The 288,358-nt window shown below is 39.5% G+C and overlaps 1 protein-coding gene and 1 long non-coding RNA gene across 2 annotated transcripts, besides 17 other annotated features; both read right to left on the bottom strand.

Annotated features, from left to right (window-relative positions):
- Window positions 1,721-1,921: a silencer, noted in NCBI's record as "peak1795 fragment used in MPRA reporter construct". NCBI's record gives its function as "represses an SCP1 promoter by STARR-seq MPRAs in K562 erythroleukemia cells {active_cell/tissue: K562}" and the evidence as "EXISTENCE:reporter gene assay evidence [ECO:0000049][PMID:32103011]".
- Window positions 20,654-21,155: an enhancer, noted in NCBI's record as "OCT4 hESC enhancer chr12:70484701-70485202 (GRCh37/hg19 assembly coordinates)". NCBI's record gives its function as "activates a minimal SCP1, AML or CMV promoter by ChIP-STARR-seq in naive and primed H9 embryonic stem cells {active_cell/tissue: H9 hESC(naive and primed)}" and the evidence as "EXISTENCE:reporter gene assay evidence [ECO:0000049][PMID:30033119]".
- Window positions 26,941-48,881, bottom strand: LOC124902959 (uncharacterized). Its single transcript, XR_007063359.1, has 5 exons — window positions 48,810-48,881; window positions 47,462-47,581; window positions 41,113-41,176; window positions 30,052-30,137; window positions 26,941-27,018 (listed from the first exon to the last, which is right to left on the bottom strand). It is a non-coding gene; the product is annotated as an uncharacterized LOC124902959 (long non-coding RNA).
- Window positions 42,163-42,758: an enhancer, noted in NCBI's record as "OCT4-NANOG hESC enhancer chr12:70463098-70463693 (GRCh37/hg19 assembly coordinates)". NCBI's record gives its function as "activates a minimal SCP1, AML or CMV promoter by ChIP-STARR-seq in naive H9 embryonic stem cells {active_cell/tissue: H9 hESC(naive)}" and the evidence as "EXISTENCE:reporter gene assay evidence [ECO:0000049][PMID:30033119]".
- Window positions 99,121-99,321: a silencer, noted in NCBI's record as "peak1794 fragment used in MPRA reporter construct". NCBI's record gives its function as "represses an SCP1 promoter by STARR-seq MPRAs in K562 erythroleukemia cells {active_cell/tissue: K562}" and the evidence as "EXISTENCE:reporter gene assay evidence [ECO:0000049][PMID:32103011]".
- Window positions 103,181-103,381: a silencer, noted in NCBI's record as "peak1793 fragment used in MPRA reporter construct". NCBI's record gives its function as "represses an SCP1 promoter by STARR-seq MPRAs in K562 erythroleukemia cells {active_cell/tissue: K562}" and the evidence as "EXISTENCE:reporter gene assay evidence [ECO:0000049][PMID:32103011]".
- Window positions 145,001-145,201: a silencer, noted in NCBI's record as "peak1789 fragment used in MPRA reporter construct". NCBI's record gives its function as "represses an SCP1 promoter by STARR-seq MPRAs in K562 erythroleukemia cells {active_cell/tissue: K562}" and the evidence as "EXISTENCE:reporter gene assay evidence [ECO:0000049][PMID:32103011]".
- MYRFL (myelin regulatory factor like) lies at window positions 152,979-286,849 on the bottom strand. Its single transcript, NM_182530.3, has 25 exons — window positions 286,513-286,849; window positions 256,706-256,796; window positions 232,981-233,048; window positions 232,623-232,881; window positions 231,784-231,875; window positions 225,106-225,256; window positions 220,910-221,105; window positions 218,236-218,312; window positions 216,595-216,705; window positions 214,830-214,920; window positions 208,232-208,432; window positions 201,999-202,107; window positions 201,146-201,255; window positions 185,342-185,505; window positions 184,328-184,391; window positions 179,478-179,563; window positions 175,889-175,963; window positions 175,741-175,793; window positions 175,444-175,623; window positions 159,901-159,963; window positions 159,190-159,277; window positions 156,639-156,713; window positions 154,134-154,254; window positions 153,753-153,827; window positions 152,979-153,631 (listed from the first exon to the last, which is right to left on the bottom strand). The coding sequence occupies exons 1-25, from the start codon at window positions 286,556-286,558 to the stop codon at window positions 153,545-153,547; spliced, it is 2,733 nt and encodes a 910-aa protein (NP_872336.2). The 5' UTR covers window positions 286,559-286,849; the 3' UTR covers window positions 152,979-153,544.
- Window positions 172,463-173,090: an enhancer, noted in NCBI's record as "OCT4-NANOG-H3K27ac-H3K4me1 hESC enhancer chr12:70332766-70333393 (GRCh37/hg19 assembly coordinates)". NCBI's record gives its function as "activates a minimal SCP1, AML or CMV promoter by ChIP-STARR-seq in naive H9 embryonic stem cells {active_cell/tissue: H9 hESC(naive)}" and the evidence as "EXISTENCE:reporter gene assay evidence [ECO:0000049][PMID:30033119]".
- Window positions 179,270-179,965: an enhancer, noted in NCBI's record as "OCT4-NANOG-H3K27ac hESC enhancer chr12:70325891-70326586 (GRCh37/hg19 assembly coordinates)". NCBI's record gives its function as "activates a minimal SCP1, AML or CMV promoter by ChIP-STARR-seq in naive H9 embryonic stem cells {active_cell/tissue: H9 hESC(naive)}" and the evidence as "EXISTENCE:reporter gene assay evidence [ECO:0000049][PMID:30033119]".
- Window positions 205,685-205,754: an enhancer, noted in NCBI's record as "active region_6656". NCBI's record gives its function as "activates an Ori minimal core promoter by ATAC-STARR-seq in GM12878 lymphoblastoid cells {active_cell/tissue: GM12878}" and the evidence as "EXISTENCE:reporter gene assay evidence [ECO:0000049][PMID:35858748]".
- Window positions 214,787-215,355: an enhancer, noted in NCBI's record as "NANOG-H3K27ac hESC enhancer chr12:70290501-70291069 (GRCh37/hg19 assembly coordinates)". NCBI's record gives its function as "activates a minimal SCP1, AML or CMV promoter by ChIP-STARR-seq in primed H9 embryonic stem cells {active_cell/tissue: H9 hESC(primed)}" and the evidence as "EXISTENCE:reporter gene assay evidence [ECO:0000049][PMID:30033119]".
- Window positions 215,356-215,926: an enhancer, noted in NCBI's record as "NANOG-H3K27ac hESC enhancer chr12:70289930-70290500 (GRCh37/hg19 assembly coordinates)". NCBI's record gives its function as "activates a minimal SCP1, AML or CMV promoter by ChIP-STARR-seq in primed H9 embryonic stem cells {active_cell/tissue: H9 hESC(primed)}" and the evidence as "EXISTENCE:reporter gene assay evidence [ECO:0000049][PMID:30033119]".
- Window positions 220,541-220,741: a silencer, noted in NCBI's record as "peak1788 fragment used in MPRA reporter construct". NCBI's record gives its function as "represses an SCP1 promoter by STARR-seq MPRAs in K562 erythroleukemia cells {active_cell/tissue: K562}" and the evidence as "EXISTENCE:reporter gene assay evidence [ECO:0000049][PMID:32103011]".
- Window positions 232,314-232,851: an enhancer, noted in NCBI's record as "H3K4me1 hESC enhancer chr12:70273005-70273542 (GRCh37/hg19 assembly coordinates)". NCBI's record gives its function as "activates a minimal SCP1, AML or CMV promoter by ChIP-STARR-seq in naive H9 embryonic stem cells {active_cell/tissue: H9 hESC(naive)}" and the evidence as "EXISTENCE:reporter gene assay evidence [ECO:0000049][PMID:30033119]".
- Window positions 232,353-232,647: a silencer, noted in NCBI's record as "tiled region #6106; K562 Repressive DNase unmatched - State 8:EnhW". NCBI's record gives its function as "represses a minimal TATA promoter and a strong SV40 promoter by Sharpr-MPRA in K562 cells {active_cell/tissue: K562}" and the evidence as "EXISTENCE:reporter gene assay evidence [ECO:0000049][PMID:27701403]".
- Window positions 232,747-232,796: an enhancer, noted in NCBI's record as "active region_6655". NCBI's record gives its function as "activates an Ori minimal core promoter by ATAC-STARR-seq in GM12878 lymphoblastoid cells {active_cell/tissue: GM12878}" and the evidence as "EXISTENCE:reporter gene assay evidence [ECO:0000049][PMID:35858748]".
- Window positions 232,852-233,389: an enhancer, noted in NCBI's record as "H3K4me1 hESC enhancer chr12:70272467-70273004 (GRCh37/hg19 assembly coordinates)". NCBI's record gives its function as "activates a minimal SCP1, AML or CMV promoter by ChIP-STARR-seq in naive H9 embryonic stem cells {active_cell/tissue: H9 hESC(naive)}" and the evidence as "EXISTENCE:reporter gene assay evidence [ECO:0000049][PMID:30033119]".
- Window positions 240,103-240,272: an enhancer, noted in NCBI's record as "experimental_30867 CRE fragment used in MPRA reporter constructs". NCBI's record gives its function as "activates a minimal promoter by MPRAs in K562 erythroleukemia cells, with activity observed for the introgressed 12:70265669 variant allele {active_cell/tissue: K562}" and the evidence as "EXISTENCE:reporter gene assay evidence [ECO:0000049][PMID:34662402]".
- Window positions 286,850-288,358: the final 1,509 nt, after the last annotated feature.

Here is a 288,358-nt window from a genome sequence, read left to right as displayed (position 1 = left end):
CACTTAATATGACTTCAATTTAAAAAAACCTGTTAAGACTCCTTTTTTGTCCTCACATATGGTCTCTCCTGAAGAATGTTCATGTGATGATGAAAAAAATGTATATTCTGCAGCTGTTGGATAGAATGTTCTGTAAATGTCTGTTAGATCCATTTGGTCTAAAGTGAAGTTTAAATCCAATGTTTCTTTTTTTATTTTCTGTCTATGTGATTTGTCTACTGCTGAGAATGGGTGTTAAAGTCCTCCACTATTATTGTTTTGTAATCTCTCTCTCTTTATACCTAGTAATATTTGCTTTATGAATGTGGGTGCACAAGTGTTAGGTGCATATATATTTAGAAGTGTTATATCCTCTTGCTGGATTGATCCTTTTGTCATTATATAATGACATTCTTTGTATTTTTCTATTTTTTGCTGCTTTTGACTGAAAGTTTGTTTTATGTGATGTAAGTATAGCTACTTCTGCTCACTTTTGGTTTCTGTTTGCATAGAATCTTTTTCTATCCATCTACTTTCAGTCTATACATGTCTTTATTGGTAAGATGAGTTTCCCGTAAGCAGTGTATAGTTGAATAATATTTTTAAAATCCATTTAGCTATTCTATATCTCTTAAGTGGATAATTTAATATGTTTATGTACAAGATTATTGATATGTGAGGCTTTGTTCCTATCATATTGTTAATTTTTTCTGGTTGATTTACATATTCTTTGTTCTTTACTTTTTCTCTTATTGTTTGTCATTGTGTTTTGGTGGATTTCTGAGTGATATCATGACTCTTTTCTCTTCTTCCTTTGTGTAATTGCTTTACCAGTGAGTTTTATACTTTCATGTGTTTTCATGATATTAAATGTCATTCTTTCACTTCCAGGTTCAGCATTCCCTTGAACATTTATTGTAGGACAAGTCTAGTGGTAATCATTTCCTCAGCATTTGCTTCTCTGGAAAGATTTTATTTCTCCTTCATTTTTAAAGAATAAGTTGGTCGGATATAGTATTTTTGGCTGATAGTTTTTTTAAAAAATCACTTTGAATATATTATCCCATTCTCTTCTGGCCTGTAAGGTTTCTGTGGAGTAATTCTTTTTTTTTTTTTTTTTTTGAGATGGAGTCTTGCTCTGTTACCCAGGCTGGAGTGCAGTGGCGCAATCTCGGCTCACTGCAAGCTCCGCCTCCTGGGTTCATGCCATTCTCCTGCCTCAGCCTCCCGAGTAGCTGGGACTACAGGCGCCCGCCACCACGGCCGGCTAACTTTTTGTATTTTTAGTAGAGACAGGGTTTCATCATGTTTGCCAGGATGGCCTCGAACTCCTGACCTCGTGATCTGCTTGCCTTGGCCTCCCAAAGTGCTGGGATTACAGGCGTGAGCCACCGCGCCTGGCCATTGGAATAATTCACATAGTTTGATGAGGTTTCTCTTATAGGTGACTAGATTCTTTTCTCTTAATTTTAGGAGTCACTCCTTATCTTTGACTTTAGACAGCTTGACTATAAGGTACTGTGGAGAAGACCTTTTGCATTGTATCTGCCTGAGGTTCACTGAGCCTCCTTTATATGAACGTTTAAATCTCTTGCTAGACTTAGGAAATTTCCTTCTATTATTTTGTTATGTAAGTTTTCCAATCCTTTCACATTTTCTTCACCCTTGGGAATGCCAATAGTTTAAATATTCTGCCACCTTATGTTGTCCCAAATGTCACGAAGGCTTTGGTCATGCCTTTTTAATCTTTTTTATTTGTTTTTATCTGCTGAATTGTTTCAAAAGACTTGTCTTTGAATTCTGAGAATTTTTCTTCTGCTTGATCTAGTCTATTGTTGAAGCTTTTACATGTATTTTTTATTTTCTACAATGAATTCTTCAGTTCCAGAATTTCTATTTAGTACCTTTTTTTTTTTAATGTATCTCTTTGGTAAATTTCTGATTCATATCCTGAATTATTTTTCTGATTTCTTTGTATTATTTTTCAGAATTCTCTTGTATCTCACTGAGTTTCTTTAAAATCAATATTTTGAATCCTTTATCTGGGATTTTGATTTTTTTTAGCACATCAGAGTTGCAAAGTATATCTGGGATTTTGACCTTTTTTTAAAATTAAGATATATTACTGGAGAATTACTGTGTTCCTTTGGAGGCCACATTTCTTTGATTTTTCATGTTTCCTTTGTCCTTATATTGACATCTGCACATCTGGTGTAATAGTCACTTCTTCCTATTTTTACATTAATTTTATAGGGGAAAATTTTTCCTATAGATGTATCTGTAGTGTTGGCTGGATAGGGCACTTTGGCTTTGATTTTGGGTGTGTGGAGTAATGTGGTCTCTGTATGATTTCTTTAGCTATAGTGTTAGTGGTATCTGTGATTTCCTTGGTAGGTTAGGGTGCAGTTTTTAGTGGAGTTTGTGGTGAAGTTGTGCTGGGACTAGGATGCCAGGTGGGCCAGTCTTCAGACCCTAGTGGTGGCAGGGGTGGGCTGAGAGTACCTATCCTTGTGCCCTAGGGCAGTTTATGCTAGCACTGGTGTTGGCAGTTACCAGCAGACCAATTCTTGGGCCTTCCTGTGGCTTACTTAGATGCCAGCAGTAGCAACAGTGGTCTGGGCAGATGGGCATGTTCTCAGACCCCTGGGAAGCTGGTATGAGAGATTGGTGATGGCATTAGCAGTGGTGGGACAAATCTCTAGGTCCCAAGCAGTGTGTGCTGATGTTGGAAGTGGCTGTGATGAGCTAGGTGGGCCAGTCTCCAGGCACACAGGTGGTGCTTGCAGGTAGATGCCAGCTGAGGAGGTTCTGGCCAGGAATTTAGGCCCAAATTCAAGCCCCTGGAGCACTCAGGTACTCAATGTGGTGAATTGGGTTGGACCATCCCCAGGACTCTGTGCTATGCCATCTCTCTCAGAGGGGGTAGAGATAAAGCCTTGCTGGGTAGGCTTGTGCTCAAGTTCCCTAATGAACTTGCTCAGCTAGTGCTGAGCAAGCACTAGCCATGGTCAGCAGGAACAGAACAATTCTCAGGCCCCAGGTGGAGTGCTAAGTTGAGGGTCTTTAACAGCCTTCAGTGGCAGGGCCTCAGTGGGGCATTCCTCAGTAACTATGGCCTTGCCTGTTCGCTAGGGACTGCAGGTCCCTCTCATGTCCCAGTCCCCATAGGCTTGTTCCCCAGCTTTGATGGCCATAGCCTACACCTAGCTTGTGTCCCAGCCCTGGCTGCAGGAGCCCCCATGCAGCTTGCAACTCAGTCCCAATGGCAACCTGTGCTCTGTTCACATCCCTTCTCAGTCCTGGCAGTATTCACTTCCCAGCCCCAGCAGCTGCAGCTCACTCCTTGCATGCTTCTCAGTCCTGGATGTAGAACTCTCAGTACACACCCCAGTCACAGCAGTGACAGCCTGAGTTTCCCTAATAACTTAGATCCAGTGCCACCAGACCCCAGGACAGTGTGAAGTCTTCCAAAGGCTAGGTTTGAGAATGGCACCTTGCTCTAGCCCTGTAGCTGCTTAGGTCTCAGAAAGGGTGTGGGACCCAGCACAAGCTCCCTCCCTATAGCTGTTCCATCCCATGGTCTCCTGGCAGCTCTCTGTGTTAGTTTCAGGGTTTGGGAGTGTCAATGGGCTCCCCTGTGACTAGGACTGTATGATTCTATGGTGGGCCTGTGGGCCACTGGAAGTCTCTCACACTCTCCCCATGTTGGAAAGTCATTCCAAGCTCCCAGCTGATCCCAGACAAGTTGGCTTCCTCTTTTGCTTCCTCTTCCTTGATTTTGGTGTTTCCTGTCACTTCTTTGTTGAATTCCAGTGTTCTCTCTTGAGTAATGTATTCAAAGTACGCTTATCTATACACTATTTTGATTCTTCTAAGTGGAGAAGGTAGGCATGCAATGCTTCTAGTCAGCCATCTTGAAGCCTCTCCTTGTCTTCCATTTTTTAATGATTTATATGTAAGAGGTTGATATGGTTTGGCTCTGTGCCCCCACTGAAATCTCATCTCAAATTGTAATCCCCACAAGTTGACCTGGTGGGAGGTGACTGGATCATGGGGGTGGTCTCCCATGAACATGCCCACCTGCCCAAGCCACTGCTGCCCCTACTGGCATCTGAGTAAGCAACAGGAAGGCCCAAGAATTGACTTGCAGGTGAATGCCAACATCAATGCTAGCATAAACTTCCCTAGGACACTAGGATAGGCACTTTCATGGGGGAAACCCATGGCTGTTCTCATAATAGTGAATCTGTTCTCATGAGAGCTGACAGTTTTAAAGTGTGGCACCTCCTTGCTCTCTCTCTTGCCACCATGTAAGATGTGCCTTGCTTCCCCTTCGCCTTCTGCCATGATTGTAAGTTTCCACTGAGGCCTCCCAGCCATGCAGAACTGTGAGTCAATTAAACCTCTTTTGTTTATAAATTACCCAGTCTCAGGTAGTATTTTTATAGTGGTGTGAGAATGGACAAATACAGAGGCTACAAAACAGTAACCATCAGAATTCTAGAAAAGTGGTCAAATTTTGGCCAGGCGCAGTGGCTCATGCCTGTAATCCCAGCACTTTGGGAGGCCGAGGCGGGTGGATCACCTGTCAGGAGTTCGAGACCAGCCTGGCCAACATGGTGAAACCCTGTCTCTACAAAAATACAAAAATTAGCCGGGTGTGTGGCAGATGCCTGTAATCCCAGCTACTCGGGAGGCTGAGGCAGGAGAATCGCTTGAACCTGGGAGGCGGAGGTTGCAGTGAGCTGAGATCATGCCATTGCACTCCAGCCTGGGTGACAAGAGTGAGACTCCATCTCAAAAAAACAAAAACAAAAACAAACAAAAAAGAAAAGTCAAATTTTATCAGATTGTATATAGAGAAAGGCAAGGAGATAGATAGAGATAGGAACATGTAAAAGTAAAAGGCAAGAAATAACCACAGAGGATGTGAGTTTTGAGTAATGGAAGAAAGTCTTTCTATTAGATGTTAGTCTGAAAGATGCATTTTTCTCTGCACTATCTAAAGCTAGTGAGAGCTATAGGGTTATCCTAAACACAATTAAAGAAAGCACTGTCAGACATTTTTCAGGAAGCTGTAATGAAGAATATTTTTATATAATGGGCACATCTCCAATATTTCCTTAGTGCAAATCCACATTTGTGCAAAATTAAATAAGAACAGAAAACTGAGGGCAATAGAAAGTATGTTTGATGAAATCCATGTAGCTTGGTTTGAAAGTTATACTTTTAATGACTATTAAATAAAGCAGGCAGAGAGAATGAGAATTCTTGTCCAATTTGAGTATTAGTTTTGATCTATGGAATGGTTTGGACCCACTTAGATTATGATTCTGTAGGAGCTAATTAATGAAAAGACACATCAGAAAAATTACCAAAAACTTGGAAATGAGGCAAAAACAAAAACAAAACAAAATGGTGACAGCATGACTTTCAATATGAAACAGTAGAAAAGGCCACCCAAGGATTGTTCTTCTCAGTGCTACTGTAATTATAGGATCAGACTTAGTAAGTCACTCATTAACTCAGAGACTTTGTCAGGTAGAGATGGTGGTAATTTCTGCTGGAACAGATGACTATAGAGATTTATGGCCTACTGGTCATTACCAGTTTATATCTAACCCAGCAATCTTATCCTAACGTTTGTTTGTTAAATGTCCTATGAATAATCCAGTTTCTTAACTCTCTTTCAACCTATCATAACATCTTACTGGTTCTCCCATAATTTTATATATGCTTGAGAGTCATGGTTTTGCTTTTTGAAAATTATACTTTAACAAGAATAGTCCATCCTCATTACTCAGATTTATTTTTTATTAATACCCATTGAAGTAGCATTGTTATTTCTATATCACTTGCAATTTGCCATGAATACTTATTCCTAATACTTATAATGCTATGTATACTTATGTATAATGCTATGTATACTTATGACTTATAATGCTATGTATACTTATGTTAGTTAAATCTTCACAGAGGAGGTTTTATTGTTTTAAACTGGGGCTTATGCAAAATAATCCTCAAAAATTTTATAGGTGAAATACTCAAATTTGGTGGATGCAATTAACATTTTCAGTCAGGACCCTACTGCCCAGAGTAGACAAACTAAGTAAGCAGTGGCCAATTTAGTGCTGCAACTGAGTGAAGTTGACATCATCACAGATCCTTCTGTATCTGAAGGATATAGAAGGATCCTCTTTTGCCTCATTCTCCTTTAATCATTCTCCTTTGCCTCATTCTTCTTTTATCATTCTGTATACACTTTGCAGGGTATTTTGAGACAGATTTTTTAAAAGAACAGTTGAGTTGGCCAGGATTTTATATCTGTTTGCATGGCTTTGTTATTTGCCATTCACTAAGGTGAATGGATACCCAATTGCTAACAGCATCATATACCCTGGGGTTCTATGCCAGATAGTGTTCCACTGATTTAAAAGAATATGGACTGCCATCTGACAAAGCTCGTTAATGGATTACTCCATTTCTTACACTAGAAGCTAATGACAGATAGTTCAGATTGTTTTGAATTATGAGGAAACTTTTTGAAATGAATAAAGACTGATAGCAAAACATTCACTTACTGATCACTTCTCACATATCTACATTCCATTAATTCTGCATAAGGTGATGCTCATTGACTGAAGGTAATGTGTGTTTATTATGCTAATGTCCTGTGAAAATAACACCTTTAAAAATTCCCACCTCAAAGTATCCTGCATAAAAGTTGAAAGTGACAACTTGAGCTTTACCAGGGGGCTGTATCAACCCATCACTATTTTTCACTTTTGTAAAAAATAAAGAACCAAGGTAGTTGAAATGTAAATACTCTAATTTTGCCTAATTATTGTATAACATCATGTGTCTTATATTAACTGCTATCTCTTGTATATAAGCCATTAGTTATCTTTCTGCAATGGCAAGAGAGGGTGTGTGCAGAGAGGCGGGGGTGGGAGGGGGACCATGAAGTTGCCATGTTATTGAAAAGCAACTAGGGGTTCCCTTTGTGTTTTATGTTTACTTTCTGTAGGCAAGTCAAATCATTGACAGGGTCTTGAATTCTTAAGTCCCTCCAAAAGTCTCAAGACCTCTCACTGTGTCCTAACAATTTAACCTTTTCTAAAAGAATTATCTGGCTTTTAAATGTTCAAATCTTCCTAGCTTAGGTTTGTTGTTGTTGTTGTTGTTTTCAAGTATTGGAACAATAGTAGATGAGAAAAACATTTGGCCTTCACACATTTTCCTTCTGGACATGAGTTAATTATGTCCAGTATAGGGTGTGAAAGGAAAACAAATATTGGGGCCCCCAAATCATTGAGCTAAAGGGGAAAGTCAAGCTGGGAACTGTTAGGGCAAACCTGCCTCCCATCCTATTCAAAGTCACCTCTTTGCTCACTGAGATAAATGCATATCTGATTGCTTCCTTTGGAGAGGCTAATCAGAAACCCAGAAGAATGCAACCATTTGTCTCTTATCTACCTATGGCGTGAGTCCTCAACCTTGAAAAAATAAACTTTCTAAATTAACTGAGACCTGTCTCACATATTCGGGGTTCAGAAATGGAAGATTAATCATTTCTTAAGTGATTTGCAAAAGGTAAAATGTGGAAAGAGCACTAGATTTGGACACAGAACTGGTTTCTAGTCTGGCTTTGCAAGTCAGTTTAACAATTCTTTTATCTGCAAAGCAAGAATAATATCTCATAGTGTTGTGATATATTTGAGGTACTTTGTCATCTGCGAGGTGCTTTACAAATGTGAGATTTCTTCATTCTTTGATTAACTTATGTTGGGACTCAAAAAGCAATACACCCAAAGACTGACACTTTAACATACTGAGAGACCTTAGAAGCTGCGTTGGAATCATGGCCTCTCTAACCTTTTCTTGTTCCCCCACAGCCCTGCCCCTGCCTGTGCAGGGAGGGACTCTCTATGAAATTTCCTTATCAGACCAAAAAAGCTTCTTTCCAAAAAAAAAAAAAAAAAAAAAGCAATTGTCTTAAACGGTCTCCCTAGGGATCTTATGGGATCTTATCAAATAACCAGGAAATATTAACATCTAGAGAGACTGGGAGTCATCACCACACCAGACAAACTTTTTTTTTTTTTTGGAAAAGTGGTCTTGCTATGTTGCCCAGTCTGGAATACAGGGACCATTCATAGGTACCATCATAGTACACTATAGGCTCAAACTCCTAGGCTCACTGCCAGCACACCTGGCTAAAGACTTTTCATCTATTCTTTGAAAGGAAGCTCCAAGAGATTACATGAATAACTTTATTTGCATAATAAGACAAACTTTGTTCCTGTGCAGCTCCACCTCCTGCCTCCCAGGTCCAGGTCTCCTCTATGAAAAAGGGTAAATAACCTTCTGTCCCCCATTGGGTTATTGGATAATCATTTTCCTGTGAATCCCCCATGCTATGCATGTTAAAATAAAATTTTGTATGCCTTTTCTCCTATTAATCTGCCTTTTGTCAGTTGATTTTCAGTGAACCTTCAGAGGGTAATGGAGAAGTTTTCCCTTGATCCCTACACTTACGCAACTCTACATACTAAATTAAAATTAAATCTATTTTTTTTTTTTTTTTGAGATGGAGTCCGCTCTGCTGCCCAGGCTGGAGTGCAATGGCACAATCTCGGCTTACTGCAACCTCTGCCTCCCAGATTCAAGTGATTCTCCTGCCTCAGCCTCCCAAGTAGCTGGGATTACAGGCACCTGCCACTACGACTGGCTAATTTTTGTATTTTTAGTAGAGAGCAGATTTCACTATGTTGGCCAGGCTGGTCTGGAACTCCTGATGTCATGATCCACCCACCTCGGCCTCCCAAAGTGCTGGGATTACAGGCGTGAGCCCCCGCGCCTGGCCTTTAAATTAAATCTATTAATCTTTTTTTCTTTTTTTTTTTTTTTTGAGACAGAGTCTCATTTTGTCACCCCGGCTGGAGTGCAGTAACACAAACACAACTCACTGCAGCCTTGACCTCCTGGGCTCAAGCAATCCTTCTGCCTCAGCCTCCTAAGTAGCTGGGACTACAGGTGCATGCCACCATGCCAAGCTAATTTTTAAATTTTTTTCTAAAGATGGGATTTTGCTATGTTGCCCAGGCTAATATCTATTAAGTCTTTTCTCCTAGGATTGAAAGAGAAAACTGGAAAGATTGATGGACTTATGCTAACACAATCAAGCCTAAAAACCAGAACAGTTGTGACAAGGTTGAAGTTCATTCATCAGAAGTGAATGAGATGGAAGTATTCACCTCTATAATTTTTTTGCTCACCTTAATAATGATGACTGACCAATTAGGCTGGTCATTGACATTCATTATAAAGATGGCCATAACAGATGTTATCAGCTCCACTGAAGTAATTTAAAGAAAAAACAGTATAAGACTGGAAGTTAGGATGCCTAGGTTTAGTCTCCTGCCAAAGAGAAGGCATGTGATTTAAGGTTAATCACTCAGCCTTTCTGAGCCCATTTCCACTTCTGTGAAATTACGGTTTGGAGTAAATGACTTTCATATTTCTTATTTGGTGTCATTGTGATTCCTTTTCCAGCCATGCCTCCCAATGATGGAGCTGAGGCAGGTATTTCCCTTTCATTACATTTTTTATTACATTTTTATATCTCAAATTTATCTGGAACAGCATTTTAAACTGTTTCTTATTTTGTGCCTACTGATCATTGCATTTTAGGTTAGTCAGAATACCAGTACTGGCTTTTATGATGTGATGTTTGAAAGGATGCTTCCAAAGGAAATTTAAAGAAACTGATAATTAAATTTATCAGTTCAGAGAATAAATTAGGCAGGTTCTTTTAACAACAAAAATGATGTTCTCAACACAGTCTAAATTAATTATAAGCCAAAATGATCATATTCTAAGATTATGCATATCTAAACCATAGAATGAGACTGCTGATTTAATTAAATCAGATCAAATAAGAAGGTTTTTCTTCAATAACACATCATCGCTCAAGCTTAAAAATATTTTGAAAGTGAGAGAACACCATATTCTAACCTCATCTTTACAGAAAAGAATTTTGCTTAGGGGAACCAAACAAGTATGCTACATCTTGACTTTACAGCTGATAAGGCTGTCTTCTAAAGAAACTGAAGAAAGTGCTCTCCCTTGAAATGTTTAATGTTAATCAACCTGGTGAGGCTATTTATAAATCAGCCTTAAGGAACTAAATTGAATCAGAGCCTCCGTATAATGTCACATACCTTGTCACCTTTTACTCATTTACCTGTCAACCTTCCTTGGCTGCCACAAAGGCCAAATAAGCAAGAAGTAAAAACTTAGAGAAATGCCTTGAGACCAGAAGATTTTCTTGAGGTAGGATCAAGCAGGATGGGGGCTGAATACTGGGTCTCTGAAGCTGGCTACCTGCAGCAGCTGTGCTAGTGTCTACTGTATTGAGTACATTGCTACTGGTATGAAATCAAGGTATGGTTAGCAAGAAAGAGGAGGAAATGGCTTCTGGTTAGGCAACAAACACTGTCTTTCATACCTGTTATCCAACATACCCACAACTGATTGATTTCCTCTGAGTGAGTACCTGTTCAATCATGATTTCCAACCTTTACTCCTTTTCTTATAAGCTACAGAACCCCTAAAGAAAAAGCAATCTATGCAAAATAGAAAACAAAACAAAACAAAAAACTAACAACTTCTTTCACTTGAGCATTCTAATATGGGAGACCAGAATATGCCACCCCAAAATATAAAGGACTGTTGAGCTGAAGACAATTAAGAGGATACAGGAAAGCTCTCTGCCCTCCTTCTATAAGCCTAAAAGCAGGACATAGATTTACAAAGACAAAAGAAAGATATTCGGCCTGTGGCTCACCCCAGTCCCTCCATGCTTTCCCCAACCCTCTTCTACCAGGGAGAACAAAGGTTTAAACTTTGTTAACCACTGAAGACAATTTGTCATCCCAGAGAGGTACCAGTGGAATCTACATTTATAAGCTTTATTAACTAGAATTTGTCAACCTATTATTTACTTTTCCACAAATTTTAGCACCTAAAAACTCAAAGTCCTTTTCCTTTGTCTTGTCATGTCTCTAAAAATTTACTTTTCTTTCTTGAAGATGCTATTTAAACTGGAAGTCAAAGCCACCTCTAGGAGAACTACTTATTTTCTGGATGTCTCCCATGTAAATATAAAAAATATACATGTTAGTAAACTTCTGTCTTTTTCTTGTTCATCTGTCTTTTGTAACAGGGATCTGTTCCAACTAAGAACCTATGGTAGTTACTATTGCCCTACATGTAACTGCAATGGAATCATAAACCTCTGCAGAACAGTTTGTAAACCATTTTTCTGGTTGATCAGTTTTTCTGAAATTATGACAGCCAAAAAGAAAGATATAATTTAGGGCTAGTTTTGAAAGCACAGAATTGATCTATCAGCTTACTGTTTTATATCTGGTAGATTTTTTTTTAAACCCACTTTCTGTTCATCTACACATCAGATTAACCAAACTCTTCATTACCTTGGTAAACTTACCCATAAGGCCCACAGTGCTGAAGACCCAGGCTGGGGAGGCTATTCTCTAGTATATGCTACGTGTCTGCTCTGCCAGTCTAGTTAGTATTTATTAAGATTCAGTTGTGCTTCCCTAAGCTGTTGTACTTGTAATAATGTAGTTTGAATATTATATAAACAAAAACATGTAAAAATAAAAGTGTTATTGTTTTATGAAAATCTAGTAGACAAAAATTAACCAGAACTAATGTAAGAGCTAAAATTCTAAAATATGTAGATTAAAATGTAGGAGACAATCTTTGAGACCTTGGGATAAGCTAAAATTTCTTAGATGGGGCACAAAAAGCACAACTATAAAAGAAAAAAAGCAATAAATTGGACTTCATCAATGTGAAAAACTTTTAATATTCAAAAGAAAATGAAAAGGCAAGACATGAACTGAGAGAAAATATCTGCAACACATATACCTGATATAAGAAATACCCACAATAATAGAGAATAAATAAAGAACTCATACAACTCAATGAGAAAAGCAACTCTATTTTTAAAAAATTAATCAAAAGCATTGAACAAATTAGTAAATGGAGGGTGGATGGTTAAGACCTGGTTTCCCACTATTGGAGAGGAAAGTTACAAATCAGCAAGAAGAGAAGTCTAGAATGACCCCTGTGGTGCTGGATTACTGTTGGAGATATCAGTATGTATTGGCTTATATATACAAATGGATAGATACAGAAATGAGAGATCTCTGAATGTCAGTGAGTTGGTATACATAATTACCTAGCTCTCTCTGCTAAGAGGTCTTAAAGGTAATGATGTTTCTGTAACATTAAGTAGTCCCAGTGTCCAAATCTTGGTTTCTAAATCTTATTCTCCAAAGAACCAGGGCTCCTTGGAGAAATGGCTGATTCTAGTACTGGGACACAGAAAATATAAGATGAGCTTGGAACATCTTGTAGTGCCAGAAAGTAGGGAAGTGCTCCTTCCTTAACCCCTCCAGAAAAGGGCAGGGTCCTGTATAAGGGACACAAGAGTCAAACTAAAGAAATACCTGATGTCTAAAGTTGGAACAACTTGATCAATGAAATAAATATAGTAAAGGCATATAACCCAAAGGATAAAATAGTCATGTGTCTATACTGATATAAATCAATGACTGAATAAATAATGTAGGAAAAGAGACAAATCTTTATTACGGAATTCCAAAAAATATATGTAGATCCCTCTTCTCCAAGGGGAGGAGCTTCGTTCTTCCCATGCCTCCCTTCTGAGTGTGGGCTTGACTTAGTGATTCACTCCAAGGAATAGAGTATGGAAAGAGAAAACAGTAGCTTTACAATGGAAAAGCCTATAAACACTACCTTAACCAAGTGATGAAGATTAACATCATGGGTAATGTCATGTGAATATCATGTGCCCCCTAATATAATGCAATGAAAAAGGCACTTCATCTCTGTGTTACTCATTTCAAAACTCCATGACCCCAGCCCAACCAAAAGAAAAACATCAGACAAACACAATTTGAGGGACATTATACAAAATACCTGACTAGTACTCCTCAGAACTTTATAGGTTATGAAAAACAACTAAAGACTAAGAAACTGTCAGAAACCAGAGATGACTAAGGAGCCATGACAACTAAATGCAATGAAGTATCCTGGATGAGATCTTAGAACAGAAAAGGAAAATTAATGGAAAACCTGGTGATAGTCAAATAATGTCTGGACCTTAGTTAATCGTAATATACTAAGGTCCATTTCTTACAAATGTACTATCATAATGTATGTGTATAACAGTAAGGGAAACTAAAACTGGGTGAAGGGTCTCTGCAGTATCTTACAACTTTTGTGCAACTATAAATTATCCCAAAGTAAATAGTTGATTTTTTAAAAAAACAAACTCATAACAACCAAAAATATAATTACTCATTTAATCAATATACTACCTTAAAGCCAAAAAGTGGCAAATACTGGAAAACACTGAAAAATATTTGACGAATAGAGTAAGATATAGAAAAAAACACTATTCAAGAAAAGTCAGCTTTGGAAGCCAAAATTAAAACAGCACTCAGACTTTGTTCCCTCCCTCTTACCTCATGCAAAGGGAGAGAAACGACTCCTCCTAGTATTCAATACTCTATACGGTCAGATTTATTCTCTAGTAGTAAACTATAGAAATAATCTCCAAAAGTGGCCGGGCGCGGTGGCTCACGCCTGTAATCCCAGCACTTTGGGAGGCCGAGGCGGGCGGATCACGAGGTCAGGAGACGGAGACCGTCCTGGCTAACACGGTGAAATCCCGTCTCTACTAAAAATACAAAAAATTAGCCAGGCGTGGTTGCAGGCGCCTGTAGTCCCAGCTACTCGGGAGGCTGAGGCAGGAGAATGGCCTGAACCCGGGAGGCGGAGCTTGCAGTGAGCCGGGATCGCGCCACTGCACTCCAGCCTGGGCGACAGAGCCAGACTCCGTCTCAAAAAAAAAAAAAAAAAAAAAAAAAGAAAAAAAGAAATAATCTCCAAAAGTATAGCCTTGATCTTAACCCTACAGCCTTTGCTGGGTCCCCAGGAAAAAAATTTTGAACCGCTGGCAATTTTTTTTCAGGTCACAGGTCACTAGCTTTTGCAAATACAATCTACGAAGTATAGATTTTATTGTTCTTTCAAATGCAAATATTCCGAACACCATTTTCACTTATAAAATTTCCAGAAATTCTTCAAAATGATAATGGGCCTAATTATCAGATGGTTTTTCTTCCGACCCAATCACATGCTGTACTTGCTAGTCTGTGACTAGGGCAGAGAGAGAAATTCTCATCCCAGTTGCACCAGACAGGATTGTGTAGGAGATTGGGTTTGCAACTACAATCTGCTAAGGAATAGTAGGTGGGGCCACTAGTCAGAGCTGTCTGGAGACAAGGTTTTGTATGACTTGTGCATTCTGCAATTAAAAACAACAGAGGCTGGGCACGGTGGCTCATACCTGTGATCCCAGCACTTTGGGAGACGGAGGTGAGGGGGATTGCTTGAGCACAGGAGTTCAAGACCAGCCTGGGCAACATAGGGAGATGCCATCTCTCCAAAAAAAAAAAAAAAAAAAATATATATATATATATATATATATATATACACACACACACACACACACACACATATAAACAAAAACAACAACAAAGAGAAATAGAGAGGAAGGGAAGAAAGAGAGAAAAAGCAATATGCAATCTTAATACCATATAACCATAATTACAAACACCATTGTTTACTGAATGCATCCTCAATGTCAGTGCTAGATGTTGTATATCAGCTGTCTGGTCTGATTCTTGAAATAACTGAATGAGAAGGGTATAATTATTTTCCCCATGTTGTAGATGGTGTCTGAAAGAGATTGCATAACTTGTTCAAAGTTACATAGTCTGTATGTGGCAGAACCACAGCTGGAACTGTGGCACTAAATCAAATAATCTTTCCAGTAAGGAAAAGTGGTCTTTTTCAGAGGTCTACTCTCCATTTAAACCCATTTTTCTAATAACACATGAAACTTGTCATCATCAAAAACAAACAAAAAAAGTCAAAAGATTTGGCCACTTGATCAAAGAGTATATGCAGATGTCAAAGAATATATATATAAACAGATACATAACATTAGTCATCAAGGAACTGCAGATTAAAACCACATGAGATACAATCACACATTCACTAGAATTGCTAAAATAGAAAGGATACCATTGGCAAGAATTGATGAGGATGTAGAGCAACTGAAACGCTGGTTCATTGCTGGCGGGAATGCAAAATGGCACAACCAACTTTGAAAAATATTTTGGCAGTTCCTTAAAAGGTTAAAAACACACCTGTCATACAACCTAGCCACTTTACTTTTAAGAATATGAAAGTCCATACCAGGATTTACCCATAAATGTTCATAGTAGTTTTGTTTGTAGTAGCCCAAAACTGAAAAATATCTAAACATCTATCAGCAAATGAGTGTATAAAAGAATTGTTCTAAGTTAATACACCAGAATATTACTCTAATAAAAAAGGAATGAATTACCGATACATGCAAAAACATAGATAATCTCAAAAGCATTATGCTAAGTGAAAAAGTGGACCCAGAAGACTATATTCTTCTATTTATATAAAATTATAGAAAAGACAAAACTAGAGTTATAGAAAGCACTAGTTTCAATCAGTAGTTTCCAAGTGCTGGGTAATGAGAGAGGAGACTGTGCAAGGGTGCAGGAGAAACTTAGGTGGGGGATGGAAATGTTCTCTACCTTGATTGGAATAGTGGTTAAATAGGTGTATGCATATGTCAACATTCATGGAGTCATCCACTTAAAATTGATAATTTTAACTGTACGTAAAGTATTTCTTAAAAAAGTAAGTTACATGGTTGAAAAGACTCAATAAGCAACTAAAAAGTGGCTGTCAAAATTAGTTGCTAATTAGACAATTATAAAAGATGAGTAAATATAAAAATTCGGGAAAAATTTACACTCATTTTATTTTGCATGAATCTTTAAATTCCTAACACAATTTAGAGAAATCAGAACTGGAAGTGAGAGATGTTGTGTTATGGGTGGAAGATGAAAGAAAAATTATTCTGAACTCCATTTAATGTACTAACAAAATAAGCCTTTGGCCCTATATTACAAAATTTGGTGGGAAAATATCCACTCAGTGCTTTAAATTTATAAAATACTTAACATATATCCTAGTTTTTATGATTCCCTACCTCATCCCCTATTTCGACCAGCTATTAATCCATATCATAACAGCTAAGGGGCTTCTACTGAACCATTTTTCTCTGAGACTCTATAGCCTTCTTCTCCCCTCTACCTGGACCACTTGACTGCCACCTCTGTTGCTAGCCTTGTTAAGGTTTCTACCACCAGCAGACAGGCAAAAGAGATTAAGAAACTGCAACCCAAACCTTTAGGATGCCACAGTGTTGGCTTATTATGTCTTCCTGGCTTTTTCAGGGATCTTTAGGTTGAAAGAAAAAAACAAAAACAAAAACAGCAAAACCCCCACCGTAACCACTACTCCAGTTAGATCAAATTATGAGTAGGATTGCTAAAAGTTCAGCTGGGCCTCAAGAGAACAGGAAAATCGTCTACACAATTGGGCCTCCCAAGAACTTATCAGACAGCTTCTCTCTCTGCCTCTCACTCTTCTGTGGTCATGTGGTGTCTTGATTATCTCACCTAAAGCTGCTACATTCTCCGACTTTTCTCATGATTGGCTTTTTCTGCTTATAAAACTGCGTGTTTATGGTTGAAAATGGCCACCAGCCCTAAAGCCACATCAGCTTAGAGCTCAGTGCCCATACCTGTCTAAGTTTCTCTGTCTCATAGATCCAGTTCTTCAGAGAGAATCGAATTGAACTTGCTCGGGTTAGCTGGGTCTGGGGATCAGGGATTACTCATGTAAACAGGGCTGCTGGACAGGCAGCTTCACGGGCATGTGACCTGTGCAGTTGCCCAGGGTCCTGGGCTCAGAAGAGATCTGCACACTCAGTTTAATGTTCAGCTGTCACTATAATGAAATTCTTAATTTTGGAAGAAGGGGCGCTGCATTTTCGCTTTACACAGGGCCCCATAAATTATGGATCTGATTCTGCTGCTGGGCATAGATACGGGGCAAGACTCAGTAGTATAGGCAGATTCTCTTATAAGGAGATATTGGCAGATAGGGAATATTTGGTGTATTTATAGTCTTGGTTTTCATAGCCAGGCTTCTCTCTTTTTTGTACTCATATCCTTGCGTAGTAGTTCATTTGTCCAATAGGCAAATTAGGAACAAACTGGCTCCTAATAAGTGCTAACATCTCTTCTAGGCATTGGAAATATTTGGTGTACAAGACAGATCTAGTTTCTTCTGTCATGAACTTAGTGACAAGCCAAGTTAGTCCTAGAGTTACGACTTTGCTCAATTCCTTCTCAAAAAATTGACATTCTGCCCATAACTGTTCTTTCCTGAAGCTTTCTGTCTGCTCTAGTTATTACTCAGGCAGTGTAATTGAAAAGCATGCTGAGACCTTAGTGGCAGAGACTGGTAGGAAAAAGAAGCTGGTAATAGGATTAGTGGATTCACCAGGTTTTGGGTTTTTTTGTTTTGTTTTTTTTGCCTCACTTTAACCAAACTGAGTCCCTATAGACTAGTCAGCTGTCTAATATGGTAAGTCCAAAAGGTATAGTAAGCTTGCTTCCAGCTGTCATTAATACTCAAGTTAGTTTTATCTGATAGGAAGTGGGAGTGCAAAGCCAGGGAATAGTAAAACTCAGGCAAGCAGCAACATCATGGTTGTAGGTCCTGGATTTATTCTGTAGCAAGAACTCTAGCCAGGAGCTGAGAATATAAGAAAACAAGGCCCAGCTTTCTTTCTTTCTTTTTAAATAACTTTTCTTTTATGTTCAGGGGTACATATGCAGGTTTGTTATATAGGTAAATTGCATGTTACAGGGGTTTGGTGCACAGCTTATTTTATCATCCAGGTAATCAGCATAGTACATGATCATTTTTCAGTCCTCACTCTCCTCCCACCCTCCTCCCAGCTCAATGTTTGTTTCCTTCTTTGTGTTCTTATGTACTCAATGTTTAGCTCCCACTTATAAGTGAGATCATTCAGCATTTGGTTTTCTTTCCTTCGTTTTCTTTCCTTCCTTTCCTTTCTTTTCCTTTCTTTCTTTCTTTCTTTCTTTCTTTCTTTCTTTCTTTCTTTCTTTCTTTCTTTCTTTTCTTTCTTTCTTTCTTTCTTTCTTTCTTTCTTTCTTTCTTTCTTCTTTCTTTCTTTCCTTTCTTTCTTTTCTTCCTTCCTTCCTTCCTTTCTTTCTCTTTCTTTCTTTTCTTTCTTTCTTTCTTTCTTGACAGAGTTTCATTCTGTCGCCCAGGCTGAAGTGCAATAGTGCGATTTCAGCTCAATGCAACCTCCACCTCCCGCATTCAAGCAATTCCCATGCCTCAGCCTCCTGAGTAGCTGGGATTACAGGTGCCTGCCACCATGCCAGGCTAATTTTTGTATTTTTAGTGGAGATGGGGTTTCACCTTCACCATGTTCCCCAGACTGATCTTGAACTCCTGACTTCAAGTGATCCCATCTGTCTCGGCCTCCCAAAGTGTTGGGATTACAGGCGTGAGCCACCGCACCCAGCCAATATTTGGTTTTCTGTTCTTGTGTTAGTTTGCTTAGGATAATGGCTTCCAGCTCCATCCATGTTGCTGCAAAGGACCTGATCTCATTGTTTTATGGCTAATACTCCATGGTGTTTATGTACCACATTTTCTTTATCCGGTCTACCGTTGATGGGCATTTATATTGATTCCATGTCTTTGCTATTGTGAATAGTGCTGCAATGAACATACACATGCATGTGTCTTTATGGTAGAATGGGTTTATACCCAATAATGAGATTGCTGGGTCAAATGGTAATTCTCTTTTAAGTTCTTTGAGAAATCACCAAACTGCTTTCCACAATGGCTAAACTAATTTACATTCCCACCAGCCATGTGTAAGTGTTCCCGTTTCTCTACAACCTCACCAACATCTGTTATTTTCTGACTTTTTAGTGATAGCCATTCTTACTGGTGTGAGATGATGTCTCCTTGTGGTTTTGATTTGCATTTCTCTAATTATTAGCTATGTTGAGCCTTTTTTTTCATATTCTTCTTGGCCACATGCATGTCTTCTTTTGAAAAGGGTCTGTTCATGTCCTTTGCCCACTTTTTAATATGTTGGTTTGTGGTTTTTTTGTTGTTTTTTTTTTTCTGAGATGGAGTCTTGCTCTGTCACCCAGGCTGGAGTGCAGTGGCGCAATCTCGGCTCACTGCAACCTCCGCTTCCCAGGTTCATGCCATTCTTCTGCCTCAGCCTCCCAAGTAGCTGGAACTACAGGCGCCTGCCACCACGCCCGGCTAATTTTTTATATTTTTAGTACAGATGGGATTTCACCACGTTAGCCAGGATGGTCTCGATCTCCTGACCACATGATCCCCCGCCTCGGCCTCCCAAAGTGCTGGGATTATGGGCGTGAGCCACCGCGCCCGGCTTGTTTGTGTTTTTTTGCTTATTGATTTGCTTAATTTCCTTATAAATTCTGGATATTAGATCTTTGTAGGATGCAAATATTTTCTCCCACTCTGTAGGCTGCCTGTTTACTCTGCTGATAGTTTCTTTTGCTGTGCAGATGTTCTTTAGTTTAATTAGGTCCCATTTATCAATTTTTGGTTTTTTTGCAATTGCTTTTGGAGTCTTCATCATGGAATCTTTACTAGGTCCTATGTCTGGAATGGTATTTCCTATCTTCCAGAGTTTTCGTAGTTTTAGGTTTTACATTTAAGTCTTTAATCCATCTTGAGTTGATTTTTGTATATGGTGTAAGTAAGGGGTCCAGTTTCAATCTTCTGCATGTAACTGTCCAGTTGTCCCAGCACCATTTACTGAGTAAGGAGTTCTTTCCCCATTGCTTGTTATTGTCAGCTGTATTGAAGGGTTTTGCCATGTTGCCCAGGCTGGTCTCAAACTCCTGAGCTTAGGTGACCCGCCCACCTTGGCCTCCCAAAGTACTGGGATTGCAGGCATGAGACACGGCACGCAGCCTCTTCTAGGATTTGTATAGTTTGAGGTCTTACATTTAAGTATTTAATCCATCTTGAGTTAATTGTTGTATATAGTGAGAGGTAGGGGTCCAGTTTCATTCATTTGCATATGGTTAGCCAATTTTCCCAGCACAATTTATTGAATATCCTTTTCTCATTGTTTATTTTTATTGGCTTTGTTGAAAATCAGTTGGTTGTATGTGTCTTTATTTTAGGGTTCTCTATTCTGTTCCAGTTGTCTAATTTTTTAATGGAATCTTTTAAAGAGCAAAAGGTTTTAATATTGATGAAGTTTAATTTATGAATTTTTTTCTTTGATAATTAGTGTTATTTTTCTACTGTTTATGAAATTGCAGAGGCCAAAGCAACACCATCTTGAAAGCTAATCCGCCATGTTGACTTCTGACCAACCCTTGTTCCAGGAATGCCTCTGAGATTTCTAGTTTATCTATTGTTCCTTGTTTAAGATCATGCATTTACTGTATGTAAATCCTGCTTGTAGAGCAAATCAATCTTGACAAACTTGTACTTACCATAAATCCTGCCCCGGGGGAAATTCCTACCCAAGCACCTGTGCCCCTTCATTATGGTATATAATTCCTGAGTGTGGGGGACAATAGTGAGAGAGGAGAAAGGAAGAAACTGGTCAGGCAGACAGTTACGGTGGGTCCTTGATTGAATTCTTGCAGACAAAAAAACAGCCTGCAGGCACAGATAAGGGAACTTGCACAGGGGGGCTTGCCTAAGACATGCCCACAGCCACACAGATAAGAAAGGCTATACAGGGGACTTGCCCAGTCATGCCTGCAATGAAAAATTCTGTCCCCTGGCACATGCACAGTAAAGGGAACAAAGCAACATGGAGTAACTCAAGCTAAGGGCCCACATGCTCGTTAGGAGGATGGGGTGGAAATACCAGAAATCCACCCCTTATGCAAATAAGATGCCCGGCCCTCATTGGTTTCTTATAAAAGCCTTTACATTCAACTGCAAAAATGGCAACACTTTTCCAGGTACCCTGTCCACAGCAGAGAGCTTTCTTCTTTCACTTACTAAACTTTTGCTCCAACCTCACCCTTGGTACCTGCATTCCTTAACTTTCTTGGTCATGAGACAAAGGACTCTGGGTACTACCTCAGACAATGAGAGATTGCTACATTGTGGTACATTGGCGAAACTGTAACTATAGTGTAGGAATCCACCATCTTGTCTTGCCACTGCCTGAGAAACAAACATGGATTCTGTTCATAAGTTCCTATTAAACGTTTCTTTCTGAGAAACTGCATTCATCAGTCTCTTTCTTTGGCCTCTCAGCTTCCTTTTACTTTGGGATAGGTTTGCATAGGCCTGCCCACTGTGAAACAGAAATGTTTATGTACTTTCAGCTCATAAATATTTTGTTTTCTTTTAGAATTTTAATAGTTTCACCTTTACACATTGTTCATGTATTTCAAGTTCATTCTTGTGTAGATAAGGTCAGGGTCAAAGTTCCTTTTTCCCCCTGTATGTATAGGTAATTGTTTCAGCACCATCATTGAATAAAAATAATAAAAAATAGTAAGTGTAGGCTTTTCATTATGAATTCAATTTTGGAACTTATTATTGGTTTGTTCAGGGATTCAACTTCTACCTGGTTCAATCTTGGGATGCTGAATATTTCCATGAATTTGTCCATTTCTTCAAGGTTTTCTAGCTTGTTTGCACAGAGGTGTTTGTAGTTTTCATGCGCGTCCCTGTGAAGAGACCACCAAACAGGCTTTGTGTGAGCAACATGGCTGTTTATTTCACCTGGGTGCAGGTGGGCTGAGTCCGAAAAGAGAGTTAGGAAGGGAGATAGGGGTGGGGCCATTTTATAGGATTTGGGAAGGTAATGGAAAATTACAGTCAAAGGGGGTTGTTCTCTGGTGGGCAGGGGTGGATCTCACAAAGTACATTCTCAAGGGTGGGGAGAATTGCAAAGAACCTTCTTAAGGGTGGGGGAGACTACAAAGTACCTTCTTAAGGGTGGGGGAGATTACAAAGTACATTGATCAGTTAGGGTGGGGCAGGAACAAATCACAATGGTGGAGTGTCATCATTTAAGGCTGTTTTTACTTCTTTTGTGGATCTTCAGTTACTTCAGTCCATCTGGATGTATACGTGCAAGTCACAGGGGATGCGATGGCCTGGCCTGGGCTCAGAGGCCTCACATTCCTGCCTTCTTATATTAATAAGACAAATAAAACAAAATAGTGTTGAAGTGTTGGAGCGGCGAAAATTTTTGGGGGGTGGTAAGGAGAGAGAATGGGCGATGTTTCTCAGGGCTGCTTCAAGCGGGATTAGGGGCGGCGTGGGAACCTAGAGTGGGAGAGATTAAGCTGAAGGGAGGTCTTGTGGTAAGGGGTGATATTGTGGGGTTGTTAGAAGAAACATTTGTTGTGTAGAATTATTGGTGATGGCCTGGATATGGTTTTGTATGAATTGAAAAACTAAATGGAATAAGAGAAGGAGAAAAACAGGTATAAAAGGTCTAAGAATTGAGACGACTCAGGACATCTGATTAGAGAGTGCCTAAGGAGATTCAGCATAGCCCTGCCAGCAAAGATTATTTATTTACTTCAAGAGTTAAGAATGGCAGTTTGGGGATAGCACGAGGCAAGCGTGATCAGGGTGAGGAACAGGAAAGCAGGAAATATGGGGAAATGGGGTGAATATCAGGTGGATCAGAGAGATACAGTCATGAGGGTCAGGTGTGGTATCCGGAATAATGTGGGAGGCCGGATTGAAGTCCGGGCCAGGAACAATGGTAATTGCGGGAGACTCAACAAAGAGTGAGTACAGCTGAAGGAGCCGGGGAGCAGAAAGTATATGCGTCAGGTGTGAGGAAGAAAATAGATTTTGGAAATTATGAGAGCTGTAGAGAGTGAGTTGAGCATAGTTTGTGATTTTTAGGGCCTCTAACAGTATTAAAGCAGTGGCAGCCGCTGCACGCAGACGTGAGGGCTAGGCTAAAACAGTAAGGTCAAGTTGTTTGGACAGAAAGGTTACACGGTGTGGTCCTGGCTCTTGTGTAAGAATTCTGACCGCGCTAACCATGCCTAGGAAGGAAAGGAGTTGTTATTTTGTAAGGGATTGAGGTTTGGGAGATTAATCAGACACGATCAGCAGGGAGAGCAAGTGTGTTTTTATGAGAATTATGCCGAGATAGGTAACAGATGAGGATGAAATTGGGGCTTGACTGAAATAATAGGGGCTGTCTGTGAAGACTTGCGGCAGTACAGCCCAGGTAATTTGCTGAGCCTAATGGGTGTCAGGGTCAGTCTAAGTGAAGGCAAGAGAGGCTGGGATGAAGGGTGCAAAGGAATAGTAAATAAAGCATGTTTGAGATCCAGAACAGAATAATGGGTAGTAGAGGGAGGTATTGAGGATAGGAGAGTATATGGGTTTGGCACCATGGGGTGGATAGGCAAAACAATTTGGTTGATAAGGAGCAGATCCTGAACTAACTTGTAAGGCTTGTCTGGTTTTAGGACAGGTAAAATGGGGGAATTGTAAGGAGAGTTTATAGGCTTTAAAAGGCCATGCTGTAGCAGGTGAGTGATAACAGGCTTTAATCTTTTTAAAGCGTGCTGCGGGATGGGATATTGGCATTGAGCAGGGTAAGGGTGATTAGGTTTTAGTGAGATGGTAAGGGGTGCATGATCAGTCGCCAAGGAGGGAGTAGAGGTATCTTATACTTGTGAGCTAAGGTGGGGAGATACAAGGGGAGGATGTGAAGGAGTCTTTGAACTGGGGGAAAAGGCAGCAATGAGGTGTGGCTGTAGCCCAGGAATAGTCAGGGAAGCAGATAATTTAGTTAAAGTGTCTCGGCCTAATAAGGGAACTGGGCAGATGGGGATAACTAAAAAGGAGTGCTTAAAAGAGTATTGTCTAAGTTGGCACCAGAGTTGGGGAGTTTTAAGAGGTTTAGAAGCCTGGCTGTCAATACCCACAACAGTTATGGAGGCAAGGGAAACAGGCCCTTGAAAAGAAGGTAATGTGGAGCGGGTAGCCTCCGTATTGATTAAGAAGGGGACGGGCTTACCTTCCACTGTGAGAGTTACCCGAAGCTCGGCGTCCGTGATGGTCCAGGGGGCTTCCGAGGCGATCGGGCAGTGTCAGTCTTCAGCCGCTAAGCCGAGAAGATCTGGGAAGGAGTCAGTCAGAGAGCCTTGGGCCAGAGTTCCAGGGGCTCTGGGAGTGGCTGCCAGGTGAGTTGAACAGTCTGATTTTCAGTGGGGTCCCACACAGATGGGACGCGGCTTAGGAGGAATCCCGGGCTGCGGGCATTCCTTGGCCCAGTGGCCAGATTTCCGGCACGCGTAGCAAGCTCCTGGGGGAGGAGGTTCTGGAGGAACGCCTGGCCGCTGCGGTTCGGGCATTTGGAAGTTCTTGTGTGCTGGAGATGTGGCTGGGGTTTGTCTCACAGTGGAGGCAAGGAATTGCAACTTTTTTCTATTATTGTACACCTTGAAGGCGAGGTTAATTAAATGCTGTTGTGGGGTTTGAGGGCCGGAATTTAATTTTTTGGAGTTTTATTTAATGTTGGGAGCAGATTGGGTAATAAAATGTATATTGAGGATAAGATGGCCTTTTGACCTTTTAGGGTCTAGGGCTGTAAAGCGTCTCAGGGTTGCTGCCGAACAAGCCATGAACTGGGCCGGGTTTTTATATTTGATGAAAAAGAGCCTAAACGCTTCTGATTTGGGATAAAGAAAAAGGAGCATTAACCTTGACTATGCCTTTGGCTCCAGCCACCTTTTTAAGAGTAAATTGCTGGGCAGGTGGGGGAGGGCTAGTCACGGAATGAAACTGTAAGCCTGACCAGGTGTGAGAAGGGGAGGCGATAAAAAGATTACAGGGTGCAGGAGCGGAGGCTGAGGAAGAATTGGGACCTAGCTTGGGCTGGCGAGGATGGGAGAGGTCAGATGGGTCTGTAGAAAAGGAAGATGAGAAAGACTCAGCGACGCTTGGGGTTGGGACTGAGGGGACAGGCGGGAGGGAAAGAAAGAAGATTTGGGATGAGTTGCACTGGGCACGGAGACTAGGAAGGGACTGATGTGTAAAGGAATGCCTGGACTTCAGGCACCTCAGACCATTTGCCCATTTTACGACAAGAATTATTTAGATCTTGCAGGATGGAAAAATTGAAAGTGCCATTTTCTGGCTATTTGGAACTACTGTCGAGCTTGTATTGGAGTCAAGCGGCATTGCAGAAGAAAATAAGGCATTTAGGTTTTAGGTCAGGTGTGAGTTGAAGAGGTTTTAAGTTTTTGAGAACACAGGCTAAGGGAGAAGAAGGAGGAATGGAAGGTGGAAGCTTACCCATAGTGAAGGAGGCAAGCCCAGAAAAAAGAGTAGAGATACGGAGAATGGGGGCGGGGGGGTTCTTGCCCTCCAGAAAAGCAGAGAAGGGGTTGGGGCACGGAAATAAGGGATTGCAGCACAGAGATAAGAGGTCAGGGTGCGGAAATAAGGGATTGGGGCTCAGAGATAAGAGGTTGGGGTGTGGAAATAAGTGATTGGGGATTTCTTGCCCCCTAGGAAAGCGGGACTTGCCGCTGAGGGTGAAGGAGAAGGGGTTGAGGGGTACATGCCCCTGCCCCAGGAAAGCGGGACTTGCCGCTGAGGGTGAAGGAGAAAGGGTTGAGGGGTACTTGCCCCTGCCCCAGGAAAGCGGGACTTGCCGCTGAGGGTGAAGGAGAAGGGGTTGAGGGGTACTTGCCCCTGCCCCAGGAAAGCGGGACTTGCCGCTGAGGGTGAAGGAGAAGGGGTTGAGGGGTACTTGCCCCTGCCCCAGGAAAGCGGGACTTGTCGCTAAGGCTGAAGGACCAAGGCAGGCGTCCCTGCGTGGTCTGACACCCTTGAAACGTGAGTGTATAATCAGAGAGGCGTCCCTGCAATGATTAAACACCAAGGGAAGGCTGCCTTCCCAGTCCGTGACCGGCGCTGGAGTTTTGGGTTCACGGATAAAACATGTCTCTTTTGTCTCTACCAGAAAATGAAAGGAATTGAAATTAAGAGAAGTGAGAGATTGAAGTGTGGCGCCAAGATTGAAAGGAGAAAGAGGTTAAGGGATAGTGAGGGAGGTTGGAGAAGAGAATAAAAAGAGGCCACTTACCGGATTTGAAATTGGTGAGATGTTTCTTGGGCTGGTCGGTCTGAGGACCTGAGGTCGTAGGTGGATCTTTCTCACGGAGCAAAGAGCTGGAGGACAGGGGATTGATCTCCCAAGGGAGGTCCCCCGATCCGAGTCATGGCACCAAATTTCATACGCGTCCGTGTGAAGAGACCACCAAACAGGCTTTGTGTGTGCAACATGGCTGTTTATTTCACCTGGGTGCAGGCGGGCTGAGTCCGAAAAGAGAGTCAGGAAGGGAGATAGGGGTGGGGCCATTTTATAGGATTTGGGAAGGTAATGGAAAATTACAGTCAAAGGGGGTTGTTCTCTAGTGGGCAGGGGTGGATCTCACAAAGTACATTCTCAAGGGTGGGGAGAATTGCAAAGAACCTTCTTAAGGGTGGGGGAGATTACAAAGTACATTGATCAGTTAGGGTGGGGCAGGAACAAATCACAATGGTGGAGTGTCATCATTTAAGGCTGTTTTTACTTCTTTTGTGGATCTTCAGTTACTTCAGTCCATCTGGATGTATACGTGCAAGTCACAGGGGATGCGATGGCCTGGCCTGGGCTCAGAGGCCTGACAGTAGTAGTTGCTGATGGTTTTTTGTATTTCTGTGTTGTGAGTGGTAACATCCCTTTTGTCATTTCTGATTGTGCTTATTTGAACCATCTCTCTTTTTTTCTTTATTAGTCTAGGTAGCGTTTTATTTATCTTATTACATCTTTCAAATAACCAACTCCTGGATTTATCTTTTGTATGGTTTTTGGCATATCAATTTCCTTCCTTTCCTTTGGAGGTTGGGAGAAAGAAGAACCTATTATAGAAAATGTTAAAGAGCATTTTAAAAGTTTAACCTACTTCATAATTTAGTATAAGACATCCGTAGTACTCACTCATTGTTTTTTATAATACTGCCTTTAATCACAATTCTGTTACAATTCATTTTTTTGAAGGTAATATTTTCCAAAAAATTAAAAATAAACTTTACTGAGGAATAATTTACATATGCTAAAATGCAACAACTATATGCATACACTTCAAAGCATTTTGACAAATGAATATGCCTATGTAACCAGTAACATAAGATACAGAATATTTCTATCACCCTGTGTCCCTTCTCATTCGATATACTTCACCCCTGACCTTAGGCAACTGCTGGTCTGCTTTCTGTCACTATAGATTAGTTTTGCCTGCCTTAGAATTTTATATTTATGAAAGCACATAGTGTGTAATCTTTTGTCTGGTTTATTTTACTCAATATGTTTTTAAAATTCATCTGTGTTGTTGCATAGCTTATTTCTTTTTATTGCTGAATAATATTCCATTGCATGGATTTAGAATAATTTGTTTATCTAGTCGATAAGGCATTTGGGTCTTTTCTAGTTGTGGGCTTTTACTGATAAAGTTGCTATGCATATTCATATACAATCCTTTGTGTGGACATGTTTTCATTTCCTTTGGGTAAATACCTAGAAGTGGGATTACTGGATTGTATGGTTAGTATGTGTTTAACAGTATAAAAAACTGCCAATTGTCCAATGTGGTTTGCTATTTTAAATTACAGTATATGAGTGTTCCAGTTGCTTTGTTTTCTTGTCAACATGCTGTATTATCAGTATTTCTAATTTTAGCCATTCTAATAGGCATTGGGTAGCATTTCACTGTGGTTTCAGTTTATACTTCCCTGATGACTGATGTTGAAGATCTTGATCTTTTTGTGTGTGCATTGGTTGTTAATATATATTTTTTTGAAGTATCTATTTACAACTTTTGCCCATTAATTTTTTTTTTTCTCGGTGTTTTTTAGTTGTAAGAATTCTCTATATATTTTGGATACAAGTCTTTTGTCTGGTCTAGGTATAGTGAATGTTTCCTTCCTTCCGCCCTTCCTTCCATCCTTCCTTCCTTCCTTGTCATCTTTCTTTTCTTTCTTTCTTTTCTTTTATTATTTTTTTTTGACGCAGTCTCACTCTGTCACCCAGGCAGAGTGCAGTGGTTTGATCTCAGCTCACTGCAACCTCTGCCTCCAGGGTTCAAATGACTCTCGTGACTCAGCCACTTGAGTAGATGGAATTACAGGCATGCCACTATGCCTGGCTAATTTTTGTATTTTGGGCAGAGACAGGGTTTTGCCTTGCCATGTTGGCCAGGCTGATCTTAAACTCCTGGCCTCAAGTAATTCACTCGCCTCAGCCTCCCAAAGTGCTGGGATTACAGGTGTGAGCCACCGTGCCCTGCTGTATAGTGAATATTTTCTACCAGTCTGTGTCTTATTCTTTTAATGTTTAAATAGACTCTTTTATTTATTTGAAATTTAAGGATTTTATTTTATTTATTATTAATAATTATTAAATTATTATTGATTTATTTTATTTATTTGAAATTTAAGGATTATATGTGCAGGTTTGTTACATGGGTATATTGCATGATGCTGAGGTTTGAACTTCTATTGATCCCATCACCCAAGTAGTGAATATAGTACCCAATAGGTAGTTTTTCAATTCTTCCCCACTTTTGGAATCCCCAGTGTCTTTCATTCCCACCTTTGTGTCCATGCGTACCCAGTGTTTAGCTCCCACTTATAAGTGAAAACATGTGATATTTGGTTCTCTGTTTCTGTGTTAATTATCTGAGGATAATGGCCTCCAACTGCATCCATGTTGCTGCAAAGAACATGATTTCATTTTTTATGGCTGCGTAGTATTCCATGGTGCATATGTATCACATTTTCTTTATCCAATCCACTGTTGATGAGCACCTAGGTTGACTGCATGTCCTGACCTTAGAGCAAATGCCTACCCATCCTGTCTCAAACATATGTGCCCCCTGTCACTATGGTATATAATCTCTGAGTATGGGGGATAATAGTGTGGGAAATAAAATTTTAATTTTAATGACCTCCAGTTTATCAATCCTTCTTTCATGAATCAGGCCTTTGGTGTCATATCTAAAAAGTCATTGCCAAACTCAAAATCATCTAGATATTCACCTGTTATCCTCTAGGAGTTTTACATTTTACTTTTAGGCCTGTGATCTATTTTGAGTTAATTTTTTTGAAATGTGCCAAGTCCGCATCTAGTTTCATTTTTTTTTTTAATGTGAAGGTCCAATTTTTTTCAGCACCACTTGTTGAAAAGATTATCTTTTCTTCAATGTGTTGCCTTTGCTCTTCTGTCAAAGATCAGTTGACTATATTTAAGTAGGTCTATTTCTGGGCTTTCTCCTCTGTTCCATTGATCAACTTGTCTATTCTTTTGCCAATACCACATTGTCTTGATTATTGTAGCTTTATAGTATGTTAAGAAGTTGGGTAGTGTCAGTTGGCTTTGTTCTTCTCCTTCAATATTATGTTGGCTATTCTGGGTCTTTTGCCTCTCCACATAAACTTGCCTCTCCATATAAATAAATAAATAAATAAATAAATAAATATATAAATATATATATAAATAAATAATAAGTTTATTTATTATTTATTGACTAGGGTCTCACTCTGTCCCCCAGGCTGGAGTGCAGTTGCATGATCATAGCTCACAGCATGTGGGAAAGTGGTGAACATCTGTTGTTTTTATCTATTCAGCATTTACTTGTTCTTCTTTTGATAGCAGCATTTTCTTTTTCCTTTGGGGAACCACTATCCTCTTACCCTCAGTCTACGTGGTTAGTGTAGAGGTGACCCACCCTTAGCTCCAAGGAATGGCAAATAACTAGATTTAGCAACTCAGTGTACCCCATACTCTTGGTCACCATGCTAATCCCATGATGGTATAGTGTTTAATCTTTAGTTACATGTTGGTTTAATGAGACTCAATCCTGGAGTTTTATAGGGACAATTGAAAAATAAAATTACTTTTTCCTCTAGAGTTGTCATGCTGGCAGAGATGTGAGTTTGGAGCTGCTGGTGAGCCATCTTGATATCATAAGGGGAAAGTCTGCCTGGAAGCACAATCAACAAAGAAAAAGATAGAACCATGAGTTGGAAAGATGGAGAAATTAAGTACCAATGACAGTTTTTAAGCTCCCCGATCTAGTTATGGCTAAAGCCAACTTTGCTTTTCAATTATATGAGACAACACATTTTTTTCTTAAGCTAGTTGGTCTTAGTTTTCTTCACAAGCTAAGAATTTTTAGTAAGGTAAGAATTTTGGCTGTGCGCGGTGGCTCACACCTGTAATCCCAGCACTTTGGGAGGCCGAGGTGGGCGGATCACAAGGTTAGGAGATTGAGACCATCCTGCCCAACATGGTGAAACCCCGTCTCTACTAAAAATACAAAACTTAGCTGGGTGTGGTGGCACACGCCTGCAGTCCCAGCTACTTGGGAGGCTGAGGCAGGAGAATGGCGTGAACCCATGGAGGCAGAGCTTGCAGTTGTCACCGCACTCCAGCCTGGTGACAGAGCGAGACTCCATCTCAAAAAAAAAAAAAAAAAAAAAAAGAATTTTATGAGCACAGAAATATGGGTCAATACTTGTCCCTTTTGAAAAAATTTCCTGAGATAACTTGAAGCTCACATCTAAACCTTTTATATTTGTAGTTGTGGGGGAGGAAAGACTTTTACTCTATTCTCTTAGGTTCTGTTGCTGTGACCTGTAAATTGGACTGACAAAAGGCAGATTAATAGGAGAAAAAGCATACAGATTTTGTTTGATGTTAATATTTTTATGTGGTGCTGGGGGCTTCATAGAAAGAAGTGAAAATTCTAAGGAAGCCGTTAGGCCCAGGGTCTTCTATATCATTCTCACAAAGAGCAATAAATAATGGAGACATGACAAAGCAAAGGAAAAAGAGGTTTGGGCTAAGGGTGGGGAAGTGTGGGAAAGTAACTAGAAAATATATGGGGAAACTAATGGATGATAGGAACTATTTTATTCATAGTAAGGCTTGCCTTTGGTGATAAGAATGTTCTCCTCCTCCTATAGGAGGTCACCTTTCTCATGGGAAATGTATGCCTTGCCTTAAGGTAGAAAGGGGAAAGACAGAGACTCCTCCCTGCTGCTGTTTCTCAATGGCTTTCAGCTCAAAATAATAAATATGCCAAAGTGCCAAAGTGGTATATTTTGGGGTGACATGTTCTGATCCTCTTCACAGTCTATTTCCTCTTTTCTCAAAAGGAACTGTAGAAAACATTGCTCCCTCGAGACTCCGTCTCAAAAAAAAAAAAAAAGGAAAACATTGTTCCCTAATAGTAGTTTCTGTTCAATGTTTACTTACTCACATCATAGAATAAAAGGTTGCAGTATAAATTAGGTGATTATGACTTTCTAACAGAGGAAACTAAAGTCACTTAGGCTTTTAAAATTCCTATTCACTTCATAGTTCATTAGATTTCATTAGGCACACACACACCTACACACATTACAGAAGGAAACTAAAATATTTCAGATGTATGTATGTATGTATGTATTATTTATTTTTGAGATGCAGTCTTGCTTTGTTGCCCAGGCTGGAGTGCGGTGGCGCGATCCTGGCTTACTGCAACCTCTGCCTCCCCAGTTCAGTTCAAGCAATTCTCTTGGCTCAGCTACCCTAGTAGCTGGGACTACAGGTGAGTGCAACCACGCCCAGCTAATTTTTGTATTTTTAGTAGAAACGGGGTTAGCCAGGCTGGTCTTGAACTCCTGACCTCAGGTGATCTGCCCACCTCGGCCTGCCAAAGTGCTGGGATTACAGGTGTGAGCCAACGTGCCTGACCCTGGATAGTTTTAATAGTAGAGTCAATCTATGTCCATTTACTAGTCAATCCTCTTTCATGTACATAATTATTTCTAAGGACAAAAACAAACAAACAAAAAAACCCACCCTCATTCCAAACATCTGTATATTTACCATATAATCCTCCTACTGGATTTGCTCTGGATTTAATTTTCAAAGGCTCCGAAGTCTTTAACCGAAGCTTAAAAAACAAATAGACTTTAGGTATCTAGGCTTTATTCTGAATTCTATGCCTCCTAAGTTTTTAAGACTTAACAAGAACCATTTCACTTTCCAATATTCACTTTAAAAATGTTTTCCCATACTTTTTCTGACTGCTATATGTTTACATATAGCAGTTTGTTTACAAAATATATGTTTACAAAATATCAGAGTGGTTTGTCTAATGTTATTTGCAAAGAAGTGACTTCCTGGAGCTGTCATTAACTATACTATGTCTCCCTCCCCCAAATCCCAGGATAATCCCCTCTGAAGGCTTGGTAGACTTTACAGAATTATTATGAAATCCTGAGTGCTCTTCAGGCTTTGAATCACAGAAATTGCTTTTCCAGTATTATAAGTTATCTGTGATCATTTTACTGCGATGTCCTCTGAAATACTCAAGAAGACAAAGTCAATATGGCTGAATTTGGCACTGAATTTGCTCTATGACCCTGCAGTCTCTTGGGTCTCTGAATGGTGCCGGCATTACCAGGAGAGATGGGATGTGTGAGTAGGCCCATACAACAATTAGAGGAACTCTAGACAGTTCCTACAGAGTTGCTCTCTGTAGAGGCCCATATAGAGTCATCACTAATCATTAGCAAGTTAGCGAGGAATTACTTTATTCCAGAGCTAATGCCTCAGAGCGCAGTACTACAGAAATAGGATTTTGATGTGAGGGGAGGTAGGAAGTGTCATTTTGATGCCCTGGGTGCTGCCCAAATCTACAGAATGCAATGAAAGGCAGTGCTACACACCATGGGAGTATGAATTACAATGGAAGAGGAGAAAGGAGGGAGGCACAAAAAGAGGTAGAAGGGCACCAAATTCATATCAGTTTGTTTGTCTTATAGTTTTGCTGAACAGTGGCTGTGTTTCAGAGTTAAACTGTTCAGAAAAGGGTTAGAGAAAAATACTCTGAGCTTATTCCCCTCCCCACTTTGATACCTATTTTGAATATTCTTTTTTTAATGGTCTCATCTGAGTTTGCCTAACTCCTATATATACAGAAGCAGCATCATATTGAGACTTGTTATAAAGTAGATCAGTGAAAAAAAGTAAACCAAAATGTTCACATATTAGGTCAAAACATTTATATTGCTCTCATGAAGTAAACTGGTAATTTTCTTATTATTTAAATGAAACCTATGACTATAAGACATTCTAAGAAACAGTCTTCCTTATAGCCTCAGATAATGACTTCTCTGATTGCTAGATCTCTATTAGCAGGACAAAAACGAATTATAGCTGTCTGATTGGTGTTATTTGGGAAAAGTAATTGTCCAAAAAAAGAGAATATGCAGATAGGCTCGTTTAATAATTTGTATATCATTTGCCCTTTGGGTGGTAGTTATTAACACATAAATTAACTCACAAAGCATATTCTCTGGAACAATTACATAAAATATAACCAAGCTCATAAAATCTCTCTCCATACACTAGAATTTCCCATGATTCAAAATGGAAAAAGAACTCAAGATTCTGAAAACATGTAAGACTGCCTCACTGTGCCATAGAATTTTGAGTCATTTCCAATAAAAGATTTTCTTTAATGTTGGGCAGAAATGTCTTGCCAAATAGGTCAGCAGAAGGTAGAGAATACAAGTTTTGGGATATCTGCCTAGGCATGCCAAGGCTGTTCAGTTATTTAATACTCTCACGTTCTACATGTAGCTTCAATGACCAGGATGCAGATTCTGAAAACAAACAAACAAACAAACAAACAAACAAATAAGTACTTGAGAATAATGTTCAATCTGTTACTAGAAAGGAGTCCCGATCCAGACCCCAAGAGAGGGTTTTGGATCTCGTGTGAGAAAGAATTCAGGGCAAGTCCATACAGTAAAGTGAAAGCAAGTTTATTAGGAAAGTGAAGGAATAAAGGAATGGTTACTCCATAGGCAGAGCAGACCCAAAGGCTGCTGGTTGCCCATTTTTATAATTATTTCTTGACCATATGCTAAGCAAGGGTTGGATTATTCATGCCTCCTCCTTTTAGACCATGTAGGGTAACTTCCTGACGTTGCCATGGCATTTCTAATTGTCATGGCACTGATGGGAGTATAGCAGTGAGGACGACCAGAGGCCACTCTCATCACCGTCTTTGGTGGGTTTTAGCCAACTTCTTTACTACAACCTCTTTTATCAGCACCCTCTTTTATCAACCTCTTTATGACCTGTATCTTGTGCTGACCTCCTATCTCATTCTGTGACTTAGAATGCCTTACCTCCTGGGAATGCGGACCAGCAGGTCTTAGCTTTATTTTACCCAGCCCCTATTCAAGATGGAGTTGCTGTGTTCAAACACCTCTGACAAATCTACGAGAATAAAGCCCAGAAATCATTGCAGCAATTTTTGTCATCTAGTCTCAAAAATTCTGTTGCAACCCAGGAAGTGGATCATGCCAAAAAGGCTCTGAATAGAGGATTTAAGGCTATTGTAGTATTTCTGAAAACATTGATAAATGGCTATGAACATTAGATGGTAATTGAGTCATCAATGAAGATATTAATATTAATATTTTTCACAAGATCCTTTTTTCAGATTAATGAGATCCCTCCCTTAATTTATTTATATTTGGAGGGGGTGGTCCCAAAATACAGAAAATGTAATGAATATCTGTGATAAATGCTCACCACCAAAATGAACAAACGACTTTTATTTTCTTCAGATTTTCTTTTCTTTTTAAAATACTGTGTGTTTTCTTAACCAGGCCCATTCTTTTCCCTTTTCCTGAAGTTTGGCATCATCTGGTGTACGCATCCCAATTATATTTTTGTATTTGTACTCTATTTATTTTATGCATTTTAATGTAGTTTTGTAATATTCTCCATAAATGTCGTGACCAATATTTTAAATAATTGTGTTACATTTTCTAATAATTATTGCTGTTAAGTATGGCATTGTTTTTTGACAATTGATCTTAGATTTGGTAATCTTCTGCAGTCACTTAATTTTACAAGTTATCTGAAGGCTTTTTAGATTTCTTCTAGGAAGTCAATTATATAGTCTACTGATGAAAATTTCCTCTCTTCTTTTCAATCCTTATACCTTATATCTCTTTTTTTCTCTTATTATTCCTTTGGTTAGGAATGCCAGTACAATATTGGAAAGTAAAATGATTGCGGGTATCTATGTTTTATTTCTTATTTTAATATAAACACTTCTGAAGTTTCACCATTTTGACTAACACTTCCTGTCACTGCTTAGTAGATTCATTTGATTAGGTAGGTGAAGTTGCCGTCTATACACATTTTTTGAGTTGGTTTTTCTGCTTTTCTGCTTTATTGAGAGGAGCATATGGCATTTCTCTATCAATCTCTCTCTCTATCTCTCTCTCTTTTTTTTTTTTTTTTTGAGACTGAGTCTTGCTCTGTCGTCAGGCTGGAGTGCAATGGTGTGATCTTGGCTCACTGCAATCTCTGCCTCCCGGGTTCAAGTGATTCTCCTGCCTCAGCCTCCCTAGTAGCTGGGATTACAGGCACGCACCACCACACCCAGCTAATTTTGTGTTTTGGATTTTTAGTAGAGACAGGGTTTCACCACGCTGGCCAGGATTGTCTGGATCTCCTGACCTCGTCATCTGCCCACCTCGGCCTCCCAAAGTGCTGGGATTACAAATGTAAGCCACTGCGCCTGGCCTCAATCTCTTAATATGGTAAATATTATTAATTTTATAGGCTTTCCTGATTTTTAAATCACCCTTGCCTTCATAGCATGAATCTATTTGGTCACACACAAATTTAATTCAACATGGCAATTTCAGGACTTTTTCATTCATTCATTTAGTAAGTACTCATTGAGTACTTCTTACGTGACAGGAACTTAGGCAATAGAAGTACAGCAGTAATTAAAACAAATTTTTAAGAAAACATTGCCTTCATCGATTACATTGAAGGAATCAGTTAACAATTATGATTAATAAGTAACATATATAATATGTTAGACAGTGATCACTGTTAAAGAAAAGAACAAGAAAGAAGAAATACAAACTCTTTAAGAGGAGCTCAAATTTAAGTTGAGTGCCCAGAGAAGTCCTCATAAAAAAGCAAATTTGAAAAAAGCCGGTAGAAAGTGAGGGAGCCTGGCTCTTCAGCTATCTGGGTGAAGAATATACCAGGCAAAGGAAACAGAAGCTAAACAACCCTGAGACAACCCTGAGGTAGGAATATTTCTGATACTTTTGAAGAGTTATTTGGTAACTTTTTTTTCTAGAAAACTGACCATTTCACTGAAATTTTCAAATTTATTGGCATAAAATTAACTATAATTTTAAATTATTTTTATAAAACTATTGTATTTACAATTCCTTATATTGCTGTTTTTTCCATTTTGATTTTGATCAGACTACCTAGAAGTTTGTCTATTTTGTTACTATTTTCAAAATTATTATTACCAAATATTCTCTGTAGATTGGAGTTAACAATTTACACGCTGCATCTCTTACGTGCAAAAAAAGTCACTTGATACTTCTTTTCTACCCCAAGTAACATTCTTTCCTCTCACCCTCGTAGCGGATGCTAGTAAACCTCTGCATCTCTTCAATGTCAAACAGGAGCTGCTGAAAATTTGGGGCTTCTGACCCAGACCCTCCCTCTGCCTAAATACATCATGCTGCCATTTTGACTCCACTGCAACTGAATGCTGTTGGCATTCTGTAAGATATTCTGTAAGGTAAACTTCTCAGTGATTCCAAAAGGACACAAGCTGCCTTCGTATTGCCATTTCTCTCAACCCCTTTGTTAACCACCTGCATAAGCTTGGGTTGCATAGCAGTTGTAGTTAAAATTAAAGAATCATCAGTATAAAGAATAGCAGAGATTGGGGCCTAGTCAGCCAGGGAGAAAGCTGAGCTCTTCTGAAGCAAACACCTTGCTCGTATCAAGCAAGGTGGCAAGGGTTCCAGACACTTTAAAAGTAGAAATAGTTAAGGACCAAGGACAATGTTGGAGACAAATGGGATAAGACACTTTAACTAGAGTATATTAATCATGTTTTCTTATTTTCTGTATGTTATGATACTTTGACATCTTGGGACCCTGCTTGCTGGGGAGAGTCTGCTCTTCCCAGGGTTAGCTAAATCTTAGAGATAGAAAACACTTGCCCAGGAGTCCATTCTTCAAATGCAAATCAACCAATCCAGGCCCCATACCTTCAACCACCTCCTCTACTGGGCCAAGCCACTGTAGCCCTGCCTTATTCATCCCAGGGCCAGGTATCAGATAACTAGGGGCAGTCCCTAGCCAATCTTAAACCTGTTTACCCTGCCTCACCATTTCCTTCCTGTGAAAACCACAATAAAGGCTCTTTCCCATGCTTTCCTCTTGCTCCCTTTGCCTCCTCACTGACTTTTGTGCTTCCCCATGTGGCCTTGCATGACAGCCATTTCTCTGTTCATAACAGTCATTTCTCCATCTGCATGTCTTGCCATTCCTAATTAAAACAAATCCCAGGAACATTTTAAAGCACAAAAGATCACACATAGAACCATAGACCTGTGTGCCCAATGCCATTAGGATGTGTAAAATGCCCTCACAACCATCCTAAGAAGGATGAAAATTTGGGAGAGAGATTACAGTCTTTGAATGAAGATTTAAGCAGTTCACACTTCCTAATCTCAAAGATAATGATCTCATTGTTGTTCTTGGTGGGAAAATATTTTTTTTTCAAGCTTTACCTTCCCAAGGATAGTGGCAACTGATTATGGACGATGCTTTAGCTACTTAATTCTTACAATGAGCAACAATGAAAAGCTTCTGAGTTTAGTTCTTTAAATTAGGAACTTCTGCTTAAATGTCCAATGCTTTAAGTTGGTTGCAAGGATCACAGGGGTGACATCATATTTTGCTAAGAGTTTTTTATTTAGCAGAACAGCATAGAGCAGTGTAGTCAGATTGCCTGATTTGGAATCCAGACTCCCACAGGCAGTGTGACTTTGGACGAGTTGCTTAACTTTTCTTTATCTTAGTTGTCTCACCTATGGAATGAAAATAATAATGGTATCTTCTTTCTACGGTGGTTGTGAGGAGTAAATTAGATGATCCATACAAGTTATTAGCATAATGTTTGGCATTCATTGTGTACTCAATAAATATCAATCATGGTAAAAAAAAATTAGAATGATTACTAGTATGCCTTTGTGCCATATACTGTGCTAAGTGATCCCTTGTTTCCTTTACCCTCACAGCACACCTGGGTATTGTTACTGGCAGAGGGTGTCCAGGTTCTTGGTGTTTTGAACAAAGAATTGGACAAAATGCACAAACATAGCAATGAAAGAAAAGCACAGATTTCAATGAAAGAAAAGCACAGATTTTTTTTTTTTTTTTTTTTTGAGATGGAGTCTCGTTCTGTTGCCCAGGCTGGAATGCAATGGCGCAATCTCGGCTCACTGCAACCTCTGCCTCCCGGGTTCAAGTGATTCTCCTGCCTCAGCCTCCCAAGTAGGTGGGATTACAGGTGCTCACCACCACACCCAGCTAATTTTTGTATTTTTAGTAGAGACAGGGTTTCACCATGTTGGTCAGGCTGGTCTCAAACTCCTGACCTCAGGTGATCCACCTGCCTTGGCCTCCCAAAGTGCTGGGATTGCAGGTGTGAGCCACCACACCCGGCCTGAAAAGCACAGATTTATTGAAACTAAAGTACACTCCACAGAGTGGGAGTTGGCTAGAGCAAGTGGCTCAAGAGCACCAGTTACATAACTTTCTAGGATTTAAATATTGTTATCCTCTAGAGGTTTCCCACTGGTTACTTGGTGAACATCCTATGTAAATGAAGAGGATGAAGTGAAGTTACAAGATTATTTACTTGGTGTACACCTATGCAAATGAAGAGGATGTTTCCTGCCATAGCTGATGTAAAGTTACAAAGTTATTTACTTGGGTGTAGAAGGTTGGGGTTTTTTCTGTTTGATTTAGTTCTAGGAAGTCCTTAGGTTCCCTGCTTCCAGACCTTATTCTTCTGCCTCAGTATTATTACCTAGGAATGGTGGAGTTGTGCTTGAGTGCTCTGAGTCTGAAGCCCATGCTCTTAATTACAAGCCCCATGTGACTGGAGGTTTAATAGAGGGTGAGACAAAGAAATAGTTCAGGAACTCTGGCATCATTCCACTATATCAAGTATCCAAAGATGAAAAACGAGAGCTTGGCATGCTCTGTGACACTTTTCATGTTGTCATTGATGTTGCTGGTATTTAGACTCTGCAAGCCAACTAACAGTCTATAAGACATCCTATAAACTTTCTTGAAAACACTTCATGAAATTTATACTTTTTACTTTTCTACAGAGAGCAAATATTATTGAAACATTTCATATTTACTGAAAAAAAGACATTCTTTGGCATCAAACTATCTAGCATGAGGGTATTTTCTGGAACATCAAACAATCATTGATAGCTATCTATGGTAGATTTGCTGAAATGAAAGCCAGCATGAAGCAACCAAATTGTCACATCTAACCATGAACAACGACACTCATTAAGTTATGGGAATATCAGTATCAAAAGGAAAGACCTTTTCACCTCGCACTTAACCTGATCGTTGATCTCTTGAAAAACAAAAGAGCAAGATTAAGGGACAGTAAGAAAGAAAGGGAGAGAAATTGAACAGGAAGTCCTAGTTATTTGGAATTTACAGAACATGCACACTGCTATCCAAACAAACTGCAGAGTATGCACCACTATCCAAACATACTACTCCAAGTGCCATTATTTCTTGACTAGCAAGTCAGAAGCAATACATTTCAGAGATATAAATTAGCTTTGATGGAGATTTTGTAGTTAAAGTTTGAACTCTGAGTAATTGTATTAATATAAGTAGTAACGTGTAAATCCTCCTCCAATAGGGAGTGCAGAACTCCAAAAAGGATCACCAAGCAAAGATGAATAAGACAAATTAAAAAAAGAGGATTGGTGTGTGCAGTGGCTCACACCTGTAATCCCAACACTTTGGGAGGCTGAGGTGGGGGGATCGCTTAAACCCAGGAGTTTGAGACAAGCCTGGACAACATGATGAAACCCCATCTCTACAAATGTACAAAAATTAGCTGAGCATGGTGATGTGTGCCTGTGGGCCCAGCTACTTGAGAGGCTGACGTGGGAGGATCATTTGAGCCCAGGTGTTCAAAATGGGGCCACTGCACTCCATCCAGCCTGGGTGATAAAGTGAGACCCTGTCTCAAAAACAAAACGAAACAAAACATAACCCCCAAAAAACGATATACATAGGGCAAAGGGCAAGGTGAGGAACTTCTCTTTTGGTCCTCCCAGCTCAGAATTTAATTTGCCTATCCCTTAACAATGAAGGATTAAAGTGACTACCGGAAGCACTCCATATCTTATTTGTAGTCTGTTGTGTTATAAGTGGTTGCTTAGGTTGGTAGCGAGTAACAATACTCAATATAGCATTTATCCTTTTGTCGGCAATATAAAGTCCTAAGTAAAAGACCTCCTTCAAGTGTTGTTAATGGAACTGGGGAAAATTCAGCTGATAATTGCAGTGTATCTTTGTTACCCTTGCAAATACTTGAGAGATAGAAGAGAGACAGAGAGAGAGAAAAAAATAAACCCTGATGCCTTAAGGCATCTATTGTATACAATGAATTAACTTCTCTCATTTGCATCTATAATATTAGTTATGTGCCATCCTCCTTGGAAGAAATGAGAAAATAATATTCAAATCAGTTTTTGGTAGAGTTTAATTTTCTTGTGAAACTCCCATTGAGAAAGGCTGCTAGAAAAGATATTCAAAGGAGACTTTGTTCTGTCTGGATATGTCGTAGATTTCACTGATACACTGAGATGTTAACTTACTTGTTTCTTGGTACCAACATTTCACCCAATGGCATCAAAATAGACTTCAAAGCACTGACACTGGTGCTGAAAAAATTATGTGTTCAAATTCTGATTCTGCCACCTCCAGGGTCTGATTTAGGGAAAGTCACTTATACCTCAGCTATGACACAAATAATATATATGACATAATACCATACCTACCTTACAGGGTTGCAGTGGTGATTTCGTGAGACGATGTAAGACAGACCTCAGCACACTGTGAACACTGAACGAATGTTATTAACCACTGGAGATAACAATCCTGAGTAACCCACTGTATAGCTTTCCTCTTGGGGAGATTGAGAACAACGCAGAACCATTAGACCTGTCTCCTACTGAGCCATCTGGTATTGATTTTTCAGTTGCACATCCTGGAGACTCACTAGGGCCATAAAATAAAGGAAGCAATAATTCTCCCCTGACCACTCAGCTGCTAAAATGAAGGGACCTGGAATTTTACACCCTCTAGGATAACACAGAGAAAGCCTTGTAATAGGGTTCCTGTTGCTTGTTTCAAGACTGTTAGCTAAGAGCGAAGGAGTATTTGGTATGCCAGAGGGCTTTACATTATCCATTAGCATTGTGGTCTCTAAGTTCTTGTCATAACTTACAGTGGTGTTTTATGAACAAATTAACCCCAAGTAGCTTTTGCAGCAATAAAATATTCTGCTGTAGAAGGCTTGCTCATTTTCTGCATGCATTTTACTGTTATGTTAGACATGGGGAGTGAGAAGATAGAGGAAAAACCATGAGAAGAGGCAGAGAGAGGATGTGCAAAGAGAAGAGGGAGAAAAAGGATGTATTGATCCTGTTCTTATTTTACTTCAACTAAACATGTATTTTCTAAGTCTTTTTCTCGACTACAAAGAAAAAAAAGCAGGGCCAAGTCTTGATCTTTTTTAAAAAAATTAAAGTACATGTACTGCTTTTTCCTGATTATGAAGTAATACAAGTTCCTTATAGAAAATATGAAAAGCACACTGAAGAAAAAACTAAATTCCCTATAATATTATTAAGCAGACATAAATATTTATGATGTTTGGTACATTTCCTTCTATTGATAATCTGTTTTCTATGTATGCATGTTGGTGAGGTCTAAACTCTGATCTTTTTTCTCTCTTGCCCAAATTCCTATCTAAGGGCCTGGGAACTCACATCCTGAAAACCAAAAAAATCTCACCAGATGGGTTTTATTTAACCCTACACAATGTGGCTTCCTTTCCAGTCTGACTCTGCATAACATCACATGATAGATTAAAAAGGAAATCAAAATATTTTACCTCACTTTTTTTTTAACTAGACTGAAAAACCTCAAAATATATTTCTTTGCCATATTTTGAAATGGCTCTGCAAAGCCGTCTTTTGTGGGGGATAGTTTGCATCTGTAAAGAATCTCTATTAACATAATTAGATCTTTTCCCTTCCAGGCCCTGAAATCCTGAAGAGATTAATCGAGATTCTAGCCCCTTTTAAAGGTGTGAATAGGAAACATTTGCCATCTATTATCTCTAAGGGTGGCCACCTAAGGACTTCTTAAGACCCTTGGTCTCCACAACCCCTTATTTTAACCCAGACACTCTTTTCTATTGATTCCACGTCTTCAGATGGTAACCTAACTCTTCCAACCAATTGCCAATCAGAAAATCTTTGAATCCACCTCTGACCTTCAGCCCCACCCCCTTCCCGCTTTGCATTGTCTCACCTTTCCGTTCCAAACCAATGTATATCTCACATGCATTGAATGATGTATCAAACCAAGCTGTAACCCAAACCACCTTGGGTATATGTTCTCAGGACCTCTTGAGACTGTGCCTCAGGCCATGATCATTCATATTTGGCTCAGAATAAGCCTCTGAAATCTTAAAATATTTTACAGAGTTTGACTTTTTTTTTTTTTTTTTTTTTTGCCAATGTAGGTATCATATTGAACAATTTTTTATCTTCCTCTTTTTGAATTGTCATTCCTAGGTGCATTTCTCCATGTAATTGAAAATTATTTTAAAGATAAAATTTGATCAATTCATCATACTGTTAAATCAAGGTTAGCCTAAAGCTGCCTCCTTACATATTTTCAGTTCAGCCTAAAGATTTCTGTGTATGTAGTGAACTGTAACTTAAAGGTATAAACAGGCTGTAACCTACTCTTGTGCCACTCACTGAGTTTGGGCCACCCTAAGGGGGCCAACTGTTCAAACCACATTCAAATAAGGCGAATGCCAAGCTGTAACCAATCTGGCTGTTTCTTTACCTCACTTCTGTTTTCTGTATGTCACTTTCCTTCTTCTGTCTATAAATATTCCACCATGTGGCTGCCCTGGAGTCCCTCGGAGCTTACTCTAGCCCTGGAATCTGTCAATTCATGAATTGTTCTTTGCTCAATTAAACTCTGTTAAATTTAATTTGGCTAAGGTTTTTCTTTTAACAATACCATACATAAGAATAAACTCCAAATGAATCAGAAATCTAAATGTTAAAATATTGACCTAACAATGCTAAAGGAAAATCGGGATGATTTTCTCTATAGCCTGAGTGGAGGGAATGCTACCTAAATATGACTTAGAATTCAGATACAATTTCTAAAAATTGATAAATTTCACCACATAAAAATCAAAACCTTTTGCATTGCAAAAACAAACAAACAAACAAACAAACAAAAACCCCTCAGAACCCCACCACAAGCAAAGTCAAAGGGCAAACAACAGATTGAGAATAACTATTTGCAACATATGTCACGAAGTACTAATTTATCTGATATATAAAGAACTGTAAAGAAAAACACCAAAAATCCTTTAGAAAAAAGTGAACATTAACAGATCACATATCTATATTAAACATAAATAGATGACCAGTTTTATTAATAATACAAGAAATGCAAACTGAAAGAAGACAAAGATACTACATCTAACCTATTAGATTGCAAAAATTTAAAAGTTGGCAAGACTGACAGGCAACAAAAGCCCTTATACATTGTTGGTGGGAATGCAAAATGGTACAATCCTCATGAAGGAGGATATGACAATATCTAACAATATTACATATGCTTTTATCCTTTGACTCAGCAATCTTACTCCTAGGAATTTACTCTGATGATGTACTCCGCGATATGAAAATACATATGCACAAGGCCATTCTTTGCAACATTATTTGTGATTGCAAAATATTGGAAACCACCTAAATACACAAATAAAAAACAGTTGAATAAAATATGATACAAGCATATAATGCAGTATCATGCATCTATATATTTTTAAAAAGAGGAATATCTCTTGTAGATTTATATGGATTTCTAGGATATGTTAAGTACAAAACAGTATCTATAGTATGCTACCTTTTTGCAAGAAGCAAGAGGAAATAAGAAAATATCCTTTATTCATGTTTGCAATTAATTTTGCAAAAATAACAGGAATGATAAATAAGCTAAATAAAATTGTTTGCCCATTGGAGTAGAGGAAATGCAATGGAAGAGATTGGGGAGAAAGTAACGCTTCTTTGTGTATATGGTTTTGTATAGTTCTTATTTTGAAAGCATGCTAATGTTCTGTATGTTTTTTAAAATAAACAAAGATGGGGGAATAGTCTCTAAAACTGAATGCAAACATAAACAATGGAATCCACTGTATTTCAAATGAATAACATAACCTAACTCAAAGGATTGTTCATGAAAATGGAACTAATCAAAGTTGCTTTTGAACAACATATTTTAATATGTACTGTGATAGGCAGCATTCTAGGATGGTTCCTGGCTCTGTTTTCTGTTGCTGTAACAGAACCACAGACAGGGAAATTTATAATATGTAGAAACTTCTTTAGCTCACAGTGTGGAGGCTGGTAAGTCCAATATCCACGGGATGGCATCTGGTAAAGGCCTTTGGGTTGCAGGAAAAGTAATGGCATGTAAAAGAGAAAAGCTCAAGGAGTTGAAGAGCCTGCTAACTTTGTAACAACCACTTCCCGAGATAACTAACCTACTCCTGAGATAGTGCCATTAATCCATTCAAGAGGGCACAGCCCTCATGACCTTAAAACCTCCCATTCAGCCCCACCTCTCAATATTGTCATTGGGGATTATGCTTCAACATGACTTTTGGAGGAGACACATTCAAACCATAGTGTCTCACCCCTGGCCCCCCAAATTCATGTCCTTCTCACAAACATAACGCATTTATTCTATCCCATTAGCCCCCAGAGTCTTAGCTTGTTCCAGAATCACCTCAAAGATCCAAAGTCTAGAGTCTCATCTAAATTAGATATGGGTGAGGCTCAAGGGATGATTCACCTTGAGGCAAATTTATCTCCTGGTACAAGCCTGTGAACTCAAAACAAATTATAGACTTCCAAAATACAGTGGTGAGACAGGCATGGGACTGCCATTCCCGTACCAAAAGGGAGAAATAGGGAAGAAGAAAGGAGTAACAGGCCTTAAGTACAGATTCAAAACTCAACAGGGAAAACATCATTTAAATTTTAAAGCTTCAGAATTATCTTTGTTTCCATGTCCTGCATCCTGTGCATACTGGGCCTAGGAATGGGCCTCCAAGGCCTTGGGCAGTCCTGTCCCTGTGGTTTTCCTGGGCTCAGTCCACCAAGCAGCTTTCATGGGTTGGAGTCTTATGCCTGCAGCTCTCTTAGGCTGGAGTTGAATGCTGGTAACTTTATGTTCTGGGGTCTCTGTGGCGGTCCTGCTCCCTTGGCTCCATTAAGCACTGCCTTAGTGGGGGCTGTCTGTGGCAGTTTCAGCTGTGACCGCTCATTTTCATTGTCAGCAACATCCTTCAAACTCTAGGCAGGGGAAGCCACATCCCCACAGCCCTTGCATGCTGCATGTCTGCAGATTTACCACATGGATACACCAAGAGTTATCACTTGCACCTTCCAGAGCAGCAGGTTGAGCCACAACTGGTATAACTGAGGAGCACTGTGCTGGAATGCAGAGAGCAGAGACCTGAGGTGGTCCTGGGCAGTGAGCCCATAGATGGTGTCTTAGGCCAGTCTCCCAAAATCATTCTGCCCTCATTGAGCTCTGGACTTATGATAGGAGGGGCAGCCTCAAAGAGCTCTGAAATGTCTTAGAAGTCTTGCTTTCATCGTCCTGATGAATAGCCTCTGGCTTCCTTCAGTACATGCTTATCTTTTTGTTAAAGGGTGACTTGGCTGCGCCCTTACATGCTTTTTCATCCTTTACATGACCAGGCTGCAAATTTTGCAAATCTTTCTGCTTTCTTTCCTTTTAATTATAAATTTCATCTTAAATAATTTCTCTCCTCTAGCATCTCACTATAAGCAGTTAAAAATAGTCATGCAGTAATCTGAATGCTTTACTGTTTAGATATTCTGTTAGATATCCTAGTTTGTCCCTCTTAAATTCTACCTTCCATAAAGTCCTCAGGCATGGACGCAGTTCAACCATGTTATTTGCTACTTTATAACCAGAATGGCCTTTACTCTAATTTTCAATACCTTATTCCTCATTTCCATTTGAGACCTTTTCAGAATGTCCTTTACTGTCTATATTCCTGTCAACATTCTAGTTATGACCATTGACTAATCTCTAAGAAGTTCCAGACTTTCTGTAGTCTTTTCTTCTTAGCCCTCACTAGAATCAATTTTAATGCTCAATTTTTGGCAATGCAGGCTTTTTCTAGCCTGTTCCTTCAAACTCTTTTAACCTCTATCCATTATCCAGTTATAAAGCTGCTTCCACATTTTAGGTATCGGTCATAGCAACAACCCCACTTCTCAGTAGCAACTTTCTCTCTCAGTCCGTCTTCTGTAGCTGTAACAGAATACTGCAGACCGGGTAATTTATGATGAATTTATAATTTATTTTATAATTTATAATTTATAATTTATTTAGTTCATGGTTCTGGAGATTTGGAAGTCCAATATCAAGGGGCTGGCATATGGTGAGGGCTTTAGGCTGCCTCATCCCATGGAAGAAGAGTGGGGCACATGCAAAAGAGAAAAGCACAAGGCACTGTGCCTGCTTTATAACAACCCACTCCTGAGATAACTAACCTACTCGTGTGATAATGACAATCAGTTCATGAGGGTGGAGCCCTTATGACCTAAATATCTCCCATTCAGCCCTATCTCCTAACACTGTTGCACTGGGAATTACATTTCAACATGAGTTTTGGAAGGAACATTCAAGCCATGGCAGCTCCCAAGATTCCCACCGCCTGGTGTATAAACCCTATAAAATCCCCTCCCTTTGAGTATTGTAGGAATTAGTGAATATGATGGGATAGTTTCTCCATGTGAGCAAAGTGATGAGATACTCATTCCCATTATTATGTTATGTTGCTTAAAATTTCATCAGAGCAGATAGCCCAGACTACCCCACTGCAGGAGTCTCCTGCTGACCTTGAAAGAGCAAACTGACAATGTAGCAGGGACTAGCAGGTGGCTTTTAAGGGAGTGGAAGATAGCCCCCGGCTGACAACCAACAAGAAAGTATGTCTTTGTGCCTACAACTGCATGGAACTGAATTCAGTCAACACCCTGAACATACTTGAAAGAGGATCCCAAACTCCGCGTGAGAACCACAACATGGATGACATCTTGATTTCAACTTTGCAAGACCATGAAAGAGAACCCAGGTGCTTTGTGCTCAGACTTCTATCCTGGAGAACTGTGATGTAATAAATGGATGTTTTTAGTTGCTAAGTGTGTAATAATTTGTTATGTAGCATTAGAAAACTAGTACATATACCCTCAGTATGAAGAAAAAGAAGAATGGCCTAATATTAAATTCTTTTTAGTAGGTTTGTTTTTCATCATCATATGGGCATAACAAATCTCAAACTTTTGCATGTATTGTATATTTTAACAAATGAATAAATGGATTGATGTTGGAAGCCAAAGCTCTAGTTGTAGAAGGGAGATACAAGAATGGACTGGGGAAAGGCAAAGGACAACACTTTGGGGCTAAAAGGAGTAGAAGATTTTACTATAAACTCGTAGTTTCTAAAATATATACATTAGAGCTGAGATTTCCAACATATGCAAAATACAAAGCATCTAATATATTTCTGCTTGTTGAAAAAGCTTAGAAGCAATGCTATCCCAACAGTGATGAACATATTTAGCACCCAGATATTGATTTCTAAATACCATTACCTTCCAAAAGGAGCCAGGGCTCCATGAAGAAATGGCCAGTTCTGAGGTTGGTACAGAGAAGGTATAAGATAAACCTAGAGCATCTCATTGTGCCATAAATTAAGAAAATACTAAAAACAGTTGCAGGGCATGTCAAGAAGACACAGGAGTCACCTTAAGCATCAAAATAGGCCTGATGTGGTGGCTCACGCCTGTAATCCCAGCACTTTGGGAAGCCGAGGTGGGCAGATCACCTGAGATCAGGAGTTTGAGACCAGCCTGGCTAACATAGTGAAATCCCATCTCTACTAAAAATACAAAATTAGCTGGGTGTCATGTCACGTGCCAGTAAGCGTGGGAAGCTGAGGCATGGAAACCGCTTGAACCCGGGAGGCAAAGGTTGCAGTAAGCCGAGATCACACCACTGCCGTCCAACCTGGACAACAACAAGACTCCATCTCAAAATAAATAAATAAAGACACTAATAGATTATAATCCGTTGAAAAAATAAGAATCTATGAGTTCAAACTGAAGACAGACAGAAAGAGAAAGAGAGAGAGAGAGAAAGAGAGAGACAGAGAATAGATAAGGGAAAAAGAAAGATCTTTATTACAGTTAAAGGCTAACTGTAATAAATATAGAAAGAATGATTAAGTTAGAAAAATCACAGTTTGCAACTATAGGAGTAAAAAGTGATCCAGGCAAACATCAATGGATCCTAAATCTAAGCATAAAGGTTTGATGATAAACAGGATACTTACAGCATTTCAAAATATCTCACCGCAAATGATTTAACTTCATAAGAAAAGAAAGTAAATATGGTAGAAAAACTAGACAACTCTTCAACCAAATAATCAAAATTAATGTCAGTAATAATGGAAATTTTCCCGAGAATATACCATCACTAATGTGATATTTCAGCCAAAAATGCATAATCTGAATTTGATCATGAGGAAACATTGGATAAACACAAATTGAATAACATTCAGTAAAATAATTTACTGTATTCCTCAGATATATTATGTTGTAACAAAGAAAGGCTGAAGAACTCTTCCAGATTAAAAATTCTAGAGAGACATGTTGTTAAATGTTACAGACTGGACTAATGACTCAGGGGTTGGAGGTGGGGATGGGAACCTGCTATAAAGGACATTACTGAGAAAATTGACAACATTGAAACATGGACTGTGAAGTATTGTACCAATGTTAAATTTCCTGAATTTGATAACTGTACTGTGGTTATATAAGAAAATGTTTCCGGTCTAGAAAAGGCACAATGAATATTAAGGGGTGATGAGGCATGATAAATGCAACCTATTCTCAAATGGTTCTGGTGGGAAAAAAAACATATTTTACACACGCAGAATAATAAAGATAAAACGTTAAAAAATTTAAATGTGGATAAATGGTTTATGGGTGTTCTGTGTACTATTGCTACTTTTCTAAAAGTTAAACATTGTTTCAAAAAACATAAGGTTTTTTCACACTAGAAATTCTTTTTATATGCCATTTATATTGTTTACAAAATATTCCGCCTTATATATGTATCATAACTTATAGACTATTTTGTGATTTACAGTTTATTTTTAACTTTTAACATTAAAAATATTAATAAAACTGTGATGAATATCCCATTTGCATCTCAGATTATGTCTTTGGCATAGATTCCTAGAAACTGAATAACTGGGACAAAGGGTTAAAACTTTTTAAAGATTATTGACATATATTGCCAAAAGCTTTTGGAAAGCTTGAATAAGTTTGTTCAGTTATTCATTCATTCATTCATACCAATTTACAGTGTTTTGTGAGCCCCCCAATACAGAAAATAACTTTTCTTCACATTTTCTAAATGTGTAGGCAAACTGATTATATTTTTGTTATTATATACATTATAGTAGAATTGAACATTTTTATATGCTTACTTGCCATTACTTTTCGTTCCCACTTTTATTTTAGGTTCAAGGGGTACATGTGCAGGTTTGTTACATGAGTAACTTGTGTATCATGGGGGTTTGGTGTACAGATAATTTTGTCACCCAGGTAATCAGCATAATACCCAATAGGTAGTTTTTTCAATCCTCACCCTTCTCCCACCCTCCACCCTCAAGTAGGCCCTGGTGTCTATTATTATCTTCTTTGTGTTCACGTGTACTCAATATTTAGCTCCCACTTGTAACTGGGAACATGTGGTATTTGGTTTTATGTCCCTGCGTTAATTCGCTTAGGATAATGACCTCCAGCTCCATCCGTATTACAGCAAAGGACATGATTTTATTCTTTATTAAATGGCTGTGTAGTATTCCATGGTGTATATATACCACACTTTCTTTATCCAGTCCTCTGTTGATGGACATCTAGGTTGATTCCATGTCTTTGCTACTGTGAATAGGGCTGCAATGAATGTACAAATGCATGTGTCTTTATAGTAGAATGATTTATATTCCTTTGGGTATATACCCAATAATGAGATTGCTGGGTCGAATGGTAATTCTGTTTAAAGTTCTTTGAGAAATCGCCACACTGCTTTCCACAGCAACTGAACTAATTTACATTCCTACCAGCCGTGCGTAAGCATTCACTTTTCTTCACAACCTCACCAGCATCTCTTCTTTTTGACTTTTTAATACGAGCCATTTTGACTGGTGTGAGATGGTATCTCAATGTGGTTTTGATTTGCATTTACCTAATGAATAGTGATATTGAGCATTTTTTCATATGCTTCTTGGCCATGTGTGTGTCTTCTTTTGAAAAGTATCTGCTCATGTCCTTTACCCATTTTTTAACGGGGTTGTTTGCTTTTTACTTGCTGATTTGTTTAAGTTCCTTACAGATTCTGGATATTAGACTTTTGTCGGATGCATAGTTTGCAAAGATTTTCCCCCATTTTGTAGGCTGTTTACTCTGTTGATAGTTTCTTTTGCTGTGCAGAAGCTGTTTAGTTTAATTAAGTCCCACTTGTTAATTTTTGTTGTTTTTGTTGTTGCAATTGCTTTTGGAGTCTTCCTCATGAAGTTAATGCCAAGGCCTATGTCCAGAACGGTATTTCCTAGGTTTTCTTCTAGGGTTTTGATAGTTTTAGGTTTTACATTTAGGTCTTTAATCAATCTTGAGTTGATTTTTGTATGTGGTAAGAGGTAGGAGTGCAGTTTCAATCTTCTGTGTATGGCTATCCAGTTAACCCAGCACCATTTATTGACTAAGGAGTCATTTCCTTATTGCTTGTTATTGTTGGCTTTGTTGAAGATCAGATGGTTGTAGGCATTCAGCTTTATTTCTGAGTTTTCTATTCTGTTCCACTGCTCTGTGTTTGTTTTTGTACCAGTATCATGCTGTTTTGGTTACTGTAGCCTTATAGTATAGTTTGAAGTCAGGTAATGTGATTCCTCTAGCTTTGTTCTTTTTTCCTAGGATTGCTTTGGCTATGCAGGCTCCTTTCTTGTTCCAAATGAATTTTAGAATCATATTTTCTAATTCTGTGAAAAATGTCACTGATACTTTGATAGGAATAGCACTGAATGTGTAAATTGCTTTGGGCAGTATGACCATTTTAACAATATTGATTCTTCCTATCCATGAGCATGGAATGTTTTCCCATTTGTTTGTGTTGTCTCTGATTTCTTTTAGCAGCGTTTTGCAATTCTCATTGTAGAGATCTTTTACCTCCCTGGTTAGCTGTTTTTCTAGATACTTTATTCTTTTTATGGCTATTGTGAATGGGATTACATTCTTGATTTGGCTCTCATGTTGGACATTATTGGTGTATAGAAATTCTACTGATTTTTGTACATTGATTTTGTATTCTGAAACTTTGCTGAAGTTGTTTATCAGATCTAGGAGCCTTTGGGCAGACAGTTTGGGGTTTTCTAGGTATAGAATCATATTGTCTGTGAAAAGAGATAGTTTGACTGTTTCTTTTCCTATTTGGGTGCTTTTTATTTCTTTCTTTTACCTGATTGCTCTGGCTCAGACTTTCAACACTACATTGAATAGGAGTGGTGAAAGTGGGCATCCATGTCTTGTTCTGGTTCTCAAAGGGAATCCTTCCAGCTTTTTTCCTGTTTGGTATGATGTTGGCTGTGGGTTTTTTGTAAATGGATCTTCTTATTTTGAGATATGTTCCTTCAATGCTTAGTTTGTTGAGATTTTTAACATGAAGGGATGTTGAATTTTATGGAAATCCTTTTCTGTGTTTATTGAGAAGATCATGTTGTTTTTGTTTTCAGTTCTACTTGTGTGATGAATCACATTTACTGATGCATATGTTGAACTAACCTTGCATCATGAGAATAAAGCCTACTTGATCATGGTGCATTAGCTTTAATGTGCTGCTGGATTCATTTTGCTAGTATTTTGTTGAAGATTTTGCATCTGTGTTCATCAGGGGTATTGGCCTGACGTGTTCTTTTTACATTGTGTCTCTGCCAAGTTTTGGTATCAGAATGATGCTGGCCTCATAGAATGAGTTAGGGAAGAGTCCCTCCTCCTTGATTTTTTGGAATAGTTTCAGTAGGATTGGTACCAACTCTTATTTGTACATCTGGAAGAATTCAGCTGTGAATCCTTCTGGTCCAGAGCTTTTTCTTTTTGTTTGTTTGTTTTTTAATTACTCATCCAATTTCAGAACTCATTATTAGTCTGTTCAGAGTTTTCATTTTTCCTGGCTTAATCTTTGGGCGTTGTATGTTTCCAGGAATGTTTCTATTTCTTCTAGGTTTTCTAGTTTGTGTGCATAGAGGTGTTCATAATAAAAACCTCAAAAACCTCTGAGGGTTGTGGCTGGGCGCGGTGGCTCACGCCTGTAATCCCAGCACTTTGGGAGGCCGAGGTAGGCGGATCACGAGGTCAGGAGATCGAGACCATCCTGGCTAACACGGTGAAACCCAGTCTCCACTAAAAATACAAAAAATTCTCCTGGCGTGGTGGCAGGCACCTGTAGTCCCAACTACTCAGGAGGCTGAGGCAGGAGAATGGCGTGAATCCGGGAGGCGGAGCTTGCAGTGAGCCGAGATCGCGCCAGTGCACTCCAGCCTGGGCGACAGAGCGAGACTCTGTCTCAAAAAAAAAAAAAAAAAAAAAAAAAAAAACCTCTGAGGGTTGTTTGTATTTCTGTGGGGTCAGTGGTAACATCCCCTTTGTCATTTCTGATTGTGTTTATTTGAGTCGTCTCTTTTCTTCTTTATTAGTCTAGCTAGTGGTCTATCAATCTTATTTATTCTTTCAAATAAACTTTTAGTTTCATTGATCTTTTGTGTGTTTTTTTTCTCATCTCCATTTCATTCATTTCAGCTCTGATTTTAGTTATTTCTTTTCTTCTGCTAACTTTGGGGTTGGTTTGCTCTTGCTTTTCTAGTTCTTCTAGGTATGATGTTAGATTGTTTACTTGAGATTTTTCTAACTTTTTGATGTGCCTTGCTAGCCATGTTTATTTGTTCTTGTAATTTTCTTCCTACCTTATCTGTCTATTTTTAGAGAGATCATGGATTTTTTAAGCAATAAATTAACATATTAATTTAAAAATAATTTAAAAGTCCACTGATTTTTCATTATTTCTTTATATAGAGGACATATTAATACTTTGCTGCATTTATTGCAAAGAGGGTGAGTGGCCTAACTGCCTGACTTTTAACTGTACAACACCAGCCTTAACGTGAAGGTTCAGCTGAGCAGAGAAGATGCTGACAGGCCACAGGAGTCTTAGTCAGCAGGGCCAACTGATTGAAGGTTTAGGTTATAGGAAAAGGAGAGCATTTAAACAAATATGAGAATTAGAGGAAAGCTTCCCTAGGAGGTATAGTTCACAGGCCTAATTATTTCTGTGGAAATAGGCAGTGACAGCAACCCTGGCGTATAGGCCTGAAAATACACCATGGCAGAGGGAAGAGAGCATGGCAAATTATGCACTGGTTTTATAGCTTCCACCCAGAAATGACACACGTCACCTCTGCTTGCATCTCTTTGACCAAGAAAGCTGCCCTCCAAAGAGGGTGGGAAAACGCAGTTGTATCATGTGCCTAGAAGGAGAAAGGAACCAGAATATTTGTCAATAGCCCTATCACTTCCATAAACACTATATTTATGAAGAATCCACCTTTAAGTATGCAAAAAATCATTACTGGTTTTTTCACCTAATTTTTTCCCTGTTACAATAAAGAAATTCAATTTCTGAATTAATGTGGAAAGTTAGACATTAACAGGGATGGGAGGATGGTGAATCATAATGTGGACACTTCGAAAACCAAAACCTGTGGCCATGTACTTTTCCTATGGATATAAATTCTGAATAGAGTAGCCTGGAGACAGGCAGAGGGGAAGAGATGAAGTGTCTTCTCACCTTCATTCAGGCCAACAGTTCATCTGTTTCAGAAAGACACATATTTACAGGTCATTAAAAATGTTTTCTAAATCCAGTTCCATCAATCTGTGATTTATATTATATTAGATTTTGGCAAAAATTTGATTACCAGTCTTAGTTTTTAGTATTATTATGATTGTCTCATTTTTTCTGGATTTTATCTAATTATTTTAATGGGGAATTGGTAAAAGTTGCATCAGAAGTCATTTGAAAATTTTATTAGATTTTTTTATGGCATTGTTGCATAAAATCCCTGAGGGATTTGAATGTCATTTACATTCTTCCGTTTTGGTAATTTTTTCTCTGGATGAAGTGTTTACCTCCTTTGATTTTGATTGCAAAATATAATTTTTAAAATGACTAAAAACTATTAAGTATAAAATTTAGAATCTCCAAGCTAAACATTACAGAGAAAGCTTTGGTTCTCATCATTTAATGTATTGGTTTGCTAGGGCTCCCATAACAAAGTACTGCAAACTGAGGGACTTAAACAACAGAAATTTATTGTCTCACAGTTCTGGAGACTGGAAGTCCAAAATCAAGCTGTCAGCATGACTTATTCTTTCTGAGGGCTGTAAGAGAGAATCTGTTCCATATGTCTCACCTAGCTTCTGATGGTTTGCTGGCAATCTTGGGCATTTTTGGCTTGTAGAAGTATCACCCTAACCTCTACATCTATCTTCAGATTGTGTTCTCCCTGTGTGTATGTCTGTGTCTGGATTTTTCCATTTCATAAAGGCACAAGACATATTGAGTTACTGGCCCAAACTTCTCCAGTATAAACCAATCTTAACTAATTTTTACATTTGCAGAAATTCTATTTCCAAGTAAGGCTGCATTCTGAGGTACTGAGTGTGAGGACTCCAACAAGTAAATTTAACTCATAACATTTACTATATAGTAGATCTCAAGAATAAGCATACAACCCCCCAACACTCACCTCGTACCCACACACTTATGGTCACCCTTCTAATGTAAAGGTAATTGGAAAGGACAAATAGGAGGCAGGGGTAAGAAGGAGAAAGAACTGTCACTGAACTCTTGTAATGAGTCAGTTAATATTTAGGGCTTTGAAGCATATTGTATCAAGGAGATAGGCACAAATAAGAAAACTGAGATTCATAGTGATTAAGTTACTTTCCAAGAATCAATTAGAAACTGGATTCAGATGTAGACATGCCTGACCACAAAGCCCAGGCACTTTCCTCTAGGCACTCTCTTTGCTGCTCTGCAAAGACAAATTATTAATAATTATGATACTGATAGTAATAATAACAATAATTCATAGAATGTTTTATTGAAGCAATTTCTTCTTCTAGCAAAAACAACAGAGCAAAAAACAACAATCAGATTAAAGCAATCCATGATATTTCTGACTCAAAGCTTCAATTCTGCCTAAACATTCACAGCAGGACTTTCCTTCCTACAGTTGAATAGAAGTTAATTTCTAAAAGATAAAGGGGAGAAAAGAAACAACAGAACACAATTTAAATGTTTATGCATGTCGGAAATTAAAAACCTATCTTTTTTACATTTGATTTTGAAACCTTTAGCCTGATGATCAAGACAATATCGCCATGAGACTTTTACAACAGCAGTAGCTAATAGTTATTGTGGCCTCCTATGTGCCAAGCACTGTGCCAAATGCTTGTCCTGTATCAACTCACTTAAACCTCACAACGATCCTGTGAGTTCAGGGTAGCATTATCTCCATTTTACAGATAACGAAGCAGAGAAACATAGCCCACCCTCAAAGACTGGTTCTCGAACACTAAGCCCAGCCATTTCTCACTAGATAGAAAACTTAAACCACCAAAGGAGAGTTCTGCGTGACCAAAATTATGTTTTGTAGTCAACTTTTTCAAGTGGAGGAATTGTACTGGTTAGCACAAGGGATTTAGAGTCAGATGGACCTGAATTTGAATCATGGATCTACCTCTGATTAACTACATGACCTCAGGCAAGTTGTTTAGCCTTCTTGGGCCTCATGTATCACTTTAAAAATTAGGGTAAAATAATACTTATCCCAAGGGTTGTTACGAAAGTTAAACGCAAAGCACAATCACAAGTGTACAGAAAAATCGCTATAAAACTTATTATTGTAAAACAGATATAAGATTCTTTTGAATTATATTCAGATACATTTCCATGACTTATATACATCTTGTTACCCGGCATCTTTTCATCCTATAAAGAAAGACGGGTTGCGCATGGTGGCCCACATCTATAATCCCAGCAGTTTGAGTGGCCAAGGCGAGAGGACTACCTGAGGTCAGGAGTTTGAGACCAGCCTGGCTAACATAGTGAAAATCTGTCTCTACTGAAAAATACAAAAATTAGCCAGGTGTGATGGTGTGTGCCTTTAGCCCCAGCTACTCAGGAGGCTGAGGAGAATCGCTTGAACTGGGGAGGTGGAGGTTGCAGTGAGCTGAGATCACACCACTGCACTGCAGTCTGGACGACTGAGAGACTCCATCTAAAAAAATAATAATAATAAATAAAGAAGGAGGTTCAAGTGCTTCAGGAGAAGGATAGCTACCTGTTAGGAGAAGAAGATAGTTGCTTAACTTCTTGTTTGAGGTTGAAGTAAGACAATAAGCTCAAAAGCCAAGTTTTTCTAAGAAAGAAATTTCCTTTAGCTTCTATTAGCATGCAGAGAATTAGGTCTGAATATTTACAATGTCAGTTTCTTCCTCTGAGTAGGGAAGACACTCTTCTGAAACTCTCTTGGCTGATTTTCTGTCTATGCTACAGTGAGGACATTACACAGAAGAAGTAGGGGTTAGAGGAGCCAAAGGCGATTAAAGAAGTCAGATAGCAGAACCCTTATAGTAGCTCTTTCTCCTCAAGATTGGGAGCACCAGGAAGCTCCTCCAGAGAGCAGGTTGAAGGAAGCACGTTTAGAAGCATCCAGAGAGGTAGGAAATGCCCCAAAACATCAGGGCTAATGGTCAGCTTCCCTGGCCTGGGCACAAAATGGGGAAGCTGCAGGCCTCTGGGAAAAGCCTAGTTTGGGGCTAACTGCTACATCTCCATGGCATGAGAGCAAGGGCATGGTGGTGGGAGAAGGCCAAGTCAATCATTCTTAGCAGTGCGCCTGGTCTCCTGGAGCCTCATAGGTGGCTGAAGCCATGCAGAAAAGCAAGCAGAGGCACTGCCAAGGCCAGAGGGCAGCAGAAGCCTAGGGTTAGAGCAAAGAGCAGAGACTCCCACCCCAGAAACTCATAGTAGAAAACACAGATCCCATAATTAGTGCTGGTATGTCTCCCCACAACCTGTGACCATTCTGGCTACATCTTAGTGACCATTGGGCCACAAAGCAATCCAAATCAGCAACTGCATAGCAGAGATTATCAAGGACCTGACAACTGCCTTTCCCCATAGCTAAAGGTAAGCCTGTAGAGCTTCTCTTCCCTTCAGGAGCAGGGAAAAAGAGTAGAACTCTTTCCCGGTAGAAAAAGAGTAGAAAGACAGAAAATTTACCTGAGGCATCTAGGCAGAAATTGCAGAGATCATAGATCAGACTGACATTATTGGATTATATCAAAATATAGTGTATTTTCTCCTGCTACTTGATGGGTTGGTTTTCCTGGGGTAGAACAGAGGAGAAATAGGAAATAATGATGTAGAGTTCTTTTGCACAGCTTACCTCATGTAAAGGCCTGTGTGGAATAATTAGAAACAAATGTGTAACATGTATTTACACCTAGGGCTGGTTATAATCCTGGCTAAAATTAAAACACAAAGTTGTCTTGAGAGCAGGACCACAAAACTATGAGAAAGATTAAGGGGTTAAGATTGTCATACAGAAATGCAGAGAGACAGAAACAGTGACTGCAGTTTCTGGCATTCCGAATAGGCTTTTTGAATACGCAATAAGATAACAGACTTGGAAATCAGACTTCTTTGAGAAAGAAAAAGATTTCTGAAATTTAACACCTAATTTCATTATATCAAGAGACAGACTTGTCAATTAGATCAGAGAATTTTACTCTATGTCCAGGATGAAGAAGAGAAAAGAGGTGAAGAGAAACTGAAAGGCTACTCCCTTCCGACGTGAGGAATTTAGAGAATACTAAGAAAGAGAGAGAGGTAGAAATCAAGGAGGTGAGAGGCCAGGGTCCCTGTCCTGTCCTCGTTCAATGACAGGCTCTGAGAAGAGGTTAGGGATTGCTTTTAAAATTACCCAAATGGGAAAAGGAGGACAAGAGCACTGGGAATAGTGCCATACATCCTTTGAACAGAGGAAGACTTTGTCTTCCAAAGAAGAGTGTTTGGAAACAGCCTTCAAAGTTAGCTCCTCACAATGTGTAGGGATGGTATGAAGGCAGTGGCAGAAGACAGGTGAATTGATGAGTTTTGTGAGTTGGCTTTTTGAGACAGAGTTTGGGTGTAATACCTGTGAAAAAAAGAGGGAGGAAGCAGGACTGGTCAAGGGGCGAAGTTGAACTGTGATGCAATCCAACAAAGCCTCAGCTAACCCGAAGAGAAATTCTGGAGTAAGAATGACTCATCGGTATTGTGTTGCAATCTGCTGAATTGGCAAAGCCTTTCTACCCCACCTTACTCAGTTACCAGATAAGGGTTGCCCTGCCATTGTTCCAGCCACTGTACATCTGAAGCCATGAGGTCAGAGCCCTACATAGATTTGGGGACACCCATCTTGACGCATAAACCCTGCCTATACTACTCCCCAACCCTAGACATCATCTTGGAGAGAAGCAAAAAAAGAGCACTGAAACATTTAGCATTTACGTGAGTTACTGTCCAGAGATTGAACTCCCTAAATAGACTTTAAATGATTGGACCAGACCAAGGTTCCACACTTAGCCTAAAACTTGGTTTTTAGTTTTCTGTTATCCAGCAGGCTAAGGAAATATCAGGGAGAGAACATCAATTAAGAGGTACTCAAGGAAACTACATCTGCTTTGCACATTTGTATAGAGTACGAGGGACATTTTGCACTTGCTACATTACCAAAGAGAAACACATACCAAAAGTTAATTTAACAAGAATTCCAGACTCAGAGGACAAAAATGAGATTGAAGGAGGGCTCAATATTCTGTTTCCTGAGAATATTCATTAAGCAATTGCTAGGTTTTGTTGCTGAACAGTGTAATTTTTCATTCTAGTTAATTTCCTTTGAGAAGTTCTGAAATACTAGGACCTTACTTGTTCTCACTGGCCATAGAATTACATGTTAAGCAAAGCCCAAGATTTAGTAACGTACAAATCATTCTGGCTTCCCGCTACTGTGAGAAACTACACTCAGCAAAAAAATAAAATAAAAATAAAAAATGGTTATAGTTTATCTAGTTCCCTGTGAATAATACAAACACCAAAGTCTCTGGCAGTCAGAGATAGAAGAAAATTAAATTCACGTAAAACTCTTCATCAGCTTAGTTTGGCTAGATATGAAATTCTGGGTTGAAAATTCTTTTCTTTAAGAATGTTGAATATTGGCCCCCACTCTCTTCTGGCTTGGAGAGTTTCTGCCGAGAGATTAGCTGTTAGTCTGATGGGCTTCCCTTTGTGGGTAACCCGACCTTTCTCTCTGGCTGCCCTTAACATTTTCTCCTTCATTTCAACTTCGGTGAATCTGACAATTATGTATCTTGGAGTTGCTCTTCTCGAGGAGTATCTTTGTGGCGTTCTCTGTGCTTCCTGAATTTGAATGTTGGCCTTCCTTTCTAGGTTGGGGAAGTTCTCCTGGATAATATCCTGCAGAGTGTTTTCCAACTTGGTTCCATTCTCCCCAGTTGGTACACATCTGGTGTACATCTGGTACACCAATCAGATGTAGATTTGGTCTTTTCACATAGTCCCATATTTCTTGGAGGCTTTGTTAGTTTCTTTTTATTCTTTTTTCTCTAAACTTCTCTTCTCGCTTCATTTCATTCATTTGATCTTCAATCACTGATACCCTTTCTTCCAGCTGATCGAATCAGCTACTGAAACTTGTAGGGACATGGATGAAGCCGGAAACCATCATTCTCAGCAAACTATCACAAGGACAAAAAACCAAACACCGCATGTTCTCACTCATAGGTGGGAATTGAACAATGAGAGCACTTGGGCACAGGAAGGGGAACATCACACACCGGGGCCTGTTGTGGGGTGGGGGGAGGGGGGAGGGATAGCATTAGGAGATATACCTAATGTAAATGATGAATTAATGGGTGCAGCACACCAACATGGCACATGTATACATATGTAACAAACCTGCACCTTGTGCACATGTACCCTAGAACTTAAAGTATAATAAAAAATATATATATAAAAAATAATAAAAAACTCTTCATCAGCAAGTAAAAACCAAAAGCAACACAATTGTAACTGTGAGATCAAAGAATAGTGAGATGTGAGAGGCAGGCCATCTACTGTCAGCAGCCCCAGACTCCCCTCAGAATCGACGGACAGAACTTCAGATGAGAGAATCCTGAACTGCCCTGGGCTTTGCCAGCCCTTTGAGAGGGAAGTGACAGATGACAAAGTCAAAGCCTGGGAGAACTGAGAACCTAATTCAGTTTAAACTTACCCAGGCCCTTCTCTCTATTTAAAAGGATCGTGTTCACCATGGCCACAAAAGTCTAACTCTGGAATAAGTTGTAGCTCCATTTCTGAAACAAATTTTTTTGACAATAGAATGGAACTTAGAGGATTCATTATGCAATATTATCATATGTGCTCACAGGTATGCCAACATACGTTTCCAAGCTGCTTAAATTGTCTGCCAATGAGCCCCCCTTTTTCATCCCCCAGGGCTTCATCAAGTTGCACATATGATTGATTTTATAATAATAATAATAACATTTAATGAGCATTTGTTACATGTCAGGCACTGTACTAAGTGATCTTCAGTCTTCTTTTAATCCCTTCTTTCATGAAACAAGCATCATTATTATGTTATCTTGAAGAATGTGAGGGTCAGAGAGCTTAAGCAAATTTCCCAAAGTCACACATTTAGGATATAACTGAGTGAAAACTCAGAAAGGATTCCCAAGTGAGGAAAAACTCCCAAAGATGGCAAAACTGGCCTAATTTTGTTTATAGAATTATGTGGTATTGCCTTAGCTTGGGTTACCCAGAAAACAGAGCCTGAGACAATGAGCTTATGGTATAATACTTCTACTCTATTAGGAGATGCATTTCCAGGTATGAGAAAACAACGGGAGAGAAGGAGGAAAGGGGAAGCCAATATGAGACCACATGATCAAGTGTGAAGCTACTGAGACTTACTGAAAAAAATCACAGGATCGTCCAGCAAGAAGTCACATAAACTGCATCTCAAAAAAGTCCATCTAGAGGGAGAAAAGGGGAAGAACTTATGTACCAGCTGACTTTTTAAAATCAAAAGTTTACCTCATGGGATACTAACTCCCTGCCCTTCAGGGTTTCACATGTGTAGGCCATAAGCAGCATCTGTGGCTTCCATATCTTAGCACTAACACCTCCCTAGGGTGGGAGGTGAGAGGCGTATGGTGCAGCTTGGGGTGAGATATACGTATGTAAAGCCACTGGGAGCCAATATAGAACTGATGGTGTTAGTGGTATCGAAACAGGAAATGGGTGAGGCTGAGGCCTCAGAGGTGTCAGACATGAGTCCTTCTTTTCTGCAGGACAGAAAGGAGCCACACAGTTCTAGCATGTTACAAGTAGTTGGGATGCCTATTAAAGGCTAAGATGCAGCAGCTTAGCTTGCAGTCCTACATAGGCACTGAAGTAAGTTCTCATGCCCTAGTCCAGAAAGCAGAGTCTTCAGGCACTTTGGACAAGCAGCAATTACAAAGCACAAAAAGGGGAGAAATATGAAAATGTTCACTTAGTCATTCATTCTTCCAAGAAAGTCAACCAGCAGGTTCAACCAGTTCTTAGAGGTTCCCAGGAAATACACCTTCTTTCCTGGAGCAGGAGTTGTAACCTCCTCCGGTGTGGTTTCATCTGGGTAAAGATCATTGAACTGCATACAATGGCACAGAGTGCCATTGCATAGAGTCTGATAGAGCATCTTGCTCCTATGCAATGGCATCAGAAAGCAAAATCCCCTTTGTTTTGCATTCACGAAATAGTTTAGAATTAAAATACAGTTAAAATTAAAATTCAGGGCTTCAGTTAAAATTAGTAATAAAAGCCCTTGGTGGGTACTCACCATAGGCCTGCAAATAATCCCTGTCATTCTAAAGAAAGTGGACTCTGATAAGGAAGGTACTTCTGATTGCTAGAGCCTAGGCCATCTGACTATATCCTAGCTGCAAAGGCAGCTGGAAAATTAGCTGTCATTTTCAACTAATATAGTGGGTGTCAATCTCTGCCTCATAAAGTCGAAAAATTACCCAAACATAGGAAGAGGGTTCAGATTCTAGGTGGTCAAAAAGAATGTCAGATGTCCATTTTTGACCCCACATCCTTTCGTGCTAACTAGTTTATTGCCTGATACCAATGTTTTTCTTGTAGTGAGGCCCCTGATATCTACTGCTAGATTTCCTTGACAGCAAGGTCAAAAGAACAGTCATGCCAGATATAACCTCGGAGGTCTACCCAACACACCTTGCCTGGCCTTTCTTGGTTTGTTTTGTTCAACAGTTGCCCAAGCCCAGAATCTGGTACTCTGCATGACAAATCAGCAAATAAACCTGCCACCTGGAATCTGAGCTTTGGAACTACTACTATAAACAGCCATATACACATCATAACCCAAAGCCCCATAGAGTGTAATGCTGACTTTATTATAATGTGGGACACATGGATTATACCCCTTGCTCTCACATTAAACTGCTGTATGGCTTTGTGGAAGTGACTTAGCCACTTTGTATTTGGTTTCCTATTTTGTAAAAAAAAAAAAATTTTTTTTAAAGAAAGAAGAAAAAAGCCATTGCATTCAGCACAGGGGAAAGAAACCACTAATGCACAGAATGCTAATAATGTACAAGGAGGTTTACTTTCAGTTGTTGCAGCAAACCTGCAAGACAGGTGCTCTATCCTCATCTTGCTGATGAAGGAACTGAGACAGAGGGGTCATGTTTTCCCAAAAGTCATAGAGTTAACAAGCTGCTGAGGCCAGGGTTTGAGCCAGTTTCAGCCAGCCTCAAAGCCCTTGCTCTTTCCATGTTTCTTTTTTGAAAACAAATGTTGAATTACACAAACAGCAAGAGTATATTATCTGTAAAAAATTTAAATGTTTCTGAAAGGCTAATGTCTCCTTGGAATACTACCCCCTTGCCCCAACAAACTTTCTCAAGTGACAATAAATAGCCACTTATAATTTTAGTGTATATACTTCAAGTTTTTCTATGTGTTTATATACATGTAACCTAGAAAGCATATATAAGCACATATAGAAGTAATATAATGTTACTTATACAAGTGTGTATATTTTTGTATGAAAATAATGTCATTTTGAAGATATCTTTATGCAGCCTGCTTTTCATTTGACAATAGGTTTTGGAGCTCTAGCTATGTCAGTACACAGCGAGCAATCTCATTCCTTTTAGCTGGTGCATAGTATTTCGTAGCATAGAAATATAAGTTTATTTAACTATTTCCCTCCTGATGGATACTCAATTTGTTTGCTCTTAGCACATATTTCTATTCCAACATTGTGCTTTTTCTCCAGCTTCCAGAGATTAGTTCTGTAACCTCTTTTAGCTCAAAAATTCTATGGCATGAAGGAAATGAAGCATGATTAAGTCTGAAGACATAATAATTCACTCTAGATAACTCATTTATTAAGCAGTGATATAGCACCAAATTGTGAAATATACACCACCATTAAAAACACAGTGCCAAATAAACAAAACAAAAAGATCCAAACAGGTTCAGGCAGACAAATGTCTCTCTGGTAACAAGATTCTAGTTTGTGTTCACTTAAGTATGTGACTCAAAGCTCTGTGTGGATATTCTTGATTACAGCAATTTGTTTTATAATAGTTGAGATTTAACATGGCATCATGCAATGTGCTGATGCTACATGTATTATTTAACCCTAATGATAATCCTTTAGAGCACATTATTACCTTTTGTATTGCTAAAGCAACTAGGGCTTAGAGAGGCCAAGAAATTTTGACCGAGATTACAAACTAGTGGCAAGACCAAGTTTCAAACTCAAGTTGTCTGACTCCAAAAGTCCCTCTTCTTTCCACTGTCTGTCATCAATCCTTTTAACCTGGGTTAGTGCAGAAGGACCTGATGATAAAGAACAAATTCTCACCTGATGCAAAACCTCTCAACATCTGCTCATTTTTTCAGTTCATTTTTCACTTCCTTCCCTGTCCTGAACCTGGCCCTAAATTACTTATAATTCACCAATAACACATTGCTGTGAACTTTTGCAAGCACTGTTTGCCTTTTCTGGAACATTATTCTATTGTCTGTCTGGGCAATCCAGACTTATCTTTCAGCGCAAGCATCATTTTCTCCAGAAAGCCTTTGCTGTACCATCCCCACCCTCACACCTGCCCAAAATTGGGTTAGGGATCCTCCATATTTTCCCATAGTGCTTTGTGTTACTTTCCCTAAAGCATTAAACATCACAAATTGTAAATATTTGTTACTTTCTTGTTTCCCTATACTACACAATGAGCTCCCTGAGAACAGGAGCCACAGCTTATCCGTAATGCATCTCTAGCCCTAGCATAGCGTCTAACACACAGTAGCCACTTGATAAATGTTTCATGAATAAATGAATCTTAGACTAATGGCAGAAATGAACCTGGAAGTAGACTCTTTAGCTCCATACGTGGTGATTGCTCAAGACAGTCACCTCAGTCGCCCCATTGCCAACCTGTTGCCCTCCAAACTCCTCACTTCCCACGATTGCAGGAGTTGTTCTCTGTATGATAACTTAAGAAGATTGTGGCACATGTGGGAAATTTTGGAGACAAAGTCTCTAAAGACAAAACAGTCACCGTTTATGTGGAGATTTATTTTATCTGTGAAAGATGGGGCATTTCTTTATCCCACATGAAGCAGGTAGGTTAAAATGCTAAGAAAGAAAAGGGAGCTGAATTTTACTGAGAAAAAAATAAACTGATGGTAGGAGAAAAATAATGAAGGTCTCCTATGAAATGACAAGGAAAATTTATCATTCAGTAGATTTAAAGAACAAAAATCAAAAGATCCAAACCAGAATGTGTGAAGCATAAAGAGATTTTGCAGATGATAAATTGCTCTACTGTACACATTTTTCTCTTTTCAGTTACAGATTATTTGATGAAAAGAATTCGTTTATTCCAAGTTTGCCAACATAGTTTTTGTTTTAACAGTTCAAGGAATGTATCAATTTTTCCCTAATGGTCTTTGAAGCCTCAAGATATGGAAATTTGGTATTCTAGGTAATGTCTAAAAAGTGTTCATGGAACTGAAACATTCAACTTGTGTTTACTAAATATTAGGAAGAAAACAACAGCATCAGAAAGAAATTAACATATATTTCAGAATGGGCTGACATCTCTCACTGATTATCCAATTATGGTACTATTATTAAAAATAAAAGATAGTAATAATTATAGTTACTATTTACTTAGTGCTAAGCACTCTTTATAGGCTAGGCACTGTGCTAGATTCTGACAATGCAGTAGAAAGCAAAACAGATATTCCTAGCCCCTGGATAGGTAGACATTAAACAGATAATTAGAAGATATGTATATAATTATAAAGGTTAGCAAGAAGAGAGGGTTTTAAAGAAAGAATAACAGAGGAGATCTATTTTACACAGGTAGTCAAGGAAGGTCTTTTTGAGGAAGTAATATTTAAACTGGGACTTGAAGAATGATAAGAGGTGAATAGTGGTGGGAAAAGAATTATAGAAAGAGGACATGGAATATATGAATATCCTGACATTGGAAAGAGCTTGGCATTTTCAAGGAACTGAAAGGAAGGCCTACTTATCAGATGTTTTCCTTTTGGCCCGCAGATCCTGTCCTGCCCGTCCCTGCTCCTGGTAGGCTGGTGTGATTGGGGCCTGACTCAACCTGCAGGAGTGAGGTGGCTTTGCTATGTTTGGCCAATAGAAAGGACTGGTAGGAGATCAGAAGGTGGGTAAAAGGAGGAAGCTAGAAGATTCCTCCCAGTTTTCATTCTGGGTAAGGAGCGCCTCTCCAGCAGTGGTGCTCTCTCCTCTGCGGCTTTAGAGATTTTTGGCTTTGGAGAGAACATAGTGCTAACCCCCTTCTTTATTTTGATCTTAGGATAATTGGCTGGGACAAGATCCTTATTGTTTAATGACACCTCTGTGTATCACAGGGGTGTGATTGTGGTTACAATTCACCTGGTCTATTCTTTTCTAAAGGATCATAAATTGATAAGAAACAGAGAAGCTAACAAAACACTCACACATAAAAGCCCCATCCTTTTATTTTCTCCCTAACAGAGAAACATTTTAAAAAAAACTCTCTGACCCATTTCTGGAACAGCTTGCAAAACGATCAAAGTTTTGGTCAGGGCAGCCAAGGTTTTTAACAGTGACTCACGTGATCAGAAATCCACGTGGATGCAGCTGCCTGAATTTTTGTGTGTGTGTGGTGAATGATAGTAAGTGGAGAAGTCTACCCCAGGCATAGGAAAGTTGCACATGATATACAGTGAGTTGAGTGTATGATACTTATATATTTATAGTAATAGCTACCATTAACTGGGCACTAATTCTATCCCAGCCTCTGTACTAAATACTTGACATATAATGTTAAATCATCATGGTAGATTAAAATTACCTTCAGCAATGTTAGTATTATTGTCTCCATTCTAGAGAGAAGCAACTGAGGTTTGGGATATTAAGAAACTTATTTAAGATCAAAGAGATGGTAAATTGATACAAATTCACATCCGGCCGACTTTAAAATCCATGACACAATACTACGCTATAGTGTCTTCTCTTTGTCAGTAATCTCATAGTAGCTCAGTTTCACGGTGGAATTAAATATTACAAAACTATGATTTGAATTATATTCAGATTTAAGTATCTTTAGTATTTCAGCCAAGACTGCTAATATGTGACTGGTGGCAATGAGGTAGGAGCAAGAAGGCTGTTAGATACTACTGGAGTCTGCATTTATTGGGGAAATGAAATAAATCTTCGATTTTTTGAATTGTTGTTGCTTTTTAAATACAAATTCTAGATGCATTGCACTGGCCCCCCAGACAGTGATGGAGGCCGATGATGCATCCTCTTTCAGTTACATGATCAATGTATCAATGTATTCTTTATCTCAGAAAGCAGGCATGAGGGTATCTGGTGCTAATTCCAACTAACTACTGTGTTTTTCTTGAGTGCTGTGCAAAAAATCTTCTGGGTTGGGGGGTGAGTCAGCAGAAAAGGGTGCTTTGATGTTTTCCATGACGCTGGGAGTACAGTGGATACATGAGGAGCTTTATGCTTGCCATCCCTGCCTTAGCAACCCATTGCTGGTATTGCAAAAAATGCTTTGAGTTTCTCTCTTCTACTGGACTTCCCAGGACAATTCCTAAAACCCTTACAGATTAATTAAGGGTTAAAGGCTTAAGTCATTATAATACATCATACCAAATATATGGTTAACAAAAATAATAATAATAATAATAATGAAATCTTATTTTCTTTTTGTTCTTGACATGTAAAATAGGAAGAAGAAACCAGGGGAGTTTGATCATGTCTGCTGAGGGAACATACACAGGATGAGTGGCCTGACACCACACACACTAGACCTGGAATGATATTTATCCATAGACGCTTACAGAGGCAGGAAGAGGAGCTGGTGGACAGTTCCTCCTTTGCCTATCATTCTCTGGGATAGCGCAAAATGATCTAGCAGAGTGTTCAGTCCAAGCTCTGTGGGTTAATAAGCTGCATGTTTAGGGAAGTGCCAGCAAGTCCTCTGGTATGATGAGGACCTGGGTCCCAGCCTTGTTGGACTTCCCTTCTTCTGCCATCTCAGCATTCCCGGTCTGGGCTTCCTCCCAGTCACAGAGCCTCCCTGCTATGAACAGGCGCTCAGACACAGGTCTTGCAGTTTGAGGTGTATGATACATGGGACCTTGGCCTTCAGCCTTGTTCCTCCACCTCAGTGTTCTCCCAGGATGTTTGCCAAATATTCCCACCCTGCAGGAAGCCAACTCTCACTCTGGGAGGACTGCCAGGGGTTAGTGTCAGATAAATTAACCTTTACTTCTCACTGCAGTGTAAACTTAAAGACCTATGAGGACCAGCTGAAATTGAGAGTATCTTGTCAAAATGTGTTTGGCTATGTCTTTGCCAACACATTTGTCTTGGCCTATTGTATTTGTATCGTTAGCCCATTGAACAAAAATATCAATCAAAAATCTTCATTTCATAGTTCAGAGTCATTCTCTCAAACCCATCTTCTGTATTAATTCTTGGTAATATCTTTATATTCAAATATGATTTTTCCAATAGCCTTATCTTTCAGTCACTTTAAATTCCATTCCTTCAAGGATTTTGTCCCTTATCCTCCTTCAGCCACCCATTCCTATCACCACATTGTAATCTTATTTCTTAGGATCAATAATTGCTACTCCTTCATTATCTCCATTTCACTCTCTCATCTATTGTCTTTTCCCTGTAATGTTCAACTTCAATAAGACTTTGACCTTATCTGGACTTCTAGTCTATTGATCATAGTACCTTTCCCTTTTCCCTCACCTGCCTTTCAGTTCTCTTCTTTTCCAGTTTAAAATCTGTGACAAACACTATCCTCATTTCTGCGTATGGACTCTTGATTCCTTTGCCTTTCTTTCACTTTGTATTAACTTGGCAAAAAACAACCCTGTTTAAATCTAACTCTCCGCCTCCTCTGCACAGCATCTGGCTGAAAGAAAACACAGTTCTCACCGATGAGTCCCACTTTAAATTTGTGACTATAAATAACAAATGGCCTGACTGCTGCCTGGCAATCTCGCTGTACTTCTCTGGTCCATTTACCGTTCGATTTTCCTAAACAAATATTTTCCACCTTCTCCTCTCTCCTCAAACCCTCAGCAAAACTTTTTCTCCTTCCTTGTTCTCAGATAATTTCCTTCCTTCCTTCCTTCCTTCCTTCCTTCCTTCTTCTTCCTTAAGAAAATTGAAGCACTCAGAAGAGCAGTTCTTCAGACCTTCACTACACCTGTCCCCCACAGCAGCATCTGCAGCTGTATACACTGCTTTCCTGCCTCTTACTAGAGATGACAATCCATGCACCTAAGGCCCATACCTCCACGTACGTATTGAATCCAGTCCTTTTTACACATATGCAAAGACATCACTCAACAATTTTTTTTTTTTTTTTTTTTTTTTGAGACTGAGTCTCGCTCTGTCGCCCAGGCTGGAGTGCAGTGGCGCTATCTCGGCTCACTGCAAGCTCCGCCTTCCGGGTTCACGCCATTCTCCTGCCTCAGCCTTCCGAGTAGCTGGGACTACAGGCGCCCGCCACGACGCCCGGCTAATTTTTGTATTTTTAGTAAAGACGGGGTTTCACCGTGTTAGCCAGGATGGTCTCGATCTCCTGACCTCGTGATCTGCCCGCCTCGGCCTTCCAAAGTGCTGGTATTACAGGCGTGAGCCACTGCGCCCGGTCAATCACTCAGTAATTTTTTCTCCTTTTCCTAAAGCATTATTATTTTTTTCCTTACTGGACTACTCCCATAAGCCCCTAAACATTGTATTTTTCTCTCATTAAAAACAAACTTTGAGCAGGTGCAGTGGCTCACGCCTGTAATCCCAGCACTTTGGGAGGCCGTGGGAGGCCGAGGCAGGCCGATGATTTGAGGTCAGGAGTTCGAGATAAGCCTGACCAACATAGTGAAACCTCATCTCTATTAAAAAAAAAAAAATAGCTGGGCGTGGTGGCACATGCCGGTAGTCCCAGCTACTCGGGAGGCTGAGGAAGGAGAATCGCTTGAACCCGGGAGGCGGAGGTTGCAGTGAGCTGAGATTGCACCACTGCACTCCAGCCTGGGCAACAGAGTGAGACTCTGTCTCAAAAACAAAACAAAACAAAACAACAACAAAAAAACTTTTTTAGTTCCAGTTCTTCCTGCAGCTACTGTTTCATTTCTTTGCAATTTTCAGCAACAAAATTCCTCAAAAGCCTTGCCTATACTTGCTCTCCGCAACTCCTCTTCTCCGCTTCTCTTGAATAACCCACGGTAGTCAGGCTTTTGTCCCTGTAATTCCACGGAAACTGCTCTTATCAACTTCACCAATAACTTTTACATCACTAAATTCAGGTGTTCTCAGGAGCATTCGGTATAGTTGTCCTCACTCTTCTCCCTGATAGACCTCCTTCGTAGCTAATTTTTTTTTTTTCTTTTTAGTAGAGACAGGGTTTCGCCATGTTCTCCAGGCTGGTCTCGAATTCCTGACCTCAGGTGATCCACTCACCTCGGCCTCCCAAGGAGCTGGGATGATAGGCATGAGTCACCCCTGCGCCTGGCCCAAAAATCAGCCTTTAAAATTTTTATTTCTATATTGTAAATTTTGTTAGGGCAGTGATTTTTGTCTCTTTTATGCACTGATATATCCCTGGTACTCATAGGCCTAAAACATGGTAGACACTCAATATAAATTTGTCAATTAAATTAATATAGTGTAAAAATTAACAGCCCAGATCTGTAGTCATTGCCTGGGTTTGAATCCTGGCTTCACTACTTATTGGATATGTTACCACATCTCTGAGTTAATTTCCCTAGTCTCAGTTTTCTTTTTCATCAGTAAACTGCTGTTGCAATAGTATCTATCTCATAAAGTTATGAAGATTATATAAGATAAATAACCCATAAGAAGGACTTAGTGGAGTACCAGACGCATAGGAGATTCTTGATATATTTTTATCCTTACTATTATTTCTCTGCCTAATTGTTCTTAGTAATAATACAAAAAATAATAGTAATGATACCAAACTGCTCCTCCAAATACCAGAAATATTTATAGAGTTTCAGCTGTTGCTTTGAGATAGAGATTTTTAAAATATGTTATGTAATATTTTATATGTATATATGTTATATTATGAAGGCTTGATTGAGAATATGTACAAGATTTAGTCAAATACCTTCCAAAATCTATTGAGAAATGAGTTATGTCATTTCTCTTTTAACCATTTAATAGAGTAAATTATATCAATTATATCCATATAGTTTTTAATATTGAAAAATTATGTTACTCAAGCATTAGGAACCCAAATGGCATTTTTAGGACTAAAGACTTTTTAAAATATGCTTATCACAAAAACACATTTTTTATACACTTCCTTTTAAAAATAATCAGTAAGTTCTCACAATACGTAATCCTTGAACTGACCTAATCTGGGAGATTTCAGTGCTCTGAAGCTGATTCACAGTTTATCCATTTGAAAAATATGACGTTATCCCAAAATTCCTCTGAAAGAGGAGCTTTCTAGAAGCAGAGCTTTGGACTTTCTGCATTTCAACCACCAGAGCACTGGCTATAGAGCTGATTCTTTGTCCCAAGTTTCATAAATCCTTCTCTTGCTGTACAGGCCTTTCCTCTTTAGCAGTTTTACCTCCTGGCTCATTTTTTCCACTTTCCAACTCAAGCTGCCAATGCCAGCCCACCCATTTTATGAAAACATTAATGCTAAAGGAATTAACATTTATTGTATACAGAGGCTATTAAAATTTCTTCTTGTTTATTTGTGTTCTGGCTGCTAAAAGAAACAACTCAAAGAGCCACATTTTCACTAACAAATTTGCGAATTTATTTATATGAATTTTCTCATAGAAACAAAAATTAAATCATGTTATTGGACTTTTAATAAATTGCTTTCTCAAAAAGTAAATTACATGAAATTAAGGATTATCTCAGGAAATTTCTAATCCTTTAAGTTTAAAATGTGCTTTTTCAATTCATTTCTCGTTTAATCTCTATGGATAAACTGGCCTTTTATATTTTTGACTACATTTATTTTATTATTCTGTGAATATAATATTTCCCACTGTCCTTGGATTTAGGATGGCAAGGATTATTCTTTTTTCCCATAGATTCTCTTACATTTATGAGTTTTTTTCACCTGGATGCAGTGGATGTCTGATCTTTGTGTATACTTTCCTGGTTCTTTAAATGTGCATTCCAGGACCCAAGACTCCCCCATATTTTTGAAGCCAGAGTTCTAAACCTGTTAGGTGATAACTCTGAGGACTAGCATATTATTTCACCAGAACCTCACAACCTGTAACTCTTACTCCCTAACTGCTAGGGGCATTGTCTGAAACTGACAGTGTTTTCTCCTCACTGGTGTCTCTAGCTAATCTAAGGCTACACTCTGGAAACCAGCAATAACAGCTGGGCGGTTTATTGGTTTGTATATCTGCTTTGGAAGTGTTCTCTGGCGCCATATATCTGGGCCAGTTATTTTCAAACATTTATTAATGTGTTAAGGCAGTGTCAGACTACCTTCATATATAATCTTACATGGTAGCCCCAAAAGTAAACTAGATAAAAAGGTTATTGCTCTGGTTGATGCAGGGATGGGGACTGGAGACCTGGCTGCTCAGTGCACCACTTACCCTGCTCCTTTGCCTGAAACAGCACACTCAGAACCTTGTTGGAAGCTTTAGTGCGAAGGTCTGAAGTGAGTAGAGTCACAAATGCTAGACCTTAGGTTAAATGATTCTGTTAATGTATTTGCTTGGTCTGCACAGTGTTGCTTTTTTGCTGCATTTTTTCCCCCAGCATTTTTATTTTCAAAAGAACCACACTTCTCTCTTTCAGCTGCTTAACTTGATATTTACCTTCATACTTGTAAACATTGTGTTTACTACTGTTTTGGATTTGTTGGTGTTAGACACACTCTATCAACTTCCTGCCATGGAAGATGAAGAGTAAGCTCTCTTCCTTCTCCTTCCCAAATATCCTCCTCCTATCTTCACAGCATAACTATATGAAAACATTATTTGTTTAACCAATATTTAGTGTTTCCCTTATTTTGATAATGTAAATATCACACACTTCTGAGTCAAGTAGTACATCAGTTTTAGTACAACTTTTAATTTTTTTAAGTTAATAAGTGTCATAAATTCATTTGCTTTTTTTGGTACCTTCATTTTTTCTATACATTCGAGTATCTTTTACATACTTGAATATATAATGTTTCAAACACTCAAACATGTCAAAAAATATCAGTTCCATTCAAGTTCTTCCTCCTTCTGCCTGTCTGGACTACCTGCTCTTTAGGCCTGCTGCTCAGCTAATGTCACAAGCCTTTCATTCCTTCATTTGGGATTACTGTGTTCCTAGATGCCAAGTTTTCTTCTTTCTTAGTTTATTTCCTCTTTTTTCTGGAGCACATACTCTGATCAGCCTCCTGCAAAATGATGCATGGAAGGTAAATACTGAATGTTTGCTGTCTGCAAATGACGTGTTTTACCCTCACACCCGATTGAATATAGAATTCTAGCTTGGAAATAATTTTCTTCAGTAACTTCAAGACATTGTTCTGCTGTCTTCTAGTTTTATCTTTTCATAAGGATGCGTACTGCTGTGTGTCTTTTTACATTTCTTGCACTGGATGTTCAGTTGGCCCTTTCAATCTGGAAACTCGAGTTACTTCAGTCCTGGGAAATGTTCTTATAGTCTATACTGTATTTTTGCAGCAAGACATTTAAAGAATTAATTGATTTTTTAAAAAGAATTAGTTGAGCCAGCCGGGTGCGGTGGCTCACGCCTGTAATCCCAGCACTTTAGGAGGCCCAGGCGGGCGGATCATGAGGTCAGGAGATTGAGACCATCCTGGCTAACATGGTGAAACCCCGTCTCTACTGAAAATACAAAAAAATTAGCCGGGCACGGTGGCGGGCTCCTGTAGTCCCAGCTACTCGGAAGGCTGAGGCAGGAGAATGGTGTGAATCTGGGAGGCGGAGCTTGCAGTGAGCCGAGATTGTGCCACTGCACTCCAGCCTGGGCGACAGAGCCAGACTCCGTCTCAAAAAAAAAAACAAAACAAAAAAGAATTAGTTGAATGCTGCAGAAGAACACAGAATGAAGACAAGTTAGAGGACTGATTACATTTTATAGTAACAACAACGATTATGAATAGGTAGAATCAGCAAATTAAAATATTAATAAATTTCCTGAAGTGGTCCAAACTTCAAATGTTTTGAATATTTAATTTTTGAAAAGAATCCACCTGTGGAATTATATACTGTGCTATTAGGAGTTAGCCAACTCTCTCCTGGCCTGATTTTTCCTTGTGCAAAAGGTCTGCTAAAGTAATTATCCTGGCCTCTCTTTTTACTTGCTCTCTTAGGAGAAAAAATTGATTATGTGATTGGCAAATTTTATGAGAAGGAACTGAGCATGCTCAGCTCTGTGCTTTCTGACATCTCTATTTGCATTCAGCCTATCCACAGAGGTATGCATTCCAATTTTTTTCCTTCCATATATTTAGGAGCTTGTTCCTGTGGGGAAGGCCTATTGTTGTCTATCATGCTTGTGACTAGGTGTGTACATTGTTTAGTTAAGAGGAACATATTAGAAACTTCATTATAATCATGCATCCTGTGTTTTCCAATATCTGTTCAATAATAAAAATAATGTTTGATTTCCATGTAAGTGACTTTTATGTCTATTCTCAATTGGCTCTGAAATCATGAAAGAAAAAAAAATTATCATCCTTTAAAATCCCAGCATGTAGGTTACTACGCAAAGCATGCATTTGTGTGTGTGTGTGTGTGTGTGTGTGTGTGTGTTGTGTGTATAATGGTAGAGGATTATTTACAGAAAACCATGGGTAGTTTAAGGAATTCAAGAGCAGTTCTGAGACTGCTTGGTTTTCCCTTTCTCACTGACTTTGAAACCAAATGCCCACATCATTTGTAAAACTACGACATATTTTTCCCAGCAACCACTGAAAATAGTGAACCTTACATTTGCCAGTGTATTCTCACAGCCTTGTTGAGTGCATCCTGTCAAAGCTAGAAGTGACCTTTTTCATTAATAACATAGAGAACATCTGAAGAGGTTCTCACTGTTTGTGATGAATTCCCACAGAATTCAGTTTAATGAAGACATTCATCTCAATGCACTTGTGTGGCAGTCACATATCTCTAAAATAATAGCTGAGTCCCTGCTATTAATCCAAACAGGATTCAGGTGTACCAAACTTTTAAAATATCATGTTTGTTAAAAGGGTTTATGACTCCATTACCTTTTCGGTTTGACAAGCTTTACCCTATAACAAATATGTAGATATTCCCAGCCCTTGCAGATACACTACCTGAACAGATCATAAAATGGAAAAAAAAAATGCTGTCACACTTTTTCTCAGGCCAAAAATAGTCTTTTTAGTCATCCATTTAATTCATTCATTTGTGCACTTATTCAGATACTGTATGTTTATTATGGTCAAGCACTATGCTATATACTTAGGAAATAAAGAGGTCATTATGGAGTAGGTTGACAGAAAATAATTGCCAAGTATTATAGCATAATATAAGTTGTATAAAGACATGTACAAATTACTTTGGGAAGAGAAAAGAGCGGGATGATTTTCTTCAGCCAGATGAGCCTGGAAAGGTTTCCAAAAATGGTGAATTGCTATATCATCTTGAGCTTTGCAATCTCATAATTAAATATTCATGTCAATTATATTTTGACCAAAGGGCAATGATATAAACAGATACTCTAGTGAAGATTTGTATAAGACTTTGATCATGTTGAATTTGTCTGTATTAAGTATCATGATAAACATAATGAATAAAAAGAGTTATCAAAAAACAGTGGGGAACAGGAGTAAGACTGTATTTTATTCCATTTAATATAATGTTTGGTCCCCACAAATGTGCCTTGGAAAAGATCACAGAGAAATAGAAAGGTAGAAATTATTTTTTGGTAATAAAATAATCTGGTTTAGAAACTAGTTTTTATTTTTCAGACTCCAAGTCTAATTTGCCTACTTAGTAGCAGAATTAATTGGTGAGCTATGCTATTTGAAATTAGTGGTCAATTAGTTCATGTGACAGTTATTGAACACTTACTACATACTATATATAAAGGAATGCACTAGATCTATGCAGCGGTAAAAAATAAAATTCCTACAGTGATGAGGCTGATAACATGAATGGATGGATCTGGCTGGCTATAACACAATAGAGAGTGGTGAAGCCTATGATATAATGCATAATATATTCTGTTTATTAATCAATTATAATATTGTTGATTATAACTTTTGAAATTGAGTACTTAATTATTTATTTTCATTCTTTCTTGATACTGTAAACAAGGCATTTAATGTCTTGTTAGCATAAATTTGGCTATATCATTGTAATTTTTTCACATAGTATTTTTCTTTCCTTTTTTCTTTGTCAGTCTAACTAGATCTTTGTCTGCTTTATCTTTCCAAAGAACAAGATTTGTTTCATTATTATTTATTATTTTTCATTATTATTATTTCTTTATTATTTTTCTGTTCTCGGTTTCATTGCTTTCTGTTCTTATTTTTATTATTTCCTTCTTTCTGCTTGCTTTGGGTAAATTTTTTCTCCTAGTTTCTTAAGACGGGATCATAGATTATTGGTGTGAAACCTTCCCTGTTTTCTAATGTAGTCATTTGAGGATGTGAGTTTCTCTTCCATAACTGCTTTAGATGTGTTCCACAAATTGTGATATGTTGTATTTTTGTTTTCATCCAACTCTGTGTATTTTTTGTTTCCCTTGAGACTTACCCTTTGACTCATGAATTATCAAGTGTGTTGTTTTATTTCCACATTTGGAAATTTGCTTATCTTTCTATTATTGATTTAGTTCATAAAGTTTGATTCCATTTAAGAACACATCTTGTATGATTCAATTCTATTATATTTGTTAACTTTTGTTTTATGGCCCAAGGTATGGTCTATCCTGGTGAATGTTTCATGAGCACTTGAAAACAATGCATATTCTATTGTTGTTCAGTGGAGTGTTCTGTAAATGTCAATTAAACAATTAAATTTTCTTAGTCAATGATGCTGTTAAGTTCTTCTATGTCCTTGCTGAATTACTGTATAGCAGTTGTATCAATTGTTGAGAAAGGGGTCTTGGTATCTTCAACTATAATTGTGGATTTATCTATTTCTCTTTTCAGATTGATTAGTTTCTTCTTAATGTGTTTTGAAGCTCTGTTGCTTGGTGCATATATACATAGGCTTGTTATGTCTTCTTGATGGATTGACCCTTTTATCATTATGTCCCTGTTTGTCACTGCTAATTTTATTTTCTCTAAAGTTGACTTTATCTGAACTAATATAGCTCTTCTTGCTTTGTCTAAATTAATATTTACATGGTGTATTTTTCCCATTCTTTTACTTTCAATCTATCTATATCATTATACTTGAAGTGAATTCCTTATATATAGCATATGAGCTGGGTGATAGTTTTTGTTCAGCTGGTTTTTGTCCATTCTATTCTGCCAACCATTGTATTTTAATTGCTATATGTAGGCCAAATAATTACATTTAATGTAATTATTAATTGGTTAGGGCTTAAGTATGTCATTTTATTTTTTGTTTTTTTGTTTGTTCTCTGTTTTTCATTCCTCTGTTTTATGTTTCTTGTCTTACTGCAGGCTACTAGAACTTTTTTTAGAATTCTATTTTGATTTATCTGTAGTTTTAGAGTGTATCTTTTTATATAGATATTTTAAAGGTTGCTCTAGGTATTACATTATACATATGTAACTTATCACAGTCTTTTTGTGTCAACATTTTGCCAGTTTGAGGAAAGTATAGAAACATTACCTTCACTTAGGTTCCTTTACTCTTCCCCCTTTATAATATAATTATTTTAAATATTTCTTTTATATACACTGAGAATCACATCAGGTAATGTTAAAATTTTGCTTCAAGGCTATTCTATTTACCCACATGTTTATACTTTACATTGTTGTTTCTTCATTCTTAATTTTCCCTTCTTTTATCTCCTTTATGTTTGAAAAACTTTTTTTAAATTTAGGGTAGTTCTACTGGGAACAAAAATCTCTTAGTTTTCCTTCACCTGGGAATGTCTTTTGATTTCCTACTTATTTTCCTGAAGGATATTTTCACTTGAAAGAAGATTCTGGGTTAAGAGTTCTTTTCTTTTAACGCTTGAACAATGTGTATCATTTCTTTCTGGCCTTTGTGGTTTCTGACAAGAAACGTACTGTCATTTGAATCCTTGCTCCTCTGCAAGTAGTGCTTCATTTCTCTCCAGCTACTTTCACGGTGTTTTTTTGTTTGGTTGGTTGGTGGTGGTGGTTGTTGTTGTTTGGTCTTCAGTTGTCTAAAGTGTGATTAAAATGTGTCTAGGCATGAACTTTTTGAGAGTTACCACATTTAAGGCTCACTTACCTTATTAAATTTCACCAGATCTGGGGAGCTTTTAGCCATTATTTACTTGAATACATTTTCTTCCCCAGACTCTTTCTCCTCTCTTTCCAGAAATCCAATGTATGAATGTTAAATCCGTCATTACTGTGTTCTAGGTCACTCGTGCTCTGTTCATTTTTTTTTTTCATTCAATTTTCTTTCCATTGTTTAGATTGGGTGATTTCTATTTTTCTAACTTCAAGTTCTCTGATTTTTTTTTTATGTCCTATTCATTCTGCTATTGAGTTCATCCAGTGAGAGTTTTTTAAATTGTGTTTTTTCAGTTCTAAAGTCTCCATTTTATTCTTCTTTACATCTTCTGTTTCTTTTCTGAGACTTTCTGTCTTTTAATGCATTTCAGGTATATTCACAATTGCTTTTTAAAGCATTTTTACAATAATTGCTTTAAAATCCTGTCAGATAATTCCACTCTCTCTGTATTTTCTTGTTGACATAGGTTGATTGTCTTTTCTAATTCAAGTTGAGATTTTTTTGGTTATTTGTATGATGAATGATTTCAATTGTACCCCGATATTTTGGATTTAATGTTATGAGACTGTTTCCTCCTTAATCTTTTTTTGAAGGCAGTCATCCCGTTTAGGTTTGCATTTGTTAAATGTAGAAAATACAGTACGCTACACTTTTTGAAATCTTGTTTTAGCATTGTTTCACTTTTCTATTCAAAGAGCCTCTCCGAGAAGCCCCGCAGACTTTGGCTCACTTAGTTGTTCACTTTAAAATTAGGATAGTAGGGAAAACTACCACTTGTTGATTTACTCCTCATTTAACTTTTAATATCTCCTCTTCTTTCAAGATCTACAAATATTTTATTATTTATCTTCTCCCACTAAGTGCTCATCCAGGCCATTTTTCTCTCTTACCTAGTCCAGCTATATTGTCAGCAGCTAATTAGAATACAGATATTTAGCTTTTTATAGTCCCACAAATCTTTCTGAGATGTAAAATCTTGTAGCTTTGAGGCTCTCTCACCATAAGGACTCACTCTGGAGACAGCCTGAGGTTCCAACTCTCTGTCTCAGTTCCTCCTTTTTCATAGCTGTACCATTTTTCCTGCAGGGTTCCTAAAATGCCTTCCAGATGGGCTGTGTATTCTCACACTCAATTTAGCAACAGCTGCTATCAATCAACTTATGCAGGCTGTTCCTCCTGAAGAGTGATATAATGGCTTCTAATGTTCCTCCTGAAGAGTGATATAATGGCTTCTAAGTATTGGACAAAACTTCTACTTTTGAGCATTGTGAGGTTTTTCAACTGGCAAAACAAATCAAAGTTAAATAACTTTCCCATCTATACCTAGGCTCTAGGCTCTAGAGGAGGAGTGCCAATGGAGCTTTGAGAAACAAGGTAGGAGGAGAGAAAATTAGAACCCCAGATTGTCTATGGAGTAAGGACTTAGGGTGAGATAGGCCAAAGGCCCCTGAAAAGTTCTAAACCCTGAAAAGGTTTGGGGAGCATTAAAAAGTTAGTTAAACGTATACATTCTAGTTAATGAGTGAGAACATGGCTAGACCAAGTGGGATGTGAAAATGGCCTGGGACAGCTATGGGAAAGGGAAAATGGTAAAATAATTGTTGAACTTGAAAAAAGAAGCAACAGCAAACATTAAGTGATAAGAATAGTAAACAAACAAATAGCCAGTATCTTTGTTTCTTTAATTTTAAAATGGAAAGTGAAGTCAGCCAAACTATGTGCTGGGCTTCTCAGAGAGGCTCTTTGTGTAAGAAATGAAAAAATGCCAAAACAAGATTTTTAATACTGTGGCATATTTTAATTATTTACATGGAACAAATTAATAGTCTTAACTTCAAAACAGGGACAATGTAATTATGTTCTTTGCAAGAAACTTCTAGATTTTCTTTTTTAAGAAATGAATACCTGTGATGTAGTTTTCTCAGTTTAAAGTATTAATATATGATGAGTATTCCCTTCTTTCAGACCTGACAGTGTAGCTTTCTGATAAAGTACGTAACCTTAATAGGAAATGGAAGCCTTTTTCATGGGAAGCTTGGGCCAGAGAGGAACTCCTCCCACCCATCTGGCCTCACAGGTAGTGTGCTGAACAAGGTGAGCCTGCTCCTCCTCACTGTTATTCATGAGGGAACTTGTTTTAACTGTGCTTCTCTCATTAGGCAGATCAGTTGCCAGAGGGTGGCCTAGCACATGAGTAAATAAACTCCTGTATGGAACTTGGCCTACCACCTCAAGCCTGTTTTCAGGCCGGCTATGTGACAGATAGTAGGAAGACAGCAGGAATCAGAGGAAAGGGAAATATTTTTCTGTGAGCGGGAACCAAGGACCTAGGTACCTAACAAGCTGAGGGAATGAGGCCTCTGATGTCTGTGCCTCAGAGACGGACGTGTAATTGTGGGCATGCAATGAGTCTGTTGGCTTGTACAGCAGCTGCGTGTGTCTCTGTCTTTGTTGTTTCTTCTGCATTTTGTCTCTATCCCACAGAGATCTCAATAGCTGGCCTCTCTGCCCAGCTCAGCCCACTTTCTGGGCCCCTTCCTGTTCTCTCATCTTGTTTCTGCTAGTGGGTCTGATTATTTGATCAAGGAGCTCTAGGAAAAATCTATTTCTTTATCAAACCCCAAATTTTCTCAGACGCAATCTCTCTTTCCCGCTCTGAGGGACTCTTTAGTCTCTTACAGTCTCTGTCCTCCTTTTATCAAACCTGGCTTTTAGAAGATCTGATAAGCCTGCTTGCACTCAGGAGACACAACTGTGCCATTCCCTTCCCAAAGTTTCTGCATCTTAAGAAGCAACAAAGTTTCATGTCAAATCAAGCACTCTCTAATTGTGCAATTTCAAGCACCAATAGAAAGAGAGACTCTCTTTGGAAGAGTTTGTTGGGTGTTTCTGTGTGTTTGGAATTTTAATTTAATAAATAAGCCATCATTTTTATCTATAAAATATAGATTACAATAATACCTACACAAAAGGAAATTTCAGCTTAAAGTGAGATAGTGCATATGCCTAGCCCAGTGCCACATACAAAAGTTTGTGGTAAATATCATTTGCTGCTGTGGCTGTTAGTATTCAGCTGTGCCTCTATTATAGGCCCTGGGCTAGGCAATGAAGACCACTGGATACAATAACAACAAAACAGTTTTCCAGCTTAAAGAGAAATAATTTGTATTTGGACAGCTTAGTTTACTCTTTCCCAAAAATGTTGTCTTATGTATTAACTCACTCAACTCTCTTATTCTCCCCATTCCCTCCCAATTTCTTTTCACATTTTCTTAGTCTCCAAGAGACTAGGAGATTCCAAGTACTTGCCAAAGGTCCACATCTAGATTGGAACAGGTGTTTTTTTTTTAAGTGAACATGAGTTAAAGGTATATATATCACAGCAAAATACACTCAGAACAAAACATCCTCACCAAATTACTGAACTCAAGGCTGTGGGAGAGGAAGGCCAAAGAAGCCGAGAAAACCTCCTCAATGTTTTTTACTTAAAGCATGCATGCGAGTTTTGATTCAGAAAATATTATCTCTATAAATGTAATATGCTAATGGGAAGTGATTAAAAACTGTTTCTTAAAACTGAGGTATTATTCATATTGTCACATTGGAAGAGCCGTGTGTGTGTGTGTGTGTGTGTGTGTGTGTGTGTGTGTTCAAGTGGAGTGGAGGTTAGTAGAGGGATACTCAGGATGAGTAGTTAGACAGTAAAATAAGCTCTATGTTGCAGTATATCATCTATAAAAGTGAGCACTTAATTAATTCAAGAGCACACCTGTTATTTTAATTACGATTCTGTCAGTAAATTTTAGTGCCCGTGAGAGGTACTGAAGTGGAATTGCATTTCACCTTCTCTGGCACAACAACAAAGGAAGACAAACTCCACTGACTCTACCCCTCTTTGCCACCATATGGAATCTGAATACCAGAATCTAGGATTCTAATTGAGTGATCTGTTCCTACTTGTTTCACAGTTTTTTTTTGCCATTGTGAAGGGATCTACTCTATTTAAGGCTTAACTGGTTATTGCTACTATATACCACTACATTTCCATGACTTATTTTGGCGACCTTAGATTTGATATTCTCCCAAAGCTCACTCTCTTGCTTTGGCCCCTTGAGAGTGGAAAGTGACCATGATGGCAACAATAAAGCCAGAGGAGAAGACTGCAGGAGGAAAGCAATGTTCTAGCAAATGTGGGGCAGAGACATCTGCATTCTTCAGTGTGACAGTGGAGAAGCTCTGGGAATTCAGCACCACTGGGACTGGAAAGTAGTGACAGTGGGTCTTTGCTACAGAAATCCCTGCCACCTCCCTAACCCCATCCCCAAACACATATGCACATAGAGATACGGGAGGGGGGTAGGGAAGTGCTGGGTAGTGAAAGGCAGGGTCCCAGGCAAGGGCTTCACCCTCGGGCCTGTACCCACAGACCTAGACGAACACAGGCACTCCTGTTTTCATGCCCAAGAGTTGCATTTTCCAAGACCACCGTGGCCTGCCACACCCCCAATCCTGTGCCCGTAAAAAGCCGGAGACCCTAGGAGGCACACACTTAAGCAGCTGGACATCAAGAGGAACACACCGGCAGAAGAACGCACAGGCGGCTGGACGTGGAGAGGAACAGAGGAGTGGAAAAGCACAACAACAGACACCGGCAGACGCCGGCAGGCCATTGACTAGCGGAACAACGTGGACGCCAAGGGGAATTTGGCCAGGGTGGTCAGAGGAGAGTCCAGCTGCTGAGCAGCCCGACTCCAGGGGAAAGTCACCTTCCCTCTCCATACCCCTTCTAGCTCCCCATCCATCTGCTGAGAGCTACTTCCACCATTCAGTAAAACCTTCCACTCATTCTCCAAGCCCACGTGTGATCCGATTTTTCCAGTACACCAAGGCAAGAGCCCCAAGATACAGAAAGCCCTCTGTCCTTGCGATGAGGCACCAAGTCTAATTGAGCTGATTAATGCAAGCCGAAATTAATGCAAGCCAAATTAATGCAAAACTGAAAGAGCACACTGTAACACACGCCCACTGGGGTTCAGGAGCTCTAAACATTCACCCCTAGATGCTGCCGAGGAGTCAGAGCCCATGCTTTCCTGTTTGTGTGCCTGCTCCAGTTAAGGGTTTTGAGCAGGGGGGCACGAAGAAGTGAGCCACTCCCACATCGCTCACCCTGTAAGGGGGACAAGGGAACTTTTCCTGTTTCCATAGTGTGATTGGCCATGGTTCCTGGCTGTGTGGTGGCTTCTGGCTCTAGTTCTCGTGCCCTGTCACAAATTCTGTGAACTGGCTAATATCCTTTAATATGTTCCTTTTAAAAAATTTAAACAGATCCCAGTTCCCTACCTAGTCTCTATGAACTGCTGTAATAGTTAAAAAAATTAATAGGTTATATGCACTGACATGGAATGCCCAAAACATTGTGATAAAAGCAAAATGCAGAATCAGAAAACAAAATGGCATATTTCTTCGTGTGTGTTTGTGTGTGTGTGTGTATATATATATTTAGTATATATATATATATTTAGTATATGTATACACACATACATATACACACATATACACATATATACACATGTGTATATGTATATACACACATATATACACATGTGTGTATGTATATACACACATACATATATATACACACGTATACATATATAATATATATATTTGTAAATGCAAAGAGAACCTCTGAGAGAAAACAAACTTAACTGATATAACTGATAATAGTGGCAACCTCTGGCAGGGGAGTGGGAATACGAGGTGGAATGGGAGAAATACACCTAGACTTGTGTCTTTTACTCTTTATATTTTTTCTTGAATTTTTGTAAGACGATGCTTTCAAATATTGATTATATACTCAACACGGTATAACAAAATGAACAGAACAATCAACAGGCTAGAGTGTAGCAAACAGAGAACAGGAGTTGCCAGCTCATTTTCAGCTTGATTCTATTCAATTAATGTTATAAGAACCACCTGTGTGCTGAATATATCATAGATGAAAATGAATAAGAAAGGACCCCAGCACTCTCCATGGACCAGATAAGCAGATACACAAACAGATGAAGACCATATAATGTTCTAACTGGAAGGATAGCAACACAAAGAGTTTTTGTGGGGAGCCCCTAGAAGGATCCTCCTAACCTGCTTGCTGAGTTATTCTCTCTAGGTAAGGGATTCATATTTTATTTTTTATTGATACATAATATTCATACATTTATGGGGTACATATAATTTTTGCTACGTGCATAGAATGTGTAATGATCAAGTCAGGATATTTAGGGTATCCATCACTCAAGTATTTATTATTTCTATGTGTTGAGAGCATTTCAAGTCCTCTTTTCTAGCTATTTTGAAATATATGAATCATTGTTGTTAATTATAGTCATCCTACTCTGCTACCAAACATTGGAATTCATTTCTTCTGTCCCATATGTTTGTACACATTAAGGAATCTCTCTTCAATTCCCCACTTGACCCTTCCCAGACACTGATATCTGTCATTCTACTCTCTGCCTCCATGAGATCAACTTTTTTAGCATCCACATATGAATGAGAACATGCAATATTTGTCTTTCTGTGCCTGGCTTATTTCACTTAACATAATGACCTCCAGTTCCATCCATATTGCAGCAAATGACAGGACTTCATTCTTTTTTATTCTTTTCATGACCATAAAGTATTCCATTGTATATATATACATATACACCACTTTTTCTTTATCCATTTATCCATTGATGGATACTTAGGTTGATTCCACATCTTTATTTTTTTTTTCATATACCTGCTGGCTATTTGTATGTATTCTTTTGAGAAATGTCTATGCATGTCCTTTGCCCACTTTTTAATGGACAAGAGTTGTTGGTTGTTTGGTTTTTACATAGTGATTTGTTTGAGTTTCTTATATTTTTTGGATATTAGTCACTTTTCATATGAATAGTTTGCAAATATTTCCTCCCATTAATCCTCCCTCTTCACTCTGTTGATTGTTTCCTTTGCTGTGCAGAAGCCTTTTAGCTTAATATAGTTCATTTCATCTACCTTTGTTTCTCTTGCCTGGGCTTTTGAAGTCTTAGTCATAAAATCTTTGCCTAGACCAATGTCCTGAAGTGTTTTTCCTATGTTTTCTTCTGGTATTTTTAGTTTTGGGTCTTAAATTTAAGTCTTAATCCATCTTGAGTTGGGTTTTGTATGTGCTAAGAGATAGGGGTCCATTTTTATTCTTCTGCATATGGATAGCCCATTTCCCTAGCACCGTTTATTGAACAAAGTGTCTTTTCCCCAATGTGTGTTCTTGGCACCTTTGTCAAAAATCAGTTGGCTGTATATATGTGGATTTATTTCTGTGTTCTCTATTCTGTTTCATTGGTCTATGTATTGTTTTTATACTAATACCATGCTGTTTTAGTTAGTTTTCATACCAATGCCATGTTGTTTTGGTTATGATAGACTTTTAATGTATTCGGAAGACAGGTAATGTGATGCCTCCAATTTTGTTCTTTTTGCTAAGAATTTCTTGGCCGTTCAAGCTTTTATTCAGTTCCATACACATTTTAGGATTGTTTTTTCTATTTCTGTTAAAATGACATTGTTATTTTGATAGAGATTGCACTGAATCTGTATATTGCTTTGGGTAGTAAGGTAATTAAACAATATTAGTTTTTCTTATCTGTGAGCATGGGATGTTTTTCCATTTGCTTGCCTCCTCTTTAATGTTTTTCAGAAGTGTTTTATAGATGTCTTTCACCTCCTTGGTTAAATATATTCCCAAGTAATTTTTTATGGCTATTGTAAATAGGATTACATTCTTTTAAATTTTTATTTACTTTTTGTTTTCTCAATTTTTTTTAATACATGGGGGGGTCTTACTATGTTGCTCAGGCTGGTCTTGAACCCCTAGCCTCAAGCAATCCTGCCGCTTCAACCTTCTTACTAGCCAGGATTGCAGGTATAAGCCATGTGCCCAGCTGAGATTGCCTTCTTGACTTAATTCTCAGCTAACTCATTATTGGTGTATACAAATACTACTGATTTTTATATGTTGATTTTGTATCCTGCGACTTTATTGAGTGTATTTATCAGATCCAAGAGTTTTTTGGTAGAGCGTTTAGGTTTTTTAAGATTTAAGATCAATTCATCTGAAGAGAAACAACGTGATTTCCTTTTTTTCTGATTTGGATGCTTTTTATTTCTGTCTTTTGCGTGATTGCTCTGGCTAGGGTCTCCAGTATTATGTTGAATAGAAGTGGTGAAAGTGGGCATCCTTATCTTGTTTCAGTATTTAGAAGAAAGGCTTTCAGCTTTTCACCATTCAGTATGTTAGCTGTGTGTTTGTCATATATGGCCTTATTTATTGAGGTATGTTTCTTCTATGGCTAATTTGTTGAGAGTTTTTATCACGAAGTAATGTTGAATTTTATTAAATGCTTCTTCTGCATGTATTGAAATGATCATGTGATTTTTGCCCTGCATTTGGTTGTTGTGATGTATCACATTTATTGATTTGCATATGTTGAACCATCTTTGCATCCCTGGGATAAATTTCACTTGGTAGTATTGTGTTATCTTTTTAATGTACTCTTGGATTTGGTTTGCTAGAATTTAGTTATGGATTTAGTTATGGATTTTTCTATGTTCATCAAGGATATTGGCCTGAAGTTTTCTGTTTTGGTTGCATCTTTGTCTGGCTTTCGTATTATGGTAATACTGGTCTTATAGAATGAGTTAGGAAGAATTCCCATCTCTTCAATTTTTTGGAATAGTTTGAGGAGAATTGATTTTAGTTCTTCTTTGTAAGTTTGGTAAAATTCAGCAGTAAATCCATCTGGTCCCAGCCTTTTCTTTGTTGGGAGACTGTCTAGCTGATTCAATTTCATTACTCCTTTCTGGTCTGTTCAGGTTTTCTATTTGTTTCTGATTCAATTTTGATAGGTTGTATGTGTTCACGAATTTATCTATTTCCTCCAGGTTTTCCAGTTTGTTAGCATATAGTTGTTCATTATATTCTCTGATGATCATATGTATTTCTGTGGTATGAGTTGCAATGTATCCTTTTGTGTTTCTGATTTTATTTGGGTCTTTTCTTGATTAGTCTAGCTGGTGGTTTATTGATTTTGCTTATCTCTTCAAAAAACCAACTTTTTGTTATCCTTCATATTTCTTTATTTCATTTAGTTCTACTCAGATCTTTATTATTTATTTACTTTTGATAATTTGAGGTTTGGTTTGTTCTTGCTTTTCTAATTACTCGAGGTGCCTCATTAGATTATTTGAAATATTTCTACATTTTTCAAATTTTTTATATTCATTTTTTGTGGGTACATAGGAGGTATACATATTTATGGAATACATGAGAAATTTTGATACAGGTATGCAATGCATCATAATCACATCAGAGTAAATGGGATATTTATCAAGCATTTATCTTTTCTGTTACAAACAATCCAATTATATTCTTTTAGTTATTTTAAAATGTACAATTAAATTATTATTAACTATACTCGCCCCACCCTCTTGTGCTATCAAATACTAGGTCTCATTCACATTCTCTAATTACTTTTTTTGTACCTATTAACCATTTCCACTTCCCCACTACCCCCCAACTCGCCTTCCCAGCCTCTGATAATATCCTTCTACTCTATTTCCATGAATTCAATTGTTCTCATTTTTAGCTCCCACAAATAAGTGAGAACATGCAAAGTTTATCTTTCTGTGCCTGGCTTATTTCACTTAACATGATGACCTCCAGTTCCATTCATGTTGTTGCAAAGGACAGCATCTCATTGTTTTTATGGCTGAATAGTACTCCATTGTATATATGTACCAAATTTTCTCTATCCATTCATCTTTTGATGGACACAGGTTGCTTCAAAAGCTTGGCTATTGTAAATAGTGCTGCAATAAACATGGGAGTGCAGATTTCTCTTTCATATACTGATTTCCTTTCTTTTGGGTATATACCCAGCAGTGAGATGGCTGGATCATATGATAACTCTTTCTAGTTTTTTGAGGACCCTCCAAATTGTTCTCCATAGTGGTGATATTTGTTTATTTTCCCACCAACAGTGGACAAGGGTTCCTTTCTCTTCACATCTTTGCCAGCATTTGTTATTGTCTGTCTTTTGAATATTTAAAAATTTATTTTGTGACCTAATATATGACCCATCCTTGAGAATGATACATGTGCTGAGAAGAATGTATTCTGCAGCCACTGAAATAAATGTTCTGTAAATATCTATTAGGTCCATTTAGTCTATAGTGCAGATTAAATCTGATGTTCGTTTGTTGACATTCTGTCTGGAAGATCTGTCCAATGCTGAAAGGCTGAAATGAGGTAAAGTGATATCCCATTGTAGTTTTAATTTGCATTTCTCTGAAAATCAGTGACGTTGAGCATCTTTTCATATACCTGTTTGCCATTTGCATGTCTTCTTTTGAAAAATGTCTATTCAGATATTTTGCCCATTTTAAAATCAGATTATTAGATTTTTTCCAATAGAGTTGTTTTAGCTCCTTATAAATTCTGATTATTAAACTCTTGTCAGATGGATAGTTTGCACATATTTTCTCCCATTCTATGGGTTGTCTCTTCATTTTGTTAATTGTTTCCTTTGCTATGCAGAAGCTTTGATCCAATTTGTCCATCTTTGCTTTGATTGCCTGTTCTCGTAGGGTATTACTCAAGAAACTAATGCCCAGTGCAATGTCCGGGAGAGTTTCCCCAATGTTTTCTTTTAGTAGTTTCATAGTTTGAGGTCTTATATTTAAGTCTTTAATTCATTTTGATTTGATTTTTGTATGAGGTAAGAGATAGAAGTCAAGTTTCGTTCTTCAGCATATGAATATCTAGTTTTCCAAACACCATTTATTGAAGAGATTTTTCTTTCCCCAGTGCATGTTCTTGACACCTTTGTTGAAAATGAGTTCACTATAGGTGTATGGGTTTATTTCTGGGCTTTCTATTCTGTTTCATTGGTCTATGTGTCTGTTTTAATGACAGTACCATGCTGTTTTTGTTACCATAGTTCTGCAGTATATATATATATATATTTTTAGATGGAAACTTGCTCTGTCACCCAGATTGGAGTGCAGTGGGGTGATCTCAGCTCACTACAACCTCCATCTCCTGGGTTCAAGCAATTCTCCTGCCTCAGCTCCCATGTAGCTGGGATTACAGGCATGTGCCACAACACCCAGCTAATTTTTTTGTATTTTTAGTAGAGACGGGATTTCACCATGTTGGCCAGGCTGGTCTCAAACTCCTGACCTCAGGTGATCCACCCGCCTTAGCCTCCCAAAATGCTGGGATTACAAGTGTGAGCCACCATGCCTGGCCAGTATAATTTGAAGTTAGTTACTGTGATTCCTCTGGTTTTCTTCTTTTTATTTAGGATAGCTTTGGCTATTTTGTGGTTTTTGTGGTTCCATGTAAATTTTAAGATTGTTTTTCCTCTTTTTGTGAAGAATGTAATTGGTATTTTGATAAGGATTGCATTGAATCTCTAGATTGCTTTGGGTAGTATAGACATTTTAACAATACTTATTCTTCTAATCCATGACCATGAAATATCTTTTTATTTTTTGTGTCCTCTTCAATTTCTTTCATCAGTGTTTTATAGTTTTCATTATAGAGATCTTTCACTTCTTTGCCTAAGTATTTAATTTTATTTGCAGCTATTGTAAATGGGATTATTATTTTACTGATTTCTTCTTCAGATTGCTTGCTCTTGGCATATAAAAATGCTACTAATTTTTACATGTTAATTTTGTATCCTGCAACTTTACTGAATTTATTAGCTCTAATAGTTGTGTGTGCGGAATCTTTAGCTTTTTCCAAACATGAAATAATATCATTTGCAAACAAGGATAATTTGACTTCTTCATTTACAATTTGGATGCCCTTTATGTCTTTCCCTGGTCTGATTGCTCCAGCCAAGACTTCAAGTACTATGTTGAATAACAGTGGTGAAAGTGGGCATCTTTGTCACGTGCCAGATCACAAAAGGAAGTTTTTCAGTTTTACCCCATTCAGTGTCATACTAGCTGTGTGTCTCTTGTATATGGCTTTGAGTATGTTGATGTATATTACTTCTATACCTAGTTTTTTGAGCATTTTTATCATGAAGGGATGTAGAATTTTATCAAATGCTTATTCGGCATCAATTGACATGATCATGTGATTTTCCTCTTTCATCCTGTAGATATGATGTATCACATTGATTGATTTGTGTATATCAAACCATCCTTGCATCCCTGGGATAAATCCCACTTGGTTATGAGAAGTAATCTTTTTAATGTGTTGTTGAATTCAGTTTGCTATTATTTTTTTGAGAATTTTTGCATCAATATTCATCAGGGATATTGGCCTATGGTTTTCCTTTTTTGTTGTGCCTTTGTTTGGTTTTGGTATCAGGGAAATACTGGCCTCATAAACTAAGTTTGGAAGTATTTCCTCTTCCTCCATTTTTTGGAATAGTTTAAGTAGGATTGCTATTAATTCTTCTTTAAGTGTTTAGTAGAATTTAGCAGTGAAGCCATAGGTCTGAGTTTTTCCTTGCTGGGAGACATTTTATTGTGACTTTGATCACATAACTTGCTATTAATCTGTTTAGGTTTTGGATTTCTTTATGTTTCAATATTGGTAGGTTGTATGTGTCTAGAAATTTATTCATTTCTTCTAGATTTTCCAATTTATTAGCATATAGTTGTTCATGGTAGCCACTAATGATCCCTCAAATTTCTATAATATCAGTTGTAATGTTTGTTTTTTCATCTCTGATTTTATTTATTTTATTTATTCTCTCTTTTTTTTCTTTATCAGTCTGGCTAAAGGTTTGTCAATTCTTTTTATCTTTTCGAAAAACAAACTTTTAGTTTTGATAATCTTTTATATTGTTTTCTTCATTTCAATTTAATTTATTCCTGCTCTAATTTTTATTATTTCTTTTCTTCTGCTAATTTTGGGTTTGGGTTGCTCTTGCTTTTCTACTTATTTAAGATGGATGATTTAGTTATTTATTTGAAGTTTTACTTCTTTTTTGATATAGGCACTTTTAGCTATAAACGTCCCTCTTAGTACTGCTTACATTGTATCCCATAGGTTTTGGTATGTTGTGTATCCATTATCATTTGTTTTAAGAAATTTTTCAATTTCCTTCTTAATTTCTTCATTGACTCACTGGTCAGTTAGGAGCATATTGTTTCATTTCCACGTGTTTATATAATTTCCAAAATCCCTCTTGTTATTGATGTCTAGTTCTGTTCCATTGTGGTCAGAGAAGATTCTTGATATTATTATAATATTTTTGAATATTTTAAAATGTATTTTGTAACCTACAATATGGTCTATCCTTGAGAATGATACATGTGCTGATAAAAAGAACATATTCTGCAGTCACTGGATAAAATGTTCTGTTAATATCTATTAGGTCCATTTGGTCTACCGTGCAGATTAAGTCTGATGTTTCCTTGTTGATTTTCTGTCTGGAAGATCTGTCCAATGCTGAAAGTGGTGTATTGAAGTCTCTAGGTATTATTGTATCATGGTGTGGTCTATCTCTCTTTAGCTCTAGTAATATTTGCTTTATATATCTAGGTGCTCCAGTGTTGGGTGCATTTATATTTAAAATTCTTATATTCTCTTGCTGAATTGACCCCTTTATCATTATATAATGACCTTCTTTGTCTCTTCCTATTGTTTTTGACTTGCAATCTATTTTGTCTGATATAAGTATAGCTACTCCGGCTTTTTTGTTTTCATTGGCATGGAATATCTTTTTCCATCCATTTGTTTTCAGTCTATGTGTGTCTTCATAGGTGAAGTGAGTTTCTTGTAGGTAACAAGTCATTGGATCTTGTTTTTTGTTTTATTTTAATCCATTCTGCCACTCTATGTCTTTTGATGGGAGGGTTTAGTCCATTTACATTCCATGTTTTTATTGATAAGTAAAGACTTACTCCTGCCATTTTGTTATTTGTTTTCAGATTGTTTTGTGGTCTTCTCTTCTTTTTTTTCTTCCTTCCTGTCATCCTTTCAGTGAAAGTTATTTTTTCTGGTGGTGTAATTTAATTTTTTGCTTTTTTGGTATGTGTATTCATTGTATGTTTTTTGATTTGAGATTAAAGTGAGGCTTGCAAATACTATCTTATAACCCATTATCTTAAACTGATGACAATTTAACACTGATTACATAAACAAACAAATAAAACTAAAAAAAACTAAAAAAACTCTACACTTTAATTTCCACTTTTTAAATTTTTGTTTTTCCTTTTGTCTTTTTATTTTATTTTATTTTATTTTTATTTCTTTTTTATTATACTTTAAGTTTTAGGGTACATGTGCACATTGTGCAGGTTAGTTACATATGTATACATGTGCCATGCTGGTGCGCTGCACCCACTAACTCGTCATCTAGCCTTAGGTATATCTCCCAATGCTATCCCTCCCCGCTCCCCCCACCCCACCACAGTCTCCAGAGTGTGATATTCCCCTCCACGTGTCCATGTGATCTCATTGTTCAGTTCCCACCCATGAGTGAGAATATGCGGTGTTTGGTTTTTTGTTCTTGCGATAGTTTACTGAGAATGATGATTTCCAATTTCATCCATGTCCCTACAAAGGACATGAACTCATCATTTTTTATGGCTGCATAGTATTCCATGGTGTATATGTGCCACATTTTCTTAATCCAGTCTATCATTGTTGGACATTTGGGTAGGTTCCAAGTCTTTGCTATTGTGAATAATGCTGCAATAAACATACGTGTGCATGTGTCTTTATAGCAGCATGATTTATAGTCATTTGGGTATATACCCAGTAATGGGATGGCTGGGTCAAATGGTATTTCTAGTTTTAGATCCCTGAGGAATCGCCACACTGACTTCCACAATGGTTGAACTAGTTTACAGTCCCACCAACAGTGTAAAAGTGTTCCTATTTCTCCACATCCTCTCCAGCACCTGTTGTTTCCTGACTTTTTAATGATTGCCATTCTAACTGGTGTGAGATGATATCTCATAGTGGTTTTGATTTGCATTTCTCTAATGGCCAGTGATGATGAGCATTTTTTCATGTGTTTTTTGGCTGCATAAATGTCTTCTTTTGAGAAGTGTCTGTTCATGTCCTTCGCCCACTTTTTGATGGGGTTGTTTTTTTTTTTCTTGTAAATTTGTTTGAGTTCATTGTAGATTCTGGATATTAGCCCTTTGTCAGATGAGTAGGTTGCGAAAATTTTCTCCCATTCTGTAGGTTGCCTGTTCACTCTGATGGTAGTTTCTTTTGCTGTGCAGAAGCTCTTTAGTTTAATTAGATCCCATTTGTCAATTTTGGCTTTTGTTGCCATTGCTTTTGGTGTTTTGGACATGAAGTCCTTGCCCATGCCTATGTCCTGAATGGTAATGCCTAGGTTTTCTTCTAGGGTTTTTATGGTTTTAGGTCTAACATTTAAATCTTTAATCCATCTTGAATTGATTTTTGTATAAGGTGTAAGGAAGGGATCCAGTTTCAGCTTTCTACATATGGCTAGCCAGTTTTCCCAGCACCATTTATTAAATAGGGAATCCTTTCCCCATTGCTTGTTTTTCTCAGGTTTGTCAAAGATCCGATAGTTGTAGGTATGCGGCGTTATTTCTGAGGGCTCTGTTCTGTTCCATTGATCTATATCTCTGTTTTGGTACCAGTACCATGCTGTTTTGGTTACTGTAGGCTTGTAGTATAGTTTGAAGTCAGGTAGTGTGATGCCTCCAGCTTTGTTCTTTTGGCTTAGGGTTGACTTGGCGATGCGGGCTCTTTTTTGGTTCCATATGAACTTTAAAGTAGTTTTTTCCAATTCTGTGAAGAAAGTCATTGGTAGCTTGATGGGGATGGCATTGAATCTGTAAATTACCTTGGGCAGTATGGCCATTTTCACGATATTGATTCTTCCTACCCATGAGCATGGAATGTTCTTCCATTTGTTTGTATCCTCTTTTATTTCCTTGAGCAGTGGTTTGTAATTCTCCTTGAAGAGGTCCTTCATATCCCTTGTAAGTTGGATTCCTAGGTATTTTATTCTCTTTGAAGCAATTGTGAATGGGAGTTCACTCATGATTTGGCTCTCTGTTTGTCTGTTGCTGGTGTATAAGAATGCTTGTGATTTTTGTACATTGATTTTGTATCCTGAGACTTTGCTGAAGTTGCTTATCAGCTTAAGGAGATTTTGGGCTGAGACGATGGGGATTTCTAGATGAACAATCATGTCGTCTGCAAACAGGGACAATTTGACTTCCTCTTTTCCTAATTGAATACCCTTTATTTCCTTCTCCTGACTGATAGCCCTGGCCAGAACTTCCAACACTACATTGAATAGGAGTGGTGAGAGAGGGCATCCCTGTCTTGTGCCAGTTTTCAAAGGGAATGCTTCCAGTTTTTGCCCATTCAGTATGATATTGGCTGTGGGTTTGTCATAGATAGCTCTTATTATTTTGAAATACGTCCCATCAATACCTAATTTATTGAGAGTTTTTAGCATGAAGGGTTGTTGAATTTTGTCAAAGGCTTTTTCTGCATCTATTGAGATAATCATGTGGTTTTTGTCTTTGGCTCTGTTTATATACTGGATTACATTTATTGATTTGCATATATTGAACCAGCCTTGCATCCCAGGGATGAAGCCCACTTGATCATGGTGGATAAGCTTTTTGATGTGCTGCTGGATTCCGTTTGTCAGTATTTTATTGAGGATTTTTGCATCAATGTTCATCAAGGATATTGGTCTAAAATTCTCTTTTTTGGTTGTGTCTCTGCCCGGCTTTGGTATCAGAATGATGCTGGCCTCATAAAATGAGTTAGGGAGGATTCCCTCTTTTTCTATTGATTGGAATAGTTTCAGAAGGAATGGTACCAGTTCCTCCTTGTACCTCTGGTAGAATTCGGCTGTGAATCCATCTGGTCCTGGACTCTTTTTGGTTGGTAAACTATTGATTATTGCCCCAATTTCAGCTCCTGTTATTGGTCTATTCAGAGATTCAACTTCTTCCTGGTTTAGTCTTGGGAGAGTGTATGTGTCGAGGAATGTATCCATTTCTTCTAGATTTTCTAGTTTATTTGCGTAGAGGTGTTTGTAGTATTCTCTGATGGTAGTTTGTATTTCTGTGGGATCAGTGGTGATATCCCCTTTATCATATTTTATTGTGTCTATTTGATTCTTCTCTCTTTTTTTCTTTATTAGTCTTGCTAGCGGTCTATCAATTTTGTTGATCCTTTCAAAAAACCAGCTCCTGGATTCATTGATTTTTTGAAGGGTTTTTTGTGTCTCTATTTCCTTCAGTTCTGCTCTGATTTTAGTTATTTCTTGCCTTCTGCTAGCTTTTGAATGTGTTTGCTCTTGCTTTTCTAGTTCTTTTAATTGTGATGTTAGGGTGTCAATTTTGGATCTTTCCTGCTTTCTCTTGTGGGCATTCAGTGCTATAAATTTCCCTCTACACACTGCTTTGAATGCGTCCCAGAGATTCTGGTATGTTGTGTCTTTGTTCTCGTTGGTTTCAAAGAACATCTTTATTTCTGCCTTCATTTCGTTATGTACCCAGTAGTCATTCAGGAGCAGGTTGTTCAGTTTCCATGTAGTTGAGCAGCTTTGAGTGGGATTCTTAATCCTGAGTTCTAGTTTGATTGCACTGTGGTCTGAGAGATAGTTTGTTATAATTTGTGTTCTTTTACATTTGCTGAGGAGAACTTTACTTCCAACTATGTGGTCAATTTTGGAATAGGTGTGGTGTGGTGCTGAAAAGAATGTATATTCTGTTGATTTGGGGTGGAGAGTTCTGTAGATGTCTATTAGGTCCGCTTGGTACAGAGCTGAGTTCAATTCCTGGGTATCCTTGTTGACTTTCTGTCTCGTTGATCTGTCTAATGTTGACAGTGGGGTGTTAAAGTCTCCCATTATTAATGTGTGGGAGTCTAAGTCTCTTTGTAGGTCACTCAGGACTTGCTTTATGAATCTGGGTGCTCCTGTATTGGGTGCATATATATTTAGGATAGTTAGCTCCTCTTGTTGAATTGATCCCTTTACCATTATGTAATGGCCTTCTTTGTCTCTTTTGATCTTTGTTGGTTTAAAGTCTGTTTTATCAGAGACTAGGATTGCAACCCCTGCCTTTTTTTGTTTTCCATTTGCTTGGTAGATCTTCCTCCATCCTTTTATTTTGAGCCTATGTGTGTCTCTGCACATGAGATGGGTTTCCTGAATACAGCACACTGATGGGTCTTGACTCTTTATCCAACTTGCCAGTCTGTGTCTTTTAATTGGAGCATTTAGTCCATTTACATTTAAAGTTAATATTGTTATGTGTGAATTTGATCCTGTCATTATGATGTTAGCTGGTTATTTTGCTCGTTAGTTGATGCAGTTTCTTCCTAGTCTCGATGGTCTTTACATTTTGGCATGATTTTGCAGCGGCTGGTACCGGTTGTTCCTTTCCATGTTTAGCGCTTCCTTCAGGAGCTCTTTTAGGGCAGGCCTGGTGGTGACAAAATCTCTCAGCATTTGCTTGTCTGTAAAGTATTTTATTTCTCCTTCACTTATGAAGCTTAGTTTGGCTGGATATGAAATTCTGGGGTGAAAATTCTTTTCTTTAAGAATGTTGAATATTGGTCCCCACTCTCTTCTGGCTTGTAGGGTTTCTGCCGAGAGATCCACTGTTAGTCTGATGGGCTTCCCTTTGAGGGTAACCCAACCTTTCTCTCTGGCTGCCCTTTACATTTTTTCCTTCATTTCAACTTCGGTGAATCTGACAATTATGTGTCTTGGAGTTGCTCTTCTCGAGGAGTATCTTTGTGGCGTTCTCTGTATTTCCTGAATCTGAACGTTGGCCTGCCTTGCTAGATTGGGGAAGTTCTCCTGGATAATATCCTGTAGAGTGTTTTCCAACTTGGTTCCATTCTCCGCATCACTTTCAGGTACACCAATCAGACGTAGATTTGGTCTTTTCACATAGTCCCATATTTCTTGGAGGCTTTGCTCATTTCTTTTTATTCTTTTTTCTCTAACCTTCCCTTCTCGCTTCATTTCATTCATTTCATCTTCCATTGCTGATACCCTTTCTTCCAGTTGATCGCATCGGCTCCTGAGGCTTCTGCATTCTTCACGTAGTTCTCGAGCCTTGGTTTTCAGCTCCATCAGCTCCTTTAAGCACTTCTCTGTATTGGTTATTCTAGTTATACATTCTTCTAAATTTTTTTCAAAGTTTTCAACTTCTTTGCCTTTGGTTTGAATGTCCTCCCGTAGCTCAGAGTAATTTGATCATCTGAAGCCTTCTTCTCTCAGCTCGTCAAAGTCATTCTCCATCCAGCTTTGTTCCGTTGCTGGTGAGGAACTGCGTTCCTTTGGAGGAGGAGAGGCGCTCTGCATTTTAGAGTTTCCAGTTTTTCTGTTCTGTTTTTTCCCCATCTTTGTGGTTTTATCTACTTTTGGTCTTTGATGATGGTGATGTACAGATGGGTTTTCGGTGTGGATGTCCTTTCTGTTTGTTAGTTTTCCTTCTAACAGACAGGACCCTCAGCTGCAGGTCTGTTGGAATACCCTGCCGTGTGAGGTGTCAGTGTGCCCCTGCTGGGGGGTGCCTCCCAGTTAGGCTGCTCGGGGGTCAGGGGTCAGGGACCCACTTGAGGAGGCAGTCTGCCCGTTCTCAGATCTCCAGCTGCGTGCTGGGAGAACCACTGCTCTCTTCAAAGCTGTCAGACAGGGACATTTAAGTCTGCAGAGGTTACCGCTGTCTTTTTGTTTGTCTGTGCCCTGCCCCCAGAGATGGAGCCTACACAGGCAGGCATGCCTCCTTGAGCTGTGGTGGGCTCCACCCAGTTCGAGCTTCCCGGCTGCTTTGTTTACCTAAGCAAGCCTGGGCAATGGCGGGCGCCCCTCCCCCAGCCTCGCTGCCGCCTTGCAGTTTGATCTCAGACTGCTGTGCTAGCAATCAGCGAGATTCCGTGGGCGTAGTACCCTCCGAGCCAGGTGTGGGATATAGTCTCGTGGTGCGCCGTTTTTTAAGCCGGTCTGAAAAGTGCAATATTCGGGTGGGAGTGACCCGATTTTCCAGGTGCGTCCGTCACCCCTTTCTTTGACTCAGAAAGGGAACTCCCTGGCCCCTTGCGCTTCCCAGGTGAGGCAATGCCTCGCCCTGCTTCGGCTCGCACCCGGTGCGCGCACCCACTGGCCTGCGCCCACTGTCTGGCACTCCCTAGTGAGATGAACCCGGTACCTCAGATGGAAATGCAGAAATCACCCGTCTTCTGCGTCGCTCACGCTGGGAGCTGTAGACTGGAGCTGTTCCTATTCGGCCATCATTCTTTTTGTCTTATTGTGCTGTGTCTTAAAAGCTGTAGTTATCATTTTTTAATTGGCTCATCTTTTAGTCTTTCTACTTAAGAATAACTTATGCACCAAATTTAGTGTTATCATATTCTGTGTTTTTCTGTGTACTTACTATTACTAGTCAGTTTTGTACCTTCAGGTGATTTCTTATTGCTCAGTAACATCCTTCTCTTTCTGATTGAACAACTCCCTTTAGCATTTCTCATAGGACAGGTCTGGTGTTGATGAAATCTCCCAGCTTTTATTTGTCTGGGGTTTTATTTCTCTTTCAGGTTTGAAAGATATTTTGCCAGATATGCTATTGTAGGGTGAAAGTTTTTCTCTTTCAGCACTTTAAAATGTCATGCCATTCTCTCCTGGCCTGTAAGGTTTCCACTGAAATGTCTGCTGAGAGATGTATTGGAGCTCCATAATGTGTTATTTGTTTCTTTTCTCTTGCTGCTTTTAGGAAACTTTATTTATCCTCGACCTTTGGGAGTTTTATTATTAAGTGTCTTGGAGGTAGTTTTCTTTGAGTTAAATCTACTTGGTGTTCTAGAACCTTCTTGTACTTGAATATTGGTATCTTTCTCTAAGTTTGGGACGTTCTTTGTTATTGTCCCTTTGAACTTTCTATACTTACCTCTTTCTCTACCTCCTCTTTAAAGCCAAGAACTCTTAGATTTGCCCATTTGAGGCTTTTTTCTAGATCATGTAAGTGTCCTTCCTTCTTTATTTTGTCTCCACTGACTGTATATTTTCAAATAGCCTATCTTCAAGTTCACCATTGTTTTTTCTTCTGCTTGATCAATTATGCTGTCAGGAGACTGATGAATTCTTCACTATGTCAATTGCATTTTCAACTCCAGAATTTTTCCTTTCATTCTTTAAAGTTCTTTCAATCTTTTTGTTAAATTTATCTGATAGAATTCTGAATTATTTCTCTGTGTTATCTTAAATTTATTTGAGCTTTCTCAAAACAGCTATTTTGAATTTTTTGTCTGAAAAGTCACATATATCTATGCTTCTCCAGGATTGGGTCCTCATGCCCTATTTAGTTCATTGGGTAAGGCCATGTTTTCTTGAATAGCCTTGATGCTTATCTTTCTTTGGTGTCTGGGCATTGAAAAATTAGGTATTCATTGTAGTCTTTGTTGTCTGGGCTTGTTTATACCTATACTTGCTAAGAATGCTTTCCAGGTATTCAAAGGGACCTGTGAATTGTGATCTAAGCCTTATCTGCATTAGGGGCACACCAAACCCAGTAACACTGTGGTTCTTGCAGGCTCATAGAGATTATGCGTTGGTGATCTTAAATTTGATCCAGAAGAATTCTGTGGATTACCATGCAGAGACTCTTGCTCTCGGGCCTTACTTTCTCTAAAATAAATGGAGCCTCTCTCTCTCTCTCTCTCTCTCTCTCTCTGTGTCTGCTGAGGCACCTGAAACAGGATATGGTGATGCAAGCACCCCTGTGGCCACCACCACTGGGACTGCACTGGGGGAGACTTGGAGCTAGCACAGTACTGTGTCTTGCCCAAGGCCTGCTGTAACCACCACCTCACTACCACCAATGTTTGCTCAAGGACCAAGTGCTCTACAATCAGCAGGTAGTGAAGCCAGCCAGGCTTATATCATTCCCCTCAGAGCAGCAAGATCCCCCAGACCCCAGGTTGGTCCAGAGATGCTATCCAGGAGCCAGGGACTGCAATAAAAAACCTTAGAAATCTACCTGGTACTCTTGCTCTATTCTACTGTGGTTAAGCTGGCACTCAAACCATGAGACAAAGTCCTTCCCACTCTTTCCTCCCCTTTCCATAGGCAGGGGAGCCTCACCCCATGGCTACCACCACCACAGGCCCATGGTGAGTACTTCCAGGCTACTGCCAATGTTCACTTAAGGCCCAAGTGCTCTTCAGTCAGCTTGTGAATGCTGCCAGGTGTCAAACTCATCCTTCAAGGCAGTGGGCTCCCCTCTGGCCTAGGACAGTTCCAAAAATGCCATTCAAGAGCCAAGTCTTGGAATCAGGGACCCCAAGAGCCCACTTGTTGCTCTATCCCACTGTGGCAGGTGCAAGACAAAGTCCCCTTTACTTTCCCCTCTGCTTTTCTCAAGCAGAAGGATTATATCCCCATAACCACCACAGCTGGGACTATGTTGGATCTCATACGAAACCAGCACATGTCAGAGTCTCACCCAAGGCCCATGGTATCACTGCTGGTTATTCTGAGCCCAAGGGCTCTTCAGTTAGAAGGTGCTGAATCCTGCCAGGACTAAATCCTTCCCTTCAAGGCAATAGATTCCCTTCTAGCCCAGGATGTGTCCAGAAATGTTGTCTGAGAGTTAGGACCTGGAAAGGGGGCCTCATGACTGCCTGGTGCCCTATCTTGCTGTGGTTGAGCTGGTATCCAAGATGCAAGAGAAAGTCCTTTTTACTCTTCATTCTTTCCTCAAGCAGAAGACACTGTACTGCCTGAGGCTGAGGGAGGGGTGGCACAAGCACTCCCTTTGCTGTCCCAGCTGGTGTCTCACTAGATCACTTGCCCCTCAACTCCACTAGCTCCAACCCCAGCACAGCACTAGACTTGCCTAAGAATTGCAGTTCTTGTGTACTAGACTACCTTTCACATTTATTTAGGACCCCAGAGGACTCTAGCTTATGGTGGTGAGGCTTGCCAAAACTCAATCTCTGACTGCTAGGATGGACAATCCCCCTCTGGCTAGGGCTGCTCTAAATGCTCCCTCTGTGGTCAGGCATTGGCTGAGTTCAGCCAAGTGTTCTTTCTGCTGTGATAGGGCCACATTGAGTTCAATGCAAAGTCCTACAGTTGCTGTGCTGTCCCTCCCCCAAGTGCACAGATTGTCTCTCCACACCAAGTAACTGCTGCTGGGAAATGAGGGAGGTGTGGTGTCAATGACTCAAGACCATCTTTCTTACCCTCTTCAGTGCCTCTTTCAGCAATATGAAGCTAAAACCAGGTACTGTGATAGCTCATCTGATTTTTTGTTCTCATGAAGGTGCTTTTTTTATGTACATTGTTGTTAAATTTGGTGTGTTCCTATTGGGGGACCATCAATAGAGGCTTCTATTCAACCATCTTGCTCTGCCTTTCCACTTTTTAAATGTAGGCATTTAGTGCTATGCTCCCCTCTTAGCACTGTTTTTGTTGTATCCCACAGGTTTTGGTATGTCGTGTTTCCATTTTCATTTGTTTTAAAAAAATTTTTTGATTTCCTCCTTAATTTCTTCCTTCACTCAGGAGCATGCTGATTAACCTTTATGTATTTATACAATTTCCAATGTTCCTCTTGTTATTGATTATTAGTTTCATTCTATTGTGATCTGAAAAGATACTTGATATGATTTTCATTTTTAAAAATTTTTTGAGACTTGTTTTGAGCTAACATATGGTTTATCTGCAAGAATGTTCCATGTAATGATGAGAAGAATGTGTATTCTGTAGCTGTTAAATGAAATGTTGTGCAAATGTCTGTTAGATGCACTTGGTCTAAAGTGTAGCTTAAATCCAGTGTTTCCTTGTTCATTTTCTGCCTAGATGATGTAACTATTGCTGAGAGTGGGGTGTTGAAGTCTCCAACTATTATTATATTGAAGTCTATCTCTCTTTTCAGACATAGTAATATTTGCTTTATGACTCTGCATGCTCTGGTGTTTGGGGCATATATGTTTAGAATTGCTATATCCTCATGCTGAACTGATGTTTTTATCATTATAAAATGACCTTCTTTTTCTTTTTTTGTGGCTTTTAACTTAAAGTTAGTCTTATCTGATGTAAGTATAACTACTTCTACTCACTTTTGGTTTCTGTTTGCATGGAATATCTTTTTCCATCCCTTTATTTTTAGCCTATAAGTCTTTTAAGGTGACATGAGTTTCTTGTAGGCAGCATATAGTTGGGCCATGTTTTCTATCCATTCAACAAGTCTATATCTTTTAATTGGAAAGCCTAATTTGTTGATATTCAAGATTATTATTGATATGTGAGGACTTATTCCTGTCATTTTATTAATTGATTTCTAGGTTTTTTTGTATAGCCTTTGTTTATTTTCTTCTCTCTCATTGTTTATCATTGTTTTTCTTAGTTGGTAACATTTAAGTCCTTTCTCTTCTTATTTGTATGTGTGTTCTACTCAGTGGGCTTTATATTTTCGTGTGTTTTCATGATGACATGTATCATCCTTTCACTTCAAAATGCAGGACTCTGATAAGAATTCTTTGTTGAGCTAGTCTAGTGGTGATAAATTCCCTCAGCTTTTGCTTGTCTGGGAAAGCCTTTATCTCTCCTTCATTTGTGAAAAATAACTTTGTTGAGTATGGTATTCTTGCCTGACCGTTTTTCTTCTTTCAGCACTTTGAATATCTTTTCCCATTCTCTTTTGGCTTATAAGGTTTCTGCTGAGAAATCTGTTGCTAGTCTGATGGAGATTCTCTTGTATTTCTCTTGCTATTTTTATTTTTTATTTTTTGAGACAGAGTCTCACTCTTTCACCCGGGCTGAAGTACAGCCGCATGATCTTGGCTCACTACAACCTTAACCTCCCAGGTTCAAGCAATTCTCCTGCCTCAGCCTTCCAAGTAGCTGGGATTACAGGCATGTGCCACTGTGCCTGGTTAATTTTTATATTTTTAGTAGAGACAGGGTTTCACCATGTTGGCCAGGCTGGTCTTGAACTCCTGACCTCAAGTGATCCACCCAGCTTGGCCTCCCAAACTGTGGGATTACAGGTGTGAGCAACCATGCCTGGCCTCTTGCTATTCTTAGAATACCCTGTCTTTGACTTTTGACAGTTTGATTATTGTGTACTGTCTATGTCCATTGGTGTATTGCTACAAAGGAATACCTGAGGCTTAGTAATTTATAAAGAAAAGATGTTTATTTGGCTCACAGTTCTGCAGGCTGAACCAAAAACATGGTTCCAGCACCTGCTTCTGATGATGGTTTCAGACAACTTCCACTAAAGTTGGCATGTGCAGAGAACAGTTGATGAGAGAAGAAGCAGGAAAAAGAGGCGGGGAGGTGACAGACTTTTAAACAATCAGCTCTCATAGGAAATAATAAAATGAGAACTCAATTTTTATCATGAGGATGGCACCAAGCCATTTATGAGGAATCCAGCCTTATGACTCAAACACCTCCCAAAGGCTTACCTCCAACATTAGGGATCAAATTTCAACATAAAATTTGGAGGAGTCAAACAAACAAAACTACAGCAGATGCCACAGAGAAGACCTTCTCGAATTGTGTGTATTTAGGAACCTTTGCACTTCCAGTATCTGGATGTCTAAACCTCTTGCAAGAGTGGGGAAGTTTTCAGCTATTATTTTGTTAAATAGTTTTTCTATTCCATTCACTTTCCCCTTGCCTTCCTGGACACTGAATATTTGAATATTTGGTTGCTTTATGGTGTTCCATATGTCACACAGGCTTTCTTCATGCTTTTTTATTCCTTTTAAAATTTTTTGTCTAATGGGTTATTTCAAAAGACCTATCTTCAAGTTCTAAATTGTTTCTTCTGCTTCATCTAGTCTATTATTGAAGCTTTTAGATTTTTTTTATTTCATTCAATGAATTTTTGAGTTTCAGGATTTCTGTTTAGTTCTTTTTATGATACCTATCTCTTTGATAAATTTCTCATTCATATTCTGAACTGTTTCTTTGATTTACTTGTATTGTTTAGTGTGTTCTTTGGTATCTCACTGAGCTTCTTTAATATTATTATTTTGAATTCTTTTTCTGGGAATTCATAAACTTCTTTTTCATTGAATTATTTTACTGGAAAATTATTGTGTTCCTTTGGAGTGTCATATTTCCTTGCTTTGTCATGTTTCTTGTGTCTTTACATTGATATCTGCATGTCTAGTTTGACAGTTCCTTCTTCCAATTTTTTGGATTTGTTTTCATGAAGGAGGACTTATTCCTGAAGATGTTTCTATGGTGTTGGTGGAATAGGGCACTTTTGCTTTTATTCTGGGTGTGCATGATAGTGTAGTATCCATATGATTTCTTCAGTAGATAGTATTGATAATGCCTGTGGCTTTTCTCAATGGATTGGGATGCAGTTGTTAGTGAAGACTGTAGTGAAGTTTTGCTGGGGATAGGGATGCCAGGTAGGCCAGTCCTCAGGCCCCAGTGGCAGACAGTGACCGGCCAAATGCTCATCCTTGGGCCCCAGGGTGGTATATGTTGGAACCTGTGTTATCATGTCCAGATGGCCTGATTCTTTGGCCTCCAGGTGGCTTTCTTGCGTGCCAGCAGTGTCAGCAGTAAGCAGGAGGGTGGGTGTGCCCTTGGGTTTTGGGGCAGTGGGTGTGGCATGGGTGATGGCAATAGCAGTGGTAGGACAACTTCTGGCTCCTAAATGGTTCACACTGGTGTTGATGGTGGCTGTGACAAGTTGACTGGGCCAGTCCCCAGGCCCACAGATGGTGTGAGCAGTTGGGTTCCAGCTGTGATGGTAGCAGCAGGTTGAGTGGGCCATCCTCAGACTTCTGGGAGAAGGGCTTAAGTGCCTATGGTGGTGGATGGGGTAGGGCAATCCTCAGGCCCTTGGATGGCATGCTTGGGCCTGCTAGGGCACACAGAACCAGGCCAGGCAAACCTGTCTTCAGGGCCTCCATGGTGCTTGTGGGTGTTTCCTGTGGGAGGCAGGGCAGGATAATCCCCTGACCCCCAGTGTAATGCTCAGATGGGAGTAGCAGCAGCTGTGCTGTGGTTCTCCTGCTCGGGAGGGCAGGATTGGTTTCAGTAGCAGCAGCCACAGGCAGACAGCTGGGGAGTGTGCACCTCATCCCCAGGTGGTGGCTGCCAAGAAGGGAGCCTGTTTTGGGGGTACTTGTAAATGAATGGTGGCCTCACTGCTGGGGGTAGCAGGATTGCTTGCCAGTCGTTCATGTTTCTGCCCCAGCAGCAACAGCCAGCAGTCACATTGGCTGCAGGTGGAGGAGTCTGTCCTAAAGGCACATGAAAATGCACAGCCTCTCATTGCTGGGAGCAGCAGGGTTGCTACTAATGGTTCCTGCTTCAGCCCTGGCAGCAGCTAGCAGTGGCAGCAGCTCCAGGAAGAGATTGTCAATGGGGCTCCAGGGATGATGCAGAGGCTATTGGGCCCAAGGGCAGTATGCAGTCTGGTGGGGACTAGGGTCCCAAAATTGTGCCATTCTGTAGCTTCATAGGACTCATGGGGTGTGTGAGACCCACCGTGATCTCCCTCTCTGAAGCAATGCAGTCACACAGACTCTGGGAAGTTCCCTATATTCATCTCAGGGCCCACAAGGGTTGAGGGCCTCTCCTGTGGCTAGGATTGTAGGAGCAGTGGAAAGGTGGACTTCTCGGGGGCAGGGGGGTGTCTCTCACTACCCTTTATCCACATGAGGGGACCTCTCTAGGCTCCCAGCCAATTCTAGCCTAGCAGGCTGCCTCACTTACCTCTCCCTCCTTGCCTTAAGGGTTTCCTGTAAACTTCTTGTTGGATTCCAGTGTTCTGTCTTAGGTGATCTATTTGAAGTGTCAAGAGATTCATATTTTAACCAAGTCTTTGGGGCAAGCAATCTCTTACTGCAAAGAAGATCACCAATATGTGGGAAATTTAATCACAGTATGCCCCCCCTCCCCCAGCCATTGTGGTCAGAATTAATCACCTGGGCTTTGCACCTGCCACACTAGGTCATCCTTTTGTCCAGTCAGGTAGGTGTCTGTGTCTGTCTTGTCTCCAGCATGTGAGCTCCCTGAGGGCAGCACTTATCCTGGAGCTTACAGTAGTGGAGCTCAAGGGAAGTCAGCTTGAACTCACTCACCCAAAAAATCTTTACCAAATTCCAATTACAAGCAAGACACGGCTAATTCTGGGGGCACAAAGGGAATCTTAAACCAGCCAGTTCAGTGTGTGTACAATGGTTCTGCTTCCTGCTTTTGAAGGGTTTACATCTAATGGGAGAGAAGAGGGGGGTCTAGGCATAAATAAGCCCACAGCAAAGCAGACACGTGTAAATAACAATGCTTCCCACATTATAGCAATAGGTCAGCTGAGTAAAATGTATGGACAGGTTCCAGGTCCCTGGTATTAGAAGGAGAACCACCTTATATTTCAATAGAAAGGCTTGAGGATTTTTTCCTCTTAGTTTTCTGTTTATTAGGAAACTAATACATATTAGGAAATATTTTGAATGGTATAGATAACAATATGCTTATTCACACCACCTGAATCCAGTGATAGTTAAACATTTTGGCATGGCACATTTACTTTATTTCTGTTCTTTTTTTTTTTTTCTTTTTTGAGACAGTCTGGCTCTATCACCCAGGCTGGGGTGCAGTGGCATGATCTCGGCTCACTGCAACCTCCACATCCTAGATTCAAGCGATTCTTCTGCCTCAGCCTCCCGAGTACCTGGGATTACAGGTGCATGCCACCATTCCTGGTTAATTTTTGTATTTTTTAGAAGAGGTGGGGTTTTGCCATGTTTGCCAGGCTGGTCTCGAACTCCTGGCCTCAAGTGATCTACCTGCCTTAGCCTCCCAAAGTGCTGGGATTACAGGTGTGAGCCACTGCACCTGGCCTTTTCTGTTCTTAATAAGGAGATAAAGATTACAGAAAAAGTTGTAGGCCCTTTGATGTCTCTCCTTAATTCTATTCCCCTCCCTCTTTCCCAGAGATCACGACTATCCTAAAGTTGCTTTGTCTCCTTCCCATGTATAAATACTTTTGCTTTATTTATGTGTTCCAGTAAATATATATAGTATTTGTGTGTTTTTAGAATTTATATAAGTGCATTCATATTGTGGGTAATTTGTTTGCACAATTCTTTTTTTAGCCAACATTTTAAAGGCTGTATGGTATTTATTTGTTTGACAAATCTCAATTTACTCTGAGATTTAGGTATAAATGTAATCTCTTGGGACTCCATCTGAGGGAGGACTCTTCCTTGAGGCCCTCCTAATGTTCAGATCTGTCTAAGGCCCCTCTTTAGTAGTCAGTAGCACTTCCTTGGCAGTTATTTATCACATTAAAATATCTTTCAAGAACCATGATGAGGCGTCTGATTATTACAAAGCATCATGCCCCATGAACTGTCTATGTTTCAAGGAAAGATACTGGGAATTATTTCTATTTGACAGCCAGTGCCTAGCCAAGTGCCTGGCATATAGAGGGAGTTTCAAAAATATTTAATGCATTAATCTAAACTCCTTTTATAGAAAAAAATGTCCATATGTGCTGATGTGTGTCTCTGTGCCTTTACCTAAAAGTCAGGGTCTGTGGGCTCCGGTAGCCATCCCGCTCACACTTTCTTCTAGAATTCTAATAAGCTCATCTATTTTCTTGCCTATAATACGAACAAACAATTAGAACAAAAAAGGAAGGAATGTAATCTGCTTCTAGAGGACAACACTTATGGTAGCAATAAGAGAAAGCCTAGCAGAGATGACAGAAAGAAAATTAGAAAAAGCAAAGGAATCTGAAGATATTTACTGTAATTGATGTATAAGTACAATGCTGATTCGCCAAAAGAAGATTAGATTGTAAGCCATATAATCTGGTTGAAAAGTCAGTAAAATACATAATGTTTTTAAGTGTAAAAAGAAAAAGGTTATGGGACATTTAAATTTGTTTTGGGGGCATGTCATCCCTGTCCAAAGTTTAACAGATGAGGAACCGCTATATGTGTTTTTCATTGATTATTGGTTTTACTCAACATTTTGCTTAAATAGTCCCTGCTTTAAATTTTAAAGCAGATGAATGAGAACATTTTGTATTTGTCCCTTCCTAAAAGATCCCACCAAAAATAAAATGAATTACTTTCCTGGCCCTCAACCAAATTTTTGTCAGAAATAAAATATGACTTTCCTTGGGCACCTTCATGACCTCCCTGAGAAGTGAAGAGTGAAGAGCTGGGCCTCTTCCTGCCTCCTGCTGCCTCCTCCTGCCTCCTCCTCCCTCCTCCTCTCTCCTCTGCCACAGAGCCACTTGGCGACACACGCTGCACAGGCTGCGAGGCAGAGGTAAGGTAGAACGCAGGGCCCTAGACCCCTTGGCCCTCTTCCCACACCGCTTGCTCCCACCTGCCCACCTTCTGAAGGATGACGTTGTGGGCACAGGCAGTCTTTTCCTCCTTCACCAGAAATTAGCACTGGGAAGTCACTGGGGCAGCAGATGTGGAAGACCAATGCATGACCTAGAGCAATTTATACAAACAGCTTCCCAGAGGCTCTTGATGAGAGCCTTTGACTAGTTTCCAGGGCAGCACACCATGAATCCTTGGCCAGGCTTAACTTTTCAGAGCTCAGAAACAGCTGTCCTGGCCACCCAGTTCCTAATTCCTTTGGCTGGGATCCTGAAGCAGAACTCACTGCCTCTGCCGTCCAAGTCTTCCAGCCCCTCAAGGATCAGGGGCTGCTGCCTTGCAGCCACCTCTGCTCTCTCATTCACTATCTCTCCCCTTAGTACTCAAAGTCCCATTAAGGAAACTGGAGAGGTGACAAGCTTATTGGGCTCTTCCTGGTTTCTCAGTGCGTGGCCCTACTCTGAAGAACTCACCTTTATCCTTCCTGGCAAATCCACACCCTCTCCTTTGCCAGGGCCCCCATGCTCAGTGGCTGAGGGAGCTGCTCAGGCCTTGAGAACAGACTGTGTCAAGGAAGACCCTGATAAGAAAAGAGAACAGGAAAACCTAACATGGAGACAGGGAGACACCCTACCCAAGCAGCTCTTTAGAATTAGAAGCACAGTTGCGGCCTGTTGGTTAACTTCTCTGAATGTTTTTGAGAACTAAGAACTGTGTGACTAGATACTTATGTCCTAATCCTTGCCTGTTAATAACTGCTTTTTATATAAACAACTGAGACTATTTAAGGACACTACAAGTCTCTACACAGTTTTAGAAACCTAGCACATTTAATTTAATTGTTTGTATTGCTTAACTCAGTGACTAAAGATGTTCAGAGGTTAGGCTAGATCTTTGAAAAATGTGTTCATTAGAGGTCCACTGTCTGCTTACCTGGAAAAAGAAAAGGCAGGATGGCAGGTATAAGATATAAGGAGAGAGAAGAAATGGGCAGAAATGACATATGATGTTTCTGACACTAAAATTTGAATTGGCAAAGAATGCCCAATGCCTAGTAGTTTGCTACTTTCCTACACTTCTCTCCTGTCTAGTGCTGTCACATGAAAGCCTCTTCAAAATGCAATCAGTCATTAGGCAGGTGTAGTATCAGTGCTGTGTAGTTGGGTCATGGGCCTAATATACAGGCCTTTCTTGGGAATCCTGGATTACCAAAACTGGCCACCAAGAGTCTTATACATATCATGGCACCCAGGCTCACCTGAAAAACAAAATGGTGAAGGGGACAATCGAGTTGCTCTCATGGCCCTGGTGATGCTGAAATTCCCAATAAACAGAAGAGACCAAGGCTGCCCCAATTTCCAAGGACAGAGAGTTATGCAGGAGGGCAGGGACTTCCCTGAGAGAGGCCTCAGCTTGAGATACTCATAGACTCTCTGTAAGAGGAGTGCTTGTAAGTGTGACTCCCTAGGGTAGCTGTAAAGGTGAAAATCACAGTTTGCCAGAGGACATCATGGTCACCAGCAGGAGAAGGCTTGACTGCAGTAGGAAGGAATGAAGACAATGGATTAAAAACCAAAGAGAGAGACTGACATGGGGCTCTGCTTCCTGGTGAGGCTCTGGAACTACTCATGGCTGCCAGTTCTACAGCTGGGCTTCCCAGTTATGTAGCCCATTTTGGTTAAGCTGAATTGAGTTGGTTTTCTGTCATATAAAACCGGGAAGAACTGACAGACTCAGCAGTTATTTGACATTATGTGTTTCCTCAGCACTTATGTGAGCAGATCCACAGAAAGGAGAGCTCATGACTCAAAAAGTCTGGAGACCAGTAATCTAGAGTCTAGGGAAACAGAATAAAAGGACTGTGAGATTGAAAACCATTATTGCCATTATATAACTTGTGTTATAAATAACAGTAAGTTGGTTATAACTACTATAACCAAGATGTTCTTCTGAATTTCTTTATATATTAATTCACTTAATCCTTCCCCAAAACTAGTAAGGTAGGTGCCAATATTATTGTTCCCATTTTGCAGATGAGGAAAACCAAGGCATAGAGGGACTGAGTAAATTGCCTAATACTACACAGCTAGAAAATGGAAGACCTGGAGTTCAAACTCAAGGTAGTCTGGATCCCCAACCTTAACCACTACACACACTGTCACTCTCTAAACAGAAAAGAATGTGCTGGTCATGACTGGCGTGTCAGAAAGTCTGTTTGCAAGAACCATTATAAATGATGTGTTTCCTTCAATCTATTGTTTTAGTCTTTCAATGACTGATTCCCTTGGAGAAGCTAGCCACGTAAGAAAATGAAAGGTCAATAAGCAAAAGCCTACTGAGTTAGGTTTCATTTGTCTGTGTTTTAAGGTAGAGAACACAGAACATTTGTCTGTGTTTTAAGGCAGTTTCACTCATTCACTTAGAAGATTTTAAGAACAGAGCTTGTGAAACTTGTCCCCCAAAAAACTCACAAACAGAACCTAGACTTGGGTCCACATTTTGGCCAGTTAATATGGACAGAATCATGAAGAAGGAAAAAGAAGGTAACATGAGAGGAGAAAAGGACCAAGACAGACTTGAAGCTACAAAAAAACAGGACAGCAAAGAAGAGAAGGGCAGACATTAAATAATTGAAAAAGACAGAAATTCACAATTTCAGATAAGATACACTGACAAAAAGAGAAAAGCATCCAGAGAAGGAGAGAGGAGTGGGCCATAATAAAACAAAATAAGAACAGAAATAGATAGAAATGGATTTTCAGTTCCTTGAGGACAGAATGTCCATTTTTGTTTGCTGCTGTTTTCCCCAGAGCAAGCACAGTGCCTGACATAGACAGTCAAGAAATAGCTGTTGGGTGAATAAATGAAAAAGAGAAAAAGAAACACATGAAAGACAACTGATAGGAAAGAAATCTGTGTAGCCATTAAATATATAGACTATGGAATCAGGCAGACCTGGGTTCAGATCTTGGCTTTGTATCTTCAGATCCATGTGATATTGGGTAATGTACTCACTACTTTCACTGGTTTTGTATATTAGTTTCTTCATATGTAAAAATAAGGATATGTTCTAGCTATTGAGTTAGTTTTCTCTTGTCTCCAAAACACCTTTTTATACTCTGCTTTATGATGCCAGGGCTGAAACTATATAGACCACACTTTGGCTTTGCCAGTGTCTGCCTAGCCCTGCTAAGAGAGGGCACTAGAGGGAGACTGGAAGGGCTAAGAAGGACGAAGGGACTTGTTTCTCCTCATCTGCTTCCTGTTCCTGAGAGCATCATTTCTGAAAAGCTTCTTCATCGCAGCAGCAGCAGTAGCAGTTCTTTTCTACAGCAGCAACAGAGTCCAATTTGCAGTTTTTCCAACACCTGCAGTGCCAGCTTCACTGTGCCCCCTCAGAGACACCAGCGGTGCACCACGAAGCTGTGCTCTGCAGGTGCCAGCTCTGGAGCTACACCTGCAGCTGCACCTTTGGAGCTGAGGTTCAGCTTTGGAGCGCCCCTCCTCCACATCTCTAAGTGTTAACAATTCCAGCTTCTTCTTTTTGCTCCCCTAGGCCTACAGATGGAAGCTGCTTCCTGCAGTTGCTACCTCTTTGATAACTTAGCGTCCTCTTTTTACCCCTTTATGACCTAGTCATCAACTTTATACCTAGATAATAATTCTTCTATTCAATTTTCTCTGTTTAAATAATTAAAATGGCTTCTGTCTCCTGACTGGACCCAGACTGAAAGTGGGTAATAACACCGACTTCACAGGGTTGTGAAGATAGATGTGTAAAGTGCTTAGAATATTGTCTGGCTGTAGTAAGAAGACAATAAATCTTAGCTGTATAATATGTGGACACACTGAAGAACAGTAATTTAGACAGTAATAAAGTAATTTAGACAGTAAGAAGACAATAAATCTTAGCTGTATAATATGTGGACACACTGAAGAACAGTAATTTAGACAGTAATACTAGAGGTGGCATAGATGGGTTTTCAAAGAGCAATACCTTGACATTTTGACCTGTGAAGACTTTGGCAGGTGTGCTCTGCCTTCCCAGCTGTAGGCGCATATCAAGTATCCAAGTCAGATACTGCATGTCATTGAATTGAGGACACCATTGATTGTCATATACACCATTAATTTTGTGTATCACCAAGAAAACAAAAAATCACTGCCGTTAAAGTATGGCAGGTTGTAGAGTGTGAGGCTCATCCTGATACTGCAGATGTTAAATGTGAAAAAAAATGTATCTTACAGGTGATGTAATACAATATTTACATTGAACCATGGTGAATATAAGATAACCCCCTGATGAACCTATAGGCCTATAGGCATTCTTTATCCCTCACTGTATAGTATCAACATCACTAATGTGGACACACACACACACACACATACAGACACACACACATACATACACTAGGAAAGGTAAAGAAGAAAAGGATTTCTTGGCCCTGTGTGGACTGTTATTCAAGGGTCATCAAGGAAGCCAATAACTGGAAATTTGTCTCAACAAAATAAGTCTTTCATTTAGTTCAGTTTGCCTGTTTTAACCAAGTGCTTACCCTCCTCACCCAGCAAATTCTTCCAGCTTTCTGAGCAAAATAACCTAGCATACAAACCAGAGGCAAACCAGAAGTTTGCTTCTACTCCAATTGAGAAAGAATGGGAACTCATAGTGGAATGTTTCCTTGCTTGTTAGGGTGACCGGTGGTCTAACTTAAAATTATACTGTGTTCAGAACAATGTGGGCTTTTATGCGTCATGCTTAAGCTTCAATCCAAATATGCTTCTGGAGTATAGTTACACCAGAAAAACAAGGAATGTAAAAATAACGCCTCATGAGTCAATGTGTTTTCTGCCTAAAATAGTTTTTTTTTTTTTTTTTTGAGATGGAGTTGCGTTCTGTCGCCCAGGCTGGAGTGCAGGGGCGCGATCTCGGCTCACTGCACTCCGCCTCCCGGGTTCAAGCGATTCTCCCACCTCAGCCTCCCGACCAAAACAGATTCTTAATATGGCTGGCCCTGCACAGCCCAGATCACCTTGGGAAAATAGCCTGAAATTGACTTTACATCATGCAGATTCAAGACTATCTGGCTCTGTATTAAGTCATGGACAAAAAAAAAAAAAAAAAAAAAATGGCCAATTGATGGGGCAGAGGGAAAGGGGGAAGGAGGAAGAGAGAGGAATGAGTGTAAGACTGGCAATTTATTTGAAGAAGGAAGAAAAGAAGATAAAATGAACACTCTTCAGAAGGTTTTCAATGACCAGAGTTAATTTTCTTTAATTTTCACACACTGATCAAATCAAGGGAACTGTAATCAGTCTCTTTTTCCCCATTCCCTCCTCTGGCTTGATCTGAACATGGAAAATCAGTCAGCCTTCTTCTTTATTATTTTTTATTTTATTTTATTTTATTTTTTGAGACGGAGTCTCCCTCTGTTGCCCAGGCTGGAGTGCAGTGATGTGATCTCAGCTCACTGCAACCTTCGCCTCCCAGATCCAAGCGATTCTCTTGCCTCAGCCTCCTGAGTAGCTGACACTACAGGTATGAGCCACCGTGCCCGGCCAGTCCATTCTTTTCTAAGCTCTGTGCACCAGGCTGGCAACACTTGTTTAAAAACCCATTCTATACTTCTCTGTTTTAACTTTTAACCCTCTCCCTGGGACATGTGAAGAGGAAAAGTGAGCCCCAACACATAAGAATGAAGAGGAGAAGAATGTGGGCTGCATTTCCCATGGGACACTGGAAATGCTGGCTTCATGGAGACAAGATTCTTTTTCAGAATCCCTACACAAATTGCTGGAAAGAACTTCCAAGGAGGCATGGTAAGGGAGTTACACTAATCATGAAGGGGTTTTATCCTGTTTATTACACACTTATAAGTAGCATTGTGCTAGGCATTGGAGACACAAAGTCAGATAAGAGAATTCTAGCCTCTAGGAGCTCACAGTCTAGTCACTGTATGATCAACCCAATAATTCCCCAAAGCAAAGCCCCCAGAGTTGAAAGGTCAGGGCCCATGGGAAGCACAGAGGAGAGAGTGAGGTAAGAAGCAATTGCCCCAGGACCTTTGCACTTGCTCCCTGGCTGGATGCTCTCCCTTGAGATTGCCTCACGGCTCACTCTGTTGGCCATGTTCAGAAAAAGACCAGCATCAGAGAGACAAGAGTAAGATGAATAAATTTGTAGGGTCTGTGGCATTCTCCAATAAAAAACTGCGTGTACCAGATCTTTTATCATACCACTCAGACTTCTTTGTTCATAGCACTGTCTCTCCCCACACGTGTGTCAGCTTTCCTCTATGTTAAATCTGTCATAAGTTGCTGTTGAGAATATGTTGTTTCTGAATAACGTGTATTCTGAGATATGCACCTCACAGAACTTTAAGTCACACCCCCCTCCTTGGTGACTCAATAACCAATTATAGTGCCCCCACATAGTACAGACATTTCTAAGAGAACTCCAGGGAGAAATGCAATGGTGACGTGATCAGCAGAGGTCAGGAGATGTGCTGGAGCTGGCTGGCAGGGCTCACAAGAATCAATGGTCAAAGTCACAGAATTTTTCAAGCCAGTTGATGTCATGTTGTTGGTAAGCTTAAAATTTAGCCATGGTGGAAGTATTCAAACCATGGAAATCAGCCAACACTACACATCAGAGCTTCTTTGCCTTCCATAAAGCCAGTTATTAACCATTAATTTGCACCCCCTTGTCCAGGCTAATCCTTCTGGGTTTCAGGGAACAGCTTCACCAGATTCTTTCTTTAGCAAAAACCAGACAAAGTATATGGAAGGAGACAGAGGACAGCACTGTCTCTGATCCATAGCAAGGAAAAGTTGCCTCCTGCTTGCCCACGCTGAACAACTTCCTAGAGCAGGGGTCAGCACATTTCCTGTAAAGAGTCAGATAGTCAATATTTTTGGCTTTGCAGACCATCTGATCACTGCCACTACTATTCAACTCTGCCTCTGTAGCACAAAAACAACCATAGTCAATACATAAACGATAGGTGTGGCTGCATTTCAATACAATATTATCTATGAACATTGAAATTTGAATTTATGTCATTTGCATATGTCCCAAGATATTATTCTCCTTTTGATCTTCTTTCAACCATTTATCAATGTAAAAACCAGTCTTAGCTCATAGTCTATACAAAATCAGGCATCGGGGTGGATTTGACCCACGGGTTGTAGTTTGCCAAACATTGCCTTGAAGTATAGTATATTAAGTAATGTCAAAGAAGGGAAATTGATCTTTGTGTCTCAACTAATTATAATAACAACTCTCGGCCGGGCGCAGTGGCTCACGCCTGTAATCCCAGCACTTTGGGAGGCCGAGGCAGGTGGATCACGAGGTCAGGAGATCGAGACCATCCTGGCTAACACGGTGAAACCCTATCTCTACTAAAAATACAAAAAATTAGCCGGGCGTAGTGGCGGGCGCCTGTAGTCCCAGCTACTCGGGAGGCTGAGGCAGGTGAATGGCGTGAACCCGGGAGGCGGAGCTTGCAGTGAGCCGAGATCACACCATTGCAGTCCAGCCTGGGCGACAGAGCGAGACGCCTCTCAAAAAAAAAAAAAAAAAAAAAAAAAACAGCTCTCATTACTGAGTAGTTTATACAAGTACTCTACTAAGAGCTTTATATATATATTAGCTCATTGAATCCTTAAAATGGTCTTAAGATAAATTCTAATATTGGGGCTTAGAGAAGAAAAATAACATGGCCAAGTTCACTTCGTTAGAACATGGCAGAGCTGGCTGGGCTTTGGGCTCATTTTTGTCTAATTTGAAAGTTTGTACTCTTAGCTAATGCCACCCTAGTCTGAAATCCTGGACCTTGTTTGCAGAAAATCATCTCGTGCATTCACCGCAATCTCCTTGTTTATCCTCCTTCACAGTGCTTACAGCCAGCCTCTCTTCCCCCGCTACTTTCTCTACGGGGTGAGGCAGCCAGGATCTCCTGATTTACAGGCCCTGGAAGCCATCCAGCAGACTTACCATAGAAGAAAGATAAGCTGGGCAAAGTCACATTTGTAACTTTATCTTTTTTAAAAAAAATAATTTCATAAAATACGGAAATGGGTTGAGTAGCACTTGCAATTTATTTCCAAAAATCAGGCTAAAAAGAGACACCTGTGTCACATGAGGAGAGATGCCATCTCTAGACTGGACTTTGTCCTTGACTGACACAAGGGCAAGCCTGAGCTCATAAACGGCTTCTCCATCTCCATGAGCTGTCAGCACAAAGGTAGGAACTCTGCTTCTCAACTTTTTTTTTTTTAAAGGACAGAAATGTAATTCTTGAGAGGACAAGTGACTCTTAGCAGGAAAAAGTTTTATTTGGATTTGTATGTATGTGTGTGTGTTTCTGTATTCATGGAACTAACACACAGAATATTCTGAAATGAAAGGAAACATAAATTATAAGAATGAATTATTCTTAGGAGATCAAGTGCCGTAATTTCCCAAATTATCTTATGACTACCTTAGTGAAAAAAATTGATGAAGCAGGCTGGGCGTGGTGGTTCACACCTGTAATTCCAGCACTTTGGGAGGCTGAGGCAGACAGATCACTTAAAGTGACAGATCACTTGAGTTCAAGACCAGCCTGGCCAATATGGTGAAACCCTGTCTCTGCTAAAAATACAAAAATTAGCCGGGCGTGGTGCCGCATGCCTATAATTCCAGCTTCTCAGAAGGCTGAGGCAGGAGAATAACTTGAACTCAGGAGGCAGAGGTTGCAGTGAGCTAAGATATTGCGCCACTGCACTCCAGCCTAGGCGACAGACTGAGACTCCATCTCAAAGAAACAAAAAATGATGAAGCAAATACAAAATGTTAATATTATTAGATATGTGAGATGATTTGTTACCAACAAAATTTTTAAACGTCTAAAACAAATAGCATGATTGAACAAAAGATAGATTTTTTTTAAAGGACATAAATGATTTGTTTAACTAGAATTCCAAGGTAAATCAGAGGGATGGTAACCTGGATGCAATTCAGTGGTGTCTTGACAATGATTTTCCAATTTAGATAAGTCCTGACCACAGATGATCCTTCACTTGGGCATTAATTTTACTGAGCTTTAAAATAGGCTCAGTTTATCCTTACCAGTTAAACTCACAAATCCAGGCACACATTTAAAGGAAAGTTTAGTTCAACCTTAAAGACCAGGAAAACATTTCATTGTTTTATGGAGAAAGCTGATTTGTTCCCTCCAAGTGGGAAGCCAGCTCTTTAAATGATAAAGTGCCATGCGGGCTTAACCTTGAAAGAGGTCAAGCTACTGGTGATGAAGCCCAGGCTTCAGAGGAAGAACCAGATGTCAGAATGGGAATGAAAGACTAATGTTATCTAGTGCTGGTGAAGGGTTGGGGAAACTGGCACATGTGTGCCCCTTTTGTGGGAGTGTAAATTGGTACAACCTTCCTGGAGGAAAATTTAGCAACATGTAGAAGAGCCTTTTTTTAAAAAGTCTTTGACTTAGAAATCCCACTCCTAGGAATTTACCTGAAGCAAACAGTTGGATAAATGTGCTAAGATGAACAAACAAGATGTTAATTGTCACACAGTTTAGAACACTGATAAATCTGAAATGACTTGAACATTTAGCAATAGGAATTTGGTTAAATAATTATGCATATCTACACAGTGAAAACCATGAAGCCGTTAACTAGGATAATAGGGATCTATACTTATAGATATGAAAAGAGAGATGCTTCTATTTTGCTAAGTGGGAAAAAAAACTGTGTATCCTTTGATTCTATTTATTAAGGGTTGGGGAGGAGTGTGGGGGAAAGAGAGAAAGAGACAGTGTGTTGTGTGTGTCCTTTACCAAAGACTTCTCAGAGGTTGAAATATGCTGGCCATTTCCATTTTTTGAGGCTTTTAGCATATATATATATATGAGAAATGACAAAAGAGGGTTATAAAATGTTTAGTCTATTAGTTTATTATAGCTATTTACATTTAAGAAATTAATGCTTTTTATCATCAATAAACATTCTATATAACTAATAGGATTTATGGGTACATTTTTATTTGCAGTGTACTATAGACTGTGTGGTGCTCTAGTAGACCACCAGTTTAAAGTGGTTTGATGACATTCTTCCCCTACCAACCTAATCAGAGTAGTTTTTTTTTTTTTTTCGAGACGGAGTCTCTCTTTGTCTCCCGGACTGGAGTGCAATGGTGCAATCTCAGCTCACTGCAACCTCTGCCCCCCGGGTTTAAGTGATTCTCCTGTCTCAGGCTCCTAAGTAGCTGGGATTACAGGTGCACACCACTATGCCAGCTAATTTTTGTAGCTTTAGTAGAGATGGGGTTTCACCATGTTGGCCAGGCTGGTCTCAAACTCCTGACATTGTGATCGGCCCACCTTGGCCGCCCAAAGTGCTGGGATTACAGGCGTGAGCCACGGCACCCGACCTCATTCAGAGCATTTCTGTGCCTGGTTGTATACTCCTTTAGATATAATACCAAAAATCAAAATTTTAGCCCCTTTGGGAATGTGTGCCTGGCCTCATGTGGTCCTCCTGACACTCTTGTAATGGGCTCAACCTTTGTCCCAAGCTGGAGTCATTGAGCACAATGGCATACTCCATTCCATCCAGCCCTCACGCTTCCCTCATTCCTGCTTTCTCAGACTATACCCTTATTCTCTGGTGTCACAGCTCCCAAAACATATCTGGATGCTCCTCAGGGCATTGCAACCCAGAAGCTTTTACACTGGAGAGTCCAGCCTCTATCACCCCCATGTGAGAAGTTGCCTGTTGCAGTACAGTAAGGGCCGGCCCAACGCCATGCCATGGTGGTATTGCTTCTCTGTGGCAGCTTATTGTATGCACAGCCGAAGTTCTGGAAACAGTGACTTGAGAGCCACGGCATGACAACAGTGTCAATAATGAGGAACCACAGCGCTAGGGGTAGTCAATAAACAGAACATGACTGCTGCCTGTGTCCAGGAAACTCCAGGCACAGACAGGCCACAGCTGCACTAATGTGGCATGAAGCTCCAAACTAACAGCAGAAGTCATGTCAACATTTCTATGTGACTGGGAGACCAGAGCCTTTCCCAGATGCCACATTTGGATTCTTGGATTCTTTAGCAGGCTATGCTTCAGCAATCACAGCAAGGCAGGGACAGATCACTCACAGAGATTCCAGGAGTAGTACCAGCTGAGCCAGCCTAATGACACCGCTTGTTTTGCCAAATTTCCCTGTAAGCTGCACAGGAGCAGACACTGGGAACTCAGAGTTCTCAAGCAACTGCTATGGGGAAAGAAAAACAAGGGTCACCATCACAGAAGAAGAAACAAATTTATGATATTCTAAAGCACCTCTGTAAACTATGTGATCTAAAGGCAGCATCAGGGAGTGGCCACAACAGGCAGACAAGTCTAGCAAGTGGGACCACAAACAGGGCAGATGCTCCGGAGAATATGTTTACTTTTGAACCTTCTGTTCAGTGACATCATTGGTCCATGCAAGGCCCCTCCCTTATTTACTTATAAATTAATCTATTACACAAATTAATTTCCATTTATTTCCATCACCACCTCCATTCTCCTTTCACCACAGGGAATCATTTAAATGTGTTTAGTGTGGCTCTTTTTTATTTGTATATGTTTTTGCAAAACATAAGATGTAATGATTTATGTGCATGGATTTTTAACTTACATAAATGGTTATGTTAAACATCTTGTTCTGTTTTCTACTTATTCCACTAAGCATTAGTGTGGCTCTATGTTGCTATGTTCCATATTGTTGGATGTATAACTAACCCATTGTTCCTAATCGCTGCTTAATACCCAATTGTGTGCCCCACAATATTTACCCATCTGCTTTTCCAGTGATGGAAGACACCCACAAATATTGAAATTAACATTTTTATATATGTCCTTTTATGCACTTGGGTGAGAATATCCATGGGATACATACCCAGGAGGGATATAGTTGGAACACTGGATGTATGCTTACTTAATTTGACTAAATTCTACAAGATTGCTTACCAAAATGGCTGCAACAGTCTGTACCTCCATGAGCACTATGCAAAGATTCCTGTTTCCACATCCCCAGGGCAGAAACCATTTACACAAGGTAGGTCACAATAGGGAACCCTCTCCTTTTAGACTATGGACCTTTTGTGTCTGGTTCCAAGGCTCACTGCCCGAGCTCACAGCACCTGAGGAAACCCTAGGAGTTGGTGCTGAGAATGCCCTATGCCAGGGCTCTTTAGAAGAAGGATGAATCGATGTGCTTCATGGCTAGTCAGTTATTCAACAAATATTTATGGGTGCCGATTAAGTGCAAAGCTCTGTGTTAACAGAGAAAAATCTCCTATGATCTGTGCCTTCTTTGTATTTAGAAATTAGTGGGGAATAATGACATTAATTCAAAATCTTACAAATAAATAACCAAAAGCATGCAATGGTGTATGAGCAAGAATTTCAGGATGACATGGGGAAACTTACTTAAGAATGAGAGTACCATGAGGCCAGGGCATTTTGTCTGCTTTGTTTAATACTGTACTCTAGCTTCTAGAAGAGTACCTGACACATAGTAGGACCTCTTAAAATATCTTCTAATTGAATGACTAAAAGAATAGAAGGTCAGTGTTCAAGGAAGGGGACCCCAAGGCATGATGTTTGAACCAGGACCTGGAAAATGAGCAAGGACTAGTCAGGACAAGATGGTGGTGGTGGTCTCAGAAGCACTCTTGGGTAAGGAGTTGGGGATGGGTATATAATGACAGCAATAGCTAAACCCATCTGTGGAAATACTCTCAAATGCCACCCAAGCACATGTGCCCCAGAATGCCGACCCCTTTTCTCGACAAAGCTGTTGGGACCAAGTTCAGTCCTGAGAAGCAGGATCATAGACAAGAAACTCTGCAGCCGCAGTGCAGAAGACAATGTTTCTATATAATCAATGGGCAATTTTTTTTCAAAACTGGGGAAAAAAGAACAAGTTTGAATTTACGAGGACCTGAATTTGAGTCCTCCTATTTTATCTCTTAGCCGCTAAGCAAATCTGTGTAAGTTATTTAACTTCCTTTAGTTTCCTCATAGTAAAAAAAAAAAAAAAAAAAAAAAAAGGGATGATAATACCAACTGTATAGGGGTTTTGAGAAAATTAAATAAGATAGATTATATTATAGATAAGGTATATTACACAATAATATAAAATATATTCTAATGATAATTGCTAACTATTACTGAACATTTATTTGCTAAGCACTTTCCTTGAATTCTCTATTTTATCTCTAATACCTCATAGGGTTGCTGTGGGCACATGAGCACTTAGAACAGTGCCTAGCACAAAAAGTGCTCAAAAAGTGTTAGATATGATCCCACAAGTGTCTGCATTTTACAGATGAGGAAACTGGGGCTTAGAGAAGTTAGCTAACTTGCCCAAATTCACATGCCTAATAAGTGGCAGAAACAGGAGCAAACACAAACTCAGCCTCCACCTTCTATGGCCAGAGTAGTGCAGGCACACAGCAGCCCTCAAAGTATGTCAGCCTCTCCTCCCATACATGACTCTTCCCACCAACATCCCATCCCTTCCACCTTCCTCCCTTGAGGAGTAGTCAGCAATGAGAAACTCCATAAAGGCCTTCAAGTGTGGATAGAATTGTTAGTGAGAGAAGAAGTCATCTAAGTGTTCCTCTGTACACACACATACACACACACACACACGAGGAGACAGCGAGAAGGAGAAAGAGCCCATAGACTTTTCTGTCAGATATGGAGGGCGGGTCGTAATTATTGTAACTGATCCTAAACAGACACAACAGAATACATCCAGGTTACTACTGAGCACTCTGAACCTTGTGACAAATAGAGGATTTCATAAGCTTTGTCCAAGTTTGAGGTAATTTAAATGAAAAGATACTTGAGTCACTCCTCACTTTCCCTTGAAGAAACAGGAAAACTCCACTATGGTGTCTGACAGTTGCTACCTATTTAATCTGAAATTGGACAGAATCTAGGTTGCTGAATTATGGGTAGTCACTGGAATGTTATTTTAAACAAAATAAACCCCGGGAATAAAGAAGCTCAAGAATTCTGGGGAGAGGATAAATCACTTGAAATATACATACGGGAGCTTGAAACATTTTTTTTTTCTTCTTCTCTCTTTGTGCAATTTATTTCCCACGGAAGATTTCATTCAGATAGAGTAATCTGCTTCCTGAGAGAGTCCAGGAAGTTTCTTGAGGATCTGGTCGAAGGTAGAGTGATTAAGTAACTCAGCCCAGATGAAGAGCCAAAAGTTTTCTATCTGCTTTTCCCAGGCTTCCCTCCCTGTCTCTCCCCTCCCCGCAGCTCTCTGAATTTTTAACCCTAGGATTCTCTTGTAGCACATGGATTTTCAGGGAGTATACTAACCAGAAATGGAAAGGATTTATTTTACCAGAGAGTCTAAATATCTTGGGCTTTCAGCCAGGCACAGAAAGTCTGACTGTGGAAACATGCAGACCCAGGGACAAAAAAGAAATCCTCAGACACAATATGGAGTGATTCCTGACCAGATTTACGGAGATGTCATCCGTGCTATCAGAAAAGGACTATAGGTTTGAATCTCTAAAGAAGACTCATGCTAAAGAGAAGTTGCCAAGGACATACACACGGAATGAAAGAAAAGAAAATGGAGGAAAATAATGGAGATGATTTAGATTGAGCATAGTTTATATTAATGAGACACTAGAAAGCGCTGAGAGAATTGCATGGGGAGTTATGAAAATAAATCTAAAATAAGATAAAATAAATATGAAAGACAGTACAGAATCTAAGGAATTTGCATTTTATTATGAATAAAGGTATATTTCCAGCTAGCGACCATTTTATAGAACAACTTATAAAATGAATCATTTCCATCTCTGCTTGGGACACTCCCTTTTCTCCTGAATTGCAGCTCCACCAACAATGAAAGGTGTGTGTGAATGTGTGTGTGTGTGTGTGTGTGCTGACTTACTATCTAGATAAGTGTGTGCTACGTGTCATACTGATTTTCTGGTAATTCAACACTAATTCCTGGCAAAGCATCCTGGGAAATTCCAGACCTATGAATGCCTCTCTGGAAGGTCACAATCAAGATCTGTTGAAATCCAACTGTATTTCAAACACTTCCTGGATTCTTTATAAAATCAAGAAACAGCTTCTCCATTGCTTTTCCTAATCTTTGAGCAAGTACGTTTCATTAAAGTGCTAGTACTTTAAGAATTTGACCTAATCTGCAAAATACTTCAGTAGGAAATGTGGCAAGTGCCACTGCTACAATTCTCCAGAGGTTAAAAAGAATGCACTCAATCAATTAGTGGTGAAAGTGAACATAAATCCTGAATTTCATGACCCATAGTTTAGTGAGGAGTCCATCACATGTCATCATTTACTTGCCTCTGGAAATCAGAAATAAACTGATTTTGCTTCAGTTAACTTTGCAAAATGTTTACTTTGCTTAACTTTCAAAACTGTTTTCTTTAACAAAAATGACAGGGCACTATACTTGCATTTTTTTTTTCACACAGCACCAAATTATTCCGGCAATTCAGCAAAGGAAAAAGAGATAATCTAATTCAGCTGGCATTACATAAGTAAAAACAAGCTAAATTTCAGTTAGCTTCAATAAGTGCTTCTTTCACCTGAGTACTCTCCTTTGCCCCATGCCTCCAACTGTGTGTGTTTTCTTTTTGTTCATTTAGGCTACAGTTAATGAATATTAATAATAGTACTAATACTATTGCTAAAGGGTAATAATAGTATGAGCATGCACCCATTCAGACTCTTTGCTTATAGAAATTGGTGTTATTCATGAACACAGGGAGGGGAACATCGCACACCGGGGCCTGTCGGGGTTGGGGGCTTAGGGAGGGATAGCATTAGGAGAAATACCTAATGTAGATGACAGGTTGACGGGTGCAGCAAACTACCATGGTACCTGTATACCTATGTAACAAACCTGCACATTCTGCACGTGTATCCCAGAACATAAAGTATAATTTAAAATTTTTTTTTCTCATTTCCATGCCAATAACTTTATTTATTTATTTATTTTTTATACTTTAAGTTTTAGGGTACATGTGCACATTGTGCAGGTTAGTTACATATGTATACATGTGCCATGCTGGTGCGCTGCACCCACTAACTCGTCATCTAGCCTTAGGTATATCTCCCAATGCTATCCCTCCCCACTCCCCCCACCCCACCACAGTCCCCAGAGTGTGATATTCCCCTCCACGTGTCCATGTGATCTCATTGTTCAATTCCCACCCATGAGTGAGAATATGCGGTGTTTGGTTTTTTGTTCTTGCGATAGTTTACTGAGAATGATGATTTCCAATTTCATCCATGTCCCTACAAAGGACATGAACTCATCATTTTTTATGGCTGCATAGTATTCCATGGTGTATATGTGCCACATTTTCTTAATCCAGTCTATCATTTTTAGATAATCCAGTCTATCTAAAAAAAGAAATTGGTGTTATTATCATTCCCACTTTACAGATGAAGAAATAGGCTTAGGGTATGTTAAGTAAATTGTGCAATGTCACAACACTGCTAATAAAAGTGGAAGAGCAGAGTCCACATTTCAAATCTTTGTGGTAAGCTCAAAAGCTGACCATCTGCAAACTCTTCCCTCTAATTAAATTGTTCATTGAACTATGACCCCTCTCAGGCTTATCTACATTTCAGTAAGGACTTTGTAAGGGTATAAACTCCATGAGGGTAGAGACTTGGTCTATGTTGTTCAGAATGGCATCCCCGTGCCTAGCAGGTAGTAGGTGTCCCATAATCAGGGCCGAATTCGTGGGTCTGTGAGCAGCACAGTGACACAGGGCCACCAGTCAGAAGGGCTCCCCACTTGGATTCAATGCTTCGCATTGCTGTCTTCAGATTCTTAAAATTTTATCTTTGAATTGTGTGTAGATGAAGTCTGATGGGACAATGGAGCACAGGTGGGCACCTGGAGCCTCTGCTTATGTGGGGCCCCACCTCCCGCCGCTTCAGTGCCCATCACCACCTGGGTTATTGGCTGCTTACCCTCCACCCGTGGTGCCCTGGATGGCAACCAGGTCTTGTGGGGAGGGGGCAGGACTCTGACTCTGGCCAGAGTCTGGGCAAGGGAGAGGGAAGGGCTGAGGTTGGGTGTGTGTTCCCTGTGGCATCTTAGGGAGTGGTGGCCACAGTCCCACCCTGGATTGACAGCTCCACAGTGCACCCAGTGGGCTGTTCAGGAAGTGCGAGCCTGTCACCCATGCTTGAGCCAGGTGCTAAGTGCATTCTGGTTTGGAAGGTGCATGCCTTGGAGGACTTACTTGTCCCCAGCCAGGGCAGGACATATCAGGCATGGTAAAATTTTAATATGTTGTAGTTAGAAAGAATAAGACCTAATATTTGATAACGCAACAGAGTGATTACAGTTAATAATAATTTAATTGTACATTTAAAAATAACTAAAAGAGTATATAATTGGATTGTTTCTAACACAAAGGATAAATGCTTGAGGAGATGGAGACCCCATTTTCCATGATTTGACTATTACACATTACATGCCTGTAGCAAATTATCTCATGTACCCCATAAAAATATACATCTACTATGTACCTACAATTTTTATTATTTTTAAAAGTTTAACATTTTGGTACCAAAACAGCATTTTTTCATGCTTTTTGGATGGGGGGGCACGTATTTTCATTTTGCAAAGGACTCCACAAATTATGTAGCTGATCTTGTCACTAATTATGTATTAGATTAATAATTTGGACTCTTAGAGATCAAAACTTGTAGGTCTCAAAGGAACAAGGCACTAAGATCCAAGGCACTAAGATCCAGAATCTTGGACTGGAAAGTGTGCCTTTAGATGATATTCAAGGAAAAATGTATAAGAACATATTATACACCCAAGAACTTCTTGACAATCAGCACTAGAATGGGGTCACCTAGAGACATCTAGGTGAAATCTCCCACATGAGAACTGTGACTTCAAGCTGGCCATTTTTTTGTTTAGCCAATAAAGTTTTTAAAAGAATCAATCTGGTTGCTTTGATATGGGTGTGCCAGTTTCAGCCAGGCCCACTTCCTAGAGCTCCCTCTTGTCTCGCCTTTGGCTGCTCTCCCATTGGCTCACACTTACACGTGTGAAACCTGGCCCCTGAACTATTTGTGTTTTACTCCTGTTCTGAGCATCACATGTAGGACAATCGGTCATCTCCCTTTCAGGGTTCTATGAATATGGTAACAAAGAGCATTCATAAATACCATAGCACCATGATGTCTCTGAGAGGAATAATTATTATGAGGTGTGATATTTTTTACATTCCTCTCTCCCTTACTGGACTGTAGACTTTTTTTTTTAATGGCACATGTATTAGTCATGGCAGTCTAACTGCTAAAACAAATAAGCCTAAAATCTCAGTGGCTTAGCCCAATAAAGATGTGTGTGTGTGTGTGCGCGCACGGGGGCGCATGTGTGTGCATGTGTGTTTTCACACGTTATAGTCCAATGGGAGTCAGTTAGGAGTCATTTACTCCATACAGTCATTCAGCATTCCAGGGTTCTAGGATCTTCCGTTGGGTGATTTCCTCATCCCTGAGGACCTTGGAATCTTCTACTAGTTCATCAGCATTTGGCTGGCAGATGTGGAAAAAAAGAGCCCACAGAGGACTATGAGAGAGATGTTGATAGGTCAAGACTGGAAATGACAGACATCATTTCTACCTCCGCTCTACTGACTCTGCCATATTACCCTACATAATTGCAGGGGAGGTTGCTAGCCCTCATAAAATTTACCTTCCAGTGAAGTCCTTACTGAAATTCAGGTTGGCACAGAACTTACACAGGGAATGTCAGCTAATGGTATGCTTTTGAGCCTACTACCTAATTTGAATTTTGCTCTACCATAAGTGTGAATTCTGCTCTGCAACTTTACTAGCTATGTAACCTTGGCCAACTTAACCTTCTCTTAGCCTGTTTCCATCTAGCTGTGTGCCTGGAAAGAACAGGAAACACGGTTTGGTGCTACATTAATATTGTCTCTGCTGCATCAACGATCATATGTTATTTTCTTTGTATACGTAATGGCTGGCACCTAGGAAGTATTCAATAAATATTTGTCACGTGAATAAAATAATTGAGGTAGGTAATTAGGATGGGCTCAATTCTTGTAGCAAAAAGAAAGTTGTAATCTGGGTAGATTTGAAATGAGAGAAGGAATCTTATTTGGGGAAAATGAGAATTCAAGGAGTTGACTAGAATTATTGATTTGTGTTTGTCCTCTTATTCAATGACTAAGTGGATAATGTGTGGGCAAAGTCAATCTTCTCTACCTCATTTACTTTTTATCTTTCAGTGAATTTCTTCTTTCCCTATTGGATTCCTTTCTGCTTGTATTTGTTCATCTTCCAAAGAATGTGCTGAAGGATTTCCCACATTCTGATTTTGCTTTTGCTGTGGTGTCATCAATTGCCTTAAAAAACACTTCTAACCCTGTAAGTCACTAGGGGCTTAGCAGAGTATAATGAACTTCAGTTTGGCTTTAGAACAAAACAAATGCCACACAGGCACACACTTCAATAACATATCTTCCATAAAACGAGTGGTCCCCTAAACAGGGAGAATACAAATGCCATACGCATTATTACAGTAGTAGATATTCATCTCCATTCACAAACTTCAGTGTGCCAGAATTATTCCCTTGGCATTTCCTTATTTCCTTTAAGTCAACTTTATTTTATTTAAGCTCCCGTTTTGCCTGGCTGGTGGAAAGAGCCTGAATCTGCTTGCAAGATAAGACCAGAAAGCAAGAGAATTCTTGGAACCCAGAGCCAGGAGAAAAATCTCTAATCTCTAGTTTGTCCCAGTTCCTCCTGAGTTTTTTGTTGCCCAAAAATAAGTCCAGAGGCTCTGGGCTTCCCTGCCATGCCTGTGGATAAGGTGTCTTTGCCTGCACTCAGTACTTCAGTGGTCTAACCTCCCGAAGACACTACCTGGCCATCCCATCTGAGGTCTTGCCCTACACAGAGGGGTTCAGGGAGCCAAGGTTGGGTGTCATTGGTAGTAAAGAGTATAATCAATGACTACTAGTAAGGTTGGTGCTGCTGCCTTGATCTGTGCAAAGATGCCATCAGTTTTATGCAGGTTGTTTTTGCAACATCGTTGTGAATGTCAACCCAGTGACTATCTATAGGAAGACCTCAGCTAAATTAATCTTGTTGAGGGATACTTTAGGAAGACAAATTCAATAGCACCAAATTTAAGCTCACACCATGATGAGAAGGAGTCTGGGTAAAAGCTATATAATGTTAAAGCAGGGAAATCCAATGCTGATTAGAATGAGGTAGGTACAAGCCCAGAATACAACAATAAGCCTAAAGAACATTGAACCCACCACCCTGATAGATCCCTCCAGTTCAATACTCCCACTTGCTTTTCTACTTGCTTTTGTGCTCTATTTCTTTAACCTGTCATAATTATATTTACATAGTTATGTTACATTATTGTCATCTAATCTAATTATAGTTGTCAGCTCTAAATGTGGAAATAACAGGAACAGATTTCAGAAATTCAGACCTTACTTCAGCCACAAAATACATGTGGCCAATTCATAAAGAGTTAAACTTGCATTTCTCAATGATGTTGGAGTTTAATCTTTACCACATGTTGTGTAACAGTCCCACTAAGAAATGAGACTTCACACCCTAGAGCACTTGGTAATAGTAATAACAGCAGCACCTTATCTACGTAGAAAGCAACTATACACCCGCCAGTTTGATCATCATCACAGCTCGGTGTAATAGAGATAAAATGGATTATTATTAGTCACATTTTGCAGAAGGGAACAATTTCCCATTTTGAGAAATTACGTGATTTGCTGAAAGTCACATATTTAAGTGGCAGAAATGAAATCATAACCCAGGCCATTGTCTAAAAGCCTTTAATCCTCCTTCTTCTCTGTTTATGCATCTTGACTCTATTAAATTATATTGTTTTATTTTCCCATTTGCTCAAGGACAACATCTTAGATGAACATCTGGATATAATATCCTTTCCATAAACTTCAGAATTCGTTCATTTAAATGAAGGATTTTTGTCAATAGTTAACCCCTTGGACTGCCTCTTAGGAAAGAAAAGGCAGGACAGTAAAGGTTTCGAAGGGATGATTTTTAGTGGCCAGGGAATAGGAGTTACTTTATGTCATTCTGCAAAATGAATCATTTGCAGTCAAGATAAACCACTGGAGCAAACTTAACCTGTCCAGAAAGGATGATTCTGTTACTTAGGTTGTATATTTATGTCATAATCCTGACTAGGCTTCAACAGAATGGAGAAGACTCAGGAAATCAAGGATCCCAATATATTTGCAAGGCTAGGCAAAGACCTAGAGTGTGAGTATAGGATGGAGGCCAAAGAAATATCAGTCCTCTGATGGAGGAGGAGGGCAGAAGGGCAATGCATGAACTCAAAGGGAGGTCTAAAAACAGGCTGTGTTCATAGGGATGGGACAACGGCCTAACAAGATGAAGTGGCACAACAGAAAAATAGCTCAAGCCAAGATCTTTGTCTTGAGCTCCTTATACCCTATTAGGCAAGACATGACATAGCTAGTAGGTGTTGTAGCCAGGATGGCAGCCTCAGCAATCTGGCTCCAGAATCCCCAGGCACTTAACAGTTCAAGGCATAATTGGTAAGGATCTTAGTTAAGGAGCCAACTTAGTAGTTGATGCGAGTAGAGGAAGGGAGGGAGACAGGCAGGGAGGGAATAAGGAAAGCTTGTGGGAATGACAAAGCCTTCACAGAAAGGTGCATTTAAACTAGGCTTGGAGATTGAAAACATTTTTGATATATGGAGACTAGAATGTGAATGATGGGGCAAAACCCCACCCAAAATGGTTAAGGCAAAATGGAAATATTTTGGCTTATGTGCCTGAACAATCTAGTGGGAGTAGCTCTGGCTTTGAGCTGAGCTTGATCAGGGCTGTCCAACTGCATCTTCAGGACCTGGTTTCTCACTCTCTCAGATCTGCTTTTGGCCATGTTGGTACCTCATTCAGGCCCATCCTCTCCTCTTAACAGCAAGATGGATGCTGCAGTCCAATGGCTGGGTGGACATCTCCAGGACTGCATTCTTAACCACTGCAACAGACTTCCTGCTTAGACAGTATCCTGAGATGAGTTTTGTGTGGAAATAATAAAGCAATTGCCTGTAAGTTTCTGTACCTCAATATGATAATATTTATATTCAGTAGTCTAAATTCACCTTCATATTTGCCCCAGCCTCCAGCTACTATGGCCTCTATGGGTATATGGGTTGGTAGGAACTGAACCTTTTTGACCAGGCATCAATCTACAAATGGCTCATCAACCGCAAATGTTTCCAACAACCCCTCTCCCAAGAGAAAACACATTTAGAGCCGTTAAATGGGAAACCAAGGATCTGTCAATGAACTCTGAGAGTGCTCTATTTACAAGGAAAATGAACTAATCTGAACCTGTAATAAATAACAAGCAAAACAACAGAGCCAGTTTCTTGAGAATTTAGATTTGATGAATTACAAAAAAAACTGTGCAAGGAAGAATTCTGTAACTAGTTTCAGAATTCTTCGAATTATTTTATATATACTGCTCATTTAGTAAAGCCAAATTATTCAACCTTGAGGTTTTTCGAGGCCCTAATTGTTTTTCTCCAGTTATGTAGTAGATTTTGTTTCATCTACAGACAGGAGCACCAATCTACCAACATTTACTTATTGTACAAATAGGGAGCCACATAAATGTGCAAGGACACTGCCAAGTGCTGAAAACAGTCCCTGCCCTCTGGTGAGAATAAACAAAGGAGGAAAGAATAACTGTTCACTATGGAACCACAGTAAAGAGTAGCTTCAGACGCTTAATTCCGAATTTCAGAACACGCCTTTCTTCTTATTGTAATAAGAGCCCATCATCTGGCACAGTATGAGGAGTTCCTTTAGATGATGACCAAACAGAATCTGGGACCCAATTCCTGAACCAACTGGTATTCTCCATAATCTAAAAATTAGAATCAGAATTCATCTGTAATCCTGGCTGTTTCAGGATTTCTGCCACCATCTTGTCCATGAGGAGTTTCAGGGACAGTAATGGCTGAGAATGCTGGCTCTGGGCTCTGGAGGCCTAGATTTGATTCCCAGCTCCACCACTTACCAGTTGTATAAACATAACAAGTATCTTACCTCTCTGAGCCTCAGTTTATCCAAATATAAAATGGAGGTTGTGATAGTGCCCAATTTATAGGGTATTATGTGAGGGTTATTAATTAATATGGAAGGAATCAGAATATGCCATCTCAGAATCTGCCACTTTGGCATAAAGATTATTTTGAGCTGAAGGCAATTAAGAAACAGTAGATGAAGGAAAAAGTTCTCTATATTCCCCCATTTGCCTTAAAGTGGGGAATAAATTTTCCTTCATGAAGTCATCCTCCTCTCCCTCTCTCATACCAGGAAGGGCAGAACAACTTTTAATCACCAGACAACTCTAGACTTCTACCTGTTCTGAGACGTGGGAGAGGAATCCGCATAACCAACCTTATAAGACAACCTGTCTTTCATTAGCTTCCCCCACACATTTACCTTCCCCTACACATTTACCTTCCCCCACACATTTACCTTCCCCATATTTACTACCTAGAGAAGCACAAACCCCTTTCCTTTCTTTCTTGTCACGTCTCCACAATTTATCCCTCTTTTACAAAATGATATTAATATTTAAGCTTCCAGGTTTGACTGCCTCTTTGGAGTTTTTGCCTCATTTCTGTGAGCCCCCTAAATGCATATGAAATAAACCTTTTTCTGCTGTTAATTTGTGTCTTGTCAGTTTATTTTCAAGTGTCCCAGCCACTGAACCTAAAAGTAGAGGAAAAAGCTTTTTTATCCTCCCTGACAAGTATCACATATTCAAAAATCTTTACTTATATCTTTGCATAGTACCTGGTCAATAAATGTTGGTGGTTCCTTCATGCTCAAGAAATACAAAATGTTGGAAGGTACAAACATTATCCTAGATTCACTTCTTGTGGATGTTATTTTTCCCAAAGGTGACTTCTAAATTATCTCTGTCTATAAAACAAATTATTATAATCCTTTTCATAGTATTATTCATATTTAACATTTATTGGGAGCTTAGTGTTTGCCAAGCCACTAATGTAAAGTAGGCACTATTACTATTCCTATTTTACACATGAAGAAATCAAGATTCAGAAATGTAAAATAACTTCCCCAAGGTTACAGAGCTTGAGTGGTTAACTGTTATGTTATACTGCCTCCCTAGTTATCATTAGCTGAAGACGGATATAGAAGAAAAGATAAGAAAGGAGGTAAAGGAAAAGAATTCGTAGAAATGGTCTCTTGTTGAATGATACCTTACATATAACAGATATGTAAATACTGGTTGAATAAATGATTGACATAAAATAAAATGGAATGAACAGCCAAGGAGGCCAGTCTTTTCTTCCCCTGGCCACACTTCTTCAGCCATTTCAATATTATCAGAAAGGGCCAACCTTTTATCTCACCCAGAACTCTGCAAATATTGATTTCCCATCCATTTAACTTTAAGGCATCTCCTATCAAGGATTGCATGAAATTGCTCTGTGTCGTTATGTTTTATGTTTTTCTCTTCCTCCCCTCCAACCCCCCTTTATAATATATATGATAGACCAGCTGGCTGTATAGATGAAATTCCTTTTCTGCTCCACAGTTAATGCAGCTCTGTGGCTTTGTTCTGTAAGCTAGGCCGGATGGAGTGTGTGTGCAGAGAAATCTCTTGAAACAAAATGTGGTCGCTTTTGCAACCGTTTTGCCCCAAAGCACATTTATAAGCAAGTAAATTCCAGTTTGTTCCTTTCAAATTCTTGTTTCCGTGAGCCAAGCACAAAACTCTGGAAGACTCGATTATTTTAAAGTTATTTGAATATCATTTGCTGACACTGTGCAAGAATTTTCCTGGGCTAAATAGTTCAGGTTCATTCGGATTAAGGACTTTCATTAGCAGTTAAGTAAAGCCTTTTCTGTCTTTGACCCTGTAATTAAGAGGCTGTGACTCCGGACTGGCATCTGAGAAACCTATACAAATGTTAATAGAGAGCCCCAAAATTACTCTCAGTTCTCTGGAGAGTGATTTCAAACAAGATACTTCTTTGTTTATGGTCCCTAGGCTTGAGTCAGATCCCCCTTAGACCACAATTTGACAAAATACATTCTGTTAGAAACGGTTGCAGTTTTTGAAAGTGGAGACAGAGAGGTCATCCTAAGAGGTAACATGGTCACTCGGGCATGTCTTTGCAGTGGGGAAAGGGGGATCAAGTGGACAGTATCACTGTTAGAGCTGAGCAACCAGGTCCCTTGCCTTGAGCCCCAACCTGGCTTTGCTCTGGCTAAACTCCTCTCCACAGGGTGAAAAGTCCGTAAAGCCAAAAAGATTTGTCCACTTTAAGGTCAACCCCTCACCCTCAGACCATCCTCGCCAAATGGCCTGTAGTGAGTGCCAGATCCTGCTTGGTCCTTCTAGGGTCTTTCCTCCCAAAGGCAGCCATTGCCACATATGGACCCCTAGAGCCAAGAGGTACTCAATGGGTGGCTTTTGGGCAGGCAGGAACTAGGACAGAGCTTGGACTTGGTGGCTGGAGGTCTTCATGCATGCTCACAAACCTCCGATGTGAAGGTTAGAACCATCGGTGGAAAGAGAAAAAGGATAAAGCACAGGCCTGAGCCTTTCATTTGTATTTTTATCCAGGGCCCTGCAAATGCAGAAACAGACCTGCAGGGAGAAAGGGGAGTAAGTTAGTTGGATTACCTCAAATTTGAAAGCTAATTTGATTTTGTTAGTACACCGGAACATGCCAGTTCTCTGATGGCTGGGCTCATGCAGGTCCACATCTCTAGAATGTGATACCCAAACCAAAATCTAGTTCATTCACAGTGAGAACCAAAGCTACCAAGCTGATTCGGATGTTCATGTCAGTTGATCAAATACCTGCTCCCTATAGAAACTGTATATGGAAAACCAGATTACAACATGAAGTTTTCTTGACAATACAGATTAGGGGCAAGTAGAGTTAAAAGCAAGATCCATGCATCAGATTGATATGCTGAGATATCAATCTCCAGGTTTATCGATACACCTGCTAAGTGGACCTCATGCTTATAATGCCAGCTTATTAACATCTTCTTGTAAGAACAGTGCTAAACACTCACAAATGTTTGATTTTTGGATCTTCTGTATACCATTTCTATTTGGTTTATGGATCACAAATTCTATCTTGAGATATATTAATTCCAATAATTAGTCAAACATTTCTTTTTCCATTTATTCAAGATTTGAATACACTTCTAGGATTTGTTTTTTCTACTTGTAAATCATGCCTTTAAAGTAAAAGTTTTAAGAAGAAAATCCTAATCCATGCTCTAATGGACTAAATATCAGTAACGAGACTGGAAGAAAGTCTAGGAGTCTCCCTTCATTGACCATGAGAAGCCTGATAATTTTGTAAATATTTTGAGTATTATTCCCATCCCTAGGGGCATAAAACAGGAAAACTGAAACAGGGACTTCGGTTTTTATTAAAATTACTTACCAGCATTTTTCTATTCATATTCTTGGCTTATGAACTAGTGAACTTGCTTTGATGATTATAAATGATGTTTTTTTCCATATCCAGAGTTTGAAAGTAAAAACGCAACAGGGATGGTCTTCTCCAAGCTTCCCATCACCCCATCCCTGCCAATACTTTCATCTTTTATTACCTCTTCTATTTCTCTAGCCACAAAGAATCAGAAAAAGGAGGATTCTGGAGTGGTTCTCATTCTCGTAGACAGGAATTAAAAATAAAGTCTGGCAAATAACATCTATCAAGCAATGTCTTCTCATACATCCCCATCTCAAAGTTTAATATGCTCTGATGTGTGTACTCAAGGTCTTAATAGAATCAGAGATGGTTAAATAAAAATCCAGAGAAGACCAATATGTGTGTGTGTTTGCACTTGCTTTGATTCCTTTTGTGGTTGGTTCTTCCGTGTGTGTGTGTGTGTGTGTGTGTGTGTGTGTGTGTGCTTTGATTCCCTTTGAGCTTGAGTCTTCTGAGGATCTGCAATGCAGGCTAGAGTGAAACTGCTGGCAGGCATTTGATTTTTCTCAACTAGTGACAAGAAAAAGACAAGAGGAGGACACAGCCAAAGGGGGCCTGATGGCTAAATGTGTGGTGAGTGGCTCCAAGTTTTGTGAGTCAAATACTATATTTCTGAATGAAATCAATTTCTAGGTTGCACAAATGTTCATGGCCTATTTACAAAGAAAATAGAAACCTCAACTGTGATTCTAAAGCTATCACTTAACTTGGTGCCCACATCCACCCTATGGTAAGATTCTATAGCACACAACATCTAAAGATCTCAGAAAACTCTTTCTAGACAATCCCATGCTCAAGCTTGGCTCTTGCCTTTAATTATGTTGCTCTTCCTTCTTGCCATCTCTAAACCCTACGTATGAATCTTGGGCTCTGGTGGAGCCTCACATTCTGCTGCTCAATGGGGTTGGGTAGAAGCCAGAGGGAATCAATCTAGAAGAACGTGCTGCCAGAAGAGGTACAGGTAGTGGAGACATCCACTAACCACAGGGCCTGGCAAATTCTGGTCATCAGCCTAGTGTAGTAATTGTGCCTGATGAAAAATGTTTCAACAGCAGCAGGAAACAGAGCCCAGAAAATAATAACAACAATAACAAGTATTTACAAAAAAATATAATCATACTGCTAAGCTCAGCTATGAATAATATTTATAAAGTCAGAATAATGAAAACACAAAATATGAATTGTTAGAAAATTTTCATATAATTATATTGGAGGATGGGGTAGGAGGTAGAAGAGCTAAAATCTTTATTTACTTCAATATCTAAAATTGATAAACAATAGCAGCATATGCATATTTAGAACTATGGAGCTGGTGCAAGAATAAAGAGCTGAAATAGTAGAAAATAGCTATCAATGGAGAGTGGAAGGGTATGCATGAGAATACTATAGTTTCATCAATAAGATTACTAGTCCTATTCAACTTCTGAAACCATGTGCATGCGTTACTCCGATAAAACAACTTTTTTAAGTTGAACATTGTCCAACTCCACAAATCAATACATTGGGAAGTTAATATTACAAATGTATTTCTTGTCTAAAAGCAAAGAACCATAATGTCTTCTCTCTTGCATAGCTTGCAATTTGGAGTCCTTTATCCCATGCAATCCCAAAACACTGTATCTGGGGCAGCAAATTACTATGGGCTACAGTAAATCTAAAAGTTTATTCTTAACATTTTTGGGTTTTCTGCACACACAGGCTTCACACACAGGAGGTATTATAAGAGTATTCTAGATAGTATTGTTGAAGGAGGAAGAGGTGTAATAATATCAAAATAATTTGCAGTAAGATTCAAACATTTGTAATAAAAAGCTTAGTTATTAAAGAAGATACTCCTTAACTTGCCAGCAGTCACCGTAAATTTATGTTCTAAATGAAGATGAAAATACAAAGTAGTAACATGTTAAGCAACTCTTGGTTTTTAAAGATGGGTAATAGCCCCTTAAGGGCTTGCACAATTCCTCTCTCAAATTCATTTGCACTTTTTATTATTTGCACCTACTTCACTTCATATAAGTAATAAAATACTTTTATTTCTCTCTGTGTTTATCCTTTAATTACACATCAGATGCCTTACCTGAAACTACAAGTACAAGAACAGGCTGCTCCAAACAAAAGCACAAAAGCTTAGAGCCGGAGAGTTCTCTGAAGACAAAGGTTTTCAAGTCTTGTTGAAATAGAGCCGCAAAATGAGCAGGAGGGGCAGCTGCTAACCAGTGCCCCAGCCATGGCCCAGGGTAACCAAATTCCTTACTGTTCTGGGGGACAGAAATGCCAATAACGCGAAGTTCAGCCAGGTAAACTATGCTGATTCTCAAACCAACAATCTCTGGGTGGGGTTGGAAACTCAGACCTGGGAAGAGCATCAGCAAGCCCTGGGGTTTAAGAGCACTCCTGACCTCCAGACCTACCTCTTTAGCCAGTCTAGGGCACTTAGGGCTCAGCTTAAGGTTCTTTATCTTTCGTTCCACACTCCCAGGATCCTCCTGGGACAAATGGGAAAAGAAGATAAAGTTTGATGGCTACTAGAGTCAATGGAGTTAAAGGCAATGCTGCCCTTGGAACTGTTGGAAATACCAAAGAACAATTGCAGATCAAGAGCAGCAGTGAGTGTGGAGACATACACTCACACTTACCATAATAGAATAGAAACTAGAGGGTTTGTGTTCACTTATCAGCTCCACTACTTCCCAACTTATAACATTTGCCTACTCACCAACTAGTAAATATCTGCTACATAGTGAAAGCTCCAAAACTGTTGGTTAATGAATGTTGAAATCACTTAAGCTTTTTGGGCTTCTCTGGCTCCATATTAAAAATAAGGAGATTGGCCAGGTGCAGTGGCTCATGCCTGCAATCCCAGCACTTTGGAAGGCCGAGGTGGGTGGATCACTGGAGCTCAGGAGTTTGAGACCAGTCTGGGCAACTCAGCGAAGCCCCGTCTCTACCAAAATTACAAAAATGAGCCAGCACACACCTGTGGTCCCAGCTACTAAGGAGGCTGAGATGGGAGAATCGCTGGAGCCTGGGAAGTCAAGGCTGCAGTGAGCCAAGGTCCCACCACTGCACTCTAGCCTGGGTGACAGAGTGAGATCCTCTCTCAAAAAATAAAAATAAGGAGATTGGACTATCCAATTGGTAATAAGGATAGGCACTGATACTTATTGAACACTTAATATATGTGGGGGACTGTTGTGAATTAATGAAATGTATTGTCACAAAAAACATGTTATCTCCTTTTAACATACAAGGAAATCAAAGCACAGAGAGGTTGGGTAACTAGCCCCACATCACACATTTGGTCAGGCAGAACCAGGATTCAAAACTCCAGAATCCATGTGTTTTCCCAGTATGTTTTTGTCAACTTCCAGCTTATGCTATTATAATGATTCCCACTTTGTTACCTGCTCATTATCAATAAGATGTTTAATCTCTTACTCTGACTCTATATATACTGCCTGTATTACTTCCCAGAGATTAGTCCTCTGTGTATCCATCAATACTTGAGCCTTCAAACATCGAAGAAAAGCTTGTATTTATAATTCAAATAAGAGAAACTAGACATTTTATATCTACTTGTGGATAGTATAAAGTGGAGAGGGATAGCAAGAATGTTGGATGACAATCACCACCTAAACATACTGACAAGCAACATAAAAGAACCCATCTAACAAGATATGGGGAATGGGAAAAAATGCAGTGGTGTGCTGATGAAGAAGCTCTCTGAAAACAAAAACCCTGATTTGGAGCATCTTCCTGAGAAGCGTTATGGGCCAAGATGTACGCAGAGGAGGCACAGTTGTGTGGGAGAAAAATCACAGGACGCGGATTCAGATGTCTGAGAGTAAGTCGTACCTGCTGTGCAACCCGAAGCAAGTCTGTTTACCTCATGGAACCTGCCTCTACTGCTGGAAGTGGGGATGTGTCAGGTACCTCACAGGCTTGTCATGAGGACTGAGTGAGATGACATAGGAAAACACTTGCCAAACTTGAAAGTCTTGCTCCTCAGGGTGTGTCTCATGCCAGCAGCATCAACAGCATCCAGGACTTTGTTGGAAAGGCACGTTCTCAGGCCCCACCCCAGACCCACTGAAATAGAGTCTGCATTTCCACAAGATCACCAGGTGATTGTGTGCACATTAACGTTTGAGAAGCCCTATTCTAAAGAACCAAACAAATGTAGTGTGTTGAAATTTTGGACTTTTTTCATATTCTGCCAAGGAAATACATCATGGCCAAATTTAAAGAAATGGGCCCCCAGCACTTTGGGAGGCCGAGGCGGGTGGATCACGAGGTCAGGAGATCGAGACCATCCTGGCTAACACGGTGAAACCCCGTCTCTACTAAAAATACAAAAAATTAGCTGGGCAAGGTGGTGGGCACCTGTAGTCCCAGCTACGTGGGAGGCTGAGGTAAGAGAATGGTGTGAACCCGGGAGGTGGAGCTTGCAGTGAGCCGAGATCGCACCACTGCACTCCAGCCTGGGCAACAGAGTGGGACTCCGTCTCAAAAAAAAAAAAGAAAAGAAAAGAAAAGAAAGAAATGGGCCCCTCTCAGAGTTTTCCATAATCCTCCTTCCCTGGGTCCTGATGAGCTCCCTAGGTTTTGGGGAGCAGATGCCCATCATGTGGCCAAGTGGGTTATTCCTGGAGAGCAGTTCCCTTTGCTCAGGAATGGACCACTTGAGAAAGTCATTGCCTAATAAAATCCCTTATTGTTTTCAAGGGAAGACAACCAATAAAATGCAAGCCTACTGATATGGTATGGCTGTGTCTCATCATGAATTGCAGTTTCCATAATCCCCACGGGTGGTGAGAGGGACTGGTGGGGGCTAATTGAATCATGGGGGTGGTTACCCTCATGCTGTTCTCGGGATAGTGCGTGAGTTCTTATGAGATCTGATAGTTTTTATAAAGGGCTTTTCCCCCTTTGCTCCGCACTTCTCTCTCTTGCCACCTTGTGAAAAAGGACATCTTGGCTTCCCCTTCTGCCATGATTGTAAGTTTCCTGAGGCCTCCCCAGCCATGCGCAACTGTGAGTCAATTGAACCTCTTTCCTTTATAAATTACCCAGTCTCGGGTATGTCCTTATAGCAGCATGAGAATGAACGATTAACACATCTACATATACAAAACTGTCTCAACCCCGGGAAAGATTGTTAAATTTGAGACTGAATGTAATTAACAGCTATATTAGTCCATTCTTGCATTGCTGTAAAGAAGTACTTAACACTGGGAAATTTATAAAGAAAAGAGGTTTAATGGGCTCACAATTTTGCAGGCTGTACAAGAAGCATAGTGGCCTCTGCTTCTGGGAAGGCCTCAGGAAGCATCCAATCATGGCAGCAGGCAAATGGGGACAGGCATCTTACATGGCCAGAGCAGGAGGAAGGGAGGGGGTGGTGCCACACACTTTTAAATAACCAGATCTCATGAGAACTCTGTCACTAGTACGGTACCAAGGGGATGGTGCTGAACCATTCATGAAGCACCACTCCTATGATTCAATCACCTCCCACCAGGCCCCACCTCCAACACTGGGAATTATAATTCGACATGAGATTTGGGCAGGGACACCCAAACCACATCAGCAGCCAAAGTGGAGTTGAGGTGAATTTTAATCTTTCCGGCTAAGAGTGCCTGGGATCAACAGTTAAAAGTAGCAACTCAGAGTAAGAGGATGCCTTATTATAAATTTATATTTGATTACATCCCTGTTTCCTATGACAGACACATCACAGGTGCTTCACAAATACCCTTTACACAGACTTGAACAGTCTCAGCTTCCTAACTGCCAAAACGTCCTTTTAATACAATTATGAACCTGTTAAGACACTAGGGATTGGATAGATAGAATGTAAGAACTCCTTGACTTTTGGCTAGCTCAACTTCATTTTACATGCATGGACACAATACACACACACACACGCAGACACACACAGACACACACACACACACACAATTATTGTTCCTTCTTTTCACCAGTTATTTTCTCCACTTTCCATTCCCCTGATCAAAAATTACCCATCTAACATCTAAACGTATAGATTTTAATAACCTGTCAGTGTCATAATAGAAACAAAATGATTCCACTTGGAAATCACTATTTACAAAAAAAAATCTTTGCATTTCAAAAGTACTTTAAGTAGATGTCCTAAATTTGATTTAAGAAACAATCTGTTCCAGAAAGTCTGTGACTAAGATGTGAATGAAAAACTAAAACCCATTAATGAATTATTAGCACACAGATTGGTCTAAAACTTCAAAGGTCAGAGATCTGTTCTGAGCAGAAATGTGTCAGGGGAGAGAAAAATCTTTCAGCTGGAGAGTGTCTCACCTGCGGAGTATTCCAGTTGGGTTTGTGTGCTCCTCAAGAATAGTGGTATTTTAAGTTTTTTATCTGGTTGGTTGGTTTGGCTCTTGTCACAAAAGAAAAAAAAGTGAGTCTATAAAAGGACAGTAGCACTCTCTCCTTGAAAGTCTAGCTGCTGAGCACAAAGTCTCTGGGTGTAAGACATAGCATTACCTGGGACGACCCTGATCACCAGGATTCCAAGCCCAGAAACACAGGAGCTAAAGTAGAGCATATGTGTCCTGGGATCCATTGCTTTTCCAATACGAATTAGTTTTACCCTACCTCAGAGGTGGGATTATATAAAACACTATTTGATAACTTTGGAAAACCTGTCAGAAAGTGTCCCATATATTCACATGTATTTGTTTATATTTTGTTCTAAAATCTATATTCAACTATGATTCAAGCATGTCTGAAAATGAGGTGAGTTCCCAGGATCTTTGTACATGAAAAACCAAAACGCTTATCCCAGGAGAAGCAAGTAGAGGCCAGTAGCTTGGCTCTAGGACAAAAGCAGCTTCTGGGTGGGAGATATTTTTAACACAGTAGGGCCCAACTTCCACGTCAAGCGGCATTAAGTCAATTTAGGCTGAATCCTAGGAAGAGGAGGCTGCCAACAAAGAACTGGCTTAGCACAGCCCACCTTGAGGTGGAGGCCTGACACAGACCCAGCCCTCCAGTGGCAGTGAGAGCCCTCAACACTGGTTTGGCTAAAGCTGCCAAGGCACAGACACTGATGGCAGTAACAGCAGCACCTGTTTTGTGACATCTTCGGTAAGTGTTGATGTGTGAGCCACTAAGTTTGGTAATGGTAGTGACCAAAGATAATTCCCCAAGGAGCCACAAAAGAGAAAAGGAGAATGGCAACTGTCACATCACAACTAAGAATGGACCCTCAGGGACATCAGAACTATTTAAGGTGGGATTTGAGAGTGGTGGGATGGGGGAAAGGGATGAGTCCTCCAGAGTAGGTCACATTAGAGACGAGTTCCACAATTCGTATGAATTAAAATTATAAAAATTATGTAACTTTGTAATGGTATTAACAAACATTTGCTTTCCTCTGTCTACTCTAAGTCTAGTGAAAGATGGGAAGTAAGGAACAGAGTAGGAAAGTCTGAGTTTGTGGCAGCATGAACTATAAATCTGAGATTCAGCTATCCATATTTACAGAAGACCCAGACAGAATACTTCATGATGAGATCCATCATTCAATTGGCAGAATTTACTGCTCAAACCTTTCAATTAGGAATTGAATCTCCAGCTGTCTTAACTACCGCTGAAACCCCTGCAGCAGCAGTGAGCCACACACATGCCCCAAGCACAGGCCCTCCATTAACCAACTACTTTTTCCTTTGAAATTTTCCCAACAGGATTTTCACTCTTGCTCACTTCTTCATTAATGGATAACAGGGCTTCATCCAAGACCTATGGTTCAGATTTTCTTCTTCATCCTTTTCTTTCTGGATCACTGCTATGTTTGATTTAAAACCATAAGTTAGTGCTGTTAAAACAAATCCTTAAAAATCAAGACTGGATATGTTTGTGATGCTCAAGAAAGTGAGACCATGTAATTTCGCATTGACAGAATAGTGCTGAGGAAACCACTTGCGATCTGAAGTGAAAAGTCTTGAGTTTAAAATCCTACAGTTGTCACCTCCTAGTTGTATAGCCTCAAACAAGCCGCTTATCCTAAATCTTATGTAAAATAGGAATAATAATAATTTCTGCCTCTCAGAAATATGAGGACCAAATGAGATACACTGTCTTTACTGAAAATGCTTATAATTTTCTTCCCTACTTACAAAATCTATCCACCACCACCAACCCTAGCCTGAAAGAGGTAGCCTTACCGACTACATTTCCCTGGCCACAGCTGCTTAAACCCCACATGGATAGCTGAGCAAGGTTAAACCAGTCAGATTCTCTTTCATAGGAATTTAAAACTTGAGATACTGAGTCATTTAGCCCTGGAGAACCAAGCTGGAAGTTAATGGAGACTTGGGGTCCAAGACTACATTTTAGGGTGGCCATGATGGTTGCAAGCAAATGAGCAAGCAGAACAGGTGGTCTGAAGAAAGAAGAATGAGGCAGGCTTGTAGAGAGAAGCAGGCAGATGTCATGTGGACTTCTAAGGAGAGAGATGGTGAGATTAGCCTCTAGTGACTCTCTTAGTTCTCATGAAGCTCAGCTACACGTCCTACATTTGGTGTGCAATTCTTCTACATTCTTATATTATAAACCCACTGTTTGTTAGTTACTTTGAGTTTTTGTTCCTTGCCAAAAATAAAAATAAAATAGGAGAGAGAAATAATTGTAGAACTGTAAAATGAAAGCACTATACAAATACAAGATGTCTTTGATATCCACTTAGGACTTAGCGGCCATTAGGGAATGGAGGAGAGGTAAATGGAGGGAAGCCATTAGGGAATGGAGGAGAGCCACCTTCCAAACCCTGAATGATAACCAACAACCTCATAAATAAGGTATCAGCATTTGGAATCAGCCAGTTGGGCATCCTGCTTGCAAAGTGTTGAAAGAGTCTTCATAAGAGCCAGTATTCATCAGAACTCTTTTGGCAATGTGGCAAAATCCAAATTCAGCCTAACTAAAGAGAAATGGAAATGTGCAGTCCACCTAACTGCTAAGTCCATGGGGGACTTTCATGGGAATTTAAATGTAAATTTCTTATCTGGTTAAAGACCTGCCCTTCTCATATCATATCTTCTATTTTCATTTGTGTTGGCTTCATTCTCTGGCAGGCTGCCCACCATGATGGCAAGGTGGTTCTCAGAAGCTCCAGGCTTATTCTTGCCAGCTTAATAACGTCCACAGAGAGTACCTCTTTGCTTATGGTTTCAGTCAGACACCCAAGGATGAGTGTGACTGGCCTAACCTGGGTCATATGCTTACCCCTAAAGCAATCACTGTAGCCAAGGGAATGAAATGTTGTCTTTGCCAAAGCCTGAGTCATGTGTTCTTCTCTGGAGCGATGGGATGGTATCAGCCTCACCTGATTCATAGAGACTGAGCACTACGGCATGAGAGTTCACTAAAGGAAAAATCAGGGTGCTGCTACCAAAAGAAGGGGAAAGGCATGCAGGGAGAACTTAGATTCTCCCAGCTCTTCCCACCATGAACACCTGAGACTTAAAAATAGAAGTAAACTTTCTTTAGGAAGGAAAACTTTTTATTTATAAATGGGTGGAGTGACCAAAAGACTTGTGGCCCTTGCTCACTACACAAATTTTATCTCTATGGTAGCACAGAGAGACAGCAGTACCTGGGGATGAATCAGTCATTGTCCTCAGGCTCAGCCTCCCCACCCACAGTCTCATCGCCAGCTCACTGAGTCATCCCATGCTCCATCCAACATGTTTTGCTTTTCCCACAGTTTCCTTGAATCTCCTGGGACAGATGGCTGGCTTTTGGAGCTGAGGAAAGGAAGTGGTGTCTTTCAGAAATAAGAGTGCCTCTCCTGTTAGTAAAACTAACAGAAGAGCTGGCTTAAGATGGGAGAGGGTAGGAATTACTTTGCAGTTCCTGGTGCACTTAAAATCATACTCTTTCTTATAAAAAACTGATTCATATGCAACATCTACCTTTCTCTATTTCTGTTTAACAAAAACCCCAAAACCCTTCTCATCCTTTTAGACCTAGATAGCTCAGATGCCTCTTCCTGCTTGTCTTCCCTTTCCTGCTTCCTCTTTCTCACTTACCTGAAAGGCAGAATTTATGACCCCTTTCCTGTTCTCTCCCAGCACAATGTCAATGCCACAACTCCAGTTTGGTATTGTGTGATGGCTGACTGTGTGGCTGCCTGGCTAGTCCATGATGCCTCAAAAAGGTCAGCAATGATGCCACGCTTCTGTTGTATCCTAGCACCTTGTATAAAATCTGCACACCGAAAGTCCTCCATAAATGTTTGTTAAGTGAGCTAATGAGTGAGTGAGTGAGTGAGTGAGTGAAAATGAATAAACCATATTACAGAGCTCAGAGGCAGAAGGAATATGTGCAGGTTCATCTAGGCTGAAGTTTTTTTTGTGTGTCTGTGTGGTGGCGGGTGGGGGAGGTTGTTTGGTTTTTGTTTTTTACCTCCAAGAAGTGACTAAGAGCCTTTTTCTTTTTACATAACTTTGAGTAGCTTCTCTACTGTAGATAATTCCTGATACTTCTCCTGAAAACCAAGCGTGTCCACACTTAAAAGGAAAGATTTCTCGGTAACTGAATACGATGACAGGCCTACGATCTTACAGCTCACATCAGGGCAAATACTACAGCAGCCTAATTGCTGACATATTGCATTCAATGTTTAGATATGATATGAAACATTCATTAAATGCTCTACAATTAACCTGAAAGTAATTTAGATACTTATGCAGTTGTGCTGAACAGAATTAAATGCAGCAATATAAATATAAATAATGAATAATAAGCTGTAGTTGACTATCATGGTTCTGGAATCCTCTAACAGACAAATGATAAGCCATTCGATTTTTCTAGTTTCTATGGGAAGTCATTTAGAAGTGTTTTAAATGAGCTTGGGCAAGAGAACAATAACCTATTATTCCAAATAATAATAATATATAATAATAATCCTGTTGTTTTAAATAGTAGCAATAAAAAAAGTCACAGTAACAGGGAGAGGAATTCAAATCTGTTTTAGTGTATCATCTTGCCATAGTCCCTGGTAAATAAGAGGAAAATATTTCTATTACCCACTTTTTGCTTAATATATGTTAATTGATCATCTACTATATGCTAAGTAACATGTTTTCCAGGTGAAGAAGACAGTAGCTAGAAATGTAAATAACTTACCCTAAGCATCATGGACTGAAACTCATTAAAATAAGAATTTCTAACATCTGATTTATTCATTCAAAATAATGTCTTCCCAGGGACCATTCTTTTTTTTTTTTTTTTTTTTTTTTTTTTTTTTTTTTTTTGAGACGGAGTTTCGCTCTGTCGCCCAGGCTGGAGTGCAGTGGCGCGATCTCGACTCACTGCAAGCTCCGCCTCCCGGGTTCACGCCATTCTCCTGCCTCAGCCTCCCAAGTAGCTGGGACTACAGGCACGCGCCACCATGCCCGGCTAATTTTTGTATTTTTAGTAGAGACGGGGTTTCACCGTGTTAGCCAGGATGGTCTCGATCTCCTGACCTCGTGATCAGCCCGTCTCGGCCTCCCAAAGTGCTGGGATTACAGGCGTGAGCCACCGCGCCTGGCCAGGGACCATTCTTAATGACTTCTGTATTCATATAGCATCTTCCACTTTGCAAAGAGGTTTCATGTAAATATCTCATTTAGTGTTCACAAAAACCCTTAGTAGTAGTCAAAACTATTACAAATCCAATTTTGCAACTGGGAAAGTGAAACTCATAGAAGTTAAGTGAATTATCCACAACAACACCAATAACGAGTTATTGAGCCATTATTAGGCCCAAGTCTCCTGGCTCTGAGTTTAGTTCTCTTCCCAGTTATTTTTGAATTTAAACAGTGGGTCAGTCTGGTACAGCTAAAAATGTCTTGAGAACTCAGCTCTGGCAAAGACATGTTATCAGGAATCTTCCTAAAATAATGATCTCATTTTATATTTGTATGGCGCCATAAAGAAGTTGAAGGATTGGGACTGTGATCTTTGGCACTCATTTCTGCTCCAGTTATATATCTTAAGGGCTGAGAAAGACTTTCCCATTCACAGAATCCAGCCCCAAAAATGATGGGGTAGTATACTCAACACTGTTGGTAAATTGGAAGTCTCTGAAGCTGCACTTCTTCTTCAAGCTTTAAACAACCACTCAACAAAAGTTCACTAGATTTTTTTTTTTTTTTTTTGAGACGGAGTCTCGCTCTGTCACCCAGGTTGGAATGCAGTGGCGCAGTCTCTGCTCACTGCAAGCTCTGCCTCCCCGGTTCACCCCATTCTCCTGCCTCAGCCTCCCACGTAGCTGGGACTACAGGCGCCCGCCACCACGCCCGGCTAATTTTTTGTATTTTTAGTAGAGACGGGGTTTCACCGTGTTAGCCAGGATGGTCTCGATCTCCTGACCTCGTGATCCGCCCGCCTCGGTCTCCCAAAGTGCTGGGATTACAGGCGTGAGCCACCGCGCCCGGCCTTCACTAGATGCTTAATCCTTGAATGCTTCCTAAGAGTTCAACTGGCTGTTTAGAATCACTCACAAAAATCAGTGACACATGTCCTTAAAGAAATGAAAGCCAAAACCCTTTTAGTTTTGCCAAGTGAAGATTCTACTGAAGTGTTTCTCAAATGGAGGTTGATATTTAGCATTCTCAAGTGAGTTGTTAAGCTCTGGCACAATAGAAGATGTAACATAGTGGCTGGTGATAGGAGACTCCACCCATCTAGGTCCCTCTGTTCTCTACCTAGTCTGTATTTTGACAAAATGGCCTCTAATTAATCTATCTGCTTAAGAAGTCTGAAGAAATAGCACTTTCCGGAGCCATTGGTGTGTTAGTGACTTTTCAGTGGGTCAATATCTGAGTTGGTGGTCTCTCACAACTCCAAAGAGTCATGAAGAGAGGAAACAAATCTCAAAGGGGAAATTAAGTAATGGAGTTGAAAGGGGTGAAATTTAGCACCAGAAAACCCGGCTCACCTCTTATCCTTGCTTAACCTCTCTGTGCCTGAGTTTCCTTAATTATATAATGGAGAAACATGAAAACTTCCCCTCACTCCCAACATCACAGTGTTGTGAAAATCAAATGAGACATCAGTGAAAATACTTGTAAACTGTTTGTTAACAGATTGCTTTTATTTTATTTTTTGCTTTTCTTTTGAAGATTTTAGTTTCATCATTCAAATAATATATTATTAAGAATCTGTCACTAATATTGAAATCCAAAAATTATATAGGAAAAATATATTAAAATAAAAACAGAGATCAGCCTGGCCAGCATGGCGAAACCCCATCTCTACTAAACATTCAAAAAGTTAGCTGGGCATGGTGGTGCATGCCTGTAGTCCCAGCTACTCAGGAGGCTGAGGCAGGAGAATTGCTTGAACCCAGCAGGTGGAGGCTGCAGTGAGCTGAGATCACGCCACTGAACTCCAGTCTGGGCGACAGAGTGAGACTCCATCTCAAAAAATTAATTAATTAATAAAATAAAATAAAAACAGAAAAAGAGATGGGTTATGAGCACTATAAAGTGTTTTCAAAATTTTTAGATGCTGGAGGGTTGAACACATACATTCCAGTTATTTGTTGTAAGTGAATTTTTATGGTTCAATCGTTTAAAAAAATTTTCACAGAGCTTTCAAAATCTTGTTTGAGAAGCTTTATTAGAACTCATGAAAAAGTATTGTTAATTCTTTATGTTATATGATTATCTTAGAATACTCTCTAATACTTGGGGCTAACTAGATTGATATACAGAATCTGACCTTAAATAATTGTCAAAGCAGGGAACTAAGATACTTTGATGACCTGAAGTTAAATATAGTACCTATTTTTCATGCTTGAACTTATCCCTACGTTATTACAAATGGCACCTGGTAGCAGGATGTGATTTTTCAGCCCAGCTCTTATGAACCTTTTTCTGAGTTTTTAAAAAATAACCTTTTTATTTTAGAGCAGTTTTAGATTTACAGAAAAATTGCAAAGATAATTGTACACAGGGTTCCCATCAACCTCACACCCAGTTTCCCCTATTGTTAACATCTCACATGAGTGTGGTACATTTGTCACAATTAATGAGACAATATTGATAAATTATTATTAACTCAAGTCCATGCTTTACTTAATACTTCTTTCAGATTTCCTTAGTTTTTACCTAATGTCCTTTTCCAGTTCCAAGATCCCATCCAGGACACCACATTACATTTAATCATCATGTCACCTTAAGCTCCTCTCGGCGGTGACAGTTTCTCACTTTCCTTGTTTTTGTTGTTGTTGTTGTTGTTGTTGTTTTTGGTTTTGGTTTTTTTGTTTTTTTGTTTTGAGACTGAGTTTCACTCTTGTTGCCCAGGCTGAAGTGCAATGGCATGACCTCGGCTCATTGCAACCTCCACCTCCCAGGTTCAAGCGTTTCTCCTGCTTCAGCCTCCCGAGTAGCTGGGATTACAGGCACGCACCACCACGCCTGGCTTATTTTGTACTTTTAGTAGAGACAGGGTTTCTCCGTGTGGGTCAGGCTGGTCTGGAACTCCTGACCTCAGGTGATCCGCCCACCTCGGCCTCCTAACGTTCTGGGATTACAAGCGTGAGCCACCGTTCCCAGCCCAACTTTCCTTGTTTTTGATGACCTTGATTGACACTTGAAGAATGCTCATCAGATATTTTGTAGAATACCCCTCAGCTGGGATTTGTCTGGTGTTTTTCTCATGATTAGCATTGGGTTATAAGTTTCTGGGAGGAGACTGTTACAGACACTTTAATTTACTTGATTTTGAGGATATTCCAGTAGAGAGTAGAAAATTCTCTGGCATAAAAGGAAAGTCTTGTGGCCTGAAGCAGTGTGGTCCACAGTGAATATCTCACAGCTGGAAAAGTACTGCAAATACAAAGAGAATCTTCCAGCAAAGTCTGTTCTCCCAATAGACCTAACTAATCCCAGCATGTCACAGGTTGCCATAGATCTATTCACTATCTTAAATCCTTCCTTTCTGAAGGCTTTCAACACAATTTCCTATAGAAGTTTTTCTGTAGGAAAATACTTCCAGTCTTTTAATGGAATTTAATGAGAAAATGGCACTCATTTTATGGAAATCCCTTTATAGGCAATATTTCTGAACTACATTAGATATCTGAAACCCACCATATTATCCCAAGCTTAAGTGCATAAATAAGAACGTGGGATTTATGTGCCAAAAAGATCACTTGTAATTCTGCAGCTGACAAACATTCCTTTACTAGGAGAAGAGTCAAATTAATGGAATCTCTCCCACATCAACCACTTAGGATCCCATTTTTAAATGGTGCTACAACTACAGTATCTAGACCTAAGTCATGCTAGGACAGGCTGACACTACAGCTTAGGAGAACCAAGTTTGAATCTGAATCTAAGAAACTAGAGGGATCCTGAAATGCTCCTCCCGAGAATTTAACTACTTTATTCCATTTTCTACAAAAGTTATGCTATTAGTATTAATAAAAGGGAAAATAATTTTCCAAATATAGGTGGCCAAGTGCAGTGGTTCAGGCCTGTAATCTCAACACTTTGGGAGGCCAAGGAAGGAGGGGATCACTTGAGACCAGGAGTTTGAGATGAGACTGTACAACATAGTGAGGCCCTGTCTCTATTAAAAAAAAAAAAAAAGTTAGCTGGGCATTGGTGACATGTACCTGTCATCTTAGCTACTTGGGCTGAGGTAAAAGGATTTCTTGAGCCTAGGAGTTCAAGGCTGCAGTGAGATATGATCACTCCACTATACTCCAACCAGGAAAACAGAGTGAGACCATGTTTCTAAAAAAAAACAATACAAATAAGTTTAAAAGAAAAAATATAAACATTATATGATATACATATATATGGTTCTGTCTACAATTTAGGTTTTTTTATTTTGTTTTGTTTTTTTAAGATGGAGTTTCACTCTTGTTGCCCAGGCTGGAGTGCAATGGCGTGATCTCGGCTCACTGCCTCCTGGGTTCAAGCAATTCTCCTGCCTCAGCCTCCCAAGTAGCTGGGATTACAGGCACCCACCACCACGCCTGGCTAATTTTTGTATTTTTAGTAGAGACGGGGTTTCACCATCTTGGCCAGGCTGGTCTTGAACTCCTGACCTCAGGTGATCCACCCGCCTTGGCCTCCCTAAATGCTGGGATTACAGGTGTGTAATCCCACTGCACGCGGCCTACAATTTAGTTTTTATAGTTGTTGAAAATGCCTTGATATATGTGTATTTACTCAATCCCTTTATAATCCCACTGTAATCTTTATAATTATTCTGTTCTATGAAGATATAACAATAACAGCTCACATTTATTTAGAACGTGTTCTATGGAGCTATAACAATAACACCTCACCTTTATTTAGAACCTATCATCATCTGTGCTTTACATACATTATCTCATTTAATCCTGTCTGTGGCAAATATTCACTATCTTCTATAAGTGAAGAAATTGCAACTTACGGAAATTAGATAACTTGCCTAAAGATACACGGATAAAATCATGATTTGAACTCAAGACTAAGCTAAGACCATCTGGCTTCAGAATCTCAGCTCTTAATAACTGGGTAAACAACCTTTGTGTTAATATGTTTATTTTAAAATGCCTTCTGTGAGAGCAAGAACCATATCTTTTCTTAATAATTGTTGGGGTCTCACAATTAATTTCCATCCATATGGCGCATATTTAATAATAGCTGAAAATAAGGAAGAGGATGTTTTATTGCTGCTGATTACCTCTGTGACGCTAAAAAAAAAATCAAATTTCTTATCCTAATTGACCCAGAGACCAACAATGAGATAAGGCAAAGCCAGCCATTCAGCGTCCCTGTTACCTGGAACTACAGTGATGGTGGCTTGGGTCTCCATTTTCTAAAAAATAGTGTATTAATAGAAAATTTGAGGTATAAGACCAGCAGATGAGGAGATAATTGCCATCCAAATGATAGTTTGTTACTCACAGTCCCCAAGACAAGGGGGCATGGCATGGCAGAGGGAGCCACCTGGGGAAGCCCTGGGAACAGTCAGGAGGCAGAGGGAGAAGGAGGAACTGCAGACATGACCCTTAATTGTGGTAATCTGAGGGAAGGAACAGGTGAGGCAGAGTAAGCAGGCTTAGGACTGGCTAGTTTGATTCATTTCAGTGCGCTCTGGGGTATAGGAGTTTCCATCTTTACAAGGGGGCATACCCTACCCACACAGTTTAGTGTCCATCAAGCATTGCAAAGCAGAGTTGCAATTATTTCTCTTAAATCCATTTGATTAACAAACTACATTCTGTACTCTAGTGTATGTGTTTATACAATACACACACACATAGGACAATTTGCCTAAATGTGAGCTCAGTATCAGATACCACCCCCCACATCTCCTCCACATACCATATCACACATTCTCAAGAGTCTATGTTTAGTGGGCCGAAGTCGACATGGCCCTTTTGGTTTTTTCAAAAGCTTTAAAATACATTAAAACAAAATAGAGGCTAGATCTCCTTATTTTGAGCTCACAACTTCCTTAATACCAGAAATAATAGTATTTTTAAATTCAACAGAACTGTTTGCTCCAGGAAATGTTTTCTTCATAGTCATGGCAAAATCAAACATCACATTATTTCAAGTTTCAGCAAACATTTTATTCTCCTCATTAATGTCTCAAAACTGTTGGAAGCTAAAGCCTGAAAAAGTCCTTCAGCAATAAACGTAAATGTTTTACAAAGAAGAAAAAAGAAGTTGCAAGAGGATGTTCGTTTCTGTTAAATGTATTCCTGAGTATTTTTCTTTGGTAAAGTCCCCAAACTTGAACAAATTAGGCACAGCGTCGATAGAAGTAAAAGAAGTAATCGGTGAAGAATATCCCAGCAAAATAAGGATCAGTTGAACAGTCAGCTAAATCCTGTCAGAAAAGGAGAAAAAAAAAAAGGAAGATTAATGTAAAAATTAACTGTGGTTAAAGTGATTTTTTTTTATTGCTCAATTTCTTTCTCACTGAAAAGAAAAAGAAAAAGCAAGCTTACCGGTGCAGCTACACGGAAATGGAACATGCTGTCAGAAAATGGGGCTACAGGGAGGCTCCAAATGTGCTGATATCCCTAAATAGTGAATAAAAGAGGATCCATTTCGTACACGCATTTGACAGTCAGTAGGAAAGAGTACAGGCTGAAAAAGCATTTCCTCAATGACTGTAGGAGAAGTATTGGGATCACAGCTTTTGATGGGTGTTGCTAGAACAGTCCTAGCAACAGAACAGAAGTTGCCTTAGAAGGCAACTTCATAAGGACACAAGGAAGAGGCTGAGCCAAGCCCTGTGACTAGGGTTGGCCAGGGAGGGAAAACACTGGCAATTTGCTCAATGTATCCCTCTCTCAGCGGGGAAGAGAGGAGGCAGAAAACATTACCTGTGTCATCTCCTGGGAGATTTCTCTGTGGCTTTCCAGCCCTTTGGTTCCCCTTTTACTATGGAAACATATATTTCCAAGGGTGAATTTGCACTGGAAGACTATCAATGGCTCTGTTGTGCTTCAAGAGACAAAGAAAAGAAAGAGCACCTGAAAAAGCAGTTACCAGCTTCTACTAGGATACATCTTGATAAGAGGAGGATCTAATGGGAACGTAACTTGGAAATCCATTCAAAGTTCACAATAGGCATTGTATCACACAAAGCTCACCGATGCCAATAGGCCAGCTCACATCTCATTACTACAAAAGGAAACCCAATCTCAGATAGCTATCGAAATAGTATATGATGGTTTCTTTTTTTCTTTCTTTTCTATTTTTTTATAGAGACAAGATCTCGCTATGTTGCCCAGGCTGGTTCCAACTCCTGGGCTCAAGCAACCCTAACGCCTCGGCCACCCAAAGTGCTGGGATTACAGACGTTAGCCTGGCTGTGTATGATAGTTTTTAAAACCTAATCTTATGACTTATGTTGTCTCACATCAAAACTTATCTCCATATGTATTTTTTATAATTTTTGGATATATTCCTTCTCTTTCCACTGGCACTGAGTTTGCATTTATATGAAGCTTTCAGGATTTTTGATTTTGCAAATTCCGGGTCTAGGCAGATATTGTTTAAAATAAAAAGGCAAATAAATACAGGTAGGAGTTTGGGAGTGAGTCCTACCAGAAATCACTAGATTTTAAAGCTATCAGAGTTGAAAGTCTGCCAGAAAGTACGGTTCTTCTTCTCTGGAGGTTGGCCCCATTAATCATCATCAAGAGGATGAGATCTATTTGTCTTTGGGAACAATCCTTTTGCACAAGTTGGGGCAACCTACAATCTCAGTTGAGTATGTATGTTATTTTTAAGTCATCCATTTTACGAAAAATGGTTTGTAAACTAAAAGTCCTGATTTAGCAGCTCAAGGTGATCTGCCACTTCAGGGGATATAGCATATAACCTTATTTCCTTCCACTAAAAGCTAGAGATGAATAAGAAAATGTTATTCCAGGTTACTCAAGGAGTGCTAGATAATAGCACTTTCAGTTTATAAGAATAGTACATTTAGCTTTTGCTCTGCCTTGAAATATGGTAGGTTCTGAGTCACAAAATATTAGCTGCTTAAAAGAAACCTTTCCAAGGCAAGCAGTTGGGTTGAGTGACATTGGTTCCTCACAGAGGCAAAGTTGATGAAAAAAAGAGTATGAAGACTGAATAAGACGGAGGAAGAGGCAGAAGGCGTGCGGTGAAGGATGGAGGAGGAAAACAGAGCTGGGCAAGCAGAGGGAGAGAGGGGAGGACAGAGGGAAGGGAAAGAGTGATAGAAAAGGAAGGGAAGAAGAAAGGAAATGTGGAGGGGGATGGAAAGGAGAGACTAAAATCAGGAGACACAAAAAACCATTTATCTTCATGGAAAGTAGCTCATTGCATAATTTTTTAGTGGAAAGTCTTTAAGTGCCATAATCATTTAAAATATCTGATAAGAATAGGTTAAGTTAGAGTTTTGTGATTTAGGAGGAAAGGTAGTCCTAATAAAAGCTACCATTTATTGTGTGCTTACTGTGTGTCAGGAAAGGGCAGTGTCCTTACATGTCTCATCTCACTGGGGAGGCAGGACAAGACAGTGATGGCTGAGAGGGTGGACTGAATTTGAAGCCCAGCTCCATCACTTACTACCTGTGATTTTCAGAATGTGTTTTTTTTTTTTTTTATGTGTCCTGAAACTCTAAACCCAAGTGTCCCAATCTCAAAAATATAAACTAAGAAAAAAAAACCAACCTGGGAGGGTTGCTGTGAGGATTTTATGACCCAGTATTAAAGTCTGGCATATAGTCTGTGCTCAGCAAATGGCAGTTATTAATTTCACCATTATTAATAATTCTCACAGCAGCTCTATGTGCTATGGTGTCATGTAATACTTATATTACAGATAAAGAAACAGTAGCTCAAAGAAGATAAGTGGCTTGTCCAAGATCACAGAATTAGTAAGTGACAGAATCCTTGGACCCTGGTCTGTCCAATTCCAAACTCTGGTTCCTTTTTTTTTTTTTTTCTGTCTTTTGGAAAATAGGAGTGGTGTCTGCATTAACATTGCTACTGGGAGCTGTGCATCTTCCCATCGGGGGGCATGTTATTACTCTTGTTGCCATTCCAATTCTCTCTCACCAAGTGAGAAAGTCAGGGGAAGTCTATAGCTTATGAGTATCAAACCAAAATCACTCCCACTTTGTAGGCATGGGTATAGAGGTTAGAGCCCTTCTATTCCCTGAAGAAAGCCTGGATGATCACAGCCCTCATTTTGAAAACCTTTCCTTCAAATAGGCCACCTCTCAAACCATCATTAGTTAACACAAACTGATAGCTTTCTGCCTCTTAACGACTGACCAAATTGTGAAGTAAATCCAGACTTCATATTCAACTAATGATAAAAATGAAATTGTTTTTTACAGCCATGCACTTACTTTATTTCCAGAGAGAACTTGACATTGGTGGGTGTGTGTTTATTAACAGGAATATTGTAATTATAATTTCCAGATCTAATTATGGAAAGAAAATAAAACCACAAATCAAAATATGCAGGAAAGTCTTCGAAGGCCTTTTTGCTACTCATTATATACCATAAAAACTGTGAAATATTATATAGTAAATAATAAATATGGAAAACTGAGTTCAACCTGGTATCATTTTTTTGTTTTTAGGATATACCTGTCAAATTCAGAGTGATCTCTTTCAGGTCTTAATATAAAATATACCATAAAAAGTTATAGTTTTTTAGAACACACAGAAAAAAACAATGATGGAAAGTCAAATCCTAGACCAAGAAATGGCTTTTTCACACAGGAAATGACTTTAGTCCCCTTTAAAGAGACACAGATTTCTGAAGACAAATGAGGCAAAGCCCCAAACTAATAATGCCCCTAGAATAATAAATACATTTTTTCTACCCTAAATCACTCCCTTTTGAGCAACACTAGGAGGAAATATCAGGTACTTTTAGAATCTGAATCTGCTAAAATTGTTATAATTCTAATTACCATTTAGTAATGGAGAAGATTGCAAGACAAGTGCTTATACATAGATTCCCCCCACACCTTTAAGAGAGATACTTGGATAAAAGGGAAATTCCTTTGATTCGTATTGTAACGAAAAACTCCAGCAAAAAGACATATTGTCTCTAAAACAAGTTCTCCTTATTACCTGACCATCCCTTGAATTACATGGAAAAACAATTTAAAATCAGATCGATGGGAAAAAGAGTCAGTTATTTTATTTTTAAGTAATGCTAAACTAAGTTGCTAAAAAGGTAAAAAGCAAAAGTAAAGGAAATGGAAAGATCTTGCATTTTGCACTGGATAGGTATATTACAACAAAACGAAACATTATACATCTTGAATATAAACAATTTTTGCTTGTCAATTATACCTCAATACAGCTGAAAAAAATAAGAGTGCAACTTGCACACCAAATTGAGAACAGTGTTATTTCAGTGAATCAATGTACTTTTTAAAATAGAAAGATCTGCATTGGGATCAGGAGCAGTTTGTTTGACTAGGGGAAGCTTAGATAAATGGAATGCATTTCCTAAGATGTCTCTCCCATTATCTGCATGCTTCACAGCAACCCAACTCAGTTTTGAAAGTATCCCCATCTTATAGCTGAAAAATTGGTATTTGGGGAGAATAAACATCTTGTCAAAGAAGTTCTAGGACTTGAACTTGAATCATCTGACTCTTCACTATGTCATCTTACCACATTAATTAATAGCTGTATCTGCCACTTATAGGTGATCTTAGGCAAACTTTTTCAAGTTTAACTGAAATTTAACTACAAAACAGGGATACATTATACCAACTTCATGGGGATTTTGTGAGAATTCAATGAGATAATGAACATAGAGGTCATAAATCATAAAGCACCATACATGTTATTTTTATAACTCACAGCCATCAACTTGAAGCCCAGGTTATATCAGGTTGGAAAAGAAATGAGGCTGAAAACCCACAGGATTTGTGACACTAGTTCAGATTACAGGCCTTGCCTTTAATCTAGGAGGTGCCTAAGAAACAGTTATCAAATTAAGAAAAATAACTCCCCCATTCCGTGTGTGTGTGTGTGTGTGTGTGTGTGTGTGTGTCCGGGTTGCACTTTGTCATCCAGGCTGGAGTACAGTGGTGCAAACACACAGCTTACTGCAGCCTCGACCTCCTGGGCTCAAAAGATCCTCCCACCAATTAGCTGGGACCACAGGTGTGTGCCATCATGCCCAGCTAATATTTTGTTTGTTTGTTTGTTTGGAGAGACAGGATCTCATCATGTTGCCCAGGCTGGTCTTGACCTTTAACTCGGCTCAAGCAGTCCTTCTGCCTCAGCCTCCCAAAGTGCTGAAACTACAGGCGTGAGCCACCACGCCCAGCCCTCTCCATTCTTAATCCCTACAACTGGCACACTGTACTCTTTGAAGCAACTTGCACCCTCTGCTTCTAGAAGTATCATTACCTTGATACAGGTGATAAGGCATACACTGGAGATGGATGTCCCGATAACTTTTGCCATATCTGATTTTTTCCTCCTATCTGAAAAGCTAAGTTATATTTTTTCAGCAATTAAAATGATATCCCTTGTTATTAAAATATACAAATGTCACCTCACTTGTAACTTGGAGCCATGAGCAACAATGTCTTTCTTGTCTATAAAATTAACTGGCAGCTCTGTGCCCTTGATATGTGCCCTCAGAGAGTCAGCAACAGAGCTGCTCCCTAGGCTTTCTGCTTTGGACCCATCCATTAAACCAGGAGACGGGAATCACTAGGGCCGTGGCTTATTGACATTTGCTAATACCAACTGTTTTATGATTCTTTCTCCCACCATGTAATAAAGATGTTTTCACTTAAGGAGCAATGTAAGCACACATTGATTTTATCATGTAGCTTTAGCTTCCACTGCAGTCTTAAAAACCCAGAGCCATGGGTAAATTCCAGAAACAACCAGGGCATGCTGGGGAGGCTTACCTACCCGCACTGGAGGCTTTGAATGCAATACTGATGATCTATTATTTGCTGGATTTCCATAATCTGAATAGAACTGATGGTTGTATCAATCCCTGAATTGAGAAGAAATAGACAAAGTAAATAAACTCTTCTGAAAGGAAAAAGAATATTGTATTCCAGCCACAGTCCTCAAATTACAGAATGGGAAGTAAGAGTTTCCCAGGTCAAGAGATTCCATTTGTATTCAAATGGAAAACAAACAGGAGGAAAAGGAAGGGGAGAAGGCTTTTTGGGGGGTTATAGTACCTATTAGAAAAACTAATAAAAACTCAGGCTCCAATAAACATCCCCTATAACATTCAAAAGAATTTCTGGACCATGGAAGTCCTACTAAATCAAAATTTATTGAAAATGGAGGTGCAACATGAAATGCAATCTGTTTCAGAAAACAGAAGACAAACTAAAAATGTAGTCAGAATAGAAGAGGTCAGGAAGTTCAAATAAATTATGAACATCCATGGAGATCAACCACAACTTGTCTGACAGTGAGTGACCATTTCTAATGCCTCATTAGTGGTTAGGGTGGCATCGATTATAACACACAGTCCCATGGATATGCGTGGCAGGCAGGCTGCAGCCTTTGTCCCTGCTCCTCACTCCAGCAATGCTTTTACAACTTGTTAGTTGGCCTGGCCCCGCAAAGCCAAAGAATAGTGTCACTTAAATGTCAACTTACAGTCACTCTCCCAGTCAGGGCCGCTGAGTGCATTTCTTGCCAAAACTGATTTGCTTTTGTCTTCTGAAAAGGAAACAAGTCTGTCAATCTTGAAGGCTTGTTCAGGAGAAGAGAAGAAACCCCATGTGTGACCTAGTTCATCTCTGTGAGTTGAGTGTTCCCCCACCCTTTCTGTCTCCCATCCTTCAACTCATCTAATCTCTATCCTGTTTCTTATAGATCTAGTTTATTCTCCTCCTTCTGCAAGAAGTCATCTGTTATGGACTAAATTGGGTCCCCTTCCCAGCTACCAAATTCAAATGCATATAGTGAAGCCTTATCCCCCAGTACCTCAGAATGTGACTGTTTGTTGATAGGGCCTTTAAAGCAGTGATTAAGTTAAAAATAGGCTGTCAGGGTGGGTTCTAATACAATCTGACCTGTGTCCGTGTAAGAGCAGAAGATTAGGAGCCAGGCATGGTGGCTCACGCCTGTAATCCCAGCACTCTGGGAGGCCAAGGCGGGCAGATCACTTGAGGTTGGGAGTTCAAGACCAGCCTGGCCAACATGGTGAAACCCTGTCTCTACTAAAAAATATAAAATTAGCCAGGCATGGTGGTGCATGCCTCTAATCCCAGCTACTCGGGAGGCTGAGGCAGGAGAATCACTTGAACCTGGGAGGCGGAGGTTGTGGTGAGCCGAGATTGCGCCATTGCACTCCAGCCTGGACAACAAGAGTGAAACTCCATCTCAAAAAAAAAAAAAAAAAAAAAGCAGGTTAGGACACACAGGGAGACCCTAGGGCTACGTGTGCACAGAGGAAAGACCATCTGAAGACACAGCAAGTTGACAGTCATCTGCAGACCAAGGAGAGAAGCCTCAGAAGAAATCAGACCTGCTGACACCTTGGTCTTGGACTTCCAGCCACCAGAACTGTGAGAAAATAATTATCTGTGGTTTAAGCCACCCAGTCAGTGGTATTCTGTTACGACGGCAAAGTGGACTAAGAAACTATCCCCAACTAGGTCTGCAGCTCACAGATCCCTCCTTTCCAATGCCATAGCACTTATTACTGAACCATCAATGCAGTCATCAATCAGTGATATATCTGTCACCATACTGAAGGGCATATTACCTCTGTATTATTACTTAACTTTTCATGTATTTTTGCCTTTCCTGACAATTCCAGAATAGGGAATGTCTACTAATATTCTTTGAATCCTCTGTAACCCCTGCCATAATGTCTTGCTCAATCTATGGAAACTGTCTTTCTTTGATTAATGACAAGCTAATGATAGTTTTATTTCCTATCTAGTTTGTGAATGAACATTGTTAATTGAAATTATTATCTTTAGATTATCTGGATTCTTTTTTATCCATCTTAGTATTGCTATCTCAGAATCACACACGCTAATGTAAAAAAAGAAATAAATAACCAAGGAATCTCTGTTTGAACACCTCCAGTGACAAGGGACTCACTGCCCATTCTTCTGCTGGGCAATGCTAAATACCAGTTTTCCCTTCTACTGAGCTAGCATCTGCCTTCCTGTTGATCTTCTTTTGATCCTGATACTACTTCTCGAGTGAGTATAACAGGCCCTAAAGTCAACTTCTCTGCTCAACTGAAGCCTGGCTCATATGAAGTTGCAAAGGAGTAGGGACATACTCATTAGTCATATTTATTTTTCTGAGTGAAAGCAAAGGCTATGAAAAAATATAACATTTGGACACTAGCAAGGAGAAAGAACTACTCCTGGAGATCCCAGGAGAAAGCATGGAGATAGGAGATGGACTGTTTCATAGAATAATCCCTTTAGAGTTGAGTCCAGGTAGCACCACGGCCTAGCATCAAATGTATATTGGTCCCTATTGATTTTTCAACCCTGCCTACTTCTGTGACCTCTCTGCTGCTTAACATATCCTGTTAAAATAGAGAATAGGTCCAAGGGCAGTGGAGAGAGTGGGTAAAAATGAAGAAAAATAGGAGCAAAACTATCCCTACAGTAAAATAATGAAACGTTAACCTTCTTCATACAAGTAGAGTTTGTGGTCTCTAAAGATAAGCAAAACTTATAAAAAAAAAAATTGAGCATGCTTTCCCAATTGCTTAATAACTTGAACATGAAATGTTAGAGGAAATTCTGTGGGACATATATTTTTGCACTGAAGGATAACAATGATAATTACACCTACTATTTGTTAACACCTACTCTTCATTGAACATTGTTCTGAGTGCCTTACAAAAGTCCAAGAGTGAGGTTATCCCCGCTTGACAGATAAGCTAAGTGAGGCACTAAGGACTCAGCTTGTGGATAGGAATAAAGAGTTTCCAATTCAAACCATCTAATTCCAGAGTCCACAATTTTGCTATTCTGGGAAAATGTGAAATGTGATCCATGTAGGAAAAAAATTGAGCTTAAAGTCTAAGGCAGGGGTGTCCAGTCTTCTGGCTTCCCTAGGCCACACTGGAAGAAGAATTGTCTTGGGCCACACATAAAATACACTAACACTAATGATAGCTGAAGGGCTAAAAAAAAAAAAAATTACAAAAAAAAAATCTCATAATGTTTTAAGAAAGTTTACAAATTTGTGCTGGGCCACATTCAAAGCCGTCCTGGGCCGCATGTGGCCGGCCCATGGGCCGCGGGTTGGACAAGCTTGGTCTAAAGTAAGGCCTGAGATGCAGCCAGCTGAAGGGAGGAATCAGGCTGCTGGTGTGGGGCCAGAGCAGGCTTGCAGGGAGGGAGCCCAGGGAGTGGCTAGGCTCCTGTCATCACCCAAAAGGCATTTTAAATGCAATTTTGGAAAGGTAACCATTCAGATGAATGTTGTTAAGGCTATATTTTTAATGTATCTTTTTAAAGTAGATAGTGAAAGCAATCATTTAGTGGGTCGCTAAGTACACCTAACAAAATAACTTTATGAAGTTTTGGCAGTCTTTTTTTTTTTTTTAATTTGCAGATTTAGATCTATGTTCAAGTTTCAGGATAGAAAGCAAAAGCAACAGTACACAATACTTGGGGACAATCACTCCTAAACATCCCTATCCTGGTTACAACTCCTTTCACTAGGTGGAATGACTAGTTTACTTACCCATTCACCTAACTGTGAGCTCCTTGAAGACTACATCCTGTTCACTGTTGTATCCCAGATAGGGTAATGCTGGGCTCACAGTGGTGCTCAATGAATATGGGTGAAAGGATGGAAGGAAGAGAGCCAGGGAAAGAGTAAGGAAAAGAAGAGGGAAGACCAATTTAACCTCCAAAAAACTTTCCTCTTACACATTCACAGGGAAAGTTCCCAGGGGAAGGGTGCAGAGGGATGCTGAGAAAGAACATGGGAAGCTAGACTCCTTATTCTATTAGCAAAAGGAAGCAAGACAGAACTGGAAGGCAGGGCAAGTTTCTGAACCCAACATGGTGCTTTCCATTAAGAAGAAATGGGTCCTGATATATGAGGAGTTTCTAGAAAATTGAATATTTATTTTCCTTTACAAGTAAACACATATGCTGCCAAAAAGTCCTCCAGATTTCTTGGATTCTAGCTATTCCAGTAATAATTTTCAAACACGTCTCTACTATTAGTTTTGCTTAAGACTGCTTCCACAGAAGGTTGTAAATTTACAACGCAAATGAGGCATAAAGAGAAGTGGAAACCAGGACTTCTCTATCCTGTGTGTTTTCTTCTCCTACCTTTTGTCCTACTTGCCTGCTGAATTTGCAGAAAAAGAGCTCGTTATAAATTCTGGCAACAGAACTACAGATTTGTCTTCTTCCACAGAACTGTGTTTTCAGGTCCTGGAGACATAGAACCCTATGAATACAATTGAGTACCTGGTGGGGTAAGGTTTTTTTTAAAAAACAGCAATAAATAGGTGGGAATGAGGAAAGATAATCTTGCAGATCAGAATTATAAAAATGATTTTTCAAACGCAAGAAATAAGATTTAAATCTCCCATAAAACACCTTCCATTTGACACTTCTCTGAAACAAGACTATTTGACTCTGAAAGGCTGGTTATAAGAAACCCATAAATCTTCCAGTAGTCATACAGGAAGTCATAAAGTCATACTTTCAGCACCTTCTAGGGTTGATCTCATTTTACAAATGCCTTCCAGTGATATTCATTATAAGCTTCATATAGTACATCCCCTGCAGTTTTCATTATAAAGTTGGAGATATATTTCACAATTGGTAGATGAGCTCTCCCAACAAACTAAATTAGAAACTTCTGGAGAGTAAAGATTTAGGATGGTGCCCAAAAAAAGCATACTCCTGTCATGGTAGAAGGTGTATATTGCACTACTTGTAAGACTGTGTTGTACTTGTACTGGCTGAGTCCAGTACAGCATCTTGGATACATTTCTCTTCCCTTCACTGAACCAGACTCATGCACTATGAAGAAGCCAATGAGCCCCACCAGTCGATGGCTGAGTTCTTTAAAATGGGGGACCATTTTCTTCTGGCCATTCACTTTTCTCAGAGTCATGGTCTCCAAAACAAAATGAGCATGAATTCCAGATTTTTAAAAAATCTTCACCAACTCTAATATATTCTATAGAATTCCATAGATGCTTTTCTCCACAGGCTCTTTACTTTTTAATATCTAACTCTCCTGTCTACTTAAATCTTTACTGGTTCCATGGATTAAAATCTAATTCATCACATTCAGATGGTTCCTTAGAGTAGAAGCTCAATATTCCAAAATACTCACTTTCCACTTCCTGATTAGCCTTACCCAAACTTTTTATTAAGTGAGGGGGAGAGGGAGAGATAACCTTTCTGAAAGACACTTTACACAGATATGATCAACTTTGGCCCAAAAGAAGAATAATGACATGAGCTCAGCATGTCATAAAAATGTTGATTTCCCTTCACTTATTTTATTATAGTCTTACTCCTCAGGGAGGAGGCTCATAAATGTGTTTAGGGGTTTAGTAAACTGTTAGATATTACTCTGCATCCCACTGAGAGCTTTTCTAAGTTTTTTTTGTTACTCTTGAATTTCTTTTTTATTTTTATTCCTTAATTTTTAATTGGTCTTTAATGCTTTAGAAACATCTGGCTGAAAAGAATACTTTCCTAGACTTCTCCTCTTTTGTATTTAGAAGCCTGGTGTTATACAGTACCTTGAACAGAGGGGAAGAGTAAACCAGCAGCAGAAGAGAAGAGGCTTTGCTCAGACTCCAAAATATCCCACATCAGGGACATTGCAATGGACAGAGGCAAACTTGCCAGGAGGAGGCAGAAGGGGCCATAGAGTGGATACTTTCTGCACCTTCTAGAGTTGATCTCAGGTACATGCACAGCCCATGTCCAAATCAATGGAGGCAGGATAGCAAATGGGAAGGAATCCAGGACAGGGAAGTGGGGGACCCAGATTTCAATTCCAACTTTTCTAGAAACTCAACTGAGGAATCTTAAGCAAGGTCCAGTGCCTCCATTTCATCAGCTGCAAAATGGGTAATTTGGTATAAATCAGCAGTTCTCCTGACATGGGGTCCTTGGAACCTTGGGTGATTGCATAAAGGGGTCTGTGGTGTTGTCTGTAGACTTGAAAAGCAACATATCTCCTATAGATTTGTACTATTTTTCAAACGCCACTGTTGGAGTAATAAAAACAATTCAGTTAAAAGCTTAACTGAACTTATAGTTACATTTGTTCTTTATGTATTTTCTCAATCACATCATTGTAAAAGTAGGCTTATAGTGGATTCTCGGGGCCAAAAAGTCAGGTGCCACTTGCGTAGCTGTTCTCTGAGATTCTGTGACTAAATTTCCAAAAGTTTTTGGGTTTTCTGAAGACAAAAGTGAATCAAACATTTGAATTCTTTCCATTTTTCTCCAGTTGACAAAAGGAAGAGATAACAACTTTCCCAGTGTATCACAGAGCCTAGTAAGGCACAACATAAATTTCATTTGTAGTCAAAGAAGCAGTTAGTTCTGTCTAGGTGGACACAGCCTGGCACCATGGAGCAAATTTTCTTTCCTTGGGAATCACTTCTTTCTTTAGAAGTTTACATAGCTATAGAAACAAGATGAGCAGACACTCATCTTGTTTCTAGGCTACTGCTTTTAGGGGAACATTTCTAAAAACAATAATAAATTAGTATACATTTGGAAGAATTGTATATAATCTTATGGACATGATTACACTTGTAGCCCTTGATTAAGTTTCTATAATTTTTTTTTTTTTTTTTTTTTTTTTTTTGAGACGGAGTCTCGCTCTGTCGCCCAGGCTGGAGGGCAGTGGCGGGATCTCGGCTCACTGCAAGCTCCGCCTCCCGGGTTCACGCCATTCTCCTGCCTCAGCCTCCCAAGTAGCTGGGACTACAGGCGCCCGCCACTACGCCCGGCTAATTTTTTGTATTTTTAGTAGAGACGGGGTTTCACCGTTTTAGCCAGGATGGTCTCGATCTCCTGACCTCGTGATCCGCCCGCCTCGGCCTCCCAAAGTGCTGGGATTACAGGCGTGAGCCACCGCGCCCAGCCTATAATTTTTTTAACATGAAAATTCTGTATTGTCACAGAGAGCAACGAGCCTTGATCTGGTTTAATAAGGGCTATTCTTCCCAATACAGTCATGCATTGCTTAACTACATGATGCTGTGAAATATGTCATTAGGCAATTTCACTGTTGTACAAACATCACAAAGTGTACTTCACAAACCTAGATTGTATAGCCTACTACACACCTAGGCTATATTGCTTCTTGGCTGCAAACCTGTACAGCATGTTACTGTAAATACTGTTGGCAATTGTAACACAATGGTAAGTATTTGTGTATCTAAATATTTCTAAATGTAGAAAGGGTACAGTAAAAAATAAAGTATAAAAGACAAAAACTAGTCCACCTGTGTAGGGAATTTACCATGAATGGAGCTTACAGGGCTGGAAGTTGCTCTGAGTCAATCAGTGAGTGAGCGGTGAGTGAATCTGAAGGCCTGGGACACTACTGTAAACTTTATAAACACCATATATTTAGGCTATACTAAATTTATTTTTAAAATTTTCTTTCTTCTAATTAACCTTAGCTTGCTATAACTTTTTTACTTTATAAACTTCTAAATTTTAAAAAACTTTTTGACTCTTGTAATAACACTTAGCTTAAAACACAAACACATTGTACAGCTGTACAAAGATATTTTCTTTCTTTATATCTTTATTTTAATTTTTTTTCACATTTTAAATATCTATTTTATTTTCGTTAAAAAAATTTGTATTAATGAGTAGTGAATGTACATCATGGTAATTTAATACAGTCATATAATGTATAAAGGTCATATTAGTGTAACTTGGGATATCCATCACTTTTTTAAAATTATACTTCAAGTTGTAGGATACATGTGCAGAACGTGCAGGTGTGTTACATAGGTATACACACGCCTTGGTGGTTTGCTGCACCCATCAACCCGTCATCTACATTAGGTATTTCTCCTAATGCTATCCCTCCCCTAGCCCAAGGGATATCCATTACTTTAAATATTTGTCTTTTCTTTTTTTTTCTTTTATTATTATACTTTAAGTTTTAGGGTACATGTGCACATTGTGCAGGTTAGTAACATACGTATACATGTGCCATGCTGGTGTGCTGCACCCACTAACTCGTCATCTAGCCTTAGGTATATCTCCCAATGCTATCCCTCCCCCCTCCCCCAACCCCACAACAGTCCTCAGAGTGTGATGTTCCCCTTCCTGTGTCCATGTGTTCTCATTGTTCAATTCCCACCTATGAGTGAGAATATGTGGTGTTTGGTTTTTTGTTCTTGCGATAGTTTACTGAGAATGATGATTTCCAATTTCATCCATGTCCCTACAAAGGACATGAACTCATCATTTTTTATGGCTGCATAGTATTCCATGGTGTATATGTGCCACATTTTCTTAATCCAGTCTATCATTGTTGGACATTTGGGTTGGTTCCAAGTCTTTGCTATTGTGAATAATGCCGCAATAAACATACGTGTGCATGTGTCTTTATAGCAGCATGATTTATAGTCCTTTGGGTATATACCCAGTAATGGGATGGCTGGGTCAAATGGTATTTCTAGTTCTAGATCCCTGAGGAATCGCCTCACTGACTTCCACAAGGGTTGAACTAGTTTACAGTCCCACCAACAGTGTAAAAGTGTTCCTATTTCTCCACATCCTCTCCAGCACCTGTTGCTTCCTGACTTTTTAATGATTGCCATTCTAACTGGTGTGAGATGGTATCTCATTGTGGTTTTGATTTGCATTTCTCTGATGGCCAGTGATGATGAGCATTTTTTCATGTGTTTTTTGGCTGCATAAATGTCTTCTTTTGAGAAGTGTCTGTTCATGTCCTTCATCCACTTTTTGATGGGGCTGTTTGTTTTTTTCTTGTAAATGTGTTTGAGTTCATTGTAGATTCTGGATATTAGCCCTTTGTCAGATGAGTAGGTTGCAAAAATTTTCTCCCATTTTGTAGGTTGCCTGTTCACTCTGATGGTAGTTTCTTTTGCTGTGCAGAAGCTCTTTAGTTTAATTAGATCCCATTTGTCAATTTTGGCTTTTGTTGCCATTGCTTTTGGTGTTTTAGACATGAAGTCCTTGCCCATGCCTATGTCCTGAATGGCAATGCCTAGGTTTTCTTCTAGGGTTTTTATGGTTTTAGGTCTAACATGTAAGTCTTTAATCCATCTTGAATTGATTTTTGTATAAGGTGTAAGGAAGGGATCCAGTTTCAGCTTTCTACATATGGCTAGCCAGTTTTCCCAGCACCATTTATTAAATAGGGAATCCTTTCCCCATTGCTTGTTTTTGTCAGGTTTGTCAAAGATCAGATAGTTGTAGATATGCGGCGTTATTTCTGAGGGCTCTGTTCTGTTCCATTGATCTATATCTCTGTTTTGGTACCAGTACCATGCTGTTTTGGTTACTGTAGCCTTGTAGTATAGTTTGAAGTCAGGTAGTGTGATGCCTCCAGCTTTGTTCTTTTGGCTTAGGATTAACTTGGCGATGCGGGCTGTTTTTTCGTTCCATATGAACTTTAAAGTAGTTTTTTCCAATTCTGTGAAGAAAGGCATTGGTAGCTTGATGGGGATGGCATTGAATCTGTAAATTACCCTGGGCAGTATGGCCATTTTCATGATATTGATTCTTCCTATCCATGAGCATGGAATGTTCTTCCATTTGTTTGTATACTCTTTTATTTCCTTGAGCAGCGGTTTGTAGTTCTTCTTGAAGAGGTCCTTCACATCCCTTGTAAGTTGGATTCCTAGGTATTTTATTCTCTTTGAAGCAATTGTGAATGGGAGTTCACTCATGATTTGGCTGTTTGTCTGTTGTTGGTGTATAGGAATACTTGTGATTTTTGCACATTGATTTTGTAGCCTGAGACTTTGCTGAAGTTGCTTATCAGCTTAAGGAGATTTTGGGCTGAGACAATGGGGTTTTCTAGATATACAATCATGTCATCTGCAAACAGGGACAATTTGACTTCCTCTTTTCCTATTTGAATACCCTTTATTTCCTTCTCCTGCCTAATTGCCCTGGCCAGAACTTCCAACACTATGTTGAATAGGACTGGTGAGAGAGGGCATCCCTGTCTTGTGCCAGTTTTCAAAGGGAATGCTTCCAGTTTTTGCCCATTCAGTATGATATTGGCTGCGGGTTTGTCATAGATAGCTCTTATTATTTTGAAATATGTCCCATCAATACCTAATTTATTGAGAGTTTTTAGCATGAAAAGTTGTTGAATTTTGTCAAAGGCCTTTTCTGCATCTATTGAGATAATCATGTGGTTTTTGTCTTTGGCTCTGTTTATATGCTGGATTACATTTATTGATTTGCATATATTGAACCAGCCTTGCATCCCAGGGATGAAGCCCACTTGATCATGGTGGATAAGCTTTTTGATGTGCTGCTGGATTCGGTTTGCCAGTATTTTATTGAGGATTTTTGCATCAGTGTTCATCAAGGATATTGGTCTAAAATTCTCTTTTTTGGTTGTGTCTCTGCCCGGCTTTGGTATCAGAATGATGCTGGCCTCATAAAATGAGTTAGGGAGGATTCCCTCTTTTTCTATTGATTGGAATAGTTTCAGAAGGAATGGTACCAGTTCCTCCTTGTACCTCTGGTAGAATTCGGCTGTGAATCCATCTGGTCCTGGACTCTTTTTGGTTGGTAAGCTATTGATTATTGCCACAATTTCAGATCCTGTTATTGGTCTATTCAGAGATTCAGCTTCTTCCTGGTTTAGTCTTGGGAGAGTGTATGTGTCCAGGAATTTATCCATTTCTTCTAGATTTTCTAGTTTATTTGCGTAGAGGTGTTTGTAGTATTCTCTGATGGTAGTTTGTATTTCTGTGGGATCGGTGGTGATATCCCCTTTATCATTTTTTATTGCATCTATTTGATTCTTCTGTCTTTTTTTCTTTATTAGTCTTGCTAGCGGTCTATCAATTTTGTTGATCCTTTCAAAAAACCAGCTCCTGGATTCATTAATTTTTTGAAGGGTTTTTTGTGTCTCTATTTCCTTCAGTTCTGCTCTGATTTCAGTTATTTCTTGCCTTCTGCTAGCTTTTGAATGTGTTTGCTCTTGCTTTTCTAGTTCTTTTAATTGTGATGTTAGGGTGTCAATTTTGGATCTTTCCTGCTTTCTCTTGTGGGCATTTAGTGCTATAAATTTCCCTCTACACACTGCTTTGAATGCGTCCCAGAGATTCTGGTATGTTGTGTCTTTGTTCTCGTTGGTTTCAAAGAACATCTTTATTTCTGCCTTCATTTCGTTATGTACCCAGTAGTCATTCAGGAGCAGGTTGTTCAGTTTCCATGTAGTTGAGCGGTTTTGAGTGAGATTCTTAATCCTGAGTTCTAGTTTGATTGCACTGTGGTCTGAGAGATAGTTTGTTATAATTTGTGTTCTTTTACATTTGCTGAGGAGAGCTTTACTTCCAACTATGTGGTCAATTTTGGAATAGGTGTGGTGTGGTGCTGAAAAAAATGTATATTCTGTTGATTTGGGGTGGAGAGTTCTGTAGATGTCTATGAGGTCCGCTTGGTGCAGAGCTGAGTTCAATTCCTGGGTATCCTTGTTGACTTTCTGTCTCATTGATCTGTCTAATGTTGACAGTGGGGTGTTAAAGTCTCCCATTATTAATATGTGGGAGTCTAAGTCTCTTTGTAGGTCACTCAGGACTTGCTTTATGAATCTGGGTGCTCCTGTATTGGGTGCATATATATTTAGGATAGTTAGCTCTTCTTGTTGAATTGATCCCTTTACCATTATGTAATGGCCTTCTTTGTCTCTTTTGATCTTTGTTGGTTTAAAGTCTGTTTTATCAGAGACTAGGATTGCAACCCCTGCCTTTTTTTGTTTTCCATTTGCTTGGTAGATCTTCCTCCATCCTTTTATTTTGAGCCTATGTGTGTCTCTGCACATGAGATGGGTTTCCTGAATACAGCACACTGATGGGTCTTGACTCTTTATCCAATTTGCCAGTCTGTGTCTTTTAATTGGAGCATTTAGTCCATTTACATTTAAAGTTAATAGTGTTATGTATGAATTTGATCCTGTCATTATGATGTTAGCTGGTTATTTTGCTCGTTAGTTGATGCAGTTTCTTCCTAGCCTCGATGATTTTGCAGTGGCTGGTACCGGTTGTTCCTTTCCATGTTTAGCACTTCCTTCAGGAGCTCTTTTAGGGCAGGCCTGGTGGTGACAAAATCTCTCAGCATTTGCTTGTCTGTAAAGTATTTTATTTCTCCTTCACTTATGAAGCTTAGTTTGGCTGGATATGAAATTCTGGGTTGAAAATTATTTTCTTTAAGAATGTTGAATATTGGCCCCCACTCTCTTCTGGCTTGTAGTGTTTCTGCCGAGAGATCCGCTGTTAGTCTGATGGGCTTCCCTTTGAGGGTAACCCGACCTTTCTCTCTGGCTGCCCTTAACATTTTTTCCTTCATTTCAACTTTGGTGAATCTGACAATTATGTGTCTTGGAGTTGCTCTTCTCGAGGAGTATCTTTGTGGTGTTCTCTGTAGTTCCTGAATCTGAACGTTGGCCTGCCTTGCTAGATTGGGGAAATTCTCCTGGGTAATATCCTGCAGAGTGTTTTCCAACTTGGTTCCATTCTCCCCATCACTTTCAGGTACACCAGTCAGACGTAGATTTGGTCTTTTCACATAGTCCCATATTTCTTGGAGGCTTTGCTCATTTCTTTTTATTCTTTTTTCTCTAAACTTTCCTTCTCACTTCATTTCATTCATTTCATCCATTTCATCTTCCATTGCTGATACCCTTTCTTCCAGTTGATCGCATCGGCTCCTGAGGCTTCTGCATTCTTCACGTAGTTCTCGAACCTTGGTTTTCAGCTCCATCAGCTCCTTTAAGCACTTCTCTGTATTGGTTATTCTAGTCATACATTCTTCTAAATTTTTTTCAAAGTTTTCAACTTCTTTGCCTTTGGTTTGAATGTCCTCCCGTAGCTCAGAGTAATTTGATCGTCTGAAGCCTTCTTCTCTCAGCTCGTCAAAGTCATTCTCCGTCCAGCTTTGTTCCGTTGCTGGTGAGGAACTGTGTTCCTTTGGAGGAGGAGAGGCGCTCTGATTTTTAGAGTTTCCAGTTTTTCTGTTCTGTTTTTTCCCCATCTTTGTGGTTTTTTTCTACTTTTGGTCTTTGATGATGGTGATGTACAGATGGGTTTTTGGTGTGGATGTCCTTTCTGTTTGTTAGTTTTCCTTCTAACAGACAGGACCCTCAGCTGCAGGTCTGTTGGAGTACCCTGCCGTGTGAGGTGTCAGTGTGCCCCTGCTGGAGGGTGCCTCCCAGTTAGGCTGCTCGGGGGTCAGGGGTCAGGGACCCACTTGAGGAGGCAGTCTGCCCGTTCTCAGATCTCCAGCTGCGTGCTGGGAGAACCACTGCTCTCTTCAAAGCTGTCAGACAGGGACATTTAAGTCTGCAGAGGTTACTGCTGTCTTTTTGTTTGTCTGTGCCCTGCCCCCAGAGGTGGAGCCTACACAGGCAGGCAGGCCTCCTTGAGCTGTGGTGGGCTCCACCCAGTTCGAGCTTCCTGGTTGCTTTGTTTACCTAAGCAAGCCTGGGCAATGGTGGGCGCCCCTCCCCCAGCCTCGCTGCCGCCTTGCAGTTTGATCTCAGACTGCTGTGCTAGCAATCAGCGAGACTCCATGGGGTAGGACCCTCCGAGCCAGGTGCGGGATATAATCTCGTGGTGCGCCATTTTTTAAGCCCGTCGGAAATGCGCAGTATTCGGGTGGGAGTGACCCGATTTTCCAGGTGCCATCCGTCACCCCTTTCTTTGATTAGGAAAGGGAACTCCCTGAACCCTGCGCTTCCCGGGTGAGGCAATGCCTCGCCCTGCTTCGGCTCGCGCACGGTGCGCGCACCCACTGACCTGCGCCCACTGTCTGGCACTCCCTAGTGAGATGAACCCGGTACCTCAGAGGGAAATGCAGAAATCACCCGTCTTCTGCATCGCTCAGGCTGGGAGCTGTAGACCGGAGCTGTTCCTATTCCTATATCTTTATTTTATAAGCTTTTTTTATTTAAAATTTTTTTTTACTTTTAAACCTTTTCATTAAAAACTAAAGTGCAAATATACACATTAGCCTGGCCTGTACAAGGTCAGGATCATCAAGACATCACCAGGCAATAATAATTTTTCAGCTCAATTATTATCTTATGGGGCCACTAGTGTATATATGGTCCATTGTTGACTGAAACATCATTATGTGGCACATGACTATATTCCCTTGATGTGAACAGCTGGTTACTTCAGGAATGAACTTGTTCAGAGGTCAAGAAACCCTTGAAAATGAAGAGTGGACCAGTCTACGACCTCTTCCTATTCAGGATCTGTTATTAGTACATCTCTCATAGGTGAGATGGTCTCTTCTGAGGACTGCTTTGAGAAAAGAACATCAAGTGTCTCCAGCATGGGCTCCCAAAGTAAGAAAAGTGTTTACCAGCCACAAGGTTCCATGTGCTTTCACAAGGGATAAAAGCCTTGGGGATTTCTGTGATAGTTCTAGATTTTTTCATATTTAAAAATATTGAGAATAAGATGACTGAAATGAATTCCTTTCTTTAAAATGAAGTTTTTAGTTCTACTCCATAGTGATGCATCTGCTCCTAAGTTCAATCAAAAATAGTTTTCATGAGAAAAGCTCATTGTCTCCTATTGCTGTAGTGAAAGAACTCTCTGTGTCTCAGCTTCCCCACTGGAAAAAAAAATTGGGATAATAAAAGCACCTCGTTTGTAGGCTTGTGAAGATTAAATGATTTACTCATGTAAACTACTTATGACAGTACCTAGCGTAGAGTAATACCTCATTACAACATGATAATCATGATGATGATGACAATTTGTAAAAGTTATTTAACCAAGACTAGGATATGCAATAATGTCAAAAGGGAAAGGAAATTACATTGCACCCCAACATTTCAACCACTGACCATATTCTATGTAGGTCATGAGCACCACTTATAAGTATTCTGGTTCATCTTCTCCATACATGTTAGATCTGTTCTTCCCCATCCGTTTAAAAATTAGACATGACCAATGTGACGTGACTTGCTTTGGCCAATGAAGTATAAGCAGAGGTGATATGTGTTATACATAGGTGGAAGCTTTAAGAGTCGGAACATAATTTGCCTTGTTCTTTTACCACTACTACGGAGACTGTGGAAATAATTATTGTGATGGAATCTTCATCAGCTGGACTTTAAATGACATGATGACCAAGAACTGTCTTTTGATTCACATTTAATATATAGAGTGACTCAGAATTAAATTGTTGCCATAAAGAAGCCACTGTTATTTAAGAGTTGTTGTTATGACAGTATCCTAATCAATAAGCCATAGTAATATGTATCCTTATTAGCATCATCATTAATATTACTATTTATTAATATGTATATATAGAATAAAATTTCTAAAAACAATAATAAATTAGTATACATTTGGAAGACTTGTATGTAATCTTATGGATATGATTACACTTGCAGCCCTTGATTAAGTTTCTATACTTTTTTTTACCATGAAAATTGTGTTACTTGAATAACATTGGTATGTATGTATGTGTGTGTGTGTCCCTAGGAGGAAGAGGAAAGTTATTCTGAAAGTGGAATGCCAGTCTTGTGTTTTTCACTGCCTTAAATCTCACCCTGAACTCTAAATTAGAGTTTCCAAAGTCTCTTACATTTTGCCCTAGTCAGTTTAGGCAGAGAGCCCAGATACCACATCATTTTTTAAACTCTAAATGAGCCCAAAAAATCCACCCACGTGCATGTAATTACTTCGCTTGTGCTACTATTACTATCCTTGTTGGCAATGGACAAATGAGAACCTTTCACTTGGTGAAAATTATAAGTACTTGAATCAACCAAAATTTCATTCCTGGGCAAGGAACTCAATATTACAGATGATTGGCAGTTGTGTATTTGTGTTTTAAAGATTTTGCCACCCCAAATAGAAGCATGGAACCATTATCTGGAACCATTAATGACCATCTAAGTAAATTGTGACAAGAAAAACAACCTCAAGTTCAAAGCTCTAGTTGTTTCTCTTTGAACATCATTTACCTGACCATCGCCTCTGATGGAATTCCTTCTCCTCAGATTGTCTTTGCACAGGACTTGAAGAGACTTCTTTCATTCCCCGGATGGGGCAGCAATAAGTCTCCTGACACGGCAGGATTTCACAGAAAGTAATTTCAGGTACTTGTAAGGAGGCCGGTGTGGTTACCAGGGATGTATTAGGTGCTGCAAGGCATTGGGCAGGGGGGAGGGGAAGCAAGAAGGTTAACCTGAAAGGCTGGTTTCTTCTGTTAACAGTTCACTTGAAACCGGGTTTGAGGGTGAGGAATGTGAAGCCTTTACCTGAGGAGGAGGCTGTGGGCAGCAGAGCTGGCTCCTGTGAGCTTGTGATATTGCTGGAGAAAAAGAATGAAATGATTAATGAAAGAGGGCTGCAAAAATCCTTCTCTCCAAAGGAATTTTAGGCCAGAAAATTGAACTGAACTCTCACCTTGGAGGGAGATTTGGGACACGTCGGTCTTGATCTTTTAAGCTAAGTATATAGAGGGCAACTATCGTCAAAGCACTGTCAAAAAAAAAAAAAAAAAAAAAAAAAAAAACATTATGTGGCAGATTTGTTTCCAGATATATCTCACACATCCAGCTGGCCAGAGATGTACTCTCACAGGCCACACAGATGGGAGCAGGGGGGAGGGGATGGCCACGGCTGACAGAAACACCATGGAAACCAGCACAGTTATGCTTTTCTGCCCTGGAGAGAAAAAGAGCTCAGAGGCTCCTAGGTATTCCATGCTGATGGATTTTTCCACATAGAGCAGCCCCCCAGCCCTGGCAAGCTGTCTCAGAGGTGCCTGTCACTAGTGGAAGATTACAAGAGGAAGCATGTAAGTTGCTGGAGGCAACTGCTCCTTGCAGGAAAGAGTCAGAGCACAGTTTGCGTGCCACCGGTGGAGGGCATTGGCACTGTCGCATTGGGAGATGGAAGGCGGCACAGGTCTAGTCAGCTGTGGATGCCAAACCCTCTGGCTGCTTCTCTGACATCTTCCTTCCGGCTGCCTGTCTTTTCAGAGCACAATACGCTGAACAGGTCAGAGGAAGGAAAAGAACTGCAAGAAAGTATTTGTTTCCACACTGTGAGACTTCAAAAATAACGAGGGTGTCTTCTCCCCCATCACTGGAACTTACATAAACAAATGGAAGCTTTCCTTAAGAGTTCCGAGCCTTGGGAAGCTATTCCCAACAATCCTCATGCATCCAAATACTTAGTGTTCTCCTCTTTGGGGGACATCTTCAGAACCCTCTCACAAGTCACACAGAAAGTCTGCTGATGGCTTTACAGCACTGTTTTGTGCTAGGCTTGAAAGAGTTACCTGACTTGACTTCTTGCCAGTTTGACTTCACACCTGGTTCTCCAAACTTGACTCCTCATTATTTTGCTTCCCATCAAAGGTGCTGGATTTACCATCATTAGGATACACAAAAAAAAACTGTGCCATATGTGCTTATAAAGAACAAATTCCCAAAGTGTTCTCAGCAGCAGCTGGTTGCTGCCCAGCAGGCACAGCCCTGCCTGGGAAAAGTGATGATGAACCCCAAAGATGCTGTCAGAGAGAGTTTATAGTGTCATCGTGGCAACTGTTTGCTGTGGTCCAGTTAATAGAGGCAGGAGGCAGAGAAATCCTAGCCAAACAGGGTTGGGTCCCCAGTGAAACCCCACCTTCAAGCCAAAACCAGCCTGAAACCCACAGCCCAGAGTGAGAACTTCTATTCCTGTTTTTTTCCCACTCTCTCCCAAGTGGGTCTTTCTGAATAATGCCTTTCAACCAATCAAATGTTGCCTTTTCCAATACTACCTATGGCCTGCCGTGCCCCTATCCTGTGCCTATAAAAACATCAGCCTCAGTCAGTAGAGACAGAGATAACCTGAATTTGGGGAAGAGATGACCTGACTTCAGGGAAGAGACAACCTGACTTCAGGAAAGACGACCTGAACTTTCTGTCCCTTTTTCAGCTCCCCTCTTTGCTGAGAGCTGTTTTCTTTGCTCAATAAAATTCTCTGCTTTCATCACTCTTCAATCAATCATCAGTGTGACCTCATTCTTCTCAGACGCTGGACAAGAGCTTGGGACTCACCGAGCATGGGTACCCAGAAAGGCTGTGTCATTGGCCCTTTGCCTTCACCAGTGGAGGGCAGCTGCCCCATGTGACAAAGCCAGGACACTCTGCTGTTCATTGGGCTGCAGATGGCAGAGCTAAAAACACTAATTAGCACCCTAACACCCCCTCTGGGGCTTCAGGGTCCCAGGCACCCTCACCAGGGCACTGCCCCATTCCCCTTGGGGTGACATGCCTGGACTGGCCATGAGCCCTGCATGGAGATTGCTCCTGTATCAGCACCTGGAGTGGCCGACCAAACCCTGCACTCACTCTCTCATGTGCTCCCACTCAGCTGACCACAGCGGGCCAAGTAGATGGGGCACCACTGCTGTGAGTCCAGCGAAAAGGCTGAGAAAAGTCCTGTGTCACAGTCTCCCCTTCTTTGTTCTCCTACCTCTCCCACTCTCCATCTCCCCATTCCAATTCTAAAATACTCTTTATGATTTGTGTCCAGCATCTGCCTCAACGCATAGCCCAGAAAACTTCTAGGACCATATAATGAAATGGACACATCTGTTCCATTCTTCGGGGGCAAACCCTGGTTTTGACCCTACTCAGGTATACCACAGGCCAGAGGCAAGATAACAAACCCAATACCTACCATCTACAGTCTTAGTGGTAAACAGTATTGGAAAAAATAAGACGACCTAATAAGCATGTTTAAAAAGCAGTCTCTTTACCTTACAATTAGACTTCTTATAACTTTTCCACCGGGCTGGGAATCTGTGTCTCTAGAGAATACTAAGGATGTCCACTAAGATAGAGGTTCACACTCTCCTGAGTTGGGAATCCCAGCAGGAGAAGACAGGCACACTTGGGAGACTAAGAAAAGTGCAAAGGTTTCTAATGGGAATTCTAGGTAGTCGTGTCAAATTATCTCCCTACAGTGGGCAGTAGCAAGTCAAAAGCAAAAACACTAAGGAACAAGAAGGGCACAGATAAAGCTACACTATCTTCTGTAGCTAGGATGCTGCTTTAGGTCAAGGAACTGGAAGCACCTTGAGACCACAGCTTGCTTTGCCCCTGAGAATAATTGTCTCCCCTAAGACGGGCCCCAGAAGCCAGTCCTTTCCCATGCTAACAAACAAAGCATTTTTTGAGTGACAGATAAATACCCTTTCACCATATGAATAGTCAGACTAAGAAAAAAACAGGTGCACTCAAAGGCCCAGAGAAGACGGGCAAGAGAACACAGCAAGATGACCAGGTTTCAAAGGCCCAGTGTGGTGGGGGAGGGGAATCATAGCAGCAGAAGCCTAGAGGCCTGAGAAAGGGCCCTGCATTCTAGCAAAGGCTGCCTCCCGCCTTTGCGGGCTGCAGAGGCGGGATGGTGTCAAAAGTTGCCCAATTTGCATAGCAAATACTGCTGTCCTCACTGTATTTGCTTGGTTTAACTGCTTAGTAGATTTGGCTACAATTCCATCACATGGTATATCTTGGTGTCCCTTTGGTGAAAAGTCTTCACTGAAGAATCCAGAAGAGTTACCATAAATATGAGTGACCAGGGGAGAGTGGATTATACTTGATTTCCTATTTACTTCTTTCTCCAAGGTCAACAGAAAAGAAAACAGAGTTTGAGAAAACTCTTTGTTTGCAAAGCTAAGAAAGACATACACACATACACACACACACACACAAACACACACACACACACACACGAAAGGCACAGTTTGCTGCTAAACATAGCAGTTAATTGAAAAAAAATCATGTCACATTTAAGGCAGAAAGCCTGTGCTTTTTTCTTCAAAATAAGAGTTTTCAAAAAAGGTTCCCTCATTTCTATGCTATCAGAGTTCAGTGTCTAGTTTAAAGGGCTTCTTGTCTTCAAAGTAAACAGGCCAGTCCCCAGTTCATATGTGATAAAAGAAACATGGGAAGGAACAAAAGAGCTTGACATGGCATAACAGTGAACTTTTTCTTACCAAAATGCCATCACAGCAATCAGAGTTATAACCAAGGTCTGGAAAACCCAATTAGGACACGCCTGTCTTTTTCCTGAAAAATAAACCTATAAAAAGGTTCAGTAATGAGCAGTGATAAATTAGCAACTCTAACTGTGAGAAGGGAGCCTGGAGAACTGCTCCCAGCAGGGGTATTTGCTGCTCTCTTGGGATAGTTTGAGTGCTTGCCTCAATTTACATCTCTTTCCTCCTCCCTGCCTCTCTGAAAACAACATTCTTTCAAAGTCTATCTCAAGTACCTCCCTTTCCTTGAAATTCCAAGCTACAGCAATCTCCCTTTTCCCAGACATCCTGCAGACAATGATCTTTGCCATTCATTGGGCACTTACTTATCTTTGCAGTTTTATGAGAAACGGGGACCTGAGATGAGATGTTGTCAGACCACAGATGATGTGCATCTCTTTGAGTAGGATACTTTTGAAAATCAAAAGATCTTCAAGACATGAAGAGATGAATTCCAATGGAATGATTTCGGGTATCATGACAAATTATGAAAAAGGTTTTTATAGAATGAAATCCCACTAAACACTTTTTAAAATTATAACACCAGTATTCAATTTGTCACCTGTATATACAGATATCTCTGGGCCTGTGTCTTATTTGTTCTCATATTCATTCAACAATATTTATTGAGCAGTATTATGTACAACACTATAGGAGACATGAAAATCAGTAAATTATAGTCTCCAGGACGTGAATGAGACAAAACTTTAGGACTGATACATATTGGTATAAAAACTTGCATATGGGGAACAGGCCAAGAGCTGCAGAATAACAGCTGTGGAACTGCTGGGGAATCTGGCTGAAGAGATAGAAGTTTTCTGCCCACTTAAATGAGGTGCTACTTAAATATGAGTTTCCTATAAATGCAATAAGGAGTATTATATCTGCTTGCTTCCGGGGAATTTGGGATAGAGTCATGCTTTTGGTTATTAGGGTATTAGAATAAGGTAGTAATAGTTTTAAATTGGTTCTTGGTTTAATTTATTGGGTAGAATAAGGTGGTAATAATTTTAAATTGGTTCTTGGCTTAATTTATTGGGCTAGTTATCTGACTAAAGTAAATGTTCTTCAATGTAACATAGGGTAGGGGCATAGGATTCACTATACCATTTTTACCAAGTACACAGACCCTTAGGGCTATTGTAACTGAGTCATCTGTAAGTACAGCTGGAAGCTGCTCTGATGACCAAGAAGTCAATGGTTTATACTGTTCTGAGGTCTCACAGAAACTGTTCGGAGGACGTCTTAATAGTGTACTGCACAGAGAAGAAACTCAATGAAATTTGTTGAATTGACTGGAATTAAATAGGATTAGTCTCAGGGTAAGTGCTTTCCCCTTCAACCTACCCCCACAGCTGCTGAATTATTTTAAGTCTCCATGCTTTTCCTCAAAATCCTTTGACCTAATATAGAGAAATGGCCTAAGACCTGGAGTCAGACTTAGAGTTGAGTCTTCAAGTTATCTAAATGTTATTGATCCTCATTTTCTTTATCAGTAAAATAGGAATAATAAAATAATGCCTGCCTACTTTTTGGAGTTATTAGGCATATCCAATGAACAGTGTAATGGCTCTCAAATTAAGGTGTGCATAGAATTACTATGGTGCTTGAGAAAACCCTAAATGCCCTACATGTAAAATTCTGATTCAATAGGTTTTATTTGGGGGAGGGTAGGGACTGGGAACCTGTAAGAGGTAGGACAATAAAAAGTATTTATCCGTGTTCTTTTTTTTTTTTTTTTTTCTTAGATAGGGTCTTGCTTTGTCACCAATGCTGGAGTGCAATGGCATAATTTTGCCTCACTGCAGCCTCTACCACCTGGGCTCAAGCGATCCTCCCACCTCAGCCTCCCTAGTAACTACAACTATAGCCACCAAACCCAGTTAATTTTTTAATTTTTTGTAGCTATGGGGTCTCACTGTGTTGTCCAGGCCAGTCTTGAACTCCTGGGCTCAAGTGATCCACCCACTCTGGCCTCCCAAAGTATTAAGATTACAAGCATGAGCCACCATGCCCAGCCGTCTTCATTCTTTCCCTTTCCCTCTCCTCCTCCAAATAGTCAGTGAATTCTTATTTGAACCCTGGGGAGCTTCCTATCTCATCCTGAGTCCTACGTATAGCAAGAATGACCCACCTACCTCTTGGAGGTGGAGAAAGAGAGGGAAAAAAGAGGAACCCTACTGACTGAATGAGAGCTACATCAGGAGACTTCAATCTTCCTCCAGAATGAACACCATCTTGGCCAGCATTGGGAGCTGTGTGGAAGTAAAGGCAGGGCCCAGCCAGGCTTCTTACCAGCTGGTAAGACCCACTAACTGCTCACAGCATCAATTTGCTCATTAACAAGACCCCCACCCTACCCCAGAATACCACTCCCCACTCACACACAAGCATTTCCATGACCCACAGAGTCCCCAAGGAACAGAGGACAACTAGGAGATGAGTCGTGGCATGGAAGGAAAAGTCAACCTCACAGGAAGAGCTCAGATCTGTTAGCAGGTCAGCACAGAGGGAGCAAGCACTTTGGTTATTTGTGTTTTATTGAGCTCCCTGGACAAGTCTGAAATGAGATTCACTAAAATATTGAGTTTGAACACATTAATAACAACCTATTATGCAGCACTTTCTATGTGCCATGCACCCTTCTAAGTGCTTTACATCTATCAATTTATTTAATCCTCACAATAATCCTCTACAACCCTATGAAGCAAGTACCTTTATCAATCCCATTTTAAAAATAGGGAAAATGAGACACGGGGAAGGCTAAGTTTCACTCGAGATCACACAGCTAATGAATCACACAGCCAGGAATTTGAACCCCACAAAAATTGGCTCCAGAATCTATGCTCTTAACCACAGTGCTATGCTGCCTCCTTTTTACTATCTGTTTTTAAAGAAGGGAAACTATACAACTTAGATATTGTTATTATTCAAAATGCCTTCACGGCTTCTTTATTTTCAGCTTCATCTTCCACTATCTTCCCTAAACAAACAACTCCCACCTAATCCTTCAAGGAAGCCAGTTCTAGCCACCAGACTTTCATTTATGCCATTCCATCTGTAACTTCTCCTTCAATTTCATTGATGTCTAGCCAAAGCTTACTCCTCCTTTAAGGCTCAACTCTCATAAACCTCCTGGCACTCTGAGCCTCTGCAGCATTGCTGACATCCAGGTACAACTGTTCTTTGTATTTTTTTCCAATCTTCCCTGGCTACAATGCAATTCCTTAGAAGAGACCTGACTCATCCTTTCTGCCTCCCACATGCCCTCTACAGTGACAGCAAGAGGTCTCTGAGTTGAACGGGTGCTCTTTAAGCCCTATATGAGTCCCTGACCCTGGGACCGCACCACAGCTTACACCCCACCCACATACCCAAGACACTGAGCCACTTAATGTTTTTTAATTTAAGTTGTCATACTTCTGGGAATATTTTCATACTGGGCTCTCCACTCATGTATTCATTTGATAAACGTTTCTTGAGTGCCTACTATGTGCTAGTCCCTAGTGACATGAGAGTGAGGAAGGCAGACACAGGGCCTGCTCTCATGAGCCATATATTCTAGTTAATATTCTGAGATAACTGCAAAATAAAGAGAATCTCTTATTTTGCAAGATGGGAGCTACAGAGATTGCAGGTGACCAAACTGCACCTATCAGGGCTGCCATAGATGTGGATACCATTCCCTCTGTCCCACTGAAAACTGTTTAGTCCAAAGGGTACCTTTCCTACATTCATGTTTTGTGTTTATTGACTAACCTACTATGTGCTGAGTGCTGTGCAAAGAGCTTTAGCTCCCCTAATCCTAATTTAAATCCCATCAACAATCTTTGTAAATACTATAATTGTCCCTATTTCCCAGTGTGGTTGAGTAACTTGCCCCAGAGCACTTCTACGTATATTTTTACCTGGGTATTTGTGTTTGTCAATACACTAAGGAGCTTGTCAGCTGCATAATACTTTACTTGTTTTTAGTAGAAGAATTTTGAACTCTTTCTGAATCCTTTTAGAATAATTCAACACAGTATAGCATGAGGAGTAGAGAGTAAACTGAGGCAGTGGCACAAGCATCAAGTCAACTTTTAATAGGGTGTCATTTAAGGTCATGGATATCTTCCCCAGGGAAGGGCCACCTTTGGGCCACTGCTGGATCAGAGGGAGCAAGCTGAGTTTTGTAGCTACTTACAAAGTGCTGCTAGAAAGGGTGTATTGCAGCTTCTTCCTTACTGATATTTCTCGTGATGGAGAGGGTGTCCTTCAAGTTAATAAATTATTAACCTTCGCTTTAACTATAAATACTATCCTACTTAATAAATGCTTTCTTTATTCACTAATAAAACCATCACATTTTAACCTTTGCCAGCAAGTGAATACCTATTCTTCCATTTGCATATTTAGTACCAAATATCAAAGGGAAAAGAGGGATTTGAGGATTAACTAAAGTCCCTTTGGGATCTCCTAAAGCCAAAGATAAGGGGGTGGCGGTCAAGGCATGTACATAGATCTGGCAGCACAAGGCCATCTGTATGACGAGGCTGCTGACTTTCACCTGAAGGGGACAACATAAACAAAAACTTGCAGATAATAATTCTGAGACTGACATATTCTGTACTCGTTTCTCTAAACTTTGCTTTTAAAAGCCATTTAATATGTACTAGAGGGCTAATATTTAAACACATATAGTACATAAGGATGCAAACTAGGGATTTTCTGAACAAAGAAATGAGAAAAAAATTCTTGACTGATTTCTCTAAAGACTTTTTAAGTAGAAAACATCATTTCCTTTCATTGTAAATGTGTCTATTTACCTTGTTGTTTTTTTTATGAACGGCCCTTCTTGGAGAAGATGCACTAACGGCTCTGCTAGATTTGCTTTAAAAGAGAGAGAAAATTGGTTACTATTCAAATACCTCTCCAGGAGATACATGACAAAGGCCCAGGCTGTCACTAACATAGCAATATGACTTTCTTTTGCAATACAGTGATATTTTGAAAACAAAAAGTCATGGCAATGGAGAGTTCCTTTTGTGAAAAGGAACTTTAGTAAGTATAACTGAATGAATTAAACATTGTATTTCTCTTTTTCTCAAAACTAAACCCCAGGAAATGTGCATTAACCTTCTTAAGCAATTAAAAAAAAAATAACAGAAAGTTTTCCCCCTGAGGACCAAACATGGTTTTCTAAATTTAGAAATGACCACTTCTCCTCATTAAAGGAGAAGCCACCCTTATGCTAAAATTTAGCACTTCCTATAACAACTGCTACTAAACAGATGTCTCATGGTTTTTTTCCACTTTTAAAACAGCAACAGGGCCGGGCGTGGTGGCTCACGCCTATAATCCCAGCACTTTGGGAGGCCGAGGTGGGTGGAACACCTGAGGTCAGGAGTTCAAGACCAGCCTGGCCAACATGGTCAAACCCTGTCTCTACTAAAAATACAAAAATTAGCCGGGCATGGTGGCGGGCACCTGTAATCCCAGCTACTCGGGAGGTTGAGGCAGGAGAATCCCTTGAATCTGGGAGAAGGAGGCTGCAGTGAGCCAAGATTGTGCCATTGTACTCCAGCCTGGACAACAACAGCAAAACTCAGGCTCAAAAAAAAAAAAAAAAAAAAAAAAAAAACCAGCAACAGAAAAAAACTAAGAAAGTTATCACATCAGACAATTGTGCTCCAAAATATTCTAAAAGAAAAATGCAGACTTCATTATCAGAAAGTAGCGGTTGCTGTTTGATCAAAAAGACCATTTAGATTGATCTTATTCTGGAAAGAGCTCACTCTCTCCTTTCCCCAAATTTCTATGGCAATCCTGGCTGCACGTACCTGATTGTGCTTGCTTCACTGGCTGATGACTTCCAACTACTGAGCCGCTTTAGCCGGGCCAGCTTTCTGTTCCATATTTCTAACTCTTCTATTCTTTCCTCAAGGTTGTTAGTTAGTTTGCACAGTTGCTTCACTGCACCTACATTTTCCATAAAGATCTGGTCCTAAAAGGGAAAAATCAAACAGAGTGCATAAATTAACAATTTGAGATCACTACAAAGCTGTCTACAGCCCATTCAAAGACAGCTGGATTATACTGTTGAAAATGGTTACAGACACACACATCTTCAAGTTCATTCAAGATAAATCTGGAGAGGTTTGAAACTGAACACAGTCTTGCTAAACTGCTGGCTGTGTAGTAAACTGCTTCTGTTCAATTTCCAATAAAGTGAAAATATGACCTTGTAACTCAAAAATGGAGCTGAAGGACATTGGCAAATCTGGAATTGAAAGATTTATTTTCAATGGCCATTATTCCATATTTAAAATTCTGAGGCAGGAGAATCACTTGAACCCCAGGAGGCGGAGGTTGCAGTGAGCTGAGATTGTGCCATTGCACTCCAACCTGGGAAACAAGAGTAAAACTCCATCTCAAAAAAAAAAAAAAAAAAAAAAAAGAAGAAGAAGAAAGAAAGTCAGAACAGTCTTCTGAATGATGTTGAATTGTCTGTTCATAACCAAAATTCATAGAAAATGACTCTAGTTCTCCCTAATAAAATACGCATCAAATTTCTCATGTGAGGGAAGAAGGAACAAAGACCTGGGCTTTTCTCTGAGTTCTGTCACCTGCTAGAAGTGAGACTCCAGACAAAATGCAATAACCTCTCTGTGCTTCCATTTCTTCATCTATAAATGAGAAGATAATTATTGAGGTGTCAATATCTGCTTCAAAATCCAATGAACTATTGTATACTGCTTATATTGTAGCCTAACTAAAAAAAAGCAATTTTTTTAAAGCACATATTTCTTCCTGTTCACAGAATGTCACTGACACATCAGAAAAAGAAAGGGGAGACCAACCAAACCCAGAGAGTCCAGGCCATCCTCTTCCCCACCCACACACTTCAGTTGTCATATGAACACATATGCCCATTTCTCAGCCATAACAAAAAGCCTGGAAAGCTCTTATCAACTCACATTCCAACCCCATGACCTCTCCTCCTATCTTTCTCTCTGTTTGCAAGTTCAAAATCCCACAGCACTTTCTGAATTGCAGAGAGGCTGGTCCAAGGCTGAGTTCAAGGGCAATAGAGACTGTTTTGTGGTTGAGGGTCAAACTCAGGGCTATGTGCCTTTGAGATTCTTATCATCCAAACTGAAGCTTTGAGGGTTTCGAACACTGTAGAGCAATCACTCAGAAAGAATCAAAAGCTGAACATTCCAGATTCAAGGCTTAGTGTACGCAGTTCAAAGACAGATGTATCTCATGATACACTGGAGAACTCTCTGAAACTCCCAGAGCAGCCACACAGATCTGTTGAGGCCCCCTGAACACCCTGCACTCTCCAGTGTCTGAGACCTCATTCCCATAATTACCTAAGATAAAAATGCCTTTCCTCAAGGCCAGTCCAAATCCCATCATACCCAGTATCTCCCCAGAGACCACTAGTCAGAGAGCATCCCTCACTCTACAGTGTCCTCAAAGCATGTTCAATTCTATCACCTGGCCATTTGCCTTGTATCAGGTGTTATATGTCTGTCTCCCACCTGGATCATGAGTTTGTGGCAGGCAGAATTATGTTGATTTATTTGCATATCTCACCAGCATTTAGCACATGCCTTTGCCCACTGGAAATGCTCAGTAAGAATGGACACAAGTGAATTGAAAAGTGCTATGAGTTAGCAGCTTAGAGAAGCAGAAAACCTTTGTATTTGGGATGTAAAATGACCAAAAGCTTGATTTCTGAGGCCTATGTTTGCTTCAAGAAAACTTACCAAAAAAACACAAAAAATCCAACAACAAAAAAAATCATACTTGTATCAGCTTTTCAAATGTCATCAGAAAACCCTATATTTTTCCTGAAGTCTTACCATACATCCTTCAAAATCCATCCAAATAACAAATTGATAAAACCATCTGGAGTAGAATTTAGCAATATCTAGCAAAATTACATATATTTTTATTTTTGAGCCAGTACACCCACTTCTAGGAGTCTATTCCACAGATCTCCTGGAGAAAATTAAGAAATAAAAGAGACCACAATCAAACAAAATGTCCATTAATAGGGGAATTGATAATAAACTGTGGTACATTTGCATAGCAGTATACTATGCAACTGTAAAAAGAAAGGAAGAATATCTCTATATACTGTTATGGAGCAAAGTCTGTAGTATAAGAAGAATACAAAACATGTCTACATTTTCTTACATTAATAAAATGAAGAATAAACAAAAACTAACTTAAAATTGTTACACATAATGGAAAGGAAGAAACAAGATGGGTGAAATGGATAGAACCCAGATTCTCTGAATGTATCCTGTTTTTATAAATTAACCTTTAGAATATGTGGGTATTTTACGATTTTTTTTTTTTTTTTTTTTTTTCTGAGACGGAGTCCTGCTGTGTCACCCAGGCTGGAGTGCAGTGGCATGATCTCGGCTCACTGCAAGCTCTGCCTCCCGGGTTCACACCATTCTCTTGCCTCAGCCTCCTGAGTAGCTGGGACTACAGGTGCCCACCACCACGCCCGGCTAATTTTTTGTATTTTTAGTAGAGACGGGGTTTCACTGTGTTAGCCAGGATGGTCTTGATCTCCTGACCTCGTGATCCACCCTCCTTGGTATCCCAGAGTGCTGGGATTACAGGCATGAGCCACTGCGCCTGGCCCATATGTAGGTATTTTAAATATGTATAAAAAATAAACAAAATTTTTAAAAACATCCCCTAGAAACAGAAGGCAAAATAAAACAAATAAGCCTAATTGGGTATTGAGTTTCTGGTTTAACCTTACAGTGAAGATTGACATTAAGTGACTTCAAAACATAGTAATTTGACTGCCCATTCCCAGAGAGATAGAGCCTAAAGACAAAAAATAAAAATTTAAAAAAAAAATCAACCAGCAAGGGAATCTTAAGCTTTTCAATAATCATACTGTTAGTAATAATAGTGATGGATTATACACACATAGATAGCACACATATATATTTGGATAAAACAAATACATAGTTAATAGTGCTATAAACCAAGATTTTTAGCATTTAAGAAAAGAGATATAAACATAAAATTAAAACATTTAGTAAAACCCTAGCAAATCTAAATTTAAGTTAGAAATATTACTATTAATTTCTGATATATTTTATTTCTTAAAAGAAAAAGACATTTTCTAGCTACATTAACTAAAAAGGACTGGAAAAAAACTTCCCACCTACTAACCATGAAGACTCCTCATTGTAGTCTCTAAATACCATTCCCAGTGAAAGGACCCAGATTTTGAGTACTTTTCCAGATTTGGGGTAAGATATGTCTGAGGTGAACCTGGAACATCTTTCAATATGAGAAAATAAGGAAGCTATCACAGAGTACTGTGGTTGGGTCAAAATGACTCAGGAGCTAACTGAAGAAGCTCTCATTGGCCAAAGATAGAACATTAAAGGGCTAATTACCATGATAGAACAAAGAATCAAATGTGCTTTAAAAGCATCCAAAATCCTATTCAATTTTTAAAAATAGTTTATTATTTACCTTTGGGAGACATTAAGGGCTTAACTCATTTTTTTTAAATCTTGTAAATAAAAGAATAAAACTTTGTCCTGCCTGTCCTATATAACATCTACATATTTGAAAGTTCATTTAAAAAGTATTCCAGATAATAAATTCCAGAGAATAAATGAAGAAGAAATGATAGAGTATCACTGTTTTCCAACACCTAATGAAACAATAGATCTAGGCAATAATCCTCAATGTCTACTAAAACTATTGCATGTATTTGTTTCTTTGTTTTATACATACACATGTAAAAACAATTGGGGAAATTTCAACACCAACTGGATTTGATAATATTAAGAAATTACTGTACATTTTTAGGTGTGATAATGTTATAGTGGTTCTGGTTTTAAGAGGTCATTTTTCTTTCAGAAAAAAGTATTGACAATATATAATAAAACAGTATGATGTTGGAGGTTGCTTTAAATAATCTAGTTGGTGGAAGAGGGTCGCTGGTGAGTGATTTAAATAAAATAAGATTGGACAAGAATTGAAATGAATAACTGGGGAATTTGAGTGAGGCATACATGGGGTTTCATTACTATTCTCTCTAGTTTTTTATACATTTGAAATTTTTCATTAAAAGTGTTTTTTTAAATCACAAAACAAAAACAAAAATCTCCTAACAAAAGCCCTTCTAAATTTTCTAATCCTGGTACAGGTTTTCCTTTACTTCTAAATTTGTTGTAATAAAAATAAGGCAGAAATTATGAAGATAGAAACAGCATTTTATGATTCTAAATCATGATAAATGTTAAATCATTATTTACTATGTTTACCCTGTAGAGAGCCTTATACTATAATTACAGCTGTATTATTTACAGTGGGTCACATGGTCAGCTGATGTCCACCAGCAGCCCAAAACAGATTTCCAGCCGTCCTCTCTAACCCCTCCCTGCACCCTGCTCACTGGCAGGCAATCTACCACGCAGGACTGTCAGTTCGGCATCCTAAATCTCCCAAAGCCACCCACTTCTCTCCATCCTCACTGACACTACTGATACTCTTTTTTTTCCCTTGGTAACCATCTCCTTCTTTAAAAAAAAATTGCTTAATACATTAATTTATGATTTAGCTCAAGCCAAAGCAGACTATGGAGAATTATAATAAAGTCCCCTCTAAACCGCAGAAAGTTCTTTCTGCAGTGTTTTCCTCAACAGGACTTTCAATACTGCCTCATAGGATACAAGCAATGGCTGCAATTGCCTGGTTACTTGTCAATAATGATAAAAGGCCAGGTTTAATTTCTCCAACTGAAATTTGCCAGTACCATATATCTTACAGGTAGATCCAATAGGTAAGGAGATAATTCATATATTTTCCTATTCAAGAGGAAATAAAAGTGGAGAGGAAATTTACTACCACTTTCCTGATTATAATTATGGCTGGCTCTGACTTTATGGATCCATCCAATAGAAAATTACCAAAAAGTAAATTTCTAATACATATTATAGGGGTTGACTCTTACTGAAATATTTGGAGTTCTGACTTCTGTCCCCCATTGTTACAGTAAATCCAGTATAAATATGTTCAAAACTATAATCTAGAGTTTTTCTGAAAATGTTCTTTTCTATGCAAGTGATTAGGTCTGTATGAGCAGATTTGAACCAAGAACCCATATCACAGATGCCTGAGGAAATTTTTTCTAAATACACATGTCTGGACCCCATGTAGAATCTTGGATTCATGGGCCAGACACATTAGCTCACACTTGTAATCCCAGCACTTTGGGAGGCCAGGGTGGGAGGACTGCTTGAGGCTAGGAGTTCGAAGACCAGCCTGGGCAACATAGAGAGACCCCAGCTCTACAAAAAAAAATGTTTTAAAGAAGCTTGGATTCATTAGGGCTGAGGGGCATTTTGAAAAGTCTCCCCATTTGATGCCCATCCTTGATGACTAACCATTTTGTAATTGAACCCAATTAATTACTCTACTTTGTCCAGCTATTAACAGTTTTAAATGGGGTCCACTACCTCAGCTGAAACACCACTCTACAGTTGTGATGTAAAAATGATTAAACCAGCTTGCCACCAAAATTTTCTAATGAGATTGTGAAGCAAAAGGTGGCAACTGCTTCAAATAACCTAAGAAACTTTTACTCACTGTTTGAGACTTGCTATGGAGTTAGGGTACATATGGACAGAATGAGCATGTTTTCTAAATGGGCACTAGAGGCAGTCCGGCAAGTGTATTGCACATGGAAACAATGGGAAAGCATTCATGAAATCAGAACTGTTAGTGAGCTCAGAGTGGGTATCCCTTATCTAAAACTCATCTTTCACTACAGCCCTCTTCACGCTCCATGCTCTCACCATATTGAACCATTTGCCATTCACTGAACATGGCAGGATTCCTCTAGCCTCTGGATCTAGCACATGCTGCTTCCTCTACCTGAATCACCTGTCCTCCCCTGCTCCCACCTTCCTTAAACTTGGTGTCAGATTTACCTAGAGAGTGGGCTCACCTGGACAGAGCTTATATTTCATCCATAGTTGCCACTCCAGCACAGACTAATAACTCAGTACACATTTGATGATTACATGAATAAATATTCTTACAGGTGGTTCATGGCACGAGGCACTGAAAGGTCATAGTGTTGCTCTCTAGAGAAATGAAGAGAGTACCAGTGTCTAGTTTATTCTTTTATCTGAAGTACCTCTCAGAGAAGCAAAAAACAAAACAAAACAGAACAAAAACAGAAACAAAGAAAACACCTAAGGTCCAAATTCCTTTTTCATATTGGGAAATGTCCATGGAAATGTGAGTGAATTAGATAAACACTAGTGTTTATCATCTAGGGCAATGGGCTGGTGATTCGATGATATCTAACAAACCAGCTTCTACTCAGGTTAGGTCCTGTCCTCTTTGCGAGGAGATTGGCTCAGGAAACAGATGAAAGCCCTTGAGTTCCCTCTCACCTCACCCACTTCAGGAAATCCCTGGACTCGGCAGAACACAGCTTGGAAGCTCCTGGGTCCATTGCAGGTCTAAAGATAATGTACCCAAGATATTGGGGCACAGCCAGGCAGAGGAGCTGATTTCTCCTCTCTTTGGAAGCTACAATTCATCCTTTATTTAGTGACACTGAGCGAGGGTAACTTAGCCTGATGGCAAAGCAAGCTTCAAGAAGTTGAAATAGGCCTTTCTTTCTTTCCTCATAAGAGAGCATTGCAGACTTGAAAATCTCTCCTTATGGTAAATGATGCATCTGGTGTTGCATGGACTGAGGTTGTATAATAAAACCATGGGAATAAAACAGCTTGTAATCGAGCATTGTAAAAATGATTGCCAACGGGAGAAAAACTGTCTTTAGCCAATGGGTGTGTCTGGCAATTGTTTGGGCTTTGAATAAACTCAGCTTTAGATTTTTGTCCAGGAGTTTATTTTGTGGAGAGCGTACTGGGCCCTGACATGGATTTAAAAACACAGAATCCTTAAACCAGAAAAGCAGGCTGCTGGGATGGTGTGGAAGCTCAGACTTCCAGGTGGCTTTTCAACAGGTCTCTGGAGGACAGACTTCCCTAGCATGTATATTTCTCTTGCAAACAGGACAAATCTTGGACTCATTTCTCTTCTGGTTTACATGGAAAGAGCACAAGATTCATAAAAGTGTTTAAAATTGTGTGCAATATTGTTGCCCTTTGTTTGCCTTAGAATCCTCGTTTAATTTTTGTTACTTTCATTTAAGTGCAATTTTCTGTGGAAAGGGCTTGAGTCTTTTGACGGAGACAAGTTTCCAGTTGAACTAGCAAATGCCATAGTTTGTTGTAATTCTATGATTTCTTGTCTTACCAAGATGATTTACAAGCTCCTTTTGAAGGCAGTGACTTTCTCTTGTGACTCCTCAGGGCCAACTCAGTACCTGACACAGGCACCTCAATATTCAATTGATGAACACAATCAGTAGTTCTTTATTAAGCACCTATGATATGCTAGACACTCACCTGAGTGCAGGGATAAGACAATTAGATAAAGTAGACAGGATCTCTGCCCTCATAGAGAATATCTTCTAGTGGGAGAGATTGACCAATAGCAAGTAAACCACAAATAAATAATACAGTTCAAAGGTGTAATTAGCACTAGGAAGGAAGCTAACAAGGCATTGAAATAGAAAATAATTGTCAGTCTCTTAAGCTGTTACTATAGACTTGGTATATTCATTTTATTTTTGAAAGTACCAGGAAAGAATAAAATAATAGAGTCAAGTGAAAAGTTATATTCTTGTCCCGAAAAAGACAAGTTAACCCAATGAAACACTGAATCAAACCATTCACAGAAGGAAAAACCTAATAGCTAACATAAGAAAGAGATGCACAACTTTATTACTAATCAGAGAAAGTTAAATTAAAACAATATGATGCTCCTTTAACTCAATCAGAATTGCAAAATTTAGAAAGTCTGATAATGTCAGGTGTTGAGGATACAGAGAAACAGTAAGCCTCAAGCACTGCTGTTATGAATGAGAACTGAGCAACAATAGGCAGTATTTTATAAAATTAAGTCTGTGTGTATCCTGCACCCCACTCCTTGTATTGGTTCCAGAGAGAGCCACACATCTCATCTCTCTCCTCCCCATTTCCTTATTGATCCTATTCGTTCACTTGACACTGTGCTTGCCCCATGTTCTCTTCCTACTTTCATCCAATCTTCTCAGCCCTCACACATTCTTTTCTTCCTCTACAGGCCCTAATTGGGTGTGTTCCTTAAGGTGTTGCTTTCGGTTCTTTGGTTCTTTTTGTTTCTCATTCCATACAAACTTGAAAGTCCATAGGGCCAAGAAGGTAATAGATAGCAGTGATGCGAGGGCACATGAAGCCTCATTGGAGGGGCCACTTCCAAGCCCAAGTGCCCAGCCCTTCTGATATTTCAAAGGACCCATAAATCTGATACTTTTATGAAGATCTCCTAATTTTTAAATGTAGGGAACAAATCTGAAATGTTTTAAAACACTATGGGGAAAAAATGTCTGTAACCCAGACTTGGCCACAGGCTTGCAACCTGTGACCTATACCCATAACCTTTCCCTCCTTAATTAACATCTTCATCCATGGCTGCAGCTTCCTCTCTACCCTAGCTGCCCTCCCAAGTTCTACACTCACAGTCACCTTCTGGACTTTTTTTTTTTTTTCATCTAAATGTTCAGTTGACATCTCAAAGCCAATATTGACCTTATCTTTTCCTCAGAAAATCACTTCTCCTTCAGATTTCCTTAAGTCAATAAAACCACTTCTCTTCCTTTCATGGAGATTTAAAAACTCAGGCATTAATATACACAAATTTTTGTCAGCAGTATCCACAATGTATCAGATACTGTACTAATCAACACAGCACTGATGAGGCAGATTCTCTGACCTCAGGAGTCTCACAGTCTAGTGAAGGAGAAAGATAACGGAAAGAGAATGGCAATACAATGTGATAAATAGTCTAGAAGATGTATATGCAGAGGCCTAAGGCAGTACAGAAACAGGATCAACCAAGGCATCACAGAATTCATTAATTCATGTTACCAATATTTGTTGAATTCCTACAGTACTTAAAGTTCTGGGGTAAAAGCCACAATAAAGTGTTGGATAGTTTTAAAACGCATAAATTTCTGCTCTCATACAACTAATAGGAGAGATTGGCAAAAAAAAAAAAAAAAAAAAAAAGTCAGTGAATAAACAAGATGATTTCAGTTAGGGACAAATACCCTCCAGGCTGCCCTGAACAAGTTTACAGTTTGTTTACAGCACAGGCCCAACCGAGGGGGTGGATAGGGTCTGCAGCAGCCAGAGGAGGCCCCTTTTTAAAATTAGAGCAATGGCACTACACATTCTTACAGTGGCCCTGACTCTTAAAATGAAACCAAGTGATTCAGGGACTATTTTATATGGGGTGGTTAAGGAAGGCCTCGGCACTGCTCTAAGGCCCAAATGATGAGATCATCTGAAGAGTCTTTAGGGCTGAGAACCACTCAACAGAACAGCTCTGAGGCAGAAACATACTTGGCAGGTTTGAGGAACAGAGAGAGGGAGGGGCTGGGGAAGGGGAGCCGTGGAAGCTACTGGAGAGAGATGAAAGCTAGGCAGCACAGGGAAACGCCAGGCTTTTGAAGGAATATGTAGGAGTTTTCAGTGCAAAGTGTTGGGCAGTAGCAAAGGCTTCCAAGGTAAGGACACAAACACATCATATTCTGAAAGGGCCCAGCTTATTTGAGAAAATGAAATATTTTTCAAATATAAATGACCTTACTTATTTAGTCATTTAGTCTGGCTGCACTGAAGGCATCATGGGATTCAGGGGTTATGGGAGCATTAGGAAACGAGTTAGAAAGAGAAGACTCCATCCAGATTGTGGAGGGGTTATAACAGTCTGTAGCCAGTAAAGGGCCAGTGGGAAAGGGAGATTATATGATCAGAGATTCGTTTTGCTTTGTTTTTAAGGAAGATAATTTTATTGGTGGCTAGCAGGTCAGTTAGGAGATCATTATAATAGTGTGGGAGAAAAATGGAAAGAATAAAGAGAATAAAGAAGAGAACTGATATACAAAGATATTGCCAAAGGAAGAAAAATAGTACTGAGTGTTTAACTGCATATCATGGACAAGAAAAAGGAAGGTTTGAGAAGCCATCTGTCCTCCCTTGGCCACACTTTCAGTCCCCAAGGTCCATCATGTCTTCTTTTGCTTGCCTCTCAAGTCTTCCCCCTTCTTTTCCACCCGTGAACCTCTGCCCCGTCTCCAGCTTTCTTCTCTCCTTCCTCTGAGCTGATGTAGTGCTTTATTTATGCATCCCATAGTATTTCTCACATTATTACTTAGAGCTTTATTACTTGTGTACCTGTCTTATCATCCCCCTCTTAGACAATAAGCTACTTGGAGACAGGAACTAAGGGTTACTTATCATTGCATCATTCAAATAGACAATTCCTGGTACATTATGATTAAAAAAAATAGAATCAATGAGTAAAAAGTACCCACATACTAAGCCACAGTAGGGTGGTGTACAGCATGCAATCTTAAATTTAAAAAAACAACAAGAATTGTCCAAGGAATAATTATTCACAAGACACACCTCACCTTTAAACAGGTTCAGTTGTGAATTACTTTAAGGCAGTACTTATATTTACTGGGTATGTTTTTCTTACAGCAAGCACATCTAATAATAATGCTCAAAAAATGTGATCACCTGCCCTGAAAGAATCACAGAAACAAATAAAATTGCCAAATAAAGAGATAGATGAACAAGCAGAAAAGGCCAAGCTGCCACCGGTCTAATGCAGGGTTAGGCCAGGTGTCTACAGCCTACAGGTCCCCTTGCTTTCAGTGTCACTCCCAATCCCTCTCACTCCACCTCCTGCCACTGGGCCTTCACTAGGGCACAGGGACACTGTGGGGAATATATGAGAAGAGGCAAATTACCCCAGATAAGTAGTTTATTTTGTAAGGTCATCTGTCCTGAGAAGGGAGAAAGAAAAGCTGCTTGTACCAACTTTGACAACGATCACCCCCTTTGGTTGCTTGCATAGACAGTCTATAAAGATCCAGACATTCTTTTTTCCTATTTTGGCATCAGGTTGTGAGGTACCTGCAGAAGTGACATAGCAATCATGGAGGCAATATTTCAACATTTTCCTAAGTGTTTCTAATTTGCATTCGAACTTCAATGAAAATTTCTTTACAAAAAAGGATCAGGTGATGGGACAGAAATGGAGTGAAGAATGGAGAGGCTGTACCTTCATATGACCTCCTCCACTTATTACAGCACATGAAGCCCAGGACGTCCTGGCAAAGTTCCTTAAAACAAGCAGCCCTGGAGGTGGCAACCAAAGCCACACTGCCCACATGAATAGGTAAAAGTCCAGGAAAGCAAGAGGCTCGCTGTACATACTGCTTGTTTTACAATTAACAAAGAACATGGGACAAGAGGAGCCACTTTACCTGTATTCTTAAAAAGAAAGAAAAAGGAGATGCTCTGTGAGGCTTTTATAAGGTAGGCAGGGATAGCCCACCGTGTTGAGGGTTAAACTAGCAAACAAAGTCTATCCTCAGAAGTGAGGCACAGCACACTGCCGGGCTTCTCCTCCATCATCAGAGTGGGGAGATGTTCACTTGCTTGTGGTGTTACAGATTCTGTAAGTGAGTGTGGCCTTAGTGACATCTCCATAGATTGCATCACTCCAGGGTCCTGTTTTTAAGAGAATCACAACATTTCCCTCCTGGACTCCTGTGAGTTTTACCAATTTATAAACTGAGTGCTGCCTTGGCATGGTTTTCTCCTCAGGTGACACATGAATGAGGCTGGCTGCCTGGAACAGGAATGCTACCCCCTACCTCTCCAGACCTCTGAGTTTGCCTTCCTAGGAATGAGCTTAGGTTGTAGCCTCTCCTGGAAGAAGGAGGATGGACCTTGGAACTGATAGAAAGAGAAGATTCTGTCTCAACTATTCCCAATCAACTCAACTAGGGAATGGGAAAATACTGGAAACAAGGGAGAGAACTAATTATTTGGCTGCCACAGGAAGACATTACCTACACATTGCCACTCAGGAACACTTCGAGTGTTCTAGTGGAGGGCCACATCCAGAAGTTATATAGCTGCTTCCAGAGGGTAACCCCATAAGCCCCCACCTTGGCAGCTTGCTGACATACTCCCAAGGCTGTACCCTGGGACTAATAGCTGTGTTTATACTCCTTTCCTTTCATGACAGAAAGCTTATGAAAAAAAGCTTTAATTGTATTTTAATAATAAAATACTAAAGTTTTCTAATAATTTACTTCAAAAAAAGGACCTCTAAATAGGCCCTAGAAATAATAAAACAGGCCCTATTTTATTTTTTAAGTAATTTATTGGAAAACTTCAGTATTTTATTATTAAAAATAAATTTCTCAGCAAAGTAGCAGGATACAAAGTCAACACAAAAATTAGCTGCATTTCTATACAATAACAGTAAGCAATCTGAAAAGAAAACTAGGAAAAAAATCCCTCTTACAATCACATCGAAAAGAATAAGACTCTTGTGAATTAACTAAGCAACATGGTAAAAGATTTGTACAATAAAAACTATAAACCATTGCTGAAAGAAATTAAAGAAAGCATAAATAAACAGAAATACATCCCATGTTCAAGGATTAGAAGACTTAATATTGTTACAATGTCAACACTACCCAAAGTGATCTACAAATTCAATGAAATCCCTATCAAAATCCCAACGTTGTCTTTTGCAGAAATAGAAAGATCTATTCTAAAATTCACGTGGGATCTTAAGAGACCCTGAAAATAGACAAGGAAATCCCCCCAAACAAGAACAAAGCCGTATGACTCACACTTCCTGATTTCAAAACTTACTACAGAGTTAGAGTAATCAAAACAGTGTGGTACTGGCATAAAGACAGACATACAGACAAATGGAATATAATAAACAGCACAGAAATAAACTCTCACATATATGGTTAAATGATTTTAGACAAGGATGCCAAGACCATTCAATGGGAAAAGGACAGTCTTTTCAACAAATTGTGCCAGGAAAACTGGGTATCCATATACAAAAGGATGAAGCTGGACTCTTACCTAACACAAATATTAACTAAAAATGGATCAAAAACAGGAATGTAAAACCTAAAATTATAAAACTCTTCAAAGAAAACAAAGGGCACAATCTTTACAATATTGGATTTGGCAATGATTTCCTGGATAGAACACCATTGGCATAGGCAACAAAAGGGAAAATAGATAAACTGGATATCATTAAAATTTAAAACTTTTGTACATAAAGACACTATTAAGAAAGTGAAAAGACAACCCACAGAATGGGAGAAAATATTTGCAAATTATATATCTCATAAGGGATTAATATCCAGAATATATAGAGAATTCCTGAAACCTAACAACAGTAAACAACCCAAGTCAAAAATGGGCAAAGGACTTGAATTGACATTTTTCCAAAGAAGATATATACATGAACAATAAACACATGAAAAGATGTGCAACATCACTAATCATTAAGGAAATGTAAATCAAAACTAGAATGAGATATCACCTCACACCCATTTGGATGGCTTCTGTTTGAAAAAAGAAAAAAAAAATTACAAGCATCGGTGAGGACGTGGACAAACTGGAATCTTTGGGAACTGTTGGTGGGAATGTAAAATGATATCGTCACATGGGAAATAGTATGGTGGTTCCTCAAAAAATTAAAAATAGAATTGCCATGTGATCCAGCAGTTCCACTTCTGAGTAAATATTCCCCCTAAATTGAAAACAGAATATTGAAGAGACATTTGAATACTGACAATCATAGCAGTATTATTCACAATACCTAAAACATGGAAGCAACCCAAGAGTTCATCAACATAGGAATGGATATGCAAAATGTGAATAAAGGTGAAAATTATTCAGTCTTAAAAAGAAAGGAAATTTTGATACACACTGCAACATAGATGAACCTCGAGGACATTAAGCTAAGTGAAATAAGCCAGCCACAAAAAAAGAAAGAAATGCTCTATGATTCTGCTTATATGTAGTCAGAATCATAGAAACAGACAATAGAATTGTGGTTGCCAGGGGCTAGGGAAAGTGGATAATGGGGAGTTATTGTTTTACAGGTACAGAGTTTTTGTTTTACAATATGAAAAAGAGTTCTGGAGATGGATGGTGGTGATGGTTGTATAACATGATGAACGTATCAAACATCAATGACTTGTATGCTTAAAAATGGTTAAGATAATACATGTTATGTTTTGTGTATTTTACCACAATAAAAAACCTGGGAAATAAATATATAAATAAATGTTTCATGATATACCTCTCAAGTGAAATGATAGCCCAGGTCTGGGAGAGAGACTGAAGAATTGCTTCTATCGAAGATATGTTCTTGGGAAGCAGGAGGCAGTAAGTCAACTTCTGCCACTGTGCTCTTGCAGCCCTGGGCTGAGCAGGCCTCCCAGACCATGTCATCTAAGAGTTTGTGGTACAGTGGCTGGTAGGTGGAAGATGGTGGTGGTGCCTAACATGAAAAGGCATCCTCTGCTTTGCTGCTCCAAGTGTGGCTTCTGACCAGCAAGGTTGGTAAGATTGGCATTACCAGGAGGCTGGTTGGAATTGCAGGATCTCTGGCCTCACTCCATTCTTGCAGAATCAGAATCCACACTTTAATAAGATTCCCAGTGATGCATGTGCACTTTGAAGTTCAGGGAGCATTACCTCCATTAACTGACAAATTATAAATTAGTCTCCACTCAAGCATCTCTCCCCATGACTACAAAACCCTTATATCAATTGGTCTTTCCTCTCAGCATCAAATATAATAATGCAGTATAAAACAAATCAGCATCAGAGTGCATTTGCAAACCTTGCAAAAATGCAGGATTTCATAGAATCAATAGATATGGTATTAGGGAACTCCTCAAATCATACACACAGCATCGACAAGCAAGGAACTGGCAGATTTAGACCCATTACCAAATGAAGACGAGCTAATCTACAGGCATGATGGCATTCCTTCAAAAGAGAATGATTTGAATATCAAAGAATTAAGAGAGGCCCTTGGGAAAAAAATGATCAGGCCCATGAATATCTTCATAAAAATGACTCACTTTATGATTATACTGTAAAAGTCAAACACCGTTTCATCAAAAAAACTATGCTCAAAAAATTCAACACTTCACTTAATCTTTAATCATTCTAAGAAGAAACACATTGTGTAATTATAATTTAAGTTGCATTACCTAAAATATAATGCATTTTTCATAAGTTTATTACCATTTTAAAAGATGAAGTCTAATTAAAACTTTTTTGTCAGTATTTATCATGATGTTTGGCCCTTGTTTAAAGTGCATTCATGCTAAGTGGACTTTCCTAGTGCCAGTTAAGATCTGCTGAACTCGAATTCTTACTATTGCATATGCATTTTCCTTTTTATCATATGGAACTTCTTTTTGGTGCTTATGATCAATTTGAATATCAATTATAAGAGAGTTGATACCTACTCACTCCACAACTCAGTGAAGAATTATTTTAATGTCCCACTTCCTGGTTGGATGTTTCAGCCCATTGTGCTATCACAGAAGGGGGTTTATCCCTAGACTGATAGCTTATAGCAGCTGATATCTTTTCAGTGATTACCTTATCCACCATGAGGAAGTTCTCCAAGGTCTCTCCGTTTCCGCAGGTGACATCACCAACCTCTCTTACTGCTCTGGGCAGGATTTCTTGCACCTCCTGGGCAATCATTCCTGTATACAAAACACTCCACAGGTTTAATCTTCAAAGAAAGATCTTTCTGGAGAAAATCCTCTCTAAGCTTTTGCTTTGATCTACAATACATTTGCAGCAAAGAAGGAATTTTGAGCCAAGAACCACTATAGGATTAAAAGTGGGAGTGTTTTCTGTTTTTTCTTTTCCTTTTTTTTTTTTTTTTTTGAGACTCTGGGCCAACAGGGGGGAGGTAAGTGCCTTAAAATCCCTGTCCATAGAAGTAAAGATGGGGCGTTGGCTTGATTTCCTTTCTTTTCCTATAGGAAGCCTTTGCCCCTAAAATATTCCTTTATTCCTTCCTTCTTTAGGCTTCCTGGATTGGAGTATAAACATCACTTTGCTTACCCCTTCTCTTATCTAGATCCACTTACCCTGCCACCTTCTCCCTCCACCTCCCGACTGCCCAATGCCGTTCCTCACATAGGTTGAGCCATCATCTGTCCCTGAACCCTCAGCCCATGAGCAAAAGGACTCCTGTGCAAAGAAACTATATATTCAACCTACACCACCAGTACCTTGGGGTGGAGGAGTGGGGGTGTTGAGTAAAAATGACACAGAAATTTTTTAACCTTTCCTGTTCTAGTGACTATGAGTTTCACAGAGAACAAGTTAGATCAACATAGCGTTGTCAAATGCCATAGCACATAACCTCAAAATAAAGAGGTAATTAAAATTTTAATAGTTGGCAATACAAAATTAAAAGGGGAATTTGTGTGTGTACCTGTTTGATGGGCAGTGTTTATTCCCATTGCAGATGCAAATTCAGGTTTGTAGTCATATTCAACAATTCTCATTTGGGCTATTCTTTTCAGCTGTTCATTCGTGTCAACCTAATTTAATTAAAGAAGAGCAGATTTTACTCGCATAGATATTTGCTATTCAAATTAATGCCCAGAGTGACCCAGAGACATCACTGAATTGCTTTTGGACATTTTGCTGGAGATAATTTCTTCAAGTGGATTCCAAGCCAGGATTACCCAACTGCTGGCCCTTCAGGACCCAGCCACCCTCCTTCCCCTGGACATGCCTCCCCCACATCACCCCGGCCAGCAGGGCATCCTCTACGTGCAATCACTGCTCTCACATCATTAAAGGCTGTCCCAACTGTCACTACGGGGTCCCAGCAAAATGATAACAATCAAGAGAGTACAGTGAACTTTCCCTAAAGCTAAATGGGTTTGATCCAAAGGATTCCTCTTTAAATTGAGAGATTTTGTAAATGATAGTAATAGCAGAATTTTTTTTTTAATATCTTTATCTGACAAAAAAGTTGGTAGCCCTTTGTGGGTACCCTAAATTTTCTTTTGGAACATAATAGAATTACAAATAAATACAAATATTTATTGAGTAGCTATTGAGGCAATTAAAAGTAAACTGCCTGGGCATTCATCCATGTGATAGAGGAACCAAAAACATATTTTGTTATTGTTGTTTTAAGAAAACCACTGTCATGGCCCTCAGCTCCTCCCTTGACAGACTCCCTGAGGTGGCAGTAGAGCCCCTCCACCATCGTTTAGGATTCTCAGCCCTTCACTAGTTGGACTGGTTGTGAAAGATGGTAGCTTGGTGCTTAATTGGCTAAACGGATTAGCTTTATTTCAGGAAGTTATTCCAGAGTATAATTCTGAGCTTACTGCCATCATTCATTCTTTGTTTTATTTGACTAACATTTACCAATCACCTTTAACATATCATGCACTACTAAGTGTTGGGACTTAAAACATAATTGCCTTGAGCTGGAGCCCATTATCCTTAGCAAACCAACACAGGAACAGAACACCAAATACTGCATGTTCTCACTTATAACTGAGGGCTAAATGATGAGAACACCTGGACACATAGAAGGGAGCAACATACACTGGGGCCTTTTGAAGGTGGAGGGTGGAGGGTGGGAGGAGGGAGAGGATCAGGAAAAACAGCTGATGGGTACTAGGCTTAATACCTGGGTGATGAAACAATCTGTACAACAGACCCCCATGACACAAGTTTACCTATGTAACAAACCTGCACTTGTACCCCTGAACTTAAAATAAAAGTTTTAAAAAATTGCCTTTTAAAAGTTTGTGGTCTAGACAGGAAGACCCAGCTGATAGATACATACGTAATCATATATGATTATATTACAATGTGAGAAACATAGTACAATGATGGAATTATGCACAGAGAATCATTACAGCTCTGAGGAGGTGTTGAAAATATTCTCAGGGACACGTAAAGGAAGGCTTCCTAGCGATGATGAAGCCCAGCTGAGATCTTGGCTTACTCCAGTTCCTCAGACAAACTCTGCTCCTTTCACTTTCCAGCCTTTGTTCATGCTGTTTTCCCAGACTCAAAAGCTCTTCCTTCCCATTCCCCTGCCTTCCCCTTCACCAATGTAAGCATTGTTTCTCAGAGAAGGATCTCTTGACCTCCAAGTCTAGGCAAAGTTCCTCTGCTTTATGTGCTCATAGCACCAGTTCTCCTTCATAGCATGAGTCACAATTACAAGACAACTAATTGTGTCAACTTCATTCTTTGTCTTCTCCTATATCACATACACCCCGTGAGAGTGAGGACATGTTTAAGGTCATGGTTCATCAACATATCACCAGTTTCAAATACAATTCCTTGCATGTTGTAGGTGCTCAGCTAATAATTGTTAAATACATTGATAACTTAAAGCGTTAGGGAAAGATGTAAGATAGGAAGGGAGGGGGAAGGATGAGACTAAGACAGGAATGCTAGCCACAGAGAACACCATGAACCAAGGCCCGAGACAGCAAATGCCCTGAATGACATCTGCAGAACAAAGGCAGAATTTGGCATTACTGGACTAGAATGGTTAAGGCCAGAGCAGGGAGGGCCTTGCAGGTCATACTTGGAAGGAACAGTCACAATCTCATATAGCCCTGTGCATATATCTATCACTGTGAGCGCCTTCACTCAGTCAACAAATATCTATTGAGTAGCTACTATGTGCCAGATGATCTCCTAAGCACTGGAGATTCAATGAGTGTTTCTCTTTTGGAGCTTAAATTTTAGTAAAAGTTTCATTCTTGAGTCTTATTTATCTCAGGACCTGCACAGTACCGAGCAAAGTGTCTGACATGTAATAGGCACCTAAAATTTTTGATGGAAAAAAGAAGGAATAAAAGAACGAAGGTATTAAAATGGCAAGACAATCCCTGACATGAAGAGAATTGAAGAGAGAGGGTCAATCAGGAGCCAGCCTGGACTGGCCTTGCACTGCCTAGGCCCTACCCAGTTCCTCAGCCATAGGCCCCTGTGAGTCCTATGCCCAATCCCTATTTTCCCCTTTGTTCCTGCCCCACCTGCAGGGCCCCAGCTAAAGAAGGAAGCAGAGGCAGTGTTGGTTCCTTTGTTGCAGATGAAAAGCAGAGGAGAAAGTACCCTCATGTAGGCTGTCCAGGCTACAGAGAGGGAAATGGTCCCTGGTTTCTAAACTGGATCCTTGATTCCCCAAGACATACTGCTAGACATAGCATTAGGTTCTCTGGTACTACTATCATCCTCTAGACAGATTTTCAGCCAAGAAAAATTTTGAGGGTTACTTGGAGACCTAAACATTTTATATGACAATGTTCCTCAAACAAAATGCTTTTCTAATTTCTGGACTTATAGTCTTCCCAAAGCTAAATATAAACAGTAGCCTGTATTGCATGATCCCTATGTGTACACTTGGCCTAGGGAAAACACTTGAGGCAAAGGGTGTGCCTTCTTTGAATCCTCCCAGGAACCCTACCCAGGCCAGCACTTACTGCTGTGCCTTGCTCTTCAATGCCTGTTGAGTAAGAAACTGAAAACTGAATTTGGGTGTCTGCTTTGACCTTGCCCACAGAAGTTTTGGAAAGTTTTGACCATGGATGCAAATAGCCATCAGCATCATGCTGCCTCACACCCAAGGTTTCTATAATATATCATTAGCTCAAGAATTGCATCACAGACAACACCTTCCAGTCCATGGGACTCAGTCTGTTCAGGGAAGGCTATCTGTCATCTGGTGATGGCCCACAGCCCAGCCACAGTCTGGACTAGGAGCAGCTTAAATGACACCTGCTCACCCTGAGCAAAGGAACTTCTGCGTTTGGCTCCTGGCCCAGAGGGAGACTTTGCATGTTTGACTTTCTTGAGCTTTTTTCATGTCTACTTTTGTCTTCCACTAGCACACGGGTATTGTGGTTAGGAGAAAATCAAAACAGCCTTTGAGCATTTCATCTTAACGATTCCCTTTTCTGGCTTGAATTTTTTAATATCTTGCTACCTTTTTTCAGCCTTCACCACAGAATTTGACTGATGTATTCAACTCTCAACTTCCTCATGTTTTTGGGCATTGACATTGAGGTTCTTCATGTGCCTTTAGTGTTCAGCGTGTCCTTCCCCCCTAGTTTTGCTCAGTTTCCACCGTCAGAGCTGCATGTCCTTCCACAGTCTGCAGTCGCATCAGTAGACACGATGCCAATGGCTGGGCAAGTTAAGCTGCTCCTCTGCCCAGGACCTCAGTTGCAGAGGTTTCGGTCATATCTGCGTCATCTTCTCCATGTCTTGGATCTGTGTCCCTGTGAGCATCAGAGATCTCCCCCACCAGGACTTTGTAGATAATCATGTTCTTAATATCCACAAAGAAATCTGTGTTTCCTGCGTGAGGAAACACATAGGGCAAAGCAGCAGCCCATATCCATTTTCCCCAATTGTAGTATTAGGTAACATATTTGACCACTACATTTTGTAGCAGCTCATCCATTCAGAAGCCAGCTGTGGTTAGAATGCACTCTTAAAGAATAAGAAATTGCTTCCAGTCCTATGCATGCCATCAAATTGACCAAGGGTCAGATCCCCAGAGTATATGAAAGAAAGGCTCTCTTTTTAAAAGTTGCAAAAACTAAGTCAGGAAGAGGTGAAGATGAAATTCACACATCTGTCATCAGCATCATCAACATTACCATCATCTCCCTCATCTCTGTAATAAACAGTGGACTGGGACAGACAAGATTTCTACAAATATATATCTCAAAAATGTGCACAGATTTATCAAAACAAATCTATTAATATGAAATCATTTAATAAATAAATTACATGTAATTTTTATTTTGTATAAATAGAAAATAATTTCTCTTTGCTTAGACTTGTCTGGCTAAAAAATACCTTACATATATGAGTTTAGAAAAATCTCTTAACCTGGGTAAAATGAATATGAGCATTTCCTGTTCACAGACAACAAAACAGAGTCACAGATCGCCTCTCGGCCAAAGTTCCTGGGCTGGTGGTTGCCAGAGTCAGGACTAAACTCTTAGACTTCTAACCACGGACCAGGATTTTCTTTATTCTATCATGCTGCCATGAGCAGGAAGGGGATACAGAAATTTCACATTTAGAGCCTGGATTGAAGTGACATTTCATTTAGATGGAGAAGGCTTTTTAGAAGGGATGTGAGAAGTTCTCCAGAAGCTTGTTATTTTAAGACAATATATTTTCTTCAAACCAACAAGCAATATTTGAAGACTTTTTGTAAATGAAGTTCTGTGTTATGCCTGGTGGTAGCAGGAAGGGTTGTACAGGACTTTTCTCACTTGTTATATTCAATTTACATTTTAGTAAGACTTGGTAGTGAATTGTATAGCCAATTGCAAGGATAAATTTGAGTTGGTGTGACCTGAAATGCAGACAGATGATCTCTCTCTAAAGTTCAAAGTCACAATATCTAGGACTGACATCTGGAAATGTATGTAAGAACTCTCTAGCTCTGCATTCCCATCTGGCTAGTAGGTCACAGCTCTTCTAATATGAACCGCAGCTTCACAATCAGTATAAAAGTCTACAATTACAACCATTCTTTGGAATCCTCTAAGCAAAGGAGGACATTCCTTGGCTGGTTTAGGAAAACCAGTGCAGATTTGCACTGAGAAAGGAATGCAGTCTGGAAGAGGGGCTAATAGTGAACAGATTAGGACTTCTATTAGCTAAAAAGGGATAAGGAAAGGAGAGAAAAGGAACTTTTAAAACACAGCTTCACAAATGCTGTCAAGAGAAGTAGTATGAGTGAGATGATGGGGAAGTGGTAGAAGCAATGCATGGGAAATAATTAAATGGCAGAAAAGTTGGAATGAGGTGTTAGTAGCTGGCTGATGGATTGGAAGCTTAATCCTCATCCTTATGGTCTACATAGCAGTTGTAGCTTTCCAAGATGATTCAGTTCAACTGGTTAAAAAATAAAAAAGAGCCAAGGGTGTCAGGCAGGCAGGCAGGCACCATTTTCATCTTATAGCTGAAGACACTGAGTTCAAGGAGATTAAGCTTTTTATCCAGGGTCACGTAACTGGGGAGAGCCCAAAGCGGAGAAGCCATCTCCTGACATCTAGGCCTGACTTCTGGTTTCCTCTAGGTAACTGCCTCTCCACGGAGGAAAAAGGTCTTCACCCGGAACTCTTGGCGATGAACTGACCAAGTAAGGGATGAGGAGGAGGAGCTTCTCAAGAGTTCCTAGAGAAAGACGATGCCTGGGGAAGATAATGGCCAGTAGAGTTGGTGCCAGGGACTCTAGAAGGAAGAGGCTGGAGACATCCAAGAGAAATATGATCAGGAACTGGACTGAGACAGTGCTTGGAAGATGAGTGGGGAGACAGAAAGGAAAAGGCAAGCTCTGGAAGCTGACAAAGTATGGAAGGAAGGGCAATGGCCTGTGGAAAATAACTGAGACTTGCTGCCTGTGAGGCCAATGACATGCTGTCTTTGCCCACTGCTCCTGTCAGGTAAATCCATTCTCTCAGGGAGGAACTGCTTTACAATTTCAGCAGAGATGCCCAGCAGCTCAGTCATCATTTTTAAGCAGTGTGTTCATCTCACACCAGTGGGTGACATGTAAAGATGTGCGGTTCAAGGTGTGTCAGAGGCCAGGAGCACCCAGCAAACCTGACTGGGGTGTCAGAGGAGGGGCCCAGGGCCTGAATCTGTGCTCACCTCCTGGATATTCTGCTTTGCCCGGCTGTCAGAGGGATGCATGATGGTCCCCATCACTTTCATGTTGCCACAGACAACCAGGGCTTCGTCCGGCGCATCTGTGTTGATTCCTACTCGACCGTGACAGACAATAGATTCTGGAACTTGTCCTCGCTGCCACAATGCATCACTGTCATTTTCAAACTGCCCAGGGTTAGAGGCCTGGAAAAATACATAAATATATTACAATTAAAGTAACAGTAGCAGGAATAGATGATCACATTAGTGTTCAGAGCAAAGGCAAACTGAATATTATCTAAGTCTTTCATAAGAGAATCCTGTATTGAGTGGGACATTCTGACATATCCAAGTAATTCCGGGGCCCAGGAGAGCCAGGGAGGCTTCCCTAACCACTCTGCCTCCCCGCTAGCAGGAGCTCTGTATACCCTGATTTGAAACATCCAATCTCTATTGCATCTATCTGGAATTAAGAATGTGATCAGTTATACTAGGTGGATGATAAAGAAGAAAACTAAAAATGGCTATCTTTCCAGGAATAGTCATCATCATCATGATTTAAAATCAGAACATTATATCAGAAAATATTACAGGTGTACTAAAGTCAGATAAATAAAAATACCTTGCATTTAGCTAGCCCTATTATAGTTTCAAAATGCTTTTATATTTATGATTTCATACACAAGTGACAAGCAAATGATAATACAAATATATTTAATATACATCAACTATTCCCTAAACACAGAGGATACTGAAGGAAGAATAATAACAGCTACATTTGTTGTGCGATAATTCACAGTGCAATTATATGAGACACGTACTATTGTCCTCATTTTATTGACACTGACACTCTGAAAAGATAAATAAATTGCCCAAAGCCACAAAGCTAATAAGTTCTGGAGCTGGAACTACAAGTCCTCTGATTATTAAATAATGATTTGCCTGTTTCACGGCATTGCTTAGAAGTAGTCCTGGCAATCTTCAAAGAAAATCCAAGTGAAACCATTGGACTAGACAAAGTTCTGGAGATTTTACTCTTAAATAAAATTCTTTGTCAAAGAATGTTCCACTGCACTGCCTTCCTTCCTGCTTCCCTGTAGCCACTGAATATATTCCCAAATATTTTAAAGTAAGCATCTCTAAATCCCTCAAAATCCTCACAACAAAATTAATTTGTTTTTAAAATTATGATGTATTTTTATGATTGAGGCAGGCTGTCACAACTTTAGATAAACAGTTGTGATCCTGATTATCTAAAAAGTCAGTACTAATACTTGACTTTTTACCTTTCTGGTGGTATATGATACATTGCAGGCTCAGCACCTGAATATGCATAGATTTTCTCTGAAGACTACTCAGGAAACCAATAACAATGGTTTCCTCAAGGATGGAGCCTGGGAGATGGAGAAACAGTGGTAGGAGGGAGATTCACCTTTCACTATATACTCTCTTGGTATTGTTTGAGTGTTTTTGTCATATGCATTTGTTACAATTTTAAAAATAATTAAAAGAAACCACAAAGTTTATTTCTTAGTTTGGGTTTAAAGAACTTTTTGATGTCTTCAATTTCCTAATTCAATCCCAAGTGTCTGAACCCTGAGCTGCTTGGAAGACTCAACCATTGATACTTGATAAACAGAAGCAGTGAAAGAGGCCAGGTGTGTGGTGGCTCACACCTGTAATCCCAGCACTTTGGGAGGCTGAGGTGTGTGGATCACCTGAGGTCAGGAGTTCAAGACCAGCCTGGCCAACATGGTGAAGCCCCATCTCTACTAAAAATACAAAAATTAGCCATGTGTGGTGGCATGTTCCTATAGCCCCAGCTACTCAGGAGGCTGAGTCAGGAGGATCACTTTAACTCAGGAGGCAGGGGTTGCAGTGAGCTGAGATCATGCCACTGCACTCCAGCCTAGGGGACAGAGCAATACTCTGTCTCAAGAAAATTTAAAAAAAACAAAAAAAAACAGCAGTGAAAGAATGTAATGGGGTGGGAGGGTAGTGGGGAGTGGGGGAAGAGTATAAAGTAAAAACTTTGAACATTATTTTGTGTAAATTTACTTGAACAAAGAGCTTTTCTGCAAGTTCCCTAGAGCCCCTTGGTTGTGAATGGCAAATTGGCTTTGACTCAAATCCTTTTATAGCAACCAATCAACTAAATCCAAAGGTATGCCATATAAGATGGTGATGTATTTTTCTCTATTTTGAACATAATGAGCCACTTCAAGGAAACAAAATAAGACAGTGATGAATTTTTTCATAATGAGCTTTGGGATAGTTATTATCATGTTGGTAACTTGATACTGGAACAGCAGATATAAGTGGATTTAATTTTTTGGAACAATTGCAATACTCTCACTTAGCTCTCATCAGATGAAAACTCAAATCCCTAAAATATGTTCACATTATTTTGGAAAGGGCCACAGATTCACAACATTCTAAATATATAGCCCTAGGGAGAATTCCTCATCAGTAACAGGAAATGTTCTCATAAGATCTGTGAACTTATTTCCTTTCTCTGGAATCCACAACCTTCATGTGTGAAAGCAAGCCACAATATACTACCTCTTTCTGGAATTATGAGTTTGTATTCACATGTGACCCAATAGTGGCTGATGGATATCAAACACCAAAACAAATTAATTAAAATGTCTAAAATATTTTTATTGTTTGTGTCATATCCTCTTATTTAGGGAAGAGACCCGAGCATTCTAGTCTATGTTATAACACAAACTAGCTGTGTGACCTTGGGGCAGCCACTTAATCTTTCTCTGTACTGTGTCCTCCTCTGATGAATAAAGAATCATGTCTCCTTTACCCACCTCATAGGGTTATTGTGGGATTAAGTGAAATCATGTGTGCATGAACAGTTTGCAAAAATGAGGATGAAAAGTCTCAAAGTTATTCTCGACACACTCTCCTGGGCACAGCAGCAGCTATTTAACCTATAATTGCTTCATCTGCTCTCCTCAGCAACGCACCTGCAGAGTTGCACAATTCCAGGGGGACGCCTTTCATAAAAAATACAATGTAAATGGCGCCCCCTGCAGGTTATTGGAATAGAAAACAGCATCAGCAGCAATTTGAAGGCTATGCTGAGTTAGAAGTGAAAAGCTGGAATTTGTTTTACCATCGTTTGGGATTCGAAAGCAGCAGCCAATGAACTAATAGAAGAGCTTGACCTGAGGAAGGCAGCTCTTAGGAAGTCCATTTTTGCACCTTTTGAGAGGGTTACAGAAAAAGGACCTAGAAATACTCTCTGCTGGTGCTACTCAAAGCATGGTCTGCAGGCTAGCAATATCAGCATCTCCTGGAAGCCTGTTAGAAATGCATATTCTCAGGCATCCCTGACCTACTGAATCAAAAACACAGGTATCTGTGTTCTTACAAGCTCTCTGGGGATTCTTATTCATAATACAAGCTTGAGAACTACTTCTTTATGCCATGTACTCCTGGTCGTAAGTTGCCCTTCTGTAGTTGACAGAAAGATCTGTTGAGTCCAAAACAGGCATTACTCCATAAACTGTTTTCTTTGAGTAAACAAACATTCATCTGAACTCCAAAAGAGGAATGCGTGTGTCTGTGTTTGTGTGTGTTTGCATGTGTACACATATGCATTATTATATCATCTTCCCTAACCCTAGGTTTGGTTTCCCATGTCACGCACTGTGATTTGCAGAGCAGTAGAGGAAGAATTCTTGGGGACATGACCATTTCTATTCTTCTGGAAAAGAAACTGGAATAATCTATTGGTTTTCAAAATGAGGAAACCCTAGAGTGTCTTTGAAAGGCAGACAAAAGTAATCATCCCTCCTGCTTGCAACACTGCACTCCAAACCAGGTTTAATTAAGTATTTTAGAAGGAAAGTGGGGCTGAGATAGAACAGCCCAGTCATTAACAAGGGGAAACTGAAGGAACTCCACTGGGAAATGCTCCCAGAAACAAAGACTCTGCAAATAAATCTGTTCTTTGGAGTAAGCCTTAATTTTCATTAAATTGGTCAATTTATACTACAGGACCATAATATACTTCTAAAGCTGTTTTGATTGACAACCCAGATGAATAATTACTGGGTCCTGCCCACCATTCTCTCTCCAAGCAGAATTCTGACAAGCTTGGTCAGAATTCTGGACCCTTCCTGGAGACCTGGAACTCATCTAGGTCTAACCCTCATACAATCACCCTTACCAAATAGTAAAATGCCAATCTCTGCCATTAGGACAAGTGGTTCTTAGGCCACAGAACAAGTCTGGATTTGCTTAAATGCAGTTTTCATTTCTCCATTTAATGTAGTCAGGGCTTGTAGTGTCTTTGTCAAATTTTTCTTCCCATTCTTCATTCCGGAGCTTAAACTAACAGAACCAGGCCATGGCCTAAGAGGCCACATCTGGCTCTTTTGTAGAATGTTGGCTGGTCTGCCCTCTGCCCAACCCATTTGTATGCACCTGTATAGGCCCCTCTAGAATCTCAGGTGGCAAAAAATGTATTCTGTGGACATTTCTAAAACTCACTAATTCAAACAATAATGCCATTTCTTAAACAATTAAATAAACCAAAAAGTCTGCATTCATTTTCACTTCTGTGTTTCAGAGTTTGAATGAAATAATAATAAGATATTTCTAGTGGGGGGATGAATGGTTGATGTTAGTAATCCTTATCTTCTCAATGCTGTTAGGGTAACTTTTGTGTTATACAGCACACTTGTAGAATAGGGTATTCTCTCTAACCAAAATTGTGTCTGGGAGAAGACTATCAGATCTGGAATACAATCATTTTTTGAAATAAAAATTTAGTGAATAGCATGACACCCAAACTATGCTGAGTAAATTTAATATTTTTGGTACTCACACCGAATACGAATCATGGAACTTTCGACTTCTCAAAGTCATCATTATGATCTCATTATCATTGTGCTTTGGATTTGAGGAGGTGCCAATTAACAGAGAGTTTTTGGTAAACAGAATGCTAGAGAGTGGAGCTCCCTCCCTCTCATGTTGCTGTTGTGTGGACTTGTACAGCAGCTGCGTATAGCTTTGCAGGAGCTGTCAGCAGCAAATGGAGAAACCTTGTCACTAGGTAAATTATTCCAAGTATGCAGGTGACTAGCAGACTATCTGTCTGAAGCATAAGTTATACAGCTCCGGAGAGTACTGTCATGATATCTTAGCTATGCTAACTCTGAAAAGAATGGCATTATCTGTCTCTATTCCTTCCTAAGAGAAACAATATGCAACCTGGGTTTCCAGACTTTACTTTAAATCAGATTTGTCAGCACAGCAAGGCAATTCCAGATTACATCAAATAAGATGTCAAAGATGGCCCTGGCCCCTGCAGAGGGATGGACAGGCACCTCTGTATTGGCTTATGACGCAAGGAGAGGGCCCCACCTGCCTCTGCCCCAGATGATCCTCATTTGCTGCATGTTATGTCAGAACCCACAAAAATGCAGCCTGGGGTGTGCATGTCCTTCCCTAACCCTGGGATTGCTGAACACATACGTGTTTTACCTCATTTCTATCATCACTTCATCTCCATTACAACGTTGAGACATAGTTAAAGGATTTCCACTAATAGGAGGCTTATTAATTTTAATTGACAAAAGGAATTACAGAGGTCCCTTTGTTTCAGAACAGTTCAACACGGGCAAGGAGAGATGCCATTTCCCCAAATGGGCAGATCTTCTTTTCTTCCTCAGGGCCTCAGGTTAACAGCCACATACATGGGCAGGCCCACAGTGAACATTGTTCTCTATTGGAGTTTGCATGGCCTCCCTGTATCACTTCAAAGATCCATAACAACACAGCCCCTCCCAGGGCTTCCAGGCCTGTGGCTACCTGTTACTTCATGCCTCTGGTATTTTCAGTGGTGGCCAGCCTGAACTCACACAGCTGCAGCTGCAGCCACCAACAGCTTTATGTTTTGTGCCTGCCAAGACTCCGCTGCACAGCTGTGACCAATCATTCATTCAGCAAAATGTGCTGAACCAGCCATTCCCATGTGCTAGACAGTAGCCCAGATGCCCTGGTGCTACCAATCACATTTGGCCTGGAATGCTTTCCTACCACTTTCCCCACCCTGTGGGCTTTAGGGTCAGAGAGATCCAGGCTCCATCATTTACAATTCATGAGATCATGGATTAGTTACTTAGTCTCTTAAGCCTCAGTTGCTCTGGGTATAAATAATGTAATGTGAAAGTATAACAATGTAAAATGATGTCATATATAAATTGTTTAGCTCAGTGCCTAGAACATAGAGTAAAAACCAGAGTCTCTCAACCTCAACACCACTGACATTTTGGGAGGTATAATGTTTTGTTGTGGAGGTTGTCCTGTGCATTGTAAGGTACTGAGCAGAATGCCTGGTCTCTACCCACTAGATGCCAGCTGTGACAACCAAAAATGTCTCCAGACATTGCCAAGTGACCCTTGGAGAACAAAATTGCCCTTGGTTGTGAACCACTGTGTGAAAACTAAAATAATAGTTTCTGCCATTACTATCATTATCATCGAAATAGCATATTCAAGCACACCATTGAAAATTCAAATTCTGCCTACATAGGAGGAAAGCATGTGAGATCCAGAAAAGTCAGAGAACTGAGCTTACCCTTACAATGATCCTTTCAGAGATGTGGGCAGACAACAGATAGAACTGGTCTTGGTTAGCAGCATACAGTCCAACCACCAACATGAAGTATCTAATTCAGAGACAGCAGACCAATGCCAATGCATCAGGAATGGAGACACAATTTGTACAAACAAATACCACCCAACAGTTGATCAATAGTGAACTTATCGAGAAGAGTTTGCTTATTTAAAGACTGCCTTTTCCCTTCTGTTCTAAGTTGTCCCCCCAGTGAAACAAGAGAGTAGTTGATTCACTTGCTATTGTTATGGGTCAGCTCTTTGCCCAGTTGGTGGTATCTGTGAGCTGTTTTACATGCCCCAAAAGAGCAGGAAAGCAGGCCACCCTGCGGAGACATCCCAGGAGGGGTCTGGAGTCAGCCTATCTGTGCTGATTCAGCACAGGCCTCTCTACGCTGCAGTCCTGAGCCCTCAGCACAGCATGGCTCACAAATACAACAGGAAGCCACCTTAAAGGTCCCTTTGTTCAGAGCCCCAGAAGCCACATGGCCTGGGCCTTAATGGAGACTGACTCCTAGGGTCTGCCCCACCACACTGGATCCTTCCCAGTTCAGCCTGCTCTTGGCCATATATCCTGTGCCTTCAACAACCTCTGGGCTTGACTTTAGCCAAAGACTGAGACCTCCCCTTCAATTGCTTCCAAGGCAATTTTCATCACTGTTATTTCAATTCCTCTTCATACGTACCACTGATGAGACAGTTTTAAGACTAGACCACTTCTTAAAAGTCAAAATTAAAACTATCCTCATCAAAGAAGCTTTTGCCCAAGAACTGCATGAAAAAACTTCACCAGCTTCCTCTGTAACATTCCTATTCTCTTAGAGAACAAGAGTTTCCCTCTGCATCTAAAGTAAATCAGTAAGAGTAGTAACCGTTATCATTATTATTATTAGTTACTGTCAAGAGCTCAGTGTGTCATATACCGGGCTAAGCAGTTTACCTACATTAGTCTACTTAGAGCACCAAAACAACTTCATTGGAGTAGAATATTGTTATTGTCTCTATTTTGTAGGACAGGAAAATGAGTCTCAGAGAGGTTAAGTTATATGCCCAAGGTCACCCGCCTAGTAAATGCCAGTATCAAATAGTCAAATTCAATTCTATCCAACTCCAAAACCTATGTTCTAAAAGCAGCAGTTCTCAAACTTGAGTATGTATCAGTGTCACCTGGAGGGTTTGTTAAAATACAAATTGCTAAGCCCCATCCCCAGAGTTTTTGATTCAGAGTTTTTGATTCTTCAGTAAGGCCCGAGAACTCGCATTTTTAATGAGTTTCCATCTCTGCTAGTCCCGGAACCACACTTTGAAAACCACAGGTCTAAATCATGAAAACAAGTTATTTTCTTTTTTAATCAAAAAGGTCATAGCAGAACTTCAAGACTAGAGATCAGCACACTGGTTGAGAAATGCAGCCAGCCCTCAATCTGTGGATGGCAATGAGATATAAACATGTGGTCACTCTAGAAAAACATGGAGGCAATCGAGCCAGGCAGAGACAGGGCAGGGCAGGAAAGTGGGCATTGCAGGGCATGGGGTTGGGAGAAGAAAGATGTCCACAGGTAAAGGAGAAATGTTAATAAACTGAGAGTCAGAGAAGGGAGGAAAGTGGCTTAGAGGCCCTGTGTTCTGGCTGGTAGCACCAGGAAGATCAGAGGGGCCCCAGGAGGGCACTTCCTGGCCAGATAAAGTACCCAGCCACACTGCCATGCACACAGTGACATCAGTACCTCTGGTCTGGATTTGGTTTTCCCTTTTTTCTCATATTATTTGCTGTGGTTTCGCTGAAGTGTAATCGTCCCAGTGTTACTTTGGTGACCTGGTCAGCCAGTAGGTCAATTCTAAAACAAACAGCAAAAAAAAAAAACCAAGAGACTATAAGAGAACACCAAATCTCTGATCATATCTAATCCACTTTCAGACTCTCATCTATGCTTGGTTCCCAGTTCTCACCACACTGAGAGAACAGTTTATTCTAGTCCCCGATTATTAACTGCTATCCACAGCATGGTCAGGAATAGCTGCCAGGAAGGCCATGGAATATCTTGAAGGGTAAGAAATGCTCAGTCAGTAAAAGCTGAAGCCTGGAGTTTTCAACTCACAAGGGCCATATGCTCCATATACCCAGCATGGGTCCTTTTACCTCCACAATGGGGAAAGAAAACCTTTCATTTGTGCTGCCGCCACTGTTGTGATAGCACTCACCTCCTGACTGAAGCATGAATGCCTTTGCATCCCCTTCACATATTTGCCTCTCTTAGCCTAGCAGTGGGAGGCAGCTTCCTCCAAAGGAAGGCCACAAACACCCTGCCCAGACAAGGGAGAACCAGATGCACCACGCACATTTAGTGCGGTGTTTGTACAAGTGGCTTCTGGACTGTCCAGGCCATGAAATCATCTTCTTCTCAGCCCAAAGGGGATTGATTCAGGGTCAAAACCCTGAGATGTCTCCACTGCATCCCTGCCAAACCAGTCAGAAAGCAAATCCCATTCATTCTAAGTCATCCTACAGAGAGGACTCTAGCTTGGACTGCCATATTGCTTTGCATACTACCAGCTATATATGCTTTCTATACTGGAATCCATTCAGCAAGCTATCAACATGGCTTTAAAGAATAAGGAAAAATGACTTCTAAGTACAGCATGGATATACAATCTCAAAACTAATTCAATCAACATCATGCTGATTTAAATGAAAAATTAAAAGAAAGATCTAGCCATAATTTATTTCAAGGAACTAAAGTTGTTAGTAAGGTTGTTAGCAAAGTTTTTAGCAATAAACAATATGAAAATAACAGTGGCTTTAAAAATGGATCGTTTTATAAAGAATTTTTGCAACAGTTTCAATGCATAGTACAACTCTGCTTTGTTGATAAACATATATTCATAATATTAACATTAATACTACATTAATGGCAGGGCACTGTGGCTCACGCCTGTAATCCCAGCACCTTGGGAGGCTGAGCCAGGCAGATCACCTGAGTTCAGGAATTCAAGACCAGCCTGGCCAACACGATGAAACCCCATCTCTACTAAAGATACAAAAAATTAGCCAGGCATGGTGGCTCATGCCTGTAATCCCAGCTACTCTGGAGGCTGAGGCAGGAGAATCCCTTGAACCCAAGAGTTGGAGGTTGCAGTGAGCCCAGAGCACGCCACTGCACTCCAACCTGGGCAACAAGAGCAAAATTCTTTCTCAAAAAAAAAAAAAAAAAAAAAAAATTAACATTATTAATTTGGATTCTATGGTAGGTTTCATTTTAAATAAGCAAAATATATTAGATAATAAATAAAATTATATATATATAAAAAACAAAGTAGGTGTTTATTCACAAAACATTCACAAAGGAATTCAGAAAATAAATTCTTACTTAACAGGATTGAAAATCTTTTTGCTCCTATCTGCTTGGGACTGTTCAATAGCAATTATTTGATTGGTAGCTTCCACCTGTATGAAACAACAAAAAGTAAACTAATTAATTAATTAATTAAAATGTTAATCAGCAAAGAATGTTCAAGTACTTAAAAAGCTTTTCAAGGCATCATCCTAGGCACTGGGCAGGAGGAACAAGTCACTGAAAAGACACATAAGACAATAGTCCCTACCTTAACGTGGTATTCTGTTGATGAGGAAAGAAATAAATACCTGTGAAATTAAACAATGAGAACACAAGACAACAGAGTATTTCAGGTAGGCAGTGAATACAGAGAGGGCTGGAAGATGGCTGAAACATCAGGAGTAAGGCAGCTCCTTATTTATTCATTCATTCTAGAAGTACTTATGGAGCACCCACTATGTACGAGGAACTGCTTTAGGCATTAGAGATAAGAACTGAACACAATTAACAAAATTTCCTGTCCTTGGGGAGCTTACATTCATTCTACTATGAAGAAACAATGATATACAATATAATAAACAAATCATAAGAATTAACATTTATTCAGCATCTGCTACAAACTCTTCTTGTTCTGTGAATATTGGAAAAGACTTGTGAGATCAGCCCTGTAATATACAACTGGTGGGTATTCACATTGTAACAAATCTTTCTAGAAAGCAACTGGTGGCCTACATCAAGAGTTTTAATAATATGTATCTTTCATGTGTAAATTCCCCTTCTGGAATGTATCCTTATGCAAAGGTGGGTGGATGTTCACTGAAGTTTTATTAACAATAAAAAATGGAAAATAAACAAAACTTCTAATAATAAGGGAATTAATATGATGCATCCATACAATGGAAAACTATATTATCTTTGTGAACAATATTTTTATGGGGTCCTTACTAATATCATATAATGTGATGTCCACAATATATTACTAGCAATATGAGATTAATTTTAATAACAGAAGAAAAGAGAAAAAATAGGCTACCAAATGGTGGATCCCAAATACAAATGAATTTCATCTCTTTTTCATACATTTCTATTATGTTCCAAAATTTTCACAATGAACTTATATTACATTCATAATCATACAAAGAATGTCTTTTTGTTGCTTGTTTGTTTGATGTTTATATGTATTTTGGTTTTTGTTTTGTTTTGTTTTTAAGAGCTCAGTTTGGTGCAAGAACAGTTATGTGTGCAGCAGCCAAGCCTTAGTGCCTAAGCCCAGGTTAGCTATCAGAATAAAATATGTAGGCCAGGCACAATGGCTCATGCCTGTAATTCCAACACTTTGGGAGGCAGAAGCAGGAGGATTGCTTGAGCCCAGGAAGTTGAGGCTGTAGTGAGCTGTGATAAAGCCACTGCACTCCAGTCTAGGCGACAGAGCGAAACCCTGTCTTAAAGAAAACAAAACAACAACAAAAACAACAAAATAGGCAGATAATGAATGCTTCTCCCTCTTAGGAACTGGATATGAAGTTACAATTTAAGAAATACTTTTTGATCACTCAGAAGTCATATTACCTCCATTCTGAACCGAGCTCTATCATTTACTACCTTGGATGAATTGTGTAACCTTATTGGCCCTCAGTCTCCCCTCTGTTAAACTGTACAGGAGGGCGTTGACTAAATTAGTGGCTCCTTGGCTTTTTTTAGGTCACAGATCTCTTTGATAATTTGATGAAAATAATGAATCTACTTCATATGAAAATGCATCAACATCAATAAAAATAAAATAATTAAGAATACATTTAGTAAAAGAATTGCAAGAGTATTCACTGAAAACTATAAAACTATCATTTGAATGATGCCGTGCCATTTTCTGAGCCCAGGCTTACGAAATCGACATCTTGGCTGGATATGGTAGCTCATGCCTGTTATCCCAGCACTTTGGGAGACTGAGGCAGGAGGCTCACTTGAGCCCAGGAATTGAAGCCCAGCCCAGGCAACATAGTGAGACCCCATCTCTACAAACACAGCCAGCATGGTGGCACACACCTGTGGTCCCAGCTATTTGGGAGGCTCCCACTTGAGCCTGGGAGGTCAAGGCTGCAATGAGGCATAATCATGCTGCTGTGCTCCAGCCTGGGTGACAGAGCAAGACCATGTCTCAAAGAAAAAAAGAAAGAAAGAACGAACGAACGAAAGAAAGAAAGAAAGAAAGAAAGAAAGAAAGAAAGAAAGAAAGAAAAAGAAAGGAAGGAGGAAAGAAAGAAAGAAAGAGAAAGAAAGAAAGAAAGAAAGAAAGAAAGAAAGAAAGAAAGAAATTGACACCTTTCACTTAACTTGTCTTGCAATGTTTATCCTTAGAAGCCAGCCACCATGGTGTGAAGAAACACAAGCTATCCCATAGAGCAGTTCACATGGAGAAGAGCTAAGCCCTGTCAGTTAGAGCCCCATTTGAGCTCCAGCTGATGGCCAGCCCAAACTCAACAGGCATCTGAGTGCTTCTTGAAAATGGCCCAGTTAAGCTGCCCCAGTTGATGACTTCTGAACAAAGATGAGTTGTCATAGTCACACGCTGACCCAGTTGCAGATTTGTGACCAAAATAAAGGACTGTTATTATTTTAAGTCATTTTGGGATAGTTTGTCATGCAGCAATAGACAACTGAAACAAAATAAATGTTGACTGATATAAACTGAACTAAATAAAAGACATACCTTAGTGCCAAAAACTTTCAAGTAAAACATTTCTATTGGCTTTAGGCCCATCTCGGTTTCAACAAATTTTGGACTTCCCCAAACTTGGATGTGAATGGTTATCTGGAAATGATTCTTCTTTTGGCAAACAAAAGCTTCATCTGCTGGTGAAAAATTAAATCCTTTGTCTGTTACAACTCGATAGCCCACATCAGGTCTATGAAAAGAGAAACCAAGAAACCAGTTTTACAAATGTTTCCATATATTTATTTTCATTAACAGTATTAGTTGTATAAACATTTCAAGAAAACGTACTGTGAAAAGTGCCTTTTGCTATATTTAATCAATTGATTTCTTGAATTTTTAATGAGGAAATAAAAATAACATTTCAAAACACAGCTGGCTGTTTCCCAGCTTTTTATTTTCTCACAAAGAAGTACAATCTTTCTTTTTTTGAGACAGTCTTGCTCTGTCCCCTAAGCTGGAGTGCAGTAGCACCAACTTGGCTCACTGCAACCCCAGCCTCCTGGGTCCAAGCAATTCTCCTGCCTCAACCTCCTGAGTAAGCTGGGACTACAGGTGCACACCACCACGCCCGGCTAATTTTTGTATTTTTAGTAGAGACAGGGTTTCGCCATGTTGGCCAGGCTGGGTTTCAAACTCCTGACCTCAAGTGATCCCAACCACCTCAGCACCCCAAAGTGCTAGGATTACAGGTGTGAGCTACCACACCCGGCCAGAAGTACAATTCTTGCCAAATGAAAGCATTATTTTTTTCAGATTGCCTTTCCCCTTTGTGTTTTTTAGACTTTTAATTTGACTCCACAACACAATAGAAATATGTAGGCTAGATGTTGAGAAGTCAACACATTACTTAGACTTGTGAAATATCTGGGGTGGAATTAATCTCTTTTCTCCTTTAGGAAAAAAAAGTCTCAAAATTTCACCAGCAACACCATATTTAAAAAGTCACTTGGATGAAAGAATATTCAGCCTATTGATGATCACATGAAAAAGCAGACTTAGCAGAATTACCAGAAATTCTCTTAAATCAACCAGAGCCAGTTATACAATCGATTGGAAACCTGTTTTCACTAGAGTATGGTCATTTCCTTTTTATTCTCCCAATTTGGTAATAGCACTGAAAACCTACAATGGTGGTTACTTCTGCAGAAAGAAATGGGATAGTGGCAGGGTGGCTAATCAAATTTTTGCTTTATTGGTTTTATCATTGCTATTTCTAATAGCAATGCTTTGTGTATATAAATTGAGCATCCCAAATCTGAAAATCCCAAATCTGAAGTGCTCCAAGATCCTAAACTTTTTTTTTTTGAGACAGAGTCTCGCTCTGTCGCCCAGGTGGAGTGCAGTGGCGTGATCTCAGCTCACTGCGACCTCCGCCTCCCGGGTTCAAGCAATTCTCCCTGTCTCTGCCTCCTGAGTAGCTGGGATTACAGGCTCCAGCTACCATGCCCAACCAATTTTTGTATTTTTTTAGTAAAGATGGGGTTTCGCCATGTTGGCCAGACTGGTCTTGAACTCCTGACCTCAGGTGATCTGCGGCCTTGGCCTCCCAGAGTGCTGGGATTACAGGCGTGAGCCACTGCGCCCAGCCGATCCAAAATTTTTGAACACCTACATGATGCTCAAAAGAAATGCTCACTGGAGCATTTCAGATTTCAGATTTTTGGATTAGGGTAAGTATAATACAATCTTCCAAAATCCAAAAAAGTTCCCAAATCAGAAATACTTCTGATCTCAAACATTTCAGATAAGGAATACTCAAACTGTAATAGGCTTAATAAAACAATTCTAAAATGTTAATAAAAAGAAAACATATTAAATGCATAACATTATCAAATAGAGAACATAAAAGTTGAAAACTTCTTTGATGAATTTTTCCCATGCATGATGAAAATATGCGGCAGGATTTCTAATTCATCAAGCTTCCTAAATGTGGGTTTCTTCTCAAGAAAGAAGCTCTCTGCAAGCAGAGGAGGGCATTACTCACTGCTCTACTACTGTACAGATCTATGCATCCTGGGATCTCAATTTGGATGGCTGCTATTATAATGAATAACACAAGAGTTTCTAAATTTTCCTCTAATTCCAGAAACAGAAAAAATTAATGGGTCTCTTGGGAGAAGAGTGTTCATGTTCTTTGCACCTTCCCAATGGATCAAGTTACTGAGTCATTGACTACCCTTAAGAAGCCAATCAGTCAAAGGCTCCACAATCACAGTGCCTACCAGCAGCAAAAAGAAAATCCACTGAATGAAGAATTTGATAAAGACTACACATCTTATGCCATCTGGAAACTGCTTATTGACTCAAGTTTCTAGAATTAATCTGCTAATTTGTTCATCTAAAGGCTAGATGGGTAGAATTATGTAGATTTTACTACAGAGGGTAATAAGAACCGTCTTAGTTGAGAATAAAACATTTTTGGTGATGTTTTATGCTTCACTGTCAAAAACTCTGAAGAAAAAAAGTACAGCTAAGATATGAGCGTTAGGCTGAAATTTAGGGCAGCAATAATCAGAAACGGAATCAATCAGTAAGAGTTATACTGTTGATGATTATTCTGAACCTTAAACACCAATCTCTGATTATAGAAATCTGCTTACCTAAGAATGGCGATTCTGCTTCTGATATCAAAAGTTAAGTATAAAGTCAATTAAACTGGCTTTTTAAAAGTTCTTTGATAGCATTGAAACATAATTCAGAAAAAAATTGATAAAATTTTAATGCCCTAACTGAACTGTTTTTAGGTTACTTAAGAAAATGATATTTTTGTAACAAATTAGACCTAACTATATAAGAAAAGATGGGTGTTTTTCTGTCTCATTGATATAAATAGTGAAATTAGGAGGGCCTGAATTCTAAACTGGGTAAATATTGCCTTCCTTTTTTGCTTAGGAAAAGTGAATTATGGCTAAATACTCAACATAAATCTGCCTCATTACTTTTGAGTTGATACCATCTGTGTTCTCCTTTGTTTCCATATACTCTGTGTTCTCCATATTTTTCTAGATTATTGGAGCCAAGATAGGCTGTTCAAACAAACTTAAAAATGTTTTCAAATAAGAAGAGGGATAACACTTACCTTGAAAACTTGATCAACTTGATGCATAGAGCCTGGGAAGCAGTTAAGTTTTAATTAAAGCATTGAGCCTGCGTGTGACAGTTTCATACCTCGGTGCTCATATTTCTTACAAAACATGGAATGTTCCCCAAAAGATAATCTAAGGAAGGCCAAGCCTCAAAGCCAAAACCCATGGACCCCTCATTTCTTTTTCTAATTGCACACAGTAGAAAAGACACAAAGTCATGACATTTCAATGATACAATGAGCAATGAGCTTCCTTTAGCTTATTAAACACACCAACTCCCAAAGTCTGTTTAACTCCCTAGATTTTCTTTTAAGGAAAATATTTCTTCCCTCTAGTACATCCACCATGAAAGTCCTAGTGATAAGCTTTACAGTATTTGAATTTGGAAAATTTTAAAATTTGAATTTGGAAAATTTTAACTTAAGTTATAGCCCAATGAAAATTCTAGAAGGCTTAAGTAGGTAAATTACATGCTAAGAAATAAAGAAGTCTAAAGGATGTTTAAGAGTAATAATATAGGATTGCACATTTATTTCTTGAAACTATCTTATGTCATAAAAATTGGGTGAAGCTTTTCCACTTTTTTAGGATGTTTTGTATGATTTGACTTCAGACTCCTTAACATAAAGAAACCATCTACCACGATTGCTGCAGGATATATTGTCAGTGAACTTGGTAATATTCATTCACAGCATATACGTGGGGGGTGGTCATTGGCTCACAATTTAATGTGGCCCCCAGAAAAGTATTTTATGGCATTATAAGTTAACTGCAGGATTAAGTGTTAGTGATTTGGGGAATGTTTATATTCCAGTTTTTAGTTTAAACTGGGCATGTGATCCCAGAAAGATTCCTTCTTTCTCCATCATTTAGTGGTTAAATTATAATCAGGTGGAACTATAAGTCTGGCTTTCTGAAGGCCAGAAACCCATATTCCAACTATTTATTTGTTAGGATGTAAAAAATGAGGAGTAAGACAGACACTTTCTCACTGATTTGCCCCACTTGACCAGAGGTGACATCAAAGCTCCAGTGCTTGAACTCAGTACTGAGATTTAGCACTGTCTTTCTCCCCTCACTCTCCAGCCCACTCAAGCCACTTACAGTTTTTCATAATGACTGTTTAATAAGCTGTGCCAAGGAACACTATGGCATGGTTGCCACTTCAGAGCAGGAGAGCACTGGTCTGTAGGCATTCTGTTCTGTCCCTCACTGTCAGGGTCCTGGACTTCACTGCTGCGACTCCTACTTGTCACTGCAAAGAAACAGGTGCGTCAGAGCCTTCCTTCCAGGCTGTTTTTCCTAAACTCACAGCTAGCAGCATGAAGCTGATGAGTGGGCCATGTGTAAGGCAGAGTGACTAGGGAAGTGTCATGTGCTGGGGGTAGGAGGTGTGTTGCTGACCTCATTTTCTCATCTGTGAAAGGAGCAGCCTGGGGTCAGCGTTGTCAAAGGGTGGGGGGTAAACACCTGTTGGAAACTTTGTCCCTGATATCTATCTACCCTACATCCTGCATAGCTTCTCCTCACTTTCAGTCTGTGTGGTTGCAGTGAAGTTCATTCCCAGAGCCGGGAGGATAGGTGACCCAGCTCAATCAACCAAAGTACAGCATTCAGTCCTTGCATCAGTAATTGCATCAGTGGTGGACATGTGGCCTATCCCAATTCAAGCAGAGTGGATCTCAGCACTTCAGGGATGCTCACTCTTCTCCATGAGGTTTGAACCTGCAAGATACATCGCCAACAGCTGCTGGCACCATTTTCGGACATGAGGGAAAAGCCCATCTGGGAATGATGCCAGCACAGCAGAAGGCAGAGTTAAAAATGAAGGGCACCAGTCCTCATGGTGTCATCTGAGTTCTGGGACCCAATTCTAAACCCTCGCGTTAACAGGAGCCAATAGTTCCCCTAATTTTGTTTTTTGCCTGTTTTGTTATTGTTGTTTTATTTTGCTTTTTTTGCACAAGGCAGTTTGAGGGTTTGCTTTTTTTTGAATTTTGGTTTGTTTTTGTTCATTGCAACCAGTATATTTTAATTTTGGCAGGTCTTTTGTGGCTCCAAGATTCTGTGGTCTAATTAGCTTTTTGAACTTAGACCAGTTATTTATTCACTTGGAGTCTTACTTCCCTCAACTGCAAAATAGAAATTAAAAACATGTATCCTGCCATCTTTACACATTACAGCATTACACAAGCAGAGAGAATGACATAATGGAAGTGAAAGCACTTTCAGAAGCTAGAACCAAGATAAAGTAACAGAGAAAATCTTGTTAGTGTGCAATATCAACTGTAGAAAACTGCCACTTTTCTATGTCAAAAATGGTCAAATAACAGCAATTTCACATGTGCAACCTCCTATTTTGCATAATCCTTGCAACTTGTCTTAATTTGAGTATGCCTCCTAAACCATATGGATTCAACCTCAGATAATTTTTATGTAAAATGGTATTGGTATGGTTGCTGTTCCCTTTTCTTTTAACTCCTCTACCATCACTCATGCCTGGCATCAGGAGGGAATGGGAAATAGTGGGTGTTTGTGAGACCAGGTGCGGCTCTCAGTAACAATGTACAAATAGGACATTAGCTCCTATTGAATGTATCCACCTAGCCCACAGCTTGGAGAATGCAGGAGAAAGGAGCTGGGTTGTTTTTTCATCTTCAAACTTTTCCTTTCTTTATACTTCCATTGAGGACTTCCTAAAATAAATAAATAGAGCTGCTTCAAGTTGCTTTTCATACCAAATGTAAAAAAAAAAAGTATTTCTCTTGGGGTATTGCTATTAAATGTCACTTAAGCAAAATATGCATTTTTTGTTTTTATAAAATGCCCATTTTAGAAAGATTTCTCAAAACACTGAAAAACTTTTTTTCCCAGCTACAAATACAGGAAGTGGACAATGCAAGGAGCTCTTCGTGCTCTCACTCCTCCAAAAGCTAAGTGGTCTAAAATATTTTTTTTTAAAAAAAAGAAAGAAACCCTTCTATGGTTATCCTGCTTACACCAAATTGAGAGAAAGAGAGAACATAATTCTTCCTTTTTTTTCTTCCTCTCTCCTACAATGAAGAAAGGGTCAAGAGCTTGGAGTTTTGAATCAAGACAGATCTGGGTTTGAATCACAACTCTACACTTAAGGGCCAAGCAATCTTACAAAAATGATTTAAGCTCTCTGAGCTTCAGTTTTTTCATCTGCAAAATGGGAGTAATCATGTTACCTTCCAGAGTTGTTGAAGGGTTTCAATGAGGCCATGACTGTAAAACGCAGAGCACAGTGTCTACCACTGGTAAGAGTTTAAACAATGGTGCCTTCAGCTATTACTAGTGGCACTGTCATTATCACTGTACTTGTTTCAACTTAGGTGGCTCAGTATTTCCTAAGAAGCCTTGGGAAATACTCCTGTTGTTGGCCTCCATGGTAGCTCTATCGAATGTGAAATAACTAGCCCATGTTCCTGACTGAATACTGGCTAAATCATGCCCTTTCCCACTCAAGCGTGGCAGCAAGGTCAATGTTCTCAGGCATGCAGCCAAAAGCCAGCTCCACTTCTCCAGACACTGACAGGGAGGGTGGACAGGGGCAGGGAGGATTGTCCTCAAAGACAACAGCATTTCCTGCCCTTTGTCATCACAACAGTAAGGGTATCACAGCAGCTGCTCCAATAGGGGTGACACAGTTGTGGCTTCCCTGGGAGATGGCTATAAGCTGGGAAAAGCCTAGGGATCAGAACCTGGAATTACAGGCCCACACTGAAACCCAAGGCACACACCTGAGCCTAGTGCTAGAACTTATTCATATTAATACTACTAACAATGTCTCCTACTTTGAGTGCTTTCTGCACCACAGGTGCTGTCCCAGACACATTACATAGTATTCCATCAGCTCCTTAAATTATCTCCCAGGTAAGAATCCTTTTGTTCCATAAACTTTCTTTTTTGAAGGACAGTGTACATCAAGAAGAGTACACAGATCATAAGTACACTATTTTATACTTTACAAAATGATCTAGTGGTATAGGATGCTTTGAGCCCTGCAGGAGACACCTACATGCCCCCTGTCAATAATTAGTCTCTCCTCCCCAAGACTGACCACTATCCTACAATCTAACACCATAGCAGAGTTTATATGGAATACTATGGAAATGGAATACTATGATGTAATATATACTCTTGTATGCTGGGCTGGCCTCTTTTTTTTTCTTTTTTAGACAGGGTCTTGCTCCGTCACACAGGCTGGAGTGCAATGGCACAATCATAGCTCACTGTAGCTTCAACTTCCTGGGCTGAAGCTTTCCTCCCACCTCAGCCTCCTGTGTAGTTGGGACCACAGGCATGTGCCACCACATCGGCTAATTTTTTTTTTTTTTTTTTTTTACTTTTTGTAGAGACAGGATCTTACTTTGTTGCCCAGGCTGGTCTCATACTTCTGGGCTCAAGCGATCCACCCACCTCAGCCTCCCAAAGTGCTGAGATTACAGGCATGAGCCACCATCCCTGGCCTCACCGGCCTCTTTTGCCCAACAGTATGTTTATGGGATTCATTCATTAGTGTTGCAAATGGCAGTGCTTTGCTCATTCTCATTGCCATATTGTACTCCATTGTATAAATATACCACAATTTATCTTGCCGTTGATGGCCATTTGGTATCTTTTTGGTTTGTGATTGTTACAAGTAATGCTGCTCTGGACATTCTTATGAATGTCTTTTGGTGGGCATATGTACACATTCCTGCTAGTTATACTTCTAGGGATGGAATCTATGGGTTGCAGGACATGCTTTAGTAGATACTGCCAAAAGGATTTCTAAAGTGGTTATGAGGTAAGGATTCTTAATCTCATTTAACAAATGTGGAAACTGACTTTCAAAGACCTGAAATAACTTGCCCAGTGTCACAGCTGTTAAGTGGAAGAGGTGAGATTCAAATCTTCCTCTTCGCTTCATGCTAGATTGAGGATCTCTTGAGAAAATCTAACAGAAGTGAGAATGTAAAAGCAGCAAACTGCCTAAGTCCAGACCTTTTGGAGAAAACTGATAGCTTGCATTTGAATGCCTTTCAAAATATGTTTGCATAACTTACTTTAAAAAGTCTTAGAGATGGGTAAAGTCAAAATTATTATTCTCGTTTCATAATCAAGAAAAATAAGGCTCTGGGAATCCCAGATTCCTGGAGAGATGAGATAGGTACATTTTCTGATGCTACAGTGTGAATTCAGCCAGTGCACCTCTTACTGTGGGCCACTGGCCATGACTCTAGGGCTGGAAAACCCTTTTGTATTTGAGGTTCAAAATAAGAGAAGATTGAAGCCTTCCAGGGAGGCCATGAACCCTTTTTTCATTTGGGGTTCAGACCAAGTAGGGCCAGGAACCAGCTGGTAGAAGCCTGCCTACCAGCACTTCCTCTCTAAGCAAAATTTTACATTTGCCCACGCCAACCCAGTAATTCTACATTTTCAGCCCTATAAATGAGGATCTTGGAACCCTTGGCCAAAGTGTACTACTTGGGAGGAGGTCACTAGAAAAGTTTTATTGATTGACTCAGGCCATCTCTGATCAAAAATTGGTGATCCTTCTGCCTGTAAGACTGGCATAACCTCCTCCTTCCTCTAGCAATGTGCTGTTTCCCCAGGACCTTTGTAGAAATGTTGGCCCCTGCAACATCAAATAGGAATTATTGACTAGAAAACTTTCGCTAAAAATACAAACTGTAATAAGAATGTGGCATTCGGATTAACTAAATGTTTTGTTTTGTGTCTTTTTTTTCTTTCTTTCTTTTTTCTTTTTTTGGCCTTGGGAACCTGCTCATTTTCATTCTGGAACTGTTGTCTGGAATCAGTTATCTTTAGTCAGCTTTTCAGTGACCTGTGAATAGGACTTAAACAAGGGATATAGGATTTCCTATCTGCTGGAAATCCTAGTAATTTCCATCACTCTTCCATGGTTGTTCTCTGAAGATGGTGATGAATCAATGACCTTTCTGGGACAGGCAGCAGAAAACCATCGCAGGATGGAGCTTAACTCTGGGATGGCCAGGACAATTTGAGCAGCAATCTGGTTTGATGAGGGAATTCTTGGAAGGTTTGAGTGACTTGTCCTGTATCCCTTAGTGAGCTAGCGCATCTGCAGTAGAATGAACAGATGGTTCCCCCGTCTGGCTAGGGATTTACTCAGCCTTTTATGTCTGAGAATCATAAAAAAAGCTACAGGCTAGATGTGGGGATCCCTGAAGAAATTAGGGTAGCATTGCATAGGAAGGTGGATGGAAAGCTCTAACTTATCCACAAATGGGGCTTTAATTAGCATTTTGTGTTTCTAAGGTTGGAAAAAAAATGGTGAACAACTGCTGACCATGTTGGATGCATATACAAAGAAAGGAGGCAGTTTGAGGTTTAGTTGATATGAGGGATAGATGCCCAGTGCAATTCTGAGACCGCACTCCCAGGAGATGGGTGGGACTTGACTGACAGGGTGAAGTCATCATCCACAGAAGGCCTCCACAGCCCACGCTGGAGCTGACGCCAAAGGTCCCTCAGAGAATCAGCTCTTACCATGGGGCTGTCAAAGGAAAAGGCAGCAGCCCCAGCAAGAGAGACTGTGTTTTTTCCCACTCAGGTGAAGCCACGCACATCTCCTTTCTGGACAGTGTAAACCTCTAGAATCTGGGGAAGTGGTGGGATGGGGGAACCCAAGAAGGAAGTCTTCAACCTCTTGCTAAGGTGACAAACTGGGATAGAAGAAATGGGACTTGGTACGCTGAATTTGTTCACACTGCCCACATTTGAGTGTTTACAGTTGCTAATAGAACTGGGTTGAGGCCAGACATGGTGGCTCATGCCTGCAATCCAAAGACTTTGGGAGGCTGAGGTGGGAGAATCACTCGAAGCCAGGAATTCAAGACCAGCCTGGGCAACTTAGTGAAACCCATCTTTACAAAACAAATAAGCAAACAAACAAACAAACAGAAACTGGCCTAGAGTGTTATCCTTTTCCCCTAGTATGTGCCATAGCATTTACTCTGAAAATTTTGAAGTTCAAGTCTTTGGACTTCAAAAGGCTACTTTGTTAATCAGGTCTCTTGGCTCAAAACATGATGTGTTACACGTTATATAAGACAAAAAAAAAAAAAAAAAACAGGAAGGCTGACCGCTTGGACATTAGATGACTCGGATGAAAGACTTCTAAAATGATTTCAAATTTCAAACATCCACTGGGAACTTGCCAATTTGAAGTGAGTTTGAGGAAAAGTTCAACTTTCCACCTCCCTGTTCTAGTGGAAAAACACGGTAAGTCTTGCTTCTCAGAGTGCCTTCCATGAGCCAGTAGCATCGCCATCACCTGGGAGCTTGTTAGAAATGCAGAACTCAGACCCTAGAGACTGAATCAGAGTCTGCATTTTACCAAGATCCTCATGCTATTTCTTGCACATTAAGGTTGAGAAGGATTGCAGCAATGCAATGGGCACACCAGCAGGCTCTTGAAGGCACTGCCATACTGCACAGCTTCCACAGGCCTGGAGCCTGAATCCTCTGAGACACATCGTCCCTGAAATTGAAAGATTGGCACTTCACCCACACCTGAGACGGGAAACATCATCTCTTCCTAGGAGGACCTGTGTGACCCCGCCTGCATGAAAGGTACATCAAGAGGGAAGAACCAAACTACCAGAGCTTATCATTGCTCTTCTGTGAGAGGGAAACTTTTGCAGGGCTGCTCAAAGGCTGGTAAAAAGCCTTGCTTTAATGCCCAAGGCTTTGATGGCATCGCCCTTGTTCCCACCCAGGTTTGCTCACTCGGTCTGCAGTGGCAGGCCCACACTCGGCATTCCCCGGAGTCCTCCAGTGCCTGCGTGCACTTTCTCTTCTTGGTTGGAGGCAATGAGGCTCTAAAATCAAGACACCAAAACGAAGGTTAGGATTCTTCCTTGTGTTCCATGTTATGTTAAATAAAATTTAATCTCCCAGGCTCTCTGCTTTCCTAAGTCTAATTCCAATTAGTTAAGGTTCCTTGAGCCCTACTAGGCTGAAACTATTTCCCTTGATCAAGTGGATCTGAGATTCACCAACCTGAAAGATAAGCTGACAATGTTTATAATGGCAGAGGACTCATTGAGACAGGGAAGATACAGACTTAAAATATAGGTATACATTTTACACCCGACAACTTTTTTCATGTGGAGTTTTACCACAATTTTTGATAGCCTTTACTCTTTCTGGCACTCTCTAGATCCAGAAGAGGAAATAAAAGAAAGAAAAGGGGAGAAGACAGAAGAAAAGAACATTAGTTAATGCTTAATTAGCAGATATTTCTCGGAGAGCTCATTCACAATCCCTTTGGGTAGTCTAGCTGAGGCTGCATAAGCTTACGGTGTTTCCTCCATCATCCAGAACCTCACTGTATATTTCTGACATTTTAGCTTTTGGTTGAATGAGGACCTTGGATTTGGAGGGTTTTTAATTAAAAGATTGTCTAAGCCAAGAACACTGGGACCTCGCGATGTCCTATACGCGTCTCAACACTGCCATCTCCTGGACAGGACTCCACTGTGCATTCTCTCTAGGTGCCTGCCAGAGGCAGGCTGCTCCGAGGCTTTCCGCAAAGGTCTTTGATAACTAAATATCTTTTTCTTTACCCAGGGCTGTGACACAGAGGCTGCTGAGGGTAAGAACAACCTATCCCCAGATGGGAGGACACGGATTGGTCCAGGGGGGTGGCAAGATGACTGGCGTTTGAGTGGCAGCTGTGAAAGCCTCCGTGGATTTGGCAGGAGTCGCCCATTCCAGAGGTGCTCTGCAGCGGGTGCATGGGCGGCATCGCAGGAGCAGCTGTGGGGTGGAGAAAAGGAGCTGGAGTCCTCCCAGCTGTGGGCCTCAGGGTTGGGTAGCATGCACCTGGGGAGAGACACAAGCAGGAAGTGCCCCTTTCTCACGGCCCAGAGTCGAGGAGGAAGAGCAACAGTGCCAGATGTGCTGAAGGTGGATCGCACTCACCTTTGACCTGCGGAGGAGAGCATGAGTCGGATGCAGAATAGGGCGGGGTGTCTGGGAGCTGGCGTTGCCTGAAGATTAGAGACATACATTGCGTTTTTGTTTCACTCTAGTCCATTATAGTTTTGTCACAAATGGGAGACAACCCTCAGTGTACAGCCCCCACAGTGATGGTTCCAGGTGCTGGGCATGGGGGGGTGAGGGGTTTGGGAAGTGAGACCCCAGCAGACCAGGCCCAAGGTCGTGTCCTGGTTAAGTGAGTGGGCTTTGGGTCCCAGCTCTTCCACTTCCTAGCTGTGTATCCATGAATAAGTACGTAACCTCTCCAGGCCTCCATTTCCTCATCTACAAAATGGAAATAATCATTACATCTACCTCACAGCATTGTTGTGAGAATTAAATGAGATCATGTATATAAAGCCCATTAACATAATGTCCCAAACATAGTGAGTGCCCAATAAAGTTTAATATTATTGCTTCTTATAAAGGACAAATATTTAAAGTGACAGATATCCCAATGGCACTGATTGAATCTTTACAAATTACATGGATGTATTAAATTATCACATTTACCCCCAAATATATATACATCTATTATGTATCAATAAAATTTTTTAAATAATTACTTCTTAATACTCCTATACCAGAAAAAAATGGTTGTACATACTGTTTGAGCTAACGAAATGTAAATTGCTGTCCCTACAGCAATGATTTTCCATCTGGGCGCAAAGGGATCCCAAAGCTCTTAAAAGGAGTTCAGGGGTTGTATAACAAGAACACTTTAAATTGCTGAGGAGAAAATAACTTTTTTCTGTTTTATATATTGAAGTGCAAGTAATTTTTTTTTTTTTTTTTTGAGATGGAGTCTTGCTCTGTTACCCAGGCTGGAGTACAGTGACATGATTTTGGCTCACTGCAACCTCCACCTCCCAGGTTCAAGTGATTATCCTGACTCAGCCTCCCAAGTAGCTGGGATTACAGGCGCCTGCCACCACACCTGGTTAATTTTTGTATTTTTAGTAGAGACAGGGTTTCACCATGTTGGCCAGGCTGGTCTTGAACTCCTGACCTTAGGTGATCTGCCTGTCTCAGCCTCCCAAAATGTAGGGATTACAGGCGTGAGCCATGGCACCCAGCCAGTAAAATTTTATTTTTAAAAAAATGTGTACTACCACTAAAGAAGTGTGAAAATCTCTGTTTCAAAAGACCTACAAGTTGCTTATAGCTCAGCATCTCTGTGATGCTGCATCATACATAAGCACCCCAACCTCTACTTGATTCTCTTGCTTGAAGAGGAAGCTTCAAGTTTAGTATGTTTAAAAGTCCAACATAATACGATGAAAAGCTTGCTTTTATCATTTATCAGAAAAGTTGTTTTCTCCTCAAATTAGTTCTTTATAATTTATTCACTTCCTATTAATAAGGGAAGAGAGGACACACATCTACTCTCCTCCAAAAATCCCACTCAAATAAATGTAAAGGAATAAAGAGACATAATAAAGAATATGAGCAGAGACCCCAGCAGACCAAATTTTAATAACATGGCAGCAGACAGAAATAGAATAGATGATAACTGAACTAGTAGAATGGACAAAACACAACCAAGACTGCCTGGAAATGGTGGAGGGAACAGAGGGATCCAACAAGAAGTTTTCCAATCAAACAAAACTCAAAAAGCCCAGGACGCAGGAGTCACCATGAGCTTCTGCATTCAGGGCTAAGGGTGGAGCTGAAAACAAAAGGATTGGTTGAACATTTGAACAAGAAACAACTGGAGGCCTGGCGCGGTGGCTCATGCCTGTAATCCCAGCACTTTGGGAGGCGGAGGCGGGCGGATCACGAGGTCAGGAGATCGAGGGCATCCCACCTAACACGGTGAAACTCCGTCTCTACTAAAAATACAAAAAATGAGCCAGGCGTGGTGGCAGCCGCCTGTAGTCCCAGCTACTCGGGAGGCTGAGGCAGGAGAATGGCGTGAACCCGGGAGGCGGAGCTTGCAGTGAGCCAAGATCGCGCCACTGCACTCCAGCCTAGCTGACCGAGCGAGACTCCGTCTCAAAAAAAAAAAAAAAAAAGAAAGAAAGAAAGAAAGAAAGACCTGGACCCTTATATTAGCTTCCCCACCCTGTAAAGCTACCTCCATCACCCCAACAGAAGTTGGAAAGGTTTACTCTCTAGAGAAATGGTCCCAGGGAAACTGTGGTACAGGGTTACCAGGCACAGTGAATGCTGTGGCTGAGCTACTGGGCTGAAAAAATAGAAGAATTCATTAAAAATCTAACCACTGAATTCTGAGTCTTTTCCTTAACTCTGTTTTGCATGTATCCAAGCAGATTTCCCACAAGTAAGAAATTGGAATAATGTTCCCAAGAAAAATGGAATGTACTCGAGGAAAACGTAGTATTTTCAAGTTACCAAGGAAATAGCCATCCCCTCCTTCATCACTCTACCAAGAAATTCATCCTTGGATGAGAACAATGGTTTGCACACAGAACTTTTTAAACACGAACAAACAATAAAGGACCAGACATTTTGAGAAAGGCTTTAACATTAAAGACAGAGAACAAAACCAGATAAATAGGGAATGCTAAAGAATCACAAAGAGCTCTTTTCGTTTTTTTTTCCCCCTTCTTATATGATGATTAAACTCCTACCAAATCTGACCCTCCCACAGAGAAACAGTACAAATGCTGGAAATACTTTAAAAACAAAAACAAAACAAAACAAAAAACACCACCTACCCAAAGACACTGGAAACTAGACAAAAGCAAGGAGATTGTGGTGGGCACTGAAACTTGGAGAAGGTACTGCCATACAGTGAGTTTCTTGTTTACAGCATTTAGTCTGAGGGCTGGTTGAAGTCAGAGCCACAGGACAGCTAACCTCCGATAGAAATCCACAGCCTTCCTGGCCTGAATAACCAGAAAACAAATTTTGGGGCAAACACAGCTGCTGAAAAGTGAAAGAGGAATCTTGGAAAAGAAAGATAAGAGCAGGGGACCCCTGGATTCTGTGTGTAACTCTGCCAAATCTATTGCTGACTCCTGATCTATCATATATGGGGCAGACTGCGCACAGCCCAACCAAAGACAACAGGACTGAACTGAAATTTGAGTTACTTCCCGAGACAAAGTTTACAATTTGAGTCTAAGCAAAGTGATTGACTACTAAAACAAAAGTATACTCTTCTGAGGGATGTAAAAGAATCCAGCCATTCACAATGTCCAGGTACAAAAACTACTCTACAACAGCAATCCCCAACCTTTTTGGCACTAGAGACTGATTTCATGGAAGAGATGGACGTAGTGGGGGCGGGGGATGGTTTCGGGATGAAACTGCTCCATCTCAGATCATCAGGCGTTAGTTAGATTTTCATAAGGCACATGCAATCTAGATCCCCCTCGCCTGTGCAGTTCACAACAGGGTTCCCGCTCCTAATGCCGCTCTAATGCCGCTGCTGATCTGACAGGAGGCAGAGCCCAGGCGGGAATGCTCTTGCAGCCAGGTTCCTATCAGGCCATGGACCCGTAGCAGTCCACCGGCAGGGGTTGGAAAAACTGCTCTCTACAAAGAACCAGAAAAATGTGGCCTAGCTTGGAGGGAGAGAACAATCTGTGAACACTAACCCAGAAATGATCCAGATACTGGATTAGCAGACAAGGATCTTTAAAGCAGCTACTATAAGAAGCTAAATGGAGCAGACAAGCACATGCTTGTGAAAAAAAATAAATAAAATCTCAGCAAAGAAATCAAAACTACAAATAAAAAAACTAAATAGAAATTCTAAGATTAGAAAAATTCCAGAAATAAAAATTTAAAAAAATTATTAGATGGGCTTAAAACAGAACTCAAAGATACATCAATAGACATCATCCCATCTAAACAACAGAGAGGAAAAAAATGAACTTTAAAAAAGAGAGAGAAAAAGAGATTTATGAACCTGCAGAGAGGATGAAACAGAAAAAAAAATTAAGATATAACAGCCAAAATCTTCCTAAATTTAGGAAAAGATATAAATGTATATATCTTTATGAAGATATATACTTCACTCTGATGTGGTAGATGTATTTATTTTGCTGAGCTTCTTAAAGATATAAATGTATATATCTTAGATATATACATTTATATCTTTAAAGATACATACATTTATATCTTTAAGAAGCTCAGCAAAATAAATACATCTACCGCATCAGAGTGGAGTAACTGTAAGCCAAAAATAAAGAGAAAGTCTTAAAAGTAGCTAAAGAAAAACAGTACCTTATGTGCAGGGTCATAGTGATTCAAATAATCACTGACTAATCAAAATCTCCAGAGGCCAGAAGACAGTACAAAAACATCTTTAAAGTGCTACAGAAAAACAAAATTGGTAAGCCAGAATTTGATATCCAATGAAAATAGTCTTCAAGAATGAAAGCAAAATAAAGATATTTTGAGATAAAAGAAAACTAAGTGAATTTGAGAATAGACATGTACAATAAGAAATGTTAAAGACAGTTATTCAGGCTAAAGGGAAATGGTTCTAGATGGAAATTTGAAACTATGAAAAGGTATGAAGAGAATAAAAATGATATATTATTGAATGTAAATTATTTTTTATCTTAATTTTTAAAAATACATCTGAAGGTGGGCACAGTGGCTCATGCCTATAATCCCAGCACTTTGGGAGGCCGAAGGAGAAGAGTTGCTTAAGACCAGGAGCTTAAGACTAGCCTGGACAACATGGGAAGACCCTGTTTCTACAAAAAATATTAAAATTAGCAGGGCGTGGTGGCATGCACCTGTGCTCCCAGCTACTCAGGAAGCTGAGGCTGAAGGATCGCTTGAGCCCAGGAGAATGAGGCTTGAGTGAGCCATGAGTTGCCACTGCTCCCTAGCCTGAGCAACAGGCTGAGAAGTTATTTCAAAAATAATAATAAAATAAAATAACAAAATAAAATACATTTGAGTGCTTAAAGTAAAAATTATGATTTTGTGAAGTTTATAATGCACATAGGTATAATACTTAGGACAGCTATAGCATAGGGGATGGGAGTTGGAGATCAATGGAACTACATTGTTGATGGTTCTACATTTTATGTAAAGTGGTACAATATTAACTCATTAACTCTAAGTAAACTGTAAAAAGTTAAATAATGCAAAGAAGTAGAACTAAAGTCAACAGATAAAATGAAATTCTAAAATTATTCAAACAATACAAAATAAACCAAGAAAGGAGTTACAGAAGAATAAGAAACAGAAGGGGCCAAAAAAAAAAAGACAGACAAATAATTAAATGTCAGACTTAACTACAGATATAGTCCTCCCTTATCCATGGTTTCACTTTCTAAGGTTTCAGTTACCCACAATCAACCTTGGTCCAAAAATATTAAATGGAAAATTCCAGAAATAAATAATTTGTAAGTTTTAAATTGCACTCCATTCTGAGTAGCATGATGAAATCATAAACCATGAATCATCCCCTTTTTCCAGTATATCCACACTGTATCCACTACCCACCCATTGTCTTAGTAGCCTAAGACAAAGACGGATTTCCTGCCACGATATCACATTGCTTGTGTTCAAGTAACCTTTATTTTACTTTATAATGGTTCCAAACACAAGACATGTAAAGTTGGCAATTTGTATATGCCCAAGAGAAGCCACAAAGTACTTCCTTTAAGTGAACATTTGAAAATTCTTGACATAGTAAGGAAAGAAAAAAAAATCGTGTGCTGAGATTGCTAGAATCTACTGCAAGCTTGTCCAACCCGCCACCCGTGGGCTGCATGCAGCCCAGGACGGATGCAGCCCAACACAAATTTGTAAACTTGTAAAAAACGTTATGAGATTTTTTTCTGATTTTTTTTTGGTTTAGCTCATCATCTATCATTAATCTTCGTGTATTTTACATGTGGCCAAAGACAATTCTTCTTCTTCCGATGTGGCCCAGGGAAGCCAACAGATTGGACACCCCTGATCTACTGTAAGAATTAATCTTCTATTCATGAAACTGTAAAGAAAGAAAAAGAAATTTGTGCATAGCATATATAGGGTTTGGTACTACCCTCAGTTTCAGGCATCCAGTAGAGGTATTGCAACATATCCTCCATGAATAAGGAGGTCTATTGTGCAATACTAATAATTACATTAGATGTTAAAAGATTAAACACTCCCATTAAAAGGCAGAAATTAGGCCAGGCACGGTAGCTCACCTAATTCCAGTGCTTTGGGACGCTGAGGCAGGAGGATTGCTTGAGGTTAGGAATTCAAGACCAGCTTCAGCAACATAGTGAGACCCTGTCTCTAAAAACAAAATGTAAAGGCCAGGCGTGGTGGCTCACACCCGTAATCCCAGCACTTTGGGAGGCCGAGGCAGGTGGATCACAAGGTCAGGAGCCTAAGACCAGCCTGGCCAACATGGTGAAACCCCATCTCTACTAAAAATACAAAAATTAGCCGGGCACAGTGGCGCACACCTGTAATCCCAGCTACTCACGAGGCTGAGGCAGGAGAATCGTATGACCTCAGGAGGCAAAGGTTGCAGTGAGCCGAGATCATGCCATCGCACTCCAGCCTAGGCAACAGAGCGAGACTCCATCTCAAAAAAAAAAAATTTTTTTTATTTAAGATTAGCCAGGTGTGGTTGTGCACACCTATAGTCCCAGCTATTCAGGAGGGTGAGGCAGGAGGATCACTTGAGCCCAGAAATTTGAGGTTACAATGAGCTGTGATCATGCCACTGCACTTCAGCCTAGGTGACAAAGTGAGACCCTGTCCCTAAGGGGGAAAAAGGGCAGAAATGATCAGAATGGATTTTTAAAAAGCAACTCTCTTTTGCCTGCAAAAACACTTGAAATATAAAGACACAGATAAGTCAAAAGTTAACCAAGAGAAAAATGTGTACAAGAAGGGTGAAGCAGTTTCATGAATAATAGCTAAAACTGACTTCAAAATAAAGAGTACCACCACAGACAAAGAGGCTCATTTCTAATAATAAAAGAGTCATTTTTTAGGAAGGCATAGGAATCATGATTGTTTATGTACTTAATAACAGAGTTTCAAAATACGCAAAGCAAAAATTAATGAAACTAAAAGATGTAGACAATTGTACAATCACATAGCTAAATATTTTAACATTCCTCTTTCATCGATGATAGAACACAATGGGGAGAACAAGTTGATAGAACCAAAAAGTCACTAAAGACATACATGGATTGAGGAGTTTATTGACGAGGAAAAGAATTGATTATTTTTAACATTGAGAAAAATTTTCAGCTCTTTTTAGAGAACTTGAGGGAACCAAAGCCAAACAAATTGTAAAAACAAGGCAATGATTCAAACAAAGCAAAAAAAAATGAAAATTATATGTGACACATCATGATAATGTAAGCCCTGGATATTGACATAACTAAAAAATTTTAGACAATTTTATGATATTGGGAAGCTGAGTGTAGAAGTGAATGTAAGATGTGATATAAGAAAATTAAATCTTCCCAGAAGATTATATTATGTTCTTCAAGTGTATACAGCAAAAAAGCAATATAAAAACATTATTTAGATATAGGGCAATAAAAATATCCAAAAAGAGGGCCAGGCGCGGTGGCCCACGCCTGTAATCCCAGCACTTTGGGAGGCCAAGGTGGGTGGATCACGAGGTCAAGAAATCAAGACCATCCCGGCTAACACGGTGAAATCCTGTCTCTACTAAAAAAAAATACAAAAATTAGCCGGGCATGGTGGTAGGTGCCTGTAGTTCCAGCTACTCGGGAGGCTGAGGCAGAATGGCGTGAACCCGGGAGGCGGAGCTTGCAGTGAGCCAAGATTGTGCCACTGCACTCCAGCCTGGGCGACAGAGCAAGACTCCATCTCAAAAAAAAAAAAAAAAAAAGAAATATCCAAAAAGAGTTGGAAAGTGGCTGCCTCTGGGGGAGCCAATTTAAAGACAGGGGTAGAGCAGGGGGATTGCTGGTAATCTCCTATTATATGCTATATACAGTATCATTTGACTTCTTAAATTCTTCACATGTATCACTCTAGGTCTATAAATTAAATTTTGTAACTGACTCTGTGATCTCATAATTCCACATTTAAGGCTCTAGGCAGTTGTTTAGTTACCCTGACACTACAGGCATCATTGAATTCAATAATGTAATAAAAACTGAAAATCACAATTAAATGATCAATCTACTAAAAAAAATATGGCTTGGCATATTGTAAACAGGAATGCAGTCTCCATCCAGCAGTCCCTTAACGAGAACCAAAAGTCCCTGCGTTGAGTGACAGGAATATGTGTTGGTGGTTTTAAGATGAAGATTTTAAAATATTAAATGCTGTCTTTAGAGTTCCTTCCCCTTCCAAAATTCACCACAGCTACTCCTTTATTTCATTGTATTTTATATGCTTCCATGCTCAATGCATTTAAATACAGTTAGAGAAATTTTGCACTTCTTTTCAGAGAATTTGAAGGGAGAATTAATGATAGCTACCTTCAAACTGACCAAATTGTTAAAACAAGAGCAATGATTAGCTCCTAGTAAAACACTTGTTTGGTATTTTTTCTTCACTTCTTAGCCCCTTTTACTCACAATCGTCATGTCAAGAATCCCAGAAATGCACATCAGACTGTGTTTCAGTCTTTGTGCGCCAAACTTGTCTATTATACCAAAAGGATTTCCATAAAGCAGACAAACACCAGAGAGCAACAGACACTATGGGTCATACCCTGAGCGGCCAACCCTGTCTCTAGCTTCAGCAGGAAAGAGTTGTAAAAATCAAGAGATTCGGGAGGCCGAGGCGGGTGGATCACCTGAGGTCAGGAGTTTAAGACCAGCCTGGCCAACATGGCAAAACCCTGTCTTCACTAAAGATACCAAAAAAAAAAAAAAAAAAAAATTAGCCAGACGTGCTTGCTTGAACCCAGGAGGCAGAGGTTGCAGTGAGCCGAGATCTCAACACTGCCCTCCAGCCTGGGCAACAGAGTGAGACTCTGTCCCAAAAAAAAAAAAAAAAAAAAAAAAAAAGGAAGAAAAATCAAGAGATTCTTAGCAGCTGATAAAAATAAAATAATTTGCCTTCTAAACTCCTTCCTCTCAGACATACAACTTGTTTTTTGTCTTTTGGAGGATGAACGGAGAAACAATCTCCCAGGGGTTGAATCTATGTGAACCAAAAGAGGGCGTACAAAATAGACTTTGCCCTCCAGCTAGTTGAGGTGATATGTACATCCATGACATATATGCTGCCCTCAATGCAGCCAGTATTTCTTTCATATTGCAACCAGGCTTACTAAGTCTTTACTGAGTGCCTACTGTGCTCATGACTCTACCAGACATTAGGCAAGACACATACACAGTGTGTCTTCATGTGAATATCTAGGTGGGATACTCACAATTGAGCCATCCAATCCTAGTTTTCTCCAATGAATCCCTCGGTGCCTTCATACAACACCAACCGCCCCTTCTCTAAAGCTCTATTGCACCTCACACTGAGCTCGGCTCAGCACAGTGCCCAATACAGAGTTGGTGCATAACAAATACGAAAGACTGTGTTAAACTACATATGACCATGAATATGCCGTATATATAAATCCATATATCAGGAGAGAGCTTTCCTGACCACCCAATCTAAAATGGTAGCCTCTCCTCCTTGCCTTACTCTTATTTGTCTTCATCTTACTGAGTGACTTTAGACTACCTGCCATTGTCTTTTTCTTCCCACCGGAGTGGCATGACAGTAATGGTGTGCCAAGGATGAGGGGATGGGAATTGCTCACCCCAGGTGCAGGCAATAAGGAAATGCATTGTCTGTAGACAATTTGAAAACAATACTAAGCCTACAAAGAGTCAGTCTGCTTTTTATTATCACCATGCATCACCAATTCTAAGAAAAATGCCTGGGTGCCCTGCCAGGGCAGACTGTACCCACCACACTGCCCTTGGGGAGCTACTGGCAGGGATTATATCTGTTTTGTTCACTGTTTTACCCCATCCTCCAACTATAAAAATGGTTGTTATTTAAAGTATTTCCTCCAATTTTTCATGTATATGATTTATCTTTCCGCATGAACTTTCACATTAAGAATATGTCTTCCTACTCTGTGTGTGAGTGTATGTGTGTGCATGTGTGTGTGCATGTGTGAGTGCATGTGTGCACGCACATGTGGGCATGTGTGAGTGCATATCTGTGTGTACGTGTGAGTACATGTGTGTGTGCGCGTGTGCGTACGTGTGTGTGAGTGCATGTGTGTGCGCGTGTGTGTGCACATGTGTGCATGCTGTGCATGTGTGTGTACATGTGCACTCCATAGTGCTCCAATGGGGAGACTGTGACAGGCACTCAATAAATACTTGATCAAGGTCAGTTAGGGCTTGTAACCACCATCTAGAAGTTGATACAGGAAAGGGTTTTGGCAGAAATGTTGTCAATGAGTATGGTTGCCCAAGAAAACCATTTCATGATATGGCAGCAAAAAACAAGGCAAAGAAGATGCCACTCCTCCCCTCCAGCTCTGTGCTGGCAGACTGCAAGGATCTGACCCTTTCACACCCCTCCGCTGCTGCTTTAGATGTAGAGAAACTTTTTTGAGAACCTACTCTGAGCCAGGCACCATGCTAACCCTTTGCATGTGTGTCTCATTTAACCTCCACAACTCTCATATGAAAAGGTACCATCATTGTACTTAATCCTCAGGCAATGAAACTGAGGTTTGGTCTGGCGCGGTGGCTCATGCCCGTAATCCCAGCACTTTGGGAGGCCGAGGCGGGTGGATCACAAGGTCAGGAGTTTGAGACCAGCCTGGCCAGCATGGTGAAACCCCATCTCTACTAAAAAAAAAAATACAAAAAAATTAGCCAGGCATGGCGACGCAAACCTGTAGTCCCAGCTACTCGGGAGGCTGAGGCAGGAGAATTGCTTGAACCTGGCAGGTGGAGGCTGCAGTGAGCCAAGATTGTGCCACTGCACTCCAGACTGGGCAACAGAGCGAGACTCCGTCTCAAAAAAAAAAAAAAAGAAAAAAAAAAGAAACCGAGGCTTGATGGGGTTAAATAATTCACTCATGATTATCATCTGGCAGTTAGTCGAGCTGGAGTCAGATGGTCTACCACCAGAGTTTATCCTCTAAATAACAGGGTATTTTAAATACAGACCATTCTAATAAAATTACTTATTATTATAGGTCGTTTCATCTGGCACAGATATCCTTAGAATCAAGGAGTATCAGATAATGTTTTAGCCCAGTCTTCTTCTTCAGGCTTTCTCTTATTATATCAGTTTGAACTCAGAAGTCAAACCAGTCACTGAACTCAAATAGTCTTTAACAAGCTCTTCTCACAGAACTCCACGTACTCTCTCACGCCCTTTTGAAACATCACAGTAGAGCTTATCAACCCCACTATAGTGATGGCAGAACCAAGACATGCAGCTGGTAATTGACTCCTAATTCATCTTGCCACCCAAACCCAATAAGCCAAGTCCTAAGTTAAACCCATAATATTAGATGCTTAAGCTCAAACATTAGAACGAAATAAAATGAAGCCTGCCGTTGATTCCTTCACAGATATAACATGTCTCTAAGTTTCCCCTCCTGTGACGTCCCCTATTCAAACACCAGTGTCCTCAGCTAGTTCCCTCCTACCCTTATACCAGATCTCAAAGGCTAAAGCTCATTTTATCTACCCCTACTAAGCACACTGACTCAAACCAAACTGCATTAATTTAGCCTGCCTTGAAGATTTACTAGTCTCTTTTCTAGACCCTTACCTTCCCTGCACACACGTGCATATAACACTTCTTGCCCTTTTTCATTGCAGTTTCAGGGTTTTATTCTTCCCCTAAGTCTCTCCAATCTCCCCCTCTCAAAGCAGCATTGCATACCTGGACATTTCCTAGTATGTCCCACCACCGTAGCTCAACTGTGTACCAAGTGGGTAACTGTCTGGCTAACCTAGGAAATCAGAGAGGACCTCAGCCTGCTCCTCCTAAGCAGACAACTAACCCAAACTCTACCACATAAGGAAATAAAGAGTTAAGGGCAATTTACACAAACCTTCACATGTTGACAGGACGGCCCTCAGCTCTGCATACATGCCTTATACATGTTCATACATGAATAATGCGTCCCAAATGGGGCCCACGGCCAAATAAGTTTGAGGAACACTTCATTCCGTTTCTCTTACCTAGTTGCACATTAGCACATTAAAGGCACTGAGAAGTCCTGCAGTAAAAACACTCATGTAATTTTGTTTAAGCCAGTGAGTCACAAGCTAATTTACTGACCATGGAACATTTTTCCTCACAGCATCTAATGGGACAAGTTTTTTATAGAGCATTTGGTCCTTTTTCATAAGGCCAATAATGCAATGTTTTAATATATTTAAGATCTGAAAATCTGCCTATGAGATTTCAGCTAGCTCTCAGAAATTTTGCAGCCCAGTGGTCTCTTAGGTTTTTGAGATAAAGGGTTGACACTGATATCTTTAGAAGACACACATTGTAGGCAATATGGTAGAGGGGAAGTAACATGATTTGTAGTAAACCCAGGTCTGAATCCCACCTCTAGTACCCAGGCAAAAACAAAACAAAACAAAACAAAAACCCTGCATCCCAGTGCTGTTGTGATATGAAACTATGAAATGAAACTAACCTGCATAAATACCCTGGTATTTAGAAATACTTAAAACTTGGAGTATTTGAACAGGTTGTACAGATCTAATGATCATTGAACTAGCCCAGTGTCCCTGCGGTCATGGACTAGCCATGTTTCTGCTTGTTCTCACTGAGATTTTATTGCAGTTCCACTTAACTGCATGCATCTGAGCATTTTTTTAATCAAGTATAGGTTATCTGATCATAGGGCTCTCCTTTAATGAACGTGAACTCTGACAATCTTTATGAACTATGGCTCGGATCTACTCTGAGTCACACCATTTGGTAGATAATTTTAGACACATTTCATGTATTTCCCTGAGATTCACATTCCTTTAAAATATCAATTAACCTAAAAGCTTCATGTGGAAGAAAAGGCATGTTTCTAGAGCCAGGCAGATTTTTATCTCAGCTTTGCCACGTATTGACCTATGAAGAGTTACTTAACCTCTCTGCACCTTATCCTCCCCATCTGTAAAACACAGATAATATACCTATTTGGAAGAGTTAAGAGAACGAGATATATTACATCAAATATATAATTAAATAAGTGAATATATGAAGTGCAAAGAATGCCCAACACTTAGTAAATGCTCAGCAATAGTAACTTCCTCTTCTACTTCACCTGCAAGCCCCATCACCCACCTCAAAGGTAGAGAGTGAAGCCTCTTGGGCAAACCAGTCCTGAATCTCAATAGCAAGGGGGAAGCCTATGGGTAGATATTTCTGGTCTGGTAGGAAGGACCATTATTATCACGGAGACTAAAATATAAGGCAGATTTCAGACCTCCCAGGTAGCTCAGAACACAATACCCCAAAGTATGGTGCCTTGGCATGCTGAGTACTTTGAAATGAAGGACACTGGAAGGACCTCAGAAGCAAGGTATCTCTGACCTTCCCCTGTCCTCCTGTCTCTCACCCCCTTTTCTCCCTCAGAGCAAATCACAGAAACCATAATTCTTCTTCCCCAAGATGGTTCATAGATACTAGAACTCCTCCCCATAAAGCGAGCCATAAAACCCAGAAAAGTCACTCTCTCCCTTCTGTCTCATTCCAAGGGGACTCTCATTCCAAAGAGACCCTACCTCATACCTTGGAAGAAGCAATGCTACAAAGAGAAGCCAAGAAAAATCTGAACAGACCCTGCTGGGTTTCCTCCCTCAGTCTATTACCATTAGATCACACCCTTTTGTCCACTTACATTTCTACACAGCTGTTCACTCCTCATTGAACCCAAGCATAAAAATAAAAATAGTTTTCCCTGAGTCTCTGGGTTTCATTTCTGAAGACTCCTGCATCACATAAAACTTTAATTAAGTAAATTGTTTATGCTTTTCTCTTGTTAGCCTGTCTTTTGTTATAGGAGTGTTGGTTGTGACCATTATGATGGACAAGGAATGGTATCACACATTTCCATCCCTGTAAAAGACAGCTCTTTGATGAAGACCTTTGTTCACTTTTCCTTCTAAACAGCTAAAGGTCTTTCTGTTAGTTATAAAAAGTAGTCTAGATGATTATACAGAACCCAGGTGGAATCAGCGGAACATTCGCTTTAGGAGAAGACACTTAAGAGGAGAGAGACCATACAACTTTTGGCAGGTTGCTTCCAGGTCAGAGAAAAGGATATATCCATTGTCCACAATTCATACAAGTTACTGGGATGTAGTGAGAGGAATGTGAGGGCAGGCACAGGGGCAATTAGGATCTGAGTTCAGCCCATGCAGCGCCTAGCACAGAACAGCCAGCTCAGAGTGTGGGCTCAGACATTTGGCAACCTACTAGCTCTGTGTGTGTGTGTGTGTGTTTGTGTGTGTGTGTGTGTGTGTGTGTGTGTGTGTAACTTCCTTGAAAAATGTTGAACTCACCTTCTTCCCACAGTTTGTTGCCAAGGAAGTTTCTCTTGGCAGAGAGTAATAAGAGCCAGGTACCAGAAATATCTGCATACAGGTTTCTCCACTACTATTGAGGATTCAGGCCTGGTTTCACTCTCTGTCTTAGGAGGGTAGGGGTATTTGCAGGTATGCTGAGGTGGGCTCAATAACAGAATGGAGATGACAGTGACAGAGGAGAGTCAGTGAACTTAAAGTCAAATCAATAGAAATTATCCAATATAACCAACAGAGAGAAAAAAGATTGAAAAAAAAATGAACTGAGCCTCAGTGACCTGTGCAAAATATCAAAGGTCTAACATTTGCATTCTTGGAGTTCTAGAAGGGAAAAAGAAAGACACTGGTAAAGAAAAATAAATGTTAAAAAACAATGGCTACAAATTTCCCAGATGTGGTCAAAACTATACATTTACAGATTCGAATTTGAGCAAATCCCAAACAGTACAATATAAAAAAAGGCTCATACCTAGAAACATATAATCAAACTGCTGAATACCAAAGATAAAGAAAATATCTTGCAGATGGAGAAAAATGATGTATTACATACAAGGGAACAATGATTCAAATAGCTGTTTATTTTTCATCAGAAACCATGGAGGCTAGAAGGCAGTGGGTCAACATTTTTTAAATGCTGTGGGAGGAAAAAACTCTAATGACCAAGTATTTCATATTCAGCAAAAATGTCTTTTAAAAATGAAGTTGAAATAAAGACATTTTCAGTGGAAGAAAACTAAGAAAATCTATCACCAACAAATCTGCTCTAAATGAAATTCTAAAGGGAGTTCCTAAGGTGGAAGAAGAATGATGCCAGAAAGAATTGTGGAACTTCCCAAATGAAGAAGACCAACAAAAATGGGAAATGCTTGGGTCAATGTAATAGCCTACTTTTTCTCTCTTAAGTTCCTCAACATATACATGAGTGTTGAAACCAAAGATTATAGCATTGTCTCATAGAGTTTTAAATATATATAGATGCAATACACATGATAGCTACAATATAAAAGGGAAAGAGAAATGGGACTTTTATGGCTATAAGGTTTCTACTTTTCATGTGAAGTGGTAAAATATCTTTAAATTGACTGCAAGAGGTTAGGTATGTAGATTGTTGTCCCTCGAGTTACCACTGAAAATAAATTTCTGAATAGATCAATAACAGGCTCTGAAATTGCGGCAATAATCAATAGCTTACCAACCAAAAAGAGTCCAGGACCAGATGGATTCACAGCCGAATTCTACCAGAGGTACAAGGAGGAACCGGTACCATTCCTTCTGAAACTATTCCAATCAATAGAAAAAGAGGGAACCCTCCCTAACACATTTTATGAGGCCAGCATCATCCTGATACCAACGCCGGGCAGAGACACAACCAAAAAAGAGAATTTTAGACCAATATCCTTGATGAACACTGATGCAAAAATCCTCAATAAAATACTGGCAAACCGAATCCAGCAGCACATCAAAAAGCTTATCCACCATGATCAAGTGGGCTTCATCCCTGGGATGCAAGGCTGGTTCAATATATGCAAATCAATAAATGTAATCCAGCATATAAACAGAACCAAAGACAAAAACCACATGATTATCTCAATAGATGCAGAAAAGGCCTTTGACAAAATTCAACAACCCTTCATGCTAAAAACTCTCAATAAATTAGGTATTGATGGGACCTATCTCAAAATAATAACAGCTATCTATGACAAACCCACAGCCAATATCATACTGAATGGGCAAAAACTGGAAGCATTCCCTTTGAAAACTGGCACAAGACAGGGAGGCCCTCTCTCACCACTCCTATTCAACGTAGTGTTGGAAGTTCTGGCCAGGGCAATCAGGCAGGAGAAGGAAATAAAGGGTATTCAATTAGGAAAAGAGGAAGTCAGATTGTCCCTGTTTGCAGATGACATGATTGTATATCTAGAAAACCCCATTGTCTCAGCCCAAAATCTCCTTAAGCTGATAAGCAACTTCAGCAAAGTCTCAGGATACAAAATCAATGTACAAAAATCACAAGCATTCTTATACACCAACAACAGACAAACGGAGAGCCAAATCATGAGTGAACTCCCATTCACAATTGCTTCAAAGAGAATAAAATACCTAGGAATCCAACTTACAAGGGATGTGAAGGACCTCTTCAAGGAGAACTACAAACCACTGCTCAATGAAATAAAAGAGGTTACAAACAAATGGAAGAACATTTCATGCTCATGGGTAGGAAGAATCAATATTGTGAAAATGGCCATACTGCCCAAGGTAATTTATAGATTCAATGCCATCCCCATCAAGCTACCAATGACTTTCTTCACAGAATTGGAAAAAACTACTTTAAAGTTCATATGGAACCAAAAAAGAGCCTGCATTGCCAAGTCAATCCTAAGCCAAAAGAACAAAGCTGGAGGCATCATGCTACCTGACTTCAAACTATACTACAAGGCTACAGTAACCAAAACAGCATGGTACTGGTACCAAAACAGAGATATAGATCAATGGAACAGAACAGAGCCCTCAGAAATAATGCCGCATATCTACAACTATCTGATCTTTGACAAACCTGACAAAAACAAGCAATGGGGAAAGGATTCCCTATTTAATAAATGGTGCTGGGAAAACTGGCTAGCCATATGTAGAAAGCTGAAACTGGATCCCTTCCTTATACCTTATACAAAAATTAATTCAAGATGGATTAAAGACTTACATGTTAGACCTAAAACCATAAAAACCCTAGAAGAAAACCTAGGCATTACCATTCAGGACATAGGCATGGGCAAGGACTTCATGTCTAAAACACCAAAAGCAATGGCAACAAAAGCCAAAATTGACAAATGGGATCTAATTAAACTAAAGAGCTTCTGCACAGCAAAAGAAACTACCATCAGAGTGAACAGGCAACCTACAAAATGGGAGAAAATTTTCACAACCTATTCATCTGACAAAGGGCTAATATCCAGAATCTACAATGAACTCAAACAAATTTACAAGAAAAAAACAAACAACCCCATCAAAAAGTGGGCAAAGGACACGAACAGACACTTCTCAGAAGAAGACATTTATGCAGCCAAAACACACATGAAAAAATGCTCATCATCACTGGCCATCAGAGAAGTGCAAATCAAAACCACAATGAGATACCATCTCACACCAGTTAGAATGGCAATCATTAAAAAGTCAGGAAACAACAGATGCTGGAGAGGATGTGGAGAAACAGGAACACTTTTACACTGTTGGTAGGAATGTAAACTAGTTCATCCATTGTGGAAGTCAGTGTGGCAATTCCTCAGGGATCTAGAACTAGAAATACCATTTGACCCAGCCATCCCATTACTGGGTATATACCCAAAGGACTATAAATCATGCTGCTATAAAGACACATGCACATGTATGTTTATTGCGGCACTATTCGCAATAGCAAAGACTTGGAACCAACCCAAATGTCCAACAATGATAGACTGGATTAAGAAAATGTGGCACATATACACCATGGAATACTATGCAGCCATAAAAAATGATGAGTTCATGTCCTTTGTAGGGACATGGATGAAATTGGAAATCATCATTCTCAGTAAACTATCGCAAGAACAAAAAACCAAACACTGCATATTCTCGCTCATAGGTGGGAACTGAACAATGAGAACACATGGACACAGGAAGGGGAACATCACACTCTGGGGACTGTTGTGGGGTGGGGGGAGGGGGGAGGGGGGAGGGATAGCTTTAGGAGATATACCTAATGCTAAATGATGAGTTAATGGGGGCAGCACACCAGCATGGCACATGTATACATATGTAACTAACCTGCACATTGTGCACATGTGCCCTAAAACTTAAAGTATAACAATAATAAAATAAAAAAAGAAAATAAATCTATATGAAGAGTTTAAAAGGCAATCAATATATTAAGATGGAATACTAAAAATCTTCAAACAATTTAAAAGAGGGCAGGAAAGGGGGAAAAGAAGTACAAGAAGCAGAGGGGATGAACATTTTTTAAAAGAAAAAGATAGACTCAAATCCAAACATATCAATAATTAATTTAAATATAAATTGTCTAAGTTGAGACAGAAATTGTCCAATTAGATAGGGAAAAATACCCAATGATACGCTGAATAAAAAAACTAATTTGATATATATAGGTTACAATTAAAGGATGGCAAAAGATATATAACAAAAACACTAATCAAAAGAGAGCCGAAACTATTCACAATAGCAAAAACATGGAATCAACCTAAATGTCCATCAATGATAGAATGGATAAAGAAAGTGTGGTAATATACACCATGGAATACTATAAAACCATAAAAAGGAATGAGATCATGTCCTTTGCAGGGACATGGATGGAGTTGGAAGTCATTATCCTCAGCAAACTAATGCAGAAATGGAAAACCAAACACCACATATTCTCACTTATAAGTGGGAGCTGAATTATGAGAACACATGAACACAAGGGGGAACAACATACACTGGAGCCTGTTGGGGGGCCCAGGTGTTGGGGGCAGATGGAGAGCATCAGGAAGAATAGCTAATGGATGCTGGGCTGAATACCTAGGTGATGGGATGATCCTTGCAGCAAACCACCTAGGCACACGTTTATCTATGTAACAAGTCTGTACATCCTGCATATGTACCTCTGAACTTAAAATAAAAGTTGAAGAAAAGAAAAAAAAAGAGAGCTGCAGTGGCTAGATTAATATTGGACCAAATAGACTTCCTAGATGCCTGAGGAATTGCCACACTGACTTCCACAATGGATGAACTAGTTTACGTTCCTACCAACAGTGTAAAAGTGTTCCTGTTTCTCCACATCCTCTCCAGCACCTGTTGTTTCCTGACTTTTTAATGATTGCCATTCTAACTGGTGTGAGATGGTATCTCATTGTGGTTTTGATTTGCATTTCTCTGATGGCCAGTGATGATGAGCATTTTTTCATGTGTTTTTTGGCTGCATAAATGTCTTCTTTTGAGAAAAGAAAAAGGAGATAAAAAGGAACATCACTCTGATAAAAGACTAAGTTCACCAGAAAGACAAAACAGTACTAAATGTGTTTGCACTTAACCACATAACTTTTCAATTCAATACAATTATGTTTTCACAAAATCCAATAGAACTGATGGAGAAGTAGAAACATCCACAATCACACTTGAAGACTTCAACATTTCTGTCACTGTCGTAGATAAAATTAGTAGAAAGCAATCAGCAAGGATATAGAAGACCTGAACAAGAATGTCAACCAACTTGACCTAACTGATATTTATAGAATACTATCCAACAACAGCACAGTGAGCATTCTTCCAAGTGCATACGTAACATTCACCAAGATAGATCATATTCTGGGTCATAAAGCAAACCTTAACAAAATTTGAAATCATACAAAGGATGTTCTCTGTTCATAATGGAATTAAACTAGAAACCAGTCACAGAAAAATATATGGAAAATTTCCAAACGTTTGGAAGTTACATAATACATTTCCAGCAACCCATGAGTCAAAGAAAGTCAAATAAAATTTCTCAAAAGAAATTTGAAAGTATTTTGAACTGAAAAAAATATATATATATAGTATATCAAAAACTGAGTGAGGCAGCTAAAGCCACATACAGAGGGAAATGTACAGCATTGAATGCTTAAATCAGAAAACAAAGTTTAACCTCAAATCACAAACTCACTTTCCACTCTAAAGAACTAGAAAAATAAGAGCAAACTAAACCCAAATTAAGCATAAGGAACAAAATAATAAAGATAAGAGTAGAAGTCAGTGAAATTGAAAACAAACATAATAGAGAAAATCAATGACATCAAAAGCTACCTATTTGAATCAATCAATAAAATTGATAAACGTCCACATTGATTAAGGAGAAAAGAAAAAAAGAAACAAACTACCAATATGAAGAACAAAAGAGGGAATATCACTACAGACTCTTTAGAGATTAAAAGGTTAATAAAAAATACTATGAATAACTCTATGGCCATAAATTTAACAACTTAGATAACATTGATCAATTCCTTGGGAAAAAAGTAAAACAAGCTAACTCACTTAAGTAGAATGAGATACCATAAATAGCCCTGAATCTACTAAATAAATTAAATTTGTATTTAAGACCCTCCAACAAAGCAAAGGAACAGATTATTTTGCTGATTAATGCTACCAAACATTTAAGCAAGAAATAAATCCAATTCTACACTATCTCATCCAGAGAATTTAAGTGAGGGAATTTCCCAACGAATTTTAGAAGGGTATAGTTGCTGTGATACCAAACCCAGAAAAAATAAAATATAAAAAAACAAAACTGTGATCAATATTCTCATAAACATAGATGCAAAATGCTCAACAAAATTTTACCAAATTGAATCCAGCATTGTATCAAAAGATAACATATCACAATTAACTGAGATTTATTCCAGGAATACAAGGCAGTTCAATAATCAAAAACTAAGCAAAGTAATCCATTATATTAACAGATGGGAAGAAAAAACATATAATCAATAAATACAGAAAAAAATTGACAAAATTCAACATCCATTTATGATAAAAATTATCAGCAAACTAACAGTGGAAGAGAACCTCCTTAAGCAAATAAAGGGCATGGTTAAAAAAAAAGTATCACTAACATTACACTTAATGATAAAAACTAAATGCTTCCCCTCCAAGGTCATGGACAAGGCAAATATGTCTAGTCTCACTATTTCTTTATTCAATACTATACCCAGGTCTTACCTACTTCAGCAAGGCAAGAAAGTATCAAAAGATATACAGTTTGAAAAGAAAGACATACAACTGTCTCAATTTGCAGATGACATGACCTTCAACATAGAATATCCCAAGAAATATATATTTTAAAAAGTTATTAGAACTAATAAATGACTTAATTAAGATTACAAACCCAATATATGAAAATCAATATTTCCATATACTAATGATGAATAATTGGAACTAAAAATTGAAAAAAAACCATGATGTTCAAAGAAGAACATGAAATATTTAGGAAAATATGTGCAGTATTTTTATGTTGAAAACTATAAAACACTGATGAAAGAAATCAAAGAAGCCCTCAATAAATAGATATACCATGTTCATAGATTGGAAGGCTCAATTTTGTTAGAATGTTAAGTCTCCTTAGATAGATCACTAGGTTTAATAAAATTTTAATCAAAATCCCAGAAGAATTGTTTAAATATTGACAAGCTAATTCTAGTGTTTATGTGGGAAGTCAAAGAAACTAGAATAACCAAGACAATATTGAAACAGAAGAAAAATTCAGAGGACTTACACTATATTATTTTAAGGCTTATAATAAAGTGCCTGTGTACAGTAATAAAGATCATGTACAGTAATCAAGATAATGTTGTGTTGGCAAAATGATAGGCACGTAGATCAATGGAAAGGAATGAAGAGTCTAGAAATAGACCCACATATATTTTGTCAATTGATTTTTTACAACTGTGCAAAGGTAATTTAATGAAAGAAAGTTATTTAACAAATGATTCCAGGATAATTGGACATCCACATACAAAGAAACTAATATAAATCTGTATCTCAAGCCTTTTACAAAAAAAAATCAAAATGGATCATAGACCTAAATATAAAACTATAAAACTTTTAAAAGAAAATCTTTGGGAACTTGGATTAGGTAAAGTCTATACTTCTTAGCTATAAACCGTAAGTCATATAAGAAAAATTCAATAAATTGGACATCATCAAAATTAAAACTTTTGCTCTGAGAAAAACACTGTTAAGATTATAAAAACATAAACGACAAACTTGGAGAAAATATTCATGAATAACATATCTAACAAACTTTTTATATCCAGAATATCTAAAAATTTTTCTAAACTTAAAGAAAACAAACTCAATTTTTAAAAATGGGCAAAAGATTTGAATTAACACTTCACCAAAGAAAATGTATAAATGGTGAACTAGTACATGAAATGATGTTCAACATCATTAGTTATTAGAAAAATGCACATTAATACATGGTATGTCATTACAAACCAATTAGAATGGCTATAATAAAAACAATTTTAAACTCATAATACCCAAGAATTGGCAATGAAGAGAAGCAATTGGATATCTCATGCATTGCTAACAACACAAAGTGGTACCACCACTCTAAAAATGTGGATATTTTTACAGTTAAACTTACATTTACAACATGATCCAGCAGTTCTTATCCTAAGTATTTATCATAGAGAAATTTAAACTATTGATCACACAAAAACCCATACATAAATATTTATAGAAGCATGATTTACAATTGCCAAAACTGGAAATAATTCAAATGTCCTTGAACAGATAAATGGCTAAACAAGCTGTTATAATCACTTAAAGGTATCTTTCTCTGTAACAAAGAAGGAATGAAATATTGATCAAAGACATTATGCTAAATGAAAGGAGGCAGACTGAAAGTGTTATATACTGTATGGTTTCATTTATGTCACATTCTGAAATAAATCAAAACCATAGCAACAAAAAACAGACCAGTGGTTACCAGGGGACAGTGTAGATGGTGAGTCTGATCACAAATGAACGGCATAGGGAAATTTTTCAGTGTTGTGTGTTATGATAATGGTAGTGGTTATATTACTATGAACTTGTCAAAACTCAGAAATTTATACAAAAATTTGAACTTCAGTAGATGTAAATTAAAAATAAAAAAGGCCAGAGTGCCTATATTAATACCAGAAAATAAGAGCAGAAATCAATGAAATAGAAAACAAAAAGTAAGAATTTTAACTTTAACCAAAAGCTGGTACTTTGAGAGATTAAAAAAACTGATAAACTTCATGTCAGATTAACCAAGAAAAAAAAAAAGACAAGTTACTGACATCAAGAACAACAAATGAATCATCACTATAGATCCTACAGACATTAAAAGTATAAGTGAATACGAAGAACTTTATGCTGATGAATTTGACAACTTAGTTGAAATGGACAAATTCATTGAAAGACACAAACTGCCTAAGCTGATTACTATCAATAGATAACCTGAATAGCTCCATATCTATTAAATATACTGAATTTGCGGGTGGAGGTGAGGAATGACTGGAATTTCTCACAAAGAAAATTCTGCAGTGGTGATATTTGTCAAAGATCCATAGACATAATAATGTCAACTCTACCCAAGTTATTTTGGAAAACAGAAGAGGAGGGAACACTTCTTAGCTCATTTAATCATTTCATAATATTTTAAACATCAACTAGAGAGCAGTGCTCTCATTACTTACAAGGCCCCCAAATCAAAGTCATTGCCCAGAAATTCCTCCAACAGACTTGTGTCCAGGGCTGGGTTCTCCAGAGTACCATTGGCTCCCTGAGCTGCAAAGGCAAATTGAAAATCTTGAGAAACATGAAGATTTCAGTATGGCCAATGGCTAAAAACACTGACAAATCTTTAAGGTCAGGGACTGTGTCTTTCTTATTGTATCCACAAGGATCAACAGCATGGAAGAGGCACAAAGTAAACATTGATTCAATGGGTGGATGGATGGAAGGATGGATGGCAGTTTTGTTGGTAGGCCAAATTATTTCCAGTTAAGTTCAACAAGAAATTCAATATCTTGTTTCACACTTTCTTTAGACCTGCCAAAAGGTAGCAAAATAGTTCTGTCCTTTTCCTTGTTTACAAAATGAAAATAAATGTACTGGTTTCTTACTGACTATAATAAATATGTTGATATTTTTATAGAATAAAATATAGGGCTGCATACTATAAAAAAGACAAAACTGTTTTTATTTGCAGATAACATGACGCTATACAACTGATAAACAGAAATATTCAGAAAATTAAATAGGGGTTTCGGGTGATGGGTACACTAAAAGCCCAGACTTTATCAGTATGCCATATATGCATGTAAGAAGTCTGTCCTTGTACTCCTAAATATATAAAAATTAAAAACTTAAAAATAAGCTGGCCTGGCATAGTGGCTCACGTGTGTAATCCCAGCACTTTGGGAGGCCAAGGGAGGTGAATCATTTGAGGTCAGGAGTTCAAGACCAGCCTGATCAACATAGTGAAACCCTGTCTCTACTAAGAATACAAAAAAATTAGCCAGACATGGTGGCATGTGCCTGTAGTCCCAGCTACTCAGGAGGCTGAGGCAGGAGAATCCCTTGAACCCAGGAGGCAAAGGTTGCAGTGAGCCGAGATCACACCACTGCACTCCAGCCAGGGTGACAGAGTGAGTCTCCATCTCAAAAACAAAAAAATTAAAAATCCTCTCCCTCTCCCTCTCCCTCTCCCTCTCCCTCCCCCTCCCCCTCCACGGTCTCCCTCTGATGCCCAGCCGAGGCTGGACTGTGCTGCCGCCATCTCGGCTCACTGCAAACTCCCTGCCTGATTCTCCTGCCTCAGCCTGCCGAGTGCCTGAGATTGCAGGCACGCGCCGCCACGCCTGACTGGTTTTTGTATTTTTTGGTGGAGACGGGGTTTCCCGTGTTGGCCGGACTGGTCTCCAGCTCCTGACCGCGAGTGATCTGCCCGCCTCGGCCTCCCGAGGTGCCGGGATTGCAGACGAAGTCTCACTAACTCAGTGCTCAATGTTGCCCAGGCTGGAGTGCAGTGGCGTGATCTCGGCTCACTACAACCTCCACCTCCCAGCCGCCTGCCTTGGCCTCCCAAAGTGCCGAGATTGCAGCCTCTGCCCGGCCGCCACCCCGTCTGGGAAGTGAGGAGCATCTCTGCCTGGCCGCCCATCGTCTGGGATGTGAGGAGCCCCTCTGCCCCACCGCCCAGTCTGGGAAATGAGGAGCGCCTCTTCCCGGCCGCGATCCCGTCTGGGAAGTGAGGAGCGTCTCTGCCTGGCCAACCATCGTCTGGGATGTGAGGAGCCCCTCTGCCCCGCCGCCCAGTCTGGGAAGTGAGGAGCGCCTCTTCCCGGCTGCCTCCCCGTCTGGGAAGTGAGGATCGTCTCTGCCCGGCCGCCCATCGTCTGGGATGTGAGGAGCCCCTCTGCCCAGCCGCCCAGTCTGGGAAGTGAGGAGCGCCTCTTCCCAGCCGCCATCCCGTCTGGGAAGTGAGGAGCGTCTCTGCCTGGCCGCCCGTCGTCTGAGATGTGGGGAGCGCCTCTGCCCCGCCGCCCCGTCTGGGATGTGAGGCGCGCCTCTGCCTGGCCGCGACTCCGTCTGGGAACTGAGGAGTGTCTCTGCCCGACCACCACCCCGTCTGGGAGGTGAGGAGCGTCTCTGCCCGGCCGCCCCGTCTGAGAAGTGAGGAGCCCCTCCGCCCGGCAGCCGCTTCATCTGGGAAGTGAGGAGCCCCTCCGCCCAGCAGCCACCCCGTCCGGGAAGTGAGGAGCGTCTCTGCCCGGCAGCCGCCCTGTCCAGGAGATGGGGGGCAGCCCCTGCCCGGCCAGCCGCCCCGTCCGGGAGGGAGGTAGGGGGCAGCCCCTGCCCGGCAGCTGCCCCGTCCGGGAGATGGGGGGCGCCTCTGCCTAGCCGCCCCGTCTGGGAAGTGAGGAGCCCCTCTGCCCAGCCGCCACCCCGTCTGGGAGGTGTACCCAACAGCTCATTGAGAACGGGCCATGATGACGATGGTGGTTTTGTCGAACAGAAAAAGGGGGAAATGTGGGGAAAAGAAAGAGAAATCAGATGTTACGGTGTCTGTGTAGAAAGAAGTAGACGTAGGAGACTCCATTTTGTTCTGTACTAAGAAAAATTCTTCTGCCTTGGGATGCTGTTAATCTATAACCTTACCCCCAACCCCGTGCTCTCTGAAACATGTGCTGTGTCAACTCAGGGTTAAATGGATTAAGGGCGGTGCAAGATGTGCTTTGTTAAACAGATGCTTGAAGGCAGCACGCTCGTTAAGAGTCATCACCACTCCCTAATCTCAAGTACCCAGGGACACAAACACTGCGGAAGGCGGCAGGGTCCTCTGCCTAGGAAAACCAGAGACCCTTGTTCACATGTTTATCTGCTGACCTTCCCTCCACTATTGTCCTATGACCCTGCCAAATCCCCCTCTGTGAGAAACACCCAAGAATGATCAATAAATACTAAAAAAAAAAAAAAAAAAAATTAAAAATTAAAAATAAACAGCCTGCCTGCAAGCCTTTGAGCTATTTAAAATAGCTCAAAATTTATTTATTTAAAATAAATAAATAAATAGGTAGTTGGTTAAAATTAAATATGAAAACTAATTGCTGTATATAAAGAAATAAGAACCATTCAATCATGCAGATACATATACTAGGAAAAAAGATTTTATTCAAAATAACCAAAATAACAAAAAGCATAAGATATCTAAATATATATTTAGAGACAATGTTTCACTAAAAACTCTATGAAAGGCCTTAAGAAAAGATTTGAATAAATGAAGAGACCTACATTGTTCTTAGGCTGAAAGACAACATTGCAAAAACCTTACTACACATTATTTAGGATGCCTGCCAACCCCACATATTTGTTTTCTGAGAATTTCCCCTTATAAAGATAGTCTCCTGCAGCCATAATTGTAATACATAACCTCTACAGGCATCTGAATCAGGGAAAACCAATCCATTGGTTGGACAGTGACCAATTCAACTATTTCTCCCAAGAATTTGAACTCGTGGACTTTAAAGCTAGTAGTTCAGATTAAGTCATACAATAGCTAAGGCAGAGGACTAGAGCGATAGTCTAAATATTTCTGATCCTAGCTGGGTACCACAGCTCATGCCTGTAATCCCAGCATTTTGGGAGGCCAAGGCAGGTGGATTGTTTGAACTCAGGAGTTGGAGACCAGCCTGGGCAACGTAGCGAAACCCCATGTCTACAAAAAACTCCCCCAAAGATGAGCCAAGATGGTGGTGTGTGTCTGTAGTCCCAGATTCTCAGGAGGCTAAGGTGGGTGGTTCTTCTGAGCCCGGGAGGTTGAGGCTACAGTGAGCCATGATCGCACCACTGCACTTCAGCCTAGGCAACAAAGCTAGACCTTGTCTCAAAATAAAATATTATGTAAGTGATATTATGTCCTTCTCAGTGCCTTACATCAGAAGGATAATAATGTTCTGTTATGACTGATGTTAATGTTGATTCCTTGGTTAAAGTACTGTCTGCCAGCTTTCCTCACTGTAAAAGCTCTCCTTTTATAATTTGTGGGGAGATACTTTGAGATTTTGCATACATACTGTTTCTCATCAAATTTTTACCCAATAGTTTTAGCATGTTTTGATGTTCATAAGTATTTTAATACAAAAAATGAAAAACAAACTGAAATATGTTCTGTTTTGGTTTAAGCCTCGGTATTCAGCAAAAATTATTTCTTTCAACTTTGATTTTAGAAATAAAGGGTGCATGTGCAAGTTTGTTCCATAAGTATATTGCATGATGCTGAGATTTAAAGTATAGATCCCATCATCCAGGTAATAAGCATTTATAGACAATTTTTTCCAGTCCTGAATCTAATCCAGAATAACATAATGCATTGGGTTATCATGTCTTTTTAGATTTTTCAAAAAGTACAGGCTAGTTGTTTATAGGATGTCCCTCAGTTTTAGTTTGCCTCCTATTATCTTATGGTTAAATTCAAATTGTATATGTTTGACAAGAATATTACATAAGTAAGATCCATTCCATGAAATATTATGCAGCCATTGTAATAAATTTTACAATGTCTCAAGAGAAAAAAGTGGGTTGCAAAATCTTGTATGCGGTGAATTTCTTTCCCAATATAAAGGCAACAGATAGACAATTCCAAAATGAAAAAGTTGAGGGTATAAGACTCCTTTAAGTCCCTCTTGAAAGTAGCTCCTTAACAATAAAATTCAGCCAATCAAGAATGAATCACAAGAAAAAAAACAAAGAATACAGAAACTGAGGTGAAAAACAACCATGGATGAAGAGCGAATTCATGTAAATATAGGATTTAGACTGAAATTCTAAGGGGATTTTGGCTACAGATCAAAATGGAAAAGTAATAAACCCTGACAAAGAAAAAATAATATAATCAACAAAAATTGGAAGGCAGGGAGATGGGAGGTGGGAAGAGATGTAATACTAATTATCTCACCACTCATATCTCAGAATTCGTCTTTACTACCTAAACCTGTACCATTTGGTTAAAAAAACTTCTTCAACTTTTTAGTCATTTTCTAAATCCCCTTTCCTTAATCTTGGAAGAATCCTTTAGAACTGATAGTTTTAACAATAAATAATTACTTTTTTCAGAATTAAAATTCTGTAATTCCTTTAGTTTTCCTTCAAGTTATTTTTATTCTGTTAAATTCAAGTAAAATTAATATTTTATATTAAATTTAATATTTTATTAAAATAGTGCATATAAGATCATTTCTTATAATGATAATTTCTATCCATCTATCTACCTACTGATTGTATTAGTCTGTTTTCATGCTACAGATAAAGACACACCCAAGACTGGGCAATTTACAAAACGAAGAGGTTTATTGGACTTACAATTCCACATAGATAGGGAGGTCTCACAATCATGGTGGAAGGTGAAAGGCACATTTCACATGGTGTCAGACAAGACAAGAGAGCTTGTGCAGGGAAACTCCCATTTTTAAAATCATGAGGTCTCATGAAATTCATTCACTATCACAAGAACAGCACAGGAAAGACCTCCCCCTATGATTCAATCATCTCCCACCAGGTCCCTCCCACAACACGTGGGAATTATGGGAGCTACAAGATGAGATTTGGGTGGGGACACAGAGCCAAACCACATCACCCATCCATCCACCCACATATCCTTCTATCTGTAGATATTCATGGAGAGATGATGAAATAACATCCCACCACCATTAACACTGGTTAGATTATAGGATTGAGGGCAATTGATCATTATTTTCAAGTCCTAATTTTAAACTTTGGAAAAATATTTTATACAACTTTGGGTAAAATGATTTTCTAAAACAATTAAAAAATCAAATTGCCAAAATCAACTCAAAAATAAAGAGAAAGTCTGAAATGACAAATAGCCCTGGAATAAACAGAGAAAAATTTCACCATAACCATCACCCTACCCCTGCATAAACAAGCAAGGTTCCAATGACATCAAGGATCATGCTGTTAAAACTTTAACAATATAACTCTTCTACCATTTTCACAATTGTGAAACAGAGAAAGAATAAAAGTATCCAAAGTATTTTCATGAAGCTAGCATAAAATGAATGCCAAAATCTGATAGAGATGAAATGCATAAAGAAAACCATAGACTAATATAATTTGTGAATGGTATACTCAAATCCTAAATAAAATGCTGTCAAATGAAATTCAACATTAAAAGAAAAATTTATCATCAAGAAACACAAAGATGACTCAATACTAGAATTCATATATCAAAGGTAAAATAGTATTTGACCTTCTTAATGCCAAAAGGCATTCAACATCAATTCCAATGAATACATCCTTAAGATTATATATATTCATATGCACATATATATTATGTTTATGATAGAAAACTAACATCAAATAAGACCCAGTGTTGGCTGGGCGCAATGGCTCGCGCCTGTAATTCCAGCACTTTGGGAGGCTGAGATGGGCAGATCACTTAAGCCCAGGAGTTTGAAACCAGCCTGGCAAACATGGTGAAACCCTGTCTCTACTAAAAATACAAAAATTAGCTGGGTGTGGTGCCATGCACCTGTGGTCCCAGCTACTTGGGAGGCTGAGGCATGAAAATCACTTGAACCCGGGAGGTAGAGGTTGCAGTGAGCCGAGATCACAGCACTGCACTCCAGCCTGGGTGACAGAGCAAGATCTGTCTCAATAATCAATAACAAAAACAAAAACAAATAAGAGCCAGTGTCATGTTTAATGATTTAGAAAATTAGAACTACTGTATTTTCATTAATGTTAGAAATAAAATAAGTATTTTAGTTACCATGTTATTACACAATACACTGCTAAAGGCACTAGCATCCCACTTAATCAAGAAAATGAAGAGAGTTATGAATGTCAGAAAGGTGGAAATAATTTGCATATGACATATATTTTAAACTTATAAAATCAAAGAATACCAACTAAAACTTGTTTAAAATAATAGGCAACTTCAATAAGGAGACCACCACAAAAGTAATGTATAAAAAATAGATTTCTATATTCAAACAACAGCTACTGAGAAAATGTAATGCAGAAAGATCCATTTATAATAGGAATATAATTGTCAGGAATAAAATTAAATCAAAAGAAGAAACTCTAAAATTCTGATAGAATGAAGAGAAGATGAATAAATTAAGAGCATATTTTGTTTGGATAAAAAAGGCAATAGTATAAAGATGTAAATACTCCTAAATTAATTTATAAATTTAATATATCTACAATCAAAAATTTCTTAAGGAAACAAACTGATTCTAAAGTTTATCTCAAAGAATGCTAATGTGAAAATACCCATGATAATAAAAAACATGTGAGTAAAAAAGGGATATTTACCAACAAGATGTACAAAAGTAATATAAATATTGTGTTGCAACAATAAACAGACCAATATTTTGAACATAATAAAGTCCAGAAATAAACCCAAACATACTTATGAGAATTTAGTTTGTGATAGATGTATCATTTTATGTCCATGAAAAAAAGCTATGTTCTATACTAGAGTCTCACCTCTACACCAAAATGAATTCCTAGATGTATGGAGGATTTAGATAAACCATAATATTACTAGAAGAAAACAGGCACATATGTCTGATGTCTGTATATTTTGGAAAGAGAAAAAGACTCTTAAACCATAATAAGAATACCAAAAAATATACAGAAAAAAAGTCTATAAATTTGACTACATAAAAATTGATTTTTTCAGACTACATGAAAAGCAAGGTTGAAAGCAAATGCTGCTTCTAAGGTTTTGGACTAATAATTCTCAAATCAAAGCTTCTTAATGATTGCCTATATCTTACTAGAAAAGGTTCATGAGGGCAAAAATCATAGTTGTCTTATTCATCACTGTAACCTCATAGTACTAAAGCTTTTTTCTTTTTCTTTTTTTAAAGAGAGAGAGAGAAGTCATTTGAAGAGCGAGGTAAATATTTTCTAGGACTCCAGAGCCAGCTAATGAGGAAGTATATGTGTCTGGATAACAAATGCATAGAAAAGCCACAGAGATGGAATCCAAAATGTTAATGGTGATTATCTTCAGTGATAGTGCTTTGTTTTGTTTTCTCTTCTTTATACTTGTTTTATTCTTTAAATGTATTACTTTTGTAATCATAAAGTTATAAAAGAAGTTCATCTCTGAGTAAGAATAAAATGAACTTTTTCTTTGAAAAAAACAATATTTGTTGAATGAATGAATGAATGTCTTCACTAGCAAGGACTGGATTGACAATCCTTAGTAAAGAGGTGGCATAATTGGGGCATATGCTCTCTGTTCTATATGCCCTCCTTCACCCCATCCTTTCTGCAGTTTCTGAGCAGAAGAATACATTAGCACCCAACAACAAAAGGGCCTTGAAATGTGAGTTTCCTTCAGAGCCCTCTGACTAAGCCTTTGTCTTACTGCAGCAGTTTGAGTGGCACAAGAACCTCCCACCCCACCAGACAATTACCAAAGAACTGTAGCTCCTGATTGCCACTAGTTATGAACTCAAACAAATTTACAAGAAAAAAACAAACAACCCCATCAAAAAGTGGGCAAAGGATATGAACAGACACTTCTCAAAAGAAGACATTTATGCAGCCAAAAAACACATGAAAAAATGCTCATCATCACTGGCCATCAGAGAAATGCAAATCAAAACCACAATGAGATACCATCTCACACCAGTTAGAATGGTGATCATTAAAAAGTCAGGAAACAACAGGTGCTGGAGAGGATGTGGAGAAATAGGAACACTTTTACACTGTTGGTGGGACTGTAAACTAGTTCAACCCTTGTGGAAGTCAGTGTGGCGATTCCTCAGGGATCTAGAACTAGAAATACCATTTGACCCAGCCATCCCATTACTGGGTATATACCCAAAGGACCATAAATCATGCTGCTATAAAGACACATGGACACGTATGTTTATTGCGGCACTATTCGCAATAGCAAAGACTTGGAACCAACCCAAATGTCCAACAATGATAGACTGGATTAAGAAAATGTGGCACATATACACCATGGAATACTATGCAGCCATAAAAAAATGATGAGTTCATGTCCTTTGTAGGGACATGGATGAAATTGGAAATCATCATTCTCAGTGAACTATCGCAAGAACAAAAAACCAAACACTGCATACTGCATATTCTCACTCATAGGTGGGAATTGAACAATGAGAACACACGGACACAGGAAGGGGAACATCACACTCTGGGGACTATTGTGGGGTGGGGTGAGGGGGGAGGGATAGCTTTAGGAGATATACCTAATGCTAAATGACGAGTTAATGGGTGCAGCACACCAGCATGGCACATGTATACCTATGTAACTAACCTGCACATTGTGCACATGTACCCTAAAACTTAAAGTATAATAATAATAAACAAACAAACAAACAAAAAAGAATGAGACATACAAAAGTATCTAGTACTGTGGCAGTCATAAAAAAAAAAAAAAAAAAAAAAAAAAAGATAGTCAATAGCCAATATCTAAAAGCCAGCATCCAAGGGTTAAACTAAGGCAAGGAGTTTATTTGTGCTGAATGCAGAGGAGAGCCAGTTTTGCTGGAGTCAACTGTTCTCTAAGCTGCCACGGATAAACAAATGCACTCAATCCCATCATTTAGAAGGGTGTCAAGAGCACTGCATGATGCAGGTATTATCTTTGGCAACTCCCAATCTCCATTCTGTGAGGTATACTTTGTTCCGTGCTTTGCTTTGCTAGAGGATTATAATATTCACATCTGTAGAACCTGAAATAACAAGGTTTTTTTTTTTTTTTTTTCGCTTTTCCCAACAGTGGAAAGTCATAAAGTTTTTCTTTCATCTTATTAAAATCTGAAATAGATGACAGATAATTGAATGAGTTCTTAATAAATTTTGTGGGTTTTTTCCAGGTACAGTTTAAATACATAATAGTTCTGCTTTCTATCCCTCACTCCAATACCCCTCAAGTTTTATGCTGGCTTCATAAAAAGAATTTGGAGGCTTTTCTTCTTTCTCTACATTTTAGAATTGTGAAAATAGTGGAGGAGACATCACCAACTCAATTTGTTGACATGAGCTAAGATGAAAATGAGTGGAATATATCCCACATGCCTCCTGGATTCACAGGAGTGATTCCTAGAGATTTAGATGGTCAGAAATGACCTCATAGTGGAGTTGAGTCTTCAGTTAGACTTTGAAGAAAGGCTAGGATGGACAAGACATCTTCATTCTTTCATAGATTCAACCACAATTTACTAAGGACCTACCATGTGCCAAGCATTGCACAAAGTTCTGGGGACCCAGCTGTGAAAAAGAAGACAAGAACCCCTTAGAGGGCTTGCATTCTAAGGGAGGGAAAGGAGGTGACATTGGGGGTAGGTTGGGACACATATAACATATAAAAAATAACAAATAAAAGGATATTTTCAGAGTGTGAGGAAAACAAAACAGGCTGGTATAACAGACTGTGATGGAGGGAACACTTTTCTATGCGGATGCCTCTCTCAGGAGGGAGCCAGCCATGCAGGGATCAAGGGCAGAGCGTGCCAGGTGGAGAAAAAATGGCAGTAGCAAGAAACAAATCATCCAATGGGTTAGAGCACAGGAGCATGGGTGTAGGACAGGAGGGCAGAGCAATAGGAAGCCTTTGGAGAGTGACATCATATACTTTATGTTTTCGAGGGTCATTCTGGTTGCTTGTGGGAAGATTATAAGGGGACGAGAAGAGAAGGAGATCAATTTAAATACTTCTGCAGTTACCCAGGGATGCTCAGAGTTTGAATTTCTCACTCTGAGCCAAGCAAAAGAACAAGCACTTTGCTTATGTGATCTTATTTAATCTTCCTAACAGCCCTAGGAGGTGTCCATCAATACTACTCCCAGTTTACAGATAAGGCCAAGTGATTACACAGGTTAACCAGCTTGCCCAGAGTCACACAGCTTGTAAGTGACACACAGGGAAGCCAACCCAGGCTACTGATCGTGCTCTCACGACCGCCCCGTGCCCCGCCGCCTCCCCAGCAATGCCAGCCAACTGCAGGGAGGATTGACTTGCTTCTACTGCTTCACTGGGCTTAGGGCAAGCCGACTGCTAACAGAAGCAGATGGAGGGAAGAATCTGTTTAGATTTCCTCTGAAGCCCCTGCTGGTGTCCCATCTGCTTTATATGGCACCCTTCACTCTCCCCTCCACACCCGCCACACAATTCCCCAGGTAGAAATAGGAGGTGGCCTATAGATTCTAAGACCTGACTCCTGTGTCACCTGCTTTAGATCACCCACCGGCCCCAACCTGCTCCCCCAGGTAGAAATAGGAGATGGGCCACAGCTCTAGGACCTGCCTGATGTGGCTTGCCCAAACGCCTTAATGAATAAGGAGAGATGATCCCTGCAGTAACTGGCTTCCTCTTGGACTCCAAAATCCTATCTGTGTTTTCCAAATCCAAAGGAAATTACTCAAAAAGATAAATCCACAGTGTCAGATAAAATTGTTTTCAGGAGGTTTTACACACAGAGAACAACTCTCAAATGGCTCCTAAAATAAATCTCATGCTTTTAAAAATAATCGCTTTGCTCTAAATGTTTTTAACACTTGTTTATAACACCCAAGCCTGCCAAGAGGGCACCCTTAAGCATCCTATCCCCCATCAGGGAGGCTCAGTTTGAAATCAGGTTCCACTCTTTACTTCTGTAGCTAGGAAGGGCTGCCACAGTTTTGCTTACAAAGGGAGAAGCTGCGTAGGCCTCCTGGGTGTGTCAGAGAAGCTGTCCCTGCACTGCTTTTGTAAAGCAAAGCTCTTCCTCACCCTCATTCTCTGCCTCCCTTTCCAGGAGCAGCAAGAGCTGTAAGACAGTAACATGTACTGCTGCTCTTGGCCGTAGGAAGACAATAAAAAGGCACTTGGTTATGAAGATGAGTCCATCAGGGAGTACTACAAACACAACCAAGTTGTACCCACAGGACCTACTAAAAAATCTACATATGCCTATGGGGCTTCTCCAAGGGCGTGAGCAGGGAAGGCACAGCAAAGACCTTGCTTTCAGGACTCCCTGCCTTCTCCACTCACCACCTGCCAGTCCTATATAAAGATCTTTTCTTATTTCCATCCAACAGCTTTCTTCATCACTTTCCCCAACAGTGATAAGGCCCTCTTCTTGATTTATTCTTTCACACTTGGTGCACACAGTGACGCCCAGAGAATTCAGACAACTGGCAAGATGACAAAATTTGTTCCAACAACTCTAGTTGTTTAAAGGATTTTAAAAATAATAATGAGGGTCTCCCAAAGGGTTGCTTTCTGGATTTAAACATAGTTTCCCTCTGACATGCCAGTGTTCATGAAAAACTGGAGCAGAAATGTTAATAGATATTTCGGAGAAGAAGGAAGAGGAGAGGAAGAAAAGAAGATAGAGGAGATAAAGAGAAATAAAATACTCTACTTCTCTCATTTGCTTAGAATACTTTTGCCTTGAAAAATCCATTAAATGTAGTACTGGATCTAAAATCTAATGTTGGTGTGTAGAGACACAACCAGTCCAGAGTTAGAGAAGTAAGGATGACATTTTCTTAGAGATATTACCAATCATTAATTAACTAATTGCTTTATTCATTTACTTACACATTTACTTAGTGTTCATTCTGTGTCCTGAAATAAAATCAGAAACAAGCTCACGGTCCAGTGAGAGGGACAAGAAAATCAGCTATAGCAATGCAAGGTGTTAAGTAATGATGAACGTGTGCTTGGATACTATGGAAGCCTTTTAATTAGGCTGGCCTGGGGTGAGCCAAGGACTTCCTATCAGTGACACCTGAGAGGGCTTTTTAAGGTTAAGTAGGGATTCACTAGGTAAAAGATGATAAACATCCTAGGAACAAAAAAGGCATGTGCAAATAAATTCAAATAATCAACAGCAGGACTCTGGAAACATGCCCATAGTCTGACCACAGCCAGGAGGCAGGTGAAGAACATGGTAGAGACTGAGGGCCACACCATTCCCGGACCCCACTGCCAGCTGTATGTGCTTTTATTTCAATCACCATAGCAATTATGTGTTGTGCATCTCTTTCTCTCTGCTCAACTCTAAGCCTTTCTAGGGCAAAAATTATTTTTTATTATACAAATCCTAAGCATCCAGAACAGGATGTAGAATATTATAGCTATTCAATAAATGTTGACCTTGTTAGGTGAGTAAATAAAGCTGTGAATGAATAAATGTAATTATGAATGGTGGAAAGTGTATTATGATAAGAACTTTATTTTGAAAGTGATAGAGTCATTGAAAATCTTTAAGCAGGGGAGTGATGTGATTAGGTTTATAATTCTGAAAGATCATTTAGCCTGCAGTTGGGAGATTGCACTGAAGCTGGGCAAGACTAGTTTAAAGAGACTAGTCAAGGACATTGCCAGCATAAACTTCCCACATTGCATTTCTTAACACAGTGGACATGTGATATGGGCCAGGCACAGTGCTAAGGGTTAGAGACCCAAACACAAAGAAGCAATAGTAGTTAAGGATTCTGGTTCTATAGTCAGGCTAGGGCTTACATCTTTGCTGAGACTTAGCTGTGTAACCCAGGATAAGTTAGCTAGCCTCTCAGTGTCTTCCTTTATTTACTTTCCTCATTTTCAAAATGAGGCTAATACAAGCATCTACCTCACAGAGGAGTTGTGGGAATTAAATGAGATAATACAAGCAAAGTGCTTAGCATAGGTCCCAGCTCAATAAATTCTACCCCTTGTCATTACCATTAGTTTCTGTGCTCAAGAAGTTTATAGACCAGTAAGAAAAACTGACATAAAAACATATCATAGCAAGATAATGTGACAACAGAGATGCACACAGGGCATTGTGGGGCACTTTAATGACTCAACAGGAGCAAAAAGATGCCAGGAAAAGCTTCTAAGAGCGGGGGTCAACAAGGCTACAACTATCAACAGAAACAGATCCTAGGGCCTTGAATGCTGTGAAAGTCTGACCTGGTGTGGTGTGGTCAGGAAAGTGGAAGAATGTGCAGCAATGTGCTGGAGCCAGGTTGTACAAGCTTGTGCACATCTCTTCCAACTTCATATTTAACATCATGTGAGTAGCTTGAAATCAGCCATAGTGAGAGCATTTACACCATGGAAATGAGCAAATGCTACAAATCAGGGCTGCTTCCCAACTTTCCCTTCCCCTAAAACTAGAGAGTTGCTCATTAAACATTTACCACATCACTGTATGTGGCTAGTATTTGGGAGGATAAGCCATTGAATTTTGTGACTGACTGTAAGAAATCTAGGTGATTCCCCAGTCCCTGTCTTGATGGTCATGCTGGTCACTTGAAATAGCAAATATGAGAGAACTGGATGAGGAGCCGGGGAAGGAGCATGAGTTTATCTGCATGGGGCCATGTACTCTTCTGTACTCTTGGAGATAGAAGTGAGCAGCAGGGCACTGCCCCCAAGAAAAACTCCACCTAACAACCTGGAATCCTGGGAATCTCCCAGTCTCCTTGTGCAGATAGTTTTACACTGACCCAAGAAGAATCTAATCAGTTATTTCAAACGGAAGTAACGTGACCCATTGTTGGAAATAATAACTGAATTAAAAGACTGTCTCTGGCTGGACTTTCACATGACATGAATCACCTGGAATTTATGTGCCTGATAATTGAGAGATAAAATAAAAATTAACCTTTATTCAACTTGAGTAAATAGTTCAAGCACATTGTGTAACAGGATGGCAACCCCCACGTGGGTTTTCTAAAACTGTCACAGATGCAAAAATTTGGCAAGGATTATTAAAAACTTGGCTGCTGGACTCTAAGAACAGCAGAAAACATCCAGAAACCTGCATGTGTCTACCAAGAACTAGCCATGCAAATGGGCTTCATTGCCTTTCCTGTTCAGCTGCCTGACCGGCAGATTAGGAGACTCTCGGAGGAAATGTATATCTTTATTTCAACTAGACGCTAAATGAACTTATTCATTCAAAATTATTGCATATGTAATGAAGAGCAGTGTGCTAGGCACAAGGATACAACAGTGAGCAGCACTAAGGCAGGAGAGGGGAGCACAGGGAAGTCAACAGGCAGGAACACTGCAGCGGGATGTCAGACCCAAGCAGACATTTGGAAGGAGCTTTTGATACAACTTGGGGAGTAGAGAGGAGAGGTCAAAAATGGCTGTATTTATAGCTAAGATGGAGAAATGTAGAGGAAATTATGCTAGAATCAGGTGAATTTGTACCTGGGAGAATAACTGTCCCCCAGAGAGCTAACCTGAAGAAAATCCTAAAATTCAGCATGAAATTAATTACCTGCTCGCATCCTTCTCAATAATGTTATTTGTAATTCGGAAAAATATAGAGAAGGCAAACTGGACATACATTCAGACAGCCTGAAGGCAGTGGGCAAGGTACAATATAGTAGAAAGCGTCAGACTCTAATCGTGACTGATTGCATTCATAGCTGACTTTGGCAGGATGAGATTTAGTAGGTTAAGCATACATGTTTGCATCGGTTTTTCTAATTATGTAAATATAATATGGGGAAATTTGGCTTATGAATGAATAGATGACAAAGACATGGGTCTTTTAGTTTTGTCATAGGTTTTGAAAAGACAAGGAAACTAATGTAGAGTATAATAATAAAAGTATTGAGTACAGAACTAGGATAGTGCAATTCCTGTTCCTCTATGCATAGGTCAGATCTTGAGGATGTGGGACCCAGGTTTTAAAAGGAATGCTAACAAATAGTAGGGGATCCACAGGAGATCCAGTAAGGAGCAAAAGAATCATGAGCTAAGCCATTTGAGAGACAGTCAATGGAGAAGATTGATAATACTTGGTAAGTTTAGTGAACTCTTATTATGTACCAATACTATGCTAAGAATTTTACATTTACTTTCTCATTTAATACTCAAAACAATTTTATTCTATGAGATAGGTACTATTATTATCCCTATCTTTCAGAGAAGTTGTCTTAGCGAGCTTAAGTATTGCTCAAGTTCAGTAACACAAGTGTCATTGCAGGGGCTCAGGTGTTTTCTACTATAACATAATGTACGTGTTCCTGAACAACTTTGCTTTTTGCAGAATTGTAAAAAATAGCAGAAGAATGTAGAGTTGAAGAAAAACATTAAAAGTTAATAAAAACAATGACATGTCTAATACAAATTTAAGACATGTTAAATTATTATTAATATTGCTAAGTACTTCAGCAAATATTAGCATTTAGTCTTCATTTGGAAATAGTAGAAGGGGTTGCAAAGAAGAGTTGCAGTGCTGAATTATGAAGACCAAGGGAAAAGAGAGGGGGAAATTGAGATGATGATAACTAGTTTAAATGAATTACAATTCATCTGATAAAGCTGAGTCAGAACCTGTTCTTTCTGGGTTCAAGGACTCTCCTCCTCTATCTGAACTAATTTGGCTTCCGTTTGCAGGAAAGAAGGTGGGTGTGCCTGCTGATGGGGTCAGTCATATATAACTTTAAAATATTATGGATCTACGTTCCTTTAGCATTACGGTTACTAAAATGCCAGATGAATCCATCCTTCATTGCTTTTTCACAAACTTAGGAATCACTCAGGGTAAAGAATAAATGACTGCTGGTTGGCTCGATGTCTTTAGAGAGCTGCACTTGTGGCTTTGCACAGCTTCTCAGTGAATAATCTAAAAATTTTAATGGGATTCAAACTAAGAAGGGAAAGTGACTAGTTCATTGCATCATGTAACCTCTATCATGGTAAAAGTATTTCAGGGTCTTTACTAGTACATTATCAAGTTCACACTTCTCCTTTTAAATTAGTGATTTGAAATATAAATTAAGCATGATCCTCTGGCCTTTCTGGAAGTCTGGGAATCAATTTTTCCAGCAGTTTGAGAAACTTTACAGCTAAGCCTTCTTCCAGTCCTACAATGTGAGGATTAAACTTTTATGTTACATACATTTTTTCTTCGACAACACACATTAATGTTAATATACAGAAGAATAAATAAAACAACCAAAAAGAAATAAAACACAATTGACTACATGTTAAGCAACATTAACTTTAGCCATAGAAGGTAAATTTGGGAAAGAGAAGCTGACAATTTCTTTTAAATGACAGGAACATGTCTCATAGAAGTGAATAATCTCATTGATTTTATAACCAAAGTTTGGAAGAATTATTATTCTGGTTTGGCCTATTAGAAAGTCTAATTTGCCCAAGGCCAAAAAAGGAGGTGGAAGATGAAGAAGAAAAACAGAGGGGAGAAGAGGAGGAGGCAGAGGAGGAAGGGAAAAAGCCTTTCAAAAGGAAGGACAGCTAAGGAGGAGACACCACCCACAGGCGCTGCAGGTGAGTTGGCTCACCTGGAATGTACAGTGTTAAATATTAAATCAATGTCCCCTGGGCTGACACTGCATGGCACAAGTTCAGCAAGATGTGACAAGAAAACTGCTCATTATGGCTTTCAGGAGTGCCTGTCCTTCCCCAGCAATGCCTTTCTGTCCTCCCGAGTCAGGCAGAAAGGGAAAGGACAGTCAAATAGAGCACTGTCTGAGGGCCTAGTCTTTAGCCAGTTGCAGGATAAAGAAGGAAATCCAGAAGACTTGGAATCCTGGAAAAGGGATTTGAGTTTTTTATTTATTGACTCAACACATACATTTGAGTGACTGCTATGTACCAGTCCCTAGGTGCAGAGGCTACAAGAATGAAGAAGGCATAGTTCCCTCCTTCCAGGTGTCCATAGGAGACAGACACGGAAAAAAGGCATTCATTACATACTTTGAAAGGTGAAGTGCAAAGTACTGTGGAAACACACTGGGAGCCCCTGAGGGAATGACGCCAAAGCCAGAATCTTGAGTGAACCAAGTTAACCAAGTAAACAAGGCAGGGAAGTGTGCTCCAGAAGGAGGAAGCCCCATGTGACCCAGAGGTAAGAAGAGCATGAGACTTAGAAAACTGCAAGTCAGGCAGGCCTGGGTTAAATTCTACTTTTGCTTAACTTCTCTGGGCCTACTTCCTCATCTGGATGAAGGAGATGGGTTTTACCACCTTACAGAGTGGCTTGCAGATGAAATGTGATAACATATATGAATCTACTACTGGTTCATGGCACACAGTAAGTGTGCATCCCTTTCCAATTCCTCTCCACTCCCCCGGAGACAGGGCTCAGAACAATGAACCAATTGTTGAACTCATGACAGATCAGTTACATCCAAGCAGGGGGTTAGGCAAAGTCCGAAAAGATGGAAACTTTGACTCTGTCCTGAAGAGGGAGTTGGGTAGCCAGTGGCCAGTTTGTGAGCAATTATACAATGGCTAGGGGTAAGTGAGTGAGAGGAGGATAGAAGGGAGGCAATTTTCCCAAATACTGACTATATTTATTGGCATCTCGTTCTAGAATACGGAAGCTAATGGGCCAATACCTGTCTTTCCCTGCTCTTCCCTCTGGGTAGGCGGAGTGGTGTGCAGATGAAAAAAGTGTTGGACTTGGAATGAAAACACAGGGTCTTGCCTGAAATTTACCAATCCGATTTTAGGCATATCTGTCAATTTGTTAAGGCTCAATTTTTTTTTTTAAATGTGTGAAGGACCAACAAGTTGATGGAAATGCAAGAGTTTGTAAAATGTCAAACTCTATAAGCAAGCATAACACAAATGGCAGAGTGAGAAAGAAACTTTGAAGTTGGGTTAAGAATGAACTGGCAAAATAAACACACGTTAATATTGGTGGCCGTCTATAGATTTTTGTTTTTTCTAACATTTTCACAAAAAGCCAGCAAAGGGGAGGACAGGTCCTGAGCATTGTTTCACAGACCTGACCTCCTCACCACCAGTAAAGGTTATTTCAGATTCTCACACAGAAACCTGCCTCTCTCAGGGGAAGGAAGCAAATTTTTGTTTGTCTTATCCTTATACGGATAAAAGGAGCTAATGGCAGTTCTTCAAATGCTTCTTAAGGAACAACACTTGAGATGGATGGATAATAGATTTTAAAGTGTCCCTCTTCTGATTGACTGGAATTAGCCTGCTCATGCTAACAGCTAGATCTTACTCTTATATTCACACAGAAAAATCGTTCCAAGGAATATTTACTCTTAGCAGAAGAGCTTTGACTAGCTGTTATCTTGTGGAATTATAATCATTTGTGTCATTTCTGCCTCTTCCTGCACATAGGACTGATGCGGGAGTGCTGGGTAGAGGAGGGTGTGTTCCCTAGTTAGGGCTCCACCTCCATGGACCTAGGTGAGGACAGGCATTTCTGCTGCATTTCCCATGACCACCCTGGCCTGCCACGTCCCCCATCCTGTGCCTATAAAAACCCGAGACCCCAGCAAGGCAGAGACAGAAGCAGCTGGAGGGCAAGAGGAGCACATTGGTGAAGGAACACACAGGCGGCTGGACGTCAAGAGGAATGGACCCACACCGGCATGCCGGCTAGCCCCTGACCGGCAGAAGCACACGGAATTTGGCCAGGGCAATCCGGGCCACTGAGTGGGAAAACCAACTCCCTTCTGGTTCCCCCACCTGCTGCGAGCTACTTCCAGTCAATAAAACCTTGCACTCATTCTCCAAGCCCACGTGTGATCCGATTCTTCCGGTACACCAAGGCAAGAACCCAGGATAAAGAAAGCCCTCTTGTCCTTGCGACAAGGTAGAGGGTCTAGTTGAGGTGGTTAACACAAGCCTATAGACGGCAAAACTAAAAGAGCACACTGTAACACACATCCACTGGGGCTTTAGGAGCTGTAAGCATTCACCTCTAGACACTGCCATGGTGTTGGAGCCCCACAGCCTGCCCGTCTGTATGCTCTCCTAGAGGTTTGAGCAGCAGGGCACTGAAGAAGCGAGCCACTGCCCCTGTCACACACCCTGTGAGGGGGACAAGGGAACCTCTTCCATGTCAGGAACTTTCATGAGACTTATCAATAGATTTGTTTCAAAGCAACAAGCTTCCCTAATCCAACAATGGAAGAAAAAAAGAGGATCATTGTCTTCTCTCTTTCCATCTACGGAATCCACTACATATACAGAACACAGATAGGAACAAGGGCAGTAAAATTCCAAAGATGTCTAATCTGCTTTTGCACTGTTTTAATACAGATGAATAAAAAAATAGCTATGCAAATTAAGAAACTGTTTCCCATGCATGCTTTTATGAGCGGTTAAATATATGAGTTGTACTGGAGTTCTTTATGGGATGTTAAATAGTAATATATCCTTCTGGATTATATGGACTTTCAAACCTTTACTTCTGGTTTTTCATGAACAAAAACAGCAGAAGTAGTTAAAAACTTCTATCCCTTTTAAGGAGGTAGAGAATTTAGTTCAGATCTGAGCCAGCTTCCCCAAACCCTGCCAAGGCATGGCTGAATGACCTACTTGAGGTCAGTGATTAACAAGGTCAGCAGATAGCATTTTTCTGTATGAATTTTATACCACCCCGGCCTTTCCTGAAAGACAGTTGATAGATACAAGAACCGGTTCTTTTAAAATGAGAGCATCACAGAACATAGGTAAACTGAAAAAAGTTATCTCCTTAAAATGAATTTGCAGTCTCTCAACTTCAGAACTTCTTACAGATTTACTATAAAATTAGAACAAAATCCTTCAGACGATCTAAGAACAGGACAATAATAACAATATATTTCTTTCAGCTTTGAGTCTAACCCCAAACAAAGAATGCCAACTAAATCTTGGAAATATATTAAGTTTCACTGTTCTGTGTTTTCTGAAAAATGTAGATTTCAAGACCAACATGGAAAAGCTGAACCTTTTGCAATAAAAGGAAATACTCAGTACTTTGTCCTTTGTTGCTTGGCAACTAAGGGCTATAAATGGATTTTATGATTATAAATTCTCTGGAATTAATGTGAACATGTAAAACTTTTAATAACTCCCTGGAGACAGGAGTGTTTCTTTGAAAAAGAAATGTATGGATCTATGTATGTAGCTGTACTTGTTCTTGTTTCACAATAAATAAAACAAGCAATTTGGTTCCTTCACACTTGCAAATACTATAATAAAAACCACTACCATTTATTCTGTCATTTTAACGTTTTATCATTAATCTTCACAACCGTAAGAGGGTAGGTGTTATTATCCCCATTTGACAGATGGAGAACATTGAAACTTTAAAAGGTCATACAACTAAGATGCAAAGAAACCAGGATTCAAAGCCAAGTGTGCCTGAAACAAGGCATACACCATTAGCCTGCATACCACAGAGATTCCTAGGAAGCATATTTCTCAGCTCTTAATAGTTGAGCTATTGGTAGCTTTAACCCTACGAGAATGACACTAATTCTCAGCATCAAGTCACATGATGCTCTCTTCAGAACACATTACTTCTTATTGCCATATATGACATTTGTTTCTTATATTGTTAATACCAGGGTATCAACCACTGGGGTCCCATCTTGCTGGACTTTTTGTCCTGAGTCAGATTACCCAAAATTACAAGATTAAGAGTTAATATTTATACTGCACTTCTGAGCATAGCCTGCTGCCTAACTTTCCTCTGTATATTTTTGTTATGCACAGAGCAGGACTAAAGAACAGTGATGGTGTTCTGATATCTTTGTACTCTTATTAGTGGACTTACATTATGAGTTTCTGGAGCTGCCTGCTCAATGAACATAAACCATTACCTTTTTACCACTAACACCTCATCTTATTGTGCTAGAGCTGGGATTTTCTAAGGAATAATGGCAGATGGCAGTAAAGTGCCAACTGCTAGCAGTCCGGAATAATTTTACATGCAAATTGTACCGAAAAAAAAAAAAAAAAAAAGCAAGCCCTATCTTCTGCTTCACAGGAGACATGAGTTCTACAACTATCTCTATAGATGTTCCCTGTGACCTGATTAGAAGACAATGTGCACAGTGGATAGGGACACAAGCCTTCAGAGCCAGACAGACTTCTGTCCAAATCTAAGCACTTCACATACCTAATAGCTGTGCTACCTTGGGCAAAGTACATACCTTCTCTGAATCTGTTTCCTCCTCTCTAAAATACTGACAACATTATCATTCATTGTGTTGTGCAAATTAAGAATTAATATAAAGTCTTAGTACAATATCCAACATAAAGTAAAGCATTCATTAAATGGCAGTGGTTTTCCTTCATTAAATGATAGTGGTTTTCTTACTGATCACAGGCTGCTGTCTTCGACCCACTGACTGGACATCCTTCCCCACTGCACGAAATCCTTTTTTCAAGGTCACATACAACCTTCTTTTCCCCAGATTCTATAGGCAATTGTCTTGTATTTCAGAAACATTTGAAACGTTTAACCATATTCTTCTTGAAACACTTTCTTTCCTAGTTTAACAACCACACTCTTCTGGTTTCCCTCCTACCTCACTAAACATTCCTTTACTAGTTACTTTCACTTGGATCCCAAAATGTGATCTGGGACCCTTTTCTCTATCTGTACTCTTCTTGGTGATCTCACTTAGTCTCAGGGGCTTTAAACTGATGACTCTTTAAGCTGATGATTCCCAAATTGACAACAGCAGCTCTAATCCTTCCTTGGGTTTCAAATTCAATAATCCAACTGCCTCCTCATCGCTTCCACTTGGTTGTCTAAAAGAGATCTCAAACGTAAAATGTCCCAAATGAATTCTTAATTACACACACACACACACACACACACACACACACACACACACACAAGCCTGTTCCTCAGTCTTCGACATCTAAGTACATTGTACTACCATCCATGAATTGTTGACACCAACACCTAGGCATCATCCTAAACAGATTCCTCTGTCTTCCTCACACCCACGTCCCACCCATCTGCCCCTGCCTGTTCTCCTGCTTAAAACTCTCCACACTGAGAATAAAAATCCAAACTCTAATGTCATTTTCTACCACCCTCCCCATTGTCACTCACACTTCAAGCGCTTCCACCTCACTGTTCCTTTCCTACCCCTCTCCCAACCACTTCAAGCTCAGTGACGGCACAGTTGCTCTTTTTACCTAAAATGTTCTTCTCCCAGACAGATGCATGACTTGCTTCTGGTCATTCTTCAGGTCTCAGCTTGAATGTCATCCCCTCAGAAACCATTCCTGATTGTCTTAGCTCAAGTAACTCTCTCTTCATCAGACTCTCTGCACCACCATCCGGTTTTATTTTCTTCATAATTAATGACATTTTGAAATCATTGTTTTATTTATCTCCTATCGTCTTCTCCCTTCATCTAGAGAAGAAGCCACTATAAGGCAAGGATTCTGCTAATTCATCACAGAGTCCCTGGCTCTTAGGAGAGCAGCAGGCTCATGAGAGACAGTCAAATATTTTTTGATTGTGTGAAAGTTGATCACACAAATTAGGTCATTCTTGTCATAGCCAACTAAAACAGAGTCATGAGGCCAGGGGGAGAAAGCACTCAGGGCATATAACATTGCTCAAAAAATGTAATTCTCTACAAGCCTGGATGCTGAAACTGCTTGCTATATAAACTTAGACCAGTTTTATATCTAATCGTTGCTGAAACAACCTGCTACAACTTTTAATACTAGTTTTACCCACCACTGTCACTCACCAACCAAAACTTGCCAGCTCCCTAAACTTTAATAGTGCCAATTAATTTCCTCAAAGAACAAGACATAACATTTCTCCTTTCTATAAAACCTCCAGCCTCCTCTTTATTCTTCAAGCATACCAAAGACAACCTAGCCTGCCTGTATGCTCCAAATTGCAATTCTTTCTTCCCAAATAAAACATTAAATTTAGAGATTCATCTCTACATTTTTATTTTGACTTTGACAACTGACTGAATAAACAAGGTAAGGAATAAATGACCTTGCAGCCACTTACTATGTGGATAACCCGCAAGCAAGTTACCTAACCTCTGTCAGCCTCATGTTTCTCATACAAGGATAGAAATCCCCCAGGGCTGCCTTGATGCTAAACGGAGAAAATAATAATTAAGAAACAATGAGAATACTAGGAACTAAAAATTACTGTCTCTCTGTGCCAGGCATAGTGCTTCACAACATTTTGAGATAATAGGGTTATCCCCATTTTACAAGCAAGGAAATTAAGGCCTGCAGAGCCTTATGAACCTATCCATAGTCCCACAGGTAGTCAGTGGCAGAGCTAGGAATCACAGCCAGGATGACTAACTCAGAACCCATGTTCCTAAGGATGATTCTGCACTCAGCACATAGTAAGTGCTTGACAACAGTTATTATGATTATTAGTTAGGTTGTAGATCAGGGGTTGGTAAACTTTTTTTGTAAAGAGCCAGATAATATTTTAGGTTTTGCAGGCCACATGGTCTCTATTGCAACCATTCACCTCTTCGCTCACAGCATCAAAGCAGCCACAGACAATATGTAAAAGAGTATGTTACAGTAAAAGTTTATTTGCAAAAACAGGCTGCAGGCCAGATTTGGCCTGTGGTCCATAATTTACTGACCCCTGTTGATGATGAATAACTAACATTAAGAGATGCTTACTGTATGTTTACTAAAAAGTACAAATTATATAATCCCATTTTTGTTTTAAAAAGCACACAAGATACACACCAAACTGAACACAGTTAGCACTAAATAGTAAAATTACTAGTGATAATGATCTTCTTCTTTTAGGTTATCTATATTATCCACAATTGTCCATGTATTGAATGTTTAGCTTCCAAGACATTGTAGAGTCTTCCAGAAACCAGGTTCTAACTTCAAAGTTGAAAGATGACAATAACAATAACACCAAAGAAGGTGGGGAGTCCTCCACTCAGAAGGGTTTGTTTGGGTGATTTTGTTCCAGGACTCCCCAGAGATGGTGATAAATCTGACAGGTCTCAAAGGTAGCGTGGGCAGGTGACAAAGGTCAGCTCTAATCTCCTTACGGCACACTTCAAATTCTAATTAAATCACCTTCATTTTGGAGATCCCAGAATGAAAGAAGAAAGGTATTTCTTAGAAATGTTCAGATAATTTCATAGAAATGTTCAGATAATCCTAAATTCCTTGCATGACCTGGCTGGTTCTTCCTGTCTTTGGCATGTTCTTGTTCCCAGTCTCCTGGGAAGTCCCTGCTGTTTCTACACAGAATCAGAGGCTGCTGCACAGATGAACAATGAACTCCTGCATCTCTGAAATTATCCCACAGAGATATATATATATATAGATATCTCTATATATCTATATAAATGTATTATCTCTCTCTATATTATCTATAATATATATAGAAACTATATCCATAGAAACCTCCAAAAATAGTATAAACAAGGACAGTATAGGGATCCCATAGAAATAAAAGCTCTTTCAAAAAACAGAAGGTAGAATATATCCATACAGATACATTATCTCTCTATATATTATCTATATATAGATATCTATATCTATGTATATCTGTGGGATAATTTCAAAGATGCTGGGTACAATATAATACCTAAAATTCCACCATTAGAGATTAACCAGACCTATTCCTGGAGGAGGTAATCTTTCTGCTGCTTTTGATCCAGACAGTTTCAATGTTCTATGAAAGCACTTTGAATACAAGACTCTACAGAGGTGTAAGGTGGTGTTAGATCATTTGCCATTTGCTCCTCTGTGCAAGCTTAGGTTTTATTAGGACAGAAGGAAGAGGGCATAGGAAACTGGTTGTCTAAGAGAGTGGGAAAGTTGTGGCCCCAAAGACAGAGAATTGAGAGACTGGCCTGAGGCCAGAGATACTCTTTACCCATAAGACAGACTTGCCCAGTGCCAGCACTGGGCAGGTTCTGTTCTCTACACTGCATTCGGCTTTCAGAGCTTCTGACTCTTCTGTCAGAAATTCAGAAACCAGCTAATCAAAGTTGTTTTCACATTTTAGAGAAATAATATACAGGAACCACTTAAGACATTTATCATTTTATCTCTGCTAATAATGGAATCTGAGGCATTCTATCAACATCTCTGTTCTATTCACCGGACCATTCTGCTACTGGGCAAGTTTTCCCTCTTCATACAGTTGAACTTGCTGGGTGCCCCAGCCCTGGTTAGAATTCAATATCTGCTTGTTGAATGGACTAGTCTTTTGCACTGTTCTTTCATTCATTCACTACATAAATATCAGTAAGTGCCTACTATATGCCAATATCATACAGGCACTTTTTCCAAGCAACGGCTCTCCTCTACACAGCAATTCTGCTTAACCTCCCTGAAGCCCTTCTAGATTAATCCCACCTGAATTAAGCACTTCAGTCACTGCTTGTCTGCTCCAAAGCCTTCAGCATTTCCCCCATTTTCCTGAACATGGGGCACTTCCGTGGTATTCCTATACAGCTTATGGACAGCAGATGTTTCTGCCTTCCCTGCATCCCCACTGCCCTCTTTTGATAATAGCTATCTGGAGAATTTAAATCTTAAGCAGCGAGACAGGGGCAGAAAATGTTCAAAGCTTTTTTGATGGCAGTTTCCTGAACAGACTATTCTTCCTCATAGATCTCAAGAGCTGCCTGGTGGTTACTGTCCTTCCACAGGTTCTAGCAGCTACTCCCACAAACCTCAACAAGTGAGCCAGAGTTTCTGCCAGTTTCCTTCTTGAGCTTTTACTTGTGATCTTAGTATGTAGTTTTTCCCACGGCATACTTTTCCCCACTCTGCTCAATCTGGGCGGGAATCTCCTCTTTGCTTTCAACGCTAAGCCAACAAAGCATTTGAGCACCTACTTCAGGATGAAGAAGATAAATAAATAGCTTCTCAAAAATTTGTTCTTTCGAGATTAAATATAATCAACAATACTGTTTTCAAATCATTTTTAATAAACTATTTTTAAGAGCTTGGAAACAAATAATGAGTCCTCTGATATCAAGATAGTACAAATTAAGAGTCTAAGATTATAGCTATCAAAGATAAATGAAGTAAAGTGAGGAATGGGATTTACTGTACTTCATCTTTTAATTCCTTTTCATCCAGAAGGTTGTTGTAAGAATAAAATGATATGATGTAAAGTAAATAGCACGGCGCTTGGCACATGGTAAATGCTCAACAGATGTTATTAATTTCAAACTTGAGGTGAAATTGACAATGTTTTCAAGTTAACTTAAAACTTTGCAAACGTTAAAGTTTCAAGTTAACTTAAACTTTGCAAACGTTAAAGCATATAGATTTCTAAAGATAAAACCATGACTCTCATAGAAATATAATATGAATGCATGTCACAGATTGTATTTAACTACTTAATTAATGAAGGGACCAGGAAGATGTTACAACCGTTTCAAAGGAGAATTCAAACATCAGATACACACATACACTGTATAGAATGAATTTATAAATAAATGCAAAAATGGCTTTTACTGAAACTATTGATCCCCCAAGAACATATTTCATTTGCATATCTATATATAAAAATCATTTGCACCGATATCAGTTACCTGCAATTTACAGAGTTTTAACATAGCTCTACCACACTGAAAGGGGCAAACCCCATAGAATCCCATAGCCCAGAATGATGTGATTTAGGCACAGATTTCCATGGAAGACACCCAGTAATCCTTTCAATCCATGTCAAAATCTTTTACAATTTTTCTTGACACATGGATCTTAAACAGAAGCATTTTGCTGAATTAAACCTATTCTCCTTTAAGATAAACTCTTCCCTGATTATAACATTATATATTCAAATTATAAAGCACTTAGATAATAAAGTATAAAGAAAATAAAAATCTTCATAATCCTATCACTCCAAGGTAGTTACTATTAATGCTTAAAGTATATTCATATGGTTTTTTCTATGTATTTGTGTGTGCATGAATGGAAATATATTAACTGTTTTCAACCCAGTTTTAATAAACTTTGCTATAGAAAGTTATCTATATATATCTAATTGTGTTTATATATTCCACATTGTAAGTCACTTTTTTGCTTAAGATCATAAACATTTTTCCTTGTCATCATTTTTAATAGCCATAAAATATTCCATTATATGTTAGAACCATAATTAATAAATCCACCACTATTAGAAATTTAGGTTGTAACCAATTTTTAGTTATTATAAATAAAACAATGCACCCGTCTTATGACAACCTTTTTTTTGAAGTGGTACCATTTTGCTGAAAAAACCAAACATCTCACATGGCGTCTGAGTTTCCAGAGGATGTTGCGATCTCTAGAGTGCCTGATTGCGCCTCTTCTGCTTTAGCTCACAAGCCTACCTATTGCATCAGTGGCAGACAGGGATTTGAATTAGAACCAGAATTATCAGCTACCCAGAACAACCACCCTTGTCATTTTCCTGAGACACCATGAAGATTTAGTCACGTTTGGAAGTTTAAAAAAAAAAACTAAGATCATCATGAGCTTTGACAGTCAAGGCCATTTAATTCAAGATAATTTTTAATATAAAAATGTTTATAAGGAAAACATATATTATTTAGGGCTTAGTTTCTTAGAATGAAGAGCCTGAGGAAATGGAGAAAATAGCTTTCAGGTGGGTAACAAATTGTCAAATTTTTTTCTTGATTTTCAAACCCTGAATTTTTTATATATGAGATGGTGTTTGATTAGAAACAGTTAACATATCAATAGGAGCATGACATGAAACAACTGGTTCTTCTCATTAGAATATCAGATTCAAGGAGAGGGTATAGCTCAGAGGTAGAGCACTGGACTGCAGATCAAGAATATCAGCTTCAGTTCAGCTGCCTTCATTTGAAAAGGGTCAAGAGAAAGGAAATTATTAAAATGTAAGAGAAGGCATCCAAAGCCCTACAAGCTACCATTTAAAGAAAGTGGTTGTTGAACCTGACTCAGAGTAGGCGCTCAATATTTGCTGAATAGTAGAGGTAAGAAAAAATTGACAATTAGCTGTGTGATTTTCAGGGGGATGGGACTCACTTAAGCTAGTGCCTTCATTTTAATTTGTGAAGTCTACCACCTTTTCCAACTATTCACAGATAATGTAAGAAAAACACTGAAGACAAATACTTTTATAATAATGATCAGATAATTGTAACAAGCTGTAGAGGGGACTTGTAGAAACTATATCCATAGAAACCTCCAAAAATAGTATAAACAAGGACAGTATAGGGATCCCATAGAAATAAAAGCTCTTTCAAAAAACAGAAGGTAGACCAAATTCGATATTCAGGTCTTCCCTAGCTCTAGAAGGAAATGGAGTAGATTTTTGCATGTATACAATAAATTGCTGGTTTCTCTAAAATAGATGCAATGGTAGATTGAAGCTTGCCACCTGCTGCTCAAACGAAAATTATATATGATATAAAATCAGGCAATAACAGTCTAGCAACACTAGTGTGCCTACCATGTGCCAAGCATGACCCAGGTAGACAATACCAACTTGGCCACTGTCAGAGACAGAACACTCAATGGGATGGATGGTAGGACAAGATAATGTGATAATTCTCTTGGTCTTATGTTTCTTCTTGCCATTTCTGGAAAAACCCAAGCCACAGAAACTACCCCATGGTGTTGATTCCTCCCAATAGTGACATAGAATCTCACTATTTCTTTGGTACGCCCCGTCACTCTTTAGTGTTCAGCATTGTTTACTATTCAGCCCATTCCATTCAACTTTTAAATATATATTATTTGTCAGGCACTTTACAAAGCACAAGAAATACCTAAAGCACTTTTCTCGATGTGCTGCTGACTGATCCCTAGATTCTGTAAATGAGCAGGTCTTCCCTCACTTCTTCTCATACTCCCTCATGCAAAATACCTTACCGTGTAAAAATGATGGTCACGTTTCCCTTCACATGGAATTTGAGCATGGCTATGTAGTTTTTTTAAACATAGGGCATGGGAAAAAATAAAATCTAGTACAGGACAGGGACAAGTAATAACAACATAAATATGCTGACCCCTTGATTCTAACAACCAAACTATAAGATGAAAATCCTGTTTTGTTTAAAATCTCTATCCATACCATTGAATTTTGCTCCCAATGTAGCAAATAAACCCCTACTTTTGATATTAGGAGAGTTACCTAAGTATGATAGCATTTCTTTCAAAACAAAGTTTAAGTGAATACGGAAAAGGTGAAACAGGGATAGTGAGCATTTCTCAGAAGCAGCAAATTCATGCTGGAAATTGGCCTCTTACCTTCAAAGAACTGCTGCAGGGCCTCATTTTCGCCTACCACATCCATGGTACTGTGATCCTAGTACTATTTCCTCATAAAACAACGGTTATCAGACCTCAGGAAATAAGTACTGTCCTTTTGATTCGAAGCCTACGAATGCTCTTGAAAAATCTTCATTTTCTTTTTATTGGAGTGAAGCATATCTTCAGCCATCAAATTGTGCCCAGAAAGATGGTTGAGTTTTCAAATGTGATTATAAAACTGGAAGGATATACAACCATACATTTAAAAAAAATTCATGAAGAGGGAAGAGGTAGCAAATTCATCTGTCTTAATATAAGGAACTGTTTCTACTCTGCTTTTCGTCTTTAAGGACCTTTGTCCTTAGTGACACATGCAATTACATAAATGGGCAATAAATACATAGTCTTATCTCATATTTGTCCTTTTACACCAATATATTTATATCTCCACCTTTATCAACTAGATCCACTTAGCTACCACCAATAAAACATACTTATTTTTTTAACCTAGAAAAAAGGGATAAATCAATATAATTACTTTTATAGATACCTATCATCACAGGTAATTTTAAAAGGCTTGTGATAATGAAAAGTTAGAATTTGTTAAGTATTTCCAAACTTACAGCAAAAACTTAAATTCCTTAATACATACCTGTTCCATTTCCTCTAGAGCTTATTTGCTTCCAAAGCATAAACCATAAAGTATGAGAAGTCTCTCTAACAAGCAACGAAAACTGCATTACCAATTTAATAATTCTTACAGTTGAGTCACTAGTAACTTGATTCACTCCTAAATATAAAACCATACCCGAATAAATGTTTTGTTTTCACTGCTTAGCTATAATTCATTTAACAATAGCCTAAGAAAATACAATTAGGAAATTAAATTATCCTTTCGCCCCTTCCTTTTCTTTTTTCCCAACTATTTGGAAAAAAAATAGTATCATAAAATATCCATATACTCTTCATCTACACTTACCAATTATTGACACTCTCTCATATATATATATATATACACATACATATATATACATATATATATACATATATACATATATATATGAGACAGAGTGGTAGCAGTGGATATGGATATGTGTGTGGATATGGATATGTGTGTGGAAGGATATGGATATATATATATCCATATATAGTTTGTTTATATATATATCCATATAGTTTTTATATATATAGTTTATTTCTAATTTTTATGGATACACAATAGTTGTACATATTTATGGGGTACATATATTTTGATACAAACATACAATGTGTAATGATCAAATCAGGGTAATTGGGGTATCCATCACCTCAAACATTTATCATTTATCATTTATGTTGGGAACATTCCAAATCCACTCCTTTATTGTGAAATATAAATTATTGTTAACTGTATTTACCCTATTGTGCTACCAAACACTAGATCATATTCCTTCTATATATTTTTGCACCCATTACCCAACCCCTCTTTATCCCCTCACCCCCTAACCCCTATTACCCTTCCCAGCCTCTGCTATCCTCCTTTGCATTCACTACCTATAGTGGTAGATTCTGAATGTATATATATATATATATATATCCATACCCTTTGACTGAACCATTTGAAAATAAGTTGGTGACATCTTGACATATCACCCTTAAATAACGCAGTATATGTGTCCCAACAATAAGGACATTTTCACATGTAATTGCAATATCATCATTATACCAAAGAAATGTAATATTATCATCTCATATGTAATTTCTTCCAGTCTCCAAAATATTTTTTATGGCTTTTGATTTCTGATTAAGGATCCAATGGATTTCCATGCACTGCCTTTGGTTATGTCTTTTTAAACTATAGAAC

Source organism: Homo sapiens, chromosome 12 (assembly GCF_000001405.40).
Source record: "Homo sapiens chromosome 12, GRCh38.p14 Primary Assembly".
Classification (NCBI taxonomy): domain Eukaryota; kingdom Metazoa; phylum Chordata; class Mammalia; order Primates; family Hominidae; genus Homo; species Homo sapiens.
This window is presented reverse-complemented; position numbering and strand designations above follow the sequence as displayed.

What these genes read in the sequence shown, in the direction of transcription:
- MYRFL (NM_182530.3), bottom strand. Translation starts at nt 286,558, where the DNA reads ATGGATGTGGTAGGCGAAAATGAGGCCCTGCAGCAGTTCTTTGAAG. An exon ending in CTCTCCTCCGCAGGTCAAAG is followed by an intron (nt 232,882 to 232,980) that starts GTGAGTGCGATC and finishes GTCTCTCCCCAG; the next exon opens with GTGCATGCTACCCAACCCTG. An exon ending in ACTTCCTCATGGTGGATAAG is followed by an intron (nt 185,506 to 201,145) that starts GTAATCACTGAA and finishes TTTCCCTTTTAG; the next exon opens with GACCAGATCTTTATGGAAAA.